General features: G+C 37.3%; 7 protein-coding genes across 21 annotated transcripts in view; 3 read left to right on the top strand and 4 right to left on the bottom strand.

Annotated features, from left to right (window-relative positions):
• Nucleotides 1–10,740, bottom strand: part of RTCA (RNA 3'-terminal phosphate cyclase) — a gene marked incomplete at its 5' end in the record, with an annotated part of 23,293 nt that extends 12,553 nt beyond the window's left edge. Inside the window, 7 exons of the mRNA XM_079696611.1 lie at nt 1–54; nt 419–560; nt 1,989–2,047; nt 5,511–5,634; nt 8,745–8,888; nt 10,497–10,597; nt 10,696–10,740. The exon at nt 1–54 is cut by the window's left edge and continues 71 nt beyond it. Of these exons, the coding sequence (XP_079552737.1) occupies nt 1–54; nt 419–560; nt 1,989–2,047; nt 5,511–5,634; nt 8,745–8,888; nt 10,497–10,597; nt 10,696–10,740 (669 nt within the window). The remainder of the gene's footprint in view (nt 55–418; nt 561–1,988; nt 2,048–5,510; nt 5,635–8,744; nt 8,889–10,496; nt 10,598–10,695) is intronic.
• A 6,826-nt stretch (nt 10,741–17,566) lies between these two features.
• DBT (dihydrolipoamide branched chain transacylase E2) lies at nt 17,567–61,558 on the top strand (the record flags this gene model as incomplete). 2 transcript variants are annotated; one of them, XM_079698382.1, is made up of 11 exons in its annotated part: nt 17,567–17,617; nt 26,290–26,413; nt 29,676–29,751; nt 31,097–31,278; nt 47,063–47,184; nt 50,037–50,253; nt 51,500–51,666; nt 55,916–55,993; nt 57,695–57,886; nt 58,025–58,096; nt 61,391–61,558. In XM_079698382.1, the coding sequence occupies 11 exons, from the start codon at nt 17,567–17,569 to the stop codon at nt 61,556–61,558; spliced, it is 1,449 nt and encodes a 482-aa protein (XP_079554508.1). The 2 variants fall into 2 exon arrangements, with proteins under 2 accessions (XP_079554508.1, XP_079554507.1); XM_079698381.1 differs by having other exon boundaries at nt 29,676–29,752; nt 31,074–31,278.
• A 22,511-nt stretch (nt 61,559–84,069) lies between these two features.
• LRRC39 (leucine rich repeat containing 39) lies at nt 84,070–100,312 on the top strand. Its single transcript, XM_079728579.1, has 8 exons — nt 84,070–84,209; nt 89,308–89,413; nt 90,825–90,981; nt 91,552–91,688; nt 94,602–94,747; nt 95,661–95,813; nt 96,755–96,891; nt 100,220–100,312. Exons 1-8 carry the CDS (start codon nt 84,097–84,099, stop codon nt 100,273–100,275), a joined length of 1,005 nt encoding a protein of 334 aa, XP_079584705.1. The 5' UTR covers nt 84,070–84,096; the 3' UTR covers nt 100,276–100,312.
• Nucleotides 100,313–100,322: 10 nt separating this feature from the next.
• Nucleotides 100,323–124,491, bottom strand: TRMT13 (tRNA methyltransferase 13 homolog). Its single transcript, XM_079728580.1, has 11 exons — nt 124,303–124,491; nt 119,995–120,041; nt 119,841–119,907; nt 111,131–111,193; nt 110,887–110,956; nt 110,624–110,730; nt 110,107–110,274; nt 108,298–108,370; nt 104,255–104,329; nt 101,031–101,463; nt 100,323–100,697 (listed from the first exon to the last, which is right to left on the bottom strand). The coding sequence occupies exons 1-11, from the start codon at nt 124,447–124,449 to the stop codon at nt 100,502–100,504; spliced, it is 1,446 nt and encodes a 481-aa protein (XP_079584706.1). The 5' UTR covers nt 124,450–124,491; the 3' UTR covers nt 100,323–100,501.
• Nucleotides 124,492–124,783: 292 nt separating this feature from the next.
• Nucleotides 124,784–173,914, top strand: SASS6 (SAS-6 centriolar assembly protein; the record flags this gene model as incomplete). 3 transcript variants are annotated; one of them, XM_079698552.1, is made up of 17 exons in its annotated part: nt 124,784–124,863; nt 130,805–130,865; nt 132,578–132,657; nt 133,043–133,147; nt 135,870–136,041; nt 136,685–136,750; nt 138,050–138,169; nt 147,301–147,492; nt 150,280–150,474; nt 150,606–150,695; nt 150,774–150,953; nt 151,340–151,421; nt 158,701–158,837; nt 160,637–160,765; nt 171,762–171,859; nt 173,609–173,703; nt 173,808–173,914. In XM_079698552.1, the coding sequence occupies 17 exons, from the start codon at nt 124,799–124,801 to the stop codon at nt 173,912–173,914; spliced, it is 1,974 nt and encodes a 657-aa protein (XP_079554678.1). The 3 variants fall into 3 exon arrangements, with proteins under 3 accessions (XP_079554678.1, XP_079554679.1, XP_079554680.1); XM_079698553.1 differs by having other exon boundaries at nt 124,799–124,863; nt 158,701–158,834; XM_079698554.1 differs by lacking the exon at nt 130,805–130,865 and having other exon boundaries at nt 124,843–124,863; nt 158,701–158,834.
• A 3,343-nt stretch (nt 173,915–177,257) lies between these two features.
• MFSD14A (major facilitator superfamily domain containing 14A) lies at nt 177,258–222,362 on the bottom strand (the record flags this gene model as incomplete). Of its 11 annotated transcripts, none has more annotated exons than XM_079696317.1 (12): nt 177,258–177,612; nt 178,706–178,869; nt 179,975–180,072; nt 181,218–181,330; nt 186,437–186,508; nt 187,244–187,357; nt 187,645–187,863; nt 191,423–191,537; nt 193,337–193,464; nt 194,194–194,256; nt 201,691–201,786; nt 222,255–222,362. In XM_079696317.1, the coding sequence occupies 12 exons, from the start codon at nt 222,360–222,362 to the stop codon at nt 177,406–177,408; spliced, it is 1,497 nt and encodes a 498-aa protein (XP_079552443.1). In that variant the 3' UTR covers nt 177,258–177,405. The 11 variants fall into 11 exon arrangements, with proteins under 11 accessions (XP_079552443.1, XP_079552446.1, XP_079552449.1 ...); XM_079696320.1 differs by lacking the exon at nt 222,255–222,362 and adding an exon at nt 215,161–215,308; XM_079696323.1 differs by lacking the exon at nt 222,255–222,362 and adding an exon at nt 215,161–215,308 and having other exon boundaries at nt 181,242–181,330.
• A 6,262-nt stretch (nt 222,363–228,624) lies between these two features.
• On the bottom strand, nt 228,625–244,998 carry SLC35A3 (solute carrier family 35 member A3; the record flags this gene model as incomplete). Of its 2 annotated transcripts, none has more annotated exons than XM_079696329.1 (7): nt 228,625–228,715; nt 234,112–234,245; nt 235,837–235,955; nt 239,947–240,118; nt 242,087–242,209; nt 242,287–242,434; nt 244,808–244,998. In XM_079696329.1, 7 exons carry the CDS (start codon nt 244,996–244,998, stop codon nt 228,625–228,627), a joined length of 978 nt encoding a protein of 325 aa, XP_079552455.1. The 2 variants fall into 2 exon arrangements, with proteins under 2 accessions (XP_079552455.1, XP_079552454.1); XM_079696328.1 differs by having other exon boundaries at nt 242,287–242,441; nt 244,812–244,998.
• Nucleotides 244,999–288,358: the final 43,360 nt, after the last annotated feature.

Below are 288,358 nucleotides of genomic sequence, written 5' to 3'. Positions count from 1 at the left end.
TCTAATCTCCTTTCTGATGCATCTTACGGCTGCCGCTGCCATATCTTTTGCTACCTATTTTGGCAAGACAAAAAAATAGAATAAAATAAATTAATGATTATTTTTACAGTTGCTTTCAAGCCTTCAAAGACATATAATTAATAACTTTTACATGCATCATATAAAAACACAATTTTTAACAGTAGAGAACACAGAATTTTAAAAAAAATTTAATGAAGATTTATTTAAAAATTAAGTTCTTTCAATAATTTCAAAATTTAGATGATATAATACTTATCAAGACATGCACACACTTCTAAGATCATCTAGACAACTTTATTGTTTATTACTTTATTTTTTAAAATTTTTATTGGAGTATAGTTGATTTACAATGTTGTGTTAGTTTCAGGTATACAGTAAAGTGAATTAGGCAGCTTACTTTAAATGGCAAAACACCAGCAACAAAAGCTCTTCCATATATCTTAGTCACAGAGCCACGGTCAGTTAAATTTATTGGGTTCAACTGTTTAACTGGCGACATTCGGATAATCACTTCACCACCTCCTTTTGGGTAGTAGCCCCTATGAAAAGTATCATAAATACATAAACTGATTGCACGACAAAAATAAAGCTCAATATTTACAATAAAATAACATGTGAGTGATAACCAACTATATAATTCATATTTGAAACTTCCAAATAATGTTCTATATCTGTGTTGTCCAATATGGTAGACTCAAGCTACATGTGAATGAATGAATATTATTTATTTATTTATTTAGGCCACACAGCTTGCAGGATCTTAGTTCCCCAACCAGGGATTGAGCCCACGCCCTCAGCAGTGAAAGTGCAGAGTCTTAACCACTGGACCACCTGGGAATTCTCTATTTAAATTTAAATTTAATAAAATTTAAAACTTAACTCCCCAATCCTACTAGCCACATTTCAAGTGCTCAATAGTCATATGTATCAAGTGACTACCATCCTGGACAGATAAGGAACATTTCCCTCAGTACAGAAAGTTCTATTCAACAGTGCTGTTTTAGACTTAAGCTACTTAATGGTAGGAGCTTGGTCTATTTTGTTCCTGCTATATTCCAGTGCCTAAAACAATGTCTGGCACATAGTAGGTGCTCAATAAATATATGATGAATATTTAGTAGCTGAACCACTAATAAAATTTTAACTCAAATATTTAGTGTCACTTATTCTACAGAGATGCTGAGAACACACAGATGAGAATGACAATGCTCTTATCCACAAAGAACTCCCCATCTGGTAAGATGGGGCTCCACATATAATCTACTAGGACACAAGCCAGGCTGTAAGGAGGACTACAAGAGAGATGTAAATAGGAACTCCAACTGAGGCACAATCACTGACAATTCACATAAGAAATTACAAGTTTCATTTTCAGAAAATGTAGGATTTCCAATTTTTAGGAGAGCAGGGGAAGAAAAACATGAACAAAGATATGGAAGTCTGAAGGCACAAAGTATGTTTAGGGAATGGCAACAATCATGTAGCTAGAATATATGGAGGGGAGGGAGGATAAAGCTAGAAAAGTAAATTGGAATAAGATTGCAAATCACTTAAATGCCACACCAAGAAATTTGGCCTTTTTACTATGTGGCCTTACAGAGGGAAGGGAAGCCTTACAGAGAAATAACCTGAATGCCCAACATGCCTCTAAGAAAAATAATTCTGGTTGCTCTGTGGAAGAGAATCCCTTTTACGACCCTGCAGTGCCCATTCCAGTTGTCTGCACACAGTGAGCATTCTGTCTGTGGTGAGCATGGATAATTCCAGATATGAAGGTGCCTCAGTGTAGCAATTCCCTTTCAAGTCCCCATGCCTCCGCTGCTTATTGTTTTTAAGCCACAAAGTACTATTATTTCCTATAAGATATGTATTAAGTGGGTTACAGAATGACAGTTCTCCAAGATCTAACTTTTCCACTATTTTTAGCACAAGTAGTGGGTCAAAGGGTTAAGAAATAAGTAACTTACCTCATTTTAATGTCACAATTAAATGTGAAACCAAATTTTTCAACAATTGGCTTGAAAACCTGAAAAAATCAGTTTATTGTAACTTTAATCACCAATATTCACTGTCAACAAGTATATTTAGTAAACAAAAGTGCTCTGCACTGAAGTAGTAATGAGGAACCATGGATAAACAGTGATATAAAAATGTGTAGGCTAGTTCTATTTTTCAAATAAAATAACTGACATGTAGCTAAAATTAAAAGTTTAACATTTAATTAATCAGAGCTGTGCAAGTCTATCTAATGGAAAAAAAAAAAAAATCAGAACTCAGGAAACTTGATCCGAGCAGTTTTTAACTCCAGAGGCCAGTATTTCCTAACCTTCTCAATACAGTGTACCGTAAGAAATTAGGGGGTGTTGAATAGCATTCCATTCTGCGTTCTCAGTTTTCTTTTATATAGTTGAAATCTCACTGCATACACAACGTTTTATACATTTTTCCCCATTTAACATTATAAACAAAAGCATTTTCCCAACATTATAAAATTCCTCCTAAAAAATATTTAACGACTTCATGGTATTCTAGCATAATTTACCTAACCATTGTCCAAGTTTTCATTATTACATAATTATGTATATTATATAACAATAATTATAGTATATAATGCTCTGCTCCAATACCTTTAATATTATCTTTTGCTGCATTTCACAATATTTAATTAAGGTCATTTCCTTGAAGTGGTATTACGAGGTGAAGAGAGATTAACTTTCATTATACATCCTATCAAACTGAATTTTAAAAGACTGTACCACCTATTAAAATGGCAAAAAAATTTTTAACTGAAACCTGAGACTATCAAGCGCTGGGGAGGATGAAGAAGAGCTGAAACTCTCCTACAGTGCTGGTGAAAATGCAAAACAATGCAGCCACGTTGTATGCCAAAACAATTTGGCAGTTTCTCAATAAAGTTAGACATAAACTTACGATTACAACTGAGCAACCCCTCTGTAGGTATTTACCCAAGACAAATAAAAACTTACATTCAGACAGAAAAACCTGTATGTGTTTATATGTGTTTATAGTGGCTTTACTCATACTTGCCAAAAACTGGAAACAGTCCCAATGTCCTTCAACTGATGAATGGATAAACTGGTACTGATAAACAAATATCCATATAATAGAACACTACTTAGCTTTTATTGCTGATACAAGCAACATGGATGACTCTCAGATGTTTTTTTTTTTTAATTAATTAATTTATTTATTTTTTGGCTGTGTTGGGTCTTCGTTTCTGTGCGAGGGCTTTCTCTAGTTGCGGCAAGCGGGGGCCATTCTTCATCACAGTGCACGGGCCTCTCACTGTCGCGGCCTCTCTTGTTGCAGAGCACAGGCTTCAGATGCACAGGCTCAGTAGTTGTGGCTCACGGGCCTAGTTGCTCCGTGGCATGTGGGATCTTCCCAGACCAGGGCTCGAACCCATGTCCCCTGCATTGGCAGGCAGATTCTCAACCACTGCGCCACCAGGGAAGCCCTCAGATGTATTTTTAAAAATTTATTTTATTACAGTATAGTTGATTTACAATGTTGTGTTAATTTCTAGTATACAGCAAAATGATGCAGTGATGGGACTTCCCTGGTGGTGCAGTGGTTAAGAATCTGCCTGCCAATGCAGGGGACACGGGTTTGAACCCTGGTCCGGGAAGATCCCACATGCCGCGGAGCAACAAAGCCCGTGTACCACAACTACTGCACCTGTGCTCTAGAGCCCACGAGCCACAACTACTGAGCCCATGTGCCACAACTACTGAAGCCCGCGGGCCTAGAGCCTGTGCTCCGCTACGAGAGAAGCCACCGTGATGAGAAGCCTGCACACCACAACGAAGAGTAGCCCCTGCTCACCACAACTAGAGGAAGCCTGCGTGCAGCAACAAAGACCCGAGGAGGCAAGCATAAAATAAATAAATAAATAAATTTATTTATTTATTTTAAAAAATGATTCAGTTATACATATATATGCATTCTTTTTCATATTCTTTTCCATTATGGTCTATCACAGTCGGACCTTGTTGTTTATTCATTCTATTATATAATAGTTTGCATCTGCTAATCCCAGACTACCAATCCATCCCTCCCCCATCCTACTCCCCCTAATCAGATGTATTGTAAGTGAAAAAAACAGACTCAACAGGCTATATACAGTATTATTCTTTTATATGACATTCTGAAAAAAAGGCAGAACTATGAGAGAAAACAAATCACTGACTGCCAGGGGTGGAGGGGTGGGATTGACTACAAAGAGGGATAACGGAATTTTCTACAGTAATTCTCTGTCTTGATTGTGGTGGCTGGTTCACAATCATACACCAGAAATCACAGAACTATACACTACGAAGGGTGAATTTTAGTATAAATAACCACACCTCAATAAACCTGGAGAAAAAAAGATGATACCACTTTTCTCTCCCACTAGTTGTATAAGCATGCCAATACTGAATTTTATCATTCTAAAAATTTATAGTCAAAACATGGTATTTAATTATTTTTTTAAATTTTATTTTATTGTGGTAAGAATATTTAACATGAGATTTATTTTAAGAGTACAACACAATATTGTTGACTATAGTTACAATGTGTACAACAGATCTCTAGAGCTCATTTATCTTACTGAAAATTTATGAACGATGATTATTAACTCCCCAATTTCCCCCTTCCCCTAACCAGCATTCCATTCTTTGATTCCATGAATTTGACTACTTTAGATATCTTATATAAGTGGAATCATGCCAGTACTGTCTTTATGTGACTGGCTCATTTCACTTAGCACAATGTCCTCAAAGTTCAACTGTGTTGTCACATATTCTAAAATTTCTTTTTTTTTTTTTTAAGGCTAAATAGTAATCCATTGTATGTATATACCACATTTTCTTTATCCTTTCATCCATCAATGGACATTTAGGTTATTTCCACATCTTGGCTATTATGAATAGTGTTGCAATGAACATGGGAATGGTAATATCTCTTGGAGATTCTGATTTCAACTCTTCAGGATAATACCTAGAAGTGGGATTGCTGGATTATATTGTAGTTGTATTTTTAATTTTTTTGAGGAACCTCCATACTGTTTTCCATAGTTGTTGCGCCGTTTTGCATTGCCATCAACAGTGTGCAAGCGTTCCAATTTCTCCACATCCTCACCAATCCTGTCAAACATAGTATTTAATTCTTACTTTGAGTTTTTCTTCCAAATCATAATCCCTGTATTCAGAAAATAACAGACTTATATGATAAGTAATATAATATACATACAAGTAATATAATGTATATAATAACTGAGGCTTTTTAAAGAATTCACCATGAGCACAGTTCTAGGATACAACACACAATCTAAAATAATTATCCTCTCCCACAACAGAATGAGACACCATTAAGAAATTAAACAGCTATGTACACAAAAACACTCAGGATATATTTAAATAGAGAATGGAGACTCAGAAGACTATGTGAGATCATCTTAGTTTATCAACAGCAACAAAAGCCCTTACCATGGCTGTGTAATCAATCTGTGGTGCCATTTCAGCATTAGTTCCACCTTTCAAACGAAGTTCTGATGGACAAGCAGCAAAGAGAGCACAGGGCATTGAGACCTGCATCAAGAGGCATACACTCCTAAGGAGAAGGCAGAACAGGCTTAGTTGCATTTTCTTTTTAAAGTCTCAAGAAAGAGACATAACTACATATCACCATTAGCTGAAGCACAGACAACTGAGAAGGCAGGTACACGCCCTCAAGTTTAAAGTTAAAAAACACTCCAGTGACTGAATGATAACATCCGATTAGTATTTCGCAGTAGAAGGAACTGGCCTTAAATGATAAGCAAATCTGGGTTTGAATCCAATACTAAATACATTAGCTGTGTGATCTCAGGTAAGTTCTAACACTTTTCTTTACCTTACAAAGAAGTAAAAAAAAAATTTTTAATTAAAGCATCTTTACAACATTTTTATAAAAGGATTCTTTTTTTTTTTTTTTTTTTTTTGCGGTATGCGGGCCTATCCCGTTGCGGGGCACAGGCTCCGGACGCGCAGGCCCAGCGGCCATGGCTCACAGGCCCAGCCTCTCCGCGGCATGTGGGATCCTCCCAGACCGGGGCACGAACCCGCGTCCCCTGCATCAGCAGGCGGACCCTCAACCACTGCGCCACCAGGGAAGCCCTAAAAGGATTCTTAAAAGTAATAGTTTAGGGCTTCCCTGGTGGCGCAGTGGTTGAGAGTCCGCCTGCCGATGCAGGGGACACGGGTTCGTGCCCCGGTCTGGGAGGATCCCACATGCCGTGGAGCGGCTGGGCCCGTGAGCCATGGCCACTGAGCCTGTGCTCCGGAGCCTGTGCTCCGCAGGGGGAGAGGCCACAACAGTGAGAGGCCCGCCTACCGCAAAAAAAAAAAAAAAAAAAAAAAAAAAAAAAAAAAAAAAAAAGTAATAGTTTATGAAAATGCATTCAAAACCATCAAGGTCTAGAAATATTCTAATGATTGTATCTGAGTCTCCACCATGCAGAAGGCATCGTTCCAGATATTAAGATACAGTTCCTACCATGGTGGCATTTGTGGTATGATACAGTAATGTTTTACAAAGACTGATAGCCAAATATTTTACATGGAAAAAACTGTTAAGGAGATAATCCTTACCATAACTCACCTCTGTATGGTCCTTATAGTCAAATAATGTGAGAAATCACAAGAAATAATTATAGAATATGTAGCATTTTATAAAATGAAATGGTCAGATTTTCTAAATGAGCTGTTATCTCCCTTCTCCAAAGTCAAGGGAAAACAATCATATTAATACATAGACTGTAGTTTGAAAAGGAGGGCAACATAGCCTCTACATACCAAAAGATAGCCTTTACTTAACTTTCTTATAGCAATGATGCATGTGTACTGAATTAGACAGTCTCTATCACTGATAATGCATTTCATTAATTCAGTAAATACTTATTGACTGTATAATGTGTTAGGCATTATAAGAGAAAATGCATACAATATAATCCTTGTTCTCAGGAATTGAGCCTAGGAGCAAGTGAAAAAAACCTGGAAATGTTCAGTTTACTACAAACCATAGGTTTACAACTACTGAACTTCTGTTTATTCCCTGAGAAACCCAACACAGCTAAAGTGTCTCTCTTCCATTCAATAAAATCAGATTCAAGAAGACTAAAGAAAACCTTAATTTTAGAAGAGTAAGGAATTGCAAAGACAAAGGTAGACATGAGAAAACACATGGTACTGTAATCACAGTTAGGGATGAAAATGTTAGAATTCAAATAAATAAGATGCCTTTTCTTACTAGGAACAATCTTGTTTGAGTTTACTGAATGGAGCTGGACTACCAACCTTAAACTCACTGTCCATACATTCTAGTGGATTAGAAGCCAGAAGGCCTAGATTCTAATTCTAGCTCTGATCCTGACTCTATGACCTCTGGTTAATCACTTAACACCAGAGGGTCTTCACTCTCTCATTCACAAAGTAGAGGAAGGGTTGGAACACATGGTTTCTATCTTCTCTCCTGTAGCTTCAAAATTCTATGATTCTGTGTTAGTTAATTTTTAGACAGCTGATTAACTATAACTTATTCCCCCCTTTTGTACCAGAGAATGCCCAAAATAATAAGCTGACTATAAAGATACCTCAAAATGCTTTAATCTCCTTAAGAAAGTTCTTATTTGGCAAACTTCACCTTAGGCCTAGCAGCAAGCCCCTTTTAGCAGAAGTCTATTCACATCATAACTCAAATCTCAATCGTCACTAAACATTTTAAGCTTAAAAAAAATCGTAATTTTTTGAAACAGTCATTTCTGAAACAAACTGGCATTGGGTTTACAGTACTATTTCTTACTTTACCAGATTTCCTAGTAAATGGATAGGATTTTGGTAAAAGGATGCTGCTTACAATAACAATCAGCCAATAACACAGAAAACACAAAAATTTCTCTCCATGATTTATCAATAAAAGGAAGGATAAAGGAAAAGGAAGGGATAAAGGCTCAATTTAATTGTTAAATATCCAGTTTTCAATGGGGAGAAAAAGCCAAGATCATATATAAAAATTTCTAAATAGGGTTGTATAAGTATCTATTAAAAGATAACAAAAATACCTAGGGCTTCCCTGGTGGCGCAGTGGTTGAGAGTCCGCCGGCCGATGCAGGGGACACGGGTTCGTGCCCCAGTCCGGGAAGATCCCACATGCCGTGGAGCGGCTGGGCCTGTGAGCCATGGCCGCTGAGCCTGCACATCCGGAGCCTTTGCTCCGCAACGGGAGAGGCCACAACAGTGAGAGGCCCGCATACCACAAAAAAAAAAAAAAAAAAAAAAAAAAATACCTAGACTAAAAGTAGAAGATGGCTCATAATTTGCTGTAAGCCAAGAACTAAATATTCTACACCACAAAGACTACCATCACTATAGAGCACGAAACTACAGCTGTTTTCAGATATTAATTTTCTAAGTAATAAAACTAAAGAAACAAATATGCTATACTACACATGTGAGAAAATTCTAGATAGGTATAGCAACAGCTACAATTAGGAAGCAATTAGGTATCTGAAACTTTACACAGTCTCTAACCCTAAAAGGTAAGAGTTTTATCTCCTTTTTAAAAGTGAGGAAACTAAAGCTTCAAAGAGGTTAAGCAACTTGTCCAGTAAGTGGTAGTACCTGCATGTGCATCCAGGTCTAATTCCAAAACCCATACTTAAATGGAATGTAAGTGACACATACCCTGCTGTCTTGGTATCTGCTGTGTGGACTCCACCTTTGATCTTCTCTGGCGTAAACATTATTTCTGTTGAGCCGATTTCTGCCCCCTCCAGTTGCCCATCACAGAAATCTCGAATCATTTCCAGTCCAGATAAATGCTGAGGCCTTCAGGTCATAATACTGCATCAAAACGTGTGCATTCAGACTGCCTATATCCCCACTTATTATGACACATTTATAAAACTTCAATGGCAAGAAAACAGCAAGCTCTAACCATAGTAAGTGCCAGAGCTTCCTTTTGGCTTTTTATGCATGTAGACTACCTGCTGGTAGGCATTATTTTAAGGGTTCCTTCCAGACCAGTTATTTTAACTATAAACATATATGCTGATAATATTGTTGCAAATCAGAAGTATGCAAAAGAGGAAAACTAATAAAACTAAGTGCCACCAGTCTCACTTGCATTTCACTGAATAATCTATGATACCTGCATGGGCTGAACTGTGTTCCTCTAAAATTCATATGTTGAAGTACGTCACAATGTGACTGTATTTAGAAATAGGGCCTCTGAAGGGATGATTAAGTTAAAAGAGGCAGTCAGGAGTGAGCTGTAACCCACTCTCACTGGTGTCCTTACAAAAAGAGAAGATTAGGACATACCAGGGGTGCGCATGCACAGAGGGATGAGCATGGGAAGAGGGGGCAAGAGGATGGTCACCTCTAAGTCAAGGAGAGAGGCCTGAAACAGAATCTTCCCTTATGGCCCTCAGAGGAAACCAATCCTACCAGCACCTTGATCTTGGACTTCCAGCTTCCAGAATTGTGCAAAAATAAATTTCTGTCGTTTAGACCACCTAGTCTGTGGTATTTTGTTATGGCAGCCCTAGCAAACTAATAAAATACCTCACACAGCCTTAATGAATTAATTTCCCTATTGATGAAATGGGTTACTACTGCAAACTACTGCTGTGACAGAGAATTACTGTTCACACATATCAGTAATTGCTTTTTAATAATTTCAACATGGAGTGTGGATAAAAGACTAAGAGATAGTTGATCCATTAGAATGAAATATATACAAAATACAAGTACAAGGAATCAATCTGTCTTCCCCCTGGGTCCTCTTCTAACAGGTGCATATACCTGACACTTAAAATAGTGGCATGCCTAGCTTCCCAGACAGAAGAAACAAGGTCAACTGTCAACATTTTTCCCTCTCCTACAACTGATAATCCTGGTCGTATCCACAGATTCCTAGAGGTCTGAATGAAAGCTGGAATGACACATCTCAGGGTCCTTATGAGACTAAAACGTGCGGCAGCAGAAAATGCACTGGTTAAAAAGTAGGGTTTCCTCCGGCCCTAGAGGCTGTTCTGCCCTGATCTACCTTGCCCGCTGCTACGAGCTCTCCGGGTACTTGGAATGCCCGATGAGGCGGGGAAACCGTTTAAAAGATAACTCATTAGGAAACGAGACAACTCTAGCCAAAGAGAGAAAACATGGGCCTATTTTCTGAACTTGCCCCTTGCAACTTTCAAGGGCGCACAAGCCTGGCTACGGCTAACCGCCCAGCCCGGAACACCATCGCGCGGCCTCTGCGGCCCGGCTGCAGAGTCCTCAACCCTGGGGCCGGCGGATCTTCCCAGCATCACCGCCGGGCTCCAGATTCCCAGCCCCAAGACCCGCCCCCCATTCCCCAATGGCCTGTCCCCCGCCCCGAGCCTCCAGCCCGCTCTCCACCCTCCAGTCTCGCCGCCTGGTTCCCCGATTTACCTAAGGCCCGGCGTGCTGCGGCCTGCTCGGATCTTCTGCACCCGCAAGGGGAGGCCCAGGAGACAGCTCAGAGCCGTAGACACCCTCAAAATCTGCCCGCCCTGGTGCGGAGAGAATAGAGAGAACATCAAATGGGCAAGCTCTGTGCCGCAGCCCGGACTGCAGCCGCAACCCGCCAGGCCTCGGGCTCAGCACTCACCCCTTCCATGATGCTGCCATCCACCTCGACCCGCGGGCCCGCCATGGGGGGCGTCCTAGGGCCTGGCCAACCGCGACTCAGCCTCGGCCCGAGCGGGAACAAGAGGAGACGCAGGGTCCTGCTTCGCAGCTCCAGAGGCGCGGTCCTCGCTCTGGGCCGCAGGGCTCCGCGTAAAGGCGGAGGACACGCCGGTTCCGGGAACGCCCCACCCAAACCAAGCCGCTCTGCGTGCAGAAGCCGGGTTCGCCCGGCCTACAGCCAGGGCGCATGCGCGCCGCGCGGCGCTTAAAGAGGCGGCGCCCATAAAATTCCGGCAAATCGGAAGCTGTCCAGCAGGAGGGGTCGTGGCCAGGGAGGTTCCCTGGAGCGTGGAAGGAAATGTGTCTCTGGAAGACTTGAGCCCTGAACACAGCAAAACACGCAGATTGCCGAAAGCCTCCCTTTCAACTCTAGTCAGATCCTCCAGTTGTCTCGCAGGCTTGTGCAAGCATCTGTGTTTATCTCTGTTTTCTCAGGGATCCTGCCGTACCCAGAACTGGAGACTCCTAGAGCTGAAGATGTAGGAAAGGTCCCTGCAATGCACCGACCACCTTCTCTCTGGTCGGGTTTGCCTTCTCTGCAGCCTGTGCCTTGAAATGTGTGTCCCTGGTGCATTGATGATACCCATGAGCCTCTCGTTCTTCGTGTGTGTGTGTGTGTGTGTGTGTAGAGTATTATCTCTTTTTCTTCTGCTAGACACCATTTATTTGGGGATGAGTGGAAAAGGACAGAATCAGAATCAGTAATATAATGCTCAAAAAAGCCAAAGTTATGCCACCTTGTCCGAGAATGAGTGCAAGTTCATGACTGCAATGAACAGTGCCACTAACGTAATTCACCTCAGGAGGGCAGGAACGACAACCCGCTTCTTGATTCTGCTTGTGGTTCAGTTCCTACATTAACTGAGTACCAAATCATATGCAAGCCTCTAGGTAAGCAAAGAAGAGTAAGGTATTTTCTGCCTCGAAGTTATTGGAAGTATATTGTAGAGACTGAGAAGTGATAAATTATAATGTAATTCTTCTTAATGATAATAATGTACTGTATTTATAGTTAAGTAAAGAGGGAGCAGCAATTAGAATATGATAAATCATAAAAAAATAGTCAACATTTATTGAGCACTTAGCCACTGCATGTATCCACAACCTGCTGAAGTACTTACTGTTTTTACTCTGATTTACAGCTGCATGTGTTAAACAATTTGCTACAAGGCCACACAGTTAACTAGCATACTGTAATATGAACCGTGGTGCTCTGATGTGAACACAATTGTCTCCTAATCCCAACATTCCACCACTTTTGTAACAGAGAAAGCCCTGGGAATGCATATACTTTACCCAATCTCTGATACCAAAAGCAGACAAAGATGACATGGAGAAGAAAAATTTATAATTTTATAAATTCAGATGCACCAGGATCAATCAAAATATTAACAAATAAATCCAACGTTTATGAAATACTATACAGTATGACCAAATTGGGATTGAATATCATTCTAACATTAGAAAAATGTTATGATGTTATATCAAAAACCTAAGATCCCATTAATAGATGAAGAAAAAGCATTTGTAAAAAATCAAGATCTATTTATGATAAAACAAAAGCAAATGAACCTAGGAATAAATGTAAACTCCCTTAACCTGATCAAGGACATCTGGAAAACTCTACAGCAAAGTTCATTCTTAAGAACAGTAAATAATGGTAAAACATAAGACACCTTTTAAAATCAAAACAAGATAGTAATGCCCACAGTTATGGCTTCTTTTCAACAGATGATGGAAGTATAGTCAGATTTTACAAGAAAGAGGTGAAAGACACAAGACTGGACAGACAAAAACAACACCGTCATTATTCACAGGTGATATGATTACCTACATAGAAATAATGCCATTTGCAGCAACATGGATGGACCTAGAGATTGTCATACTGAGTGAAGTAAGTCAGACAGAGAAAGAGAAATATCATATGATATTGCTTATATGCAGAATCTTTAAAAATGATACAAATGAACTTATATACAGAACAGAAACAGACTCACAGACTTAGAGAATGAACTTATGGTGGGGGGTGGGGATTGTTAGGGAGTTTGGGACTGATATGTACACACAGCTATATTTAAAATAGATAACCAACAAGGACCTACTGTATAGCACAGAGAACTCTGCTCAATATTCTGTAACAACGTAACTGGGAAAAGAATTTGAAAAAGAATAGATACATGTATATGTATAACTGAATCACTTTGTTGTACACCTGCAACTAACACAACATTGTTAATCAACTGTATTCCAATATAAAATAAAAAGTTAAAAAAAGAAAACCTCAAAGAATCTTTAGATATATTATTGAAAATATAGTTTCAATAAAATTCCAATCAAATGCCCACAGGACTTTTTTAAGGAGCCTGACAAGACAATTCTAAAATTTATATGAAAGAACAAAAGTGCAAGAATAATTTTAAAAGAATGAGGTGAAGGGTACTTGTCCTCTCAAAACCCAGAATTTCTATGAAGCTAAAGTAATTAAGATAATGTGAGATTGGTACGTGATAAATAGATTACTTAGAGCCCTTAAACTGATTTCTTTGACAGATGAGATGGCAGATCAGTGGGAAAAGAAGAACTCTTCAGTTTATGGTGTGGAAACAATAGGTTAACCGTAAGAAAAAATGAAATTGGATTTGTATTTCACACCATACACAAAACCCATTTCAAGATGATTTAAAGACTTAAATATCTCCCACCATATTTTAAAAATTAACTCAAAATGGGTCAAAGCCCTAAATGTAAGAGCTAAAACTATAAAACTTTTAGAAGATGATATAGATGTAAATCTTCATAACCTTGGATTAGTTGATGGTTTCTGAGCTATGACACCCGAAGCACAATTTTTTTTTAATAAGTTGGACTTCAATTTAATTAAAATAAAAAACTTTTGTACTTCAAAGGTTACTATCAGGAAAGTGAAAAGACAAACTAAAGAATGGGAGAAAATATTTGTAAGCCATATATCTGATGAGTCTAGTATCTAGAATATATAAAAAACTATTACAATGCCAAAATAAAAAGACAACCCAATTTTTAAATGGGCAAAGGATTTGAATAGACATTTCTCCAAAGAAGATTTACAAATGGCCAATAAGCACATGAAAAGATGTTCAGCATCATTCGTCATTGGGGAAACCCAAATCAAAATCACAATGAAATACTGTTACTGAACGCCACTTGAAAGACAATTCAAAGACAATTCTCTTGGGCTTCCCTGGTGGCGCAGTGGTTGAGAGTCCGCCTGCCGATGCAGGGGACACGGGTTCGTGCCCGGTCTTGTGGGAAGATCCCACATGCCGCGGAGTGGCTAGGCCCGTGAGCCATGGCCGCTGAGCCTGTGCGTCAAGACAATTCTCTCAATTCTTGAGAGGCAAATGTTGGTAGAAAAGGAAAGGTTGCTTTATTTCGGAGGCCGGCAACCAGGGGTGGACTCCTGCAAGAGAACCAACTCCTGATTGTTGCTCAGGGGACAGGGGCTTTTAAAGGGGAGTTTCAGGGCTGAATAGACAGAGGGAGGGAGCAGAACAGCACAGTCAGTTCTGACAGTCATCTTGAAATAAGTAATGTGGTGGTCTGATCAGCATCATCTTGGTTGTTTCGAGATTACTGATTAATCTTTAGTTCCAGGGTTTGTTCCCATTTCTTTGAGGCCAGTTCTCAGAAGTGTGGAAGCTTATGTCACGGCTTCAGTTTGGTCATCATGTAGTCATCCTCCTCTACCTGGTGGGGGCTTCAGTAGCTGCAAAACAGCTCACAGGATATGGCCCAGAATATTATCTATAGCCCTTAAGGAGGAACTAAAGGTCCTTGACTATGCTTAATGATTAAACTGTTATTATTTGGTCTCCTTTGATGGTTTTCCTTTGTTTCTGCATTTTCTCACTTCTCTGATTAAACTTATTCTTTGGCTAAAGTTTTTCCACAGACAAAAGGCAGGCTGAGGATATGGGGGGCGGGGGGCAAGGACCATAGGGTCCTGCTCCGTTTCAATGTCACTTTATATCCACTCGCATGGTTATGATGAAAAAGACAGACAATAACAAGAGTTGACGAGGATGTGAAAGAACCAGGACCTTCATACACTGCTAGTGAGAATGTGACATGGTGCAGCCACCTTTGAAAACAGTCTGGCAGTTCCTCAAATAATTAAACATAGGGTTATCGTTCAACCCATCAATTCAACTCCTAGGTATACACCCAAGAAAAATAAAACACATGTCTACGCAAAAACTTGTACATTAATGTTCATAGCAGCATTCACAATAGCCCCAAAGTGGAAACAACCCAAATATCTATCAACTGATGAGTGGATAAATGAAAATATTTATAACTGCAAAATGAAATATTATTCGGCCATAAAAAAGAATAAAGCACCGATATATGTGTAAAATAGATGAACCTTGAGAACATTAGCTAGTCATAAAAGCCACATATTGTATGATTCCATTTATATGAAATGTCCAGAGCAGGTAAATTTATAGAGTCAGAAAGTAGACTAGTAGTATCAGGGACTCAGGGGTGGGAGGGAGTTCCAGAATGGGAATTGATTGCTAATGGGCATGGGGTTTCTTTTGGGAGGTGATGAAAATGTTCTGGAATTAGATGGTGGTAATGGTTTTTACAACTTTTTAAATATACTAAAAATCTCCGAATTGTTCACAAAAATCTTTCTCTTGCCCCTTTGCAGTCATTCCCCATTCTCATCCCCAGTGCCAGGCAACCACTAATCTGCTTTCTGTCTCTATAGATTTGCCTTCTCTGGACATTCCATACAAATGAAATTAGGCAACATGTGACATTTTGGATCTTGCTCCTTTTACTTAGCATAATATTTCTGAGGTTCATTCATGTTAAAGCATGTATCATTACTTCAGTCATTGTTAGTGATGAATAATATTCCATTATATGAATACACCACAGTTTGTTTATTCATTTACGTATGGAGGACATTTGGGCTGTTTCTAGTTTTTGGCTAATATAAATAAGGCTGTTAAGAACATTCTTGTACTAGTCTTTATGTGGGCATATGTTTTTATTTCTCTTGAATAGATACCTAAGAGTAGAATTGCCAGGTAACAATCAATCATTCAATTATTATTATTATTATTATTATTATTTTTTGGCCACACTGGCGTAGCTTGTGGGATCTTAGTTCCCCCACCAGGGATCAAACCCAGGACCCCTGCAGTGGAAGCTCGGAATCCTAACCACTAGACCACCAGGGAATTCCCTCAATTAAATTTTTAAAAAGAGAAGAAATGGGTTATTTGGTTCTTTTGAGCTCAAGTGAAAGGATTAACTAGTGAATATGTGGCATATCTCTTGATGTTGGAAGGAAGGATAAGGAAACATACCATACTGAATTTGGAAGCAGTAATCATGTTGAGGTAAAGAGTATAAAAGAAAAGAAGTAAACTATACATTTCCTTAAGAGAAGGTAGAGTCAAAGGGAAAGTTAAGAGGAAGAAGGTAGTATAGGGGCTCTGGGAAGAAAAATAATTCAATTCAAAGGCACAGCTACTTAATCTTTTTATACAAACGCATGTAGTATTGTCAAATATATTATTGGTGCCTATAAAATGTTTTGTTAATGGGAAAGTTAAAAAAAATCAAAGTTCTTTGACTATCCCAGGTTTTCTTATAAAGGTAATGATTTAAATTTATTGCTTACAGTTTGTGCGTGTGTGTGTGTGTGTGTGTGTGTGTGAAATACACTGAAAGGCAAATAGGGCAAAATAAAAAGTGTGAGTTTGAGTAATATCAGACAGTGAATTTGTGAAGTACCTGAGATTTTGTTTTACGGCCACTAATCTTCAGTGTTGAGAATTTATGATTTTGTCTTTGTTCCGGTTTTGTTCTCTGTAATTCTTTACACATCTGTACAGATTTTCATTCCCTTATAAGAGGAAGAACAGACAAATATCATCCTGGACATTTCTAGAAATTGGTTTCTTAGTTGCTGTGAGGAGGATTGACCATTAAAGCTCTGATCTTTTCTTTACCAGTTCCACTGACCTCAATTTGACATTTCTCCAAGAGGCAAATAAATAAAGGTAGTATGTCTGACATATCTTGCATATGCTGGGCAGCTACATCTGACAGATTCCCTAAAAAGGAAAAATAATGTTGATGACATTTATCTTAGACATTATGGTAACCTTGTTTATCTTCCATGAAAAAAAAAATCAGAAAGCCAGTTTCGGTAACCAAGAACACAATGCGAGTAAGAAATGCCCGTCATTGGGAAGTATTCCAGTATAGACTTGACTCAACTAGCGGTACAGATCCTTGCTACAAAGTATAGAAATGTCCCATTTTCTGTAATCAAGCGGTTACAATACAAGCTGAAGGAAGGTTTTTGTTTTTGTTTTTGCTTTCTCCTACTTACCCCTCAGATCTTACTTCAACGTAAAGTTCTCCAGGTGAGTGCCCTTCCTTTGTTTCCTTAACATACTCCATCTCCCCCATTACTCGCACTGAAAAGATGATCCTTGGCGCACATGTACTTACACAGCTGTACCTTACCCAACTTTGTCCCTGAAACTAAATTTGGGCGGCCCTCCTCCCCACTTGTCTCTCCTCCCCCTCCGCAGGGCTTCCCCACCCCATCCCCACGGTTATCTCAGCCCCGCCCCGCTCCCTGATTGGCTGTTGGGTGGGAGGCTCGTTCCTTCGCTCTCCATTGGCCGCTCAGGCCTCAGGGGAAGGCTCGTTTCCCGGCTCCCAATAGGTCCCCCGCGCAGGCAACCCTCCAACCTCAGAGCAATGGTCATTTCCGGAGTAAGATGGCTGCAGCGCGTGTGCTGAGGACCTGGAGCCGGACTGCAGGGCGTCTGGTAAGCAGGTTGGGCAGATCTGAGGTCGGGAAGGAGTGATTTGTTCGGAGTTACCCGGGAGAGGTGTGTTACTTTGTCCTCCTACTGCTTCGCGTACAGGGCTCGCGTAATGGAGAGGTGGAGGGATGTATGCAAAACGAAGGGCAGCGAAGGTGGCGCTCAACCTGTCTGGAGACCCACTCTCTCTCCTTACCTGGGCGCACTTATGTCGTGACTCGGTCGCCCTCCCGCTTCATCTACAAGCGAAGCCCAACTGTCCTTTCGTTCAGTAGCCTTTCATTGAGCACCATCCGGGTACCGGGCATTGTGGGAGGCACTGGGGAAACAGAGATATACTGTATTCAGTAAACATTTATTGAGCACCCCTTAGTTTCAGACACTGATAATACGACCCCTGCCCTTGAGGAATTTACAGTCTAGAGAAAGAGACTGGGCAAGGAAAGCGTAACACCATAGGTCCTTGCCTCCAAGCAGCTGAGAGGCTCGAGCTTTGTTCTTTGGGTTTAAACCTATCTCCTACATTTGCACCAGTATCTTTCCAACCTTTTAAATCACTAGAGCTAAGACCCACCACCATTTCCCCTTCATTTCTCCCCTTTCACACAGTCTTCTAGCAACAAACGATTAACATCCCAATAATCATAGTGTTTCATCCTATTTGCATAGCGTTTTTCTTCCTGGGTCCCCTCTTCAGAATTTTCCTACGGTGTTGGGCCCCTGATCTTACAAAACCTTCCAAGAGCCTGCTATGTACCAGGTACTGTGCTAGGAATTGGGGGTGCAAATATAAATAAGACAGACACTGATTTCTGCCCCCTCAGAGTTTAATTACAGCCTCGTGGTGTGGCACAGGGGAGAAAGGCAGAGATGGACATTAAAACAAGCAATTACAATTACAGCACGGCATGAGAAGATGGAACAAGTGCCTAGAGCTACAGAGACACATAAGAGGGATCTTGGGGGGGGGTCAGAGAGTTCCCAAAGGATACTGTATAATTTGAGATTTGTGAAAGCTAAGTAGGAGGTAACCAAGAGAAGAAAGCTCTTCTCAGCAGCACCTTACTGGGTATTGGCCTCCCTTCTTTTGAAAGCTCTCCATGCTTGGCTCCCTTCTTTTGAAAGCTCTCTAAGCTGGCTCCACCAGCTTCCTGGTATTTTTTTTCCTACACCTTTGAACACTTTATCCCAACCTCCTCCTCTTTCCTTGCCTAACTTTTAAATATTGGTGTTTTTAAGGGTTCTGGCTTTGCCCCTCTGTGTGCTTCTTGGGCTTCCAGGGTTACCTCATCCACTTCTTCAAATTTAGTTGCCATTTATATGCTGATGATTCCTGAAGTTCCCCAGTCTTCCAGCCAGCTTTACTGCAGACCCATATATCTCACTGTCCTGGAAATCTTCAAATTGCATGTATTTTAGGTGTTTTTCAGCTGTAAGTAATAAACCCAACCAATAAGTAGGAAATCAAGTATCTGTGTATACAAAGCATCTGAAAGTTAGATGGCAGCTGGGATTGATTAAGTGGCTCATCATTATCAGGATTGTCATTTTAGCAATTCATTTGGCCTTTCCCTCAGGGTCACAAGAGGGCTGCTACAACTTTGTATTCAGGGCAGTGAGGAGGAAGTGGTGGTACCATCCAGACTCACTGGCTAGAACTGTGTTACATGGCCACTGCTAGCACAAGGGAGCTTGGAAGGACTAGCCTTTAGCCACCTCACAGTGACTGTTATAATGTCTCCGAGAAACATCAGACCCTAGGCTCTGGAACTAAACCCTCAAACCTGTTTCTCTTGATTCTAGCCTGTAAATCTCAAAAATCTAGTCATTTTTCTCCAAACTGTCTCCAGCTGCAGATATCCTGGACCTTCCTAAGTTGGACTTCCTGCCTCTAATCTTGTGCCTCTCTAACCCATTCTCCATAGTGTAGCCAGAGTGATCTTATAAACTAGGACACAAATTTGAGAATGTCATTTCCTTGCTTAAAACTGCTCTCAGCAAAATGTTCAGAATTCAAATGACTATGAAGCAATATATGATCTGGATCTGTCCAACCTCTCCAGCTTCATTCCTTGCTAAAACCTAACTACCCAGTCCCCACTCTGACACTTCACCCTTAGCTCACACTAAACTACACTAGAAGTATATTGAACAATTTCAGTTAATTGAACACAGGCTGTTTTCTCTCTCTTGACTCCAGACCTTTGCACGTCTATTTCCTCTGCTTTAAAGACTCTTGCCTTACTCCCCTATAGACTTCTCTGCAACACATCTCACCCCCTGGGTGACTCCTACTCATCCTTAGGTCTTACTTCACTTTCTCCAGGTATGGTCCCTCCTTTGTGTTTTCTTAACACTATCTCCCCCATTATAACACTGTTGTAATCACCTGTTTACTTGCTTTTATCTTTCACAATATGGACTATACCTTCCATCAGGGAAGGAATCACATCAATTTTGTTCTCTAATCCTAAATGCCTGGCACATAGTAGGTACTCAATAAACATTTGTTGAACGACTCAGTAAAAAAAAGTCTGTTTTTTCCCATATGTTATAAAAAATCATAAGCAACAAGAGGTCTTATCACCTATAGTAAATTATTAAGAAAGCCTTATTATGTTGTGTTTATACTCCCCTATGGCATCATGCATTTGACTCTTGATTAACTTACCCTATTATCTTGAATTTTTCTATTTTGTCTGTCTTCCTGCAGTAAAGTGTAAGCAATTTGAATTCAGAGACTGTATTCTGTACCTTATTTAGCTTTGAATTCTTGAGCACAGAACAATCCTGTCTTTGGGTATGCTCAACAACTGCCTGCTGAATTATCACTAATTTATTTCCTTATTATGTGAATCTGCTAAACCGTCTTTTCATTACTTTGTATTTTTTTTGTGTTGTTTGTAGAAGACAATGTCTTTCATACTTGAAAAATTATTTTTTTCTCCTCCCTTCCATTTAAAAAAAATAAATTTATTTATCTACTTATTTTTGGCTGCGTGGGGTCTTCATTGCTGTGTGTGGGCTTTCTCTAGTTGTGGCGAGCGGGGGCTACTCTTTAGTTGCGGTGCGCAGGCTTCTCATTGCGGTGGCTTCTCTTGTTGTGGAGCACAGGCTCTAGGCACGCGGGCTTAGTAGTTGTGGCTCACAGGCTCTAGAGCACAGGCTCAGTAGTTGTGGCGCATGGGCTTAGTTGCTCTGCAGCATGTGGGATCTTACCGGACCTGGGCTCAAACCCGTGTGGATTCTTAACCACTGCGCCACCAGCGAAGCCCCTCCCTTTCATTTTTATCCTTCTGTTTTCCTTTTTATACCTTTAGTCGGCAGTTTCACTAATGTGTTTTAGCTTTCTCTTAATAGCCACTCAATCGCTATTTATCACATAATGCCTATTGCACTTAAGTTGCTTTCTTTCTTTTTCTACTTTAAATCTTCTCAGCCAGGAGCCTGTCATTTCATGCCTCAAATACAGTAATTGTTCCTTAACTTTGTCCTTTCTCTCCAAGCTTTACCTGTTATAATCTAACAAACACACACACACACACACCTAGATTAATTTCTTTTTTTATGCTTTCATTTTATTTATTTTTTTATACAGCAGGTTCTTATTAGTCATCCATTTTATACACATCAGTGTATACATGTCAATCCCAATCTCCCAATTCATCACACCACCATCCCCACCCCCCGCCACTCTCCCCCACTTGGTGTCCATACGGTTGTTCTCTACATCTGTGTCTCAATTTCTGCCCTGCAGACCGGTTCATCTGTACCATTTTTCTAGGTTCCACATATATGCGTTAATATACGATATTTGTTTTTCTCTTTCTGACTTACTTCACTCTGTATGACAGTCTCTAGATCCATCCATGTCTCAACAAATGACCCAATTTCATTCCTTTTTATGGCTGAGTAATATTCCATTGTATATATGTACCACAACTTCTTTATCCATTCGTAGGTCTATGGGCATTTAGGTTGCTTCCATGACCTGGCTATTGTAAATAGTGCTGCAATGAACACTGAGGTGCATGTATCTTGTTGAATTATGGTTTTCTCTGGGTATATACCCAGTACTGGGATTGCTGGATCATATGGTAATTCTATTTTTACTTTTTTAAGGAACCTCTATACTGTTCTCCATAGTGGCTGTATCAATTTACATTCCCACCAACAGTGCAAGAGGGTTCCGTTTTCTCCACACCCTCTCCAGCATTTGTTGTTTGTAGATTTTCTGATGATGCCCATTCTAACTGGTGTGAGGTGATACCTCATTGTAGTTTTGATTTGCATTTCTCTAATAATTAGTGATATTGAACAGTTTTTCATGTGCTTCTTGGCCATCTATATGTCTTCTTTTTTCTTTTCTTTTTTTTTTTTTACATCTTTATTGGAGTATAATTGCTTTACAATGGTGAGTTAGTTTCTACCCTATAACAAAGTGAATCAGTTATACATATACATATGTTCCCATATATCTTCCCTCTTGCATCTTCCTCCCTCCCACCCTCCCTATCCCACCCCTCTAGGTGATCACAAAGCACCGAGCTGATCTCCCTGTGCTATGCGGCTGCTTCCCACTAGCCATCTATTTTATGTTTGGTAGTGTATATATGTCTTTGGAGAAATGTCTATTTAGGTCTTCTGCCCATTTTTGGATGGGGTTGTTTATTTTTTTAATATTGAGCTGTATGAGCTGTTTATATATTTTGGAGATTAATCCTTTGTGTGTTGATTCATTTGCAAATATTTTCTCTCATTCTGAAGGTTGTCTTTTTGTCTTGTTTATGGTTTCCTTTGCTGTGCAAAAGCTTTTAAGTTTCATTAGGTCCCATTTGTTTATTTTTGTTTTTATTTCCATTACTCTAGGAGGTGGATCAAAAAAGATCTTGCTGTGATTTATGTCAAAGAGTGTTTTTTCCTATGTTTTCCTCTAAGAGTTTTATAGTCTCCGGTCTTACATTTAGGTCTCGAATCCATTTTGAGTTTATTTTTGTGTATGTGTTAGGGAGTGTTCTAATTTCATTCTTTTACATGTAGCTGTCCAGTTTTCCCAGCACCACTTATTGAAGAGACTGTCTTTTCTCCATTGTTTATCCTTGCCTCCTTTGTCATAGATTAGTTGACCATAGGTGCATGGGTTTATCTGGGTTTATCTCTGAGCTTTCTATCTTGTTCCATTGATCTATCTTTCTGTTTTTGTGCCAGTAGCATATTGTCTTGATGACTGTAGCTTTGTAGTATAGTCTGAAGTCAGGGAGTCTGATTCCTCCAGCTCCGTTTTTATCCCTCAAGACAGCTTTGGCTATTCGGGGTCTTTTGTGTCTCCATACAGATTTTAAGATTTTTTGCTCTAGTTCTGTAAAAAATGCCATTGGTAATTTGATAGGGATTGCATTGAATCTGTAGATTGCTTTGGGTAGTATAGTCATTTTCACAATATTAATTCTTCCAATCCAAGAACATGGTATATCTCTCCATCTGTTGTTATCATCTTTAATTTCTTTCATCAGTGTCTTATAGTTTTCTGCATACAGGTCTTTTGTCTCCCTAGGCAGGTTTATTCCTAGGTATTTTATTCTTTTTGTTGCAGTGGTAAATGGGAGTGTTTCCTTAATTTCTCTTTCAGATTTTTCATCATTAGTGTATAGGAATGCAAGAGATTTCTGTGCATTAATTTTGTGTCCTGCAACTTTACCAAATTCATTGATTAGCTCTAGTAGTTTTCTGGTGGCATCCTTAGGATTCTCTGTGTATAGTATCATGTCACCTGCAAACAGTGACAGCTTTACTTCTTCTTTTCCAATTTGTATTCCTTTTATTTCTTTTTCTTCTCTGATTGCCATGGCTAGGACTTCCAAAACTATGTTGAATAATAGTGGTGAGAGTGGACATCCTTGTCTTCTTCCTGATCTTAGAGGAAATGGTTTCAGTTTTTCACCATTGAGAATGATGTTTGCTGTGGGTTTGTCATATGTGGCCTTTATTATGTGGAGGTAGGTTCCTTGTATACCCACTTTCTGGAGAGTTTGTATCATAAATGGGTGTTGAATTTTGTCAAAAGCTTTTTCTGCATCTATTGAGATGATCATATGGTTTTAATTTTCAATTTGTTAATATGGTGTATCACATTGATTGATTTGAGTATATTGAAGAATCCTTGCATCCCTGGGATAAATCCCACTGGATCATGGTGTATGATCCTTTTAATGTGTCGTTGGATTTTGTTTGCTAGTATTTTGTTGAGGATTTTTGCCTATATATTCATCAGTGATATTGGTCTGTAATTTTGGTTTTTTTTGTAGTATCTTTGTCTGGTTTTGGTATCAGGGTAATAGTGATCTCATAGAATGAGTTTGGGAGTGTTTCTTCCTCTGCAATTTTTTGGAAGAGTTTGAGAAGGATCAGTGTTAGCTCTTCTCTAAATGTTTGATAGAATTCACCTGTGAAGCCATCTGGTCTTGGACTTTCGCTTGTTGGACGATTAATCCTTTTTCTTCAATAACCCATAATGTATGAGTTCAAACTCCTTAATCTGACATTTACAGTCATCAACAGTTTGGTCCTTGAGCTCCTTCCACTGCTCCCTTTGATAAATTTGATCAAAGCAAATCATACAACTCAGCATTAAAAAATGGGCAGAATTGAATAGACATTTTTCCAGAGAAGAAATCCATATGGCCAACAGGCACATGAAAGATGCTCAACACTGCTAATCATCAGGCAAATGCAAACTAAAACCACAATGAGATATCACCTTACACCTGTCAAAATGGCTATCATCAAAAAGAACACCAATAACAAACGCTGGCGAGGATGTGGAGAAAAGGGAACCCTTGTACACTGTTGGTGGAAATGTAAATTGGTGCAGCCACTGTGGAAAACAGTATGGAGGTTTCTCCAAAAAACTAAAAATAGAACTACCATATGACCCAGCAGTGCTGCTCCTGGGTACATATCCAAAAAAAAAAACAAAACACTAATTTGAAAAGATATATGTACCGTAATGTTCATAGCAGCATTATTTACAATTACCAAGATATGGAAGCAACCTAAGTGCCCATCAACAGATGAATGGATCAAGAAGATGTGATATACATACATATATATGTATCTATCTATCTACTATCTATCTATATATATATGTAATGGAATACTATTCAGTCATAAAAAAGAATGAAATTTTGCCATTTGCAGCAACATGGATGGACTTGAAAAGCATTATGCTAAGTGAAGTAAGTCAGAGAAAGAAAAGGACTGTATGTAATCACTTATGTGTGGAATCTAAAAAATACAACAAACTAGTGAATAGAACAAAAAAGCAGCAGACTCACAGATATAGAGAACAAGCTAGTGGTTTCCAGTAGGAGGGAGGGCAATATACGGGTGACGGTGTGGGAGATACAAATTTATGGGTGTAAGATAGGCTCAAGGATGCATTGTACAACATGGGGAATATAGCCAAAATTTTGTAAGAACCGTAAATGGACTGTAACCTTTAAAAATTGTATAATTTTTTTTAAAGTGTGATGTAGTTTATCAGGTATTAATAACATTGAAATGTTAACTTTCAAAATAAAATATTGTACCTTTCACACACTTAGGTTTTGATATAACAAATGAAATACATTCAGTCCTACTTATTTCTGTAACATTGTATTTTATTATATTAGGATTTTATATAAAATATCAATCAATAGTTAAATCTAAAGAGTCATCTATAAATTATGATAAGAAAACCTTTGGGGACAATACTATGTGTGTTTTTCAGTGTCTTTAGATGCTAAAGGAGTCACCTTTTTTTAAGAATAAAAAAGTGATTATTTATTTATTTTTGGCTGCGTTCGGTCTTTGTTGCTGCACGCGGGCTTTTGCGGCGAGCGGGGTCTACTCTTCATTGCGGTGCGTGGGCTTCTCGTTGCGGTGGCTTGTTGTGGAGTACAGGCTGTAGGCACGCGGGCTTCAGTAGTTGTGGCACATGGGCTCAGTAGTTGTGGCTTGCGGGCTCTAGAGCGTGGGCTTCAGTAGTTGTGGCGCACAGGCTTAGTTGCTCCGCCACATGTGGGATCTTCCCAAACCCGTGTCCCCTGCATTGGCAGATGGATTCTTAACCACTGTGCCACCAGGGAAGCCTGCTAGCAGTCACTTTTGAATTCTTTAGTTGTTTTATTTCAGGAAGCCTTTAATGACTCAAATACACCTACAGGCTGTTGTGTTTATACAGAAAACATTGTTAAAACTTTTTTACTTTCATAGGGAATTTTAGGCAAGGATCATAAGCACGTGGACAAATCAGGATATAATTTTACTAAACAAGGGAATTCCCTGGCGGTCCAGTGGTTAGGACTCCCTGCTTCCACTGCAGGGGGCACAAGTTCAATCCCTGGTTGGGGAACTAAGATACCGCATGCCTCGCGGCATAGCCAAAATAAATAAATAAACAAAAGAACAAGAAAATATGCTGTGTGCTAGGTTTTGAATTCCTTTGGTTTCTTAACCAGAAACTTGTCACTGATGCCAAGTGTTCTGATTTCAGCCTAGATAATTTCATATTGTTTATGTCATGATAATGATTGTTCTACTTTTAGAATAGACTTGAAATTCAATATATACTTAGAGATACGCCATTAAGATCATTTATGAAAGCTTTTACTGTTTTGTTTTCCCATCTCTAGATTTGTGTCCGCTACTTTCAAACATGTGGTAATATTCATGTTTTGAAACCAAACTATGTGTCTTTCTTTGGTTATACTTCATTCAAGTATAATCATCCACATCAGCTGCTGAAAACAACTGCTGGTAAGTATAATCTCAGAATAACCTGTACAGCATAATGTTTTATATTTATTCAGTAACTGAAGACTTATCGAAGTAAAAAAGTTGACCTTTTACTTCTAGCCTGGCCCTCCTTGCTCTCCCCACATCTATCCAATTCTCATTTTCTTTTCTTTTCTTTTTTTTTGCACCCACTCCCCTTTCACATACTTTCCCTTAATACTGTGTCTTCATAATGCTGGGACTGGGTTCTCTTGGGCCCTCTGTTGTTTATCATATGACTTACCTAAGTGCAACAGTCAGCATTGATATGACTTAGATTAAATTGTTGACTTAGTAGATTGTGTCCTTGTACTCACTGTATTACTGTTTTTTGGATGAGGCACTTAATCTGTCATGTTAAGATAGTGTGATGAGGTGCTTGTGTAGATAGAAAGTTCTCTGGCTTTTACCACTTAATTACCTTTCCCCCAACTTTTTCTACCTTGCAAAGAACTTGAGACTTAAGTATTAGATTTGGCAAAGGCACTAAAACTTTTTTTTTTCCTGATGTTCTATTTAGAACCCTGGTAAAGAACCCTAGACTTTCGTTACAGCGTTAAGCTTTTGACAGATACTTAGTGCCTTAGTCTGTGCTAGTGATGAAAAATAACGGAATTCCAGGCGGATCCAACCCCTGAGATCAATTAGTCCTTCCATGCCTTGTATATGCCTTCTTCCGCATCACCCTAAGATATGTAAACCTTATCTTCACCATTTAAAAAAAAAAAGATTTCTATTTTCAAAAGTTGATCTTTTCTCTTTACTTCTCAGAGAAAATAGAGGCCATTCAAGCAGAAACTCCAACTTCCTACCCTAGTCTCTAAACGCTTAAGGAGCTTTGGGTTACTAGCTGTGTAACCTTATGCAAGTTACTTAATTTCTCTCTGTTTCATCATTTGGAAAATGGGAGTAACATAGTATCCAACTTTGTATCTTGTGAGAGCAAATCCAGTCAATACAGGTAACTGACTGATCACCAACTCCATGCCAAAGCCCTGCTCTACATACTTGGGATACATCCTCTTCCAATTCTTCCCTAACTCAGTAAACAGTTAGGCTAGAAACCTGAAGCCATCTCGATACTTGTCTCACATCACCTTGATTACCAAGATATAGTAATATTACATCTTAAATGTTTCTTAAATCTGTCTTCGCCTTTTCAGACAGCTTTGAAAATATGTAAATATATTAAGTTCTATACTTCAGTTTCTTACCTACAATAGCCTCCTAACTGCTTTCTCTGCCACCCCTCCCCCAATCCTTTCCATCACACTCCTGCCAGAGATATTTTTCTCTAAAATTATAGATATAAAGTTATAGGTCTGAAATTGTAGATGGGACTCCTATCAGCCAATTATTTCTGAATAATAACCTTCCCCACAACTTAGTGGATTAAAGGAACAATGATTTATTGTTCCTCAGGATTCTGGGGGTGGGTTGGTCGGGTGGCTCCTCTGCTGGTTTCACCTGGGCTCACTAATGTGACTGGATTCAGCTACAAGGTCATCTGCTGGTTTTACCTGGGCTCACTAATGTGACTGGATTCAGCTACAAGGTCATCTGGGTCGGAAGGTCCAAGATGGTCTTACTCATATGTCTGAAAGTTGGTGCTGGTTTTTAGCTGGGGCATCTCATTTCTCCTCCACGTGGTGTCTCTCATCCTCCAGTAGACTAGAACAGCTTCCTTACGTGGGGATCTCAAGGCATATTCCAAGAGGGAGAAAGTGGAGGCTGCGAGGTCCTGTGAGGCTTGCGCTCCAGAACCTACAGCTTTACTTCTGCTGTATTCTATTGGTCAAAACAAGTCACAGGCCAGCATAGATTTAACTAGTGGTAAGATAAACTGTACCTCTAATGGGAACAGCTGCAAAGAATTAATGACCATAATTATTTACCACTGATTCCTAATTACCTCTAGGATACGTTCCAAACACCTCACCTCATCATGGCACAAAGCCTTAAATCTGGGCTGATTTCTTGCCAAGTACACTATCCTCAGCTGTACAGATGTGTTTGTCATTCCCTAACCATGCTGTGTACTACCATATTCCCATGCCCTTTCGCATGCTGTTCCTTGCATAATATTGCTTTGTACAGAGGTGCCATGGTGTACTTACTTGCCATTTTTTGATTACTTCAGTTGGTTTCCAATTCTTTATTATAACTCTATGATAACTATTCCTGAGCAGAAATCTTCATGTACCTCTCTATTTCTTCAAGGAAAAAAGTCTTTAAAGTAAAATTACCTATGGAGTCAAAGAAACAGACTTTTTTTTTTTTTTAAGGTTTTTGATTCTTAATGCCAAACTATTTTTCAGAAAGGTTCCAGTTTATACTCTGAGCAGCAGGCTGTGAGAGGCCCCACTTACTAGAGAGGAAACAAGAGGTGCTTAAGACCTCCATATCAAAAGTGTATTTCATATTTCTTAACTACTAATCTCCTCATATTTATTAAAGAAAAATTTCCTACCTTAATCAGCTTGTTGTATATTTTATAAGCAATTTTGATTAATAGTAGTTTAAAGATAGAGGAGCGCTCTTCAGTCACTTCAGAGCCATTTGTTAATTTGGAAAAGTGAGAGGATCGATACATACTTTCTGTCTTGGGAATAATTACCATAAATTATCATTGGCATCTAAGTGTTATAAAGACGGTGTAGAAATTTGAAAAGGAGTAAAAAAATGCTAAGAGAAAATAGAAGACTAAAATTTAAGAAGTTGGTAGAACATCATTTGGGCGAATAAAAATTTTCCAAGTCTTCTAGGTATGGATCTGCCTGATCTTTAGACCCTGGGAATGAGAAGAGTTGTATGAAGTCAAAAGAGGTTTAAGAGCAGGCCATTGATGTTTATTATAGTTTCGTAACTTGAAACAAGGAGATCCAGCTGAACCTCCCTTTGTCTAATATCTTGTTCTATTTTCTGTTCATTGCTATTATCGCAAAATCTCATTTGTTGGAAGGGCCTCCTATACCCTTGTAAAAGAACATTATTTTGGAAATTGGAAAATGTCAGTTCTGTGGCAATATCAATAGGTCTGTGTCACTGAATAAGTTATATAAATCTGGGTGGTTATGAATGATGGTTATGCTTTTAAACATTATAAAATGCTTTTTAAAATCTATAAAAATGGAATGATTTCTGCCTCTGCTTGAGAATATTTTCTAATTTTAGATGTCAAAGCATCTGTCTATTAGTAATATATTACATATTTAATGAGATCATTTCTCATTTGTCTTTGAAGCTCTACAGGGACAGATTGTTCAGTTCAAACTCTCAGACATTGGTGAAGGGATTACAGAAGTAACTGTTAAAGAATGGTAAGTTATTCTGAAAAAATTTTTAAGTAAGTATAAAAATAATTTGAGTAAAAATAAGTAGAAATCTATTTAAATTGAGACATCTCTTTCTGTAACATATAATGATTTTTTTAAAACAATAAGGTAAATCTAGTTTGTGTTGCCAATATGCTGATGGCACAAGTCATCCTACAGTATGGCATTTTATTCAGTGTAATTTATTAAGGATTATTTTTTCCTCATTTAAAAAATTTTTTCGTTACCCACCCCTCACTTCAGCTAAAAAAAGAGAAATTTGCCTCTAAAATATATTAAGTTGATATGACCATGTGTTTTGAAAAGCATTTAATGTATGAATTTAGAGCTTTTTTCCAAACTATTTTAAAATAATCATGTGGTCTAAGGTCTCTTTACTGAAAATGACTTCAGTAAGAATGCAAGTACATTTGACTCACCATTACCTGAGACTTTGCCTATATTTTTAGAAAAGGTTACAATATTAAACCAAAAGGCATGAATCAAAAAATAATTTTCGAAAGGTTAAAAAAAGGTTAAAAAAAAAGGTTTGAAACAAAAATGAAAAAGCTCTTTACTTAGTCATCCTTCTATCCCTTTTCTTTCTTTCCCTTTCTGGAAAAAAAGGAAACACCTCTGGGTACTGAAATAATTTTCAAAGATTTCTAGAAGTAACAGTTAAGGTGAGTCAATAGATTCTCTCCCACAATTGTATACTGTTAAAGATCCTTTAAAAATCTGATTCAGCCACCTGAACATTCTTTCCCTGCAGTTCTCATTATAATTGCTTTGCAGGTTATAAGAGGACTATAATAACATAAATGTACTTTATGGTTTTGTATCTATTGCATTGTGCGATCAAGGAAACAGCAATGCCCTCAGGTCGGAAGAACCTGAATCTGAAACTTATTAGCCATCTTAGAAACAAACACTAAGAACTCAAACTAAAATTCATGAAATTAAAAGGGATGTATATTGAGGATATCCATTTTTAAAATTTAATTCTAGAAATAATAGGCATTATTAAAATTTGATAAAGCCTAAGACAATACTAGGAAATAACACTTAAAATACATTTTTCATATTTGAGGCAGAAAACCTGACAATTAAATTTTTGGATTATAGATCTATGAATTTTTAATTATTTTGAAATTTTTTATATTTCTTGAAGAGGCATCAAAGAGCCTCTGGAAGCTACTGTAGTCTCTTCTGAAACATTCTTTGGTATACTATCTGGGACCAAATGCTGGGCTCGATGGATACTGATCTAATTCAGTGTAGCATTTATATTGTTAAGATGATCTGTATTATCATTGCTCATATAAAAGTGTCTTGCATCTTTTTCTTTTAGGTATGTAAAAGAAGGAGATACAGTGTCTCAGTTTGATAGCATCTGTGAAGTTCAAAGTGATAAAGCTTCTGTTACTATCACTAGTCGTTACGATGGAGTCATTAAAAAACTATATTATAATCTAGACGATATTGCCTATGTGGGAAAGCCATTAGTAGACATAGAAACGGAAGCTTTAAAAGGTACTGTATATATATGTTCATCTATTTTGCCAAATTGATTACTGCTGTCCTTTTGTCATTGGGTACCAATTGAAAGTGGAGTTTACTTTTAACAACTTACAGGATTTGATTTGGGGGTTTAGAAGCTGAAATCAGGAAAATAGGAAATGTACTCTGTGATGCATGATTATCTTTTGACCAGTTACCATGTTAAAAACATGTACAGTAATAGTTCATTTATCTGGAGGCCTACCTTCTGGAAACTTTGGTGTTCAAAGAAGCAAGAAGCTCTCTTGGGAATTAAAGGTTCAAGCTTTAAACACTGGTCACTAATAAAACTTGGAATATGCACAGATTAAATCTCACATAATGGGATTGCTCTGTTTGCTGCTGATACGAAAACCGAAACACACTCTCATTGGTGATGGTTATGAAAGCCATATTTCTTAAAGAGAAGTAGAAGACAAAAGGAGGAAAATCAGAATGAGAAGCAAAGAAACTAGCATTCAGAAGCAGCAGCAACCATAGCACTTATAAGCAGTAGATGTCCTGACAAAAGGGAATTCGTTATAAGAACGTTACTGGAAAATTAAAACAGTGCACTGTCCCTATGGTAGCAAATAGCTGGCTCTCTACATCAGAAGTTCCCTTTGGCATTGTTGTGATATACCAAGGTTATGTCATCTAGGAAGCTTTGATGTGGGGGCAGGGGGAGCACAGTCTGTGATGCAACCCTAAGCCCACAATCTATCTGGAAGTGCTGAGATAAAGACATCTCAGTAGTGTAATTTGGAAGTCTAGAAGGAGTCTGAATTAGAGTGGCTGGCTGACTCTTAGTCCTGCAGTCTATACAATAATATAATAACTAATATCATAGTCATACTTTATAAAATGTTTCACACTTAGTATTTTATTCTTATTTGTGAGGTATTCCAGTTTAATGGATGAAGAATCATTGGGTAATTTGCCCAATGGCAGTGACAAAGCCAAATTTAGAACTTGGATGTCCTGAGTCTTTGTCGAGAATATTTTCAGCTATAACATGTTGCCTCCAAAAGCTGGAAGGTAACTTATTAAAGCCTTCCTATTATTTATTTAATTTCTATTATTATAAAAACAGGATGCATGCATTGTAGAAAGTTACAAAATGCAGAAAAACGAAAATAAGAAAATGAAAACACATTCCTACAACTCATTAATCACCACTCTTAACACATTAGTGTATGTCATTCCAGACATTTTTCTAGGCACTTGTACATATGCATTTTGGTATTTTTTTTTCTCCCCACCTTCATTGGAGTATAATTGCTTTACAATGTTGTGTTAGTCTCTGCTGTACAACAAAGTGAATCGGCTATATGTATACATACATCCCCATATCCCCTCCCTCTTAAGCCTTCCCTCCCACCCTCCCTATCCCATCCCTCTAGGTCGTCACAAAGCATCAACTTGATCTCCCTGTGCTATGCAACAGCTTCCCAGTAGCCATCCATTTTACATTTGGTAGTGTATATATGTCCATGCCACTCTCTCACTTCGTCCCAGCTTCCCCTTCTCCCCCTGTGTCCTCAAGTCCGTTTTCTATGTCAGTGTCTTTATTCCTGCCCTGCCACTAGGTTCATCAGTACCACTTTTTTATATTCCATATATATGCGTTAGCAATACGGTATTTGTTTTTCTCTTTATGGCTTACTTCACTCTGTATGACAGACTCTAGGTCCATCCACCTCACTACAAATAACTCAACTTCATTCCTTTTTTTTTTTTAATTTTATTTATTTATTTTTTTTTTGCGGTACGCGGGCCTCTCATTGTTGTGGCCTCTCCCGTTGAGGAGCATAGGCTCCAGACGCGCAGGCTCAGCAGCCATGGCTCACGGGCCCAGCTGCTCCACGGCACGTGGGATCTTCCCGGACCGGAGCACGAACCCATGTCCCCTGCATCGGCAGGCAGACTCTCAACCACTGCGCCACCAGGGAAGCCCAACTTCATTCCTTTTAATGGCTGAGTAATATTCCATTGTATATATGTGCCACATCTTCTTTATCCATTCATTTAGGTTGCTTCCATGTCCTGGCTATTGTAAATAGTGCTGCAGTGAACATTGGGGTACATGACTCTTTTTGAATTATAGTTTTCTCAGGATATATGCCCAGTAGTGGGATTGCTGTGTCATATGGTAGTTCTATTTTTAGTTTTTTAAGGAACCTCCATACTGTTCTCCACAGTGGCTGTATCAATTTACATTCCCACTAACAGTGCAGGAGGGTTCTCTTTTCTCCACACCCTCTCCAGCATTTATTGTTTGTAGATTTTTTGGTGATGGCCATTCTGACAGGTGTGAAGTGATACCTCATTGTGGTTTTGATTTGCATTTCTCTAATGATTAGTGATGTTGAGCATAATTTCATGTGTTTGTTGGCCATCTGTATATCTTCTTGGAGAAATGTCTATTTAGGTCTTCTGCCCATTTTTGGATTGGGTTGTTTGTTTTTTTGCTATTGAGCTGCATGAGCTGCTTGTATATTTTGGAGATTAATCCTTTGTCAGTTGCTTCTTTTGCAAATATTTTCTCCCATTCTGAGGGTTGTCTTTTCATCTTGTTTATGGTTCCCTTTGCTGTGCAAAAGCTTTTAAGTTTAATTGGTCCCATTTGTTTATTTTTGTTTTTATTTTCATTACTCTAGGAGGTGGGTCAAAAAGGATCTTGCTGTGATTTATGTCATAGAGTGTTCTGCCTATGTTTTCCTCTAAGAGTTTTATAGTGTCTGGCCCTACATTTATTTATTTTATTTTATGTTTAACATCTTTATTGGAGTGTAATTGCTTTACAAGGGTGTGTTAGCTTCTGCTTTATAACAAAGTGAATCAGCTATACATATACATATATCCCCATATCTCCTCCCTCTTGCATCTCCCTCCCACCCTCCCTATCCTACCCTTTAGGTCTTTAATCCATTTTGAGTTTATTTTTGGGTATGGCGTTAGGGAGCATTCTGATTTCATTCTTTTACATGTAGCTGTCCAGTTTTTCCAGCACTGTTTATTGAAGAGGCTGTCTTTTTTCCATTGTATATTCTTGCCTTCTTTGTCAAAGATAAGGTAACCATATGTGCGTGGGTTTATCTCTGGGCTTTCTATCCTGTTCTGTTGATCTGTATTTCTTTTTTTGTGCCAGTACCATACTGTCTTGATTACTGTAGCTCTGTAGTATAGTCTGAAGTCAGGGAGCCTGATTCCTCCAGCTCCATTTTTCTTTCTCAAGATTGCTTTGGCTATTTGGGATCTTTTGTATTTCCATACAAATTGTAAAATTTCTTGTTCTAGTTCTTTAAAAAATGCCATTGGTAATTTGATAGGGATTGCATTGAACCTGTAGATTGCTTTGGGTAGTGTAGTCATTTTCACAATATTGATTCTTCCAATCCAGGAGCATGGTATATCACTCCATCTGTTTATGTCATCTTTGATTTCTTTCATCAGTGTTTTATAGTTTTCTGAGTACAGGTCTTTTGCCTCCTTAGGTAGGTTTATCCCTAGGTATTTTAATATTTTTGTTGCAGTGGTAAATGGGATTGTTTCCTTAATTTCTCTTTCTGAACTTTCGTTGTTAGTGTATAGGAATGCAAGAGATTTCTGTGCATTAATTTTGTATCCTGCAAACCTACCAAATTCATTGATTAGTTCTAGTAGTTTTCTGGTGGCATCTTTAGGATTTTCTATTTATAGTATCATGTCATCAGCAGCAGTGACAGCTTTACTTCTTCTTTTCCAATTTGTATTCCTTTTATTTCTTTTTCTTCTCTGATTGCCGAGGCTAAGACTTCCAACACTATGTTGAATGATAGTGGTGAGAGTGGACATCCTTGTCTTGTTTCTTATCTTAGAGGAAATGCTTTCAGTTTTTCACCATTGAGAATGATGTTGGCTGTGGGTTTGTCATATGTGGCCTTTATTATCCTGCGGTAGTTTCCCTCTATGCCCATTTTCTGTAGAATTTTTATCACAAATGGGTGTTGAATTTTGTCAAAAGCTTTTGCTGCATCTATTGAGATGAGCATATGGTTTTTATTTTTCAGTTTGTTAATTTGGTGTATCACATTGATTGATTTGCATACATTGAAGAATCCATGCATCCCTGGGATAAATGCCACTTGATCATGGTGTATGATCCTTTTAATGTGCTGTTGGATTCTGTTTGGTAGTATTTTGTTGTGGATTTTTGCATTTATGTTCATCAGTGATATTGATCTGTAATTTTTTTGTGTGTGTGTGATATTTGTCTGGTTTTGGTATTGGGGTGATGGTAGCCTTATAGAATGAGTTTGGGAGTGTTCCTCCCACCACAATTTTTTGGAAGAGTTTGAGATGGATAGGACTTAACTATTCTCTAAATGTTTGATAGAATTTTCCTTTGAAGCCATCTGGTCCTGGACTTTTGTTTGTTGGAAGATTTTAATTACAGTTTCAATTTCATTACCTGTGATTGGTGTGTTTATATTTTCTAATTCTTCCTGGTTCAATCTTGGAAAGTTGTACCTTTCCAAGAATTTGTCCATTACTTCAGGTAGTCCAGTTTATTGGCATATAGTTGCTTGTGGTAGTTCTTATGATCCTTTGTATTTCTGCGGTGTCAGCTGTAATCTCTCCTTTTTCGTTTCGCATTTTATGTTATTTATGTTATTTATTTATTTTTGCGGTATGTGGGCCTCCCACTGTTGTGGCCTCTCCCGTTGCGGAGCACAGGCTCCGGACGCGCAGGCTCAGCGGCCATGGCTCACGGGCCCAGCCGCTCTGCAGCATGTGGGATCCTCCCGGACTAGGGCACGAACCCGTGTCCCCTGCATCGGCAAGCGGACTCTCAACCACTGCACCACCAGGGAAGCCCCGTTTCTCATTTTATTGATTTGAGTCCTCTCCCTTTTTTTCTTGATGAGTCTGGCTAAAAGTTTATCAGTTTTGTATATCTTCTCCAAGAACCAACTTTTAGTTTTATTGATCTTTGCTATTGTTTTCTTCATTTCTCTTTCATCTATTTCTGCTCTGATCTTTATGATTTCTTTCCTTCTACTAATTTTGGGTTTTCTTTGTTCTTTCTCTAGTTGCTTTAGGTGTAAGGTTAGATTGTTTATTTGAGATTTTTCTTGTTTCTTGAGGTGAACTTGAATTGCTATAAACTTCCCTCTTAGAACTGATTTTGCTGCATCCCATAGGCTTTGGATCGTCGTGTTTTTGTTGTCATTTGTTTCTAGGTGTTTTTAAATTTCTTCTTTGATTTCTTCAGTGATCTCTAGGTTATTTAGCAGCGCACTGTTTAGCCTCCATGTATTTGTGTTTTTTACAGTTTTTTTCTTGTAATTGATTTCTAATCTCATAGCATTGTGGTTGGAAAAGATGTTTGATATGATTTCAGTTTTCTTAAATTTTCCAAGGCTTGACTTATGACCCAACATGAGATGTATTCTGAAGAACATTCCGTGTGCACTTGAGAAGTGTATTCTTCCACTTATGGGTGGAATGTCCTAAAAATATCAATTAACTCTATCTGGTCTATTGTGTCATCTAAAGCCTGTGTTTCCTTGTTTATTTTCTGTCTGGATGATCTGTTTGTTGGTGTAAGTGGGGTGTTGAAGTCCCCCACTGTTACTGTGTTACTGTCGATTTCTCCTTTTATGGCTGTTAGCATTTGCCTTATGTATTGAGGTGTTCCTATGTTGGGTGCATATATATTTATAATTGTTATGTTTTCTTCTTGGATTGATCCCTTGATCATTATGTAGTGTTCTTCCTATCTCTTGTAACAGTCTTTATTTTAAACTCTATTTTATCTGATATGAGTATTGCTACTACTCCAGCTTTCTTGTGATTTCCATTTGCATGGAATATCTTTTTCCATCCCCTCACTTTCAGTCTGTATGTATCCCTAGGTCTGAAGTGGATTTCTTGTAGACAGCGTATATAAGGGTCTTGTTTTCGTATCCATTCAGCCAGTCTGTGTCTTGGTTGGAGCGTTTAATCCATTTACATTCAAGGTGATTATCGATATGTATATTCCTATTACCATTTTCTTAATTGATTTGGGTTTGTTTTTTTGGTCTTTTTCTTCTCTTGTGTTTCTCACTTAGAGAAATTCCTTTAGCATTTGTTGTAAAGCTGGTTTGGTGGTGCTGAAGTAGCTTTTGCTTGTCTGTACAGCTTTTGATTTCTCCATAGAATCTGAATGAGATCCTTTCTGGGTAGAGTAATCTTGGTTGTAGGTTTTTCCTTTTCATCACTTTAAGTATATCCTGCCCCTCCCTTCTGACCTGTATAGTTTCTGCTGAGAAATCAGCTGTAACCTTATGGGGATTACCTTGTATGTTATTTTTTGCTTTTTCTTTGCTGTTTTTAATATTTTTTCTTTGAATTTAATTTTTGTTTGCATTTTGGTATTTTTTTAACCAGACTTGTATTTGGTACATTCTAATGTGTTTGCTTAGTTAATGACTCTACATGTTTTCATAACAATACATTTTCATTTTATCTGGTAGTCACACCATATTTAAATTTAAATTTCCCCAGTTGCCACCAAAATGCCCCTGAAATTTCAATTGGTTTGTTCAAGCTAGGGTCTAGTACAGGACTACAAATTGAACCTGGTCTCTTTTAATCTGGGTCCTACTTCACCACATGACACTGACTTGCTGAAGAGATGGTAGCATTTGTTTTGCAGAATGTCACATCTTTTGGACTTGTTGCTTCTTCATGTGGTATTTGACTTGTTCCTCTCTTCTTTATATTTCCTGTAAACTAGAAGTAAGTTTTAAAGGCTAGGTTGCAGTTAAATATTTTGGCTAGAATCTACATCATGGAAATATTATGTACTTCATATTTCTCCGTATCAGGACACAAATAATGTCTGGATAACCTGGTGTAATAATGCTAAGTTTAAACATGGAATTAGGATAACCATACCCTTGTCCTTCCATTATACAGTTATGTTTTTCCCTTTGCAACCTGCGAGATGTCGATGTTGTAATGTTTTGGTACTATATAAGTAGTTTATAGTATCATCTGAGAATCATTGCCTAAATCAACAATTATTTTAGATGATTTTTGGATTCCTTTAACATTATTAGGTGGCATTATTCTGTAAAGTGGAGCTATCTCTTCCTATATCAATTGGGGTTATCTGTTACTATGAAATACAATTCCTACTGGAAAGACATTCCAGTCTTTCTTTACCAATTATTAAAATAAGGAGTTACTTTAATAGACCCTTCAAATGGTGATATTAATTTTTCCAACATTCTTTGTTTATATTTCATTTGACCTGATGTTTTTATTATAATTCTTTTTAATGCTCAAATCATTAATAGTGGTGACCATTTCAAAGTGGCTTCTGTGTGTTCTTTTAACATGATGCTGTTACTTTTCAAAACCTTCCTTGCTTTTGGCACAAGAAGATGATCTGGGACTCACCTTATATTGATACTTTTCCTACCCCGGACCTGGAATTATCCATTCCTTGAGGGCGTCTTGTTCCTTTTAATGTGGAATAAATAAGAGACCATATTCTGGGTACTAGGGGTGCTATTATCTTGACTCCAAATTTCTATTGAAAGGCATGATTTAGGAATATTAAAAACAAAAAAGAATTTACCTTTAAAAATTACCTGAAATAAACACAGAATTATTTTGATGGATCAACAAGATAATAGATATAGATTTTTGTTTCATTCAGTTAAGACCTAGAAAGGAAAGAATTATACTCTTGGCATAAACTTAGACAACCAAAGATGCTGAACATTTTTGTGGATGCCAGTAAATTAGAATACCCACTCAAGTGCTGTAGACCAGATTAGATACCTATCTAGGCCATCCACAAAAGCAAATTATAGTCATCCTGTGGTATTTGCAAAAGATTGGTTCTAGGACACACACACACACACACACACACACACACACACATAAAGAGACACCAAAATCTGCGGATGCTCAAATCCTTTGTATAAAATGGTGTAGTGGACTTCCCTGGTGGCACAGTGGTTGAGAGTCCACCTGCCGATGCAGGGGACACGGGTTTGTGCCCCGGTCCGGGAGGATCCCACGTGCCACAGAGTGGCTAAGCCCATGAGCCATGGCTGCTGATCCTGCGTGTCCAGAGCCTGTGCTCCGCAACGGGAGAGTCCGCAGCGGTGAGAGGCCCGCATAGCGCAAAAAAAAAAAAAAAAAAAAATGGTGTAGTATTTGCATATAACCTACATACATTTTTTTCCTGTGTATCTTCAATCAGCAGTTGGTTGATCCATGAATACGGAACCTGTGGATTCCCAGGGCTGACTGTATATGAACAAGTGAACAATTGGTATTTGTGGGGGGTTTTATTGTTTCCTTTTATTCTTTTTTTTTTTTTTGCAGTACGCGGGCCTCTCACCGTTGTGGCCTCTCCCGTTGCGGAGCACAGGCTCTGGACGCACAGGCTCAGCCGCCATGGTTCACAGGCCCAGCCGCTCTGCGGCATGTGGGATCTTCCCGGACCAGGGCACAAACCCGCGTCCCCTGCATCGGCAGGCAGACTCTCAAACACTGCACCACCAGGGAAGCCCTCCTTTTATTTCTTAGAGTTTTATTTTTTAGAGTTTCTTTTGGTATCTCCAATTAAATCCAACTTACTAAGTCTTGTTATAGCAAATTATAAAATCACAGAACTTTTTCAGGAGGGGGTATATTTTTTCTAGATAATTTTTTACAAAAATTAATTTCCTGTATGACATGGATGAATCTTGAAAAATTATGCTGAGTCAGAGAAGCCAGCCATAAAAGAGAACATGCTGTATGATTCTATGTACATAAAGTTTTAGAAATGCAAACTAATATATTTTGATAACAAAGCCATTAGTGGTTGCCTGCTGATAGGGTAGGAAGGAGGCAGAAGGTTAGGAGGGAGGAATTACCAAGGAGTATAAGGAAACTTTGGGGGGTGATATGTCCATTATCTTGATTTTCGTGATAGTTATGGGTATATACATATTTCAAGACTTATGCAATTTTATATTTTATGTATGCAGTTTATTATATGTCTGTAAAAACTTAATGGGATTGGATAGGTTATGTTCAGAGTAAAAATTATCTGATAATTTTCCTCATAGAGAACTGATCATTGTTAGCTATTCTATTTCATTTGCAATTCAAAGTGTATTCTGAATAATTGCCTTGCATGCTAGTTTTATTTTGTGTGTGTACCTTTTTGCTTTTATATTTATGTTTTCTTGTAATTTTTATTGTTTTTTACTGTAAGAATGACTATGAAGCATAAAATAAATAAGCAAGCCTATAGAATAGTAGGTTCAATTTACTAAGAAATTTATATGTGCCTCTTTTAAAATTCTGGAAACAGGAAAACTTTCTAATTATTTTGTGTACCTTGTCTTACACAAGAATTTGTAGTAATACTGAATTTGTCTATATTGTTCCTTGTTTTAGTGCCAGGAAAACCAATTATACTATAAATAGAAAGTTACCTAAAGAAAAGTCTTTTAGAAGTATAAGACACATTATGTCCATTTTACAGGTGGGAAATAATTGTAGCATAGAACCATCAAGAGTGTAAGGGATCAAGAGTAGACGTCTTAATAGCAGTAATGGAAATTAAATCCTGTCTTTTAATGCTTGTTTAAATAATATTCTATGGTACTCTCTTTGTAACATGGTGTTACAGCCTGCTTTTCAAGACTGGAGTGTCATGATAATTCTGATGAGGGAAAATATATTTGTGACCTCCAACTCCTATCTCTGAGTGCTCTGAGTGTAGGTAGACTATACTTGAAAAGAGCTTACTAGACTCATTTATGCTGTTTAAAAAAAAATACAAATTGAAATTTAGTTAATTAATATTATCAAGATTATGTCAAAGCTGATCCATGTCTCAGTATGTTGTCTGCTGTGAACTCAGTTTTAAGAATATTGCCATGAGTTCTCTTTACAGCTAACCTGGCTTTCTCTAACCTCTATTTTAAAAAGTAGGATGACTCCTCACTTTTCTAAACAAGTGAAGCTTTTTGAACCCAAACTTTTCTAAACCATTTAATGGGAATCAGTAGTAGTTTTATTTATTTATTTAAACCTACATATTTTATGCCTTCTTAAAGTGAGGATATTGGGTATAACCTAAAATCTTTTTTGATTATGCAAAGGCATGTTAATGAACATTCATTATTATGGGAAAAACACAATTCTGCCTCTGATTTTTGTTTTTTCAGCCTACCTCTTAGCCTTGTCATTGTGCCAGGCCATCACTCTCCTTCCTAACTTTCTGGCAATAAAGATAACCAAGTTGTTAAGAAATATGTGCTAAGAAGAGAAAATAGGATGTGATTGAGAGTCTAAATGACTTTTCTCTGGAGCAAGTGTATGGTTTTAATGCTGAGGCTGCGTGGCACGGTTTTAGGTGTTCTGCACCTACAGCTGTGTACAACATTAAGTTGCCAGAATGCTTGACCACCAGACAAGTGGAGAGTTACTATACCTAATTAGCTCTAATTGAGGAGTCTTGCCACCATGGGGAAGTATTAAAGGAAGAGAGGAAGGGACATAAGATATAGCAGAATACTTTTATATTCTGCTGTTATATTGCACTTACCCTTTAACATGAACACCTACCATCGATTGAATGCTTTCTCTGTGCTAATGCTATATATACGTTACCTCTTTAAATCATATAGATTATTATCCACATTTGACACATGCAACGTTGAGACCCACAGAGGTTTAATAAGTTGCCCATGGCCACACAGCTAGTAATTGGTAGAGCTATGATTTGACCCCAGCTCTGTTTAATTCTAAAACGCATGTTCCTAACCACTTCGTTACACTGAAAATTGTATTCAGAGACGGGGTGTCAGCTCCATTCTTCATCTAGAACACTGGGACTAAATTTCTAACAATGTACATATGTGTACATTCTGCTGTAACAACACAAGTTAGGCATCCTATAGAGTTTATAGTATTAAATGTTTGCCAGGATAATGCAGTGTTTTAGAGTCAAAGAAAAGCTCTTTGACATAAAACCATTTGAACAACATAGCATGTCATTTAATTAAATTACACTCAATAACATAAATTGCATAGTACAATGCCTGGGCATGATAAGTGCTCAGTAAATGGTAACTAAAACCTTATTTTGTATAGCTAATTGTAGACTGAATTGATTGAATTAGTTGTTTCAGTAATTTGAAGTGAGAAAGAAAATGCTGTGCAATCTCATTGGTTTAGATGTCATTAATTCTCAATTTATGATCATTTGAGCAGAAACTAAACTAAGGTTTAGATTTGTGCTATGAAGAAAGGTCTTCCTAAGAAAGTTTTTCAGGGAGGAAAAGTTTAAAGCTTCTTACAAAAACAACTCTTTCAAAAACCTTTGAGTGCTTTGGTATTTCAAAAAGTATTTCCCATTGCAATCACACAGTTTTAATATTTTTACTAATTCAAATTACTCTTTTATTTAATCTGAAATAATATAGTTTTATTATAAATTTTCTTCACATGATGAATTCTAGCAACACTAAATTGACAGTCTTCATGATAAAAACTTATTTACCAGAGTTCTTCTGTTCTTTCTTAAAATTTAATTAAGGTTTTAAAAACTGTATCTAAATCCACTACTGAAGGAACAAAATCCCACATATTAGAGTATAGTGCAAGAACAGTGAAAATCACATCAGCTGGGGAGAGTCATGAAATTTTAGCTTAGTCTTAACTCCATCCCCCTTAGAGTCTGTTTCTACATTGGTAAAATCAAGAATGTGCCCTGCATTCTTGTAGCATTATTGTGAATATCAAAGGAGAAAATAAGTATATAAAGTATACTTTATATAAGTATAATCAGATAAAAAAACTTAGAAACTTACTTCAAGTGCTATTTAACAAGGTAGTATTTTATTTTTATTTTTTTATTTTTTAAACAAGTTTCAAAAGATTTTTTAAGGCAACCTCATACCTGGAATACAAAACTAAGTTGAAAATTACTAAGACTTCATTTTTGCGTAAAAGAAAAATTGCCTTTGTCACACTGGAATTCTCAATTTTCTCAGAATCAAAATTCGTTTTTTTTTTTGCCATACGCGGGCCCCTCACTGTTGTGGCCTCTCGCGTTGTGGAGCACAGGCTCCGGACGCGCAGGCTCAGCGGCCATGGCTCACGGGCCCAGCCACTCCGCGGCACGTGGGATCTTCCCAGACTGGGGCACGAACCCGTGTCCCCTGCATCGGCAGGCGGACTCTCAACCACTGCGCCACCAGGGAATCCCGAAAATTAGTTATTTTAAAAGGCAAAGAATAAAGTACATTGAATGAATGGAATTATAACCAAAGCCAGTATGATCAAGATCATTTTCCCCAAAGCCTCATTTGAAAAGAATTTGACATTTTAATGTGAAAAGTCACAGAAGTCCTTTACGTTTAACTAAGCTCCTCAAAATATTGTGCCAAATACTTAACATTTATATTAAAACACTTTAAGTTGTATTTTTACCATATACATGTCCAAAAACAATCCTGAGAAGAATATTTTTTCTAACTTACAATAAAAAACTTCCTGCTTTTCAAAGTCTGATTGGTTACAATCATAAAATACTAGGTTCCTGTTTATAAGCTCATGATATGAAAACAATTATGTCCAATAGCTTCAGGGGAAAGTACAAACTAGAATTTACCATTAATAATTTCTTCATCATCTTGGTCATCTATGTGAAGTACAGTAGGAAGGAGTCAAATGTTAGGACTTACTCTTCAAAAAGTTGAAAAACGACAGGAGTTACTGCCAGGTCCCACTCTGTTACACAAACTCTGGTTTTACATCACCATGGTTTTATTTTAGTCATCCTCTGATTTACTGTCCACACTTTCTTCATATTGCATAGAACAATCATATGTTTAATTAAATCTGGAAAAAGTAATAAGCATTCCACATTTTGGGGGTAGCAATATGGGCCTCCCCCTGTGTTAAACATGTCGCAGTTTATAGCTAAGCTGACAGTTCAAAGGCTAAACCAGAATAGCCAGGACAGCTTGACTTTGCTGGTTTCCCAGTTGTACAGCTTGCAATCTCTATTTCATCGAGGTAACGGGGCACCATAACAGGAACAGATTGTTCCATCAGCAAAACTGAACCAGCAGCAACTTTCTCCAAAACTGTAACTGTTTTTATAATGTGCAATCTCTATCAGGGCTAAGGTTATTGAATCAAATGCTAATAGAAGTTATTGTGGCCGCTAGCTCTCTAAGTTGAATTTAGAAACTGTTCTTTTCTCTCCTGCCTAAAAGATCTGGTCATCTTCCTAGATCTTCTTCCTAGTTGTTAGGTTCTGAACCAAATATCCTTTTGTATCTGTGCGAAATTGTGATTTGATGTTGATCACTCCGTTTATCTTGGCATCATGCCACAAACACTCATCCATTTAGAGAATGACATTCCCTCCATATCCTTATGATTTACTTCTTCTCTACTGGGTCACTTTTAAGATCAGTTCTATGATCAGGGTAACAAAAAGACTAGAAACCCTTGGATCATGGAAATGGTTTTCTGGTAGATATTCTCTGTTAAATCATCCCTGGCTTTCCAGTGTCCTTAGCAAGGTAGTATTTTAGTATTAAGAGAGCTTTCTTCCCACAACTACATGACAACTACAACTCATATATAATATGAGTGACTTCTTGCAAATCTTTGTTTTATTACTTAATACTTACACTGAAGTTATTCCAAAAGGCAGTACTGCTTGGTGATATATAGAATGTTTTCCAGAAAGGTGAGTAGCAATAAATAACATGATATTTTGGAACTGTTATATAATAATTTGTATATGATATGTCTGGGCATTTATGCATTTCTCAAACTGTAGCAAATATGCATTTTTCAAGTTAGTATTTGGGATTCCTACAACTGAACCCCCTTGATTTTTCTTTGGATCTGAGTTCCTAATGCTAATCTTTCTTACTAGTTTCTCCAGTAACTTCAACAGATGTGGACAATACACAGGGCTTCTCAAAGTGCAATAAAATTACGCCTTGAGCTGTAGAAGTTGTATTCCAGCTTATTTGGCCAGAAAGAAAATCTACTAGGGCCATGAACTAAAGGAAACAGCACAAACTGAGTCAGCCCTAGGATTGAATCCCAGCTCTTCACAGTTTATTAGGTGTGTGACCTTGGGCCAATCTCTTCATCTCAAGTCTCATTTTTAAAAATCTGTAAAATGGGGTTAATAACACCTATCTTACACACTGGAGTGAAGATTAAAATATTACATATGTAGTGCAGTATACAATATATATACTAGGTGATTGTGGGAAGGAAGAATAATTTTCCCTGTACCTTCTGAGTTCTTAGCTGAGACCCCTGTAATAAAAGACAGATGAACAAGAGAAAAACAAATTTATTTACATGTAGACCTCATGTATACCTGGGAGGTACCCAGAAAAAATGAATAACTCAGAGAGGTGGCTTTAGGATTCAAGTTTAAATACCTTCTTACTAGGGAAAGGGGAGGAGGGATGTAGGCCTCTTAGGGAGAATAAATGATTTTTAGGAAGGATGAATTGGCTCTTAGAAGAATATATGGGAGGTATGATAGTTTGTGACAAAAGTTTATATGGGTGTGTTGCTGATTTCTAGTCTCTTCTCCTGTGATGAGTCAGTCTTCCCTGGTTGGGAAGTCTTCCCTCCTAGGGAGGGAGTTTCTGACAGTTGAGTTCCTTTTGGATGTCTTTAGGTACATGAAGAGAGTTCAGAGTAAGCCTCTCCCAGCATTTGTTGTTTTTCAAGTGCCTACAGCTCTTGAAAATAATCAGTACACCAAAGTGGCATATTTTGGGGTGGTATGTCCTGAACTCCTACAATCACATTTTGGGGTGGAATATTCTACTACTCTTCATGTTCAATACAAAGTGTTTGTTTTTTCTCTTCCTTAACCGTAGGGGAACTTTGAGAGCTCCACCAGACCAATTCATAGACTAGTGAGGAGGAATGAATGAATAGAATGTCTTTCCATAGTTTTCCAGCAGTGGAAAACTTTTATTTGCTTAGAATTGAATGTCAATGCTAACTCAGTTTTCTGCTGATTTTCAGAGGTTGGCTCTAGTTTACTTATTCCCACAGAGATTCTGATGTACTATAGCACTGATTTCCTAGCATCCAACTCTGACAATTAAATGCTCATAAAACCTTTTTCTTTTTGGTTGCAAAAATACATGCTAATAGCCCAAGATAGTTTTTCTTATATCACTACTCTCCAATTAGAGAATAAAACAACCAAATTAGTATTAGCCATGAAAATAAAACTTTCCACAGCATTCCTTAAGCCATATTCAAAGGAAAGAAAATATTTAAATGCTATATTATCTTAGGAAAGCATTTAAGATTGTCACAGATTTTACATGATTCATGTAATTTACCTCACATTTGATTCTCATTTCATATGTATATGAGAAATTTATTAGGAAAATGTTTACAATACAATGTGTTTTAAAATTTATGAAAGAAACTTGCATTCTTTAACCTGTAGCTGCTACGTAATTTTAACAGAAATGAAGTAAACAGCAGGCAATAATAATCATTAAACAGTACCTGGTACCTGTACACCCCTCTCACTCACTCTAGTACCCTTGTATGTTTTTCCATTTTGCAGCTGTGTTTTCCCATTCTAAAGTAGCTCATCTATTATGCTTTTTGACTGTATACTTTAAGTTGAATTTATTTATATAAGACACTAAGCTTGTTGTTTTTGTTGTTTCAATATTTTCTACTAAAGAGTAAAATTTTATCCTGTTACCAGATTCAGAAGAAGATGTTGTTGAAACTCCTGCTGTGTCCCATGATGAACACACACACCAAGAGATAAAGGGCCAAAAAACACTGGCAACTCCTGCAGTTCGTCGCCTTGCAATGGAAAACAATGTAAGTTTTCTTAATATTTAAGTGTGAGATCACACAGAAGGTATACATGTGTATCTATGAAGAATTACCCAGCTATCCCATGATGAGATGGCTCAAGTTGGGATTAAAGGAAACATGAAAATGTCGGTTACTAAAAAGTGATAGTTGCATAAAAGTCCTCACGAGCGATGAAAAGAAAATTGTGAACTTATTATTCATGTTAATTGAGAAGTATGGATTTATTATTCTTCCTGAGAGCCTAATAACAGTCAGGGCTACCATTTATTGAGCACTTGTAAATACTAGTGTCTTAGATCAGGTCCCCTACAAGCATAGCTCGAGACAGGGGTTTGGGAACACATGATTGATTGATTGAGACAGTGATCATCTTTACTAGGAATGAAGGAAGCAGTATAGGGAAGGGATGGGAAATGGGCCAGGCAAGGGTGTGGTCCCAAGGATCTGCCTGATCCCAGGGAGGTAGGGAAAACCATAGAGCTCTACTGACTTGAGTCAAGGAGCCTGGCCTTCTGTTTTCCCTCTTACCTGACAGTCATTGCTGCTTAACCTCCAGAGTTAGATGGCTCCTAGGCATTGTGCTAATAATTTACATGTTATCTCATTTTTTTTTTTTTTTTTTTTTTTTTTTGGTACGCGGGCTTCTCACTGCTGTGGCCTCTCCCGTTGCGGAGCACAGGCTCCGGATGCGCAGGCTCAGCGGCCATGGCTCACGGGCCCAGCCGCTCCGCGGCATGTGGGATCTTCCCGAACCAGGGCACGAACCCGTGTCCCCTGCATCGGCAGGCGGACTCTCAACCACTGCACCACCAGGGAAGCCCAACATGTTATCTCATTTAATCTTCACAACTCTGAGACAAAGGGCCCTTCTAAGACTTAGAGAGGTCAAATAACTGGTCCAAGGTCACACAGCTAACCCAGCGGTGGAACCAGGGTTCTAAAGTGAGTCTCTGTGACTCTAAAACCAGTGCTCTTCATCATTAATAGGGTCTCAACAATTGATGCCTCCATTATTTGAGCACTTCTGAGCCAGACACTATACATACATTATCGCTAATCCTCATGGTAACCTTGCAGACTGGTTTGGATTATCCCCTTTTTGCAGATGAGAAAAGGTAGAGAAGTTGATTAAGTTGGCTAAAATCAAGTAAGTAGCTGAACTGGGGATTTGAGCACAAATCTGTGTGGTTCCAGAGCCTGAGTTCTTTCCACTATGCCTCACAATGCAGGCTTTTGTTTGTTTGTCTGTTTTAGACAGAAGTAGTTAAATTACAGTTGGAGGGTTAAAAGTTTACATTTTGGGAATAGGTAATAAGAGTCATTAAAATGTTCATTCTCCTTCAGCTAGTTATCCTACCATTGGGGAACTATCCCAAGGAGATAATCTAGGATATATTAAAGTGTTTTATATAACCAAAAATTAGAAGGCACACATGTGTTCAAAATCAGGGAAATGCTTAGGAAAATTATGTTATAAACCCTTGATGAAAATTTATTAGCTATTGAATGTGTTCAAACATGAAGACGATTTAGCATAACAGAGAAATAGAAATAGTAATATGGAACACTACACTGTTAAGGGCAGCAGATGAAATAACGATCTTATATATTGCTTTGAAAGCTATAAACATTTTACCATTTTTAAAAAAATTATACAGAAGGACTACCTGTAGAAATATATGATGTGGCTTTCCTTTTCCTAAAGATGTGTATAATTGGAGCATTTGTATAATTACTAGAAATTAAATAACAGATTTATTATTATAAAATCACCTTTCCCCCCCTTTTTTTTGTAGTTTGTATATTAATTATTGAGTTTGTCTAAAATTAAAAACCAGTGGCACTTACAGTTGTTTGTAATTACCTAAAAATTATGTTTAAATTCTTAGAGTTCATTTGTTATAAACTAAATGTTTGATGTGATAAAGTCCTTTACTCTTTTGTGGTCATTCTTAGAGAAGCATTAATACAAATGAAATAGGACTTAACCTTGAGAGTTTAACTAATATACACTATGCGTGAGGATATCATCCAAGCTAATGTGTCTTTTTATTTAAATACAGTTCAACTTAGTGAAATATTTTATCTCTATTACCAAACATAGGAAGTGGTTAAATAAAGCCAGATCACAAATGTTTCCAAAAAGTATCATGAGTGCCCAGTAGAAAGTGGAATTGTATCATCTATTGTTTATTCTGTGGAAAGCAATAATAAAACTTAACTATTTGACCCTTAACTTGGACCAAGGACCTCACATCCCAAGTATGCCTCAATAAAGTTAATTTCAGTGTTTTGTACTGATCTTTCTAAAACAGCCATCAGAAAAAAACTAATTCAAGAGAGCTTTTATAGGATGATTATTTTAACCATTATGTGTTTACTGGTAGCCAAGGTCAGAAACAGTGGTCTACATTTGTTACAGTGTTTATTAACTCTTGTTTAAACTTTCAGGTCTTCTTATGTAGTCTCCAAGAATAGAAAAAAATCAAATAAGAATTATGCAAGAAATTTAGAAATAGTTGACTGTTTAAAAATATGTTTTCATAAATAGCTATATACAATGTAGATATTACATTGTTACCGCATGGGCAACTGAACAGTAAGTACAAAAGTAACAAATGATCACTTATGAAGAGTAGCTATAATTTATAGCATTCTACTGAGAAGATGAAATTGTTATTTATAGTTTGTAGTGTTCTATTAATATAATTTAAATGTTATTTCCTTATACTAATTTATTGGGCAGAGATACTTTTTTACCTTCAGTTCACTTAATTTCACTTAGAGACCTCAATGATGGGTTTATTTATTTTTAGGTAGTTTTATTTTTAGCATTAAAATGTGTCATTTTTTAGATTAAGCTAAGTGAAGTTGTTGGCTCCGGAAAAGATGGCAGAATACTTAAAGAAGATATTCTCAGCTATCTGGAAAAGCAAACAGGAGCTATACTACCTCCTTCACCAAAAGCTGAAATTATGCCACCTCCACCAAAACCAAAAGAGAGAACTATTCCTATACCAATATCAAAACCTCCAGTATTCACAGGCAAAGACAGAACAGAACCCATAAAAGGTAATAATAATAGTAATGTAAGGTAATAGAGTATTTGGGGGAAAGCTACTTCAACATGATGAAATTACAGTTTTTCTAGGAAAAGCTTTAATATATACTGATAATTTTTGAAGAGTAATATGTTAGCAGGTTTCTTAGAGTATAAATTTGTGTACAGATATTTTTTCTGTTTGAAGACTTGCTCGGTATATTTTAAATATTATTTTTTGTTAGCTTTCAAAACAACTACTTCTGACTTGTTATTTACAAACTCTTAGGATGATTAACTTCCAGAAGACTGGCTTTGCAAGAAGCCATTGTGTAAATACATGGCTTGCATCCTTTTGAATTTATTATTATTATTATTATCATTTTGGCATTATTATTTTTTTTGTTTGGCTGCATTGGGTCTTCGTTGCTGTGCTTGGGCTTTCTCTAGTTGCGGCGAGCAGAGGCTGTTCTTCGTTGCGGTGCAAGGGCTTTTCATTGCAGTGGCTTCTCTTGTTGCGGAGCACAGACTCTAGGTGCACAGGCTTCAGTAGCTGTGGCGCACGGGCTCAGTAGTTGTGGCTCTCAGGCTCTAGAGCACAGGCTCAGTAGTTGTGGCACACAGGTTTAGTTGCTCTGCGGCATGTGGTATCTTCCCGGACCAGAGCTCGAACCCGTGTCCCCTGCATTGGCAGGCGGACTCTCAACCACTGCGCCACCAGGGAGGCCCTGGCAGGCGGATTCTTAACCACTGCGCCACCAGGGAAGCCACCTTGTGAATTTTTTATATACCACAGTGTTGAAAGCAGTTACCTGTTATATAATTACAATTGACACTGGGTGTTGTGCTACAGTGAATGCTTCAGCATGGAAATTACTGGCTTTCAAGTTATGTAATGAAGATGATAGCTCCAAGAGGAAGAGTTTAATTAAGAGTAAGTGACATTAGAGAACCTTCAATTTTAGTTTTTTTTGTGTGTGTGGTACGCGGGCCTCTCACTGCTGTGGCGTCTCCCATTGCGGAGCAAGGCTCCGGACGCGCAGGTCTAGCGGCCATGGCTCACGGGCCCAGCCGCTCCACGGCATGTGGGATCCTCCCGGACTGGGGCACAAACCCGCATCTCCTGCATCGGCAGGCGGACTCTCAACCACTGCGCCACCAGGGAAGCCCTATTTTAGTTTTTAAAGGGATTAAAGGATTTAAGAATTTTTATAAAGTACATATATATATGCATATATGTATATATACGTATATATCTGTATATTTAATGTTTTCCAGGCTTTCACAGAGCAATGGTCAAGACCATGTCTGCAGCCCTGAAGATACCTCATTTTGGGTATTGTGATGAGGTTGACCTTACTGAACTGGTTAAGCTACGAGAAGAATTAAAACCCATTGCTTTTGCTCGTGGAATTAAACTCTCCTTCATGCCCTTCTTCTTAAAGGTAAGATTTTAGTCATTTCAAACAAGGCTTGAGTAAGACATTTAAATTTTGTTTTGCGAATATGCAATGTGTTAACTATGGGTTTGAATAAAAATATATTTCTCACAATATCACATAGTTAGAAAAATGTACAAATACACTCTCTTTGTTTCATGGAAGTTTATAAAATTGGAATTTCTGTGTCAGATTTTTATCTACTTATCTCTTTGAGCTAGGTGAGGATTGTCCTGCCATATAGGTAAAGCCTTTAATTCTGAAAGGATCACTGCAGCAAAGTCCTGATTTGAAGAAAAGTGAGGCTTGGTATTGATCTTTCACTTTTCAACAAACTTATATTGAGGCTTCTGGGAATCATTTCTAGTACTAGGCCTTGGTGCCAGTATCAAAAAGAATAAGGCCGTCAGCTGACCTTGAGCAGCCGGCTAACCACCATTTAGAAAGCAGCCGCCATATGCCTGACCCCGTACCAAGTGTGCTGTATACATTACCTCTTTTAATGATCAGAATAATGCTAACATGTAAATATTGCTATCCCCATTTTCCATTTAAGGAAATTGGCACTCAGAGAAGTTGAGAAACTTGTCAAGAATTTATATCTAACAAGTGGAGAAGTTAAGTTTTCAGTTCTGGTCCATTTTTCTCGAAAATGCATACTGTTGTCTCTAAATCCAGTGTGGCTTCCTACCAGCCCTTTCCGTGGTTCTTTTCAATGGTTCCCCTTCTGGATTGCCTTCAGGATAGTTTCTAAATGCGTTAACGTGGCGTAAAAAAGTATTTCTACGCGTCTCTGCCGCCCACCTCTCCAGTCTTCTCTCTCACAGTCACTCTCTCCGCTATAGTCAGATTAAGCTACACACAGTTGCTGGAATACACAACTTGACCTGAAATGCCGCCTCCTCACTTGATCAAATACATGTGCATCCTAAACACCAAATTTTGCTCCAGTATGGAACAGAATACAGAAGCCGGTTCCTCCTACAGAAGCCAGTGACTGTCACAGTTTGACTTAAATGGCCTTTTGTTTCTCATTGCAGTTTATCTCAATGTTTTGAAAGTGTTTATACTCAGTTGTCTCTTCACTGATGCTGAGACTTGTAAGGCAGAAGCTGTTCTCCTATATGTCCATCTTTTTAACAACTACCCTCACAAGGAAAGAGATGGTCTATAAACATGAGATGTAGTAGGTGCCAGTGAATGAGAGATCTGGACTATATTACAGCTATAGAGGGTCATCTGTAGAGACACAGCAATTGAAACACGTGGATGAGATCACCCAAATTATGTGTGAAAGAGAAGAAAAGAAGGCTAAGGGTTTTACATCAGTGTTTAAGGGGTAGGTAGGAATTGAGTTGGCAAAGGCAATGGAAGAGGCTGAGCGGGGTCAGTGGTTTGACAATAGGAGGATCAGAAAAGAGTCACTTAATAGCCAAGTGTATCCATTGCTGTATAACAAACCACCCCCAAATTTCATGGTTTGAAACAATTACCATTCATTATTTCTCATGAATCTACAGGTGAGCAGGACCAGTCTGCTGATCTTAGCAGAGCTCACTTATATGTCTATAAACAGGTGGTAGATTGGCTAGGGGCCAGCTGGTGTAGGATGGTCTCAGTGAGGATGACTCATTTCTCTTCTGGATGTCTCTCCTATCTGCCCAGTATGCTAGTCTGCACATGGTCTCAGTACTGGCAGAGGTGAAGAGAGGAAGCAGAATGTTAGCACTTTCCCCAAGCTGTGCTGCATTGAGTTTGTTTTTAACGCATTGACCAAGGCAAGTCACATGACTAAGCTCAGAATCAGCTTGCAAGAGCACTACCAAGGGACTTGGATACGGAGGCTCGTTAAAGATTGGGGCCTTTGATTCAGCCTCTCACACCAAGAGACAAGAAAAAGGTTTTCAGAGGAAAGTAGATAATGGTTACATGCATTACAGAGGTTAAATAGGCTAAGGGATGGGAACAGGCTATTGGATTGGTAATGAAGAGGTCATGTGTGGCCTCAGCCAGAATTTACTGAATAAAGTATTGTTGAGGTAGAAGCTTGGTTGCAGTTAGTTGGGGAATGAAAGAAATTGAGGAAGAGGAGAAACCTGAAAAAATATGCAGAAAGGCAGAGAGGGCATAGGTACAGGTGACAGTTACGGTGGTTGGAGTAGATTGAAGAAAGGTTCCATCTGCTCCCTCCCCTCCTGCACACCCTCAAGGAAAAATTGAGCAGGTCTGTAGGCTGAGGGAAAGAGCTGGAAAATGGAAAGTTAAAAATGTGTGAATGGGGGTCTTCCTTGGTGGCACAGTGGTTGAGAGTCTGCCTGCCGATGCAGGGGACGCGGGTTCGTGCCCTGGTCCGGGAAGATCCCACATGCCGCGGAGCGGCTAGGCCCGTGAGCCATGGCCGCTGGGCCTGCGTGTCCAGAGCCTGTGCTCCGCAACGGGAGAGGCCACAACAGTGAGAGGCCCGCGTACCGCCAAAAAAAAAAAAAAAAAATGTGTGAATGGGAAGCACTGTTAGAACAATGCCTGAGCATGAGGGCAGAATGAGTTGAAGACCCCGGTGGAGAAGTTCACCTGGAGGAGAAGAGAGTGCCACCTCTTGTTTCAGACTGGGTTCCTCTTACTGCTTCCTGTGACAAGTCTGTTTCGCAGCAAGGACAGTCCAGCTTTTTAATATGTTAAATTTATTTCATGATTGTTTTTCTTTATTGTTCCAGTCTGAATGAAATATCTGATCTTTATTTTGAAAATAAAAGTTAATATGCTTTGTTTTAAAATAACATTTTTTTCCAGTCTGTATAATTTTAGAACATTTGGAAAATACTACAAAGTATTGTACAGGGGGTAAAAAATGACCTCTTATCTGTGGACACACACCTTGTTTTTCCTTTTACAAAATTTGGATTAGGGGCTTCCCTGGTGGTGCAGTGGTTGAGAGTGCGCCTGCCGATGCAGGGGACACGGGTTCGTGCCCCGGTCCAGGAAGATCCCACATGCCGCGGAGCGGCTGGGCCCATGAGCCATGGCCGCTGGGCCTGCGCGTCCAGAGCCTGTGCTCCGCAACAGGAGAGGCCACAACGGTGAGAGGCCTGCGTACCGAAAAAAAAAAAAAATTGGATTATTCTCAAAATACTGTTTTTAATGTATAACACTTTAACCTTAGTTATGGATTTTTATATAAAGAAGATTAAAGTTATAGTTGTCAAATCAAATGCTTAATAAAACTTTCCTTAACTCTCTAGTTCAAGGATATAATTTCTTTTTTTCTGTCAAGACCACTGACCCACAGACAAAAATAACACTTAACACAATGCACATAAAGAACTCTTAATTGGACAAGATGAAGGCAGTAGGAGAGGGAATTCTTTTTAGGGACAATTTTAAGCATTTTTATTTTCCTTTTTTTTTTTTTTTGAGCTGTACCACTTGGCACTGCTTGCAGGATCTTAGTTCCCCAGCCAGGGATTGACCCGGGTCCACAGCAGTGAAAGCGTGGAGTCCTAACCACTGGACTGCCAGGGAATTCCCTATTTTCCTATTTTTTAAACTGGCTATAAGGCATGACAACCAAATGCAGTGTGTGAACTTTGATTAGATCCTGGATGGGCAGAGAAACAGCTGTAAAGAATATTTTGGAGACAGGTAAATCTGAACATGGACAGAAGAGAAATGGTAGTGAGAGAAAAAAGGAAAAAGGAAAGGGAGAGATTAAGGCAGGAGAAGGCACAAATGCCATCAATTCTGGGAAACAGGCTCTAAAGTAAATGTTTGCACCAGCTCTGCCCTTCACTTGGCCCAGGACACCAGGTGGAACACTGGCCTCTCAAATCCTTATCACTTGTTCTTTCTACACAGGAAAATAGCTTACTGCCTTTTTGTGTTTTAATTCAGAGTGTTTCTTTGAACTACAGGTTTGCTTCTCATGGAAACCTTAAGACTCTACATGTAAGTGAGGAAAACATGTAGAATTTAGACCTTTTTTTGGTACTTTGGTCAGTCTGCATAGTTACTTTGAAAATCTCCTTGATGTTTACAAGCTCCCTGACTACTTTATCTTTTATTCTTAAATGATAAGGGTAACTTAGTTCCACATTGCTGGGAGGTAACATAGGGAGTAATATGCCTGGTACATGTAGACTTGCAATTAAACTCAGCTTAAATAAGAGTTCTTTCCTTCCATCCTTTACATCTTATTGCTTCACATCCCCTATGCTTTCCAAGTTAAAAGTGCTAACATTGTATTTCTGTCTCTAAACAGGCTGCTTCCTTGGGATTACTACAGTTTCCTATCCTTAATGCTTCTGTGGATGAAAACTGCCAGAACATAACATATAAGGTTGGCTATGTGCTGTGATACATAAAAGTGCAAATGTGCTTGTAGGTTAAAGAAGCTTCTATTATACCTCAAGTGGTGATCTTCTTCAAACTGGAAAGTAAAGTATGGGGTAAAACAGTAAACTGAAGATAAATCTGTTGCTATTGATGTTGGTTTTACTGGTTAATAATTAATGATACTATTCAGATATGCAGATTGCCATTTTTAACGCCTTTTGGTTTTCTGGTAAAAATAATGGAAATATACAGCTGTGAGACAATGGTTTACATTTCCCATCGTACATACCCTCTCCGCAAACAGAAGAGCTCTCTCAAAATGGAATTCCTGCAGTTTTTAAAACAAAAATAATTTAGGGACTTCCCTCGTGGTCCAGTGGTTAAGACTTCACGCTCCCAGTGCAGGGGGCCCGGGTTCGATTCCTGGTCGGGGAACTAGATCCCGCATGCTGCAAGAAGATCCCGCACACAGCAACGAAGATCCCGCAACTAAGACCTGGCACAGCCAAATAAATAAATAAATATTTTTTTAAAAAAATAAATGAATAAAATCACATGCTTGTGTATTGATACCCATTTAAAAAAATAAATAAAGGGACTTCCCTTGTGGTCCAGTGGTTAGGAATCCGCCTTCCAATGCAGGGGATGTGGGTTCTATCCCTGGTCGGGGAACTAAGATCCCATGTGCCGCGGGGCAACTAAGCCCCGAGCGCTGTGGAGCCCATGTGCGCCACAATTAAGAGACCTGGTGCAGCCAAAAATAAATAAATAAATAAATATCTTTTAAAATTTTAAAAATAAATAAAATAAAACAAGAATCATTTAAATGAGCAAAGTACTGAAAGTTTGAATTCATTGAGTGAACTCTTCTGTTTGGAGTGAAAGTTCATTAAGGCTGAGAACTCTTTTGAGGATGCGGCCCTTATATTTCTTATTAGAAATATACAACCAGGAAGTGAGCTTTACATTCTGGGGGGTTGGATCTAAAATCTTTCCATGTTATTAATACAATTTCCTCATTAAGTATATACTTGTTGCAAATAATTCAGACAGGAAAATTGTGATATTTACCTTCAGTCCCATAATCCTAAGATAACGCACTGTTTATGCTGAGATGTACATCTGTCTAGGATTTTATTTTTACACAGTTAAAAAATACGGAATTATATATATTATATATATATATATAATATCATATATCTTTTAAAATTTAAAATGTTTTTCTTTTAACTATTTTCTTTTCTATTTAATATGTTGTAGACATCATTACATGTCAATAAATATAGCTTTGTTATCATTTGTTTAGCCAGTGACTTATTGATAAGCATTTTGATCATTTGCACTTTTTCAATCTTATAAACAATCTGACTCAGCATCTCTGTTCATCTCTACATACTTTTGCATTTATCTCCTTAGCACACATTTTTGTAAATGTTGGTACGTACTGTTAAATGTTCTCCACAAAGTATATACCAGCTTACAGTTCCATTAACAATGGATGGACATAATCTATTGCCCTATATTCTTACCCCCCAAAATTTATCTTTTTCAAAAAAATCTTTTAAAATTATTTCTTTTAAATCATCACCAATATGGTGAAAATAGTTTTCTATAGTTGAGTTCATAAGGCAGTGAAGGTTGAGACTTTCTTTTCTGTTAGCTTATGAAAAGCCTGCTGTATAATTGTTTGTTTGTTTGTTTTTAGGCTTCTCATAACATTGGGATAGCAATGGATACAGAACAGGGCTTGATTGTACCTAATGTGAAAAATATTCAGATCTGCTCCATAATTGAGATCGCCACTGAATTGAACCGCCTCCAGAAATTGGGCTCTGCAGGTCAGCTCAGCACCACTGACCTTACAGGAGGGACATTTACTCTTTCCAACATTGGATCAGTGAGTAATAGTAATGTTCAAGTTCATAAACCATAACTTAAGATTTGTGACCATATGCTCAGTTAAAAATATAAACTTTAATTTGCCATTTGTTCCTCAGAAGCTTAATTTTTCTACTCTATTTTGTTTGTTTTTTAGATTGGCGGTACCTACACCAGACCAGTGATATTGCCACCCGAAGTGGCAATTGGGGCCCTGGGAAAAATTAAGGTATGTTTGTTACATAGTTGAAAAAAGAGTTTAAGCAAATTGGGGTAGGAAAAACAAAGAGTAACCGTTTCTGAGGTTTTTCCCCTCACTTATTAGGTTTGAGTACGGTATTGGGTTTAGTAAGCCAATTATTTCTTCCTAAGAACTAGGTCTACAACTCCGGTGGCTGCCTCTCTGTAGAGTAAATGCTTGTGATCTGGATTGTTTCTGTATGGATCAAACATTGTGGATTATGCCAGGCACAGGTGTGAGTCTTTATGAATAATCACAAATATAGCCAATCTGAGTCTATCAAAATATCTTTATTTCAAAATACCAAAGAATAATAGTAAGCCAATCCAAATTATTATTTATAATGGTAAAACACCATTGAGAGCATTTTTCTTAAACTTTGCTCTGTTCAAGAATCATTGGGAGTGCAGTTAAAAATGCAGATTTCTTGGCCTTGGGGACAGAGCCTCTAAACTTTACATATTAAACAAGAACCCATGTGGCCATGTTATAGGAGACTGACTTAGAATAAGGGTTGCAGTGATTCTTAACCCTGGATACACATTAGAATCATCTGGAGAGTGTGAAAAAAGTGCCCAAGCTCACCCCATACCAACTGCACCAGAATTTGGGCAGGGGGCTGGGGCTTGGGCATCCCTATTAACTCAGGGTTGAGAACCACCCCAGTTAAAGAAATAAGCTCATAGATACCATTTCAATACCACCATTATTAAATGTCATTGTCACTACATTAACCTTGATTTTGATCTTCACGTTTTCAGAAGAACCTTTCTTCTCTGTATTTATAATGCTTCCACATGGAACATCTCTGGGACTTGCTTTTCATGAGTTTATTACTTTCATGTTGGCATCTAAAATCTTCACAGATACTTTCATTCAGCCTTTGATTTGCTTTCTAGCAGCTGGTACTTTGGCTGCTAAGTTACTCCCTCTTCTAGCTCTACTTTCCCCTCTGGCCCACGGAAGAGACAGGGAGGAAAAATAAGAACACATAGCATGACACTGTTCTGTCCAAATCAGGAGTTTCTCTAAGGGATTAACTTCTCTATCACTCGTCCACCCCCAACAAGCATTCAGCATTTGATTCTCACAGAATTCTGACTTTTTGCAGCTTACAAACAAACCATCATACCTATTTAACAAAGTTTTGTTTTCCCTTTTCCTGACAGTAGTTTGTTTTCTTCTGAATTGTACATATAGGTATATAATTGTGGTAAACTATACATGACAAAGTTTACCATTTTAATCAAAGTGTATGGTTCAGTAGCAGTAGGTACAGTCACACTGTTTGCAACAATCACCACCGTCCATCTCCAGAACTTTTTTATCATCCCAAGCTGAGACTCTGTGTACAATATATACCACATTTTGTTAATCTGTTCATCTCTAATGAGTATTTGGGTTGTTTCCATTTTTTGGCTATTGTGAATAATGCTGCTGTGAACATTGGTGTACAATTATCTGTGTGAGATGCATTTTTTCAGAATCATCTTACTCATGGCTTTTTCAGGTTATGAAGCATAGTTCTTAAAGTATAAATCTGCATGGTGACTTAATGTAGTTAATCTTTGTTGGGTAGGGACAATATTTCATTCCTTTCTCGCTTTGGGTCATCTCTCCTTTGCTATCTTTTGTTCTCACTGTAAATTTTAAACTGTCACTAAATAGTCTTAAGTCACTAAAACCTCCACATTCCTCAATTCTCAGTCCTTATCTGTCTTGACCTATTAGCTGCGCTTGAGTTGATCAATACCGCCTCTTTGGAAAACCTTCTTCGCCGCGACTTGCAGAAAACCTCGCTAGTCTGCTTCCCCCCTACCTAGTGCCTGTTCCCCCTGAGTCTCCTTTGCCTGTACCTCCTCATCTCCCGATCTCTAAACATTGGCAGACCCCAGGGCTCAGTTCTGGCCCTTTTCTTTATCTGATCCAGTCTCACGGCTTTAAATACCATTTATATGCTGATGGCTCCCAAGTTTATATCTCCAGACCAGACTAGACCTCTCCTTTGAACTCCAAACTCTTATTTCCTACTCGGAAGTCTAACTAGGCATCTCCAATTTCCTGCCCCTTCCCTCACCACCACACCCTCTCACCTGCTCCTCCTGAAGTCTTCTCCTTTCAGTGATTGGCCATTCTGTTCAGAAACCTCCAATAGCTTCTCACCTCACTCCAAATCAAAGGCAAACTAGCTGCAGTGGCCTACCATGGCTCTACACTGGTGCCACTCAGTGTGACTGGGACCCACATCAGGCTGTGACTGTTGTATCCGGGCTCTGAGGGGAGAACTACAGAAGGGGAGAGTAGGGCTCAGAAACCTTCGTTGCCCTTTGACAGAGTGATTTTATGTCTACTGAACCTAACAATAAGAGGGGGATCTTGCATTTTGTATATCTTTTTATATCATTATAAAAAGATAATATATTTTTTATATATATTCACTTTTGATATATTTAAAAAAAAAATAGCCTGCAGTGAATTCGCTTTTTTTAAAATCTGTTTTTGGAAAAGTCAGAGGCAGACTGGGAAGCATAACTGTTGTCTTAGCAACATGCCCCCCTTCAGCCTGCTCCTTCTATGACCTCATCTCCCACCTCTCACCCCGGCCCCTCCACTGCAGCCTCCCTGCCAACTTTGCTGGTCCTCCAACACTCCAGCCATGCTTCCTCCCGTCTTTCTCCAGGTGTCCATATGGCTTGCTTCCTCACTGCCTTCAGTGAGGACACCTTCTTGGTGAGGCTTTCCCTGCCCACCTGTTAAAAAAAAAAATGCAACCTCTCCCCTATTTCCACCTCCTGCTTATAATCTCTATCTCCATTCCAAAGTGCTTTATTTTTTCATTTGCACTTTTCACTATCTAACACACTATATATATTTTACTTATTTATCTTAATCGTCTGTCTCTCCCCATTAAAATGTTAGCTCCAAGAGGGCAAGGATCGTTATTTGTTTTGTTCATTGCTTTATCCCCAGAGTCTAGAAGAGTACCTGGTACATGGTAGATGCTCAATAAATATCTGTTAAATAATTGAAATCTGAAATGAAGTTTACTGTACATACGGAAATTATACAGGCGATAGGAAATACCTTGGAGAAACTCTGAAAGCTTGAAGCACACACTCACAAAGATGGGAAGAGTAGTAGTAAGCATTATCAAAAGTCATTTGGGATGCCCATTTCTTCTCTATTATAGAGAGGGAGATTTGCCTAATCTTTCACCGTTGTTTTTACTAGAGCTTGCTTTGAGCAAGTGAAGGCTGACTCTGTCCTTTTCCTTATTTGTAGGCCCTTCCCCGATTTAACGAGAAAGGGGAAGTATATAAGGCCCAGATAATGAATGTGAGCTGGTCAGCTGATCACAGAATTATTGATGGTGCTACAATGTCACACTTCTCCAATTTGTGGAAATCCTACTTAGAAAACCCAGCTTTTATGCTACTAGATCTGAAATGAAGATTGATAAGACATCCTTGAACTTTCTGAGCTTCGAAAGAAAATGCGGAGCCCAGCTGTGCAGCACACGTTCCTCATTGCAGTTTGTATTGTAAATGATTTGTAACGTATGATTACAGTTCTGAGACACAATATGTATCACTATTCTGTTAGAGTTTTTACTGAAAAGGAATAATGGTATAATAGTTCTCCTGGGCTGTCACATTTTATAGGTCATAGTATGCCTTCTTAATATAGTGCTGAGGTCTTTGTGTCAATGGATTGAAACTGGCAGGAGCAACAAAATGAATATTACTGAAAGAAAGGCCGCCATATACAGTATTTGCCCTATCTTTTTCTTTCTTTTTTTTATTTTAAACTAACTTTTTTTTTATAAACTTTATAAAATTTATTTTATTTATTATTTTTGGCTGCATTGGGTCTGAGTTGCGGCATGTGGGATATTCGTTGAGGCATGCGAGATCTTTCATTGCGGCACAGGATCTTCATTGTGGCGTGCGGGCTTCTCTCTAGTTGTGGCTTGTGGGTTTTCTCTCTCTAGTTGTGGCGTGCAGGCCCCAGGGCATGTGGGCTCTGTAGGTTGTGGCGCCACAGGCTTAGTTGCCCTGGGCATGTGGAATTTTAGCTCCCTGACCAGGGATCGAACCCACATCCCCTGCATTGTAAGGCAGATTCTTTACCACTGGACCATCAGTGAAGTCTCTAAACTAATTCTTAATGAAACTTTTCATTTATACTTAGTTGGGAAAAGGAATTTATATGCAAAAGTATTTTCTATTTCCCCACAAGAATGCAAATTATTGTATAAAATAAGTGCAATTGTATTTACCTTTTAAGATATCCTGGAGTGTGTTGCTCTGTAGAGATTATCATCTGTAAATGTCTATTTGTATAAATTAATATCTTTTAAAAGGGAAAATTATAAGCTAATCTTAAAAATGCCCAATTATAGTTTTATAGCCAGTAAGGCCATTAAAAGTATTTGTTAAAAGTGGATATACTTTTAGAATTTGGTGATGGTTTAGTGTTTTATTGAGAAAAACTTCACCTTTACAACCTTGCTTCAGTGTAAGGAAGGTACTTTAAATGTAGCAACCACTGACATTGTGTTACAATCAGAAGTCCATTGCCTTTTAACTTTTTTTTTTTTACTTTCTTGGTCTTCAGCTAAAAAAGTAGGATAGATTAAGAAGTTAGGGTCTATTCTATTCTTCATATCATGAGAAGGAATATGAATAAGGGGAGAGAGAAGACTAATGGGTAATTATGGACATTAAAATAAAATAATAAATTTTGCACCAAAATAAAAGTATCCTCATGATCATTTTGTTAGAGGCCCACTTGAATCAGAAATTCAGGTTGTTTCTAATATTATCTAATTGAATACTGTATGTTCAAGTGAAGTTTTGTGACAGAAAAAGTTGCTTTAATATCTACTTGATTTTTTTCAAAATGGAATGATGTATAATTCAGAAAATAATGGATCTAATGAATGTTATTTTTAAAATTCAGATAATATGAAGAGTTGCAAAGAAAATAAAATCAACCATAATCCTACCACTATTAACATTTTGATCAAGGTATCTGTATACATAGTTATTCTTTTTATGAAAATAAGGTTGTGCTGTATCTACAATTTTATAGTTTGATTTTTTTAATTTAACATTATGAGTCAATAAATAGTTCCACATTATGATACTTTTAAATGGCTGCATAATATTCTATTGTTTGCATTTATTACACATCTAGATGTTAAACATCTACTGTATACTAAGTGTGGTGCTAAGCAGTGGGTACACAATGCCCATCCTCAAAGTTCCTGCCTTCATTGGGCTTACAGTCTAGGGAGGGAGACAGATATTTAATAATCATAAAAATAAGAATATAATTAACTTCTAAGTAGGAGAAAACAGGTTGCTATGAGAGCATCTAATAGAAGTTACTGATCCTGTCTGGGAAGATCAGGAGAGGTTGTACCATAATTTAACCAATTCCCTGTTGATGGCATTTATAGAATTTTAAGTGAAGAATGACATGATCAGTAAAAATTTCCCCTTCACTTAAGAAATGTAAAAACTAGGAGAACAAGAGCTTTGAAATAAGTATGTAATATGTTCCCCTAAAAGTCCAACATCATTGGCTCAGAATAAACCCTTGAACTATCTGTTCTATCCCAAATCCCTGCCATTACCACCTTCTCTTTTGTCTCATCCTTTGAGAATTCAGCAAAGGATTTGCTTTCCATTGTGTGTTGGACCTTTAAGATAAGAGGATCCACTGGGAGGGATGAGGGGGCCAGGAGCACAGCCCTAGTAGCAGTGCTGATCCACAGGGCTCCACACATCATAGGGCGGGAATTATTTAGAACAAGGCCTTAGCCGTATTCCTAAAGGTTGAAATTAAAGGGAAGAAGCCAGAAAATTCAAGTCCTTCACTAGTATGTCTGGAGGTTGGAAGGTAGTATATGTCCATGGGGGAGAAGCCAAAGTTATTGGCCCCAAATTATTGTTGGGAGCGCCCAACAAGAAAATCAAGGTTCCATTCATTATGTAGGGCATTCCTTTGATTTTGAAAAGGAAGCACAATAGGGAAGGAAGTTTGAAGGACAGAAGCCAGATTGCTATTAATTTCCATTTTAGAGATCAAAATGTACCAAATCTTGAAACATTCCAAGAAGTGGTTATGTAGGGAAAAGAGAGCCCACAGGCCTGTTTTGGCATTTCCCATGGCTTTCCAAAGTGGGTCCCAAAGATCACTTGATGGATTTCTTTGCTGACTTCTAAGTAAACTACGGTTTGAGAAAGATGATGGAACTCACTCAGCACTACCCTGCAGCCCCGAAGTACAAACCTTTCCTTGAAGTCTTCAGACTTATTTAACATTCACCCTGTAATTGATTAATTAGTTCATTCTGCACATATTTATTACTGAATATATGTTTTCAGTTCCAGGCCCTGGGATATACACTGTGGATAAAGATGAAGACGATAGATGAAGTTTCTGACCTCACAGTGAGAACTCTGGCTGGTGATTAAAGCCTTCACCAGAAGTGGGTCTGTGCCAGTAACTTGGAGGAGAGCAGTGCTTCTAGAGTTGAGTTGTATCTCCAGTCAGTTCTTAATGGTGGTTTTGCTCCTTCCCTATAAACTGTCTTTTCTCACTGAGGTTAGATCATTGTGTCTCCTTTACACACTAGGCCTGCCTCATCAATCCTGCCTCACAAACCGTACACCTAATAAGATAGACTCTATCCTTAGGTCACACAGACACAGGCCATTCAAGCTCTTCAGGTTACGGTTTGGGTGTTGCTTTTCATGAGTCAAGCAACATAGGGGACCTACGTGAGCCCAGACATTTAGGGAGCAATATGCAAGGGCTGTACCATCTGAGCATAATATTTTCAGAGTGCACATAAAAGAGCTTCTAGGGCTTCCCTGGTGGCACAGTGGTTGAGAGTCTGCCTGCCGATGCAGGGGACACAGGTTCATGCCCCGGTCCGGGAAGATCCCACATGCCGCGGAGCGGCTGGGCCCGTGAGCCATGGTCGCTGAGCCTGCGCGTCCGGAGCCTGTGCTCCGCAACGGGAGAGGCCACAGCAGTGAGAGGCCCGCATACCACAAAAAAAAAAAGAGCTTCTAATTAAACTACCATCAATGAGTCATCTAGCCTCTATGCTCATGAAATAGTGGTATAGAGGGAAAAATTGAGTAAAATTTAAGACAATAATTATAATAGTGTCAGGCACCGCTAATGCTTTACATATATTAATTCGTTTCATCTCTCCAGAAACACTATGAGGTAGGTGCAATGATTAGCCCCATTTGAGGAAATAGAGTTTAAGTACTTAGATGTGTGTGGATTAACATACTCTAAAGAAGTATAAAAAGCTAAACTACTATACCTCACTTCGTGTTCCAAATGCCAGGATTGTCCATGATTTTATGCTGTTTGAGGAACTGGTATTATTGAGCTAAGAGAAAGAGAGTTTTTGTTTGTTTTAGGGGTCTTAGCAGTTTGAAATGCTCCCTGAAGGCCCTGTGTTCTCCAGGCACCAGAAGGAAGGAGCTTTGGTGTTATGAATTCTCTGCAGCAGTAGTTTATGAGAGAAGCATGATGTCAGTTCACCTCAGAACAGGATCTACCAACATCCTCCTGTTCTCTTACTGAGCCAGCCTTTACACACCAGAACCAAACTGTAGAAGAGCTGGCCATTGGGGATTCTCAGAGTACAGGATGCTTCCTTTAGGAATGAGAGTGAAACCTGAAGCTGCCTGCAGTGACTTCCCAGTTGTTCCTGGTGGCCTGTAGCAAAGCATGAGGATGATATCAAGTGCTTCGAGAGATGATCAAAGGAAAATCCTGAGGCTTCCAGAGGAAAGGATTGGGGTCTCAGTCCTTGCAGACAGTGCCTTATCTTCCCCAGGTACAAGCACTCAAAAACTAGAAAGAGGTAAGCACAGAATTTGGGTTTTAGAAGATCCTCTTATGTTCTTTATTGTCCTAAGCTCCCATCACAATGAATTAGTCCCCATTCCCTGAAAACAACATGCAGTGTATTTCATGTTTCCATGCCTTTGCTGGGCTTTTTTCTCCACTCTGGTCTCCACCAGAAGAAAATCCAGAACAAAAGTCACTTCCTTTTTTAGACCTCCTCTGACTGCACCTCCGTACGTTTGAATCAATATTTATTTTTCCTCTCTCTCTCCTGCTTTGTCCACACCTCCAGCAGGACTCATGCAGTGATGTAGCTGGATGAGTATGTCTTCACTGCTGGCCTGTGAACCCTCTCAGTAGCCCCAGCTCAACTGACTAGTACTCAGTATGTGCTGGTTGACTTAAAAAGAAATCTATGCCCTGGATCTGATTACGTTTTTTAATGAAGTCCTCATGTAGCATTGAAGCATTGCCAATGACCCAGAAAAGTATAATGTGAAGCAACCACGGCCATGAGACCGCTCTTGTATCTATGGAATGACTCTGAATGGCTATGCTTGCTACAAGGAAAAGTATCTAGAGGAAAAGGAATCTGTTCAAACCTCCTTATAATTGGTAAGACATTTGTTTTAAATTTTGGACAAAAGACAGTTATATTTTCTATGTGTTGTGTATATTTCGTAGTTCATTGTAATTCCTCAGTTAATCAGAATGTTTAGTGCTTTCAAGCTCATTTTAGATTTTATAGAACTTGGATCATTATCTTGCTTTTTAAAATGTTTACTACAAATGATTCATTTATGCCACTACACCATGTGATTAAGCAAAGCAATGATTTATCTGAGGCCAAGCAGGAAATAACACAGCCAAATTCTCCAATGTTATTTATATGGGAAAACAATACCCACATTACAGGTGCATTTACTATACCAAAAAAGTAGGAACTACTTAATTTATTGACTTTATGACTTATTTATTACTTTATTGACTTTATTGACTTATTTATTGACTTAATTTATTGATTTATGCCCTGCCACTTTCAGAAAGAATTTCAGAAAGCAGCTGTGTCCATAGTCATATTCACCACATTTGAACAGTGTAACTATCATTGTTGTGTTGTCGTTTATAGCTACCTTTACAAAATTTTTTTATAAATAAAATTTTATTGGAACACGGTCCCACATATCTTTTTATGTATTTTTTTTTAATGCTCTATGGAGTTGGGGTTTTTTTTGGGTTCTTTGTTTTCTTATTTTTTGGCTGTGTTGGGTCTTCGATGCTGTGCACGGGCTTTCTCTGGTTGTGGAGAGCGGGGGCTACTCTTCGTTGCGTTGCTTGGGCTTCTCATTGTGGTGGCTTCTCTTGTGGCAGGGCACAGGCTCTAGGCGTGTGGGCTTCATTAGTTGTGGCTCGCAGGCTCTGGAATGCAGGCTCAGTAGTTGTGGTGCACGGGCTTAGTTGCTCCATGGCATGTGGGATCTTCTGGACCAGGGCCCGAACCCCTGTCCCCTGCATTGGCAGGCGTATTCTTAACCACTGAGCCACCAGGGAACTCCACATTTTAAATTAAGCATCTCAGGACTTCCCTGGTGGTGCAGTGGTTAAGAATCCACCTGCCAATGCAGGGGACACGGGTTTGATCCCTGGTCCGGGAAGATCCTACATGCCACGGAGCAACTAAGCCCGTGTTACACAACTAATGAAGCCTGCGCGCCTAGAGCCCGTGCTCCGCAACAAGAGAAGCCACCACAATGAGAAGCCTGCGCACCACAACAAAGAGCAGCCCCTGCTCGCCGCAACTAGAGAAAGCCCATACACAGCAATGAAGACCCAACGCAGCCAAAAAAAAAAACAAACTAAAAAAACAAAAAGAGAGAGGGAATCTTAAGTTCAGTCTTGATTTTTCTCTGTTTTTCCAGAGAGACACAGACAGCACCAAGTCAGTTGTCTTCATCCCACTTCCTAGTTCCGCCTTTTTGCATCCCAGCCTTGCCAAAACTGAATTCTAGTTCCTCTGGTCGATGAAAACTTATGCAGATAATTTATATGTCCTTGGTAACCATCAGAAACCTAACTTGGCATCCACAGAATTTCCGTGAATGGGTCTCCCAGGGCATTGAACCTTGGGAAATCTACTCAGGGGACATTCTGAGTCCTTTCTGACTCAGTTCCTTCTCTGATACTCTTGCTCAGGTTTTAGGAAGTAATTCTCTAGTCATCTTCTCTCTCTCTCTCTTTTTTTTTTCTTTTCTCTCTCTCTCTTTTTTTAACATCGTTATTGGAGTATAATTGCTTTAGAGTGTTGTGTTAATTTCTGCTGTATAACAAAGTGAATCAGCTATGTGTATATGTATATCCCCATATACCCACCCTCTTGCATCTCCCTCCCACCCTCCTTATCCCACCCCTCTAGGTGGTCGCAAAGCACCAAGCTGATCTCCCTGGGCCATGCAGCTGCTTCCCACTAGCTATCTCTTTTACATTTGGTAGTGTATATATGTCAATGCTACTCTCTTCGTCCCAGCTTACCTTTCCCCCTCTCCGTGTCCTCAAGTCCATTCTCTACATCTGTGTCTTTATTCCTGTCCTGCCCCTAGGTTCATTAGAACCTTTTTTTTTTTTTAGATTCTGTATATATGTGTTAGCATACAGTATTTGTTTTTCTCTTTCTGACTTACTTCACTCTGTATGACAGACTCTAAGTCCATCTGCCTCACTACAAATAACTCAATTTCGTTTCTTTTTATGGCTGCATAATATTCCACTGCATATACCTGCCACATCTTCTTTATCCATTCATCTGTCAATGGACACTTAGGTTGCTTCCATGTCCTGGCTATTGCAAACAGTGCTGCAATGAATATTGTGGTACATGACTCTTTTTGAATTATGGTTTTCTCAGGGTATATGCCCAGTAGTGGGATTGCTGAGTCATATGGCAGTTCCATTTTTAGTTCTTTAAGGAACCTCCATACTGTTCTCCATAGTGGCTGCACCAATCTACATTCCCACCAACAGTGCAAGAGGGTTCCCCCTTCTCCACACCCTCTCCAGCATTTACTGTTTCTAGATTTCTTGATGATGGCCATTCTGACCAGTGTGAGGTGATACCCCACTGTAGTTTTGATTCACATTTCTCTAATGACTAGTGATGCCGAGCATCCCCTCATGTGTCCGCTAGCAATCTGTATATCCTCTTTGGAGAAACGTCTATTCATTTCCTCTGCCCATCTTTGGATTGGGTTGTTTGTTTTTTTGATATTTAACTGCATGAGCTGCTTGTATATTTTGGAGATTAATCCGTTGTCAGTTGCTTCATTTACAAATATTATCTCCCATTCTGAGGGCTGTCTTTTCGTCTTTTCTATGGTTGCTTTTGCTGTGCAAAAACTTTGAAGTTTCATTAGGTCCCATTTGTTTATTTTTGTTTTCATTTCCATTACTCTAGGAGGTGGGTCAAAAAGGATCTTGCAGTGATTTATGTCATAGAGTGTTCTGCCTATGTTTTCCTCTAAGAGTTTTATACTGCCTGGCCCTACATTTAGGTCTTTAATCCATTTTGAGTTTATTTCTGTTAGGGAGTGTTCTAATTTCATTCTTTTACATGTAGCTGTCCAGTTTTCCCAGCACCACTCATTGAAGAGGCTTTCCTCTCTCCATTGTATACTCTTGCCTCCTTTATCAAAGATAAGGTGACCATAGGTGCGTGGGTTTGTCTCTGGGCCCTCTATCCTGCTCCACCAATCTATATTTCTTCATGCCAGCATCACACTGTCTTGATTACTGTAGCTTTGTATTATAGTCTGAAGTCTGGGAGCCTGATTCCTCCAGCTCTGTTTTTCTTTCTCAAGGTGGCTTTGGCTTTCAGGGTCTTTTGTGTTTCCATACAAATTGTGCAAATTTTTGTTCTAATTCTGTGAAAAATGCCATTGGTAGTTTGATAGGGATTGCATTGAATCTATAGATTGCTTTGGGTAGTAGAGTCATTTTCACAATGTTGACTCTTCCAATCCAAGAACATAGTATATCTCTCCTTCTGTTTGTATCATCTTTAATTTCTTTCATCAGTGTCTTATAGTTTTCTGCATACAGGTCTTTTGTCTCCTTCGGTAAGTTTATTCCTAGGTATTTTATTCTTTTTGTTGCAGTGGTAAATGGGAGTGTTTCCCAAATTTGTTTTTCAGATTTTTCATCATTATTGTATAGGAATGCAAGAGATTTCTTTGCATTAATTTTGTATCCTGCTACTCTACCAAATTCATTGAATAGCTCTAGTAGTTTTCTGGTAGCATCGGTAGGATTCTCTATGTATAGTATCATGTTATCTGCAAACAGTGACAGTTTTACTTCTTCTTTTCTGATTTGAATTCCTTTTATTTCTTTCTCTTCTCTGACTGCTGTGGCTAAAAATTCCAAAACTATGTTGAATAATAGTGCTGAGAGTGGGCAACCTTGTCTTGTTCCTGATCTTAGAAGAAATGGTTTCAGTTTTTCACCATTGAGAAAGATGTTGGCTGTGGGTTTGTCATATGTGGCCTTTATTATGTTGAGGTAGGTTCTCTCTATGCCTACTTTCCGGAGAGTTTTTATCATAAATGGGTGTTGAATTTTGTCAAAAGCTTTTTCTGAATCTATTGAGATGATCATATGGTTTTTCTCCTTCAGTTTGTTAATATGGTTTATCACATTGATTTGCATATATTGAAGAATCCTTGCATTCCTGGGATAAACCCCACTTGATCATGGTGTATGATCCTTTTAATGTGCTACTGGAATCTGTTTGCTAGTATTTTGTTGAGGATTTTTGCATCTATATTCATGAGTGACATTGGTCTGTAGCTTCCTTTTTTTGTGACATCTTTGTCTGGTTTGGTATCTGGGTGATGGTGGCCTCGTAGAATGAGTTTGGGAGTGTTCCTCCCTCTGCTGTATTTTGGAAGAGTTTGAGAAGGATATGTGTTAGCTTTTCTCTAAATGTTTGATAGAATTCACTTGTGAAGCCATCTGGTCCTGAGCTTTTGTTTGTTGGAAGATTTTATTTATTTATTTATTTATTGCGGTATGCGGGCCTCTCACTATTGTGGCCTCTCCCATTGCGGAGCACAGGCTCCGGACGCACAGGCTCAGCGGCCATGGCTCACGGGCCCAGGCGCTCTGCGGCATGTGGGATCTTCCCTGACCAGGGCATGAACCCGTGTCCCCTGCATCGGTAGGCGGACTCTCAACCACTGTGCCACCAGGGAAGCCCTGTTGGAAGATTTTTAATCACAGTTTCAATTTCAGTGCTTGTGATTGGTCTGTTTATATTTTCTATTTCTTCCTAGTTCAGTCTCGGAAGGTTGTGCTTTTCTAAGAAGGTGTCCATTCCTTCCAGGTTGTCCATTTTATTGGCATATAGTTGCTTGTAGTAATCTCTCATGATCCTTTGTATTTCTGCAGTGTCAGTTGTTATTTCTTTTTCATTTCTAATTCTGTTGATTTGAGTCTTTTCCCTTTTTTTCTTGATGGGTCTGGCTAATAGTTTATCAATTTTGTTTATCTTCTCAAAGAACCAGCTTTTAGTTCTATAGATCTTTGCTATTGTTTCTTTCATTTCTTTATCATTTATTTCTGCTCTGATCATTATGATTTCTTTCCTTCTTCTGACTTTGGGGGTTTTTTTTGTTCTTCTTTCTCCAATTGCTTTAGGTGTAAGGTTAGGTTGTTTATTTGAGATTTTTCTTGTTTCTTGAAGTAAGCTGTATGGCTATAAACTTCCCTCTTAGAACTGCTTTTGGATCATCATGTTTTCATTGTTATTTGTTTCTGCGTATTTTTTGATTTCCTCTTTGATTTCTTCAGTGATCTCTTGGTTATTTAGTTGCATATTGTTCAGCCTCCATGTGTTTGTATCTTTTACAGTTTTTTCCCTGTAATTGATATCTAGTCTTATAGCATGGCTGGAAAAGATACTTGATACAATTTCAATTTTCTTAAATTTACCAAGGCTTGATTTGTGACCCAAGATATGGTGTATCCTGGAAAATATTCCATGAACACTTGAGAAGAAAGTGTATTCTGCTGTTTTGGGATGGAATGTCCTATAAATATCAGTCCAAACAATATAAGTCCATCTTGTTTAATGTGTCATTTAAAGCTTGTGTTTATTTATTTTCATTTTGGTTGATTTGTACATTGGTGAAAGTGGGGTGTTAAAGTCCCCTACTATTATTGTGTTACTGTCAATTTCCCCTTCTATGGCTGTTAGCATCCACCCCAGGCATTGAGGTACTACTATGTTGGGTGAACAAATATCTACAATTGTTATATCTTCTTCTTGGATTGATCCCCCGATCACCGTATAGTGTACTTCCTCGTCTCTTGTAACAGTCCCTATTTTAAAGTCTATTCTGTCTGATAGGAGAATTGCTACTCCAGCTTTCTTTTGATTTCCATTTGCATGGAATATCTTTTTCCATCCCCTCACTCTCAGTCGGAATGTGTCCCCAAGTCTGAATTGGGTCTCTTGTAGACAGTGTATGTATGGGTCTTATTTTTGCATCCACCCAGCCAGTCTGTGTCCCTTGGTGGAGCATCTAATCCTTCTACACTTAAGGTAATCATTGATATGTATGTTCCTATTACCATTTTCCTAATTGTTTTGGGTAGGTCTTTTCTTTCTCTTGTGTTTCCTGCCTAGAGAAGCTCCCCCAGCATTTTTTGTAAAGCTGGTTTGGTGGTGCTGAACCCTCTTAACTTTTGCTTATCTGTAAAGGTTTTAATTTCTCCGTTGAATCTGAATGAGATCCTTGCTGGGTAAAGCAATCCTGGTCGTAGGTTTCCCCCCTACCAACACTTTAAATATGACCTGCCACTTCCTTCTGGCCTGCAGAGTTTCTGCCAAAAAATCAGCTTTTAAACTTATGGGGATTCCTGTGAACGTTACCTGGTGCCCTTCTGTTGCTGCTTTCAATATTCTTTCTTTGTATTTAATTTTTGATAGTTTGATAAATATGTGTCTCGCACATTTCTCCCTGGGTTTATCCTGTACGGTACTCTCTGCGCTTCCTGGACTTGACCAACCATCTCCTTTCCCATGTTAGGGAAGTTTTTGACTACAATCTCTTCAAATATTTTTTCAGACCCTTTCTTCCTCTCTTCTTCCTCTGGGACCCCTATAATTCGAATGTTGGTGTGTTTAATGTTGTCCCAGAGGTCTCAGAGACTGTCCTCAACCCTTTTCACTCTTCCTTCTTTATTCTGCTCCCTGGCAGTTATTTCCACCATTTTATCCTCCAGCTCACTCATCCGTTCTTCTGCCTCAGCTATTCTGGGAATCATTGATTCCCTCTACAGCATTTTTAATTTCAGTAATTGTGTTGTTCATCAATTTGTTTGCTTCTCAGTTCCTCTAGATCCTTGTTAAATGTTTCTTGTATTTTTTCCATTGTCCCTCCAAGACCAAGGATAATATTTACTATCATTTCTCTGAATTCTTTTTCAGGTAGGGTGCCCATTTCGTCTTCATTCACCTGCTCTTGTAGGTTTCACCTTGCTCCTTCGTCCATAACAAATTTTTTTGTCATTTCTTTTTATTTTTTTTTTTTGATGGGTGGTACAGTATTCCTGTCTTACTGGTTTGGCCTGAGACATCCAGCACTGGAGTTTGCAGGCAGTTGGGTAGAGCTGGGTCTTGGTGCTGAGATGAGGACCTCCCAGAGGCCTCACTCCGATTGATATTCCCTGGGGTCTGAGGTTCTCTGTTAGTCCAGCAGTTTGGACTCGGAGCTCCCACTACAGGAGCTCGGGCCCGACCTCTGGCCTGGGAACCAAGATCCCGCAAGCTTCGTGGCATGGTTAAAAAAAAAAAAGGAAGAAAGAAAAAAAGGAGCAGTATGATATCAAAGAATAAAAAACAAAATAAAATTAGAAAGATAAAAAATATATTCGTAAAAATAAAACTATAATTGAAACAACTGCAACAAGGTGAAACAAAACCGCAACAGAAAAAAGAAAGAAAAAGCCTTGGCTATGGGGGCGGAGTTTAGGCGGGGGTAGAACTTAGGTAGGGCCGGGGTTTAGGGTGGGGTGGGACCTAGGCTGGTGGGGGTGTGATGTTTGAGCATGGGGCGGGGCCTAGGCTCAGGACCCATGCTGCAGGGAAAGGCCCTGGGGGCGGAGCCTAGGCTGGGCCACATTCAAGTGTGTGGCGGGGCCTCTGCTTAGGACCTGCACAGAAGGGGAGAGGCAGCGCGTGGAAAGGGGGGCCTGTGGAGCGTGGAGTTCTGGAGTTTGCAGGTAGGGCCCTGAGGGTGTGTGGGTGGGGTTTAGGCCTAGCGTGTTGGAGGGGGTCTCAGAGGGGGTCTCCAAGTGCAGAGGTAGGGCCCTGGGTGGGGGTGTAGGGGCGGGGCTTGGGCTCTGCACTGCAGGAGGGAGGCTCCGAGGGAAGAGGATTAGGTCCAGGAGTCCAACAGGCTCCCTGGTGCCTAAGTGCACGGGGAAAGCACTGGCCGTGTTCCCTTCCGTTCCTTCGTACCCCTCCCCCACTGTCTCCCCCAGGGTCTCCCCCGTTCCCGCTGGACCCCTAACCATGGGTGGGTCCCGCTGGCTGTAGGAACTCCTCCCCTCCCCCAGCCACCACGCAGGGGTGCCGGTCCCGGGGGTCCAGCCTTTACTTTTGCTCCCCCTTCCCTCCCTCCCACTGCCTCAGGACCTGCCGGCTGGAGGGGCCCTCGGTGGGCAGAGGATCAGGCCCGGGAATCTCAGCAGGCTCCCGGGGGCCCAAGTGGGCAGGGGAAACCTGGCCATGCTCCTTTTTCATCCTCTGCTCTCCCAATCGTTCCTCAATTAAGCTAGTTAAGATTCCCTTGGCACACTAGTTAAGATTAACTTCCAGTTCTTCATAGCGAAGTCATTAGAGACTCAGAACACTCTAAATTAAAAAAAATTTATTGTTGATAAATGTGGAAGTTTAATGTTGAATGTCCATGGAGCCATTAAATTTTCCTTCTGGGCACACAGTTAAATATGTACAGCTTAGCCTGCAGTTAGGTAGGGCCGTGTGATTTATTTCTAGCCATTAGAATATGGGTAGAGGTGATGTAGGCCATTTCCAGATGTGGCCCATTAAACCTCTCAAGAACTCCTCCACACTCTCTCTCCTTTCTCTCCACTGGGGAGAAGCCTGCATGTGGAAGATGGCAGCTACACACAGTGGGGGCACCAGCAAAGCCCCCATCCCCCATATCCTAGCACTGATTGGTTTGAATGTAATGCAGGTGAAAAATAAACTTTTGTTGTTTTAAGACACTATCTGGAGACTAATCTCAAAATAATACCCTAACTCTAAGCTGTCCAGTGCAATACCTACTAGCCGAATGTGACTATTTAAATTTAAGTTTTAATTATTGTGGCTATTGCACACTTGAAATGTGGCCTGTGTAACTGAGAAACTGGTTTTAATTTTAATAAATTTAAATTTAAATAGCCACGTGTGGCTAGTGGCTACCATATTGGACATGGCAGATATAGAATATATCCATCATCACAGAAAATTCTGCTGGACAGTGCTGCCCTAACTAATAAAATAAACATATAGAGAAAACTGTTCTTATTTTTAAAATAACCCCCCCACCACCACCACCAAAAACAAAAACAAAAACAAATGAACAAAAAAACCTCCCTACCTCTTTAATGGCTAATTTCCCTCTGCCTAAAAGAAGACTCAGAACACTCCTTTTTCACATTGTTACCTCTGCCTGCCACTGCATGGACAAGCTTCCATCCTGCTCCTTCCTGCCTTTGCCTAGCTTGAGTTCAATTAGAATTGAATGGGTGGTCTTGAACTCCTTGCAGTTTGGCTTCCTTCCCTACTACTCACCTGTGCACTTGGCAAAAGGTCTGGCCACATCTGTCTCCCAAATGTTTCCTAAATAGTTCTCTCTGGATCCACCTCTCTCCTAAGCTCATTTTCACTCTTTAGCAACTCAAGGTCACCACACATTTCAGTGACATCTCATCAGACAGACCAGGTCAACTCTGAACTATTTATGCCAAACCACAGATGGGTCATGTTACCATTGTTACACCATCAAAATAACCACAGGCTTTTCAGTGTGACAGAAGGCACTCGCATTTAGACGAACACTGAAGGTATCATGAATCCTTGATGTTTGCAAGTTTAGAATTAAAAGGAAATAAATTCATTAGGAGGCAGTCCCAGTACTGAGCAGAAGGGCTCTGACCACAAGCTAATTCATATGCGAGTCAGAGCCCTGTGAGGGAACTCTAGGCCAGCTTGCTAAAACTGAGCAGAATTTGGAGACGGTCCAGAGGGGAGCCACAAAAACAACCGAAGCATGACAAGAAAAATGGCAGTTCTGTTAGGAAGAAGCCATCTATTATCAGGCTTTTACTGAGTACCATGTGGAATGTTAAAACGCCCAGCATGGAGAACAGCTGTTGTGGGTCTTACTAAGAGACAGGACGGAAGAAATGAGAACAGGTGGGAGATCAAGAATTTAGGTTAGACACAGGGGAAGTCAGGACGGTTAAAGGTGGGCTCACCTTCTCAGCTGAGCGGGCAGCAGCCTCCTCTCACGGGCAGCACACTGCCCCCACCCACCCGCCTTCCCAGGGAAGCCATCAGACTGGGTTAAACTTGCAGTAAACTATTTAACTTCCAAGTTTGCTGCAAGAAGCTTCTAAGTATGTGGTAGATCGTTCTAAAAATATGGTGAAAAGGAAAGTGAAAAAAAAAAAAGTTACAAAGCCTGTACAGAGTGCAATTATCTGGAAAAACTTAGCAGCTTAATTTCTTTGAAAAATGCAACCAGAGTTCAGAGTGCAGTAACCAAGGCAAATTAACTAAGTTGATGGCAGGTCTAAGTAAGTAATTGGAAACTGCAGACATGAATATAAATCTGAACATGACTAACAATTTGAAGCATTAGATATTCAAATGTGACAGAGAGGAATCCACAGGCTAAGCCATCAGACTAACATCTCTGCAAGCCAAAGGCTCACAAATTGCACCAGAACCTGGCCTTAGTCTTATTGTGTTTCTGGCACAAGATTAGAAGGGCCCCGTTGGTTCAAGTGTTGCTTAGACAGAGCAGGACAAATTGTCAGAGAGATGGCATAATTTTTTAAAACCACCACTGTCATTTACTGCCCTAGTTTCCCAAATAAGTTTGTGAATATAAAAAATATTGATATATAAATGCAGTGCGTTCCAGTTTCAATAAAATGGCATTATTTCCATAAGATGTTTCTTTTCAGTTTATAATACTTTCTAAATACAATAAAAATTCTCATAGTTTCTATCTCTATTAGCTATTAAAGGTTCTGCATGGGCTTCCCTGGTGGCGCAGTGGTTGAGAGTCCACCTGCTGATGCAGGGGACACGGGTTCGTGCCCCGGTCCGGGAGGATCCCACATGCCGCGGAGCGGCTGGGCCCGTGAGCCATGGCCGCTGAGCCTGCGCGTCTGGAGCCTGTGCTCCACAACGGGAGAGGTCACAACAGTGAGAGGCCTGCGTACCGCAAAAAAAAAAAAAAAAAAAAAGGTTCTGCATGGTATTTGTGGACATATGAAAAAATAATTTTTGTAGTTGCCCTTTGAAATGTATACAATATCTCAAAAGTTGGGTCAATATCCTGGAAACAAAGTATTATGTAATTCATACAAAATTATCCAGTGAAAGTTTAAAATTTAGTGTAAATTTTATTTACACTATTTTATTTCCATAGAACTAAAAAGCATTGCATAAAAATAAAAGCAGAAGGAGCATATCTTTTCTTTTCTTTTTTTTTTTTTTTTTGCGGTACTTGGGCCTCTCACTGCTGTGGCCTCTCCCGTTGCGGAGCACAGGCTCCGGACGTGCAGGCTCAGCGGCCATGGCTCACGGGCCCAGCCGCTCCGCGGCATGTGGGATCTTCCCAGACCGGGGCATGAACCCGTGTCGTCTGCATCAGCAGGCGGACTTTCAACCACTGTGCCACCAGGGAAGCCCTAGTCATCTTTTAAATGGAAACAAAACTCCTGCCTGAACTTCAGTGTTGACTTATGAACATATTCAAGGCAGCCACATGTGGGATGGTGCAAACTCTCTGGACAGGGAGACTAGCTAGAGCTTAGGTTCTGTGATCTTTACTCTTTCTGTAATCTTGAGCAACCCCATAACTCTCTGAGCTTATTCACTATAGAAGCATTAGAGAATTCCTATGGAATAATCAGGCATTTAAAAGCACTGAGGTTGTTGGAAGTGTCCAAGTGACTAAACAAATTATGACCAACCTACACACCAAAATGCTATGTAGGCATTAAAAAGAAGGATGTAACTCTAAATATGCTAATATAAAACAATTTTCAAGATATTCTGAGTAAGAAAACATGGCATAGAACAATGTATTTAGTATGTTACCATTTGTGTGTGTGTGCATACCAGCATGTGTGTGTGCTTTTAAAGAATATAGACATATTCATGCTTGTAAATTCACAGACCATCATTGGAAGGGTGCAGAAGTAACTGGCAATAGTGGTTGCCTTCAGAGAAGAGAACTTAAGCTGGAGGTGAGAAGCGTTCGTCATCTTTTGAATTTTGTTCCATGTTCATATATTACCAATTCAAAAAATAAATACATATATTTTTAAAGAACTTGGAATTAACTCCTATTTTTGAAGTCTGAAGAGATGAGAATTAAGAGATAATTAAATCTGAAACTTGGATGCAACAGAAGCTTGGGGCTCATCTGTTACCTGAATTTCTCCACACCTTCATTTTTCTTTTTTTCTGAAGCAGTTGAAACTTTAAATATTTAAATATCTATGGCTTACTAGGTAGGGTTTTTGTTATGCCATACATCTGTGTATTTCTCAATTTCTTTGCTTGGAACAGATTCATTAAATTCTATTAAATACTCAAAAGGTATAAATCATGAAAAGTGGAAGGACTTTCAATAAGAATTATTTTTCAGGAGCTTAGAAATAGTTACGCCTAATGGTTTTATAATACCTGCAGTACAGCATTTTACATTGTACGGAATGCACTCACATACTTTATCAGCTGATCCTTTGTGCAGAAGCTTCATGTGATTTTTGCTATTCTCAGCTTTGACCATGAACTAAAATTAGAACTAGGCTGACATTACATTTCACTTGGTTACAGTCTGACTGAGGATTTTAATCATTCGGAGTCACACTGAAAACAATTCTCCCAGCAATCCACTCCTAGCTGATACACTAACTTTGGGCATGTCAGCGTTTGCACCTACCGACTGTGGTAAGTATTTTTCAAAAACATTTTTTCCCACTCTTGACATATAAATAAATTGCTGTTGATGTTTATACTGTGTCAGTATTTGCTAGAATGTACAACTAAAATTGGAATTGAATTTGAAAGTCTCTTGGAGGTTCATAGTCATTCATGTAGTTGTCCTCCTCAGGAAGATTGATTTGCCCAGAAGCCAAGAAGTATTTCTTCTGAGATTGTATTTCTTTTGTTTTCTTTTGACTCTGGGAAGCTGACTCCTGAGTCATGTCACAGCCATGCCTACTTCACTGCTACGCAATGTGCTTTTCTCTTGTAGTAATCAAGGTAGAGAACACAATCCCATGCTGGAGGCAGACACACATATCACTACTGACTTGTTTTCCTCAAAGGGGCATTGGTCGCTATTACAGAAAAACAGATGGCTGACCAAAGTTTAATGGCAAACAAGGACACGAGTGAGCACATGAATAGTTATATATGTCCAGTAAAATATACATTTACAGGTAGATACTTGAGATTTTAAACTTTATTATTTGATAAATAACTACTTCAAACCTGCTTACATCTGAGATAATAAATTGTAACTGGACAGGGGGTTGGATTATTAGCATAAATATCCCAAGGTTTCTTGATGGCAAAAAGATCTTGCATATCTGTTCCTGTTTAAATTCCGCATGCATTGCTTAAAATAAGGACCTCCTCCTAATAATTTTCTGCATATTGGCACTTATACATTCATCCTGAAATGTTAAACTTTTTCCCTCTGTAATGTCAACACATTTTTCTCCCTCTCTCTGTCTCTGTCTTTCTCTCACACACACACTGCATACTTTTAGTTTAAAGAAATCAGTAGTTTAGAGACTAACAATGAAAAGCAATATCCACCCCATTTCTATCACCCTAGAAGTAACCATTTTTTTAAATAGATCTTTATTGGAGTATAATTGCTCCACCATACTGTGTTAGTTTCTGTTGCACAACAAAGCGACTCAGCCATATGCATACACATGTCCCCATATCCCGTCCCTCTTGTGCCTCCGTCCATCCTCTCTATTCTACCCCTCTAGGTCATCGCAGAGCACAGAGCCCATCTCCCTGTGCTATGCTGCTGCTTCCCACCAGCCAACTATTTTACATTCAGTACTGTATATATGTCGATGCTACTCTCACTTTGCCCCAGATTTACCCTCCCACCCCATGTCCTCAAGTCCATTTTCTATGTCTACTTCTTTATTCCTGTCCTGCCCCTAGGTTCATTAGTACCTTTTTTTTAAAATTCCATATATATGCGTTAGCATACGGTATTTGTTTTTCTCTTTCTGACTTACTTCACTCTGTTATGACAGACTCTAGGTCCATCCACCTCACTACAAATAACTCAATTTCGTTTCTTTTTATGGCTGAGTAATATTCCATTGTATATATGTGCTACATCTTCTTTATCCATCATCTGTCGATGGACACTTAGGTTGCTTCCATGTCCTGGCTATTGTAAATAGTGCTGCAATGAACATTGTGGTACATGTTTCTTTTTGAACTATGGTTTTCTCAGGGTATATGCCCGGTAGTGGGATTGCTGGGTCATATGGTAGTTCTATTTTTAGTTTTTTAAGGAACCTCCATACTGTTCTCCGTAGTGGCTGTATCGATTTACATTCCCACAAACAATGCAGTAGGGTTCCCTTTTCACCACACCCTTCCCAGCATTTATTGTTTCTAGATTTTTTTATAATGGCCATTCTGACTGGCGTGAGGTGATACCTCATTGTAGTTTTGATTTGCATTTCTCTAATAGTTAGGGATGTTAAGTATCTTTTCATGTGCCTCTTGGCCATCTGTATGTCTTCCTTGGTGAAATGTCTATTTAGGTCTTCCACCCATTTTTTAACTGTATTGTTTGTTGTTTTGATATTGAGCTCCATGAGCTGCTTGTATATTTTGGAGATTAATCCTTTTTTGTTTTATTTGCAAATATTTTCTCCCATTCTGAGGCTTGTCTTTTTGTCTTGTTTATGGTTTCCTTTGCTGTGCAAAAGCTTTTAAGTTTAAGTCCCATTTATTTATTTTTGTTTTTATTTCCGTTACTCTAGGAGGTGGGTCAAAAAAGATCTTGCTGTGGTTTATGTCAAAGAGTGTTTTTTCCTATGTTTTCCTCTAAGAGTTTTATAGTGTCTGGTCTTACATTTAAGTCTTTAATCCTTTTGGAGTTTATTTTTGTGTATGATGTTAAGGAGTGTTCTAATTTCATTCTTTTACATGTAGCTGTCCAGTTTTCCCAGCACCACTTATTGAAGAGGCTGTCTTTTCTCCATTGTATGTTCTTGCCTCCTTTGTTGTGAAGTAACCATTTTAACTATTTCAGGATTAGTTTTCAGTGGTTATCTCCATAATACATTTTTTTCCCCAAAGGCAGTTATGCTGTGACTTCTCAACTTTAGACATTATCTATGGAGTTTCGTTATGAAAGATGATGCTTAAATTCACTTGCACCCCCATAGAGTTATATCCCTATTTTAATTTCTCTTTTGATTGCCTTATAACTTAAATACTTAAATCTCTATTTCTTGTTCCATAAAGTATAGACAGTATCTCTTGACTCTCCTACCCTCCACTTCCCCATTTCCTTTTTCCACATTCTGTTAAAAGTACTTTTATTTTTATATTTTCAAGATGTACCACATTTATTACATTCTGGTTTTTAGCCATAAATAAGTCTTTGCTTTTTCATAGGTTGATTTATTTCAAAAAGTTGATTTTCATCATTCAAAAAAGAAACTTCGTACCCTTAGCAATCACTCCTATTTCCCCCTCTGCAAAGCCCCTGGTTATCACTAATCTATTTTCTTTCTTCATGGATTTGCCTATTTTGGACATTTCATATAAATGGGATTATACAATTTGTGGTATTTTGTGTCTGGCTTCTATCAGCATAATTTTACTGAAAATTTCTCCATGATGTAGCATGTATCAGTGCTTTGTTCCTTTTTATGCCAGAATAACATTCCATTGTATGGATACACCACATTTTGTTTGTCCATTCGTTAGTTAATAGCCATTTGTTTTCCACTTTAGGGCTCTTAAGAATAATGCTACTATCGACATTCATGTACAGGTTTTTGTGTGAACATATATTTTCATTTCTCTTGAGTATAAACCTAGGAGTGATCTTTTTCTTTTTTGTACTTTCCATTTTTTTCTATCTTTATGTTTTAAGTGTGCCTTTTGTAAACAATACATAGGATTTTGACTTTTACTCAACTGGGCAATCTTTGTTTATTAGCCTGGAGCATTTATTAATCAGGAAAGCGTAAATGATAACCACGATGAGATATCATTTTATGCAGTAGTGTATTGGTGAGGATATATATCAGTGGGGACCCTTATACAGTTGTAGTAAGAGTATAAATGGGATAATCATTTTGGAAAACAATTGGGCTCTATCTTAAAAATTTGAACAGTCACATACACAGTGATCTAGCAATTCTAGTCCTGGGTATATATGCAATAGGAATAATACCACTTGAGCAACAAGAAGATAAGAACAGGAATTTTAGAAACAGTATTACTCATAATAGCAAACATCTGGGACCCAAGTATCCATATTAATTAGAATGGACAATAAACTGTCATAGTCATACATTTTGGACATCATGGTATATCAGTATATAAAATGCTTTTCCTTCTTTATGGAGCTATATAATTTCCCACGATATGCATGTACTATAATTTATTGGTGGAAAGTTATGTTGTTTCCAATCTTTTGCTGTTATGAAAAACACCGTAGTGAATAACTTTGTAATATGTCATTTTACAATTGAAAATATTTACAGTATATATTCTTGTGAGTGTGAATGTGGTTCTGTAAGTTTGATAGATATTACTAAAATTCTCTCCATAGAGAATATAACAATATATACTGTCACCTTTAGTGCATGAGAGTACCTTTTTTCCTATGCTGTTGCAAATTTCACTTTTTCCTTTCCAAACTTTATACCTTTCTATTTAATTTTCTTGCATTATTGCATTCCAGTATAATGTTGAATAGAAGTGGTAATTGTGGACATCTTTGACTTCTTGAATTTTGAACAAAATAGTTAAATTAATTGTGAATCAAATTTTTTCATTATTACTAATATAATCTGGTGAAAAATCAATACTATTATTTGTAAGACAAAGAGCATTCCATCAAATAGATCTACCATAATTTACATAACCATTCCCCTATTATTATTTTCCTCTCATTTCTGAGATTCACATCACAATCCTCAGTGTTAGATGAGTCCGTTTGCAATTTATTTTACACAAGAGAAAACAATACCAATATATCCCACTTAACTGAATTCCAGCTTGTACATATAGCAATTAGATTAAGCAGATATACCAAGATACCTGCTTATCTTGTATATCCATTATTAAACATTTCCTTATAATTGGACACGTAAACCAGTTGCAGTTTTTCATTATTGTGAATTAGTAGGAACAAAGGAAGTAGACTTGGCATCAGTTCCCCCCTCTGCCACTTATTAGAGATGAGACCTTAACCAATTGCCCACCTTTTTTAGGGATCGGTTTTCTCATGTGTATTAGTGACAATAAAAGTACCCATGTCATGATATTTTTATGAGAATTATTTAGTGAAATATGGCATGTAAAGTGCATAAAATAGTTTTGGGAACATGGAATGTGTTCAGTAAAAAGCTATTATGATCATCGTGGTACTCAGTAAACATTCTGAAACATTACTGTTTTGTTTTTCCCTCTGGTACAATCAGGCCCTTTCTGAGATGGCATCTGTGATTCAGCTATTCAAAATTTAATAAAGTTGGTGACTCTGTGACAATGTGGAGAAGTCATGTCAGAAAATGTGATTTGTACTGGGGCTGTCAATGCTGTAAAGGAAGTTTGGGAGAAAAGAATAAAGAAATACAATGAAGACCTGAAGCGAGAGAAGGAATTTCAACAAAAGTATGCTATAACATGTTTATTATCTTGAATTAGCAAAAATTCATAACATCCTCATTATTAAAAATAGTATTTATTAAATGCCTATTATTGAATTTGACAGAGGTTTCTGTTTACTGAAAACCCAAAATATAACTAAAGGAAGCACCTGACAATTAAGTGTGGCCATGTGATGGGGGCCACAAAAAATACAAGTGTCTGTAAGTGAAAATAGTAGTTGTCCTAGGAGTCTGTTCAACTTTCATCAGTTTGATTAGTATCATTTAGTCTACTTTTCAGAGATTGTTTGTTCAATATTATATTCCCTAGGATCTAAAACAACAACTGGCAGTAGAAGGTACAGTAGATTCTCACCTATTTAAATAGCTGTGAGTTCCAGCCAGGGCTCCTGTGGATCACCTGATTCCTCTATTTGGGCTATACTTAAATAGTTCGGCTCTCACTTCCTCTGCCTCACTGATACCAACCTACCTTCCTCATTGGATATCTCCAAATTATCCTACTACTCTTGCAAGGATGGCCCCTTTCCTCATAGATTCCATGTAGCCCCCTACAGTTATCATTTGTTAGGTCTCTTTCTAAACATTAAATGGTCTTGCAATATGTACAAATATCAAACCATTATGTTGTACATCTAGAACTAATATGTTATATGTCAGTTATATCTCATTTAAAAAAATGGTCTTGTGTCAGCAAATAACAGAAAACTCAACTAAAAATGGGTTAAACAATAAGGAAGTCCTGAGGTAAGGCAATTCCAAAGCTTCAACAGTTTTAAAGACTCAGCTTCTTTTTATCAGTGTGTCAGTTTGGTCCTCAGGTTAGCTCCTCTCAGTGTCACAGGATGACTGGTATACTTCCAGGCATCACAGCCAGGCATCATTATGTTATCAGAAGAGCAGGAATTATTTATTTCTGTATCTTCTTTAAGAATGAGAAAACCTTTCTGAGGTCTCCATCAAACTTCTCCTTCACCTCTCATTGGCCAGAATTGGGTCATTAGTACACCCCTGATCCAGTTACCTTCCAGAGAAATGAGATTGTATGATTGGTTTAGACAAATTAAGATTTATACTTGGGTAACTTGGAGGAAGTGTAAACACTTAGAAATAACTGGCATTCTCCCAGCAAAGAAGAGGGCTGGCACAGCACTGCACTGAGTCACACATTCAGGCTTTTATCTTGTTGCTCAACTGTGCATAGTCTCCATTCCTTTAGGAATGGACTTTAGTCACCTCATGGCCCCAAATACATAGATACACCAACTGTGGCCAATGTACTTGGTTCTAGCCAGCAGGAAGTTGCACACATTACTATTTCTGCTAACATCTCACTAGCCAAAGCTTCATATGACCCATACCTAGCTGCAAAGGAGGAAGGCTAAATGAAGTCTTGTGCCCAGTTAAATTTAGAGGATCTGTTACTGAGGAAGAAGAGGAGTAACAGATACTGGGGAATGATAAGCAGTCTCTGCCACACATAGGTGATGTTATTTTCTCCATTTTAAAGATGGAAACCTGAAGGATAGGTCTAGGTAACTTGTCAAAGATCACATGGCTAATAAATGTGGAACTGGTATTCACCTGTATTCATACCTAAGCAATGTGACTCAGTAAGCTTATATTCACCTTAGGTCTTAAATTTCCCTAGACTGAAATGTGTAAAACTACTCTTATGAACATATTATGTTTATATTATACAATTATGACAAACTTGACTCAAGTACTCTTTTTAAAAGAAATTTTATTGAAGTATAGTTGGTTTACAATGTTGTGTTAATTTCTACAGTACAGCAAAGTGACTCAGTTATATGTGTATATATATATATATTTTTTTCCATTATGGTTTATCACAGGCTATTAAATATAGTTCCCTGTGCTATACAATAGGACCTTGTTGTTTATCCAGCCTATATATACTAGTTTGCATATGCTAATCCCAAACCCCACCCCACCCTTGGCAACCACAAGTCTGTTCTCTATTGACTCAAGTACTCTTATAAATCCTATCCACTTTTTAAAAAACCATGGTCAGAAATCACGAGTTGGTTCTAAACTCTTGAATTTCACCTGTTATATGTGTCTTGTTAAGAATCATTTAATTTCAGCAGCTTCAAGTTTTCTCTGTACAAAACAGGCAAGGGGTAAAAATGTAATCTAAAGCTTCTTCTCTCAGCTAAAAGAGGCTAAAGGTTTAGCTCAAAAAGCCTTAAGTTTAAACAGAAATTATTCTGTCTTTGGATGCCAAGCTGCCTTGAAGAAAGCAAGCACTTGGGTAAGAGTTGGTATAACAACATTGGAGAAAGTCTTTAGATATAATAAAAGGGTTTTAGAGGAGGTAGAAAACTTCTGTTCAAAACTTTGAAATAACATCAAGCCTAAAATAAACAGTGTAGGAATTATAGAATACTAGAGCTAGAAGAGACCTTAGATATTATTTAATCCAAACCCCATGTTTTATTGGCAAGGTCCTTAGAGATGAGATGTCTTGCCCATGGTCACCAAATTAAGTGATACATTCTGGACTTAGATCATAGTAATACAGTGCCAGAAAGAATTAATGAATCATTTAAGAGATGGAAATAAACTTGTTTAATAACAGTTAGCCTCACTCATTAAGGACAGAGCTTTTTGTATCCACAATGTCCAGCATAGTATTTGGCATATAATGGGTGCTTGATGAATTCTTTAATTGAAATTAAACGTTAGGGAATAACACACTTCATTGCCCATCATTAAATCTTGCTCTGAAATACATATATTTCAGTGAGTAATAAGTAATTAATAATCATTATGTCTACTGTTTAAATAGTTCTATTTTTATAAAACGTGGTGTAATTGAATAGATGGCAGTATACATTTTGTCCCACTTAACCACACCTATTGGAAGCTTAGCTGTTCAGTCTAGAAGGCCACACATAGCCATTGCCACAGTGCACTTGTTAGCAGATTAGTTAACTTTCAGACAAGCAGTGGATGAAAATACGCAGACTCCATAGAAATGTTTTGCAAACACAAACATATATAGACAGCAAATATTATACTTTTAGAGATATTTGGTTTTCTGTTCATTAAAATAAAATCCTCACTGAAGATCAGTTAATATGCAGAATTGCTAAGAATATATATTAACTCTTAGATGTCAAGAGAATTTTGGCAAATAAATATTCAAATTAATTAAACCTATCTTCTTTGATGATTGCTTATATTTCTTTATTATGTATCATTCTAATAGGCTAAAAGTGCAAAATTTCAATTCTAAACTTATTCTTTATTTTTCATACATGAAAAATTTCTAGTATAGAAATAGAAAACCTTCTGCAACCTTTTGTTAGTCTTTTTTTTTTTTTTTTTTGGTACGCGGGCCTCTCACTGTTGTGGCCTCTCCCATTGCGGAGCACAGGCTCCGGACGTGCAGGCTCAGCGGCCATGGCTCACGGGCCTAGCCGCTCCGCGGCATGTGGGTTCCTCCCGGACTGGGGCACGAACCCGTGTCCCCTGCATCGGCAGGCGGACTCTCAACCACTGCGCCACCAGGGAAGCCCTTGTTAGTCATTTTTATAAGCTTGACATTATTATTATGTAAGTTTGCTATGAACCAAAAATCAGTAGGATGTGCTCTAGAATTTTGTACATTTTTATATGTGAAAAACTAAATCTGGATATAATAGAATACAGTAATATACAATTTAACTCTGCAGTTGAACTATATCATTTGCAAGTCTTTAAAACATTTTTTATTAAATATCTATGAATTAGATATTTAATAAATGCAAGTCAAAACAACAGTGAGGTACCACTTCACACCCCTAGGATAGCTATGATCAAAAAGATGGACACTGGGCTTCCCTGGTGGCACAGTGGTTAAGAATCCGCCTGCCAATGCAGGGGACATGGGTTCGAGCTCTGGTCCGGGAAGATCCCACATGCCACAGAGCAACTAAGCCCGTGCGCCACAACTACTGAGCCTGCGTGCTACAACTACTGAAGCCCACGTGCCTAGAGCCTGTGCTCCACAACAAGAGAAGCCCCTGCAAGGAGAAGCCCGCGCACCGCAACGAAGAGTAGCCCCCGCTCACCCCAACTAGAGAAAGCCCGCACACAGCAACGAAGACACAATGCAGCCAAAAATAAAATAAATAAATGAATAAATAAAATTTAACAAAAAAGAGATGTGACATAAAAAAAGATGGACACTACCAAATGTTGGCAAAGATGTGGAGCAATCAGAGCCCTCATACACTGCTGGTGGGAAGGTAAAATGATGCAATCAATTTGGACAAAGTTTGGCAGTTTTAAAAAAGTTAAACATTGAGTTACAAAATGACCCAGCAATTCTACTCCTATGAATATACAAACTCAAGAGAAAACATATGTCTACCTGAAAATTTGTACATGAATGTTCATAGTAGCATTATTCAGAATAGCTAAAAAATGGAATTGACCCGGATGTCCATCAACTGATGAATGGATCAACAAAATTTGGCAGAATATATTCTTCTATAAAAAGGAATGAAGTACTGATACACGTTACAGCGTGCATAAACTTTGGATAAAACTATGCTACGTGAAAGAAGCCAGACACAAAAGACCATATATTATATAATCCCTTTTATATGAAATGTCCAGATTAGGTAAATATAGAAAAGATAGAGATAGAAAGTAGAGACAGAGATAGAAAGTAGATTATTTGTTGCCAGGGGCTGGGGGAGGGAGGAATGGGGAGTGACTGCTAAGGGCCTGGGGTTTCTTTTTGAGTGCTGAAAATGTTTTGGATCAGATAGTGGTGATGGTTGCACAGCTCTGTGAACATATGAAAAAATACTGAACTGTATACTTTAAAAGGATTTTTATGGTATGTGAATTATATCTCAATAAAGCTGTTACAAAAAAATCTATGGAGAGTTATGATACTTTTCAAAAACTTAAAAATAAGGCATTTATCATATTAATCATATTTATAATTCTTGAAAAATAAATTCTTGTCTGATTTCCAGACACTATCAATCAAATGGTTGTTTTTGATGGGTCATTTTTTCATACAAAAGTGAATGCTACCTATGTCATTACCTGTGAACTAAAATGACTTCCTGGTCTCCTAGGCTAGTGCGAATCTGGGAAGAACGAGTGAGCTTAACCAAGCTAAGAGAAAAGGTCACCAGGGTAGATGGAAGGCTCATTTTGAAGATAGAAAAAGAGGAATGGAAGGTAAGCTTTATAGAAGTAATATTTGATTTTTTATATTTTGCATTTTGTGGGAGAGTTGAGAGAATGATTCTTAAATTATGTGCTTAAGTCTGGAATAGTTAGGAATTCTAATTTTAATAATGTACCAAATGAATCTGGGCAACATGAACTGAAAATTAATGTAACTTCACAACTTTTTATTGCAAAACTTCAACCAATGTGCTTTAACTCTGCCTAAATTTAAGTCATTTGTAATATTTCTCCCACTAATCCTTCCAATAAGCAATTTCTCATTTTCCGTAAAAAGGTGACCATCTGCTTAACAAAAATCGTGTAACTTTTTCAAAGCAAATGCTCAACTGAAAGCAGCGGAAGGTGTTTTAAATAAAGCTTTGGCCTTAAAGTAAAAAAAAAAGCAAATGCTCAGTTAAAACTTCACAAAATGGAAATGTATATTAATTTTTTTATTAGGTCCACAACCAGATTCACATTATCTCCTCTTTCTCTCTTTCCCTCTCTCTCTCTCTCTCTCTCTCTCTCTCTCACACACACACACACACACACAAACATAGTTGCTTAACTACATTAGGCCTACTCTAAGTTTGACAAGGGCCACCTCTATCCCTTGAGTCAGTGTTTGTTTTCTCACATATCGGTATATTTAGCTAGGGGGTTAGCTCCTGTATTTTGTCTTTTGGCTACTTTAGGCTGAAAGGGAAAAGGCATAGAGTTCAGAATAGTTGAAACTTTTAAAATTCTTAAAAGAAAATGTGCTTTAAAAAACTAAACTATTTCAAAACAGAACGGGAAGAGAAGTTTGAATTGATTAGAATGATCTTTTTTTTGTTTTTTTTTTTTTTTTTGCGGTAGGCGGGCCTCTCACTGTTGTGGCCTCTCCCCTTGCGGAGCACAGGCTCCGGAGCACAGGCTCAGTGGCCATGGCTCACGGGCCCAGCCGCTCCGCGGCATGTGGGATCCTCCCAGACCGGGGCGTGAACCCGTGTCCCCTGCATCGGCAGGCGGACTCTCAACCACTGCGCCACCAGGGAAGCCCTAGAATGATCTTTTTGTTTCTCTATAATTTCAATTAGCCACCATATTCTCATGTTGAGTAACATATGTACTCTAGTTAAGCCTAATAAAATGGAATCTTTAGAACACAGCTCTATGTGTGTGCAATATTGACTGAAATGTTATTTCTGTTTATGTTATTATGATTGGGGTTTGAAGGTTTAGCACCCGCCAAAAAAGGAAAGCTCTTAAAACTTAGAAGTAGCACAAAGTATTTGGAAATATAACCCATTAAAGAAAAAATATTCCTAAGTTCTTTTACAAATCAAATAGTATCTCTACAGTCATATTTCTGTATGTCATGATACTAAAATAATTTAAGTAATATAGTAACTCTTCCATTTTTTTTACTTGAGTTTAGACCCTCCCCTCTTCTCTACTAAAACTAAATCAGCTACAGGAATGGCAACTTCATAGAACTGGCTTGGTGAAAATTCCTGAATTTATCGGAAGATTCCAGAACCTTATTGTGTTAGATTTATCTCGAAACACGATTTCAGACATACCTCGAGGAATTGGTAAGGAAAATTGCTTTTATTCCTGTGTTTTTCACTGAGAATTTTTTTTTGATACATGGAATAAAGATCTCATCTTTATATAGTCCTGAATCTTAAAATTTTAAACATCTAGTCTAAACTGAAGCTTCCAGGGGATTCAAGCCTTCTGGATTTACTGAGGTGATTCAAGATGAGATTTCAATGCAAGAGAAGTCTCTTTGGAAATAATATTGTATAGATTCTGGAAACAATATTGTTGGTTTGGTTATTCCTCCTAGAAGGGAACAAATTGAAGACAAGAAAGAAAATAAGAAATAATTCCTTAAATGAGGAAAAAAAAATCCCCAAATAGAAAACTGGTCAGGATCTAGTATAGATAAAACAGAATGAAAAGAATATTTTTGTCTATAGCACTGATAAATCACCAGCTCTTTATCTGAAGAAGGGGCAGGACACACAGTGGGAAAAGGGAAGAGCCTAAGTGTGAATTTGCCAATATGAAACGGGCAAGTAAGTTATGCTGTAATACTTAATAACTGGAAACATTATTTTATATCCCTCTGTTCTTTATTGTGTATTATTTTTCCATAGGACTGCTCACTAGACTTCAGGAACTGATTCTTAGTTACAACAAAATCAAAACTGTCCCCAAGGAACTAAGTAACTGTGCCAGCTTGGAGAAACTTGAACTTGCTGTTAACAGAGATATATGTGATCTTCCACAAGAGGTCAGAATGATATAAATACCTATGATTTTATTTTCCTTCTACTGGTGGTTTACTTCTCCACTGTGTGATCATTAAAAATAACACTAATGGAAAAATGCTATAAATTTTATTTCAGAAAATATTTAGTGAAAACCATTTCCTATTATTATAAAGCATGTTTTTAATTAGAGAAAGATTTATTTAGCATAAAAAGCTATTTCTATTATTGTCACAGTACTGACATTATTAGTGATCTCCTTGAAGGCCAGAGTGAGAATCTTATTTATTTCAATTCCCAGAATTGAAGGCACAGCCTAGGTTGTAGATGTTACTTAATGCCTATTGAATGAATAAATGATTATCATAAAGCACAGACAATGTGGTGACAGAAAAACTCTTTTGTTTATTAGTTAGTTTTTTATAGCTTTTGAGATAGAGGTAAAGTAAAAAGACATGAATTCTTCAGTTTAGGAAAAGTGTTTTCTAGCTTCCTAGGCTCTACCAAGTAAAGCAAGGCAGTGGGCTTGGAAAGCCCTCAAACTTTGATTTGGTATGATATGTTGTTCTTGGTAAGACCAAACTGATCATAGAGATATAGACATTCCTATTATTTTTCAAGCATATTTAAGGCTCTTAGAATCAGCAAAGGAAATTTCCATGGTGCTTTGCCTTGAAAACAATGATTTTGCAAGATAAAAGTTAAGAAAAATAATAAAACTCAAAATAAAAGACTATTCCCCTCTCCCACTTTATCTTGGTAAGAATGTCACTTTCCTCCCCAAACCAGTAAACATGCACCAATTATTGTTGCTCTTGCAAGTAAAACATAGTTTCTATAGCTATATCCATCTGATCTTATAATAGTTCAGTTTAGTGAAATGTATACACTTGATTCTATAGCTATATCCATCTGATCTTATAATAGTTCAGTTTAGTGAAATGTATACACTTGATTATGATGAAAATCATGATCACAGGGACAATTTCTTTATACCTAAAAGAGGGCCAATAAACATTTTATTTCTAATTTTTAATTATTGTGATTTTGTTTCTAGCTTTGGTTCTGTCACTAAAAAGCTATGTGAATTTGGGCATGTCTCTTAACCTGTCTTTACCTTAATGTCTTTACTTAAAGAAATACGTTTTACAGAAACAAATAGTGAACTGAGATCCTGAGCCTGGAATTATTTCCAAGTGTGGCCTTTAAGTAGCTGTGTGGCCTTGAACACACCACTTTACATAACTAGGTCTCAATTTTCACATATGCAAAATTAAGACTTAGATTATAATGGTTTTAATATCTTTCTTCAAGCTTTTAAAACCAAAGGGTTCTAGTCCCACTGAGAAATCTGCAACAGGAGACTTAGCTCTCAGTCATTAAATTGCACACACTGTAACACACAAACAAATCTATGCTAATGTAAAAACAATCTTTTTATACACTATTCTGAATCATTTGAAAACTTTAAAAGTCTGATGACAAGTTTTGAAAAGTGTTTTATTAATGACGAATTATAAAGCTAGAGAAATATCACCTACTAAATGGAAAACTGCATTTTTGTATTACCCATAAAACACTGTATTTGTGCATTTTTTGAGGTGTTAAAGTTGTGGAATGAATCTGAATGTGCCCTGAGATAGAAATAAAACATAGAACTTGCCTAGCTAAATGGAGAGTCTTTTGTAAAAGTTAACTAAATTCTTACATTTTGAAATTTTCACTACAGAGGAAAGAGAAATTTAGAAATTTTGCAGCTTTAGGTCCACAAAAACTTGAGTGTACATCATAGCTCCATCATTTCTAGTCACATGGCCTCTATAAACCATTTTGTCCATAAAAGGGAAAAAAGGTACTCACCTTGTAAAGTTGATGAATAAACTAGAGCTATATGCATCAAAGTGAATACATATAAAGACTGATATTGAGAAAAAAAAGCAAGTTACAGAAAGATAAGTACAGTATCATCATCTTTAAATAAAATTCAAAAACATATAAAAATATAATTTTGTTTATGAAAAATACACAAAATAGTAATATAGAGAGAGAACTATATAGAAAACATATATTTATGTATAGTAATAAAAACATTTTAAAAATGCATGGGAATAATAGATACCAAATTCAGGATAGAGTTATCTTCAAAGAGGAAGAAGGGAGAAGTACATTGAGGGCAGTCATATTGATATATTTGTTTTCTTAAGCTGAGCACACTGGTATCGTTATATAGTCTTAATAAATGTTTTATTGATGTTTTCATTTAAAAAATAGAATTACCAAACAGTAAATTCTATGACTGAGATAACGTTATGTAAAGCATCAGGCACGGGCTTCCCTGGTGGTGCAGTGGTTGAAAGTCCACCTGCCGATGCAGGGGACACGGGTTCGTGCCCCGGTCTGGGAAGATACCACATGCCGCGGAGCGGCTGGGCCCGTGAGCCATGGCCGCTGAGCCTGCGCGTCCGGAGCCTGTGCTCCGCAACGGGAGAGGCCACAACGGTGAGAGGCCCGCGTACCGCAAAAAAAAAAAAAAAGCATCAGGCACAAAGAAAGGGGGTTAACAAAAGTAACTATTATTCTGAAGTTTGGGTTTTCCCAAGAAAATCTCAACTACTAGATAAAAGGAAAACATAATATATATTTACTCCCAGAAAGAAAAAAAAGCTTCTGCCAGGCAGGTGCTATAAACCCTGGAGCTTGGTTATTTTGGAAGATAAGTTTTCTTTGAATAGATGAACTTTCTATGAGAGAGTTTTTCATTTATCTGGAGGTTATTTAGCATTATTGTTATCTCAAATTTGTTGTGGACTGCTGTGACTAAAGTGCAAGCATCATGTAGACAATCCTTGATGTGATATATCTCCTTTACCATTGTGGGTGTTCTAGTAGTTTACGTTGTGGACATTTATTTTGAAAAACCTTGCCTTCCTCTTCAGCTCAGCAACTTGTTAAAGCTTACTCACCTTGATTTGAGTATGAACCACTTTACTACAATCCCTCCTGCTGTGTTGAACATGCCTGCCCTTGAGTGGCTTGATATGGGAAGCAACGGACTTGAACAACTTCCTGATACTGTAGAAAGGTAACATAAATAACTTTTTTTGCTACCAAGAGACGTGTTGAAGCTCTCTATGATAAATAAGAAAGAATAAACAAAACACAGGGGACCCCAAGCATAATCAATCACAATAGATCCATTTAGTTCCAAATAATGTATGCTACTTTTTAAGAGAATATATTCATGTACTCCAAATTTTAAAAAAAGGGTTCTGAGGAATTCCCTGGTGGTCCATTAGTTAGGACTTAGCGCTTCCACTGCAGAGGGTCGGGTTTGATCCCTGGTCACGGGACTAAGATCCCACAAGCCACGTGGTACAGCCAAAAAAAGAAAAGGGAGGGGGGCGAGTTTGGGAGAGAAAAACTGGCTATCTGACTCGAACAAATTGACAAGAATAGGCCACAGCAATAACAACATTGCTTAGTGCATGCCAGGCACTTCTGTGCACTTTAAAAACATTGAGGAAACTAATGTAGAGATGACAGTAAATTGCTCAAGATCACAGTTAGTAAGTGTGCCAGTTAGGATTTGAACCCAGGCACCCTGGCCCCAGAGTCCATGCTGTTAACCATTATGCATACTTGCCTTGCCCTAAATGAGCATATTAATAATTTCTGAGTTTCCTCTTAAGACTCTAATTCAGATTAGATAGCATTTTAGCAGTTCTTCTGCAAGAAATCCTATGAGAATAGTGAAGAATTCTAGAATACATTGATTTAATTTCTACCACTACATGATGAGAGCTATACGGTAGATAGAGATTAACTCCCTTGTTATAGTTTCCCTAAAATCAGGTAATGTGAAGTCAGTTAACTCAATATGTATACTGGTTAAAGGAGATGTTATACAAGATGACATTTAAAAACTTTTGGGGTTAATAAGAACCAGGGTTTTCATAGTACATGTGATTAATCACAGAAACCTCTTAATTCTTCAGAATGCAAAGTCTACACACATTATGGCTCCAACGGAATAAAATAACATGCTTGCCAGAAACAATCAGCAATATGAAAAATCTGGGTACTCTTGTCCTCAGCAACAATAAACTGAAAGATATTCCAGTGTGCATGGAAGAGATGACCAATCTAAGGTAAAAGTTGTAGACACAGAACTGACATGTTCCTTTCTGGCTGCAGAACAAAGTAACATAAAGAAATTGTTATTAACAGATTTGAGTTCTCATTCACATAAATGAATACATTTAAAAATCTTTTCTAACTTTGAAATTCTATAATTTATAACTAGGATTAATATAATACTGGTCTAAATTATTCAAGAAAGAATCCTTGAAACTAAAGCCATACTGGGATTTATCAGCTTTAAGGAATGCCCTGTGTTGGTGACATTTTCCTGAAAATCATCTTTATAACTGTTAACAAACTTTATCCACAATAGTTTTATCCACGATAAACCAAAACCACAAGAATAGTGATTATTTGCCTCCTAAATAACTACAAATGGACAAGGCAATTATGTTAGAGGTAAATATAACTTTTTACTAAGTTAATTACTAACAGAACTCCCTCAAATAACTTCCAAAACTTAATTTCCTGACAGTGAGCATAAGACGTGAGAATTCACACCAAATCCCACAACTTTCATAACAAAATCATTCATTTACTTATTCAGGAACTACTGAGCCTTGTACTAGATGGTGACGATACAATGATAAATAAGACATGCTTTATAAAATATGCAGAAAATTTAAGTTCATAGCATTAATTGTATATTTGAGATGCATTAGGGTTGCTCTTGGAAGTTCAAGTGTACCACATTAAACATATGCTATGGACTAGTAGTTGCTTTTACAAGCTTGGAAAATAAGTTGTCTAAAGCTAATATATTTTTCTTCTAGGAAAGAAATTTAAAGATTCTTGGGATATATCACATCTCACCAAGATGTTCAGTTACTGAAACCAGTTTAAAAAAAAAAAGAGTAATTTAGTATATTACCACTTGATCTTTCTCCAGGAAAATAAATGTACACTTCTATGGTACCTATAAAAATACTGTTTTTTGGTGAACTGCTAGGTTTGTCAACTTCCGAGACAACCCACTGAAATTGGAAGTAACACTTCCTCCCGGTGAAAACATAGATGAGGAAGAGGAACGGGAATTATTCGGCCTTCAGTTTATGCACACATACATACAGGAGTCACGGAAAGCAGGTATGAGATTTGTATATAACACAGGTTAAGAATTCTTTTTAGTAGAGGAATGCATATATATATATATAAATTCCTTTATAGACTTTTCATTCCATCTTACCTTTTGTCAAATTCTGATCTCTTCGTTAATATTGTTGAAGGAAAAAAAAGTGAAATTCTAATCTGTTCACGATTTTGATAAAGGCTTGGAGAGAAAGGTTGTAAAGATACTGAAAGTCTTTCAAATAGAGTCAGGAAATAAACTTCTTTGGTCAAGCACTTGAAGCATGACCAAGTGAATGAAGATGTAATTCTTAAAGCTTCACTACCTCATTTTATCAATTTGTCATGTCAGTTTACCCATGAACACTACCTTCCCTGGCATTTCCTCTTTTTCTACAATAATCCACAAATAGCAAAAAGAAATATTTTGACTAGGAATGAAAAATATTTTGCTACTGTGCCTAGGAATGAAAAATATCAAGAGAACATAGATTTTAGCCAACAGTTAAAATGTGAGTTTTTGATATATAGATTTCAATCACTTTTATCTCTGATAATTTAGAATTAAAACCTCTTTTTTGTTGTTTTTTTAACTAAGGAAGGAATGACTTTAACTTAACCCAAGATTAGGGGAAGAGGACAAAGAGCATAACTCTCTGTTAATAAAAAAAATAATAGGACTTCCCTGGTGGTGCAGTGGTTAAGAATCCACCTGCCAATGCAGGGGACATGGGTTCGATCCCTGGTCCAGGAATATCCCACATGCTGCGAAGCCATCGCAATGAGAAGCATGTGCACCGCAAGGAAGAGTAGCCCCCGCTCACTGCAACTAGAGAAAGCCTGTGTGTAGCAACGAAGATCCAACACAGCCAAAAATAAATAAATAAAATATAAAATTTTTAAAAAGCTTTATAAAAAAATAGTAATGGAAAACATGGTTTTATAATTCACTAAAATGTGAAGAATTTTTTAGTTAAAAGGTAGAATTTAGTTACCTCTTCAAATAGTTACTTTGAAGAGCAGGTATAATCTGAGCAAACAGATATGAGAGTATTTTCAGCTGGAGAAAATATTTTTACCAACATCCGATGTAGGTCATTAGATCTGTTGTAGCAAGGTCACAGAAACAGTAACATGGAGGTTAGACTGGAGGAAGATATGTAAAAAAGCTGTAATAGGTTGGGGCCTAGGTTTGAAAAGTAGAGTATAAATATATAAAAGTCAAGTAGGAGACAGAATTGATGACTGAAGATGAGAAGAGGGAGGAGTCCAGGATGAATCTGTTTTTGGTTAGAGCAACTGGATGAATGGTGATGCTGAGATGGGGAAATGAAATATAGAAGCTGGTTTGGTGGTAGAAGTGGAACATGAGCTTCAGTTTTAACAGTAAATTTGATACATCTGTGGGACATGCAGGAAGAGGTAGTTGTGTAGATCAATCTAAAGTTCAAGGAGTTTGCTGAACCTGCAAATTCTGCAGGTCGAAAAACAGCTATATGCATATCCCACGTATTCACTGTCGCATGTAATCTTAAAGGAAATAAGCAAGGTTGGGGAAAACAATAATCTTGGTACAGCTGGCATGTTGAAGAACAACCTTATCTTCCCATAGAGGACTTGGTATCATTGTCAGAAACATTCACTGGGCCACAGGACTCTATCAGTATAATTGTGTGTGTGTGTGTGTGTGTGTGTGTGTGTGTGTTTTATGAAATATAACAGAGATAATGCCTGTTGTAGGATAGCTTTTATTTCTGGGCATAAATTGTTGAATGAAGCAAAACAGATTGTATAACACAAATTAGCATTGCCTAACTGAGTAAAATCAGGTTAATTATTGAATGACATATTATTATCTTCATTTATGTTCTCTTGATTTGGGGGCATAAGTAGTTAATTTAAACAAACTACCTTATTTTAATAATATTTGACATAGAACTTATAACAAGAGAAAAAAGGTTACAACTTAAACAGATAATAAAACCAAGTCTGCCTATTTCATTAAAAATATTGTTATGAATTAGTACTATTAAAAACCGTTAATATTTATTGAGTACTTACTCTGTACTTAGAACTGTTCTAAGCATTTTAATGTGTTATTTCATTTAATGCTCATAACAACCTTGTGAGGTATTATTATCTTCATCACGCCCATTTTAAGCGGGGAATTGAGGCACAAAGAGATCAAGTAGTAGGGTTGGGATTTGAACCTAGGCAGTCTCATAAGACATGTAAGGTTAAACTGAAGTACAAAGGTCAGAAACTAAAAATGAGCTAGACTTCCAATTTATAATTAAGGTAATCATAGACCTACAAATAATAGTTACCTAAGAATATCATTATAATATCTACAATCAGTAATTCTGTATCTTTGTCTTGGCAAATGTACAATGATTAAGATAATTTTTACAAATAAGGCAGAAATAAACCAAGGATAAGATGAGGAAAAGACTAACAGTCTTACCATATGTTTGGTTTAATGTTTTCTTGTGCATAGAAACTGCTTATGAGCTAAATGAGGCCCGAAAGTGAGGTTTTTGGTATCACTATCTAATTTCTACTTTATTCCAAATTATTTTCCCAAACAGGAGAGAATATACTTATATGTGTTCTTGTATATGTAAAAATGACCTTTTAAAAGATAATGACACCTAATTAACTTCAGAAGTTATTTGCAAATTTCAATTTAATTTGTGAATTAGGCTTACAAGTATCTTTTTGGAAGTTCTCACTAGATAATTAACTAATTATAAAAATGAAGTGAAATAGTTTTTTTCCTTGAAAATATCTTTTTAGGGGCTTCCCTGGTGGCGCAGTGGTTGAGAGTCCGCCTGCCGATGCAGGGGACATGGGTTTGTGCCCCGGTCCGGGAAGATCCCACATGCCGCGGAGCGGCTGAGCCTGCGTGTCCAGAGGCTGTGCTCCGCAGCGGGAGAGGCCACAACAGTGAGAGGCCCGCGTACCACAAAAAAAAAAAAAAAAAAAAAAAAATCTTTTTAGTTTTGGTGTCTGTCATGGACAGATTCTGATAATATTTAAACACAGGTATGGCTCTTGAAATCTGAAGGTGAATTCATTAATTGATGGTGAACATCTCTGAATTTGTTTGCAGTAGAAACAAATAATCACAATTAATTATTCTTTCCAGATCTGCCTGGACAAAAAAATCCATACATAAACCAACTTCTCAGATTGGTCCTTGTTATAAACTGACAATTGATTATTACATCTTGAACTTGAAAAATAAAAAGTATTAAATAAAACCAAAGGAAAGTAAGTTTCCAAAATTAATGCAAATAGAAAGTTAATGTGCTAGTTACATGTTAACATGTTATGTGTGTTTCAGGTAACCAAGTCAACTACTCTACTACTTTACCAAACTCTATAAATGCTGATGGATAATATAATTCAAGATGCCCTGCTGAAGAGGATTACTTTGGGAATTTGGTGAATTCTCTAATGTTTGGACTTCTAAAGTAAAAAACAAAGCCATTACCAAAGTTCAACGAGGCCACATTTTTTAAAGTTCATATTATCTGCTATTTAAATTATATTTTCATGAATATAAAAATACAATTAAAAAAATTTTTTTGGTGGAAGACAGATGTTGTTCAAAATTTCTTTTCCATTAAGCAGTTGTTTCTGGTGATGAAGAATGATTTGGTAAAGCAGTTAACAATACATTTTCCAAAGACACCAGAGGTTCTGTATAATACTGTAAATCGGGATTGAATCCTTTCTGCTGTAAATAGTTGATTCGGCCTTGGTCAATCAGCAATTTACAAAGATGCCCTATTTTCTTCTTTTCTTCAACAGTAAGAAACCTAAATTGAATAAACACACACAACACATTGTTAAAATTCTGTAAAACCTTATAACAAATTATTTTAGTCTTATTCATTGATAAGCTGCTAAATAACCCACAACATACTATGTGCTATGTCCCATGCTTCCAAGATACGTTTTATTAATGCCACAATTAAAGTGTGTATATTTTAACTTATTCTAAAATTAGTAAAATATATATATATATATATGCTTTTTTAGTAAAATATATTTTCATGAATGAATTTTTGGTAATATTCATCTAAAAATAAAGTATAGTAATAATAAAGTATTTCTGCCCTAGTGTTGTGCATTTCAAAGTAGTCACTTACCCAGGCAAACTCTCAGTGCTGTCATCTGTGATTCTGTATCCTCCATCATCATGCTCTTCACTGCCATCATTCTGTTTATCTTTTCTTTTTGTGGAGATATTTGAAGCTTCCAAAGATGTTTTTTGCATCCCACAAGTCGCCCAACTACTCATTCGCTGGAAATAGTGGAATTCCACTGCTCCAAGGCCTAGAGCCCTGAAATATTCTTTGCCCACATAATGTCTCCAATCACACCTGTGGTGACAACAGAGTGCAATAACAATGCCAGCCACAGGGGTCCACTTCTCTGGGATATTTTTTTCATTTCCTTCCTTGGCCAAAGTGTTAATTTCTTTTTCTGTTTTATCATTCTTTACGCGTTTGGCTAAAGGTTCTTCATTCCTTTCCTCACAACTGGCAGCATAGGTTTCAACCAAACATCGTAATGCAAGATCTGCAAACACAATTATGTGGCCCCCCAAACCACATCATCTTTAAAAATAAGTATTTTTTACATTTATTAGGCAGTATGGTTTTTAAAAGCCCAACAAAAACTTACTTAGCTCTATACTTGTACTAATTCTTTCGTGAATTATCAACTTTGTTCATATTTGCCCTTTCCTCATTATTGTACCATTTTCTCTAATGATTTATTCTGCATAAAGTCAACTTCCCCCAAAAAACTGTGTGAAGCTTAAGATCTAAAATTTGTAAAACGTTTTGTCCAACTACTCAAATTTGCTCTCATTTCTCCTACCCTTGTTAAGGAAATTACTTGTATAGAAAAAATTTATGTCTCTACATTTAACATTCCAGGGAAGTTTTGAGCTTAAAGAACCCAAAGAAAGAAAGAGGAAAGGCATGGGCTAAGCATCTGCTAAGTTGATGTTAGGTGTCAGTCTTGAAATGTAAGATGTTCACAGCAAATAGTGAAGAGTTGAGAAGAGTGGGGTCAGAAGGTGGAAAGTAGGCCTTGCTGAGTAGCCTTACTATAGTTATACATTCATTCAGCAAATAGTTACTGAATGCCTTTCATGTGCAAGGCTTTGTGGATGTATGATGATTAATAAACACAAACTTAGAGATAAGTGAACTCTATATTAAAATGAAAAATTTATAGTCCACTTAAAAACTAAACAAATGGATTTTTGATGATTATGATAATTTCCCACTGACGACTGCTATATTATTGACAATACTGGAAAGACTCAAAATATATGCTGTAAAATCCACATTTTCTGTCTGATTAGAATGTCACACTGTGTTTGATCAATCAAGAACATGTATTTTTAAACTTTAATATCCCAAGATGTCACAAGTGAATAGTAAATGATCAGATATTTTACTAGTATATATAATACAATATATGAATTTAAGTCAACAAACTATCAGGAACCTGTTATTTGGAGAAGGCGATAGCTGATCTATTATTTTATAAAGTATTATTTTCTGACAAAAGATATTCAGTCACTGTTTTACTTATATTGGAGTTAAGTAAATGATTTTCAGAAATGGGGATAATCAGAAAAATTATTAAAAGAATGAAGTTATTTTAGAATCAGAAGGAGCTTTAGCAATCCATCTCAACCCCTCCTTTACAGAGAACTTGAGGGACAAAGCCACGTACCTAGAAAGGGACATGGAAACACAGCACATTTGTGGCTAAGATTATTTATTCATTCAAATAATAAATAAATGAATTCTGAACAAATTCTTTCAGAATTAGATATATAAACAGAAGATTAATATACAATGAGCTCCAGATATGCAGAGGCAACTATGATAAACACTAAGGAGGAGTATCTTATTTAGGGAGGTTCCCTGAAAGTGGTGACGAGCTGAAGAAGGAGTAGAAATTGATCAGTTTAGAAACGGACATATTATAGTATATGGGAAGGGTTAGAATGTATAGACCAATAGATATAGAGGCAGAAAGTGGCAAAGAGAGGAAGGCAGAGGCCAGATTAAGACGAGGATGTCATGTTAAAGAGCTTAGACTTTAAGGTGTAGGTGACTGGGAGTTACTGAATAGTTTTAAGAAGGGGAAAGACACATTAGGTGTGTGGAAGATGGGTCTGAATATTAGTATTTAAAGGACAAGTAGTGGAAAGACACCATGAGATATACAGAAAGAATGGCACAGATGTAGGGGAAGAACCAGGAAAGAATGTCACAAAAGAGAAGAAAACAGAATTTCCAGAAGGGTAAGCAACAATAGCAGAGATTTTTCATTAAGATGATGATAGAGTGATGAAGGGAGAATTCAGATAGAGTGAATCAAGGAGGGAAAAAGTGTGTGGAACAATAAGAAATGGCCAGTGTAGATAAAATTTCTGAGAAACTTGGGTTAGATGGGTAGGAGTAAAGGAGCATTTTTTGTTTCCTCCCCAGGATAGAACTGGCTTACTTCAGAAGGCTTTTATGAGAGTTAAATGAGACAAGGTACGTGAAAATCATCTAAAAACTATGAAGGACAACACAAATATATAATACTTAAAGTCATCTCCAGCCAACTTGAATAACTCTTATGGAGGCTCCAAGTTCCCCATATGGGTAGACATGAAATTAGCGGAATCCAGAAGAAGATGTAACAATAGTTAACATTTATTGAGCACTGATATGTGCCAGACACTTTATATGTAAACTGGCAAATTATATGTTGTTATCCTCGTTTTACAGACGAGATAACCAGAGCTCAGAAAGGTTAAGTAATCTGCCAAGGTTATATAGCAAAGTTGAACCCTGTATTATCTGATTTCAAAGCCCATGTTCTTTCTACTTTATCATGCTACAAATGATGGATCCAAGTGCTAAGACACATCTTAATGTTTCCTTTTTTGTTTTCCCTAGAATCCTGATACATAATCATCTTCTAGTGGGAGAAGTTTCAGAGTCCTTCCCAAGCAACTCCTCTAAAAAAATGAGTAGCTTCTGGGATAGAATCATACAGTTTCCATAAATGATTTATTTCCTTTTTGGTTGAAGTATAACCCAACGAACTTTAAGGTTCCATATGACACAGTATTTACACATAAAACTCTAATTCATCCTGCAAAATGGCCAAAATGAGCAGATAAGTAGGAAAGCTCTAAATCTGATATAATACAGGGCCAGTGCTACTATGAAGATTAATGAGTTACAAACAAGGGACAAAAACTACTGAAAAGAGACTCTTTAAATATTTGAGACCATGTTAAGCTAAAACTTAATGTGTTCATCTCAACATTATTAGTATGTTTACATACCTGTTGCCACACCACACAGATGTTTTCCAATTCCTACCACAGGTAGTTTTTCTTTGCTTAGCAAAGGAATCTTGTCTGAAATAAAAAGAAATGAGAACTAAGTTAGCTCTCTTGTGAATTAAGGCATTAAGTGGCCTCCCAAAGAGAGAACTAATTAGAATCTTTGAATTTTAGGGCTGATAGAGACATAGACAAAAAATTCTCACTTTATAGCTTAGGAATAAGAGGCTCAAAGATGTAGTGACTTGATAAGTAACACAGATGGCTATGGACATAGCCAGAATCAGAGTTAAAAATTTTTCTGTCTTCCTTTTCTTCCCACCTCGCCCCCAGCTGGTTCTTTACTCCCGAGTTAATTTCTTGACTTTTAGGCCAATGCTATTTCTTCTATACTGACTCAGGACTTTACCCTGTAGAAGCCTTATTTTGCTAAATATTATTACCCATTGATAAAAGGACTCAAAAGTTTCCTTACTAGATTTATTTTGCATAACTACTATATATGATAAATACATATAATACAACCGGCATTTTATATTATAGAATACTATACTCAATATTATAATCAAACTAAAGATATAACTTTCATTATATCTTGATAATCAAGGATAAGATATTTTAGCTTTCACACTGTTCTGAATATGAATAAAAGAAAATATTCATAATAGTAGTATAAAAGTAAAATAAAAAAAGACATCTACAAGGTAATGCAGTAAATTGTAGTATATCGCAGTTATGGCTTCCAGTTTTTCCTCCCTATTCATTTTCCTTTTTCTAAGATTCTGAAATGAAAAGTATGTTTCCCCCTACAAATCCAGCTACAGCGCCCAGCACAGTGAATTGTCCAATGGAGGTCCTTAGTAAATATTTCAAATTCTTTGTTGCTTGCTTTCAGATGGTATCACATACTAGGAGAAGAAATTGGTACTAACTGGAATAGTCTGCCTGTGTAAGGTGGTTCAAGAAACTTATCCTCAATCAGGGTGAAGAGAAAGGTTGTCTAAGAAAGCCCTTACGGAATTGGGGGCATCAGGAACCTTGGAAGTAGAGCTGAGTTAGTTCCTGATAACAGAGTGTGCCTGCAGAAAGTCTATTTAAGAAGTAATCAGATCCTCACCTCATAGCCACCTGGTGACCACCTCTTCACCAATTGGTGGAAAACTGTAGATTGATTCTCTCAAGCAAGTAAAACAGGAGGTCACTGGGTTGAAGGATAATAGCAAGTTGAAAGTTAAAGTGTGGTAAAATAGCAGGATTAAGTGAGTATGCATATAGATTAAGCTCTTAACTTGTCACTGGGTCCCAGAATGTTGGTAATCAGACCTTTACCCTCTAGGCAGGTGATCAGAAGAGTCTTCTCTGGGGAACCTGACCAGCCCAAGAGGAAAGATCACGTTCTAGACAGGTCATTCCAAACTGGAGCTCAGAGTCAACAACTCCACCTGAAGACTCAGAGCTCTTAGTCCCTCAGTCCTCACTATGAACACACCATCAAAAAGCACAGATGTTTTGAGCAGAGCCTCTAAGTTGAAAGAGACAGACCAAAACAAATGGAAAAGAGCAACTTAGTGAAAACAGAATATGAAGGGAGGATACTTCTAAAAAAAATCATTAATATCCTCACAAAGATAGTACAATTATGAAAAAAGAACAGGTTACAAAGATAAACTCAGAGAAAAAAAATCTTAGAAATTAAAACTGACAGAAGAAATTAAATTGAAGAAATCTGAGAAAGTATACAAAAAAGGCAAAAGATATAGAAGAGAGAAGTAAAGTCAAGAAAAGTAGAGAACCATTCCAGGAGGTCTAATAACTAAATCATAAAAGTTCTTCCATTAAGGGAGAAAAGAAAAAATGGAGCAGAGAAAATTATGAAAGAAAAAATGCTAGGAAATTTCCCAGAAAGCTGAGAATACTGGAATCTCTCAATCAGGATTTCTCATCCTTGCCATTATTAACTTTTGGCCCCTTTGTTGTCGGGAGCTATACTGTACCTTACAGGATATTTAGCAGGTGGAAAGCAGGTGGTTTAGCAGGCTCCCTGGCCTGTATCCATAAGATGCTGGCAGCATGTGCGCTCTTAGGACAACGAAAAATGTCTCAGACATTGTCAATGTTCCCTGAGGGTCAAAACTGCTTCCAGTTGAGAATCACTGCTATACACAAGAGTCCATCAAGTGCCCAGTACAACAGATAAAAATATAACTACATCAAGACACATCACTGTGAGAATTTAAAACACTGAGGACAAAGACAAGAGCCTATAAATCTTTAGAAAGAAAAAAGCAGATGACACACAAGGGATCAGGACTCAGAATGGCACTGAACTTCTGAACAACAATCCTAGTGGAGTAATAGTTTCAAAATTCTTAGAAATAGAAATACCCAGACAAATCAAGTGTAAGGGTAAAGTAAAAGATATTTTCAGACAATGCAAGGTCTCAAATTTATCTCTAATCCAATTGTTTCTCAGGAAGCTATAGGAGGTGCTTTCCCCAAAGACAGTAAATCAATAGAGGAAGATATGCGATAAGATGTAAAAAAATAAATCCCAACCTAGGAGAGTGAAGGGAATCCCCAGGATGAAAATGAAGAGAATTTTAAGGTTGACAATTGTGCTCCAGGAACAGAGGGCACCCAGTCTACATTGGAATGCATCTGAAGGATCCAGGAGAGAATTTTTCAGGAAGATAGAAACTAACAGAATACTTGGTAAATGTATTAAAACAAATACAAATTTTAAAGTTATACCTTTTTGTTTAAATTGAAGTATAGTTGATTTACAATGTTGTGTTAATTTCTGCTGTACAGCAAAGTGATTCAGTTATACATATGTATATTCTTTTTCATATTCTTTTCCATTATGGTTTATCAGGAAATACTGAATATTCCCTGTGCTATACAATAGGACCTTAAAACAAACACATTTTTAAAAGACCAAGTAAACAAAATTTTAAATTAACTATTAACTCAATACATAAATTTTATTTACTACATGGGCCAGCTGTGGTTTGCGTCACAGGGCTGAATTAAAATTAGCAGAAGAGGTTGCTGGCATATGTTTGTATTATTTTCATTTTATTTATTTTTTTTAATTTATTTATTTATTTTTGGCTGCATTGGGTCTTCGTTGCTGCGTGCGGGCTTTCTCTAGTTGCGGCGAGCAGGGGCTACTCTTTGTTGCGGTGTGTGGGCTTCTCATTGTGGTGGTGGCTTCTCTTGTTGCAGAGCACAGGCTCTAGGCACACGGGCTTCAGTACTTGTGGCTCGTGGGCTCCAGAGCGCAGGCTCAGTAGTTGTGGCACACAGGCTTAGTTGCTCCGCGGCATGTGGGATCTTCCCATACCAGGGCTCGAACCTGTGTCCTCTGCATTGGCAGGTGGATTCTTAACCACTGTGCCACCAGGGAAGCCCATATTTTCATTTTAAATAGTATGAAAAACTATTAAAAGGTACAGAAAGGGCATTAAAGTGTATGACTGATGGGTGTATGGGTGTGTGTGTGTGTGTGTGTGTGTGTGTGTGTGTGTGTGTGTGTGTGTGTGTGTGTGTGAAATATGAGGTCTATAGAGATGGGTTATTTTCTTTGGTACAATTTAAAATTGTAGGAAGTATTTTTTACATATTAGCTAGGCAGAAAGTATCTTTTACATATTAGCTAGGCAGAGAACTATCTCATTTCTGTAATAGTTTAGCTAAAGTCATGTTAACTATAGGCAGAAGGCTAGTGTATGGTATGAACAGACTCAGTAATTAATTTAAACAGGATAAAGAAGCAACATAAGGACATATTCTCAAAACTTTTAGGCTATTCCCTAGTATGATACTTCATTTCTAGTTGATACTGAAAAACAATTTCTTAAAGTTTCAACCTTAATTCCATTTATATTTACCTAAATGTTAGATATAACATTCTATATTAACAAAGGATTAATCTCTGTTTTCCCTGAAGCAGTGTTCTGTGGGATTGGATTTCTAAGCAACCCTCAGAGTTTGAAATTTCTATCGTTTATGGAAAAGCAACTGCAAGTTATGCAACTTACTCAAACACAGGTGCTGAATATCAATTTGAAGTCTCTCAAACACTGAATTTTTCTTTCTGTGTTTGCCATCTACCTGCGCAAATAGAACATTATTATAATGATGCCTTTTATGTAAAAAAAGAACAAAAGCTTTATGAAAAAAGATTTCTATTTGTTTTCAAAATTCAGAGCGAATAATTTTCCATCTTAGTTTTTAGTGTTTAAAAAGTAGAACTGTTAATTAAAAAATTTAAGATTGTATATTCTGTGATGAAAACTCCAAAATAACAATATCGTACATCTTTATAAGACTTGAACATTTTATAAATTATTATGTACACATTATTTCCTTTAACTCTAAAAATTCCCAATTCACTGATGAAGGAATTAAGGTTCATAGATAATAAAAAGCTCTACTTCAACAGCAAGTTCATTCAAAACTGAACTCATTATTTCTCCCTCCAAACTATTTTTCCCTTTCCTTCTGTATTCCCTATCTGAGGGAAGAACACCACTTAGTCACTTAATGCGCAAAAGGTCACCAGAAGTAACTCCTCTTTCACACTTAATGGATAACAAGTCACCAGGTCTCGGGGCTTCCAACATCATAACATTTCTCACACTCTTTCCCTCCTCTCTATCTCATTGCAACATCCTTAGCTCTGGCCCATTTCTTACATGGATTACTGGATAATAATGATCTTATTATTAATCTCCCTAATTCAAGGTTCACACTCTTCTGATACAGCTTCAATGGTACTGCTAGGAGGAACTTTTAAAACCCTTTTCTATTTACTTGGCCAATTCTTATATATTCTTTCAGTCTCCTCTCAGCTACCACCTCCTCCAGGAAAACTTCAGTGACCCACACTAGACTGAGGCTGGCACTCTATCTTCACACTCCTAGAGCATCTGGTACTTATCACTATCATAAGACACTTAGCATACTGAGCCAAGATACTTATAAGTCTGTCCCATTAGATGTAAGCTTCCTGAAGACAACAAGTAAATCTTGTTTCCACTGTACCCCCAGCATGTAGCAGGATAAAGTCAAACTCCTCCCTTCGCATAAAATATGAGCCCTTCCAGAGTCTAGGCCTCCTCTCCCATCTCATCACTGCTGAACTCTACTTCACACCATGGACTTCCATCACACGGAAATGTTTCCATGCTTCCCTGTTGTTTCAGGCATTTGGTTACACTCTTCTTGCTTCCTAGAATGCTTCTCAAACCCTGTATCTAGCAAATACCCACTTTGCAAGACATAGCTCAAGCACCACCTTTTCTGTGTAGCCATTCACCATCCCTTCTCTGCAGTAAAACTTGTCACTCCCTCCTTTGAACCCACACTGTACTCTGTATGACCTTTTTTCATATTTTAACCCTTTTCTATAATCATTTATCTGTTTGTCTCTTCTTTCCAATATAAGTAACAGAACATAGGGACATCGTCTTATTTGACTTTACCCAATATCTATCAAGGTGCTTGTGGTATGCTCAATAAATGTTTACTGAACAAATAGTTGGTAAGTTTCAGATGTAGGTTAGGACTTAAGACTTTTAACTCCTAGCTTGAGCTTGGCTCTTTCCACATAATTTCTTGTCTCTGTAAATATTTTAAGAACTCAGATCAATGAACTATCAAAATTTAGATTAAAAAATTTACCTTCAGTTTAAATCATCAATATAATTAGAATAAAAAGCTATAATCAAATAAACACACAAAAAATTCATTTTCTTTAAGAGGCCTGTTTCTGAGTATCATTTTTTTCAAACAAGAAAAGTGCAAACAAAGTTTGGTTACCAGTATACTACAATGGTTTCACTTACCTTGAATCTTGTGGTCACCTTTTCTACTAGGATGAAGTGAACTTTTTCAGCATCTTTTAAGGCAATATCAACCCAATGAGATAATTTTCCCTTTCCTGCTCCAAACTCAACAAAGCATCTTCTTGGACCAAGTAACTTTAATTTTTCAATGTTACCTAAAATAGAAGCCTGCAAACTTCACGAGATTATTTTATAAACTAGAGCAAAAACATTCGGCTCAAATGGGAAAATAGCAAGATAATTTCTATATAGGGCAGCATGTTCACACTGATAATTTTTGTTTGGCTTTAAAGCTTTTCTCTTGCTTTTAAATATTTAACATGTAGTACTCAGAACCATATCCATTCCAAGGATTTTTATATATGTTTATATACATTTTTTGAAATGGGGATTCTGTACCCTGAAAGATAATCTAAACAAAATCTCATTAATAATTACATTTAGAAACAACAGAATGTTAGCTTTGACAAATGAACAAAAAGGCCATTTTTAGTAGAGTTACTATGGCTAAACATACCTGCTGTTTCAGATGTTTGGTTGCAGAATCACCATTTTTAGGGTCATTAAGGGCATCATGCAACGCTGGATGGGACAGAATTTGATCTTTAAGTGTAGAGTTCAAACCTGTGCCGAATAAAAGCACAAAAGCTTAAACAACCAAACATGAAACCATAGGGCTCTAAACAATGGTAGTAATATCTCTTAAACCACAGTAGAATTAACTCATATACCACATGATTATTCTAAAAAAATTTAACTTGCAAATTTAGGCAGACTTACCCTCACTTGCTTTTCTCAGTTTCTTAATTAAGTTTTCCATCTGCTCTTCAGAGAGAAAAGAAATTGGAACCTATATACAAAAATGGGGCATGAGCTGGTCTGGGAACTAATAAATAACATTGATTCTATAAGAAATGCATTCTAAATCAAAATAGTTAATTTATTCCAAAAATTGGAACACAGCTTATTTACAGTGTGGAGATGCTCATAAATACTTTGTAAAATTAAAAAGTCAAGTACTTACTAATTGTTCAGGTACTTCTGTTTCATCTTTTAAGCCTGCATTAATATCTTGAATAAAGAAGTCCTGAATAAAAACAAAACCAAACCATAACAATACCGTTATTAACGTGACAAGTTCACAAAAATTAAGCTGAAAAACTGATCCGCGCCTTCTTCCAATACTTTGTACCTGCCATCCTCCCTTTCTCCCGTTCATTTATTCATTAAATAATTACTGAGTGACTACTATGGTCCTTAACTTGCTTTAGATGCTGAGGATTTACCACAGTGGAGAACAGTACAGACAAAAATCTCTGAGTTCATGGATCTTACATTCTAGTGAGGTGGCTATTTGAATAAATATTATAGTCTGAAGAAATTCATTAGTAATTTTTATTAAAGTTTTTACCTGTCTCCAGCATAGACTGAGGACTGTGTCATTTTTGCTAATGGTTAAAGCAAAAACAAAGACCAAATGGCTGTTTATCAGATAGGCAGCAGGGCCAAAAACAGAGATAAGAAAAAATATTACAATGGTTTGGTCTGATTTCTTCTATTTTAAAATACTAATTAAAATAGAAAATAGAAATGTCCTGTGATATTATGTTGTTTAAATTAACACAGTGAGATATTTCTAGTCCATTTTCAGAGAGAGAGACTCTAGGTAAGGATCTAGATTAGCATTGTCCAATAGCACTTTCTGCAACAATGAAAATGTTCTATATTTACCCTGGCCAACTTGGTAGCTATTAGCCTTGAAATATGGCTAGTGTGACTGAGGAACTGGATTTTCAATTTTGTTTAATTTCAATTGACTCAAATTTTAATAGTTACATAGCCATAGTTAATGGCTAGTGGCTACCATATTAGACCACGTAGATATAGATGAATGAAATAGCACAATTTTTACAAATTCTGTTTTGAAAGTGAAAACAACTCCTGGGACATTATGCATAGCAATGGGCTTTAGTTACACAGATAGAAGAAAGGTAACATGTGGATTGTATGCTGCTACCTTTACCTATATGGGTAATAACGGAAACCAGTGATTAAGTGGAACAGGTGAAGAAAGCAGGTATTAGAATATTTTGTTGGATGACTGGCAAAACTATAAGAGAAAATTAACTATAACTATTAGTAAACAAATGAGTGATAAGATTTTACCTGGGTTTCATGTTATACATAGTGTACTAAACACTGTTCTGCACTTCTTTCCTCTTATCTCCTCATCCCACTACTTTTCTCCCCTTCCTTTCCACTGTGTCCCAGCATGCAGTGGAATCTGTGCAGGGGTATTCCATTTTTTTTTTTTTTTTTTTGCCCGTGCTACGTGGATTGTGGGATCTTAGTTCCCCAACCAGGGATTGAACCCAGTTCACTGGCCATGAAAGCATGGAGTCCTAACCACTGGACCACCAGGAAATTCACAGGGGTATTCCATTTTTAATAAATTCATTTCTACTCTCAAACTGTTCCCAGAACACGTATTCAACCTGCTTGCTTTAACTAAAGCCTGACACTTAGGTAAGGAAGATAACCTCCATGCATACCTGAAAGTAAAGGCAACATTCTTTCTTCTTACTGAGAGGCTAACTGGGGTAGTCATCACTTTTCTTTTCCACGTTTTTTTTTTTTCTTTTTTTTTTTTAAATTGGAGTCTAATTGCTTTACAATGTTGTGTTTCTGCCATACAAGGAAGTGGATCAGCTCTATGTATACCTATATCCCCTCCCTCTCGTACCTCCCTCCCACACATGCCCCCATCCCACCCATCTAGGTCGTCACAGAGCACCAAGCTGAGCTTCCTGTGCTTTATAGCATGTTCCCACTAGCTATCTATTTTACGCATGGTAGTGTATGTATGTCTATCCTAATCTCCCAATTTGTCCCACTCTCCCCTTCCTCCCGTGTCCACATGTCCATTCTCTACGTCTACATCTCTGTTCCTGCCCTGCAAGTAGGTTCATCTGTACCATTTTTCTAGATTCCACATATATGCGTTAGTATATGATATTTGTTTTTCTCTTTCTGGCTTACTTCATTCTGTATGACAGACTCTAGGTCTGTCCACATCTCTATAAATGACCCAATTTCATTCCTTTTTATGGCTGAGTAATATTCCATTGTATATATGTACCACATCTTCTTTATTCATTCATCTGCCATTGGACATTTAGGTTGTTTTCGTGTCCTGGCTATTGTTAATAGTGCTGCAATGAACATTGGGGTGCATGTGTCCTTTTGAGTTATGGTTTTCTCAGGGTATATGCACAGTAGTGGGATTGCTGAGTCATATGGTAGTTCTATTTTTAGTTTTTTAAGGACCCTCCATACTGTTCTCCACAGTGGCTGTATCAATTTACATTCCCACCAACAGTGCAAGAGGGTTCCCTTTGCTCCACACCCTCTCCAGCATTTTTTATAGATTTTTTGATGATGGCCATTCTGACTAGTGTGAGGTGATACCTCAATGTAGTTTTGATTTGCATTGCTCTAATAATTAGTGATGTTGAGCATCCTTTCATGTGCCCCTTGGCCATCTACATGTCCTCCTTGGAAAGATGTCTATTTAGGTCTTCTGCCCATTTTTTGATTCGGTTGTTTGATTTTTTTTTTTTTTTTTTTTTTTTGCGGTACGCGGGCCTCTCACTGTTGTGGCCTTTCCCATTGCGGAGCACAGGCTCCGGACGCGCAGGCTCAGCGGCCATGGCTCACGGGCCCAGCCGCTCCGTGGCACGTGGGATCTTCCCGGACCGGGGCATGAACCCGTGTCCCCTGATTCGGCAGGCAGACTCTCAACCACTGCGCCAGCAGGGAAGCCCGGTTGTTTGATTTTTTGATATTGAGCTCCATGAGCTGCTTATGTATTCTGGAGATTAATCCTTTGTCTGTTGCTTCATTTGAAAATATTTTCTCCCATTCTGAGGGTTGTCTTTTTGCCTTGTTTATGGTTTCCTTTGCTGTGAAAAAGATTTTAAGTTTAATCAGGTCCCATTTGTTTGTTTTTATTTTCATTACTCTAGGAGGTGGATCCAAAAAGATACTGCTGCGATTTATGTCAAAGAGTGTTCTGCCTATGTTTTCCTCTAAGAGTTTTATAGTATCCAGTCTTACATTTAGGCCTTTAATCCATTTTGAGTTTACTTTTGTGTATGGTGCTAGGGAGTGTTCTAATTTCACTCTTTTACATGTAGCTGTCCAGTTTTCCTAGCACCACTTATTAAGAGGCTGTCTTTTCTCCATCACATGTTCTTGCCTCTTTTGTCATAAATTAGGTGACCATGTGTGCGTGGGTTTATCTCTGGGCTTTCTATCCTGTACCACTGATCTATATTTCTGTTTTTGTGCCAGTACCATACTGTCTTGATTACTGTAGCTTTTTAGTATAGTTTGAAGTCGGGGAGCCTGATTCCTCCGGCTCCATTTTTCTTTCTCAAGATTGCTTTGGCTATTCAGGGTCTTTGGCTATTTGGGGTCTTCCCATACAAATTGTAAAATTTTTTGTCCTAATTCTGTGAAAGATGCCATTGGTAATTTGATAGGGATTGCACTGAATCTGTAGATTGCTTTGAGTAGTATAGTCATTTTCACAATGTTGATTCTTCCAGTCCAGAAGCATGGTATATCTCTCCATCTGTTTATGTCATCTTTGATTTCTTTCATCAGCGTTTTATAGCTTTCTGAGTACAGGTCATTTGCCTCCTTAGGTAGGTTTATTGCTAGGTATTTTATTCCTTTTGATGAGATGGTAAATGAGGTTGTTTCCTTAATTTCTTCCAAGATTGAACCAGGAAGAATTAGAAAATATTAGCAGACCTATCACAAGTAATGAAATTGAAACTGTAATTTAAAATCTTCCAACAAACAGAAGTCCAGGACCAGATGGCTTCACAGATGAATTCTATCAAACATTTACAGAAAAGCTAACACTTATCCTTCTCAAACTCTTTCAAAAAATTGCAGAGGAAGGAACACTCCCAAATTCATTCTATGAGGCCACTATCACCCTGATAGCAAAACCAGACAAAGATATCACACAAAAAAGAAAATTACATTGATGAACATAGATGCAAAAATCCTCAACAAAATACTAGCAAACAGAATCCTACAACACATTAAAAGGATCATACACCAAGATCAAGTGGGATTTGACCCAGGAATGCAAGAATTCTTCAATATACGCCAATCAATCAATGTGATGCACCATATTAACAAACTGAAGAATAAAAACCATATGATCATCTCAATAGATGCCAAAAAAGCTTTTGACAAAATTCAACACCGATTTATGATAAAAACTCTCCAGAAAGTGGGCACAGAGGGAACCTACCTCAACATAATAAAGGCCATATATGACAAACCCAAAGCAAACATCATTCTCAATGGTGAAAAACTGAAAGCATTTCCACTAAGATCAGGAACAAGACAAGGATGTCCACTCTTGCCACTCTTATTCAACATAGTTTTGGAAGTCCTAGCCTCGGCAATCAAAGAAAAAGAAATAAAAGGAATACAAATTGGAAAAGAAGAAGTAAAACTGTCACTGTTTGCCGATGACATGATATATACATTATACATAGTATACATAGAAAATCCTAAAGATGCCACCAGAAAACTACTAGAACTAATCAATGAATTTGGTAAGGTTGCAGGATACAAAATTAATGCACAGAAATCTCTGGCATTCCTACGCACTAACAATGAAAAGTCAGAAAGAGAAATTAAGGAAACAATCTTCTACACATCTTTATGTAAAAATATTTTTCTTTTTAAACTTATGCCATCTGTCCTACTAGTTCTCATTTGGGAGGCATCTGGAAATGTATGGGGATATTTTGTTCTCAGAATGACTGAGAAGTGCTATTGGGACACAATTATCTACAGGTCTCTCAATTTTCTGCAAGTCTTATAAGCAAAGGCACTGACCCCCCTCTATTCTAGACTATCTTTGCAAGGACATTTGTATACCAATCAGTCTTGGAAGACAAAAGTAGTGTTTCCTTCTAGAGCAGTGGCAGGCCTGCTTATTGTACAATACAGTAAAGAAATGTCTACTTGTGGAACAAAGGTGAGGCAGGTTTCCTTACTGCTCGTTTAAAAAGATGTATTTCCTAAGCTTGGCCTTCTTCAGCTATGACACAAGCTGTGCACAAACATGTCCAGCATCCACTAAGACCACTCCAACTTGAGGGAACTTAGGGAACAAAGGGAGCTGATGCAGACAAGAAGCTCACAGTGCTTGCTGTGCAGCGAGTAATAAAGCCCTTTGTCTCTGACCCAGGAGTCTCATATCTTCTTCCAGCATCCACAATCCTATGGTAGGCTAACTTGTTAGCTTTAAAATAAGATTAAATTTCAAATCCTTCATACTTCTTGACAAGGGCCTTTGTCATTTGCCACTCAGAAGCCAGGAATTCTAAAAACAGGGATGCTCTGAAGTGCACAGGATAGGACTGTCCCACTCGAAATGCCAAAAGCCCCCACTGAGAAACACTGGGCTGTTAAACATCTTCTAAATCTCCCAGCAGTTGTCAACTATCAATCTGTTGGTCATTAACCAATATTCATTAGGAACTTTGACACCAAGCTGTTCTTTCCACTAAGTTCAGCCAATTTGACTATGTTTTCAAGCCATCCAACAAACAGCTCTGCTTGACCTTTTTGATTCTAATGACCTTTGCTCCACTTTGGCAAACTACTTTCAGGGGCCCTCTAGATTCTGGTGTTACTATGAACAATTTAACCTCTGAAACCTTAAACTTAATTAGCCCATTCTCTGACTATAACTTTGTACTATGTTAGTACAAAGTATAGTGATTCTCTTGCTCCTAATCATATTCTTTCACCTTTTAAAGACCTCTATTTTTTCTCAGCTAATTTCTGGCTTCCCTTTCATGCCACCCAGTCTGGACACTCAGTACCACTGTTATCATTACCTTTCACAATCTGGTTCTCTGTCAAACCCACCCTTACAAAACCTAATGCCTGCATTAATATGACTTTGAACTCCCAATAGTTTGAAAGTTAAAATTGCTGAACACTGCTGAAGCAAAGCTCCTCAGTCATTTGGACTGGTGCAGTTCAAATTCAGTATCTCCATCAGTCTAACTCTCAAAGATGCCTAGCAATTATTCTGCATAACTCTAATTCTAAACTTTTACCTCTCTCCTCAAATCTCCAACTATACCATCACCTCCCTTAATCACCTATCTCTTACTTCAGCAAGGAAGTGTAGCTATCAAATGACATTTTCTCAATTAACCTCCTGTCAGCTCAAATTTGCCTGAACTGATATCCATCTTATACTACTTCCCATCTACGTAAGTGGTAGAGCTATTTCTTCCCCTATTTCTTCCCTTCAACCTCTATTTTGTACCCTATTTCTGCCTGCTTCCTGGGGAGCCTCACACTATCAGTGACGCCCTCTTCTATTTCCAATTTCTTCTGTTCCACTGGCTCATTACTCTAAGCATACAAATAAAACTCTCTTCTCCCATTCTATCTATCTATCTATCTATCTACCTATCTATCTATCTATCTATCATTTATTTAAATTCATTTTTTGGCCGCACCACACGGCACATGGTATCTTAGTTACCTGACCAGGGATTGAACCCACGCCCCCTGTATTAGAAGCGTGGAGTCTCAACCACTGGACTGCCAGAGAAGTCCCTCCCATTTTATTTATTTATTTATTTATTTATTTATTATTATTTTTTTTAATCTTTGCGGTATGCGGGCCTTTCACTGTTGTGGCCTCTCCCGTTGCGGGGCACAGGCTCCGGACGCGCAGGCTCAGCGGCCATGGCTTACAGGCCCAGCCGCTCCGCGGCACGTGGGATCCTCCCGGCCCGGGGCACGAACCCGTGTCCCCTGCATCGGCAGGCGGACTCTCAACCACTGCGCCACCAGGGAAGCCCCCCCTCCCATTTTAAAACACACTCCTTCTGTCCTACCTTCCTCTCTGACTGCTATTCTACCTCTCAAGTTCCGTTCATAGACTAGTTTCTTAAAAGAATAGTTGACACTTAAGATTTCTACTGCCTTGTCTTCCATTTACTCATATATCATTTCAGTCTGATTTCTGCCCACTCCACTCTATTTAACATGCATTTTGCTAAACTCTTTGATCTTTAACAACTGCCATATTGCCAACCCAATGGATTCTCTGTCCCTACCTTACTTGACTCCACTGTGATGCTAGACACAGCTGATCACTCGTTTCTTTTTGAAATTCTCCTTCCCCTGGCTTCCCATATATGATGCTTCTCTGTTTTTTTCTCTTTCCTACCTCTCCAGCCATTCCTTGTCAATATTTTTCTATGGTTCCTACTAGCAGCTCACCTTTTAGTTGTCAGTGTCACCTAGAGCTTGGTCCTTGGTCTCATGCTCTAATTCCTGCCTACCTCTCATCTTCTATTCAGCTCTCCCCTTGTATTTCATACTTGTCATGTGAGTTACCCATGTTTTCTTCCTTGTCTGGACTCTCCTTTGACCTTTAGGTCTCATCTTATGACATTCCTTCAGAAAAGCTTCCTTGACTCCTTTCCCATCTCTCTAAACCCCTATGTCCTCCCCCAAAAGGGTTAGGCTCTTCTCCTTTATTCTTCCATAGCACTCTGTACTTAATATATTTTAACACATATAATATTGTATTTTCTATCCCTTCCACTAGATTGTCATGTTATTTTAAGCAGGGTGCTTGGTACAATGTCTGGCATAAGTGCTCAATTAATATCTGTTGAATAAACAAGTCCCCCAACTTCCCCCCAGTTCTAACTAATCTCTTACCCTGGGTAACTTAAAAATCCAAAGCCTCACCTATGATCTGTATGTATTTGACTTCTGAATCTTTATTACTCGCCCAACCTCTCTACTGAGTTTCGGACTCACATATCCAACTCCGAATTTCCAATCAGTCAGCAACTTTTATTGATTCTGCTACCTAAATAATTCTTGCATTTATCTGTATTCTTTCCATCCTCTTTAATTCAGTCTCTTATCATGTCCTACCTGGATTGCAGCAATGCCCCCCTAACTAGACCTTCTGATTGCAAGCCATCCTCCCATATTGCTCTAAGAGAAAGTTTTCTAAGAGATAAATCTGACCCCACCATTTCCTCGCTTGCAATCTTTCAATGGTTCCCTGTATCTTTTAGAATAAGTACAAGTTCCTTGAAAACCTCAAGTGGTTTCTCAATTTCTGCCTCTGCACATATAGTTCTTTCCACTTAGAAAGATTCTTCTTTCTTTTCTTTGCCAAATCAAGACTTAGCTCAAGTGTTATTCCCTCTGGGAAGCCTTTCTTGACCCCTTGGATTTAATTTTAATGCAAGTATGTGCTCTTATCACATGTGTACTTACTTCTTTCATCGAACTTATTAAATAATGCCCATTATTTACAAGTTACTTACCAGTCTCAAGTAAGTTCCATGAAGGCTGGGATCATATTTTATTGAAATGAATTTAGTAGGCACTAAGTAAATATTTTTGAATAAATAAACTGTGGAATTATTCTCTGAATACCACTCTTGCATAAAATTCTATTATCTCAATTAGGAGTCTAAGTGGATTCACAATCTGATATCCTATATACACTCAAATGTATTTGCCATATTTAAGCCTCCTGAGACAAGAGCCTTGTTAAAAATTCACATTTGTAATCTACTAAGTATATATAAACATTACATACCACACATTTCACCATTCAGTTTTACTGATCAAACACTTACAGGTTTTGGCTTCTCTCTTGAGTTACATTTTTTCAAATGTTTTGCTAGTTGATCTTCATATACTGTGCTAAATTTAAAGAGAAAATTATTTAAAATAAGACTGTGATAATCACTGTTTCCAGCACAAAAAAACCCTTCTCTGACCCATACTTACTGTTTTGGATCTAAGGGACACAGGATTCTTTTCCGAGCATTTTCTTCCTAATTAAAAAAAAAAAAAGGACATATTTATTTGAATAAAATATCAAGTTCACTGCTTACAGATACTAGATACAACTTCAATGTAATCATAAGCTTATGCTATCCCAAAACAAGGTAAGGAAACCTTAAAAGGACATTAACAAAACACTGGCAAAATCAGGTCATAGAGTTTAACAGCAAAAATCTCCAGTGTCATGTGATATCACCTCATACTTGTCAGAATGGCTATCATCAAAAAGAACACAAATAACAAATGTTGACAAGCACGTGGAGAAAAGGGAACCCTCCTACACTGTTGGTGGGAATGTAAGTTGGTGCAGTGGAAAACAGTAGGGAGGTATCTCAAAAAACTAAAAATAGAACTACCTTATGACCCAGCAATTCCAATCCTGGGTACATATCCAAAAAAACCAAAAACACTAATTTGAAAAGATACATGTACCCCAATGTTCAAGGCAGCATTATTTACAGTTGCCAACATATGGAAGCAACCTAAGTGTCCATCAACAGATGAACAGATCAAGATGTGGTATACACACACACACACACACACACACACACACATACAGTGGAATATTATTCAGCCATAAAAAAGAATGAAATTTTGCCATTTGCAACAAAATGGATAGACTTGGAGGGTTTTATAGTAAGTGAAATAAGTCAGACAGGGAAGACAAATACTGTAGGATATCACTTATATGTGGAATCTAAAAAAAATACAACAAACTGGTTAATATAACAAAAAAAGAAACAGACTCACAGATATAGAGAACAAACTAGTGGCTACCAGGGGGGAGAGGGAAGGGGGGAGGGGCAGTACAGGGGTAGACGATTAAGAGGTACAAACTGCTATGTATAAAATAAATAAGCTACAAAGATATACTGTACAACACAGGGAATATAGCCAATATTTTATAATCATTATAAATGGAGTATAACCTTTAAAAATTGTTAACCACTGTATTGTACACCTGTAACATATAACATTGTACATCAACTATACTTCAATAAAAGAAAAACCTTTGGTGTAGCTCATTTATGTATATCTGAGCAAATACTGCTTTGGACAACAAGGGTCTACAGCTTCAAACAGGTTACAGAAAAGGCCTACATATGGAATTTTGAATCTATGACAGCACTCACTATAATATACACTATTATTTTAGGTACTACTAAGAAAGGAAAAATGTTGCCAATTTAAATTATAACATGTCATTGATTTTAAAAAGCATTCTGATTTCAGAGATGTTAAAATGTGAAAAAAAAGAAGTATCTCAGAAACAACGAAAGACAGATCTTCCTCAACTTATGATGGAATTACAACCTGATAAACCCATCATAAGTTGACAATATCTTAAGTCAATAATGCATTTAATACACCTAACCTACTGAACATCGTAGCATAGCCTAGTCTATCTTAAATGTGATCAGAACACTTACATTAGACTACAGTTGGGCAAAATCATCTAACAGCCTATTTCATAATAAAGTGTTGAATATCTCATGTAATTTATTGAATACTGTACTGAAAGTGAAAAACAGATGGTTGTATGGGTACAGAATGGTAGTAAGCATATTAGTTGTTTACCCTCATGATAGCGTGGCTGACTTGAAGCCCTGGCTCCCTGCCACTGCCCAGCAGTGCATATCGCTAGCCCCGGAAAAGATGAAAATTCAAAATTCAAAGTATGCTCTCTACTGAATGCCTATCGCTTTTGCAACATCATAAATCCAAAAAAATCGTAAGTTGAACCATTCATTGTAAGTTGGGGACTGTCTATATGGTATTTTAACCATTTGGTATGTGGCCTTACTCTACTAGCTTTACAACTTTTTAGTATAGAAGAGTTACATCCTGTTCGTTTCTAAGTTATATGGATTTAACTACATATACTCAGGAAAAAAAAAAGGAATTAATAGTGTTGGCAAGTCTACCCAACATTGATATGAATCTGTATATAACACGATAGCATAACAGTTAAAACCAAAGGTCAGCCAGACCACCTAGGTATGATTCCCAGTTCTATCTATCAGGCTCCTAACTATCAGCTCCTAACTCTACAATCTGAGGTAGTCTTACTGTCTGAAAGATGAGAATAATATATCTTACCTCCTAAGGGTTGTAAAAATTAAGTGAGCTAATAGGTTAAAAAAAAAAACTGCTTAGCATGGTGCTGTTCATACAGTAAATGCTAAGTGTTCACGATTAGTATTAACAATTCCTTTTTCAGTTTATTTCAGTTCTGATCTGCCTCCCAGCATATCCATGAAACTATGTACACTGAATTTCATGAACATGCTAAGAGACTTTTCAGTATCTTTTGAAAATATAGTACATTATTCTTCCCTATTTGCTGACTTGAAAGTCTAACCTCCATGAAAGAGAAGACTCTATACTAACCTCCAGAAGCTTAACGATAGAGTAGGGGAGAAAAGCATTTTTAACATTTATTATTTGGGTTTACAAACAGGGCTTCTCAACCTTGGCACTACTGATATTTCAGGTTGGATAATTCTTTTTCATCCTGTCCATTGTAGGATGTTTAGCAGAATCTCTGGCCTCTCTCCACTAGAAGCAAGAAACACTCCTCAGTTGTGACAACCAATATGTCTTCAAACATTGTCTGGGGGTGCTAAATCACCCCCATTTAAGAACCACTGGGTAGGGGCTTCCCTGGTGGCGCAGTGGTTGAGAGTCCGCCTGCCGATGCAGGGGACGCGGGTTCGGTCCGGGAGGATCCCACATGCCGCGGAGCGGCTAGGCCCGTGAGCCATGGCCGCTGAGCCTGCGTGTCCGGAGCCTGTGCTCCGCAACGGGAGAGGCCACAACAGTGAGAGGCCCGCGTACCGCAAAAAAAAAAAAAAAAAAAAAAAAAAAAAAAAAAAAGAACAACTGGGTAAAAATGAGTACAAGTGATCTCAGCCATATATGACACTTAAGAAAAAAAAAAGACGGAAACAATACACCCAATTATAACATAAATTACAGATTCAGTAGGATGCCCAAAATTGAAAACCAAATCATGGTCATGGAAAGTGTTTCCACTTAGTGTTTTGCAGTCTTTTTTCAAGGGATTAATAACATAATGTCATTTCTCTCCAGGAATATGGATCACACCATAAGGATCTATTCATATTCTACCACTGTCACCATCTGCAGTCATCTCTGGGTGTCTGATTAAGGTGAAGTGTAAGGTCTTAGAGTGAGAACAAAATCCTCCTCCTATCAGAAAGTTCATTTTTCGATCAGGGGATGTTTGCTGGTGCTCTCAAAACCAGCCAATACAACAGAGAGTGTACTTCAAAGAGTTCCCATAAGTCACAGGTCACCTACATTCCAAAACAAGAATAAGCTTGTTTCAGTACACTTCACCCTAGGCAAATATTAGCCAAATCAAAATATGAACTAGTGCTATAGCTATGAGGGACAGTAGGAGATGAAGGGGTTCTGGGGGCTTATCTGTGCTGGATATTGCCTAGAAGGATAAACCATCTAACAAAGTAAAATAATGTAAATAATACTGGACATTCAGAAGGTATAAAATCAGATGCTTGTCTCTTTGGTTTAATCTTTCTAAAACCTATTAAACATGCTCTTTTTCTATTAGCATTTTACTGTTCTTGTTTTTTAAATTTCCTATCATATAAATCCTAAAGAAACACACATACTAAAAATGTTGTTTGACAATACAATCATAAGTATAATTGAACAAAACTGTACACTTTCTGTTCTCAATTTTAAAAGGAGAGTCAAATTCTTACAGGTTTTTAAATCTTTCCTTCCCCTTTTCAGCAAAGTAGTTATTAGTTGCTTTCAAAAGACTGTACGTCTAAGTAAAAAATTTAAAAAGTTTCTCTCAACCGCATTGACAAGAAGTTATTATCATTCACGGAACAATGAAAACACAATTAGTGAAACCTTGGGATGTTTCTTTGATCACTCTTCTTTCTAAACCACCATTTCCCATCAGGAAGGCGGAGAGTGAGCGGAGGGCAAGAAGCGGTAGTCTGCCGTAAAACTAAAATCTAGCATTACCATGAGTTGGTATCAAGATAAACGGGTCACTGCTGGCGCTTTACTTAGTACAAGAAAACACTGCACTTCACTACGGCTCATCATCTCTCCCTAGGGAGGCCAGGACTGCGTTTATCACAGGAAAAGCTGGAAAATCCAGGGGACTGAAGCAGAAATCTGTCAGAGGGGAGGTGCCGGACCAGGAAACTTATTTCCGACTCTCGAGAGGGTAAGGCGATACCAGACCTCCGCGGCTCCAGCGTGTTCACCACAGAACCTTTTTCCTGCTGCCACCACCATCCTGCAGAAGCGCTTCTTCTTTTCCACATAGTAGCCACATCGCCCCTCTGCTGGAAAGCCAGTTCCGTGCGGCGTCGGCGCAGAAGCCGCCATAATTCAGGGCTCACTTTGGGTGGCAAGCATCGATCAGGTGAAGAGAGGAAAAGTTGTCAGGTTCTCTCGGGTCTCCTTCCCTTAACAAATATGTCTGCCTCGGGTCCAACCGCGCAGGATAATGCCCGGAACTACCGCCCCATCCGCCGAAAGAACCCGGAAGAGGCTGATGGTGGCTGGAGAGGTCCAAAGTTCCCGCCTAGCCCCTCTGTTTTATTCTTTCCGCGCCTCCTCCGCGGAAGCCGAGCGCCAAACTCAAACCTTAACAGAACCCGGACGTCTTTTAGGCTAGTGCTGTGGGCCGGGCTTGTTGGAGTTTCCCCCAAACCGGCCGGGGAAGCGGTTCAGCATGAGCCAGGTTCTGTTCCAGCACCTCGTCCCGTTGCAAGTGAAATGCAAAGACTGCGAGGAGAGGTGAGGTCCGCGTTACCCCGTGCTCGCGGATGGCGGTTGGGGTCGGGCCAAGGGGGAAAGATGGCGGCTCCAGCCAGTGGGCCCCGGCGTGCGGCTGGGTGTCGGGCAGAAGTCCCCGGGACGTGGAGGGAGACCTAGCTGGGACCTAGTGGCTACCTCTCACCAAGTCCGCCGTTGCTGAGGAGGGAAGGGTGTGAGGAATGGGACGCTGACCCGCATCAAGTTAAAAAAAAAATCTTATCGCTGAACATTCTCGTGGACAGTATAGCCCCTTTCTTTTTGACAGGTAAGAACTCTGGCCCAGAGAACTTCATTTACTCGAGGGCTCACGAGTTTACAGCAGGGCGGGCACTAGAACTCAGGCCTTGGCTCCCAGCCTTTTTTTTTTTTTTTTTTTCTCTCTTCTTTGAGTTATATGGGAAGTAAATTTAAGCTTCGACTTAAATTTACTTAAATTGACTTTTTCTTTTTAAATCAACTTTATGGTATATTGCCTTTTTTTTCACACTCGTTACTAAAAATAGATTACGTGTAATAGACTAAAGACAGTTGGGGAAAACTACAAGTTCATCCATTCATTTTTTCATTCAACAAATACTGCATACTTGCAAAACGCCTTGCTGGGCCCTGGGGATACAATGGTTAGGAAAAAGTCCTTGTGTTCGTGGAGTTCACAGTCCAGTGGGGGAGGAAATAAAGGCCAGTCTGACAGGTAAATGCGAAATTACAACTGACTAAAGAGGTGGTGCTGTTGAGGCTTAAATAGAGAGATCTGGCTGGAAGTCAGGAGATTTCAATTTTGTCTCAGTTCCACCTCTGAGTGTCAGCTCTCTCTTAAGTTCTCTGTACTGTAAGTTTCCTCCTTTGTAAAACTGATATAGCAGGCCTACCTACATGGTTGGTTGTTAGGAGGATCAGGTGTGAAAATGTGTGTGAAGACTAAATGGTGTGGAAATGTGACATATAAAAAACGAAGACACTGCTATATTGAGCTGCCAGTAATGTGAAAGCAGTATATAGTGCAGAATTCGATTCACAATCAATTGTTAGGCCAGGCAAGGAGATGGTACCAAGACCAGCAGCAGATCTATAGGTTAGTTGGTCATTCTTTTGTGCTGCCCAATATGGGAGCCACTGTGGTTGTTGGACATTTGAAATGGAGCTAAGCTGAACTGATGTGCGTAAGGGTAAGATGCACGTTGGACTTTGAAGACTTACTAGGAGAAAAAAGGAATGTAAAATATTTCAGTTTTTATATTGATTATGTGTTAAGGTGACAATAATGATATATAGGGTTAATTAAATATTAAAATTAATTTATCTGTTTTAATTTTTTAATGTGGCTTCTAGAAAATTAAGTATTACATACATGCCTTATATTTGTGGCTCCATTGTATCTCTCTTGGACAGCTGTGTTCTAGAATGATTACAGAAAGATAAAAGAAAGGGAGGGCATAATTCCTGATCCCAATGTTGAAACTCCTAGCTCTTCTCCATCTCACTACATTGTCATCACAGTTATCTTCTTAAAACGCAGTTTCAGCCTTTTTAGTCTTTCTGTCTAGAAACTTTTCGTATATTCGTATCACCTATAGCAAGGGTCAGAAGACTAGAGCCCGTGGGCCAGATAGCCCACCATCTTTTTTTGTAAATAAAGTTTTATTAAATTTAGCCATTCTCATTTGTTTAAGAATTGTCTGTTGCTGCTTTTGTGGTATAAGGGCAGAAATGAATAAATGTGACAGACCTTATAGCCTGCAAAGCCTAAAATATTTACTATCTGGCCTTTTACAGCTAAAGTTTGCTGACCCTTGACTTACAGGAAAAACAACCCACACTCTTTAGTTAAAAGTATTCAAGGCCAGTTCAGCTCAACAAATATTTATGAATGCCTACTGTGTACCAGGCACTGTCCTAGGTGCTGAGAAGCTCCCTTCCTCCTCACCACCTTCCTCCAACAACAGCAACAGCAAAAAAACAATTTTCATTCTAGCCCTCAAGGAACTCACACTTTAACAGGGGAAACAAAAATATCTTCCTTTGAGAGGCAGCATAGCATTGGTTAAGAGTTCAGGCTCTGATAAACAACAAGGTCTTACTGTATAGCACAGGGAACCATATTCAATATCTCATGATAAACCATGATGGAAAAGAATATGAAAAAAATATATATTTATCACTGAATCACTTTGCTGTACAGCAGAAATTAACACATTGTAAATTAACTATAGTTCAATTTAAAAAAAGGATATATAATCCCTCTGTTTTGTACATTAAAAAAAATCGAGTTCAGGCTATGGAGCCACATTGTCTGGATTTTTTTTTTTAATTTATTTTTTGGCTACGTTGGGTCTTGGTTGCGGCACACGGGCTGTCTAGTTGTGGCTCATGGGCTCTATAGTTGCAGCATGCAGGCTCTCTAGTTGTGGCGTGTGGGCTCCGTTGCCCCACGGTATGTGGGATCTTAGTTCCCTGACCAGGGATCTAACCCATGTCCCCTGCATTGGAAGGCGGATTCTTAACCACTGGACCACCAGGGAAATCCCTGTCTGGGTTTAAATTCCAGTTCAACCACTTACTGCTTGCTTTTGTACAATTTTTCTTACTTCTCTGTGCCTCATCTTTAAATTGATAAAAATAAAAGTACCTGCCTGTGGGATTATTATGAGCATGTATTAAATAAGTTAATACATATAAAGTGTTTAGAACAGTGCCTGGAACTTAATAAGCATTCAGTAAACATTAGCTATTATTAAAGTATGATTAATGCATGAAGTAATGTAAATGAATTCAAGTCATAGAGGAAAAGGGACTTCAGTTGAAGACAGTGGTAATGCTCAGATAACTCTGTCTGGAGGAAAGTGATGCAAAATTTTGAAGCCCACGGTTTGACACCCACATGCTTTTTCATTTTTTTTTCCCCTAAGCTCCTCTCTCCAATATAGTAGTCACACAGGACTACTTGTTACCCTCTGAGTGTACCTGATACCCTCTCAATATCATACCTTTACTCCGGTTTTTCCTGATACCTCAAATGCTTTTTCTTTCATAACTTTCTAGGTCTGTCTTAAATTCTTTCACTATAGGGACCTTTTCAGAGTTGCCTAAGTTGAAATTAATTGTCCTTAATCATTTATTAGCATGGTGTAGGTGAAAAACCTGAGTTCTAATTTGGGCTCTGCGGAGTGATCTTAACCAAATTTGTAATTCTGTGCATCTCAGCTTCTTTCTTTGTAAGGCAGAGATAATATTTACTTGACATTATTGTTGTTAAATAAGACGATACAAGCAAAGTGTCCAGCAGGCACTCAGTAGTGAATGAATCGGTAAGTGCTAGTAACCATTCCCTCCTCTCTCTTGAAGCTTTAAAATACAATCAGAAGCAAACCTAGGGTAAAGTCATTTAATCTGATCTCAATTTGAGGACATGGACCATGTTTATTTCTGTTTGTATCCCTAGCACCCAGCATAGTACCTGGCTTAGAGTAGCTTTTGTTTGAATTGAGAGTTTAAGGTCACAGCTACTATGTGGCAGAGGTGGGCTAGAATCCAGTTCTGCTGAATCTAACTGACAGGGAGAATGTTATGCAGATTTATGCATTGTTCAGAATGTGACATTTATTTTGAAAAATAGCATTTTTAAAATTATTTTTTAAATTTCATTTTATATTGTTCCTATGCCATTAACCATTACAGTGGAGGAAATAAGATTTGTGATTTCAGATCCTCTGAAAGCTCACGCTTTTCTACAAGATATTTCTCTGGAGGTTTTTGAAGTAAATGTGGGGAATAGTTTTAATCTATGGGCTTCTCCTCCTCTTTTTCCCCCCAGCATCTAATGCATATAGGCTTTTGGAATATATGCAACAAAGTCATTAATATGATTGGAAATTTATCATAGTAATAAAACTTCCAGTATTATGTAGAGAATACTTTACTAATGGATGCTTCTTGAATTTTTTTACAAATTTATCAAGTATGACACACTTTTAAAAGTGTAAAGTTATCAACTTGTCATATAGTGTCATATCACTATGGCAGTATGTACTAGAAAAAACTTTAAAAGATGAAAACGAAGCATAATGACATTGTAGAGCTGAAAAGGCCCTCACAAACCTAAGTCAGTCCACTTTTTTTATAAGTTAGGGAATTGAAAGGTTCCCCCTGCCCAAGAACACTTAATTTAAGTGGAATTGGAGTAGTTTAATCTGTTTCACATACATTGCTTTAGATACCAGAAAGATAGAAACAAAACATTCTCTTGTTTTAAAGGTAATTCTTCCTATCTTTGTGGTGTTTACCAGTGCTGCTTGTGGTGTTTACCAGTGCTGCTTGTTCCTTTTTAGATAATATACAAGTTATGGTAACCTCGTCATGTGAACTAAGATTTAATATCCAGTCATATGTTTAATAAGAAATTTAACTAAAATGACATGTATTTAACCAATATAAATTACAAGTCAGAGCATAAAAAAAACTAAACAACTGAATCTAGCCTTAGTCAACTATTACCAAGTTTTTCCATCAACACTCATTTACTCTGTCTGTACTTCTGCAGAAGTAGTAGAATGTGGAAAAAGTTTAAAACATCTTTAAAAGAATAACTTAAAACTGAAAAAATTCAATTTGTTAGTTTATTTTCCCTTCACATCAGGGAAAGACCATTGTTATTTAATTCTAGCAGAACAGTTTGAGAAGCACTTGTGCAGAAATGTTTTTTCACCATTTCCCCTTTGTTTCCTGAATTATTTAAACATTTTTGCTCAGTTTAATTAATGTTTATGAGCATCTTTATTTATATCCCTCTGTTCAATACTGGGTTTTCTAAGGTGCAGTATAGAATGTGTAACGCTATGTTTTTTTCCCTTTAGGGTTTAGATATACTCTGGGATTAGATAGATAATAAACTTTTTTTTTTTTTTTTTGTGGCATGCGGGCCGCTCACTGCTGCGGCCTCTCCCGCCACGGAGCAGAGGCTCCGGATGCGCAGGCTCAGCGGCCATGGCTCACGGGCCCAGCCGCTCCACGGCGTGTGGGATCTTCCCAGACCGGGGCACAAACCCGTGTCCCCTGCATCGGTAGGCGGACTCCCAACCACTGCGCCACCAGGGAAGCCCTAAACTTGTTGACAATACTTCTGTGGATATATTGCATAGAGAGTCTATTGATCAGATGTAGTTTGTGAATCTGAAAAAAAATTTTTTTTGTGTATGCGTGAGGGAAGCGAACATGTTTTCTTATTTCCTTTGTTGTAAACATTAAAGTATTTTAATATTATTCACACTTTAAAATTTTCAAATGAAATCTCTCATAAATCAATTTGGTCATTTCAGGTGGTTTTTTTTTTTTTTTTTTCTTTTTTTTCGGTTACACGGGCCTCTCACTGTTGTGGCCTTTCCTGTTGCAGAGCACAGGCTCTGGACGTGCAGGCCCAGCGGCCATGGCTCATGGGCCCAGCCGCTCCGCGGCATGTGGGATCCTCCCGGACCGGGACACGAGCCTGCGTCCCTTGCATTGGCAGGTGGACTCTAAACCACTGCGCCACCAGGGAAGCCCACAGGTGGTATTTTTTAATGTGAAAAATTGTTATAAAACTGATGGTTTGGCTTTCAATAGGTGTTATTTGAGAATCAGGCCAGTAAGGGTTGTATACCAGGCTAACAGTAGACATTCCACATCATTTATCTCATTTGGTCTTCATGACAACCTCTTTTTACAGGAGAGAAAAATTTATCCTCAAGTTAAAAACCTGATTGCTTACTTGTAGAAAAATAGGAACTTAAACTTCAAATCCAGCATGCTTTCCAAACATCTGTTCATAAGTTAGGGACAACCTGTGGAGGATCTTGTGGCTTAAGATGGAAAATGTTAGCTATACAAATGGTAGTAATAATTCATTTCATGTGAATGTTCTGATAGTTGGGCATATCTTTTCATACAGGAGAGTGAGTATTAGACTGAGCATTGAACTACAATCAGTTTCTAATCCAGTTCACAGAAAGGTTGGTATTTATTTCTTTTGAAATAAATATTTTTTCTTTTTTTGAGATATGGTAATTCTGTACATTATAATTATTTTTGTTCTTTAAGAATGTGAGATCTTTTGTTATATCATCTTGCTTTTTAATTTTGGGCCATTTTATAACTTGCAGATCTGGGGTGGTAGAATCTACTAAGACAACAACTGAGAGATTATTATATCATATATATCTAAAGCATGCAAGAATTGGGGATTGGGACAACAGTCTCCTTAGGTTTGCCCCATTGCACTTTTTTTGGGCCACCCCTTGTGGTTTGCCGGATCTTAGTTCCTGGACCAGGGATCAAACCCCACCAGGGATCAGACCTGTGCCCGTGCCCCTTGTAGTGGAAGCTCAGAGTCCTAACCACTGGACCTCCAGGGAATTCCCCCATTAGACTCTTTTAAGTTGCTAGAATATATATTGCTACCCTGTAGAACTGGCATTTCATGTAAATGTGAGAACAGAATGAATTGAAGCACTGCAGGGAGATATTTTTGAATCTTTTTGCCTTTTGAAGAGAGGTATTTAGAGCATCAGTCTAATCTGATTTAAAAGTATGAGTCATTAACAGAAATGAGGATATAGAATGGAGGGCTAAGAAATACATCTGTTTTCTCTGTCATAACTTTCCCTGTACATATTCAAGGATCTAATGGTGTTAGTAGCAGCTTCAGTTTTTTATAGCATCTTGGGGTGGATTTCAAGAAATACTTAAATAGAAGCTGCTTTAAGAACAGCGCCTTCTGAAGCAGAGCAAACACCTAGGTTGCTAATTTTCCAGGGTAGAGATTATATATTATACTTCTTAAATGTTATTCCTATGCCTGCTGTACCTCTTCATTTTCCAGCTCTACTCATAAAAGTGGTTTAGATTTTTCTAGGACCCTAGCGGTTCCTCAGTAGCCACAAGTAGATTTTATTTCTAAGTAAAAACTTAATCTTAACCTCTGTTAGCCCATCATCTTGCTAGTCCTGTTTTCCTTGTGCCAGTGTGCTCTGAAATACATAATTTCTGTGTACTTTTCTGTCAGCTTTAGCTGCTGTGATAAAATGGTCTTTATGAAAGGTATTCACTTCATTTGAAGCTGAAAACAGATGGGGTTCCACATCAGTGGCCACTTAAGAGTGGGAGAGAATAGGCTCTTAGGAAGAAGCCCTGGCAGCCTGTCACCTGATACCCCTGTCCTCTGCCTGAGAGACAAATGTTCCTTTCTTATCTAGGGTAGATGATTATTTGTCATTTCTGCTGATGTATTTACTACTTTGGAAATACCAGACAATTAACTTGAGGGAAACTGAAAATATAATTGAGTATGATATGATCAGTGGTAAAGAATACTTTTGTTATGGTATCATAGTGCAGCAAGGGCTGGGTCTAAACTTTCTTAAGCCTCTGATAGAATGATATATTCTTCAACTTTCAACCTCCTAGCATTTAATTAGCTTTTATAGACCCCTTTCCTTCCCACCTTCCACCCCATGTGGCTCTCAAAGAGCAGAATATTTATCCCTATTTAAGATGCTAAAGTCTCCAAAGACCAATGAAAACCCAGCAGCACCAGAAGACAGAGCTGTCTGAACTATAACAGTGATATGTTGATAATACTAGATGATTTCACTTCCAAGAAGGAAGAAATTACTCTAAAAGCCAAATCTACTGAAAACATTAAAAATAACAATCTTTCTTTTAGGATTTAGTTATCCGTCTGACTGATGATACTGATCCATTTTTTCTGTATAACCTTGTTATATCAGAGGAAGATTTTCAGAGGTAACTCTATTTATTTTTCTGGTTTTTGATCTAGGAATAAGTAGGTTTTTAAGTTTTATGAATGTATCGGTACTATCCTCTTTGAAACACATTTGAAGCAGTTAGGCATTTTGGGAACACTGGACTATTTATACTATAATTATTCAGGCTGTTTTTGAAAATAAATGTTTCATAGATTATCAGCATTTTGCTTAACAGCTCAGAAGTTTGGAGCTTTAGCTAGATTTATTGACCTTTTCCCTCCCATTGAATAAACTATAAAAATCAAAGTTCCCTAGCTTAATTCTTGATTATAATGGGTGTTCAGTAAATAAAAGAATAGTCTTTCAGGATGTTATTTGTAATTAAAATTCTAAAAAAATTTCTTTTCCTGTCTTCTGTATAGTTTAAAATTCCAGCAAGGTCTTCTGATAGACTTCTCAGCTTTCCCACAAAAATTCATAGATCTCCTTCAGCAGTGTACTCAAGAACATGCTAAAGAAGTTCCAAGGTAAGTCTCAGGAGAGCACTATATCATTAAACTTCCCTCAAGACAGACTCTTCTTTGTAAGACAAGTTGATGGCAAAATATTCTATGTAAGTACCTCTGTCTGTTTTCAAAGCTGTGGTGAGAGGTTCATAAATCTCAAATTTATAAAATCAGAAATATTTGCCCCTTAATTTTCATGTTTTGGCAAAGCCATTAAAGTTACCTGAAATATTTAACAGCATCAAATATATATTTTTTCCAAAGGTTATATTCCATTTATAGTTATTATAAAATATTGGCTATATTCCCTGGGTTGTGCAATAAATCCTTGTGGCTTATTTATTTTATACATAGCAGTTTGTACTTCTTAATCCTCTACCCCTATATTGCCCCTCTCCCCTCCCCTCTACCTACTGGTAACCACTGGTTTGTTCTCTATATCTGTGTCTGTTTCTTTTTTGTTATATTCACTAGTTTGTTGTTTTTTTTAGATTCCTCATATAAATGATATCATACAGTATTTGTCTTTCCTGACTTATTTCACTTAGCATAATACCCTCTAGGTCTATCCATGTTGTTGTGAATGACAAATTTCATTCTTTTTTGTACTCTATTGTGTATATATACCACATCTTCTTGTTCCATTCATCTGTTGATGGACACTTAGGTTGCTTCCATATCTTGGCAATTATAAATAATGCTGCTATGAACACTGGGGTACGTGTATCTTTTAGAATTAGTGTTTTTGTTTGATTTGGATATGTACCCAGGAATGGAATTGCTGGGTCATAAGGTAGTTCTGTTTTTAGTTTTTTGAGACACCTCCCTACTGTTTTCCACAGTTGCTGCACTAATTTACATTCCCACCAACAGTGTAGGAGGGTTCCCTTTTTTCCACATGCTCGTCAACATTTGTTATTTGTGTTCTTTTTGATGATAGCCGTTCTGGCAGGTGTGAGGCAATATCTCATTGTGGTTTTGATTTGCATTTACCTGATGATTAGCCATGTTGAGCATCTTTTCATGTTCTTGTTTGCCATTGGTATGTCTTTGAAAAAATGTCCGTTCACGTCTTCTGCCCATTTTTTAGTCAGGTTGTTTGTTTTTTCAATATTAAGTTATATCAGTTGTTTATGTATTTCGGATATTAGCCCTTCATTGGTCATAACATTTGCAAATATTTTCTCCCATTCAGTGGGTTGTCTTTTTGTTTTGTTGATGGTTTTCTTACGTTGTGCAAAAGCTTTTTAAATTTAATTAGGTCTCATTTGTTTATTTCTGCTTTTATTTCCTTTTCTTTTAGGAGATAGATCTAAAAAAATACTTCTACAATTTATGTCAGAAAGTGTTCTGCCTATGTTCTCTTCTAGGAGCTTTATGGTTTCCGGCCTTACATTTAGGTCTTTAATCCATTCTGAGTTTTATTTTTTTATGTGGTGTTAGAGAATTTTCTATTTTGTTCTTTTACATATAGCTGTCCAGTTTTTCCAGCACTACTTATTGAAGAGACTGTCTTTCCCCTTTGTATATTCTTGCCTCCTTTGTTGTAGATTAATTAACCATAAGTGTGTGGGTTTATTTCTGGGCTCTCTGTTCTGTTCCATTGATCTATGTGTCTGTTTTGGTGCCAGTACTACTGTCTTGACTACTGTAGCTTTGTAGTATGGTCTGAAGTCAGGAAGTATGATTCCTCCAGCTGTGTTCTTCTTTCTCAAGATTGTTATGCCTATTCAGGGTCTTTTGTGTTTCCATATAAATTAAAAAAATTTTTTGTTCTAGTTCTGTGAAAAATGCCCTTGGTATTTGGATAGGGATTGCATTGAATCTGAAGATTGCCTTGGATAGTATGGTCATTTTAACAGTATTGATTCTTTCAGTCCATGAACATGGTATATCTTTCCATCTGTTTGTATCATCTTCAGTTTCTTTCATCAGTGTCTTGTCTTACAGTTTTCTGAATACAGGTCTCTTATCTCTTTAGGTAGGTTTATTCCTAGAAATTTTATTCCTTTTGGTGCAATTGTAAATGGGATTGTTTCTTTAGTTTCTCTTTTTGATAGTTTTGTTGTTAGTGTTCAAGTATATGTTTTTGTAATGAACTTGGAAAAAGAGAAGAATAAGATTTTGTGTGCACATATATCTGTATTTGTTTAGTGTAACACCTGATCCTTTCCTTGTAAAACTCCCAAACCTTTTATGTATAAATTTCATCAATTGACGATTCTTGTTTGAATTATTTCATTAGCAACTATAAAATTATGCTTTTCCAATTCCATCATTCTTCCTATATTTATTAGATATAATTCTATAAAGAACTTTCCTTTATCAATTAGGGCTATTTGATTACTCTGAAAATTCATACAGGAAAGGATAAATGCTCAATTCTTACTTTTAAATTGTCAAGTTTTCAGAGTAAGGAGTTGTTACTCTAGTTACTTTTGTGGTTTCAATGGGTTTTTGATTTGTTTTTGTTTCAGTGTTTTCTCTCTCCTCATCTGTTTCTCATTGTGAACTCATGGACATTTATATATTCATTGTTTTCAGTCAATAGATAAATCTCCATTTTACTGTTTACACTAATTAATCCAGTTTTACCATTGGGAGTCTTTCATATTGGCTCCTATGATTCCAGTATGCTCCCTTTTCTGATCCTTTTAATCATTGATGATCCAATAGAGCTCATGATTCAATAGGAGAGTTTCACTGTCTCATAAATGTGTTATGTGACACTTTCTTTTCAAAGGTTTTTGCTACAGTTAGTTTCTCCAGAAGCTATTTTGGATAACTCACCTGCTTTTTTAAATGTGGTAGAGACAAATCCTTTTAAGCATCTTACACACCTTTCATTAAAACTGTTACCTGGAAATGATGTGGAAATAAAGAAGTTTCTAGCAGACTGTTTGAAATGTAGCAAGGTAAGATTTAAATTTAAGTTAATCTTTTAAATAAGTCCCAAAGCTCTCTGATAAACCACTGAAAAGCTGTATTGCTATTAGATTTTGTTTTCTGAATAAAGTTCTTTTAAAGATGTCCAGGAAATTTTTATAGCATGTACTGACTTTATTGTTTTAGGCAAGGTACAACAGGATAGAACTGGGCCAGGAATTGAGAAACTTAGGTCCCAGGATTTTTACTAATTTTCTGTGACCTTGAGGAGTCACTTAAACTCTTGGTGTCTTGGTTTCATCAGCTGATAGATAGGCTGTCTTAAATGAGATAAAATATATGAAAGTGTCTTGAAGATTAGAAAGTGCTCTATAACTATATAAGGTGTGTGGCACAAGGAAACAACATTGGGATGCCTTGTAAGAGTTTTCAGAAAGTCTTTTTAGTCAAATACTATGGATCAGTGCATCTCAAGATTTAAGGATTAGGCAAATCTTCTAGGGATCTTGCTCGTGCAGATTCTAACTCAGAAGGTTTGAGGTGGAGCCTGAGATTCTGTATTTCTGACAAACTCCCAGGGTGGTACTGATGCTTACTTTGCTGCACTTTGAGTAGCACAGCTACTGATGATTAAATTAAATTGTAAGCTGCTAATTCTATTTTTATAAATAGGAAGAAAAATTATCATTGACACAATCACTAGATGATGTTACCAGGCAACTGAATTTCACACAAAAGGTAATTCAAATTTCATTTTGTCTTCGTAAGTCATCCAAACATAGGCTCTGAATTGCTTCTTGAATAAAATCTAGGCTTTTGTGTATTTTTTTTCAAAGCACACTGTCATTGAATTCCCCCTCCTTTTTGCCACCCTTCCCCTACCAGTTGTCTTAATCTGATGCTTTTTCTTCTTGATAGTTTATTCTATCCAAACATTTCTGTTATCCCCAGTATATGACACATTCTCTCCAAGTCTTCATTAAATAATGTATAGTATCTGTCATATGTTAGTTGTGCTCCTCTTTAATTCACCTCATTTCTCTTGTCTAAATGGCTTTTCAGTTCCTGTCTTCTAAATCTTTCCCTTCCTTCCTTCTGTTAAGTTTAGAATTAATTCCTCTGATAAGCTTGTCATCATTTCAGTCATAGCTACTCCTTGAAATTGAGGACCAAAATATCTGATAAGCTGCATGGCTTCAGGTAGAAAATTGTCCTGCACCACATGGCCCATCTTGGGAACCTGTGTTACTAGATTTTAGGTGTATAAGTAAACTACAGTTGACCCTTGAACAACACGAGGGTTAGGGACACCAGCCCCCTGCACAGTTGAAAATTCTTGCATAAGTTTATAGTCAGCCCTCCGTATCTGTGGTTCCACATCATCAGATTCAACTAACCGTGGATTGTGTAGTATTGTAGTACGTATTTCTTGAAAAAAAATCTGAGTATAAGCGTACCTGTGCATTTCAAACCTGTGTTGTTTAAGGTCATCTGTACTACTTATGACTTGGTCTACCCTGGGTTTCTTTTTTTCTTAATGCCAGAGGAGAGGATTGAGAGGCGAAGAGCCAGATTTAACTAAAAGGTTAGTGATTGTTAAACTGTGGACCATTTTAACTCTAAAATTGCTTTTATTTTATTTTTATTTATTTATTTATTTGCGGTACGTGGGCCTCTCAGTGTTGTGGCCTCTCCCGTTGTGGAGCACAGGCTCCGGACGCGCAGGCTCAGAGGCCATGGCTCATGGGCCCAGCCGCTCTGCGGCATGTGGGATCCTCCCGGACTGGGGCACAAACCCGTGTACCCTGCATTGGCAGGCGGATTCTCAACCACTGCGCCACCAGGGAAGCCCCTAAAATTGGTTTTATTCTAATCTTGATTTCTTTAAATACCAAAAAATCTGTGTAAGAAAAGGCTTTGAGTATGTCTTAAAAAGCTGTGATTCCATCTCCTTTAATATACTTTGCAAATATTTTCATGTTCCAATCTAATAACATATTCAAGAATTTTAATATTTTATATTGAACTCTACTACAGACATTATCAGAAAAAATCCAAGAATTAGATAAGTTACGGAATGAATGGGCATCACACACAGCAACATTGTCAAATAAGCATTCTCAAGAACTTACGAATGAGAAGGAAAAAGCTTTGCAGGTATGAATATTAAAAAAAACTGGAAAAATATTTTTTTATTGCCGCTAGTCATTTTGTTAGTTATAAAAGTAATACATGCTTTACAGTTTTCAAACAGTGTGGAAGTATATAAAAATTAAAAGTCTCTCCTTAAAAATCTTACTACCCAGAGATAATTTATAAACATTTTGATATTTGTTTTTCCAGACTTTATATATGTAAATAATATACAATTTATAAGTAATTGTTTATAAATTTAGAAATATGTAAATTGGGAGATATGTACACACCTATCTGAGTTTTGGTTTTGTTCTAAGCTAACGAGGTCCTCCTGGATATATTGATTGTAACGTTTTTTTCACCTAACTTGATATCGTAGATATTGTGGTTTTTTTTTTATCAGTTCAGAAGTGGCTGAGTAGTATTCATTACTTGGACATAACATAAATTGTTTAAGTACTTACTAACTGATGGACATTTAAATGCTTCAAATCTTGGTTATTGCAAATAATACTGCAGTGAACGTTTTTATTCCTAGAAGTGAGATTGCAATATACCCATATAAAATATTAACGTATATTGCAAATTTGCCACCCAAAAATGTTGTACCAAATGGAATCCCAAAGATAGTGTATGATCATACTTACTTCCCCATATTCCTGATACTATTAACCTTCTTAATATCTGCTACCTGATAGGTATTATAGTATTAACTTTAATTTATATTTGTTAGATTTTTAGTGAAGGTAAGTATCTTTTAATATGACTTTTGGCCATTTTAATTTCTTCTGTGGATTATTTCTTTTAATATCTTTTGCTTTCCCTGTGTGACTCATTTTCTACTGCTTTGTAGTGTGGATTTACAGTATTTTATACCTTTTATATCATATTAATTTCTTTAATTAATGTTAAATTATTCTTTAATATAAAATTCTATTTTTGCTTTTTGCACCTTACTAAATGTTTGCTTTTAAGGGTACTGCTTGATAACAGTTTATGTGTACTTTCACCCAAATTAAGATTCAGAAAATTGTACTACCCCTTTAGGTTTCCTTGTGTGCCTTCTCAATCCATTTCATACTCCCACAGGAAGCCCATCACGTCAAAACAGGTTTTGCCTGTTCTTGAACTTTAGATAAATGGACACATACAGTATGTACTTATTTGTGTGTGGCTTCCTTCACTCAGCATAATATCTCTGAGATTCAGTTATATTCTTGTGTGTTTCTTTTTGTTGTTGTGTAGGATTCTATTATATGAACATGCAGTAACTTATTTATTTTCCTGTTGGGAGACATTTGAATTGTTTCTGACATTTTGCTATTATTAAACTGTTATGAACTTTCTTGTACGTGTCTTCTTGTGAACACATGTACTCATTTTCCTTGGGTATATATTTAGGATTAGAATGGCTAGGTTCTAGTGTAGGCATATGTTTAGCTTTAGTAGAAACTGTCAAACAGTTTTCCGAAGTGGATATATCAGATCACACTGCCATTCAGTGGGTGTATGGTAGTACCTCATAATGAACGCTTTTTCATGTGTATATGGATTGCTTGGATATTTTCTTGTGAAGTGCCCATTTGAGTCTTCAGCCCATTCATTAATTGTGCAATCTGTGTTTTTCTTAATGATTTGTAGGAGTTCTTTATATATTCTGGACATGAGTCCTTTGTCAGATACATGCACTGTGAATATTTTCTGTCCGTGGCTTGCCTTTTCATTTCTGGTGTAAAGTAAGGATATTATACCTTTACCTACTATGTATATTATAAACATTGTATTTTAGCCTGTCATTTGCATTTATTACTATTTCTTGCCATATATAGTTCTTTTTTAAATATTCTTAAATTTAAATTATTTTACTTATTTTAAATATTTTGTTTATTTATTTCATTTTTGAGCTGCTCCGTGCAGCATGTAGAATCTTAGTTCCCCGACCAGGGATCGAACCCGTGCTGCCTGCATTGAAAGCGTAGAGTCTTAACCACTGGACCACCAGGGAAGTCCCTATAGTTCTTTTTATTTGATTGTCATCCAGTCTTTCAATCTGTGTCTTTATGGTATAAGGGTTCATTTTATGTTTGGAAAGCCTTTGCCACCCCAAGGTTATGAAAGATATTCTCTGGTATTCTCTTCTAATACTTCTATAATTTGCTTGTTGAATTTTAAGTTTTTAATCTGTTTGGAGTATATTTTTCTGGAGTATGAGATGGATTTTTTTGGCATTTAGTCAGTGAGTTGTTCCAATACTATATTTTCCAGTGATTTAAAATGCAACCTTTAATATATACTAAATTCCTTTATTTATTTGGTCTTGTTTCTGGACTATTGGGTAGAACTGATATCCTTGGAATTTTCTTGTCCAGTGTAGAGAAATATCTCTTCATTTATTCAGGTCTTATTTGTTTAAAACAGGTTTATAGTTTATTCCTCATTTACCTCCTTTTCTCTTTCTTTTTTTTCTTTTACAGTTCTTATTAAATGTTTTTGCCTAGAGATTTTACAGATTTTTGCTCTATAAATGGGACCATCTATCACACCCCACTACTGTGATAATTTCTAAGTGTTTATTGCTAATGTGTATTAATGTCATACCCATTAATTCTAGGTTATATTTACAAATTTGCATTTTAATTTACATATTAATTCTAATAGTTTTGGAGATTCTCTTAGGTTTTTCTGGTAGATATGTAAACTATAAAAAATGGTAATTTATCTCTTCCAAGATTTATATCTTTTTTTTCTTATGCAGAGAAATGATAAATAATAGTGGAATCCTTATCTTATTTCAGTTTTTTTAATTTAATTTTTATTTTATATTGAAGTACAGTTGATTTACAGCATTGTGTTAGTTTCAGGTGTATAGCAAGGCGATTTCAATTATATATATGTATGTGTATATCCATTCTTTTTCGGAATCTTTTCCCATATAAGTTATTACAGAATTATTGAGTAGAGTGCCGTGTGCTATACAGTAGGTCCTTGTTGATTATCTGTTTTATATATAGTAGTGTGTATGTTAATCCCAAATTCCTAATCTATCTCTACCCCCCTCCTTTCCCCTTTGGTAACCATAAGTTTGTTTTCAAAGTCTGTGAGTCTGTTTCCATTTTGTAAATAAGTTCATTTGTATCATTTTTTTTAGATTCCACATATAAGTGATATCATGTGGTATTTGTCTTTGTCTGTCTGACTTTCTTCACTTAGTATGATTATCTTTTGGTCCATCCATGTTGCTGCAAATGGCATTATTTCATTCTTTTTTATGGCTAAGATTCCTTTATATATAAGTACCACATCTTCTTTATCCATTCCTCTATCACTGGACATTTAGGTTGCTTCCATGTCTTGGCTACTGTAAATAGTGCTCCAATGAATACTGGGGTACATGTATCTTTTCAAATTATGGTTTTCTCCAGATATATGCCCAGGAGTGGGATTGCTGGGTCATATGGTAGCTCTATTTTTAGTTTTTTAAGGAACTTCCATACTACTCTCCGTAGTGGTTGTACCAGTTTACATTACCACCAACAGTGTAGGAGGGTTCCCTTTTCTCCACACCCTCTCCAGCATTTATTGTTTGTAGATTTTTTGATGATGGCCATTCTGACCGGTGTGAGGTGATACCTCATTGTAGTTTTGATTTGCATTTCTCTAATGATTAGTGATGTTGAGCATCCTTTCACGTGTTTGTTGGCAACCTGTATATCTTCTTTGGAGAAATGTCTATTTAGGTCTTCTTCCCATGCTTGGATTGGGTTGTTTGTTTTTTTGATATTGAGCTGCATGAGCTGCTTGTATATTGGGGAGATTAATCCTTTGTCAATTGCTTTGTTCGCAAATATTTTCTCTCATTCTAAGGGTTGTATTTTCATCTTGTTTATGGTTTCCTTTGCTGTGCAAAAGGTTTTAACTTTCATTAGGTCCCATTTGTTTATTTTTGTTTTTATTTCCATTTCTCTAGGAGGTGGGTCAAAAAGGATCTTGCTGTGATTTATGTCATAGAGTGTTCTGCCTGTGTTTTCCTCTAAGAGTTTTATAGCGTCTGGTCTTACATTTAGGTCTTTAATCCATTTTGAGTTTATTTTTGTGTATGGTGTTAGGGAGTGTTGTAATTTCATTCTTTTAGGTACAGCTGTCCAGTTTTCCCAGTACCACTTACTGAAGAGGCTGTCTTTTCTCCATTGTATATTCTTGTCTCCTTTATCAAAGATAAGGTGACCATATGTGCATGGGTTTATTATCTCTGGGCTTTCTATCTTGTTCCATTGATCTATATTTCTGCTTTTGTGCAAGTACCATACTGTCTTGATTACTGTAGCTTTGTAGTATAGTCTGAAGTCAGGGAGCCTGATTCCTCCAGCTCCATTTTTCGTTCTCAAGATTGCTTTGGCTATTTGGGGTCTTTTGTGTTTCCATACAAATTGTGAAATTTTTTGTTCTAGGTCTGTGAAAAATGCCGGTGGTAGTTTGATGGAGATTGCATTGAATCTGTAGATTGCTTTGGGTAGTAGAGTCATTTTCACAATGTTAATTCTTCCAATCCAAGAACATGATGTATCTCTCCATCTGTTTGTATCATCTTTAATTTCTTTCATCACTGTCTTATAGTTTTCTGCATACAGGTCTTTTGTCTCCTTAGGTAGGTTTATTCCTAGGTACTTTATTCTTTTTTGTTGCAATGGTAAATTGGAGTGTTTCCTTGATTTCTCTTTCAGATGTTTCATCATTAGTGTACAGGAATGCAAGAGATTTCTGTGCATTAATTTTGTATGCTGCTACTTTACCAAACTTATTGATTAGTTCTGGCAGTTTTCTGGTACCGTCTTTAGGATTCTCTGTGTATAGTGTCATGTCATCTGTAAACAGTGACAGTTTTACTTCTTTTATGATTTGGATTCCTTTTATTTCTTTTTCTTCTCTGATTGCTGTGGCTAAAACTTCCAAAACTATGTTGAATAATAGCGGTGAGAGTGGGTAGCCTTGTTCCTGATCTTAGTGGAAATGGTTTCGGTTTTTCACCATTGAGAACGATGTTGGCTGTGGGTTTGTCATATATGGCCTTTATTATGTTGAGGTAAGTTCCCTCTATGCCTACTTTCTGGAGAGTTTTTATCGTAAACAGTTGTTGAATTTTGTTGAAAGCTTTTTCTGCATCTACTGAGATTATCATATGGTTTTATCCTTCATTTGCTAATATGGTGTATCACATTGATTGATTTGCATATAATGAAGGGATAAATCCCCACTTCATCATGGTGTATGATCAAGTGGGGATTCTTGGGATAAACCCCACTTGATCATGATGTATGATCCTTTTAATGTGCTGCTGGGATAAACCTGGGGTAAACCCCACTTGATCATGGTGTATGATCCTTTTAATGTGCTGCTGGCTTTTGTTTGCTACTATTTTGTTGAGGATTTTTGCATCTGTGTTCATCAGTGATATTGGCCTGTAGTGTTCTTTTTTTGTGACCTCTTTGTCTGGTTTTGATATCAGAAGTCTCTGAGTCCGTCCTCAGTTCTTTTCATTCTTTTTTCTTTATTCTGCTCTGTGATAGTTATTTCCACTATTTTATCTTCCAGGTCACTTATCTGTTCTGCTGCCTCAGTTACTGTGCTATGATTCCTTCTAGAGAATTTTTAATTTCATTTATTGTGTTGTTCATCATTGTTTGCTTGCTCTTTAGTTCTTCTAGGTCTTTGTTAAACGTTTCTTGTATTTTCTCCATTCTATTTCCAAGATTTTGGATCCTCTTTACTATCATTTTAGATTTTGGATCATCTTTACTATCATTACTCTGAATCCTTTTTCAGATAGACTGCCTCTTTCCTCTTCATTTGTTTGTTGTGGTGGGTTTTTGCCTTGCTTCTTCATCTGCTGCATATTTCTCTGTCTTCTCATTTTACTTAACTTACTGTGTTTGGGGTCTCCTTTTTGCAGGCTGCAGGTTCATAGTTCCTGTTGTTTTTGGTGTCTGCCCCCAGAGGGTAAGGTTGGTTCAGTGGCTGTGTTGGCTTCCTGGTGGAGGGGACTGGTGCCTGTGTTCTGGTGGATGAAGCTGGATCTTGTCTTTCTGGTGGGCAGAACTGCATCTGGTGGTTTGTTTTGGGGTGTCTGTGAACTTAGTATGATTTTAGGCAGCCTCTCTGCTAATGGGTGAGGTTGTGTTCCTGTCTTGCTAGTTGTTTCGCATGGCGTGTCCAGCACTGGAGCTTGCTGGTCCTTGAGTGGAGCTGGGTCTTAGTGTTGAGATGGAGATCTCTGGGAGAGCTCTTGCTGATTGATATTACATGGGCCAGGAGGTCTCTGGTGGTCCAGTGTCCTGAACTCGGCTCTCCCACTTCAGAGGCTCAGGCCTGGCGCCCGGCTGGAGCATCAAGACCCTGTCAGCCGCACGGCTGGAGTACCTTGACGGTAGAAGCTGGCCTTCAGTGGTTCTCCTTCTCCACTAAACATTAGAATCCCCTGTTTCTTCCTTGTTTTGCCCAAAAGGCAGTGTTCCACAGAGAAAAACAGTAGCCTTGAAAATAGTCACAGCTCTAAGACTACTTTCCTTTTCCCTTTGTGCTTAGTCGGGTTTCACTTGCTCACAGGGGGCCACGTGCAGAGGCCTTGCACCCAGCTCTTCTGACTGGAGTGCCTGGTGCGGAATGGCTACCGCTAGCACCTCAGCTCAGGCGGGCCGTGTGCATGGGTCTGATGCCTTTTTAAGGCATTTTTCTTTAGGTTCTTTTCTGATTTCCTTCATGATTATTGGTCCTTTTGGATTTTCTATTTTTTTCTTGAGTTAGTTATATTTCCTTAAAAAGCCATATATTTCATCTTTGTGTTTAAATGTATTAGTAAAATATCTTGTATGTTGTTTTAAGATTTTTAAAGTCTTCATACCATTTCTCTTACGTTCTTAATGTCTTTTTTTTAATGAGACTTGATTGTTTGTCTGGTTTTTTGTAGTATTTTTAAAGAACCAGTTTTTTCTTTTGTTAATTAGTTCTACACTGTCTCCCCGCCCACCCCAATTTCATTAATTTCTATTGTTTACTAAAGTTTTTTTTGTCTCTATTTTCAAACAAGTTAGATTCTAAAAGTCTCATAATAAGTGTATTTGTTTATAACACCAAAATGAAGGATTTGTTTGCATTCCTTACTGCATTTTCTAATAGGATTGTGAATCAGTCCTTAGAGACTTTAAAACCAAGCAAGCCACTCTTCTCTTCCTGCTGATAGTCAGTCTATAGGGCAGTGGTTTTAAGAATTTAGTGTGCATCAGAATCACCTGAAATAAAGTAGAAAATGTAAATATTGTAATCCTATCCATTACACTTTTTAAAACAAAAGCTCCAAAATCCTGATTATCACTGGAATAAAGCCAGTTCTTTATAATCTTTGGTCTCTGTTGCCTTCAGTGTGTTTGATTACCCTCTTAAACAGTTACAGTTAGCATCTGTACCAGTTTGCTCATTGTTGTTTTTTTTTCTTGATTGCTCCTTGAATGTTTTCTTCCAAGGCTTCATTTTCAGTTTTATATGGACTCTTTTTTCTGTTTTATCTCTTTTTCTTCCTTCTTCTCTCTATTTCAGTTTTCCAAAACTGAGGAATTGTTAAAATAGTTATGTGAAATTCCCAAAGTATTTTATGAGAGAGACACTCTCCTTGTTTTGTGGTAGGAATTTTTGAATGGGTACAACTTTTCTGGAATGCAGTTTTGGAACTAGCATCAAGCTTTATATTTGTTTACATATTTTTGACCTATAATTGATCATAAGGAAATAATCTGAATTTGGATGTATGCTTATATACAAAAATATTAAACATAGTTTTATTTGTAATTGTGAAAAATTGGAAACTCAGTATCCATAGTAGAGCAGGGGTTAATTACGTTATGGTATAGCCATGGGATAGAATATTGTGCAGCTATTAAAAGTATTTACAAAGAGTTTTTTTAATGATGTGAGGAGGTGCAAATGCTAAAGCATTAAAAAGCATGATTAAATTGTGTAAACAGGTTGGTCTCATTTTGTTAAATTTAACTATGTGTGTTACGTGTGTATGTGTGGTGTCAGTATGAGCATATAAATGACTCAAAAGGAATATTCCTAAATATTTAGAAGGACTCCTTGGATGAGATTATTGGTTTTTGTGATTTCTTTCTTTATGCCTTTAAGAGAATGTATAACTTTCATAATGAGAAAAATACTCTTTATTTTTAAAATGTATTTAGGATTTGTTAGTGTTCATCAACAGAAATTATTTAACATTTTTAAAATTTGTTATTGAATGAAAGACTTTAAATTCTGTAGTGCTTTACAGTTTTTAAAGTTTCACATACATAATTTTATATAATCCCATAATAACCCTTTTTTAATTCTCTAACCCTATATAGCCCTTCCCCCTTCCCTCTCCTCACTGATAACCACTAGTTTGTTCTCTATATATATGAGTCTGTTCCTTTTTTGTTTTATTCACTAGTCTGTTGTAGTTTTTAGATTCCACATACAAGTTCTATCATACAGTATTTTTCTTTCTCTGACTTATTTCACTTAGCATAATGCCCTCCAAGTCCAACAACAGAAATTATTAAGATAGATTAGTGGTATGATTCAAAGAGGTACCAGAGATTTCAGAGTTACAACTATGTCCAAATTTTATTGTTGGTGAAATGTAACAACTAAATGTAAGACTGAGCAATACCTTGTCAATTTTACAAGTTTAGATGTTTCTTTCATTAGAAGACATATATACTAGTTGTAAAAAACTGAAACAGTATAATGTGGTTTAAAGCAAATACTGAAAGTTCCTTATGTACCTGCTCATTTGTTTTCTCAGAAATAGGTTCACACTATATATACTATTTTGTAATTTGCTTTTTTCTTTTTTAACTTAATCCTGTATCATTCTTTCCTTTATTTGAAGACCATTATGTCTAAACATGTGGGCTTAAGAGAAGAAGAAATTATGAACAAGATCATAGTGGTAAATTTGACTTTGTTGACTTTTCTTTTTCATGAAATCCATAATTGAAAATAGAATCTCTTAAAAGCAAGGATATCTTATAAAGAAGAATAATTAAGATTTTTTTTCTTCAAATCTCATGTTTGTATTTTTTTTTCTTTGAATTTTGGTACTGTATTTTATTATATAATAGGCACAGGTTCGATACCAACAGCAGCATGAACAACAGAAAAAAGATTTAGAAATCCTCCATCAACGAAACATCCAGCAGCTACAAAACAGATTGTCTGAGTTAGAATCTGCTAATAAAGACCTCACTGAAAGGAAATATAAAGGAGACTCTACCATCAGAGAACTTAAAACAAAGCTGTCTGGTGTTGAAGAGGTATGGAACATTGGGGTTGGTCTCCCCCCCACCCCCGCAATTTAAAAGCACAGTTTAATTTGGTAACTTGATTTTAATTTGTTTACTTTATTACTTGTATGGGTGGTGTTCTGGATGCTCTGCAAGGATCTCTTGTAGTTGTAGGGTAGTCGGTTCAGACAGTACGAAAAAAATTGAGAATCCAAAATCTAATAAAATGGACTATTTGAGAACAGCGCTAAGGTAAACTTGGATATTTTTATTTGGGGCCTTGAGTAGCAGCTCTTTGGCACAGCCCTCAGATCTTTCAGTGTACTTTCAACATCAGCACAGTGTCTGTGGCTCAGGGTGCTCAGTGTTGGCAGGGCTGGTTCTTTCTTTCAGTCTACTCAACATATTAAACAACTATATGAAGTTTAGTGTCTAGAAATAATAATGCTAATAATAATAGAAATGATAATAGCTAATGCTTACTGAACACTGTTTTATGTGCTTTGCATATAAACTCATTTAATTCTTATAACAATTATTTTAAAGAAGGTACTGTTATTATCCCCATCTTACAGATGATGAAACTAAGGCACAGCAAGCTTAAGTAACTTGCCCAAGTTGGCATGGCCATAAGTAGAAAAGTGAGGATTGAAATCCTTTATTTACCTGTCTCTAGTACTACCTTGTTCTTTTAGGCAACAGAGACATTTAAAATATTTTGCTATAGTGGTACTTTTGTTGATACTTTGGCAGTGATGATAGACTCCTTCCTAGCATTATTATACATTATTGTCATATGAGTTATTAGAAAACATATGTAGATTTTAAGTCTGTCATGTTTGACTGTAAAGATCTCCAGTGTTATTCTAGCTCACAAGACATCCATCTCCATTTCACCAGTCTGTTATGCTTAGAAACTCTAAAGCCTGACTGATTTTTTTTTTTTTTTTGGCGGTATGCGGACCTCTCACTGTTGTGGCCTCTCCCATTGTGGAGCACAGGCTCTGGATGCACAGGCTCAGTGGCCATGGCTCACAGGCCCAGCCGCTCTGCGGCATGTGGGATCTTCCCAGACTGGGGCACCAACCCATGTTCCCTGCATCGGCAGGCGGACTCTCAACCACTGCGCCACCAGGGAAGCCCTAAAGGTTGACTGATTTTATGTTCAGATCCTCACAGCATTCTGCCCTAACAATTATATGTCTTCAGTCCTTCTCACTACCCCCTTCACCTTTCACACCAGTTAGTAAAACATTTCAGCCTGCATAGTACATTGGAGAGTGAATACTCCATTATAATGCTACGTGGTTTCTTCTGTTTTAGCACTGACACTGGCCAGTGTATAAACAGTGTGCTTTGTTATGTTGATTTTCATATAATGTAATCAAAATATTTCTTTCAAGGTTTGCATAAGACTTGAAAATTATGAGTCCTGGGAATTTTCTTTTTTAAACTTCTGAATATTGTTACCTAATTATGTTAAGTTATACCTTTTAGAGATTAGTACCCTAAAATTAATAATTACTGCCATTTATCAGGTATTTACTATGTGCCAGGCAATATGCTAAGTAGTTTATATAAGGGTTTTTGTGAAGATGAAATTAAATAATTTATGAGGTGTTGTTTCTATTCTACAAATAAGGGAACTAAAATTTAAGGAGGTTAAGTAATTCCCAGGGTCACACAGAAGAGCCAGGATTTGTATTCTAAGTCTGCCTGATAGCAGAGTCTGTGCTTCTAAAACCACTATGGTATAATACTATAAAATTATTTTGTAAAGTTTTTGTTAAAATCGAAAACTAATTAGGAATACTGCATACTGGGCTTTAGTATAGTATACTGGCAACATTTGGACTGATATTAGCTGATTGAGGTGTGATCTAGTATAGATTTTTTTAAAATTATTTTTAATATTATTTTTCATATTTTCCATTATGGTTTATTATAGGTTATTGAATATAGTTCCCTGTGATATACGTTAGGACCTTGTTATTTATCTATTTTATACGTAGTAGTTTGTGTCTGCTAATCCTAAACTCCTAATTTATAGCCAGCCTGTCCCCCGGCTTCCCCTTTGGTAAGTGTAAGTTTGTTTTCTATGTCTATGAGTCTGCTTCTGTTTTGTAAATGTGTTCATTTGTATCATACTTTGGATTCCACATATAAGTGATATCATATAGTATTTCTCTTTCTGACTTCACTTAGTATGATAATCTTTTTAATTAACAATTATTGTCAGTTAACAACATCATGATTCCTTGGCTACCCTTGGAAACAGTTGAAGAGCTCAGGCCATATCTCACACTAATGAAATCAGAATCTCTTGGGCATGGTACCAGGCATCAGTAGTTTTTAAAGCTTTCCAGGTGATTTCAATATGCAAACTAGATTGAGAGTCACTGCTTTGGTGGTAGAATGATAGGGCTTTCTTTTCATTTATATATTTTATGTATTTTGCAATTCTGTTATAATGAGCATTTATTACCGAAGTGATTTTTTTAAAACTGTAAATTTCAAGACATCAGAAAATTCTTGTTACTGGTTTTCAAAAGTTCTAGTAATTTATTCATAAATGAGGATTGTTTTATTTTCCCTTGTTGTCATTTCATTAGATACTAGTGTATTTTACAATTATATTTCAGATCTACAAGTTACATGTGCCGTTAGAGAGACCTCCATTTCTTTAAAAGAATACCGGTACTAGAACTTTAAAGTTATTAAAGACATTTTTTTCTATTTTAGATATCTTAATTATACATTACCCGACCAGCCAACTTTCCTTTTTCATAATGCAACTTTTTTTTTTTCCTCCTCTAGGAGCTTCAGCGGGCTAAGCAAGAAGTCCTCTCTTTGCGAAGAGAGAATTCTACACTTGATGCTGAGTGCCATGAAAAAGAAAAGCATATTAATCATCTACAAACAAAAGTGGCTGTTTTAGAACAGGAAATCAAGGATAAGGATCAGCTTGTTTTAAGAACAAAAGAAGCATTTGATACAATCCAGGAACAAAAGGTCTATTTAAAAATTTTCTAAACAAATTGATGGTTTATAAATGATTTATAAATGATCACATTTATAAATGATGCTTTTCCTAAATAAACACAGGCTTCCTAATTATTCGTGTTTTTAAAAATATGTGTCAGGTGGCTTTAGAAGAAAATGGTGAGAAAAATCAGGTACAACTAGGAAAACTTGAAGCTACAATAAAATCATTATCAGCTGAACTTCTTAAGGTTTGTTTTTAAAAACTTAATAGAATATTGATATTTCATTGGATTATGTAGAGATGTACATATGAAGCTCTTTTACAGGCAAATGAAATTATCAAAAAGTTGCAAGGGGATCTGAAGACCTTAATGGGTAAATTGAAACTGAAGAATACAGTAACTATTCAGCAAGAGAAACTCTTGGCTGAGAAGGAAGAAAAATTACAAAAGGAACAAAAAGAATTACAAGAGGTTGGACAGTCTCTCCGAATTAAAGAGCAAGAGGTAGTTAATATTTTATATTTTTGTGTGTGTGACTATTTGCAAAGCATAATGAATTTCCTCATGTATTTTTAAAACTTCTACTTTGTTATATCAGAGAATAGTTTTGGCTTTTTTTCCCCTAAAGAACATGACTATAATCAACAGAACTTAATAACCTATTTCAGTTTGAAAAGTTAGTTATCATGACTCAGATACCTTGAGTGTTCATACGTATATATGTGTATGTATATGTGTGTATATGTGTAATTATACGTATATATTTTTCACTGCTGAGCTAATTCCTTATTTAATAGTAATTAATAGTTAATTATTTAATGAATAGTAATACATTTCTTCAGTCTTTATTTTAGTCTTTATTATGCTTACTATAAGGATTAACATTTCAGGTATGCAAATTACAAGAACAATTAGAAGCTACAGTTCAAAAACTTGAAGAAAGCAAACAGCTTTTGAAAAATAATGAGAAGTGTAAGTATTTTACCTTTTTATGTAAATGAGGTTTGTAGCTTTATTCTTAAGCTGAAATTTTTATTTGAATTCATAAGCCTAGGTAAATCAAGGTATTGCTATATACAAATAATCTGCATTAAATGTACCATCTTAATGTCTTTGCTGTAGTAAATTATATCAACTGTCCAGTAAAACAGTTACCATCATTATTAAAAAAAAAAACCCTAGACTTCCGGGGAAGATGGCGGAAGAGTAAGACGCGGAGATCACCTTCCTCCCCACAGATACACCAGAAATACAGCTACACGTGGAACAACTCCTACAGAACACCTACTGAACGCTGGCAGAAGACTTCAGACCTCCCAAAAGGCAAGAAACTCCCCACGTACCTGGGTAGGGCAAAGCGGAGAGATTCCCGCACAGAGGATCGGTGCCGAGCGGCACTCACCAGCCCAAGAGGCTTGTCTGCTCGCCTGCCGGGGCGGGCGGCGCTGCAAGCTGAGGCTCGGGCTTCGGTCAGAGCGCAGGGAGAGGACTGGGGCTGGTGGCGAGAACTCAGCCTGAAGGGGGCTCATGCGCCACAGCTAGCCGGGAGGGAGTCCGGGAAAACTCTGGAGCAGCCGAAGAGGCAAGAGACTTTTTCTTCCCTCTTGGTTTCCTGGTGAGCGAGGAGAAGGGATTAAGAGCGCTGCTTAAAGGAGCTCCACAGACGGGCGCGAGCCACGGCTGAAAGCGCAGAGCCCAGTGACGGGCGTGGGACGCTGGGGCTGCTGCTGCCGCCGCCAAGAGGCCTGTGTGCGAGCGCAGGTCACTGTCCACGCCGCCCTTCCGGGAGCCTGTGCAGCCCCTCATTGCCAGGGTCCCGGGATCCAGGGAAGGCTTCCCTGGGAGAACGCACAGCGCGCCTCGGGCTGGTGCAACGTCACGCCGGCCTCTGCCGCTGCAGGCTCGCCCCGCACACCGTGCCCCTCCCTCCCCCCCGGTCTGAGTGAGCCAGAGTCCCCGAAGCGGCTGCTCCTTTAACCCTGTCCTGTCTGAGCGAAGAACAGACGCCCTCCAGTGACCTACACGCAGAGGCGGGGCCAAATCCAAAGCTGAGACCTGGGAGCTGTGAGAACAAAGAAGAGAAAGGGAAATCTCTCCCAGCAGCCTCAGAAGCAGCGGATTAAAGCTCCACAATCAACTTGATGTACCCTGCATCTGTGGAATACATGAATAGACAACAAATCATCCCAAATTGAGGAGCCAGGAGTCACTGCTGTGCCTCTGAGGTGGGAGAGCCAACTTCAGGACACTGGTCCACAAGAGACATCCCAGCTCCACATAATATCAAATGGCGAAAATCTTCCAGAGATCTCCATCTCAACACCAACACCCAGCTTTGCTCAACGACCAGCAAGCTACAGTGCTGGACACCCTATGCCAAACAACTAGCAAGACAGGAACACAACGCCACCCATTAGCAGAGAGGCTGCCTAAAATCATACAAAGTCCGCAGACACCCCAAAACACACCACCAGACGTGGACCTGCCCACCAGAAAGACAAGATCCAGCCTCATCCACCAGAACACAGGCACTAGTCCCCTCCACCAGGAAGCCTACACAACCCACTAAACCAACCTTAGCCACTGGGGACGGACACCAAAAACAACAGGAACTACAAACCTGCAGCCTTCAAAAAGGAGACCCCAAACACAGTAAGATAAGCAAAATGAGAAGACAGAAAAACACACAGCAGGAGAAGGAGTAAGATAAAAACCCACCAGACCTAACACATGAAGAGGTAATAGGCAGTCTATCTGAAAAAGAATTCAGAATAATGATAGTAAAGATGATCCAAGATTCTATTTCCAAGATCCAAAATCTTGGAAATAGAATAGACAAAATGCAAGAAACAGTTAACAAGGACCTAGAAGAACTAAAGATGAATCAAGCATCGATTAAAAACAATAAATGAAATGAAAAATACTCTAGATGGGATCAATAGCAGAATAACTGAGGCAGAAGAATGGATAAGTGAGGTGGAAGATAAAATAGTGGAAATAGCTGATGCAGAGCAAAATAAAAAAGAATGAAAAGAACAGAGGAGAGTCTCAGAGACCTCTGGGACAACATTAAACACACCAACATTCGAATTATAGGGGTTCCAGAAGAAGAAGAGAAAAAGAAAGGGACTGAGAAAATATTTGAAGAGATTATAGTTGAAAACTTCCCTAATATGGGAAAGGAAATAGTTAATCAAGTCCAGGAGGCACAGAGAGTCCCATACAGAATAAATCCAAGGAGAAATACGCCAAGACACATATTAATCAAACTGTCAAAAATTAAACACAAAGAAATCATATTAAAAGCAGCAAGGGAAAAACAACAAATAACACACAAGGGAATCCCCATCAGGATAACAGCTGATCTCTCAGCAGAATCTCTACAAGCCAGAAGGGAGTGGCAGGACATAATTAAAGTGATGAAGGAGAAAAACCTGCAACCAAGATTACTCTACCCAGCAAGGATCTCATTCAGATTTGATGGAGAAATTAAAACGTTTACAGAGAAGCAAAAGCTGAGAGAGTTCAGCACCACCAAACCAGCTTTACAACAAATGCTAAAGGAACTTCTCTAGGCAAGAAACACAGCAGAAGGAAAAGACCTACAATAACGAACCCAAAACAATTAAGAAAATGGGAATAGGAACATACATATCGATAATTACCTTAAATGTAAATGGACTAAATGTTCCCACCAAAAGACACAGATTGGCTGAATGGATACAAAAACAAGACCCATGCTGTCTACAAGAGACCCACTTCAGACCTAGAGACACATACAGACTGAAAGTAAGGGGATGGAAAAAGATATTCCGTGCAAATGGAAACCAAAAGAAAGCTGGAGTAGTAATTCTCATATCAGACAAAATAGACTTTAAAATAAAGACTACTAGAAGAGACAAAGAAAGACAGTACATAACGATAAAGGGATCGATCCAAGAAGATATAACAATTGTAAATATTTATGCACCCAACATAGGAGCACCTCAATACATAAGGCAAATACTAACAGCCATAAAAGGAGAAATCTACAGTAACACAATGATAGTAGGGGACTTTAACACCTCACTGTCACCAATGGACAGATCGTCCAAAATGAAAATAAATAAGGAAACAAGCTTTAAATGATACATTAAACAAGATGGACTTAATTGATATTTATAGGACATTCCATCCAAAAACAACAGAATACACATTTTTCTCAAGTGCTCACAGAACATTCTCCAGGATAGATCATATCTTGGGTCACAAATCAAGCCTTGGTAAATTTAAGAAAATTGAAATTGTATCAAGTATCTTTTCCGACCACAATGCTATGAGACTAGATATCAATTACAGGAAAAGATCTGTAAAAAATACAAACACATGGAGGCTAAACAATACACTACTTAATAATGAAGTGATCACTGAAGAAATCAAAGAGGAAATTTAAAAATACCTAGAAACAAATGACAGTGGAGACACGACAACCCAAAACCTATGGGATGCAGCAAAAGCAGTTCTAAGAGGGAAGTTTATAGCAATACAATCCTACCTTAAGAAACAGGAAACATCTCGAATAAACAACCTAACCTTGCACCTAAAGCAATTAGAGAAAGAAGAACAAAAACATCCCAAAGTTTGCAGAAGGAAAGAAATCATAAAGATCAGATCAGAAATAAATGAAAAAGAAATAAAGGAAACAATAGCAAAGATCAATAAAACTAAAAGCTGGTTCTTTGAGAAGATAAACAAAATTGATAAACCATTAGCCAGACACTCAACAAAAAAACGGAGAAGACTCAAATCAATAGAATTAGAAATGAAAAAGGAGAAGTAACAACTGACACTGCAGAAATACAAAAGATCTTGAGAGATTACTACAAGCAACTCTATGCCAATAAAATGGACAACCTGGAAGAAATGGACAAATCTTAGAAATGCACAACCTGCCAAGACTGAATCAGGAAGAAATAGAAAATATGAACAGACCAATCACAAGCACTGAAATTGAAACTGTGATAAAAAAATCTTCCAACAAACAAAAGCCCAGGACCAGATGGCTTCACAGGCGAATTCTATCAAGCATTTAGAGAAGAGCTAACACCTATCCTTCTCAAACTCTTCCAAAATATAGCAGAGGGAGGAACACTCCCAAACTCATTCTACGAGGCCACCATCACCTTGATACCAAAACCAGGCAAGGATGTCACAAAGAAAGGAAACTACAGGCCAATATCACTGATGAACATAGATGCAAAAATCCGCAACAAAATACTAGCAAACAGAATCCAACAGCACATAAAAAGGATCATACACCATGATCAAGTGGGGTTTATTCCAGGAATGCAAGTTTTCTTTAATATACGCAAATCAATCAACGTGATACACCATATTAACAAATTGAAGGAGAAAACCCATATGATCATCTCAATAGATGCAGAGAAAGCTTTCGACAACATTCAACACCCATTTATGATAAAAACCCTGCAGAAAGTAGGCATAGAGGGAACTTTCCTCAGCATAATAAAGGCCATATATGACAAACCCACAGCCAGCATCATCCTCAATGGTGAAAAACTGAAACCATTTCCACTAAGGTCAGGAACAAGACAAGGTTGCCCACTCTCACCACTCTTATTCAACATAGTTTTGGAAGTTTTAGCCACAGCAATCAGAGAAGAAAAGGAAATAAAAGGAATCCAAATCGGAAAAGAAGAAGTAAAGCTGTCACTGTTTGCAGATGACATGATACTATACATAGAGAATCCTAAAGATGCTACCAGAAAACTACTAGAGCTAATCAGTGAATTTGGTAAAGTAGCAGGATACAAAATTAATGCACAGAAATCTCTGGCATTCCTATATACTAATGATGAAAAAATCTGAAAGTGAAATCAAGGAAACACTCCCATTTACCACTGCAACAAAAAGAAAAAAATATCTAGGAATAAACCTACCTAAGGAGACAAAAGACCTGTATGCAGAAAATTATAAGACACTGATGAAAGAAATTAAAGATGATACAAATAGATGGAGAGATGTACCATGTTCTTGGATTGGAAGAATCAACATTGTGAAAATGACTCTACTACCCAAAGCAATCTACAGATTCAATGCAATCCCTATCAAACTACCACTGGCATTTTTCACAGAACTAGAGCAAAAAATTTCACAATTTGTATGGAAACACAAAAGATCCCGAATAGCCAAAGAAATCTTGAGAACGAAAAATGGAGCTGGAGGAATCAGGCTCCCTGACTTCAGACTATACTACAAAGCTACAGTAATCAAGACAGTATGGTACTGGCACAAAAACAGCAAGATCAGGATAGAACAGGATAGAAAGCCCAGAGATAAACCCATGCACATATGGTCACCTTATCTTTGATAAAGGAGTCAGGAATGTACAGTGGAGAAAGGACAGTCTCTTCAATAAGTGGTGCTGGGAAAACTGGACAGGGACATGTAAAAGTATGAGATTAGATCACTCCCTAACACCATACACAAAAATAAGCTCAAAATGGATTAAAGACCTAAATGTAAGGCCAGACACTATCAAACTCTTAGAGGAAAACATAGGCAGAACACTCTATGACATAAATCACAGCAAGATCTTTTTTGACCCACCTCCTAGAGAAATGGAAATAAAGACAAAAATAAACACATGGGACCTAATGAAACTTAAAAGCTTTTGCACAGCAAAGGAAACCATAAACAAGACCAAAAGACAACCCTCAGAATGGGAGAAAATATTTGCAAAGAAGCAACTGACAAAGGATTAATCTCCAAAATTTATAAGCAGCTCATGCAGCTCAATAACAAAAAAACAAACAACCCAATCCAAAAATGGGCAGAAGACCTAAATAGACATTTCTCCACAGAAGATATACAGACTGCCAACAAACACATGAAAGAATGCTCAACATCTTTACTCATTAGAGAAATGCAAATCAAAACTACAATGAGATATCATCTCACACCAGTCAGAATGGCCATCATCAAAAAATCTAGAAACAATAAATGCTGGAGAGGGTGTGGAAAAAAGGGAACACTCTTGCACTGCTGGTGGGAATGTGAATTGGTACAGCCACTATGGAGAACGGTATGGAGGTTCCTTAAAAAACTACAAATAGAACTACCATATGACCCAGCAATCCCACTACTGGGCATATACCCTGAGAAAACCATAATTCAAAAAGAGTCATGTACCAAAATGTTCATAGCAGCCCTATTTACAATAGCCCGGAGATGGAAACAACCTAAGTGTCCATCATCGGATGAATGGATAAAGAAGATATGGCAGATATATACAATGGAATATTACTCAGCCATAAAAAGAAACGAAATTGAGCTATTTGTAATGAGGTGGATGGGCCTAGAGTTTGTCATACAGAGTGAAGTAAGTCTGAAAGAGAAAGACAAATACTGTATGCTGACACATATATGGAATTTAAGAAAAAAAAATGTCATGAAGAACATAGGGGTAAGACAGGAATAAAGACACAGACCTACTAGAGAATGGACTTGAGGATATGGGGAGGGGGAAGGGTAAGCTGTGACAAAGCGAAAGAGCGGCATGGACATATATACACTACCAAACGTAAGGTAGATAGCTAGTGGGAAGCAGCCGCATAGCACTGGGAGATCAGCTCAGTGATTTGTGACCGCCTGGAGGGGTGGGATAGGGAGGGTGGGAGGGAGATGCAAAAGGGAGGGGATATGGGAACATATGTATATGTATAACTGATTAAATTTGTTATAAAGCAGAAAAAAAAAACCCTATTACATGTGTCAGTCACCCAAAGTTAAGTGTTGAAAATATTAACTATAATTTACTATTTAAATTCTTTACTACTACTTGTTATAATTGCTGTGTTTACCTACTGGTAATAGTATGAACTATTTGAAACAAAAATATGAGATCACGCCTTTAACATCTTCTCAGTTTCTGATATTGATTATGAGAAATAAGAGTTTGAATTTTAAATAAACTGGAAGGTATCATTGTGGAAATGAAAGCCTTTAAAGAGATCCTTGACTAGCAGAAATACGTGCTTCTGATAGTAAAAGAATAAGGAGTCCTATTTGGCAGTTGCTAAAATAAGAATATTTAATGACAAAAATTTAGGTGAACCTGTGTTGTTCTCCTGTGATATAAGGTAGTTTTAAAAACTTAAAAAAAATTCAATATAATTTTAAATATTTAAAATTATTAGAAAAATAATAATATTCAAAATTCTTTACCTTGTTTCTTGTTCTTTTATTTAAGTAATCACATGGTTAAATAAAGAATTAAATGAAAATCAGCTAGTGAGAAAGCAAGATGTATTGGGACCTTCAGCCACTCCACCTGTACATTCTAGTAGCAACACCATCAGAAGTGGAATTTCTCCTAACTCTAATGTGGTAAGATTTAAATTAAGATGTTGTGAGTTGTCTTAGTAAATTTTCTAAAACAAACATATTTCCAGATTGTTAGGTGCTGGTACCTAATATGACTAGAGTCCTACAATTTTTAGCACTGAAGTAGAGTTTAAGTTCCATTTGGAAGTGGGACATAAAGGTACACTTATTCTTAACAAAGAGGCTATATTTTAAGGGTACACTTCTTTGTAAGATTTTAATGGATATTGAAATCACTCAGCATTAACTAATGCCAAATGTGCTGAAAAACTGTTAACACACACACAAAGTATTTAGGAGGCCTCAGTAAGGGAGAACAAGGTATGGGCTCAGGTTTGGCACTGTAGTGGAGGAGCCTAATCTGAATTCTATTAGAAGAAAAAGAGAGAAAGAAAAACCCTATTACCAGGCTTGTCAGCTCTAGATTCTGGAAGAAACTCGTTAGAGTTTTTTAGCTCCGAGTACCTGGATCTGGCTTGGTGATATCAGCTAGGTCTAGGGATTGCTGGGAACTGACCTTGCACTCAGAGCGAGGTTTTGGGGTTCTCCTGCTGAACATAAACAATTTCACGGAGTATCAGCATCAGGCAAGGCCACTCTCTGACTGTGATGGATCAAGACAAAAACAAGACCACTTCATAATCATGTCTGGACACAGACAAGAATATGACATTGCCAAACCACAAAAATGGGCAAGTATTCTTCTATCCTGGCTAAAGTGAGTGACTGCTGCTCATTACTAATTATAGCTTCAGCCTTAACACATTCATCCTGCCTTATTAGATAAGATTTATTCAGATACCCAGTCATATAGTGATCCCCGTTTCCTTATAGCATCCAGTCCACAGCAAAGCCCCGTGTTCTTAAACTGTTCCTTAACTCACCTAACACATGACTAAGTCCAATAAATAACTCCCTTTTAACACTGTCTTACTGAGACACCTCTCTTACTAGGTTCCACATGGTGTGCAGTCTTCCTTGTTGCAAAGAGTGTGTACACCTCTAGATATGTTTCTGGTGGTCCTTGACTGGAGGGCATTGGCAGAGGATTTAAAATGCAAATCCATAATAGAATTTTTAATCTACTCTAGTAAATGAGATAGTACTTGATGTTTAAAGGGAAAGGATTTGTGCTAATTTGGGAAAAGGTGCAGAGTGAAGTGCCTGGTACTGAATTACGAACTTGAAAAAACTTGACAGTCTTAACCTCAATGACTGATGATAAATAGCTATGTAAAAGGTATTTTTGTCATACAGCCACTTTTGTACATGAGTGCTTATTAAGATTTGTGTTGTGATTGTCCTCTTGTAGAAACAAACTTTTCATGATGTTCGTTAATGGTGGTGTCACTATATTGAAAATTAGTGGCAGAGCAAATTATTTCTAAGAACACAAATACTGTTTTTACTCAATCTGGCAGAAAATTATTTTTATTTTATCCCGTATTGGCCTTTTGATCTATGACTACCCCTCAACCCCCTTTTCAGTAATTTGAGGCCTGGAGGGAACCAAGATGGTTCAGAGGTCTTTGTTTTACTTCAGTTCAAAGGCAGGTCCAGTGGTTTTGTTTTGCCTAAGCTTGCAAAGCCACTCTGAAAAGCCCTCTGGGCCAAAGGTATTCCAGCCTCATGATATATTATAATGAAGCAGAGTTTTGTGGTGTCACCATAAACAAAATCGGCTTCTGAGATAGTGTCCTTAACTGTTAGTTATTATAGCAGGTGCTAATGCCTCCTGGATCACCAAATACCATTTAGAACTAATTTCTCATCCTTAACCTTTTTTATTCTTTTATTTTTAGGTTGAGAGTAGACTGACTTACCCAACTTGTGGGATTGGTTATCCTGTCTCCTCTGCATTTGCATTCCAGAATACCTTTCCTCATCCTATAGCTGCCAAAAGTACCATCCACCCAGTTTCAGGACCAAAGGTAGCCAATTCTAATACCTTTTTTAAAAAAAAAATAGCAATTTATTTTTTATTTAAAAAAATTCTTTGATCAGTTGCTAAGTGTATTAGGTGATGTATTATATGAATATATTTCTGAATAGTGTATATGCTTACAGGAAATATTATCTATATTATATGATTTTTTTTGAGTCACTATAATTTATAATAACCTAGATATCAGTATGTTTAAACTTTTTTTATTCCTGTTCAGCCTCTCCATTTTTATTCATTCTTCTCCTTATATCTTCTATAACTCTCAAACTTATCTAGGATTACTGACTTCATACTGCTGGCATATTAGCTGTGGTGACATTTTGGATCCCATTGTCAGAATTTAAGGGTCTGATGGGCAGGGTTATAACAAATTATAAAATGTAGTTCTGGCAACATTATCTCAAATAGCACATGCTTAGCAATCCCTCCAAACCTTGATTTATTTGCAAAGGCTTTTTTCTGCTCACTTGAGTTTTTCATCATTGTTATTACTGTCTTAGATATATACACTATTTTCACATATATTTATAATTCTATTTTCACTGTAATTTAATCCACCCAGATGAGCCACTGATTCTGTTTTCATTCCTAACTTCAGGTCCGAATTGATTTTTTCCTAAATCATGGAGACAAACATTTTTGAAAAGAATATTTTATAAAAGGTGGAATTGAGGACTTTGAAACTGATATTATAAACTCTTTCTCAAATTAGTTTTGGGCTGCCCTAAAAATAAGTTTGCTTTGTTGCTTAGGCATGTACTTCTTTTTAGCCATAACCTTATTACTATTTGGAGCTATTGAGAATTCTCAGTGAAATGAGAATTAAGCCTGAGTTTTTATGCTTAGAATGTTATGTAAAGAGTATTTAGTTGCATTTAACTGGCTTTTCTTATATAGCTTATTGAAAATTAGATATGTGTAATCAAAGGAATACTGTTGTTTTTAAATAAATATCAGTATACTCAAGTGTGCTTACGTCTTGGTAACAGTTTTTTCTTGAGAATTATTATCAAATTCACAATTGCTTTTTTATTTTAAATGGCTTTCCAGAAAATATATATAATGTCCAAAATGAGGACAGGAACTACTACAGATAATTGCTTAGTCGGTAGGACTAAATATGACTTATAAGATTACCTTTCTTATAGCTCTTCTGGAATCGGAGGAATCATTATAACAATCCTGTTCTTAAATACTGACTCAAGACTTTCAGTGTCTCCTATATTATTGATCTCCATACTCTTTTGATATGCATCCCTAACAACAACAACCAAAAAACCCTAATACTAACAAAACACTTTGAGTTTGAATCTCTGATACATGAATATTTATTTATTTGTGAATTGAATGCATATACTACTCAATTATAATGGTTAAAAACATGGAATCTGTTGTTAGAGTTTAAATCCTGCCTCTGTCAGTATGAAGTTGGACAAGCCAGTAACAAACAAAAAACAATATCCAACTGTTGTGTTTCAGTTTCTCCGTTTGTAAAGTGGAGCAATAATTGTATCTATCTTACTGGATTATTGTGAGTGTTAAAGTGAGCTGCTGCATTTGCTTAGAATAGTGCCTGGTACATAAGTGCTTCAATAATGTTATCTGTTATTATTAATAGTAAAATGTATTCCAAAATAGAAATTAAAGAATGAGATTAAAAAATGTGTATAAATCAAAGTTAAAAGATTTTCTTCTCATACCCCAATGGATGGTTGTAATCACTGCCTGCTATGGAAACCACTAATCTAGGTAGTCTTGTGCTAGCAGCTATGGCGATTAAAACATGTTCTTTTTAGTTGCGGTAAAAAAAAAATAAAAATAAAAATTTATTTAATGACATTGAATCTGTGATATACCTAATTTCTTAAAATGTTACTGTCAAGATTTAGTACATTCAAGTAGTTTAACTGTGAGGATGTAGAATAACATGAGTTAAATTAAGAAAGAAATAAAATCATGCTGAAGGAAATACGTAGGAGTGAGTTTTTAAAGATTTTAAAAGATTGTGCCATGCTGACAAATAGAAAGATCACTTGATACTTTTAAAGCAAAATAGGCAAAATAACTTGTTTCTTCACTTTTATTTTTGAAGAGAGTAATCTCTAAGGATTCATTCATTTGGTATATATTTAATGATGGACTCTGTGGGACATTTGACTGACTAAGGGACCCAAAGGAGACCTTTTTTTTTTTTTTTTTTTTTTTTTTGCTGTACACGGGCCTCTCACTGCTGTGGCCTCTCCCGCCGTGGAGCATAGGCTCCGGACACGCAGGCCCAGCGGCCATGGCTCACGTGCCCAGCCACTGTGCGGCACGTGGGATCCTCCCGGACTGGAGCACAAACCCGCGTCCCCTGCATCGGCAGGCGGGCTCTCAACCACTGCGCCACCAGGGAAGCCCCATTTGGTATATATTTAATGAATGTCTGCTATGGCTAGACATTGTTCTAATTGCAAGAGATATAACAATGAACAAGACAAAGTACAGTTTGTGGTGAAACACATTATGATGGTAAACTGCAGTATCTTTCAGACTAACCTGTTATTAAAGAGGAGATGTTATTTGATGTCAAAGAAAGTACTTGTGACAGACTCTCTTAAAAACTTTAGAATATCTGATTCTGATTCTTTTTGTATGGCATAAATTCACAAAGTCAAACATGATCAGATTTCATCTTGGAGATTATGAAGTAGGTGAGGGATTTTCTGCAGTAAGAAATGAACTGAGATCAGATGATTGATTAATTTTTGATAGTGTTTAGCCCACAGTGTGTATTCAGACAAATTTTATCTAGAGATAGCATTTCTCAGTTTGATTAACCATCTCATTTCACAGATGGTTCTAAATTAATTTTTATTTCTTTTGTATTAGCTATTTAAAAAATAGATTAAAATATATGAGCATGGGAAGCTCCCAAATATTTAAGAGGATGTATTGGCTAAATGTACCTCCTGTGGTCCCTAGTCCCCTCCTCAGAGAAAAAATCCTGGGAGTTTTTTGTGATATATTCGAAAAATACTTAAAATATATACAAGGATATATGTATATGTCTGTATGTTTGTATACATGAGTGTTGGTATAGATAAGCATAAATAGTACATGCCCACTGTTCTATACCTTGCTTTTTTCGTTTAACAGTATTATCATGGTACAGGTCCATTTTCATGTATTAGAATGTAAGTTTTTCTTTGTTTGTTTGTTTTTAGTAACTTAGAAGTATTCCAGTATACGGATGTACGATAATTTAATAGTGCTCTGTTAATGGATGATTAAGTTGTTTTCAATCTAGATAGTCATACATGTTTCAGCAGTTATCTTTGTATATACTTCTTTGTGTCTTTGTACAAATAGATTTGTAGGATAAATTCTTTTTTTAATTAATTTTTATTGGAGTATAGTTGCTTTACAATGCTGTGTTAGTTTCTGCTGTGCAGCAAAGTAAATCAGTTGTACATATACATATATCCACTTGTTTTTTAGATTTCCTTCCCATTTAAGTCACTACAGAGCATTGAGCAGAGTACCCTGTGCTATCCAGTAGGTTCTCATTAGTTATCTATTTTATACATAATATGACATATGTGTCAATTGCAATCTCCCAGTTCATCCCACCCCCTCTTCCCCACTTGGTAACCATAAGTTTGTTCTCTACATCTGTGACTCTATTTCTGCTTTGCAAATAAGCTCATCTGTACCATTTTTCTAGATTCCACATATAAGAGATATTATACGATATTTGTTTTTCTCTTTCTGACTGACTTCACTTTGTATGACATTCTCTCCGTCAGTCCATGTCTCTGCAAATGGCACAGTTTCGTTCCTTTTTATGGCTGACTAATATTCCATTGTATATATGTACCACATCTTTATCCATTCCTCTGTCAGTGGACACTTAGGTTGCTTCCATGTCCTGGCTATTGTAAATAGTGCTGCAGTGAAAATTGGGGTGTATGCATCCTTTCGAATTCTGGTTTTCTCTAGTTATATGCCTAGAAGTGGAATTGCTGGGTCATATGGTAGCTCTATTTTTAGTTTTTTAACAAACCTCCATACTGTTCTCCATAGTGGCTGTACCAATTTACATTCCCACCAACAGTGTTGGAGGGTTCCCTTTTCTCCACACCTTCTCCAGCATTTACTGTTTGTAGATTTTTTGATGATGGCCATTCTGACCGGTATGAGGTGATACCTCATTGTAGTTTTGATTTGCATTTCTCTAATAATTAGTGATGTTGAGCATCTTTTCAAGTGTTTTGTTGGCCATCTGTATGTCTTCTTTGGAGAAATGTCTACTTAGGTCTTCTGCCCATTTTTTGATTGGGTTATTTCTTTTTTTGATATTGAGCTGCATGAGCTGTTTGTGTATTTTGGAAATTAGTCCCTTGTCAGTTGCTTTGTTTGCAAATATTTTCTCCCATTCTGTGGGTTGTCTTTTCATTTTGTTTATGGCTTCCTTTGCCGCACAAAAGCTTTTAAGTTTCATTAGGTCCCATTTGTTTATTTTTGCTTTTATTTTCATTACTCTATGTGGTGGATCAAAAAAGATCTTGCTGTGATTGATGTCAAGGAGTGTTCTACCTATATTTTCCTCTAAGGGTTTTATAGTATCCAGTCTTACATTTAGGTCCTTAATCCATTTTGAGCTTAATTTTGTGTGTGGTGTTAGGGAGTGTTCTAATTTCATTCTTCTACATGTAGCTGTCCAGTTTTCCCAGCACCATTTATTGAAGAGACTCTCTTTTCTCCATTATATATTCTTGCCTCCTTTGTCATAGGTTAGGTGGCCCTAGGTGCATGGGTTTATCTCTGTTCTGTGGATCTATATTTCTGTTTTGGGGCCAGTACTATACTGTTTGATGACTGTAGCTTCATAGTATAGTCTGAAGTCAGGGAGCCTGATTCCTCCAGCTCTGTTCTTCTTTCTCAAGATTGCTTTGGCTGTTTGGGGTCTTCTGTATTTCCATACAAATTGTAAAATTTTTTGTTCTAGTTTTGTGGAAAATGCCCTTGGTAATTTGATAGAGATTGCATTGAGTCTGTACGTTGCTGTGGGTAGTATAGTCATTTTCACAATATTGATTCTTCCAATCCAAGAACATGTTATATCTCTCCATCTGTTTGTGTCATCTTTGACTTCTCTCATCAGTATTTTATAGTTTTCTGAGTATAGGTCTTTGGCTCCTTATAGGTTTATTCCTAGGTGTTTTATTCTTTTTGATGTGATGGTAAATGGGATTGTTTCCTTAATCTCTCTGATCTTTCGTTGTTAGTGTATAGGAATGCAAGAGATTTCTTTGCATTAATTTTGTATCCTGCAACTTTATCAAATTCATTGATTAGCTCTAGTAGTTTTCTGGTAGCATCTTTAGGATTTTTTATGTATAGTATCATGTCATCTGCAAACAGTGACAGTTTTACTTCTTGTTTTCCAATATGGATTCCTTTTTCTTCTCTGATTGCTGTGGCTAAAATTTCCAAAACTATGTTGAATAATAGTGGTGAGAGTGGGCATCCTTATCTTGTTCCTGATCTTAGAGGAGATGCTTTCAGTTTTTCACCATTGAGAATGATATTTGCTGTGGGTTTGTTGTATATGGCCTTTATTATGTTGAGGTAGGTTCCCTCTAAGCCCGCTTCCTGGGGAGTTTTTATCATAAGTGGGTGTTGAATTTTGTCAAAAGCTTTTTGTGCATCTATTGAGATGATCATATGGTTTTTATTCTTCAATTTGTTAATATGGTGTATCACATTGATTTGTGTATATTGAAGAATCCTTGCATCCCTGGGATAAATCCCACTTGATCATGGTGTATGATCCTTTTAATGTGTTGTTGGATTCAGTTTGCTAGTATTTTGTTGAGGATTTTTGTGTCTATGTTCTTCAGTGATATTGGCCTGTAATTTTTTTGTGTGATGTCTTTGTCTGGTTTTGGTATCAGAGTGATGGTGGCCTCATAGAATGAGCTTGGGAGTGTTCCTTCCTCTGCAATTTTTTGGAAGAGTTTTAGAAGGGTAAGTGTTAACTCTTCTCTAAATGTTTGATAGAAATCACCTGTGAAGCCATCTGGCCGTGGACGTTTGTTTGTTGGAAGATTTTGTTTGTTTGTTTTTTTGCAGTACGCGGGCCTGTCACTGCTGTGGCCTCTCCCGTTGCAGAACACAGGCTCCAGATGCGCAGGCTTAGCGGCCATGGCTCACGGGCCCAGCTGCTCCGCGGCACATGGGATCTTCCCGGACCAGGGCATGAACCCATGTCCCCTGCATCGGCAGGCGGACTCTCAACCACTGTGCCACCAGGGAAGCCCAACAACCATTATTTCTTAAAAATGTTTTCTGCCCTACACTCTTCCCCCATCCTTCTGGGACTCAGGCAACATGAATGTTAGAACATGTATGTTTTCCCATAGGCCTGTGAGGCTCTCTTCTTCCTTTCTTTTTTCTCTGTTTTTCAGATATAATAATTTCTATTGATTGATCTTACAGTTTAATGCTATAGAGTCCATCCAGTGAATTTTTTCAGTTCTTAAATTTCCATTTGTTTCTTTTTTACATGTTCTATTTTTTTTTTACTGAGACATTTTCTTTACATTTATTTCAAGAGTATTCACTTTTACTTCTTAGAACATGGTTATAATAGATACTTTTAACTGCCTTCCTGATAATTCCATTATCTTTGCCATCTTGGAGCTGACAACTGTTGGCTTGTTTTTTGCCTTGCAAATTACTGAGATTTTCTGGGTTCTTTGTTGAGTGATTTTGGATTCTGTCTGGATCCAGTATTGAATGTTATGAGGCTCTAGATCTTGTTTAAATCCAAAGGAGAATGTGAATTTAAAAAAAATTTTAATTAAGAAAATTTTTTTTTGTAGCAAATAGTTTTGTTAGGTTCAAATTGCAAATTCTGACTTATCGTTTGTAGGCTGTGGTTTCTGTGTCAGTTCAGTCCTTAAAGAGTTTGCTCATGTTATTTGGATCTGTCTGTCTGTGCACCATCTAGTGCCTGTTCTGTGACCTGGGTGGTGGTTTACTCCATAGTTCAGTTCTCAGAGCCTTTGGTATGGTGACTGTGGTCAGATCTTGCATGTCCAGCTTAGAATAGAACCCAGTAGTTCATATACAGCTTTTATAGGATCTCTTTCTTGAGTTCCTTTCTCTCTGTGATTTCCCTCCAGATTTCAGAATCCCCTGAGTCCTTCTTCCTGAAAACTGGCTAGAAATCATGGACCTAAATTCCCTTGGTCTAAGACACAGTTCCTGCAATTGTGTCTGTGCCTGGTGCCAAACGTTGGGAGGACAGAGAAAGAAAAAACATAATGAGAATTTGTATCATGCTTGTGAGACCACAGCACTTCTGGTCAGAGGGTGTGCTTCCCCGCTTTCAGAGTTTTAGGTGCCTGCTTGGCCACTGCTGTCATCATCATTACCCCTGTCGCTTCTGTTTCCACTGAATTGCCTGAGGGTTGGGGCAGAAGAGAACTGTGAAAGAAGAGATTTTCCTCACTCTCTTTGACCCTTAGGAATTTGTTTTTTCATTTCTCAGAACAGAAAGAAGACTATACCTTGATATTAATATTGTACTCTGGCTTTCTTAGCATTTACATGATGTATCACTTTCTTTCCTTTTACTTTTACCAATCTGTGTCTTTATATTTAAACTGGATTTCTTTTAGATATTCTATACCTGACTCATATTTTCATCCATTCTGACGTTGTCTTTAACAATTTAAAATTTAATGTATATATTCATACGTTTTATCATCTTGCTGTTTGTATTCTATATATCCCATCTGTTCTTTGTCCCTCTTTTCTACTTTAATCCTGACTTTTCAATTAATTGCTGATTTTATTTTGCATTCTATTTTGTCTCTACTTACTGGCTTTATTTTTTGTTTGCTCTAGAGTTTACAGTAGACATCTTCACCTTATCATAATCTATCTTCAAAATTTTATACTACTTTCCATATAATGTAAGAACCTTACAATAATTCCATTTCCTCATTCCTGTCCTGCTAACTACTGTCAAAATTTTACTTCTGCATTTGTTATAAATCCCACTTTTTTTAAAAACAATCAGATATCTTTTAAATAAATTAAACAGGGAGGAGAAAGTCCTTTTACCCATATACTTATTATCTACATAACTCTATTCCTTTATGTAGATCTACATTTTCATCTGGTATCATTTTCCTTTCTCCTCTAATGAAGATTTCTTACAGTGCAGCTCTTTAAGATATCTTACAGTGCACGTCTGTGGGAAATTCATAAAAATCTCATAACATTTTTATTTTGAATTTATCTTCTCTGCATTTAGAATTCTAGGTTGACAAGTTTCTTTTTTCCTTTCAGCATTTTGAAGCCATCATTCCATAGTTGCCAGTTTCTGGCCTGGCCATATTTCTTCACTTTTTTTTTTTAAAACTGTTATTTATTTATTTACTTACTTACTTACTTACTTATTTACTTATTTATTGCTGTGTTGGGTCTTTGTTGGGCTGCTCTTCGTTGTGGTGTGCAGGCTTCTCATTGCAGTGGCTTCTCTTGTTGTGGAGCACGGGCTCTAGGCGCACGGGCTTCAGTAGTTACAGCATGCAGGCTCAGTATTTGTGGCTCATGGGCTCTAGAGCACAGGCTCAGTAGTTGTGGTGCATGGCCTTCGTTGCTCCGCAGCATGTGGGATCTTCCTGGACCAGGGCTCGAACCCGTGTCCCCTGCATTGGCAGGTGGATTCTTAAACAGTGCGCCACCAGGGAAGTCCCTCTTCACTTTTTTTGTTATCTCCTTTTAGTATTACAGTTACTCATGGTTGATCACATGATATTGTCCCATTGAGTCTGTTCATTTATTTGCTTCATTTTATATATATTAGATTCTAATGCTTTCTTAAAGTTCACTAATCTTTTCTTCTGCATTGTTTAATTTGCTGTTAATTCTGTCCAGTGAGAACTTTTCATTTTAGATATTTAATTTATCATCTCTAGAAGTTCCATTTCATTCTTTTTTTATATCTTCCATTTTTCTCATACTTTTAATTTCCATACATCCTTGTTCATAGTTACAATACTTTTAACATGTGCATCCTTATTCTATCATTTGTATCATCTCTGGATCAGTTTCTGTTGAGTGATTTTTCTTAGTATGACTCATGTTTTCCTACTTGTCATTTCTAATAATTTTTTAAAATATTTATTTTATTTATTTATTTTTGGCTGCTTCGGGTCTTAGTTGTGGCACACGGGATCTTCGTTGTGGTGCACGGGCTCTCTAATTGAGGTGTGTGGGTTCAGTAGTTGTGGCACATGGCTTAGTTGCCCCATGGCATGAGATCTTAGTTCCCCGACCAGGGATCAAACCCGCATCCCCTGCATTGGAAGGCAGATTCTTGACCACTGGACCACCAGGGAAGTCCCTCTAATAATTTCTGATAGGATGTGGAACATTGTTAATGTTACTTTGTTGATTATCTAGATTTTGTTATCTTCCTTTAAAGGGTGGCAGTTATTTAAGTTACTTGTCGATCCCCTGGTCCTTTTTGAGTTTTTTTGTTTTTCTCTTTTTTCCTTTAGCTTTACTAGGATGCATTTTAAGTAGCTTTTACTCAAGGGATAGTTCAGCCGTGTTACGAAGCTCCCCACAGAATGCCCTAAATGATTACCAAGGACTGTCCACTTTGTCTCCATGATTATGAACCTTGGAAATTGTTCAGCTTGAAACTCCCGTTTTTATTTGCCCAGCATTGTGGAATTTTACCCTATGCATGTTCCTAGTACTCAGCAAAAACTCAAGGGGATTCATGTGTAGATTTCTGTGGCTTGTTCTCTTTATAGCTCCCTTTTCTTCAGAATTCTGCCTTGCAGCCTCCAGGCACCTCATCCTCCCTGAACTGATTTTAATCTCCTTCATTTAGCAATTATGTTCTTTCTCTGTACCTATAGTCAGGAAGTGCCTCTAATTAGAAAGCTGGGTCAGTTGTAGGGATCACACTTTTCTTAGAGATCACAGTTCTGTACTACCAGTTGTTCAGTTTTTGGGACCATTCTTTTTGTTTATTTTGTCTGGTTTTCTAATTATTGGTGGCTGGAAACTATATTATGTATTAATATCTTATACTCTAAATTTCTTCACTCTTGCATGTTTATTTTTCTATAAGGAATATGAAAATCAGCTTATCTCACTTTTTAAAAATCCTGTTTGTATTTAATGTGATCTGATATCTTTAGAATATTGAACCCTGATAGCCAAGGACAGCAGCATATACCTTTCTCATTTATAATTTTATCCTATTAAGCTAGTATCTCTACCTATTTTATTATGATTTTTTTTTACCAAAAATAGATATTTCTTATCTTCTCATGCCTTTTTCTTTTTTTCTTTCTTTCTTTTTTTTTTTTCTCTTTATACGAGTCGTCATACCTTTTTTCTTTGATTTATTAGTATGGTGACTTACATTTATAGACTTCCTAACATAGAACCCATTCCTGGTATGAAACCCCCTCAGTCATAGTCATTATTACTTTAAATAAACTACTACACACTATATGCTTGATATTTTAGTTTGGACTTTTGTATAGATTCTTGGATTACTTTTGACTTTTTCAGTATTCAATTCCTAGCACTCATTTAGAATCCTTAAATATGACAGGCTTTAAGTTCGTGAAAAGAATTCTCAGAATGTATGAGGTAAATGCATCATTGTGGTACTTGGTTACTTTTAGCATCAATAACATTTAAATGTATTAGTGTTCATGTTTTTGTTTCAAAATAATTAAGATAATTTGTGCTGTTTATCTTGCTGATATGACAGGAACTTTTTTGTCAAGGAGAAATAGGATTTTTAAATTTTCTCAATAAAATGTGCTTGTGTTATAAAATATAGGTTGAACTTCTGTGGTCTATATTCGTCAGAGAAAAAATTTAACCACCTATCTCCATATAGAACTGTCTCAGTTCTCACTAATTCAGTTACATGTTTTCCCTCTTCACAGGTGCACTTTAACTTGCAGTTTACAAAACCAAGTACATCACTAGGAGATGTTCAATCAGGAACAACTGTTAGTATGCCTTGCTCAACTGATAAGGAAAAGTAAGCTCTTGACATAAAATTTAATGTTTGTAACTTTGGAAGTCAGGGAGTTTTTATCAGTGTTTGAAAGCTATTATGACCACTTATTTATGTAACGTTTTAAGTTGCTGATCAGTGGGATTTGACTTAGTCCTTTTTAGCTATAAGAAAGAGGTTTATCATATTTTTTAAAACTGTAGGATAGACATATAGTAAAATTTAATTTTTTAAAAGGGATTTTCCTACATAACTGAAGAACACCCTTTCATATATTCTCGGGCAAATAGATAGAAATCTTTTAAATTCCTCAGAGTTGGCTGTTTTGCTTTTGTTTTCCTGTATGGCTGTGTCTGTCTCTAGAAGCTCTTTGTTTTTCCTGAGTAATTGCTTCCAGTGTAAAGTAAACTGAGAAATCAGCTGGTTAGACTGTTAGAATTCTGGGGTAAATAAGAGTAAAAGGGTTTGTGAGGTTGCCCCCTAGCCAAGCTAACATAAATAAGCTTTAGTGCCAATTTGTGACTTCTGTTTTGCCTACTCAGAGATTTGCCTATTTTTTTAGATCTTAAGCAGGTTTTATGTACTGAAGTTTGCTGAATCAGTGAGTTGTAGCTAGAGTAAACAACTTATAGATGCAAACTTGTCTCTCTGGGTAGTCTTTGTTTGTAATACTGTTTTCTTATTGTGCCTTTATTTATTTAAAATGTAATCGCTTTAAGGCCTGTCTGCTGGCACTCATTATCATGAGCTATCACCCTCCCCAATATATTGCAAACTAAAAAATTACTGTCATGGCTCAAAGAGGCTTCTTATTCCAGCTCTCTTCATTCATTGGCTCCTCTAAAATTAGTACCAAGATGAGTATTAAAATAGTTAATGTTTATGAGCCTCTGTTTTTTAAAAGTGAGAATTCTTTGAAGTCGTGAAATGTATGTGCTTGTTATATTTAAGCTCATATTTGTTAAAGTGGCAGAGCACCTAGAATTCATATTAATGGTAGAACACCGTGATGTTTATATGTTTAACTCCATCATACACACTAAGAACAATTTTACTTACAGATCATATTTGTGGTACAAAATCAAACATAATCATGTGTTCATAAAATTGGGACTGTTCAGCTATTTTGAGATTTTTGTTTAGAATTGGTTTGTTTTGTTGTCAGCTAGTAATAAGTGGCAAAGGTTAAAGAAAAAATTTTAAATTGGAAAAAACACCTATTCACCCACTTTATTCTTTTCTGAAAATTGGGAGAAGACCATCATTTAATTTTAAAGATAAAATGTCATTGTTTTGCAAGAGCCCTGAACTTCTTCTTGGCAAGTGTACTAATACAGAAACTGTTAATACTGGACAGATTTAGAAAGAAGGAATATCGTGGTTGAAAGAGGAAAAATACAACTATAGAAATATCCCCTCTTTGTTTTTTCAAATTTTCATATTTGTATTCATCCAACCAGAATTCATTACTGTACAATGTGTATTAATGTTTAATAATGACAACTTTGAAGCATAACAAAATTTTGAGGAGCTTTTGGTCAAAGGAAAAAGATAACTTACTCTTTACTGGGAAGAAGTATACTTTGGCTTATGAATAGATAAATTATTTGCTTAAGAACCCAGTGAAAAATGGGATTTGTTTTGAACAAAGCCATAAACATAAGTTATATTATTGTATACATAGTATATGTATGTATATAAACATTCAGACTTTACTGAAGAGAAAGTAAGACTTTGTTAAAATAAGTAAATAATTACTATTTTCCTTTCAAGTGGTGAAAATTTAGGGCTGGAATCCAAATATCTGAAGAAAAGGGAAGACAGCATTCCTTTACGTGGGCTCAACCAAAATCTATTTAATAATCCAGGTGAGAAGACATTTCTGAAATGGATTGTACACTGTGGTTTAATTAACTGTATTATATAAAGACTTACGTGAATGCAGATAACCTTTTTTTGTCCTCATTTGCAGACCATCAAAAAGGCGGCACTTTAGGAGCATTACAGACATCTTCCAAACCCGTAGTGCTCCCTTCTACATCTTCAGCATATTTCCCTGGGCAGCTACCAAACAGTTAATCCCAGTGTCATCTTTTACTTTTATTGAAATTTTAGAAATTCAGCGTGGTTTTAATATAGAAACAGCACAGATCAAATTCTGAATAAGCAAGTTTCAAAGTTTACTTGAGCTACTGTATTAGATTGTTTGGATCCTTTAAGTACTGCTGTCGTTTATGCAGTTTAGAGGGGCAAATTTGTACTACGGAATGGGTGAAGATTCTTTTTAGTTTGGAACATGGTGTTTTATAGAATAATAGTATGAATTTTATTAAACTAATACTTAGAAATTCTCAGAAGTTCTAAGAAAAGAGTTGATCCTTGTAAGGGACATTCTAATCATATTCAATATCTCAGTTAATTAAAACCTCAGATATATATACTAGTATGAAACCAAAGAATGCTATCAATTCATTTTATCATTTTCATTAGTACAATAAAAGTTTTAAATTTGCCACCTGAGAATTTTAAGGGAAAATAATTATCTCTTGAGATATATTATTGATGATATTTACAGTAAAGGGAAAAGTCCTGAAATTACCTTAAATGAATAAATTCTTCATAGCAAGTAGATATTTTCCTTGAAACCTTTAAATTATCTTTTGAATAAGTCTGTTAAGTAATTTTGATAAATTTATTGTACAGAAAATCTTGGACAGTCTAATTACATGACCAGATTAGGTACAGAGTACTTTTAGTCATTTGAGGTGTATGGATTTTAATGCTTCCTGGAAGTCTACAGTCATCCAGTTTTTCTCCTTCATTTGGAGTTTTGTTTGTTATGCAGTTAAATCTGTATTAGTGGAATATTTGTTTTAAAAATTAGTACTTACACAAAATATTTACTGAGAGCATCATGAATATTCATTTTGCTTATATCAAAATGGGTTCATTTTCATGTTTGCTTATTAGTAAAGTAGGCAAAATGAATAATGTTAGAAGTTACAACTTTCTTCTCTTCCCTATAATTAAGTTTCAAATAAGAATTGTTCCTTTGGGAAAAATGAGGTAATTTAAAAAATTCACCCAGAATCACAGGGTTGCATTTTGTTTTCTTACTGACAACCATCCAGTAGAGTAGCATTCTCTTAAGAAAACTCTAAATCAGTTTGTTTGCAGAGATTGCTAATGCTCATGTGATACTTAAAAAGTATTTTCAAGGACCTTATTACACAGATGAGGAAAAGAGACATTTCAGGATACTGATGACATACTAATGTTATTGGCTTCCATGGTAAGACAAAAAATATTTGCTAATTTTTTTATGAAGCCACAGTATTGAGTCTTTCCTTATGATACGTTTGAAACTGCTGGCAACCACAAGCTGTCTTAAACTAGGGATCTTATCTAAAAAATTTAATAACCGTTATTAGGTAGTCACTTTTTATATATATATTTTTGTCATTTCGATATACTATATTAGTAAGAATACTCAGTTATAATAACTTGAAAGCACTAATAATCTGGAAAGAAACTTTCTGGCAATATTGGAATCTTTCCTGTAAATAGTATGTAGTATAAAACTTTGTGACAAGGGTTTGGATAGGATACATGACATACAGGTAGCTCTTTTTTTTTAAAATATAGATATCCTTTTCCATATCCACACATGGAAAATTGGGAGAATTCCCAAAAGATATAGAGATCATTTTGATATCAAACTTGCTAAAGACTTTTTGGTATTAAATGTATATACACAGACTTTCGAGTGTGCTAATTATTTGCTCTACCTCTTAAACTTTTATTTGAAATTGTTTTGCTGTGTGCAGTTGTACATGTGTTAATAATCAAAATATTGTATTTAATGTATTTCTGTAAACTGTGAGCTTTGTTAATAAAGTATTAATATTTTGGGAATCTGACATGTAAACAGTATGTAAAAACAAACATAGGACTGACCTACAACACCTGTGCTTAGAAAATTAAGTACTTAGTTAATTTATGAACTAAGTTTTCATTTCTTTGCTTTTGTCTTCCTACAACAGTATTTTATTGAGGGAAATGAAATGGATTCAAAGGGAGAAGGTATAATGCTTTGATTTGTTACTGTAAAAATAAAATAACTGGGCTTCCCTGGTGGCGCAGTGGTTGAGAGTCCGCCTGCCAATGCAGGGGACATGGGTTCGTGCCCCGGTCCGGGAAGATCCCACATGCCGTGGAACGGCTGGGCCCGTGAGCCATGGCCGCTGAGCCTGTGCATCTGGAGCCTGTGCTCCGCAACGGAAGAGGCCACAACAGTGAGAGGTCCGCGTATCGCCAAAAAAAAAAAAAATATATATATATATATAGTAACAAAGCCAAAACAGGCCTCATAAGGGAATCACAGATCAAGACTTTCTTTAAAAAAAAAAATCATTAAAATATTTAATTTTATTAACAGAATATTTACATTTCTTTTAAGACCTTATTTAACCATAGTGAATGTTCCAAGTTTAAAAAGCATTAAGCAGTAACCACACATAAGATGAAAACAGTGTAAACTATACAATACTTTATGTACAATTTTTTACAAAGTAACACTTTTTTAAATAATATAACTGGACACAAAAATATACACTTTAGAGAAATTCACATCAGTAATTGTATAAAGCTCTCTTCTAGGGTCCTGAAAATTTAGGACAAACATTAGCTCTGTAAATAAAGTGTTACTGTGACAGTCCTGAAAGGCCACTATATATACTTATCTACATATAGATATCACATTGACATTTTCAAGGCTACCAGCTTTACTATATAATTTTTAGATTATGTATTCAAGTGTTGAGGTTCTTATGATTATGCAAACATTAAAAGAATAGTGGTATAAGTAGCTGGGGAACAAATACGAGCCAGCATTTAGATTTACAGGCTCCAAACACCCCAATTTAAATTCTAAATGGCTGATATTTTCTCATTTCAAAAACAGTAGTGAATGAATAATGTTTAAAATAAAATTACTACAAACAAGCTTGAAACATGATTCAGATTTAGTATAGTTTTCTTAAGAGTTTTGTTTTTTAAATGCAAACAGTTCATTTACCATTTCTTTACTTTAGTGCATCTGCATTAAGGCTTTGAATTATTTGACCCAAGATTTTACACTATTAAAATCTGACTCACGATTTTACAATGTTAAAATGAACAGTTCCACACTATACTACCTACTCTGTCTCACTGCGAGTCAGCATAAATAGTTAAAGCTCAACACCTGAAGGAAATGGTAGCAGAGACATTGCTAGTATCTAAGAAGTTACATATATAGTTTTTAATTTTAATTAAAGGATGTATAATAAAACAAAAAGCTTAGTGGCAAGAAACTGGTGCTAATAAACAAAAGGTTTCTTTTCAAAAGAAATTGTAACATCTTTGGAAAACTGTCCAGTTCTTTTCTTTAGTTCCCACGGAGTTCATGCAGATACATTTCTTAAGACAATCTTAAAGTACATTGTAGATGGAAATGGAATGTACGTCCAGAACTATAGGTGAAAACTAAGACCTGGGTGCTGATAGAAAAGTCTTCCTGATTTCGGTTGTCACACATTTGTGTCCTGGAGTAAAGGTTCTTTGGCCTCTCCTGGCGCTTGTGCACCATGAGGATGGCTGTGACTGCCACAGTGCTTTCTCCAACTGCTGGACCTTAAGCTTAAATTGGTATGTTCCGGAATAAACAAGGCAACAAGCAGAGCCAACAGTACTGAACAGGCTCCAAAGAGGAAGGGGGGGCCAGGGATGATGGAATTCTGAGGAAGGAAAAGAGAATTAGGATTTTTGCAAAGACTTCTTTGTTCATAACAAGAAATTGCTTATCTTTTAGTAGTAACTGATTGCTGTGAATTATAAGCCAATGACTCCTCTCTTCATTAAAGCCACAGTTAGAAAAAACATTCCCTTTTCAAGGGGAAAAGAAACACTCACTGTCACATTCTCAACGTAAAATTCTGGGGGATAACAGCTGACCCAAGAAACAGCCAAAAGATTTTTTAAGAACAAATACATGCAAAAATATATTGTCATTTATAGCATAAAATCTGAACACATTCTATGAACCTTCACTTAATTTGTTAGTTCAAGAGGAAAACAGGGAGATCTCACAAGTAAAATCAAGTAGCATATAATATTAACTACAGTAACAGAATCAATTACCATTTTCTTTGTTAAAAATGTAACTATATTCTCTAGTGACTGAAAGTAAGGAAAACACGGATAATGTCGTTACCATGAGAAGAATCAAACAGACCTGTGTTTTAGCCCCAAATCACATTCATTCTTAGCAAAAACTTGCACTGCCAGTTTTACCTGTGTAGAGCCCACAGACAAACATTCTTTTTTATTTAAAAGTAGTCTTAACTGGTTAGAAGATTAGTGTAGAACTCTGCTAAATACAAGGAAACTAATGAGTTGTTTGTACTGGCTAAAATAATGTGTTTCGCTGTTAATGTTTTCAGTTGAACAGAGGGGAGTATAGTAAGCAAGTGAACAAAGATGTTTACCAGCACCTAACTGACTCTTCTACAGAAGGCAGACCTGATACAGGGAAGCTCTAACATTCCAGAAGCCTCAGATGAAAGACAAACAGTAGTATGACAAATGGCTGTTACCTATGCCACTAGGTATACTAAGACAAACTAGAATACATAAATAATTTTTTAATTATCCAGGGAAGAAAAGAACACACAGCCAATTTTATAAAGAAGTACGTATATAGGAGGACATAGTCCCTTAGGCTTTGGTTTTAAGTGTTTTTATTCAATCTAAGAATCTCAAATAAAAGCTTTAGTGACCAAAAAACATCACCTTTCAATCCAGCCAAATGAACTATATTTTTATAATTACCTGTTCAAAGTGGTGCTGTGGGCTTGTGTTTGTTCCCAAGTCTGTTCCTGTCATTGGCAGTTCTTTAAGTTCCACATGGAATATGTAGAAAATGAATCCATAAAGGGCTGGTCCCAGACCATTGCATAATCCTCTAATTCCTGTTATCATCCCTTGAACGACACCTGAATTGTTTAAACAAATTATTTAGTGTACCACTTATTTTTTCCTACCCTAGAACCGATACAAACATGAAGTCACTTATTCTAAAGGCAAAACTTTTATCAGACACCAGCAACTTACTGCAGTGGCATCAAAATTACTTAGAAGCTATAAGCTCTACAAAGTATAGTAAGCTATCTGATGCAAATGTAAGCTCAGGTCTAATGTAGAAACAAGGGGGCAAAAGCACTTCATTTCCTTTAAAAAAAAATCTCTTGGCTCAAAATCAGCATGAGTTAATAAGCACAGCTGTTAAAAACTCTGTCCCCAAGCAGCTACTTAAGACCCCAAATATAGCCCCTGTTTATAGAGTTTGATTTTTGTTTACCTCTGGGATCTTATCCCAAATTTAAAATGCAACTTGATTTGGCCACAGGCCTTTCCTTATTTATAACTAAGTGACCTCTGCCACTCTTTTGTAATGCCCGTTTTTCCTTTTGACATAAACAGGCTTTTCAAAGAATTATTCCTCACTTATTAGTGTTTTAAGAATTAAGTGTTCCTGCCACAAAAGTGTAAGACAATAAAAATACATTTTCTATGTGTCTTTAGGTGACAAACATACAATGTTAATGAAAGGGTTATCTCCGTATCCCTGAGATGTCTAGCACATCATAGCATATTGTTTATGTAATAAATAAATGGTTAGTGAATATAAGGTGACTAACCTTCATCACTAAATTTTCTAGCAAAAGAACAGACAGGGCCACATATTCACAGTGAGAGACAAGGTTATCTACCTAAGGATAACACCCTAGAATCTGCTTTTCCTCTTTACAATGAAAGCAATTTATTTATTTAAAAAATTTTTTTATTGCAGTATAGTTGATTTACAATGTTGTGTTAGTTTCAGGTGAATCAGCAAAGTGAATCAGTTATACATATATCCACTCTTTTTTAGAGTCTTTTCCCATTTGGGCCATTACAGAGTATTGAGTACAATGAAAGCAATTTAAAATTCTCTACCCTGAAGATACGCTTATGTTTCTGAACTTAGGAAAGAGACAGAACAGAGAATTAGAATATTCTGTATTTTTAAATAATTATCATTGGATCCTATCAACTCACCTTGTTGATCAGCATCAGCAGTTCGTGAGACAAGTGCACTGACAGCTGGAAAGGTAATGCTAGACATGGCTGCCACCGCCCCAGCAGCCCACATCATCCTGCAATCAAAAGCAGCAAAACAAAAATACATGTTATTATTACTCTCCATTGTACCTGTCAAAGTCAAAATACATACTTAAAATCAAGAGAAATGGCTGTGGTACAGGAAAAAGGAGAACTATACTTGCTTTTCCTTCCTATGTGACTGGACAAGTCACTTAAAAGTCTAAGCCTGTTTACTCTTCTAGAAAGAAAAACAACCACTTATTCACAAGAATGCTGTGGGTTTCAGTGTAGAATTGGGATATCACATATCACATCTAAACTGTAAAGTGTGTTGGGTATTATTTCTGCAGGACTTGGGCGGGTGGGGAGAGAATGTTGAGAAACATCATTAAATGTTTCCAAACGTTCGCTAGTAGAACGGCAAGGTTCCCAGAGATCTGTGATTCAGTGTGAAGCAATCACTAATTTGATCTAAATGTTCTACTGGCTTGATGTTTAAAAGAAATGTTTTCGATAAATTGTGAGCACCTCTTTTGAAAGGCTAGACAGAAAAATAAAACATCCATCAAAACACACTCTTGGTGCTTACTCATATCCAAGTCCAAACAGAGATGATGTGTTCAGTTGAATGAAACACTACTGTACATTGTGGAGTTCAGTCCTGTAATACCTGAGCACAAAGGTGTGCATGCGCAACCTGACAGCAGCACTATTACCATTACCTCCCTGCAGGAAACCAGACTGGCAAGAAAAGCAGAGAGCTTTCCCAGCATAAAGCCGGGACCAAAACAACTGGACTTCTTGTTTGCCATCAGCAATGATCACTGGTGTTACTCAACTTTTTTTTCCTAACCTTGCTGCTTTGGGATTACACGTGTTTTTCTGACAAACTAAACTGGATTAAATGCTCATTAGAAATTGAAAAACTCCATCTCATTCAAAAACCCAACCCGTTGCTTAGATACAAAATGTCACTCCGCTATCCTCAAGCCACTATAGAATATACAAATACACAAGTGAGAAACCTGTGTTATATACACTGAGAGAAAAAAAGCATATTAAGAGACAGATTAAAGTCTAAGCCTTAATTGAGAAGCAAATTAAGAAATATAAAAGTTTTGTCAGTTACATCTCAAGCTGAAAAAAACAAAAACATGGCAAACACCAAAATTAAGAAAATTAAAATATTTGTACCTACCAAGGTTCTGAACCGAAGCCATACCATGCCAGCTGCAATATTTGAAATCCCAGACCCAATAAAATGGTGTTCTTATTTCCAATTGACCTCATAAGTAAACTCAAGACTATGGTCTAGAAAATATGAAAAATCAAAGTGGCTTATTAGAATAGAATAAGCTTTTTAATACTGAAAAGAAAAAAAGCTATTTGGTGACCTATTTCTATCTATAATATGAAAGGACTATTACCACTTTTCTACATTTTGGCTTTTCAGCAACAATTGCCCTGAATATATTTGAGACCATTACTCCAGGTCATATAAGCAGATGAAAGGTGCCTCTGCTGACACAGATCCAGATTCAGGGGGAAAGTCAGAAAACTGAAAATAGAAAAGGTGAACTTCGTGTTCAGTACACTTCTACTGAGGACCACTTAAAATCAGAAATTGTAAACAGTAGGGTTGAAAGGTTCTAACTCATGGTTTAGAGATCCCTGTTATGGAATAGCTTAAAAAAAGTTTTTACAGGTCCAAGTTAATCCAAAACGCTTATTCTCCTGACTAAATAAAGCTGAAACAGTACAATTACTCATATATCCTTCACCTAAATTAACCTATTGCTGAAACCATGATGCTTTTATGAACAGTAGATCAGTTTAACAAGTATGACTTGGGAGTCGTGTAGGCTAATAACTAAGAACACAGCCTTGGGAAAAACAGCCGTAATCATCATTTTGGCTCTAACCATGTGACCCTGGGCAAGTCACTTCAGTCTGAAACTCAGTTTGATCTCTTAAAAGACTGTGATAATAGTACTTACTTCAAAACTGTGTCATGTGAGTTAGATGAAATGATATACTTAGCATTGTGCCTGGCACATTTAATAAACAACATTATGAATTGGGTTTTCTTGCTTTTCTCTCAAAGTTAATAAAAATTCAGCAATCATTTGGGGACATTAGTATTAAACATACCCCTTAAGATAGCTATTAAGTCCATAGAGGAAGAAGTGAAAATAATTCAGGAAATCACTACTTGATGACTGGCTGATACTCTAAACTCAAAATTATCAAGTATAAGTTTAAAATTCTTTAAATTGAGACAATCATTTAAGAGTTTAATCAGGCTTAATCACAAGCCAGCGGGAAGCAGATGAAGATCCTTTTAAGGATTCTTGAACAATTAACACTCATAGCTTTCCTCTCTGAGATTTTCCCTTAAATCGGGTGAGCGTGAGATTGAATTCCACAAAGCACAGAGCCCTGGAGTACATTCTTCAACAACCACAGCTATGAAAGGGAACTCACCCAGAGCGAGCACTCAGAGAAGAAAAACTTGCTGTGTATATGATAGTCTAACTGGGACATCGAGTCTCTCCCAAGGGCAAGGGCTTCCTTCTCATTTATCTTTGTATCCCCAGCACCTAGCATAAGTTCTTTTTAAAAAAAAAAAAAATTTTAAAGAGAACAGAGAGAACCAAGAGAGAGAACCAAGTCGTAAAGGTTAAAATGACTTATGACTTAACCAAGATGACACAGCTAATTAACAGTTAACTGACATCAACTTTGGTCACTTGGTCAACAAATATTTGCCCAGTTCCTACTGTATCCAGTGGCTATTCTAGGTCTCAGGGCACTGACCCAGGTCAGAGTACTGGTCAGCAAAGAGATTACCTCCTAGTAGAGGGAAAACGGACGTAAGCATACTTATCAAACCAGATAATTCCAGGTTGTAGCTGCTCTAAGAAAATAAGACAGGGTAGTGTGATAGAGGTGCTGCTCCAACCAGGATGTGCAGGGAAGGCCCTTCTGAGGCGAGAGCTGAGTGAGGAGGAGGAGGTATGTGAGTATCTGGGCAAAGAGCGCCCGGCTGTGGGTGAAGCAAGCACAAAGCCCTGGGCTGGAGTGTGTTCAACAACATGGAGAACGGAGGAAACGGGGGCTACGTCGAGAGCCTAGATTTCATTCTGGTTGTGACAGGAAGGGAATATTAAACAAGAGAGCACTATGGCTCAATTCCCACTTTACAACAATTCCTCTGCCAAGTGGCAAACAAGCCGTAGGGAGACAAACATGGAAACAGACCAGATGGAGGCTACGGTCTTGGCTTAGGCTAGGCTCCTAGTAATGGAAATGGTGAGAAGTGCTTCAATTCAAAATACGTTTTGGAGAGAAGTGAAAGGAGATACCATCTGATGTGCCGGATGTGGGAGAAGGAGAAGAAAAGTAATCAAGAATGGCACCAAGGCTCCTGGCCCCAACAGCCAGGAGAGCAGTGATGCCACTGAACGAGATCAACAGCACTGGGTGGAAGGAAGCCAGGTCACAGTCACAGCCCTGTCAAGGGTGAGATGCCCAGCAGGTGTGTGACAGCACTGAGGAAATGTGTACAACTATCTCCATGCACTCGTGTAAACGTTTATTGAGTGCAAATGTTATGAACTCGTGCCTGCTAGTGCCACGGAAGTGATGGCGCCTATGGCAAACCAGAGAGCAAAGGCCCGAAGGGGACAGCAACCATGGGGCTTCCACTGAAGGTCACATTCATGTTACCACATCTCATTTGGTGGAGAAGCTGCATTTCCATATTTTCATATCACACCTCCCAATTTCTAAATGCTTACTACTACTTTTTAAAGTTTTAAAATCACTATGGGAAAAAACCAATGACCTCTAATTTAGCACCCGCTGGGCTGCAGGCACAGTGCAGGGTATTAGCGTGACCAAGACAAATATGATATAATTCTGACCTTGCAATCCTCTCAGAGCTCTACTAGAGCTCACAAAGCTACTGAGGCAAAAATAATAAACAGAGGTAAAAAGAGATACACCCAAGTTAATATGAGAACTCAGCGAAGGTATACTTAGGGGGTGAAAGGGGGATGCAGTAAGGACGGCAGGAACAAAGGCACAAGGGTAAGCAAGAAAATAGAGAGAGGCAGGCTCTGTGCTACTGGAGAGGAGAGTCAAAGACACTAGTCTTTCACTTAGAGGTCAACAGGGGAGAAGTCATTCTCAACTGTATACTTGCCATAAATGAGAGCATAAGCTAATGCTTCTTCCTTTGGGGCCATAAATTTTACTTGATATTTTAATTCATATAATGACATAAACTTAATTATCAATATTTACGTGCAGACTACATATGCCTATTCACCTGTTTTTGAAGTTCAACTAGTTTTCTCACTTTGAGAAATGTGATTTTACATCTCAAAAACTATGCTTCTATGTAGGCCCCAAAAGCTGAATGGTCATTTAAGTACTGTATTCCTTGTAGACCATGTTTCTGTTTACAGTATCTGCTGTGCTAGCAACGCTGGCTGGGTCGTGGCTCATTCCTTCTAGATTCACAGCCCTCATGACCCTGCTGCTGCAGGGCTCTTTCCAACGCAAACCCAACCATGCTCCCTCCTGGGTTCACATGTCTGCCCTCCTGGATTCTGAGCTCTTAGTGACTGTTTTCCATCCTGTATTCCTTTGTGCTTGATGCAATCTACTGAGCAGAGGGAAAACTTCCTCTAAAGCACCTTCAACTCATCATTCAAGCAGTCCACAGTGTGCCCAAATTTACTAGGTGCCTGCATGCTCACTTAAGTATGAAATGGAACTTAAGACCTTACAACTACTAACTTCTTAAGTGTCATTATAGTAAATGTTAGCCTGTTCTCTTTAAGATCTAAATCAAATAAAATAGTAGCAAATCTAATCTCAACAATATATGAAAAAGATAAGACATAATGATCAGGCTGGATTTATCTCAGGATTCAAGGTCAGTTTAACATTTGATAATTCATCAAGCTCTCGTAGTACACTTCCCTTTGTGTTCAGAAAGGTTTTTTTTTTAAGCTTTTTTTTTTTTTTTTTTTTTTTTTTTTTTTTTTGCGGTACGTGGGCCTCTCAACGTTGTGGCCTCTCCCGTCGCGGAGCACAGGCTGCAGACGCGCAGGCTCAGCAGCCATGGCTCACGGGCCCAGCCGCTCCGCAGCACGTGGGATCCCCCCGGACCGGGGCATGAACCCTAAGCTATTTTTATATATGGGCAACAATATATTTTCCCCCAAAGCTAAAGAGCACATTTCTGAGGCCTTGGGGGAAGTATATTATGCAGTTTAAATTTAAATTTGAAGTTTATCACTAAATCTACCAGAAATTCATAAATGATGAGATCTGCAGAAGCAATCCTACCTCCAAGATGGTGAAACATCCAAGAGTACTATTAAATGGACTTTACTTTCCATTTTAAGAGTAGAATGAAACAGAAAAAGCTGCAACCTAGTAGATTGGATCTAAGGTGGGAAAGAGTGTTACAGTAGATCATTTACAGAGTCTGGAAAAAACAAAGCCCAACAGAAAGAAATGGGAGGGGTTTTTTTTCACAGAAAGGAGAAAGAGTGGAACTGAGATAGTTTGAAGGCCAGATGAAATATCTCCTAAGAAAATCCAGATTCTTCCGTTGATTAATATCTTATTCATCAAACAACCACCAGCTACCAACTGGGTTTCCAAGATAAAAATACTTTCACGTCACTTCTCTGCTCAAAACCCTCCTATCTTCTTGTCAAGTCTTATGATGACCCAGAAGGCCGCACACGATCTGGTCCCTCTCCACCTCTCAGAATTCATCTCCTGACACTCTCTCCCTTGTTCACTCCACCAGAACCATACTGTCCCCTGGCTCTTTCTTACACATGCCAGGAATTGTCTTTCAGAGTTGTAGTTCTGTTCTGGCATATTCCAGTGGATTGTTCCTCCAGGTATTCCAGTGGATTGTTCCTCATTCCTTTGGGTCTCTGCTCAAATGTCACTTGTATCAGCAAAGCCTTCCCGACCCTCCCAAATAAAATAACACCCTGCCCCCAGCCACGCTCTACATCCCTTGTGTCCTTTTTCTCTATAGTTTTCATTACACCTGATATGTTTACACTGACATGCTTACTCATTCTCTTATCCCACAAGAATGCAAACTTTACAATAGCAGGGATCATGAGCGCTTGACACGATAGGTATTCAATAAATATTTACTGAATGAATGAATCAACAGTAGAACAAGACTAACGTAAAATTTCTGATTTTATGCAGGTGAATACTCTAGTGTAAATCAATAAACTGTCTTTCTGGTTTACACATCGTATGATGATTAGTACGTGTCAGTCCCCAAAATCTAATCAATACTAACTATACTAACAGAATTATGTTTCCGAACCTTCGAACATCTCTCCCTCTAACGAAAAAGAAACTCACCTGTGCAATAATGGAAAGAATGCCAAGGACTGCTATAAATGCTGCAACACTTTCTGGTGAAAATTTCATTATCTAGAAGGTTTCCAGAAAAAGTAACATTAATAAAATAAGCACAACAAATACCATACTAATGCAACTACTTGTATATTAACATTAAATCGACCAGAAAAAGAAAATGCAATTCATTTATAACCAAAGAACTCCTCAGAGGAAGAATCTGGCTTTCACTGAGGACCAAAATTATAATAAGTGTTAGATACTGAAAATAATAGCTACGTAACTTAGATTAAGTAAATCTAAATCCCGTAATTTCGATTTCCTAAATAGGAGACCGCTATCAAGCATTCAAAATCCATTTTACAAATAAATATTGCACCATTTTGTGCTTTTTACAAGTACTGATAAAGGCTTAATCTCTGCCTAGTAAGATTAGTGTCAAGGAGAAAAGAACTAATGCTCTTATTTTGGCTAGCTGCTTTACAAATATATGCTCTAAATCACAAAGAGACTGGAGCAGGTGAATGGATTAAAGCATCCCATCACCTGTATAAGTAACACATAAACAAGCTCAAATGACACACTTTGACAGGAAAATCATCTCTTTTTGCCTAAGCCAAAAGTCTTCATAGAAATGCATAAGGAACATCAGCCACACTAAACAGGAGGTTAATTCTAGTGAGCCATTATTTTAAAAATGATAGTCATTTCTGAAAGTCTCTGCTCTTAAAGTTCTCTCAAGATTAAATATTTTGTATTAAGGCACTAAACAATGAAAGAAAAGTCCACCTTCAGAGAACAGAATTTTACCTGTCTGAGGTATAAAAAAAAGCTGGAATATTGGCCTGCCTCCGGTAAGTAGGAGAGAAACACCGTAATGCAGATCAGCAGCACTATGGAGTCCTGGCCCACTTTCTTTAAGGACTAGAACAAGAGAGAGAGCAACACAAGGCTTTATATCAAAACACTGAACTACTCTTAAGAACATGCAGAGATATCTTCTGGCAGTGTACATACAGATACCTAGTTGTCTTTTTTTTCCCCAGTTTATTCTCATCCTCCCCAAAAGTATTCTGAAAAGTATTTCAAAATATTTTTTAAAAATCCATCACGATGTTTTCCCCAAAGAAACATCCACAACAAAACATTAATGCTGTGCTGAATCACACATTCATTTTTTTGCCAAAGTGAATGAAAAAGCATAAACTTACTGCAAAGGGGTCAGCCTGTTCCCAGGAAATGGGTGCTCCCCATGATGCGGGCCGCATCTTCTCAGGTAATGACTCCGGCACAGCAACAAGGATAAAACAAATATCTAGCAGAGCTATCGCTGTAGCCAGGACCACCACCAAGCTGTCCCCATACACTCGCCCAAGATAAGCGCCAATTGCAGGGCTGGTTACCAAACTTGCAGCAAATGTTGCCGAAACCTGAAACAAACCAAGATCAATAGAAAGAGATTAGGCAGGACATCTGGCTCCTTTACTTCCACACCACAGAGACTCTGACTTATGTCAGTCCTCCTGCTGCAGTCTCCCTTTCCTCCTCCTACCTGTGCCAGTTTTCTTATACTTTCTTCTTTTGCAGAAAGAGAAAAGAATTAGATTCTTAACTAAAAAATATGTAGGTGGCGCAGTGGTTGACAGTCCACCTGCCGATGCAGGGGACGCAGGTTCATGCCCCCGTCCAGGAAGATCCCACATGCCGCGGAGCGGCTGGGCCCGTGAGCCATGGCTGCTGAACCTGCGCGTCCGGAGCCTGTGCTCCGCAGCGGGAGAGGCCACAACAGTGAGAGGCCCACGTACCGCAAAAAAAAAAAAAAAAAAGTAATAACCTCTAAGATAGTGGCTTCAAACTTTCTTTTAAGCCTTGGAGCCCTCTGTTTAAATAAATCCTACTGACAAACTTGTAAGTAAAAACAGATTTAAGGGCTTCCCTGGTGGCGCAGTGGTTGAGAATCTGCCTGCTAATGCACGGGACACAGGTTCGAGCCCTGGTCTGGGAAGATCCCACAGGCGGAGCAACTAGGCCCGTGAGCCACAACTACTGAGCCTGCGCGTCTGGAGCCTGTGCTCCACAACAAGAGAGGCCGCGATAGTGAGAGGCCTGCGCACCGCGATGAGGAGTGGTCCCCGCTTGCCGCAACTAGAGAAAGCCGTCACACAGAAACGAAGACCCAACACAGCCAAAAATAAATAAATAAATAAATAAATTTATATATATAAAAAAAATGCCAGCAGCACCTAATAACTTCCTCAATTAAAAAAAGAAGATTTAAAAATAAAAAAACTGTTTTAGTTGAAGAAGGGTTGGGGGCCTGGATTACCATCCAAATACCCACCCCACCCCGACTGCCAGGCATGCTGGCCCCTGGGTTGCCTCCATAATCCCACAGTGCTCTGTGAAAGGAGTCTAAAACAATACTCTAAGGAAATCCAATGCCACTGTGACTTTTCCCCCAATATTAAAGTTAAAATTAAATGAATGTTTACTTTGATACATATTTAAAGCTGGCTGAAATAAAGCTTAAGGACTTTAAAGTTTATCTTGTCAGCAGTAATAGTGTTAAGCCGAAGCACAAATCTGAACTTGGTCATCACTAGGTGGCAGGGTCAGGAAGAACGAGATCATCGATCCTTGGCATTGAGCCCATCTGTAACCATGTCTCTCTAACATCCTGAGGGAGCCCATACAAGTCTGGTGAAGATGCAGATTAAAGTAGAGAAAACAGGGGGAGAAAAACTGTTAATCCCAGAAATATCTGGCCTACTGGACAAAGTGGCCTGCAGATCAACAATAGATGTGACAACAGGTAACACCTGATAGAGACCACACTCTTCAGAGGATAATTAGAAATTAATGTTATAGGTGCATGAGCTTCTGCTCCCTACTCTGTGCTTTATTCTGTTTGTATGCTCTTTCTGACTTTTGCATGGAGGATTTAAACTTCACAGGAGTGCTTATTTACACAAGCACTTATTTGACAAGTACGTAAAATTCTAATAACTATAAACATCTAGCTATCAACCCAAATGTTCATCAACTAGTGAATGGAGAAACGAAATGTGGTATATCCTGTACAGTGGAATACTACACAGCAGTAAAAAGGAACTATTGATATGTGTATCAGCATAGATAAACCTCCTAAGATTATGCTAAGTGCAGACACAAAAGACTACATTTTGCATTATTTCATCTATATGAAATTTCTATTGAAAGCAAAACTACAGAGACAGAAGGTAGACTGGTGATTGCCTGGGGTCAGAGGTAAAGTGGAGACGGATGGCAGATGGGCCCAAGGGAACTTTTTGGGCTGATGGAAATGTTCTAAAACTGTATTGTGGTCGTATTTTGTTACAGTAGCTCTAGAAATTCATTACAGTGGGCTGTGGTCTCAGAGGGACCTGGGTTATGAGCAGAGCTCTGGCACTGGAGTTGGGAAAGGGGCAATGGTTCTCACTGTAAGGGTCAGTGAGGTATGTGGGAATGGGAGAGAGCAAAGGTCTAATCAGAGTGCAGGTATTTCATGTCATTTCCCTTCTCCTCGATTCTCCTCCCTGGTGGCTATTTTTTTCTGGCCAGACAGAAAGAGGACCACAAAGATCACTTTATTCCCTTTTATCTGCAGCCATATTATTTCTAGAAGATTGAAACTGTTATTTACTAGATGTGCCTTCAATACATAAAGCTTCCAGGTTGAAACTATTAATTTCAAAGATTTGGCTATGACGAAATAAATTACCTTAGCAAAAACAGAAACAACCTGGACAGTGGGCATGTTGCAAAGCTGTATAAATTTACTAAAATTGATTTAACTACACACATAAAATGGACAAATTTTATGGTATGTAAATTGTATCTCAATAAAGCTGTTTAAAAACATCCTGGCTATCATTAACTTCATATCATTTAATGTTCTTGAGTTTATAACTGATCATTAGTTTTTTTGGTAAGTCTCTCACTATAGGTATTTCCCTCCAAATCCTCTTAATTCCATGATTCTTTGTTATATTTTTTGATCTTTGAGTCAAAGACAACAGACTCTCATAAAAGTAAGATTCAACCTGACACAAAATTCAGTCCTTATTTAACAAAAGATGCTTGCTCCCTATCTGCTGAAGCTCATCACTGTCCTACTTCTGGCTAACAGTGATCTGTTAACTTATTTTATTTCTAGATTTGATAGACATTAAGTGTTCAGAATTTGGCAAACTACTGCCTGTGGGCCGAATCTAGCTATAAATGATTCTTCCACGTTAAAAGTGATATAAACACGTGTCCACAAGCAAAAACAAAAGAATATGCGAGACAAACTTGCAAGGAGTAGTAAATAAGCCAAAGAGATCCAATGCAAAGTAAAATGAATATAGACAATATTGGACTATAATTATGTAATGTGATAAATATAGCTATAACAGCAATCATATTACAATATATAAATGGATCAAAGTAACACTTTGTGCACCTTAAAGTTAAATAATGTTATTATGTCAGACTTATTCAATAAAAATTAATTTTTTAAAAAGCTAAGTTAAAAAAAAAAAAGAAAAGAAAGAAAGAAAAGAAAAAAGAAAAAATATGAGAGAGACTCTGTGTGGCCCAGAAATCCACCAAAAAGGTTTGGGATCCCTGAGATGGGTGTTAACCTATTATATTTTAGATTAGCCATTAAATAATAGTAATTTTAAAACTCATTACATATTAAATAGTTCTTTTAGTATTCTATTAAAAAGAACTTATATAAGGTAAAAATATTCCACTGTAATTTCAAATCTGATATGTGTGACTAATACTGACTGAATGAAAATATCAAAACTTACATGGCTTTGTACTGAAAAAATATTTAATATAGTCTAATGGATGATTTTATTTTAAAATGTATTTATGCAAAAATAAATCTTATAATGCAAAGGCTTGCACTCCTTGTAATAAAAGACAATAACAGGGTGTTTTTCAGCAGACACAAAGGTACAGATTAAAAATACATACCAGTCCATAAGCCATACTTCTTTCATGTTCTTGGGTTATATCTGCTACATATGCAAATACCACAGAGAAAGTCACTGCAAAAACCCCAGAAACAGAGATAACAGCAAAATACCACCTAGGATTGAAAGACAATTGACAAGAAATGGTTAGAAAACAATTACTATTACCTTAATCTTCCTTCATTTTTATAATGTACGTATAGCTAATTTCAGTCAACAGCTTACTAGGACAGTTCATAGATTAATTCTTCTATAAATCATAAGCCCCAGATATTATGTAAACAGGGCTAGATGTGGGCCTTCGATAGCAACTCAGCTACTATGCGGGAATACTTAAAATTAGAAAATGTATTCAGGTCAATTTTTTACCCAATTGTTGAATTGTTAAGTGGCTTTGTTGTTGTTTCTACTAAAAATAGCAACAAACTAGAGTCTACTATGATTCATCTATTACAATTTCCCATCACAGTACTACACAAAAAAACAAAATCCAGTAAATAAAACTGAGGGATAGGTTAGTCTATATTTATCTTGAGTCTATGTATAGAAACAAGATGTTTTTCCATAAGTTATCTTTAGTTCTTCAAATGTTGGCAAAACAACCTGTATGGCAGTGTCCAAAATAAAATGAACAAAAGCTATTTTAAAAAGCAAATTACATTTTGCTATACATGATTCAAAACTACCTGGCTGAGAATAAGAAGTCTCTATTGTAATGCTGATGTTTAGTTTTTAAAATCAAGTGAAATCATATTGCACTTTCAAAATATCATGCCACTGGGACTTTATTGCTTACCAAATTTTTTCTAACATGCTGCTTTCCACAGCAAATAACTTGTTCATTCCCTAGATATGTTTGGTAAGATTTCATTTAAATGATGAGCATTCATCAAGGGTTTGGCCTTCAGAGTTATATCTCACCTATGAGAGGAAGGAAGATCCTGCCTCATAAATAGCCCTGACCTTTCTAGATTCACCATGGAAATACAGCCGATCTATGATATAGAATTAACTAACATTAATATTCAAGTGGAGTAGAATATTAGTCAAAGAATTAAAAAATCTACAACTAAATTGGGCTCTATTATCTTGGGAAAATCATTCTCTTTGTGAGCTTTCCCTCCCTTCCTCCTCAGTGGAAGACTTGATTTTAATCAGGGTGGCCAAGAGCCCAGCCTCCTGTAACTAGGGGCAGCGTATGCCTGAAACCTGACCAAACAGATGCAAGCAGAGGTTGGGTGGGAATTCCATAGTTTCCCTAAAGGAAGGCAGTATGCTCTTTGTAGCCACTCCTTCCATCTTTTCTGCCTGAAGGTGACACAAGCTGGAGCTCACTTAAGCAGCCATCTGGACAGTGACGTGATAGTGGAGGATGGCAGAGCATGAAGATAGAAAAAGTCTGGTTCCCGGGAACTGCCCTACCAGCTCTGGACTACTCAACTCCAGACTTCTTTTATATGGAGAGAGAAATTAGCAATGAATTTCCTTGTTTTTAAGAAACTATTATTTGGGACTTTACTGATATATAACAAAATCTATTCCTAATTAATATAGATAATGATGATAAACCTTGTGTTTTTAACATCCTACTTAAGAAAATAAAAAGTTAGCAACCCTATCCAGTACCTAAAATATTGTTTTGAAATTTGGGCTGTGAAATCCAAAAGCAGATTAGCTGGTAGTCTACATGCTTCCTATAGTGGCATCTAGTTCAAAAAACTTTATTACTTACTGTTATATTACTTAGCTACTATATTTTTAAAGGCCCTTTTATCTGTATCAAAGAATAAATGTATTAGAAAAATAAATTAAAAACCTACATAGATAGGATGGATAAAAGTGAAAGAAATAAGGGAATATTCAGAAAACAATTAATAGTTGATATTTAGTTGCTATAATCTGAATGTGCACGTACCATGGGCTGATCTTCATTAAAGGAATTGGGGCACACGTGAAAAATACTGTTAGCAGCAAGAAGGATTTTCGGCCCCAAACATCAGAAAGAGCACCAATAAGTGGGGCACTGAGGAATGACAACAAACCCTAAAAAAAAGTTAAATGAAGAAAATACATATACTATGTATACTGATGAGCCAAAAATAAATCATTTTACTACCACAGAAGAATTTTAAACAAGTTTATTTCTAAAATAAGTATATCACCAAACTTTAGATAAACAACTTGTTTCTTGTCTGTATATAATTTTTAAATTTCCCAAGACCATACAGAACCATCTGCAGGCTGTGGTAGCATATTAAACACAAAACGTTCTAATGAATTCTCAACCACAACTCTAGCAATTCTAGAAGGAATATCATATGCTAATTATCAGTTTATAAACTTGTTGATCAAATGGAACCAAGAGTAAAGAATATGTAGAATAATCAAAACTTTACCATATTGATATATTTTATACTCATACATTTTTTAAATAGTTCTTTTCTCTTCAATCTATATTCTTGTTGCTAGTTTACAAAAAGCACTCAGATCTTTGTAATGAAAGTGCCAACACATAAAACACAGGGGAAATTTGTTATGATGTGGTTTACCATTATTATACATAGTTGGCTATATGTAAGTCAAATCATATTTAAAACCCAGTTCATTTAAAAAGTGCTAAGTAATCCCCCAAGATATACTCCAGTTGTAAAAATTAATACCTAGGAGATTGATCAACTAACTTAATAAACCGGCAGAATTACATATATTTACATAAGTATATGTGTGCATGTTTGTGTACATGCATATGTATATATATATGATTGATCCTACCTTTACTCCTTGAATTAGGCCATTCATCAGAAATGTATGTTTAGGGAAGGTTTCATGTAATACCTAAAGAATAAGAACAAAATAAAAACCTCATGCTACATTTTGTCCTAGTAAAACTTAAAACATCCCTTCATAACACAATCCAATTTTATTTCATATAAATTTTCAGGTTTGTATGACACTATGCATATGAGTAAATACTAATAATACCAAACATTTATATGGCATTTACTATGTCACAAGGCACTAAATTGGGCACTTTATCTCATTATCTCCTTTCATTCTTTGTAATGGCCCTATTAGAAAACTGATACACAGAGAGGTTAAATGTCTTATCTAAAATCACATAGTAAGTGGCAAAACTGAAAGTGAACACAGGAAGTCAAGCTTGAAAGTCCATGCTTTTAATCACTATGGTATCCTGCTTCCAACATATAACCGACTGACTTATAACTCCCTTTACAGACAGGTGTTATTATCTAAGATAGGAGACTAGGAGAATAAATAGGGAAATTTTAATTGCCAAAAAGTGGACCTAGAGATTCCATAAGGTAAGAAAGAAACAAAAAAAAATCCCAACCCATGAAAATGTATAACAAGCTTCTTTATCCTTTCCAAGGCCTGGTCTCAAACCACATGGCATCAGTTTGTTCACTGGGTAACAAGTGAACCATGGGGAACTCACTGGTTGAGAAAGTAACTGGGGGAAAGGTAACTAAAAAAATAAAAAGCAGCAACCACCATTTTCACAGCCTATGTATCAGAGGCTTTAATACTTTTACTTAATCCTAACAATATTATGAATTAGATATTACCACTTTACAGATGTGGCAACTGAGTTCTTGCTTGACTTATATTATACCATTATACCATACTGTCTCTCAATAAAAACAACAGAGAATGGCAACGTGGGGAATGAGACAGGTTGGAAAATCTTCTCTTTAGGAAGAAAAACTGTGCTGGTTTCTAACATCCTGCAAGTAAAACCTTTAGAAGGATTAGAAGGCTCGCTTTTCTTCAGTTACTCTTCTGCCAATAACTAGAAATTTAACAAAAATTAGCTTTTATGTAAAAATAAAATTAGAAATGTTCAGTATTCAAAGAAAATCACTAATATGGGAAAAATCACATATTTATGATATTCACATATTTTGTGATTCTCAACGGAGGGTGATTTTGACCCCCAGAGGACATCTGACAATGTCTGGAGACATTTTTATCACATGAGGGATGAGGGAGGGCAGGGGTCAGGGGAAAGAAAAGACGTTACTGGCATCTATGAGGTAGAGGTCAGGAAGGCTGGTGAACATCCTACGATACACAGGTCAGCCCTCCCCCGCAATAATCATCTGGCCCCAAATCTCGATAGTTGAAAAACCCTATTATTTATTATTTATAGTGAAGACCCACGGATTCAAAGAAGGTGGGTGCAAACTTTTTCTGTAAAGAACCAGACAGTACATATTTTCAGTTTTTTCTAGCTTTGCAGGCCATACAGTCTCTGTCACAAGTGCTCAACTCAATAAAAGCAGTCATAGACTATATGTAAATGAATAGGCATGGCTGCGTTCCAATAAGACTTTATTTACAAAAAACAGGGTACTAGCAGTATTTGCTCTGGCCATAGTTTGCTAGTTCTTGTACTAGAGAAAAAGATTTAAACTCCTTAAACTGGTATCCCCAAACCTTTCATAACAACTCAAATCTGCTTTTGTTCCAGTTATTACTAAGGGCCATTTCTTTCTAGGGACAAAGAATGCATTTGGTGTTAAAAAGAAACAAGGACATAACGAATGCTTACAAGAAGTTTTGTAATACGCTAAATCTTATTTCTAACAATTCACTTTGCCAAGCCATCTTCCATTCCAATCAATCTGGTCTTTTCACTACTTTAGAAATATTCCTATGCTTTCCAATATTCATACTTTTACACATGATATCCTATCTACCATAAATGTTTGTTCCCCTTATCTTCCCTATCTAGTCGACCCCAAAATCTTCCGTATTGCTCCTTTGCTACCAAACTTTCCTGTCCAAAGCAATCAATTTCTCCTTTAGGGCCATATAATAGGTGATTACAGCACTCCCTTGGTCATCACATATAGCTTTCTAATATTTTTTATATTACAGTACTCTGTTACTTAGGTCTTGTATTTTTCATCTTTTCAGGTATTTGCTAAATATTTCTTTTCAATTATATTTCAAACTTCTTAAGGGCAGACAGGCACTATATCTACTACACTTTGCATTTAATATATTTTTATTTCTATTAGTGCCTCATCAATAGAGTGCCTTCATATTATTAACTGTTCACTAAATGTTCATAATTAACAGATTATAAATTCTGCTTTCATGACAATTATGCAAATTAATTTAACCAAATGTTACAAAATAAAAACTTTTATAACCCCTCCAAAGGAGTATTGCTAAAGATAAACAAACCCTCACGTTTTTTTTTTTAACAAAAATTTTAACACAGAGACAAATATTAATATAAGAAGTAATAAAAATGTTGGTTGTAAAGATTTTTGATCCTGGGGGACCCTTAAGCACTGGAGCTCAATAGGAAAAAAATGTATCATTTTCCAATAAATTTTATGGAACTTAAAAATTTTAAGAACTTAAAAAATTTTGAGAGTAAATAGTCCTTAAAATATTAAATGCTTCAGGACTATCTCTGAGCAAAGAATGCTAAGCCATTGATACAGAAGAGATGCTGGAGGACTGGAGCGCAGGGTCTTGCTCCATAACATGGATTGTGCACCTAGCAACTTGAACCATCAGATATTGGCCTAGTATTTCTAGAACCATAGGTCTGTCAAAAAGTGAAGCCACTTCTTAGCATTATAGATCCTTAGACCTACTGTCATTAATTCTCTTTATGTAAATGTATATTATTTAGTCAATCAATAATCACTGACTGAACACCCACTATGAACCAACCATATAGTCATAACTTCTCAAAGTGTTAGATTACTGTCCTTAAAAATGTCAATATAAAATTCTTCTGTGTAATTAACATAAATCCCCTTGTTGGAGATTTCACCATCCTCCCCTGGGCACGTCCTCCACATAGAACGCAGCCTTTGTTCTTTGACTGTATTCTAGAACAGTGTTCTGGAAGCTCCATGGGCTTAAAACTCAAAGATAATTGCAAACACATGAAATTTTTTAAAAATATCTTTTAACTTCACATTACTTTTTAAAATGAAAGCTATTATAAATCCAAAACCAAACATTTATTATAATTAATATGTTTTAAATTTGGTTATCCGTTAAATGAATTAATTCAAAGAGTATCTTTGAAAACTGAAAGACTTAAACTTTATAATTTTTGAGAGCTATGTATGGGAAGGGAGAGATACATAAAATGCAAATAAACTCAATTATATCTTCATCCTCACTTTCCCTTTTTAAATGAATGTTAAGAGCTGTGACTCTCTAGCAGGCACCATTTATAATCAGTTTCAAAACACATAAGACAGAAATAAAATGTTTAAAGGTTAACAGACTTTTGGAAGAGAGAGTAAAGTGCTACAACTTGGTGCCTTCTACCCCGAAACTCACTTTTCCCCACACCCCAACACAGGGGAGTACAGGAGTCCAAAACAAAGAGAAAAAGGCTGCTAATAAAATCAACAACAATAAAAAATTGCAAGCAGAAAGTCTCAAAATGAGACTCAATTAGTATATTGGTTCTTAATTAGTGATATATACTAGATATATGAGAATCACTTCTAAAAAATACACATGCCTGAGCCTCCCCCTTTAAAACTCTGATTTCAGCCAGACAGGTTGTAAGGCCTAGGTATTTGGGGGAAAAAACAAAAACAAAAACAGGTATCACGAATATTCACCTCTGGTTTAAAAAAATCACTGAATTAATAGATACCACATTCTAACAGCTGAAACCTTCATCTCCAGTTGGCCAATCTGTCCTAATGGGGCTGGTAAAGCCTACCCTGAAGCCAAAATCTCCTAAACTGATGGTTGCCTGAAGGGATGAGTAGGACTGCAGGAGAACTTTCCTGTTCTTACACATTTCACATTGCTTAATGGTCTACAACAGGTACACACTGTGTTTCTAATTACTAAAAAAGTAACATATATAACATATAGAGAGAGGACTGTATATATATATAGATTTCCCATGCACAATTTTTTTTCAGTGATGTTTCAAAGATTCTTGCTGTTCCAATGCCCAAAGGCCAAAACACCAGGAAGTACCTAGAGTATAACAAATCTCAACACTTAGATACATCTAATCTCTACAATTCAATCCTTGTTTTACCTAAAACTCAAGGTTTTCCCCATCAAGCAAAAAAATGTAGAGCACAAACACTGCAATTATTTTTTTTAATGTGTATACATTAAAGATGAGAAAAGAATCAGAAAAATAAAACTCTGAGCTTAACATTCATTTATATTTGAACTTATTTTTCATGAGAGAAAGCTTGATTTAAAAAAATATAATGAAGTGAAAAATTGAAAAAGGTAAAGAATTATGACTATGATAATATTACGGACAACTGCCCCATGTAACACCTCATCACTTCACCATTTAAAAAAATTCAAGTATTAAAAACAAACATGGGAATTAAGAGTAACTGTTACAACAACAATGGGGTGAAAGAAGTCTTTCCATAAATAAAATAATTGGCAACAATGTTATAGCAATTATTCTAAGATATGTATTTATGCTGGCAAAAGAAAAATAATTCATTAAGTCCCAAATTAGCACTTTTCATTTTCCTGACCATAATTCAATTCAGTATTCTAAAAAGTAAAAGAAAAAAGAGAGAAAAATAAAAATCAAAGGTACTATCCATTTTTTAATTAATAAAAAATAGTTAAGGGCTTCCCTGGTGGCGCAGTGGTTGAGAGTCCGCCTGCCGATGCAGGGGACATGGGTTTGTGCCCCGGTCCGGGAAGATCCCACATGCCGCGGAGCGGCTGGGCCCGTGAGCCATGGCCGCTGAGCCTGCACGTCCGGAGCCTGTGCTCCGCAACGGGAGAGGCCACAACGGTGAGAGGCCCGCGTACCACCAAAAAAAAAAAAAAAAAAAAAAAAAATAGTTAAGAACGTATTGAGCACACAGTTTTCCCATAGCTATGAAAAATGAACTAAGCAAGCAGTTTTATCTAAATAACTGGATTTCTTCCTTGTTCTTTTTTTTTTTTTTTTTTTTTGTGGTATGCGGGCCTCTCACTGTTGTGGCCTCTCCCGTTGCGGAGCACAGGCTCCGGATGCGCAGGCTCAGCAGCCATGGCTCACGGGCCCAGCCGCTCCGCGGCATATGGGATCCTCCCAGACCGGGGCACGAACCCGTATCCCCTGCATCGGCAGGCGGACTCTCAACCACTGCGCCACCAGGGAGGCCCTTCTTCCTTGTTCTTAAAGAAGACAATCTCTTTTTGTCCAATTAGAAAAATGATACCAAAGTTAGACAAAAAGTTGAGATATCTAAAAAATATAAACGAGAAACGAATTTAAAAACCAGCTACACGCACTTCAAATCATGATGACAAATTATGGAATCATCACAAAAAGCTTTGTTTTTGATGGCTTGCTCACAGTTTACCCAATATTTTAATCTCTCTACTTAGCTAGTAGTTGGGCTACAGATAACCTCAACTACCTAAAACATGGGTATGAACCACTTGCTACCAGTATTCTCCAAGACTGAGCACTAGGAACAAAACAAGCCTAGGTTTAAAACCAAAGCTGCAGTTTACTATCACAGTAACAAGTTGCTTAACTCTTCTAAACCTTAATTTCCTCATCTGTATTACTGAAACTGAGGAGGACACTGTAGGGGCTGCTGGGCACAGGGAGCCTTTCTGTTCAGCCTCCATGACCTTCCCTGAGTTCCAAAGGGCAGATGTGAACAGTTGCTAATCCAGGAAGGGAAGGGATGCAGAGTCAAGGCAGGAACAGTCAAGAAACAACAGTGCAGCCTTAGGGCAGGATCCTGGTTCCACCTCAAGGGACACACATAACAATATCTTTAAGCCCTTTTATAGAATTAAAACCAACAAGTGGAAGATGTCAGCATTCTCCATACCAGAGAAGACCAACTGAGGCCAGACTAAAGGAACCAGAGAAGCTCATCAAGAATACCTGAGATGAGATTTAAGGAGTGCAAGCCCTACACATACCCTCCCTAATCTTATCAGCAACTCCACCCTTGAACTATTGCCATAAAACTCATCAAATCCTCCCAGGTTGGGACACATATTCATAGTTTCACAGAGGGCAGGAGCCCACTGTGTTCCTCTTTGCCTGGCAAAGCCATAAAGCTATTCTCTTCTACTTCACCCAAAACTCTGTCTCCAAGATTTGATTCGGCACCAGTGTACAGAGAGGCAGAGCTTTCGGCATCATTATGAGGCTAATTCCTCATTGATAAAGTGGTTTTGAGGATTTAAAGTAACGTATTTACAGTGCTTAGTACTATGCCTGGACTCATCATTATATAAATATATACAAACTGCTATTACAAAGCTCAAGCACTTTAAACCATAGGACTAATGATCCACCAGACAGATTTATATGTTAAATTGGTAGATTATAAACAACCACACTCTAATATTAGAAAGCTAATACAAAGGTGTGAGAACACATAGTTATTACAACACCACAGTAGCCCTTGACATCAGGTTATTACAGTATAATGTGGTTACAAATGTCATAATGATTATTAGACTAGTTCAATCCATCTATATATGATCATTCAATTTATTTATGAACAAACTTTTTATAAAAGTCTTTTTTGTATATCAACAAACAAGCTCATGAAAATACAAGGAAGTATATCTCTTTAAAAATCTGTTCTTCTGGGATTTAGAAAGCTGTACATTTATCCTGAATACACCTTTCAAGATATCATAGAGGTCTACCATTACTCCTTCCTTCATTCAATTCCCCTCATCTAAACCAGGAGACAGGAGAAAACTAGCTATCACCTAAGATGTTTGGTCTGGCAGGGAGGTCTTTTTGTGAGGTTCTAAACCTGGGAATATTTGAGTAAAATCAGCTTAGAGCTATGAAAAGAATGACCTCTCTAGATGGTTACCTCTAAATCCTCTGCCTAAACTAAAAGAAACTTGTATTTGGAAAATGCAACTGCAGGAATGAATCTCAAAATAATAATGTTGAGTGATTCAGGGCACAGACACCATTCTTCCTAAGCTTGTCAGTATAAGAATCCTTTCCACCTTCCCCAGAGGGGGGGCTGAGCCCTGTTTAAACTTGTCCAGTGTTCACCAGAAGAATCAGACCCGCCCAAGCCCTGCTAAAAAGTAAGGGAGAAGTAAAGGTTAGAAAAGACAACTAAACCAGTAAAATACAGTACTAAAGGGCTGACGATATTGGTGGGAGAATTAACCTTGAAAAGGAAAAAGGGTCTTTTTTCCCTCCCAAAACTGATTTCCCTCCTGAAACCGAAGAAAAATAAATTTTAAAGTCAGTGATAAATAAGTTAAAAGATTACTTACCACCAAGGTGGGTGCTGTCAATAATCCCCAAGCAAAAAACTCCAAAAAGATGACGATAACCGCATGATAAACACTAGGAGAACCTATTCCTTGAGGCTACAAAAACAGAGTTTTAAAACATTAACGGTGCATTCCAGAATTACTAACAATGACAACAGTCGATAAATATTTACAGAGAACATTCATGTATTGGGCACTATGCCAAATATCTGGACACTCACTGTCCCTGTCCTCAAGGTGATGGGGGCAGACAAGGAAACAAATACATACATTATATAAGCACAGTGTGCAATGGGAACACAGAATCCAGAGTGGGGAGGGGAGTATCAGAATTCCAGGAGGAAGGCTGAAAGGATGTAAAGGAAGTAGGCCAGGAGCAGGAGTGGGAAGGAGGACAGCAGAAGTCAAGGAAGCAGCCTGCACAAAGGTGGCAAGGCTTAAGAGCAGGAGGCATTACAGGACTCATACAGTTCAGTACAACTAGAGCACAGGCTGCACACTGAGAGTACTGAGAGATGAGCTAGAGGCACACAGGGCTAACTTCCATGCTAAGGAGTCTATGTTCAATTCTGAAGGCAATGGGGAGCCACTAAAGGACTCGTGTGATCAGATGAAAGTTTTAAAAAAGATCATTCCGGCAAAGATGTAACAGATAGATTAAAAGGGGGCAAAACTAAGGAAAGTTAAGAGGCTACTGCACTGATCTCAAAACATAAATGAATCATGTGGCAAGAATGGTAACAGACACCAACATGGTTCAAAAGCAGAAAAGTCCCGAGTAGTATATGAGAGATCTGGGACTTGATATACACAAGAAAGACATTAAAAATTAACTTTATACTGCTGCTAGAGATATCTTAAGAATTACTTCAGTTGCTGGATTTTATATTTCTAAGGGCAATATTAAATTGATAGAAAAGCAAATGACCTATAACATTAACTCAGTCTCCATTAACAAGTTTATATAACAGAAAGACAAGTTTAATGAATACATATAACAATGTCATACTTAAGTTTTAAAAATATATTCAGTAGTCTTATGTGCAAAATATTAATAGTATTTGGATTTCTCTATACACTAAAAATGATGCTACATCATTTTATAAAAATAGATGTCTCTCCCAACCTGCAGAATACAGGTACCTGAAAACCCCCTTGGTAGGAGAACTTGCAGTTGAGGAATCAGAGACAACAGAGGTGGGGTAGGGGTTGGGAGACATAAGAGCTGAAGGACCATGGCTGGGAATGAGTTTGTACAAGACCTCATTCATTCAACAAACATTCAGAGTACCAGAGGTGCTGGGATTACAAAAACCAGTAAGACACACTCCCTGATCTCAAGGAGCTCACAGTGTAGAGAGGAAGAGGCCTCACTATAATCATCTGCTTATATGTAAATGCAGTAAAAGAGATATATACAAGTTAGGAAACAAGGAAAGGTTACTGCAAGAAAATGAAGTAGTGTGGACAATCACATCAGAGAAAACAAACCAGATGAAGTAGACAATGGCCATGACAGTTTAAGGCTGAAAGGAAGGCAGAAGAAGTAGCCTCTAAGCTTTGGTAAGGAGTTTTTCATCTTCACTCTAGAGATATAGGAAACCATTGACGAGTTTTAAGCAAGAGAATGGTGTGATGAGACCTGCATTTTTCAATACATCATGGTGATTTCCTAAAGGATGTAACAGGAGCAAACTGCATGCAGAAGCAGGCTATTAGAATCAGTTCAAACAAGAGGTGATGAGGGCATGACATAGGGGAGTGGCATGGATGCTGGAGGGGAGGGAACGGAAATAAGAATTTAGGATTTGAAACTGAAAGAATTTGATAAATGTGGGAGGGAGAATCAAGAAGAAGACTTCCAAGTTTTTAGCTTGGTTGTCTACTAGTGGAAGCTGGTAGCTTCCTAGCTCTTTTTTCCCCATGAGGCTCAGATTTACTTCAGATTCTATCCACAAGATAACCCTTGTACTTAAAACATTTCTATTGTCCTCTGAGGGCTGATTAAAACAATTAGTCAGCAGCAAATGTGATATCTGAAACCACCAGAGTAGGTGAGATGAAGTGTGAAAAGAGCAGTGGGCTAAGACAGAGCCCCAAGAAACACCAAAATTTAAGTATAGTTGACCCTTGAACAATGAAGGGGTTAAGGGGCACCGAGTCCCACACAGTCAAAAATCCATGTATAACTTTACAGTCAGCCCTCCGTATCCAGGTTCTGCATCTGTGGATTCAACCAACTGCAGATCATGTAGTACTGTAGTATGTATTTATTGAAAAAATCCATGTATAAGTGGACCCCGGCAGTTCAAACCCATGTTGTTCATGGGTCAACTGCAGTGGGCAGAAGAAAAGGAACCCATGAAGATAAAGGAACAATCAGAGAAACATCAGGAGAATCAAGAGGATACCGTGTCACAGATGACAAAGGAGCAGTTTTAGGAAGGAAGGGGTAATGCCCAGTACCAAATAGATAAGGTAAAAACAAATGTCCACAGGATTTCGTTAAGCTCCAAACTAGTTTTGTTCACCATCACATACTCTCAGCATCTATTAAAATGCCAAGTAGAACTTCTCAGGGCCTTTAACATGCTAATTTATATTATATTATTTATATTACGAATCTCCAAGAAGATATTATTTTCCAAACTTGACCATGAAATCCTCTGTCATATAAGAGACAGTATCTCACCAACACTTGAGTTCCTTGGAAAACTGTCTGAGAAATACTGATAAAAAGTAAGATGATAATTACATAACAATGTGTATAAATATACACATAGAGCCAAAAGCCTGGAAGTGGCTGCTTAAGTGAAGAACACTTAATCATTCAAGGACAGTGTTGGGAAAGCTTTGCAAAGGTATTAATAACATAGAGGGAGTAGGGATGGAGCAAAGTGAATGGATACAAAAAATATTTAAGAGGTTGAATAAGGACTCAGTCAGTGGATGACTAGATGTAGCAGAGGAGGGTAGAGAAGATCAAAGATGAAAAGATTTCAGTTTCTGCCTTGGTCAGCTGGACAGTGAAGAAAAGGGAAAGAATAAAAGATTAGTTTTAGGCATACTAGTTTGAGAAAAACATGTACAGCATTAGCTGAATTTAAAGAAAACAAAATGAGTAAACTATGCAAGAAATAGCAAAAGATTAATATCTTAACTAGGCAAAGCATTCATGAAAACCAATACAAAAGCACTACGATGCTTAAAAATATAAAAAATATAAACAAATAATTTTAAAAATAGCTCATAACATTCTATCATGGAAATAACCAAACATTCAGTAAAAGCTCCACCACAAAGATGTTCACAGCAGCATCATTTATAGTAGTAAATATGGAAATCTAAATGTTCAACCTTTAGTTACATATCCTATAATCAAATCATGGTATATAAATTAGACAGAATAATATGCAGCCAAAAACTGTTTATTGATCATCTTTAATAACAAGTAAAAATGTTTATGGCAATGTTAAATTTTAAAAAATCAAAGGAGGATATAAAATTGTATGTGTAATTTCAACTATGAAGAACAAAATAAAAACTCACCTCAATGTTAACAACGGTTATATTAGGTAGTGATTTTAAGTGACATAAAATTGTTTATTATGCTCTTCTGAATTTTCTAAATCTTTTCTAATAGTCATGACTATACTTTAAATAAGAGGGGCTTCCCTGGTGGCGCAGTGGTTGGGAATCCGCCTGCCAATGCAGAGGACACGGGTTCGAGCCCTGGGCCAGGAAAATCCCACAGGCCATGGAGAAACTAAGCCCGTGCGCCACGGCTGCTGAGCCTGCACTCTGGAGCCCGTGAGCCACAGCTACTGAGCCTGCGCTCTAGAGCCTGTGAGCCACAACTACGGACGCCCGCGCACCTGGAGCCCGTGCTCCATAACAGGAGAAGCCACCAGAGTGAGAAGCCCGTGCACTGCAATGAAGAGTAGCTCCCGCTCACTGCAACTAGAGGAAGCCCGCGCGCACAACGGAGACCCAACACAGCCAAAAATAATAAAATAAATTAAAATAAAATAAAATAATCACCTCACGTCGGCCAGAATGGCCATTATCAAAAAATCTAGAAACAATAAATGCTGGAAAGGGTGTGGTGAAAAGGGAACCTTCCTGCACTGTTGGTGGGAATGTAAATTGATACAACCACTATGGAAAATAGTTATGGAGGTTCCTTAAAAAGCTAAAAATAGAACTATCATATGACTCAACAATCCCACTACTGAGCATGTACCCTGAGAAAACCATAATTCAAAAAGAGACATGTACCATAATGTTCATTGCAGTTCTATTCACAATAGCCAGGACATGGAATCAACCTAAATGTCCACTGATAGATGAATGGATAAAGAAGATGTGGCACATATATACAACGGAATATTTCTCAGCCATAAAATGAAATTAAATTGAGTTATTTGTAGTGAGGTGGATGGACCTAGAGTCTGTCATACAGAATAAAATAAGTTAGAAAGAGAAAAACAAATACCGTATGCTAACGCATATATATGGAATCTTTTTTTAAAAAAAAAAAGGTACTGATGAACCTAGTTGCAGGGCAGGAATAAAGAGGTAGACACAGAAAATGGACTTGAGGAAATGGGGTGGGAGGGCAAAGCTGGTGCGAAGTGAGAGTACCATCAACATATATACAGTACTGAATGTAAAATAGTTGGCTGGTGGGAAGCAGCAGCATAGCACAGGGAGTGGGCTCTGTGCTCTGCGACGACCTACGGGGTGGGATACGGAGGATGGGAGGAAGGCTCAAGAGGAAGGGGATATGGGGACATGTGTATGCATATGGCTGATTCGCTTTGTTGTGCAACAGAAACTAACACAGTATTGTGAAGCAATTATACTCCAATAAAGATCTATTAAAAAAATAAATAAAAATAAAAAATAAAATATTTTTAAAAAAAATAAATAAGAGGAAAATGTTTTACTTATCTAAGAGAAAAACTATGTAAAAGATAGGTAGTTGCATACGCTTGTCCCTCCTAAGCCATTCTCTCATATTTCCCAGAGTTGGGGGGAAAAAGTGTGTGTGTGTGTGTGTGTGTGTGTGTGTGGAAAAGTGTGTGTGTGTGTGTGTGTGTGTGTGTGTGTGTTAAGGCAGGGCAGGGGGAGAGATAGTTGCTTGCCCTAAGGTACTGGTAATTTTGAGAGTTGTATTATATCCATAGTCATCTATCCTGTTTTAAATGAATTCAAAAGTAATACAAGATCTTAATAAAACTGACAAATTTTTAAAATATTTTACTAATCTGGAATTACAGAAACTTCTAGGCAGGACTTTTGATGTAAGTTTTAATGGAATACCGATCCATAATCAAAATTCCAGGACAATTTGGGAAGAATACAAGGGTCATGGCCTGGGCAGAAAGACTAAGGGAAGAGGGTTAACAGACAGGTAGGGGGCAAATATTTGACCAGTGCGTGGTTTACAGCATCAAGAGTAGAAAGTTCAGCATAATGAGATCATATCAACATATGACATTTGAAGATTCTCAAAAGAATTAAGAGGTACAAAGTGGAAAATTCTGAAGGAGACAAATTTGAACATAAACTAACACGTACCCAACCCGAAATGCCAAGATATTCCGCCTAAAAGCGTAATAATTACTATGCCAAAAGTACATTCAACTGAGTAATTTCCCTCTTATGGAGGCATGAGAGATGATTCCATGGCAGTCACCTCTAACTTCAACCTCAGAAGTTGGGGACAATCTCCTTTAACCCCACCTCCACCCTCCAATCTAATTCCATTTCCCAAAGCATACTTTCCATTGGTAACATATTTGGTTTCATCATCTAGGCTTTTGGCTAAGCCTTTTAAAAATCTACTTATTTATTCTTCTACCCTGTAACACTAGATAACTTTTACAAAGTTATATTTTGTTTTGTAAAGTACCTATTTCATTTTATTTAACTTAAACTTACGTTTTTCAAGCTCATGCTCTCTGAGGCAGGCCTTATGCTTTATTCTTCTACAATCTGGAGCATGTGGTACATGCATAGCACAAAAGTGTTTAATAATTAATAAGTGTTTGCAGAACTGAAATGAATTACTCTGTAAGTCTCCTCTACCTATCACTTTAGGCATTCAGTATATGGTTACTGTATTTAAATATTGTTAAAAGGGCAATATATTCATTAATTAAATTTGCAACTTCCCCTATTAACTCCCTCCTCTATACTCTGTCTGCTACTGTATCATCTATCACATGGGTTTACTGTACACATACATGAGATTAAAATAATAAAAAAATCACTAAAGACTTAGAATGATTTACATTCATAATCTTATCTACCCCTTCTAACCTTTCAAGTTAGATACTGTTATCTCCATTTTACAGTCCAATACAGCACTTAAGAGATGGATCAGTCAATCCAGGCAACTGCAAAGCCCACCCAAGTCCGGAGCTACACTGGTTGCAGTGGTTACACTGCATATATTACCACAGACTGTTACTTAAGAGTAGGGATCCAATCTTAACCATCTTAGTATCTCAATGCATAGCTCAATGCCTAGTATAGAAAGGGTATTTCATGCTCATGGACTGACTGATAACCCTTATCATGAGAGTCAGTAGCTGTTAAATGACTTAAGTAAGTCACTTTACCTCTCTTAGCAGTTAGGGGTAAACTATTAATTTCTTACCTAAATCCTCATCTAACTCTCAAATTCCACATCTATGATTGTCCAATCAATATGAGTTTATGAATCCAGCAGTTATTGTGGGGAATATGGACTTTAATAACTTATGTTATATTCCTATCAATGAAGAGAGGGACTTATATGGGTTGTTGGCCAGGAGAAAGAAGTAATTCCACCAGTAACTGGGCATTATAATCCTATTTATTAAATAGAATGTTATCATGTGAGGAAACCATGAGAATAAGCCAAACTGAGGATCATTCTTCAAAACAAAGGCTTAGACTATTAAAAATGTCAATATTATCAAAAATAAACAAAAAGCTATTCTAGACAGAAGAGACATGGCAACTAAATGTAATAATTAAATTCTACATCCAAAAAAAGACTATAAAGGACGTTATTGGGAAAATTGGGGAAATGTGACTGGCCTATATATTACACAATATTATTGTATCAGTGTTAAATTTTCTGAATATAGTGATTATATTGTGGTTATGTGGGAGAATATCCTTATTCTTAGGTGATGCATCCTGAATGTTTTAGGGATAAAGTGTCATGATGTCTACTACTAACTCAAATGGTTCAGAAAAAAATGAAAAAAAATATATAAAGGAAAAACAAATGTGGCAAAATGTTAACAATTGCTGAATCACAAATCTATGGGATGGGCAAATAGATATTCATTATGCTATTCTTGCAACTTTTCTGTAGTTTTGAAAATTCTCAAAATAAAAGTTGGGGAAATAAAAAACACAATGAAAAATATAAGGTATGGAGAATAATTTTGAACTTAGAATTTAATACTGACAAGTTATCAATCGAGAATGAGGATAAAATAAATCTCCAGAAAGAAACACTGAATTTTCTCTGAACAATATATAACTAAGTTTACTAAAATAATTTAATGTAAAAGTCTTGCACAAAAAAAGACAAAGATTCTTAATTATAGACATCTAAGACCTGGAGCTTTTCATGGAAGAACACTAAAACGAAAATTTCTATAGAGAATACCATAACTACAGAGCTGCTTTCCTGGGATCCTGACACATTATGGAATAACTGAAGGAAATAAGGCTTTACTGCTAGTATTTGGTACCATGTTTCCTCTCTCACAAAGTCAGCTGGTGTTTTCTTATTTTCTATGACCTTAATCAGGCAAGGCAAGGTTTACTACATTTGTGAACAAAAAGAAAACTGATCCTTTATATCCTGAAAGTATGAATCACCATAAACATGTAGAGACACCATTATACTAATTAAGTCACTTTGGCTTAATTTGCAGCGAGACTTCAGAATTATTTTATGGATACATTATGGATCAATTTAAAAGAGATATTCAATATTTGTATATCACAGAAGTGAAGAGGTATTGGTTAGATTGCCCCTAAACAGAATGAAATACACTTCCTATAAATATTCAAGAAGAGTATAGTGAGGGGCTTCCCTGGTGGCGCAGTGGTTGGGAGTCCGCCTGCCGATGCAGGGGACACGGGTTTGTGCCCCGATCTGGGAGGATATCGCGTGCCGCGGAGCGGCTGGGCCTGTGAGCCATGGTCGCTGAGCCTGCGCTCCGCGGTGGGAGAGGCCACAGCGGTGAGAGGCCCGCGTAACCGCAAAACAAACAAAAAAAGAGTATAGTGAGATCAAGTTTTACTCTTAAAAAAACAGAGAAGGGGCTTCCCTGGTGGCGCAGTGGTTGAGGGTCCGCCTGCCGATGCAGGGGACGCGGGTTCGTGCCCCGGTCCGGGAAGATCCCACATGCCACGGAGCGGCTGGGCCCGTGAGCCATGGCCGCTGGGCCTACGCGTCTGGAGCCTGTGCTCTCACAGCAGTGAGAGGCCCGCGTACCGCAAAAAAATAAATAAGTAAAAAATTAAAAAATAAAGAAGATTTACAGCTTGAGACTGTACTGCTTTGAGGTAAATTTTGAAAAGATAACTAACATGACAATCTACTGCATCCCTCTCCATTCTTAAGGGGAAAATATGTGGCTGGCTGTTAAATCAAGTCATCATTACATTAAGTGCTTATCCCCCATGAACACCAAATGGGTTACACAGTTCAAATGACTATAAACTAAACTCACTAAAAAGGTAAAATAAAATTAAAAAACCCCCATCAACACAAAAATCAAACTGTCACCAATGTCTAAGATGGAGCCTAAGCTCAAGACCTGTCTTAGGGTAATCTCTAATTACTCAATTCATAGAGTTAAATGATAAAATATACCTCTTGTTTTAAAAAGACTCCCTAAGAAGTATTTCCTGTGGTAGAATTCATAACCGTATTTATACACTATTGAGAAAGTAGACCTATTATTAAGAATAAGCTACTATATCTGGCTCTGAAAGAAACAAACCCATTTCAGGGATCTTGATGCGCCCTGGCTGAAATGGTCAACTGTTACTTTAATTGACACTTCTAATTCAAAATAATGCCAAAAGACAAGCTTTTAAATAACTGAAAATTTTAAATCATATATACTTATCAGAATGATACTTGAGAAAAGCTATTCTTTTTACTTAACTTCAACACTTCAACTGTGAGTGAATTTCCACAGATGATATTGGAAAACAGGTCTTCAAACTATAGTAAGACAAACTGGAAATATAATCTGAGAAAACCGTTTACTAATTTACCCTCAAACACACTAACCTAAAGCAAATGTTGACTCAAGGAGGTAAGGAGGTAAGTATGCATTCATGGTTCTGCCTGCCACAAGCTTGCCAAGGACATATATACATCCTGATGTTTCTAGGCATGCACTACTGATTTCAAAGAACAGCTGCTTTTTGAAAGGCACCATGGCCCTCTTCATGGCTTGCACTCTAGGAACCAGAGGCTGCTCTCTGGGGGCTACAAAGAGCTATTCTGCAACTCCTTCAGCCATCCTAGCAGGTGAAGAGTGCAAATGATCAGAGCTTAGGTCCAGACTTTTGAAATGATTTTTGACTCCTATTTATTGTGATTAAAATCAGAGATATCAGGAATAAGTATCTGGTGCTCTGCATCTCTGGGCATATCTGAAATGTCAATTTTACTTTTTTTCAGGTACTTCCAATAAAGCAATACACATACGCCTTGCTTTCTATCTAATTTTTAAAGTCATTTTACCAATTCACTTGTGAAAATGTCACTTGTGACATTTTTCACTTTGTCAGAGATGCAGACTCACAACTGTATTCACAAAACAATAAAGATCACAATACGAAACAAAGAAAACTTTAAAAAATCATAAGGATAATTCTATCTTTGACAATACAAATAACTCACGTAAATAGTTCTTTGGCTCTTAGCCTCTACCAAGAATACTTATAAGCTATCTGCTAATACATGGTAATGATTTAACAACAAAACCCAAAGTATTCTAAAATGTCAGAATGCACTTTCAATTCAACTGTCCTAAATGGTCTGCAATGAATAAGAGATGTAGCAAAATGTTACATACATTAAAACATAACTAAACACTGTAATCCTATGTGCGGATGCTTCAAAAAGCAAAATCACCAATAATGTCACAGCCACTTTTATCAGTAAAATGGTATAAGTAGATGATTAAGTAAATATTTATTGAATTTAACCTGTGAAACTATTCTTTAGTTACTTATGTTGTTTTCATATAGAACAACTGTTCTTAAACTTTCAGGAAGTATGGATCCTTTTGTGGAATCTCCCTAGAAAAATGTGTAGTCAAAGAAAATTTTGCAAACAACTTCAGGGTCAACAGACCTAAGTTAAGAACTCCTGATACAGAATCACACACCTTCATGTAATTTATCTTAATTGTGTACTACTCAAATGAACAACATTAATAGTCAGCCTTACCCTGGCTTCAGCGCCAACTGAAATACAATTTCAAGAAAAAAACATTTAGTTACTTATGATTAACCTGGTTTGCTTAGAAGGGTTCACTTCTTCAAAACTGTTAAAAACTACAATAAGTATGTGCTAAGTTTTTGACAAATTAACAGCTCATTAATAATTTTGTTTATGAATATTACAACTGGCTGATCAAGCTTACAAAGATGCCATTAGCAGAAGGAGAAAGCAAAATAATCTTAACATTGTTGAACACCAGGAAGAAAATGGAAGGGGATCAGGTCAGTACCATTGGCCAGGGATGTGAAATACTGTTCAGAGCTTGTCATGTATGACCATACAGCCTCAGACACCTGGATGTTCATAACAGTAGTCCGACCAATTTTAAGTAGAGAGGCAGAGAAGTAAATGTCATTTTTAAACTATTTTTATGACTATAATAACTCCACATGTTTTCACTTACAGCTAGAGTAGATTAAAATACAAATACTGCAAAAAATTACCCTGGCACTTCTAGAAATATAAATATCTACTGATTATATATGGGAATAAATAAAATTACACTAAAAAATCATCTTAAGAATGTGCTACTAGACACATTTTTAAAAATCACTTTAAATGTGTTTTTATCACTTTAAGTTCACATAGTAGGCCCTGTAGGATTAAAAGATGCATAAACAAAGTCCCTATTCTAAAGAGGTGTCCAGTGCTGTTAGAATGGAAAGTTCAGCATAAGTGTACAAAGATGATAAATGATAATACCCCCATGCCCACATCCCTCAAAAGAAACTTTCATTTATTTTATGATGGGGTAAAAATTGTATTTTGTGTCCAAAAGCAAGCTATGAATTCACTACAACTTCAGTAAATATCAAGATAAAAAAAAATAACTTCTTCCAAATAGCCCAGGATTTAATTGCTATAAAGCAAATTTAAAAAGTCAGAGGTAACAAAACTGAACTTTACAAGGTAAAAGGTGTGTTTCTTGAAAACAGCTTCATTCTTATCTTTTATAAAAAAAAAAAACAAAAACAAAAAACTAGGGGCTTCCCTGGTGGCACAGTGGTTAAGAATCCGCCTGCCAATGCAGGAGACATGGGTTCGAGCCCTGGTCCGGGAAGATGCCACATACTGCGGAGCAACTAAGCCCGTGCGCCACAGCTACTGAGCCTGCGCTCTAGGGCCTGCGAGCCACAACTACTGAGCCCGCATGCCACAACTACTGAAGCCCGCGCGCCCAGAGCCCGTGCTCTGCAACAAGAGAAGCCACGCAATGAGAAGCCCGTGCACCACAACGGAAGAGTAGCCCCCGCTAACCACAACTAGAGAAAGCCCGAGCTCTGCAATGAAGACCCAATGCAGCCAAAAATAAATAAATAAATTCATTTAAAAAATTACTAATCTTAAATATCACTTGCTTTTACAAAATACAATTCTTTGATGCTTCTATTTTGTAGATTGTAGATGAACTTAAAATATCAAATCCCTATGACTGACAAAGGCAACCAGTATTCTTTCAAACTATTTCTCTCCCCACATAGTAGTTCTAACCAACTTGGTCAAAAGAGCCAGGACAATTCATAACTGACTTAATCAAAACAATGTTTTAATTAATTAAATAATAATAAATTAAATACAACAAAAAGATCTGACGACTTGAATTTCAAAGTTTCTTTTTTCACCAAATGTCAAAGCTATGACATCTATAGATTTGACAGTTAACTAAAAGTATATGCTGAAATTGCTACATATGTCCCAAGCTTTCTAAATTTTAGCATAACTAACTGGGCCGTATTCTGAAATGTCAAAAGAAAGTTGTCTCTGATTTCAAATGAATTTAGCAAATCCTCAATGGCGACCTAATTACATATTTAGCACTGTGCTAGTAGCTGAGGGCTCCAACAAAACACAAACAAATATGGAAAAAAGGAACCATTTCTGCACATTTCTCGGAAAAGTGAAGTATGTATTTCACCTTTGCATTCTATTTTGGAACGTGATATCAAAGAATGCAACAAAGACCAGAGAGTGTAGCAACGGAGAATTTTCAGCTAAAAAAAAGTATAGGCGAGTTATTGTCAATTAAAAGGCCTACGTCCCCTGCCGGTTAACAGCACAACGCATAAAGTTGACTGTGATGACAACTGTTTCTAAAAAGCAAAAATTTTTTTCTCGCCCTCAATCTGTCTTCCTTTCAAAGGTCTTCCAATCCTCAGGCCATGATCAACTCTACCTAGTATTTTTTGTTTTAAAATACACCAGGTGATTTTAAAACCACAGGGTGATGACTCTTCTTTGAAAACTAGCAGATTGAAGTCTAGGCCCCAGGTGTCCTCCGTCACGCTCCTGACTGCGGGAAGTGAGGAGCAAAGCCCACCTTCCGACAGTGTTTACCGTACTGGAAGCAGCCAAGAGCAGGAGCACTGACCCAGAACGCCGTGGAAGAAGGGAGCGAGCGCACTACGGGGCCCCAGCGGGGTCGCCGCGCCAGATGCCACCCGGTTAGCAGCATATGGGAGAGCAGAGATTGCTCCCGGCCGCTTCCAGAGCGCGGCCCACGACCTCGCGGGGCCTGGACGGCGCAGGCGAGGCTGCGGAGGCGAAGGGGACGGCGGAACCAGCTCCGCCCCGGCGACCCGGCGGGCCGGCCGGCAGCGGAGCCCGGCGTTGATTCCTCCCCGCGGCTGAGGCGCTCGTGGGCTCAAGGCCGCAGGGCCAACGGGGGCGGCCAAAGGAAAGGGTGGCAGGTGCGGGAGAGGCGGGCGGCTTCTCCATTCGAGAGGACGGGCCCCGGAGGCCGCAGGCCGGGGCGAGGGAGGAAAGCCCCTGAAGCAGAGGCACTGGGGGCCCGGGAGCCCGAGACACCGGCACCGTGGGAGAGGTGAGGGAGGGCGGGGGCAGTCGGGGGCGGCTGCAGGCGTCAGCGTTGGGGGCAGAAAGAGATCCGGGCCCCGAAAGACCCTCCCCGGCTCGGTACCCCAGCTCACCGTGCCCCCGTCCTTAATGATGATCTTCTTGGCCAGCATGATACTGCGGTTCGCGGCCCGTTTCTTCTTCTTCCCCTGGGTCATTTTACCATCCTCGATTCCTGGCGTTGCTGCAGCCACTCCCGGGGCGGCCGGCCCCAGCGGCGAGTGCCGTCCCGCCACTACTGCTGGGCCGAGCCGCTCGGGGCGCCCGCCGCCATCTTGAGGGCCCGGCCTGCCTCCGGCGGCGCGTCACATCGTGCGATCGGTCGACCAGCCCGCCCCGCCCACGAGATGCGCCCCGCCCGCTCAGCCGCTGGGCAGTCTGCGCCCGCGGAGGGAAGCCCCGAGGGAAGCGGGCGGCGCGCGGCGGAGGCAGCCGTTGGAGGCAGCCGGTGGAGGCAGCCGGTGGAGGGAGTGGCGCGTGGACGGATCCGTGTGCTCTCCGTTCACCAGCTCGCTCAGCCCTCACCACAGCCCTGGGCGCTGGGGACGGTGATAGATCCCCTAAACAGAGGAAGAATTTAAATTTCTAAAAGTTACCTGCTAGTGGAAGTACAGCTGATAAACGGTGGCACTGGAATTTTAACCAGGTGTCCTCAACTATGAGGGCTGTCTCCAACTGTGTTCTAACCAACACCGGAACCGAAGGAAACTGTTGAAATAGTTTTACAGAAATAGTGGGTGACTGAAGGAGAAAAGATAAACTGAGTTTTCCTAGTCTTTTGTCCTTCTGGTGCCGGGGGCGGGTCGGGGAAAGCCTGGAGCTCAGCTGAAGCCCGCCTGTTTCCAGGAGCTCCCTGGCCCCAGGCAGGATCTTTTCTCTAATCCCTGCCAATAAAAATTTACATAATCTAGGCCACACTTTGTAGCCCACTACCTGTTTTACCGTGTTGTTTAAAAATTAACGTTGTTAATTAATGCTGTTAATTAACAGTTGTCACAAGTGGAGTATGGACTTCAAATTAAAGTATCACGATGTTGGACTTCCCTGGTGGCGCAGTGGTTGAGAGTCCGCCTGCTGATGCAGGGGACACGGGTTCGTGCCCCGGTCCAGGAAGATCCCACATGCCGTGGAGCAGCTGGGCCCGTGAGCCATGGCCGCTGAGCCTGCGCATCCGGAGCCTGTGCTCCGCAACGGGAGAAGCCACAACGGTGAGAGGCCCACACACCGCAAAAAAAAAAAAAGTATCACGATGTTAAATTTGTGATTACTGTGTTATGAAAGAGAATATCCTTTTCCTTAAGAAATATACACCGGAGTCTTAAGGAGTGAAGGAATGTGATGCATGCTACCTACTCTTTTTTTTTTTTTTTTTAATTTTATTTATTTATTTATTTATTTATTTATTTATCCTGTGTTGGGTCTTCGTTTCTGTGCGAGGGCTTTCCCTAGTTGTGGCAAGTGGGGGCCACTCTTCATCGCGATGCGCGGGCCTCTCACTATCGCGGCCTCTCTTGTTGCGGAGCACGGGCTCCAGACGCGCAGGCTCAGTAGTTGTGGCTCACGGGCCCAGTTGCCCCGCAGCATGTGGGATCTTCCCAGACCAGGGCTCGAACCCGTGTCCCCTGCATTGGCAGGCAGATTCTCAACCACTGCGCCACCAGGGAAGCCCTACCTACTCTTAAATGGTTAGGAAATAGCATGTATGTATGTGAGAGAGGGGGTTGAGAGAGTGATAAAGCAAAATGGCAAGGTGATAAAAAAAAATAGTGAATTTGTGTGTGGTGGTTTTAAGATATCTTCACAAATTCAGTGATATTCTCTTCTGGAAGAGGCGGGGTCTAATTTCTCTTCTCAGGAGTGTGGGCTGGGCTTAGTGACTGTTATCTAATAGGATATTGTAGAAGTGACTTATCTGACTTCCTAGGCTAGGTCATAAAAGGCTCAGCATCTTCTCGCTAGCTTTCTCTTTTTCATTCACTCAGAACCCAAGTCTAGTGGAAACCAGCCGCCATGTCATGAGGACACTTAGGCAGCCTATACTGAGGCCTTCCACCAACAGATATGTGAGAGTCATCTTGGAAGCCAGTCCTCCAGTCCTGCTCAAGGCTTTGGCTGACAGCAACCCATGCCAACATCCTGACTGCAACTTAAGGAAACCCTGAGCTATGCCTGCCCAGCTAAGCCACTCCTGGTTTCCTGACTCTCAGAAACTGTAAGATAAAAAGTACTTGTTTTAAGCCACTAAGCTTTGGGGTAATTTGGTACTTGTTTTAAGCCACTAAGCTTTGGTACTATTACTGCAACTTTTCTGTAAGCTTGAAATTATTTTAAAATATTAAAAAATAAATTTGATTGAATTTTCTTTCTATTTCGGTAACTGACTAGACATAGAAACAAATCAATTTCCATGGAAGGAAGAAAGGCATTTTAGCCTGATAATTCAAGTTACATGTTTCCTCAATAAGTAAACTCAATATTTGTTTAAAAATATTCTTTTACTGAAACTGACTTGAAGCTCTTTAGAGAAAGTAAGATGAGATAGATTTCATAGTTAAATCCCCGGGAGTTTGTTTTGGATGGATAGAGAGGGTTGGTAAGATCATTTATTGTGTGGCTACTCTGACCTTTTTCAAAATCATACTTCATCTAGCTGCACCAGCTTTATCATCCTTAACAACTGATTATTGTTCAGTCATTCAAAAAAATATTTGAGTACCTCTAAGTGTCTGCCACAGTTTTACTAGACACTGGAGATACATCAATAGATGACATTATATTTATCTACATAGAGCTTAATTATACCGGGGGACAGAGTTATAAAACAAACACAAAATGAAGATAATTACCAATTGTGGTAAGTGCTGTTGTAAAAAAGGTAATAAGAAAAATTTTGCATATGTTGAATGTCCAGAATGTCCCAGGCATTGTGCTAGAAGAGCTGCAATAGTAAACAAGAGATGACTCTTGTAACAGACTTACTGTGCATGTACTTGTGGCTTTCTGTGTGATGTGGGGTTGTGAAGATTCACAAACTTTACATTAAGAAGTTGATGTGTCAGTTAGGGTTCTTTGGTAATAGTCAACAGAAACTAGCATTAGCTAACATAAGCAAAATGGAGTGATTTGGAAGGATCCTGGAAGTTCCCAAAATTAATGAGCAGGTGAATAATCAGGCTTGAAAACAGGCAAGAACCAGTATTTGGAAAGTTCATGAGAACACTTCATGAGGCACTCTGGAAGGGAGAGAAATCCCTTGGAGAGAAGGGCAAGTGGCTGAAGCTAAATATTCCTAAAGAAACAAGATTGTATGGCAGAATCCAATCCCCCAAATGTGCCATTTATTAAAGAAACTGCAGTTTACCATACAAACAGAAGAGGGCCTCCTTAACTATGAAACAGTCACCTACATTCTTTCACCCCTTCCTTCTGTAGAACAATCTGTTCTTGCTGATCCAAGAAAATCCTACATGTTTTACGAGGGACAGAAAAAGCCACCAAAACCCCATAAAAGGCTACTATAAAAGGAAAACAGAAAATGAAAACTTTTAAATTAATAGAAAATACTACCCTCTAGAAAATATGAAGCAGAGGAAAACTATATACATCACTCCAATATGAATTAAATATCATTAAATGAGCAATTGCAGATGTGAAAGAATGTAACAAACTGTTAAAAACTCAATAGGAAGATGAGAGTTGATCAAACTCAGGCAATTTACTGAAATAGTAAAATCATCTAAAAAATGAAAACTAAGTTACAGGGTTCCTAAGAGAGAACAGATACACATGAAAATAAGGAACATGGAGGAGAGGAATAAATCAGTTATAAAGAAAAAAAGAGAAAATAAGGATGAGAGAGAAAATGACATGGAAAAAATTATCTGGGCCCCCAGGAAAAAAGCAACAACAAACAAAGTTAGTATTTTTTCCAAAGGGGGAAAAAAATCAAATGGTGCCAGATTTCTTGACAATAACACCAAGCAACACAACAATGGAGCAACATTTTCAAAAAAACTCAAAGAAAGTGTGAGCCAAAGACTTTATAGTTCATCAGCCTGTACTTAAAGTATCTAGGCTCTAGAAGAAATTTTAAACATGCTAGAACTTGAGGAATATTGTACTTACAAGCCCTCCTTGAGTACTCTACTAGAAGAGCTTCATCCAGCCAAGAGTTGATTGGGGAGCCTTCAGCTAAAGTACTGGTGAAGAGTATTAAATATACTTAAAATACATTTAATTTTATAACAAATGCAGGGACTAGGGTGAAAAAATAGTGTGTAAATGTTATAAGTTCTAAAACATTTCGAATAGAAATAAGGCAACTAAAAAATATGAGAAGATGGGAGGAAGGAGTAGAATAAGTTCATTGGTTGTCACAAAGGCAATTAGATGGGAGTCAAAGAACATTTAAAACAGCAAACAATAGTAGAAGCTTAAACAAGCAAAAAGAGGTCTTTTATGGCATTACATAAAATGTTATCAGTAAAAAGGTAACCACTAGAACAGAAAACCCTTTCTAAACATAAAAAGAAAATTTTAAAGCAAGGAACACACTCCACATGGTGAAACACAATAAATATAGCAATGTACACACTTTTATTTTTTAAAAAGAAACACAGGAAAGATAAACTAGCAACTAATGAAAATAATTATCTATAGGAGGTGATTAGGAATGGGGTGGAAGCATAGGCATGGCAGCTTGGCTAATCTGAGTATACTTTTTATATAGTTTTAACTGTGAACCATGTAAATGCTTCACATATTCAAAAGCAATAAAATTTTAAAATTAAATATGAAATTGAATATAAACAAAAACAAACTAAACTAGTTATATCACAGTGATAGCATAACCATTTAGAGAAAATAGTAATTTACATTCACTTTTGAACACGTACTCTTAGTGGGCTATTCTAAGGACAAAGAGAACTGCAAAGAGATCTTAAATTTTATTCAATATGTTTTCCATTAGTAATACTGGTATTGTAGTGAAACATAAGCTATATAATAAAACATTTAAGCAAATATGCTAATGTTACTCAGAACCAATATTTTCACTGTAAGAGAAAAGAGAGGCAAATATAAAGTAAGAAAAAAGCTTGTAATACTAATTTTTAATTGTAAACATTGATTTAAATTCATGAACTCTTAAAAATGTTATTTCCTAGCTCTGCCCACTGATATGTGGCCCATAAGCAAATGGAGTTCAAATTCCATTCCCCCTAAAAGGAATAGATAGGGCTCCTTGGAGAAATAGCTGATATTCCCCAGCTTTGGAACAGGATGAGTACGAGGCAAGTCTGGAACATACTGTTGTACCTGAAGCAAGGAGGACCTCAAAGACTAATGTGGTCATGTCTAACAGAACAGAAGCTAGCTTCTAGTGACCTCCACTGGCTACTGGCTTACAATATGAACATCAAAAGGAAATGTGACTGGGGAATTCCCTGGATGTCCAGTGTTTAGGACTCCACACTCTCACTGCCGAGGGCCTGGGTTCAATCCCTGGTCAGGGAACTAAGATCTCATAAGCCATGAGGCGCAGTTAAAAAAACAAACAAAAAAACAAAACAAAACAACAAAACTGTGACTGTAATTAGCTATAATGTTTACATTGAATATTAAGGACAGTGATATCTGGGGGAAAAAAAGAGGGCTTTAGGAACAAGAAAGGAGGGAAAATAGTCTTTTTAAAATAGAGGAATAGAAACTATATAATAAATGTAGAAGAAAATTAGAGAATTAAAAAATTTTAAATCACTATTTTGCACCTCAGTGTGATAAATGATTCAGTTAAGAATCATCAGTTGATGCTAAAACCATTAAATGAAAGGCTGGTAGGAAAAAGAACATTCCCATGGTGCCAAAATACTACCCTAAAGAATACTAATTACTACGGGGAGAAAATGACCTTTACAATGGAAAGATCTGTTAGTCGCCACCTTGACTGAATGATTATCATCAATAATGAGACAATCTAGAATTATGTGTCTTCTAATGTGATACAATATAAAACCTATAAGATAATCTATGAAATATTCTTTCCCAAAACATTTAACCTGAAGTTAATCAAACCTACAGACTTCTAGTTTGAAGGAGATGCAAAGAATAAAGGGAACAGGGTTTCCCTGGTGACGCAGTGGTTGAGTCCACCTGCCGATGCAGGGGACACGGGTTCGTGCCCTGGTCCGGGAAGATCCCACATGCCGCGGAGTGGCTAGGCCCGTGAGCCATGGCCACTGAGCCTGCGCTCCGCAACGGGAGAGGCCACAACAGTGAGACGCTTGTGTACCGCAAAAAAAAAAAAAAAAAAGGATAAAGGGAACAAATCAAGGATATTGACAGATCATGGATAGATACCAAGTGACTTAGATTCTTCAAAAAGTCACAGCATGGGGAAAAAAAGCCATTGGGGTACAGGGAAGGATCTTCTAGACAAAAAGAGACAATCAAATAGAAAGTATGAACCTCAACTGAATCCTGGATCAAAAAAACTGTAAAAGGTCATTTTTTGAGACAACTGGAAATATCTGAATATGAACGTAGATGATACAATGAAATTAAATTTTCTTAAGTGTGATAATGGGATTGAATTTAATTAGAAAAATGTCCATATTTTTAGAAGTGTCCTGATAAAGCTAGTATGGCAAAATGTTAATAATTGTTGAATTCAGGTAGAGGGCAAATGGGTATACTATTATTTCAACTTTTATATACTTTAAAAATTTTTCAAAATGAGAAGCTGGGGAAAATTTAAATTAAAAAAAAAAAGGTCTTTTAACAATGCTTACTTCGTGAGTACACGGAGATGACCCATGAATTTTTCAAAACTAAGCTGACAATCTATCATAGCATGATTGAAGTCATTAAAACGGCAATAATAGTATAAAAACAAAATATTAAAAGCAAAAACGGGAATTCCCTGGTGGTCCAATGCTTAGGACTCCACGCTTTCAGTGCTGAGACCCAGGTTCAATCCCTGGTCAGGGACTAACATTCCACAAACTGTGCAGCGCGGCAAAAAGGCCTTTAAGGTGAATGGAGACAAATACAAAGTAATGAAAATTTGGGGCATTATATATATATAACATCCAAAGTAAGCTTCAGATTTTAAAATTTTAGAATTCATAGCAATATTTTGAAACAGCCATAAAATGAAACATAAACTCACCTCTGTCATTTTCTGTAATCCTATTAGCATCCAAGAAATATTACTGTTGCTATCTTTAAAAACATATTGAAGCAGCTTGCATATATTAGAAAAAGCACTTAGCATCATAATTTTTAATTGCTGTATTTACTATCCAAGCAAAATAAAATAAAATGGAACATAATAAAACTTCAGCCTAAAGGAGAAAACTTAAACCCTCAATTATTAGAAATTGTGTTTTTGTATATACAATGTTTTTTAAAAGAAAGAACAAACACATAAACTCACATCCACAGATTTTGTTTAAAACATACAAGTGAAGTCTGATTTAACACATTTAACTAAACCTTTTAAATACTTTACATTTAAAGTAAGTTTTTTTAGAGTGAATTTTCAGATGATTACCCCAAAACACTGTAACAGCATTCATTATTCTTTTAAATCCTCAGTAAGTTCAAGTTAAAAAAGGATGAAAGTGTGTATCTCAGGTAAACTATTCCCAAAGGAATATCATTACTGTTTGTTTTAAAGAAGTTACTTTTAACATATTAGAAACCCTAAATAAATAAATGTAAATAAATGCATAAATGAAAAAAACTGATTAGATGCAATGGAGGGCTGATACTTAACCCCAATAAAGGATGACTGGAAATGTGGAGCTGTCAGTTAACAGTGAAGGCCTATTATGAGCCAAACTAAAGTGATGGCTACTGGTAATTCACAATTAGCTCAGGGAGCACCCTTCTAGTTGCTAGATGGGATGCTGCCCAATTCATGAATCGTCTAAAAAGCCAATTAGATCTTCTAAATAAATAAATAAATAAAATTAGCTCAAAATTGTATGTTAATATACAGCACAGAGTAAAAGTTTATAAATTAATTTTTAAATTTCTTTTAAATATTCCAACATTTAATAAAATTGTAATTAAATATCAGAACTGAAAACTAAATAAATACTACATATGCTACTTAGCACTGTATCTGATTATGTTTTTCTGCCCTCGAGTCATATGTTCAGAATCATTTCACAAAATTTCTGAAATTAAAAATGACAATGTATAAATGTCCCCATAAACAATTGTCATTGCTTGTGTCATCCTCATCAGTTCAGAAGAATGTGTATTAGAGACGAATGGCCACTGTGTAAGGAATTTGGCCTTACCCAAAGAGTTCTGGCCTTCATCGTCAGGAGGTCCCAGTGAGAGGAGTGTCTTTGTTATTCATATTGGGCTCCTCAAATCACATCTGATAATTTATGCTAACATGAGCCCCTAGAGCCTGATGTCAGCTAGTTCTCCAGGGCGGGTCAGGGCTGGAGAGTGAGTTCAACCCTGTGTGCAAAGAATCAATCAATCATGCCAAGTAATAAAACTTCAGTAAAAATCTGAACACCAAAGCATGGGTGAACTTTCCCGATGGGCAGTACTCGCGTGTAGTATCATAAATTGTGGCCAGAGTATATAACATTGTCTAAGACTCCACAGGGAGTGGACAATTGGAAAGGACGACTGGAGTTTGGACCCCTCCTAGGCTCTGCCCTATGTGTCTCTTCCTTTGGCTGGTTCTAATTTGTATTCTTTCTCTGGAATAAATGTGATTATGAGTATAATAGCTTTCAGTGAGTTCTTTCTAGTGAATTATTGAACCTGAAGGTGAATTTGGGAAACCTCTGAATTTATAGTCACCAAGACACTCTACTATAGTACAATTTCAAATCTTTGGGATTTGAAGTTTGGCAATTTATTTCCTCTGATATTTTCTCCTCTGGAATGTGTATGTAATCAATCCTGCTTTGAAAAAATTCTCTTTTTAAGAACAGTAAGAAAGACAATTATGATTACTAACGCTGGTCACTATCTAACTGTGTTGAATGGCAGTGGTATCTATAAGATTTAGATTATGAGGCGTATCTGCATAGCACAGGATTCAAGGATTTTTATATACTTTCAACGAAAGTATTACAATAAAAAATATTTAAAGATTTTCAGTTAGTGCTTCTGAGAAGATACCAAAGAAGAGTATACATTTTAATGCTGATATTCTTATTTTAGTAACATTTTAAAACAGCATTTTGTACAAGGTTACTTCAGTAATAAAGGTGGAAATAAAATCCTTTATACTGCTTATCATTTGATCTCTATGCATTGAATTGATAGTCACAATAGAAGCAATTATATTCAAATTATGAAGAAAATTGGGAATTTCCTGGCGGTCCAGTGGTTAGGACTCCGTGCTTCCACTGCAGGGGGCACGGGCTTGATCCCCGGTTGGGGAACTAAAATCCCGCAAGCCATGCGGTGCGGCCAAAAAACAAATATGAAAAAAATATATACCAATTACTGTAATTTCTTAACTTTGAGGCAAGCAAAGAGATAATTTATTTAAAGCAAAAAAAATTTAGACTGTTATCATCATACAGGTAGAGAAATTCTAATGAGTTTAAATAAAATCCAGTCTTTCATGCTAGGGCATAGGCTAGTAAAAAGGAAGATCACACACATGATAAAGGTAACTAGAGAGGTAGGGAAAGGCTCAGTGAGTCATTTTTGATATATAGAGAGGAAACTAATTCATGATTAAGTCAAGCACAGGTGAATAGGGAAACAAGGAAATATAGGAAAAAATTTACATAGTTATGAAAATAATCTATTTCCATATATCTACTGAATAGATAATAACTGGATACCAAAAAATGACAAAGAGAAATTTATCAATTAAAAAGTCATTTAACAAAAGACCAGTTTACAGATTCCTTTGAATTATGTCCATAAAAAATTTAAATATACAAATCACAGCCCCGAACCCAAAAGAATCTTCCTAAACAAAGGAAATACACATATAGACAAATTCAGAATCCAAATCATTAAAAAAATAGTTTAAAAATTACAGTAAATTATATCTTATAATAAGAAATAAAAAAACCAAAATGACAGTTATATACAGTTGTTAAAGTTTCAAAATTTCAATGATGGAGCAATAGTACCATAATTTATTTAAATAAGTTCTGTTCACTAACACTTGTATAATATACCTATTTTAATATTCTGTTAGATAATGGATTTAAATAGCAAATGTTGAAGCAATGAAAAAATTGAATTATAGTTATTCTTAAAACATCCTAATTTTGCCTATGTGTCCAAAATTGTGAATTACAGTAATGTCCTCCAGAAAAGTGTCAGGTATTTGGTAAAGCAAGGCACATAGGACCAGATTTTGATAAAGGTGCTTTTTCTTTGGTCCTATAATTACTTTATATATGCTACATATCTGGGAGATCCTTAAGATGACTTTCAATATAGCATAAATAACTTTCATTAACTTTTTCTTATGTAGAGCATACATTCACATGTAATTAAATATTATAACAATGAAAGTGTAAATAAAATGAGTGATGCTAAACCCTGTTTTTAAAAACAAAACAAAACTCAGGTGAGTGACTATACAATGACATTTTAAAAGTCTAATAATTTGATATGTAGGAAAAGTGTATCAATTCTTAAGAATAGTTTGTATTACACTAAGTCTACTGAGCACAAAGTCAATTAGTTTCTACTCAGATTCTGTCTCCTTAGAATCTAGTTTAAATATCAAACCACCTTTCCTTCTATGAAATTGTGACATTCAATATAAATTGATGTAAACATTTAAGTTTTGCATCTCTAAACTACATTTTCCACCATAAAAGTAGTCTACAATGTCTCTAAAAATCACTTATTATAGAATTGATAATATTACTGTGTTGATACATCTACATGTTGCATTTCAAAAATTTCTTCCAAAATACCATATTCTTAAGTTTTATAGAACTATCAATTGGCACTCTTCTCCCATGAGTTAGCACATTTTTATAATGAACAAAGTAGTAACATGTAAACTCTAAAAAGTATAAGAATTTAAATAATCAAGGAGTCATCATTATAAAAGATTGATACAATAAGGCTTCTGGAGGTCATCAAAATACACAGCACACACAGAAGAAAACAGCATTATCTGTATATATGACATGATCTAGGATACAGGTCCACCTTCTCAAATATGATTATTTCTTTATGAATCACAAACTACACAACCAAATCTCTAATAACGTTTTCAAACCTACTAGGAAAGCAAAATATAAATTATGCCTGTCTAATAAAAGTTTGCTTTGCAAATAGACTATTTTGCCCTTTCTCAGAACTCTTGATTACATTTTATAAACTTTGGTGGGAATCTTGAAAATTGTGTTATTTTGGACACCTGAAAATATACTACTATTGTAACTAACATGTCTGATGTCCAATAATTTGCTGTATCATTTTTTGAAGTGTTAAAATTGAGAGACTAAACCTGAATTAACAATTAATTATGAATGCACACCGAATTAACACATAAGTACCCAACCAGTACTTCAGTGTGAGCTGAACATAAATCTTCATATTTAGTCTTGAATTCTGTGCATTATAGGATTTAGATTTCCCTTAGCAGTAAGTAATAAGATGTAAGCCTGAATGTTGTTACAGTCTAAAAACACCATTCTCAAATTGTGGTAAATTTATTAAATAAATACTCTAAAAGGTGGTCACTGAAAGTCGTAAGTCAGAGTTCCAGAAAGTTTGTTTGGTGCCAACTTGGAATCACCAGCAAATTAATTTAAAATACTTTGTAATTTTAAGCATTTTTTAAAACTCTGTATGGAATATATTAGGCTTTTGTCCTCAGCAAAGTAACACCGCCAGTCCTAATTAGCCAAGAGTAGCCAACAGTTTGTAACATAGTATTTTTCAGCCAAATTTTGTTTAACAAAATCCATTAGAATTATATAAAAATATTTATTTTTTACAGATTTATACTATTAGAACAGGAGACTTCTAAAAATACATAATGTATGAAGGAAAAAAATAAATTACTTCCTATATATAATAGGTAATTCTGTCTCTAGTCAATAATTAAACCCATATTTCAATTTTAGAAAGCATTTGTGCCCACCAGTTCATTTGATCATTTCTGCTATATTTTCTCTCCCTGAACCAATTTATTAAATAACTCATGTAATTTGCAATCTCAACTCCAGTGCTAATCAAATGGAAAGGAAACCACTATTGTAAAGCAAAGCTGTGGCTCCTTCTGGCAGCTTTTGTAGGGCCACAGAAAGGGAATTCAGAATTCGGCTGCCTTTCCCAGACATGCATCAGAGAATTCCTGGGAATGGTGGGTTTATGAGAGGCCTAGAAAGTTCTTCTGAGCAGCCTTGAATTTATACTTACAGTGCCATTTAAAATAATATAATATCATGGCAATCTGGAATGTCTCCAAGAAAAGTCATTTTGGTCTCAATTTATTGACATCTGTACTACTATTTTTTTGGTTTTGTCAACAGTTGTAGATTAAAAGAAGTTTTTACAGATCAATGAGTAAAATATTCATCTAAAAATGCTCTAGTTATATACAGTATATGTTTTGATAGTTCAAAATTCTCCAAATGGAGACATTAGACAATAATTATTATTTTAAATTATTATATGAGTATTTAAATTACATTTTAAAACTTTAATGGAAATTAACACACACAGAAATTTATTTTAAAGTAATATTAAGGATTTATCTGATTTACAGAAAAGAAATACAATTAAGAGATTAAGGACAAAACTCCATTAGTGTAAAAGTAACTGGCTACTATCTAGCACAGGAACAACTGGATTGCTTGCTTCCAGCAGTTCTGAAGCACTAAAAGATCTTAAAATGTAGATGGAGAAATAGATGTGTATATTTCTTTACATTAAATTTAAATATGAATTTTATTGTCTGACAAATCAGACCCAGAATGTTACTTTATCAATTTTTATGTGGTTGAACATTTGCAACATATAGCAATCTTTGTTTAGTAATCTTCTGTATAAATATAAAAATCTGAGATACATGAAAATGTTTTTCAAATCATCCTATCTCTTCACAGCTTTATAGGTTATTATAATTATCAAACTTTGAATATCCACGTTATTTGATATATCTGTACAGAAAGAGTTAGATAAAAAACATTTAATAAGATTAAATATATCTAATTTGCAAAATTGATGTCTGACATTTGTTGTGTGCTCTTGCAAAGAATGCATAGGATATTTCTGCAGCAATCAAATACATAAAATCTTTTTAAACTCGGATTTCAAGTTTCCTCCAATAATTATTCTAATCCCTGGAAATACTTTCAAGTTTTGATTTCTAGATGCAATAGGCATTTTGTTACATATACATATATTTTATCCTTAAACTTTTATATTTTCAAACCATTTGAACATTATGATCAGATTCAGCATGATGATTTTTTTCTTAGAATCTGTAGAAGTCCTCTGTGCAGGATTAATGTTGAGATTCCTAGTGCACCATTGTGAAAAACCAGATAAAGACAGTATTACCACTATGCTTTAGTGGGATTTCCTGCAGGTTTAGGATCATAACCATATAGGAAAGTAGCTGTTATTACAAGGATGGCTCCAAGGAAAAAGACACTAAATAGATGAAGAGAAAATGAAAAAGAGAAAATCAGATTAAAAACAAAACAAGTTATATTTCTTTATTGTAAAAACAAATATAATTTGGGACAAAATGTTCCAGTAACATGGCTAACAAATACTGAGTACTTACTACATTCCAGATATTTAGCTAAGTGTTTTACATGCATTATCTCATTTAGTTCTCACAACAACCCTATGAAGAAGGACTAGCACTGTCCTCATTTGTTTATGTATGAGGAAGTAGTTCTAGAGAATTTAAATAATTTGCTTAAAGTCCCACAGCTTGAAGTGGGAGAAGGAATTCAAACTCAGGTATATTTAACTCTAGAGCCAAGTCTGCACTTTCATCCACTGTGCTATACTGTAGTCTCCCAAAGCAAAGATGTATAAAAAGTTGTATTTCATCTTTTTTCAAAACCATTTTTTAAAATCGAAGTATAGTTAATTTACAATATTGTGTTAGTTTCAGGTATACAGCAAAGTTATTCAGTTATACATATATGTATATATAGTATTTCATTGTAATGTGCCTTTTGCCTATAACACATTGAATAATAAGAGATCTCAATTTTTTAAATTTGATTATATAAAGGGAAAATTGCATTCTTTTCAAACCACAGTAAAGTTCAGTTTAAAATACAAGGTAGTAATAAGCAAAACTCAGGATTTTTATAGGATGCTTTACAAAAGGAAATAAGACTGAATGCAGGAAGACTTGGTTTCTTCTTTAGTTTATCTATCCACATACATAATATACCTTACTATAAACAGGAAATGAATTTAAACTGGTACTGGAACTCAAACTGAATGTAAACTGGAATATCAGTCTTAACTTTTAACATGTATATTCTTCAAAGTGCTGTTACAGGGACATGAATTAGTCGTGCTTTTAAAGTTTTTATTAACAGTTTGAAGTCACTCCCCTGCCTCAAAAAAAAAAAATGTTCTATAAGGGAAAAAGATCACTAATCCTTATTATGAGTTAAAGGGCCCTTCATAATATGGCCCTTCCAACCTTATCTCCCACACTCCACCCCACCCCATCTATAATTCCACCACTCCATTTAGTGAACACAACATGCCTTTCAGGGCAGTATCCTGTAGATGCTATTCCTCTGCCTGCAGTGTCCCTCCCAAGAAAACTGCTTATTCATAACAACTCAGGTCTTAAGTCTCCAAGACTAACTCCCCTAAGCAGAGTTACCCTATGGTAACACTTTATCACACTGTAGTAAATAATGTGTTATTTACATTCTGCTCTCCTGCTCAACCATGTGTTCCTCATTCATCATTATATTCCTAGCACCTAGCATATATAAGGAGCTTAATCATTAACTGTTATGATAAATCTAGTGTTGACCTGATGCAGATGTGTAACTTTTCAAAAGCCTTGAATACATATATACATATAAGATTAAGAGAACATAAAACTTCCTATAATGTAAATATCTTGAAGAAAATTACTACCACAGGAATATTTGGTAACTATTTAGGCTGCATAAGCTTCTGACTGAGCACTTTCTTTGTCAATCATTATGAGCTTCTCTTAACTTTCCAAAAATCTGGAATTGCATAGAATCACATGCTCAGTTGGAAAGTTGTCTGTTCCAACTTTCTACCCACCATAGGAACGCACTGTATGATATCTCTAACAGGATCTACTAGACCAGGGGTCCCCAATCCTGGCCTGTTAGGAACTGAGCCGCACGGCAGGAGGTGAGCGGCAGGCAAGCGAGCGAAGCTTCATCTGTATTTACAGCCGCTCCCCATCGCTCGCATTACTGCCTAAGCTCTGCCTCCTGTCAGCATTATGTGAGTTGTATAATTATTTCATTATATATTACAATGTAATAATAATAGAAATAAAGTGCACAATAAATGTAATGTGTTTGAATCATCCCGAAACCATCCCTCCCCACAAGGCTGTGGAAAAACTGTCTTCCACAAAACTGGTCCCTGGTGCCAAAAAAGGTTGGGGACCACTGTACTAGACTATCTACTGTCAGGAAACCCCTGCTTCCCAAGCCAGCTATTTTTTACGTGGTTCTGAGAGAAAAAATTTTGTTAAGGAAAAAGCTATCCGAATTTAATATTTCAAGGATTTGAGCCCCCTCTTTCTAATGGAATTGTGTATATACTTCCATTGCTGCATTGATCATAGTTATAATTTATTCTCATGCCCGTCTCTCCAGTCACTGTGACCTCCTTGAAGATAGAAAATCATATCTTATTCAGGTATTCCTGTTTTTCCAGGATCTAGTACACTGGCAGGCAGACATATAGTGGACACAATAAATTTTTGATAAAAGAATAAGCAAGCCTAAATACAAGGATGGTAATACCAATAAGCAAAATAATGAGCACCAAAAAAAAATAGGAAAGGGAATACTGGTGATATATCAGTAGAGATGTCTAGCAGTCAGTTGTAAATAGGGATCTAGAGTTACCTTCATAGAGAGGACAGATAAGACATGGCAGTGGATGAGATAGATAAGAGAGTGAGTAAAGACTGACAGTTACCAAAGGAATAATCAGAAAGGCAGGTACAGGGGTCAGGGGTACTACTTCTGAGAAACCAAAAAACTTTCAGGAGGTGAAATGGGTATAACAAAGGAAAATATATTATTATATTCACAATATAGATCATTGATTTACTGGATAATAGAAGTTCTCCACAAAAGTAAGAATACGTAAAGATGGAGGGCTTAGCTCTCTATTTTAGGAAAACTAACCTGTATTCTCCATCTGACTTGGTGTCCTATGCATATTCTCAAAACATTCATTCATTCAATAATAACAGTATCATTGTCTTTTCTCTTTTTAGCTTCATCCCAACATACCTTACATGCTCCCTCAGAAACATGGATTTACAAACGCAGGTATGTAGCTTACTGAAAAACTCCTACTCTTTTGTCCCTCTGCTGGTTTACTTGATCATTTACTTGTTTTATTCCCTGCATGATTTGAAGATTTAAAGTTAACATTTTGGCCTTACTTGATGTTTTATTTTTTTGAAAAAGGTATGCCTTTTTAAGTTACCATAAAAATCTACAAGTTCCAAACATTCTCAAATAATATTAAAGCATGTAATTTCCCCATTTAATACGTAGGGAGTAAAGCATCACTAAGACATAGGTGCTAATTATTACGGTTGTCTCAATGTAAGTAATTCATTCCCATATCAAGTTAAGAACAGAAATACTTTTAAATTCATGCCTCAGAAAAATTAGATTTCAACATGCATGTCCCAGACCTATTGTCCAAGTTGCTAGAGAAGAACCAAACCATAAATGTTCAATATAGAAATAGAATGAGCATATTACATTTTTCTACTACCAAATTCCACCCACAATCCTATCTCACTAACTCTAACATAAATTAATTTTACTAACTGTATTAAAATTTTAAGGTCTTGAACATTCATTCAACAAACATACTGAGTATCTATTATGTGCCAAACTCCAGCCTTGCTTACTTATTATCAGATGGTGGTAAGTCTTCTGAAGACAGGAGAAAAGAATGTTGGAAGACGGGGTGCTTTTAGAGAGGTCTCTTGATAAAGGGATATTTGAGTCAAGATCTGAGGACATGAGGGAGTATGCCATGTGAATATGTAGGGGATGTGTTTTCCAAGAAAAATAGGGCAAGTCAAAGCCTATAGTAAAGAAGTTACAATAGCAAAAAAAAAAAAAAAAAATTTAAAAATTTAAAAAAGGTAAACAAGAGGAAAGTAATATCAGGTAAGCATAGAAAGGTAGCTAAAAGCCAAAGCAAATAGGCCGTTGATGGTGACAACTTTTGAGTGACATGGGAAGCAATTAGAGGTTTTCTGAGTATGATCTGATTTACACTGAAAAGAATCATTCTGGTTACTGAATGGAGAAAATTCGGGGACACAGGTGAAGAGAAGAAGCAAGGAGACAAGTCAGGAGACTATTTCTTTAATCTAGATGATAAATGAGGGTGACTTGGATCGTGGTGGTAGCAGTAGAGGTTGTGAGAAATGGTCAGCTTCTGGAGATATTAAAAAGGAAGAATTGACAGGATTTGCTTCTGGATTAGAATGACATGTGGGAGAAGAGTAAAGAGAAGCTGATGACCTTACTTCACTAAGAAAATTTAAAATTTCCATACATTTTAACTTCCTCTTATAAAGCTATCTATATCCATAGCTATAGAGTCTGCCTTCTCTGAGGTTACTGTGGATATACTGTGTTCCTATCTAAGTCAAAAAGGATTTTGGCCTAAGCAACTGAAAGAATGAAGGTGCTGCCACTTACTAAATTGGGAACCCTGACAGAGATGGGGAATGAGTTAGACATTGAAGAAAATGTCAAATAGACAATTAGATATAAAAGCCTGGAATTTTTAAATTTGAGAGTTATTAGCCTTTAGATGGTATTTAAAGCCATGAGAATAGAGATCACCAAGGGAGTGAGTGCAGATATAAGAAGTCCAAGGACAGATGAAGAGAGTACTCCGAAGTTTAGAGAATGAGAAGATAAGGAGGGGAGTGAAGTTAGAGGAAACCATGAATGGTATCCTGGAATCCATTAAAATATAATCTCATTACTCTGGGATTACAAATTAGTAATTGTAAAAAATATATAACTTTATTACACTTTACTTTTCCTTACTCTGTCTTCTCTCTTGGCATCCATGACACTACACGATCCTGGGTCTCCTGCCTCACCCATCATTCCTTTTGCAATTCTTTTTTCAGACTATTCTTCTCCCTGCCACCACCTAGTTGAATTTTCTCATGAGCCACTTTCTCTATATAAACAAACTCTCCTCTTCAAGAATGTCACCTACTCTCTTGGCTTTAGCTTTATAAATTCTTCATTTAAACATGTAATTATATGACTTATTTTATGACTTTGACTTATTAACTTTTAAAAATATGACTTTTAACTTTGGGGAAAAAAACCTATTCAGATCTACTGAGAAAATTCTGGCGAGCCAAATTGTATAAATTGCTTTCCAGTGTTAGATTTTCTTTCATGCATTTAGTTTCAAAACTTTTTAAAAAGATAGTTAAATGGGGGGCTTCCCTGGTGGTGCAGTGGGTGAGAGTCCGCCTGCTGACGCAGGGGACATGGGTTAGTGCAGTCTGGGAAGATCCCACATGCCGCGGAGCGGCTAGGCCCGTGAGCCATGGCCGCTGAGCCTGCGCGTCCGGAGCCTGTGCTCCGCAATGGGAGAGGCCACAACAGTGAGAGGCCCGTGTACCGCAAAAAAAAAAAAAAAAAAAAAAAGATAGTTAAATGAATCTTACTATATTTCTTCAAAAGTTGTAATAGAACAAAATTTTTCAGATTAGATCTTATGAAGGACTCACTTTTCTATATACTTTTGGAGATTTAAAGAAATAGAAAAGAATACACTACCTGGTTGGTACGAAATCTTGTAACCAAAAATAAGATATCAGTGTTGATAATATTATGGACAGAGAGGTTGCAAATCCTTTTAAAATGTTATCCGCATACTTAATAACAGCAGCTATTACAAGGCCTCCCAGTGCCTGCAGAAGTTTTAAAAGATTATTTTAAAAAGAAACATATATAAAACTGCTTTTCAAAACAATCTCAATGAAGCTTTAGGCTTTGTCCTATAACCTAATCCCATTAAAGTAAGTGATTTTTATTAAACATCTCATAACAAATGGACTTCTAGGTTTTGTTCAATAGCCCCCTTATTTCAAAAGGTATCTGATAAAGTAACTACCAGCATAATCTGCAGTTTGTTATAATGGAATTTGACCATATTATGAATAAAACATCTATCCTCATCCAATTTAGTAATTAAACATCACTTGTTCAGACACATGTGGGAAAACTGGACACACTGATTAGTGAAATATTTTTACTTTTGATTCAAAATAAACTGTAACTTGAAAGTTATTTTACTAGCCTTTTAATAGCCTAACTTGGATTTCTTCCTCTAGTTTCTTCCCATTCTAATCTGCCTTTCATTGCTGTCAGATTACTCTTCCTAAAGCACTTTAATCATTCTCTTTAAGAGTGAAGAACTTTCTACCAAATCCCTCTCAAATTTCAAACTGTGGCTACTTAAATGACAAAGTTTTACCATATCTCAGTTTTGTTTTCTACCGAACCCTACATATCAGCTCCCAAGTCTGGGTTACCCACTTTCACTGCACCTCTTCAAATGGTAGAAGCTTTATGAGAGAAAGTCACAAATTATGCCAAGTGAGCTCACTACAAATTGATGTTTGAGTCCTGGTATTTCTTAGCAGTGTTCTCATTCCCCTGTTTACTCCCTCATACCAGCTGTACCAAACTTTTAAAATTTTTCTCAAGTCTTTAGCCCCTCTTAAGGAAAGAGCGCTTCCCTCCTTGATAGGATAAAAGCCATCATACATAAACTCTCCTGACTTACCCTATCTCTACCTCAAATTTTCTCTGAATTTTCACTTACCCTTGTCTCCTTTTCTCCTATATTAAAAATAGAAGTATCCTTCCTGCTTTCAAAACACAACTATCCTTTGCCACCTTCACCCATCCTCCCTAAGGGACCTTGTTTCTTACAGCTTCAAATACCTCTAGAGAAAGGCTTTGTGAAGGCAGAGACTTCTATCTTCATTTTTGTATCCTCCAGAGTACTCAGTAAGTATTTTTTGAAGATGAAATTACTCAACCCTTGAATAATTTCAAGTTATAAGCCGAGGTAATTTGATAGGAATACTCCAATATGTAACCAAAATATAAACTATCAACTGTTACAGATTTAAATATCTAGATTTGCTTCTTGAGCCTGAAATAGCTGACCACAGACTTCCTGTAAAATGATCAGAACAGTAGAAAAATTACAAGTTATATTCGTCCTCAGCTTTCAACTCTTTTATTCTTAAACTTGCATTTTCGTTATGTTAAATTTAAATACCATAAAGTTCATTCATGATTCATTTTCAAATAAGTTTTCATTACGGCATTTAGATCAGTTCTATTTTAACTTCCCTGAATAAACTAGAGATAATGAGAGTACTTGATAGGAGGGACCCTTCTTCCTCATATCAGTATATCATAGCTACTTTGATTCTCTATATTAAAATAAAATTTATTAGCATAAATGTAAGACTTTAAATGCTTTACCTGAAGAACAACAACTATCCAGGTCAGCCAGTTATAACCCTGAAAAAATCCATTCTTTGATACCAGTTCTCCATCATAAACATATACACCCATTAATCCAAATATACTCCCAAAGAAACCTAAAAAAAAAGTAAAGTCTATGTCAAACATCATTTAGTTTGCCTGGAGAGATATTTTTCCATTAACATTCCAAATAATTTTAAACTTAACTTTTCCTTTTCAATAAAATTGGACTACTTTAAAATTTTTTTACTTGTATAATTATATAAACTTAAGAAGTATACTTAATACTATATTATGACTGTAATAAAAAGACATGGGAATATATAAAAGAACAGAGATTACCAACTTTGGAGGACTGAAAAAATATAATGTATACATTCCAGGACTAAATGGCTGTCCCATTCAAATATTTGTAAAATGCTCACTTTTGGTGTACTTCATTGTATCTTATATCTTCCTATTTGCTAGATCTAGATTTTCATATATTCACATTCATACATGCAGATATAATAGCTCAGGTATGTGGTCCAGCATTTTCCTTTATTTAGAAATTCTGGATGTACAATAATTAATAAACAAAAAATTAGAGCTAAGAAACAGTCAGCCATAGGCAACATCAGAATGTTATTGAAGTTTCACTGTTAGGGAAAGTCAGCTCAGTGAGAGCCTGAAATGTGTCTTATTCACTGCTGAATCCCTTACTTCTACCACAGAGCTTATCACATGACTACTGGATCTGAGATTTCCTGGAGCAATCCTAAACTATGAATAAAGAAATGGATATTACAGGGGTCATCTCTTTGGGGCAGTCTGTGGTAAGATATGCAAAGAGTGCAGGGTAAAGCAATTTTTATAAAGCCACAACTACTCAAAAGTATTCCACAGTGAAAAAGAACTAAAAGGGATGTGAAATGTTCTTTCTAAAATTTTATTTATGCCAACTCTATCATTTTAATATGTCTAATTTAGAACATGAAAATAATACTGGCATAATACAAAATCACAAAAATAGACACTTCCAAGGGTATTTATTCATTTCTTTTTTAATTATAAAAATAACACTTGATAATTACAAAAAATGTATAGAGTACAGAAGAGTACACACATGTCAGTATGTACAGATCTACTGCATTCTTTTTATCAGTTGCATAATATTCCATCATACGGACAATAACAGTATGAAATACACATATAACACCACATGCAACGAAATGTATTAAGTGCTTTATGTTTGTTAACTCATAACAACCCTACGAGGTGGACACTTCCAGCTCGTTTTACAGATGAAGAAACTGAAGCAAAGAGAGGTTAAATAAACTTGCCCAAACTCATGTTGCTGGTTAGTGATGGATTCAAGATTTTAATCCAGGCAGAGTGGTTTTGAAGTCTATGAACCATTTAATCATATTGATAATTTATTTAACCAGTATTCTAAATGTTTTCTATTTTTTACAATTGTAACCAATGCTGAAATGAATAAACTTGGACATTTATCTTTGTGCTCTTGTATAAATATTTATATCTGTAGGATAAATTCTTATCCAGATATGGAATTTTTACATTAAAGCTGTAATTTATTTAAAATTTTGTTATATATTCCCAAATTGAGATCCAATAAGGTTACATCAGTCTACCAGTTGCCCCTCCATATTCGCAGGTTTTGCATCCACAGATTCAACCATCCGTGAATCAAAAATGTAAAAAAAAAAAAAATTCCAGAAAGTTCCAAAAAACAAAACTTGAATTTGCCGGCACAGCAACTTATTTACAAAGCATTTACACTGTATTAGGTATTATAAATAATCTAGAGATGATTCAGTGTATATGAGAAGATTGCATAAGTTATATGCAAACACTATACACCATTTTATACAAGGGACTTGATCATCCACGGCAGTCCTGGAACCAATCCCCCACAGATACCAAGGGAAGACTGTACTCCTAGCAACCTTAGGTAACAAGAGTTCCTGTTTCTCCATTCTGTAGCTAATATTGGATCTTATCAATTAGCTAATCTTTGACCTTTGATGTTTGAAAACTTCTATACATTGTTTTGTTTTTATAATCTCGAGTTCTATAACTTATTTATGTATCCTTTTCAAAACTTTGAGTTATTACCATTACCATTAGATTGTGTTGTGAGGTCAAACCAAAGAATAAGAAATCCATGAAATACCACAGAATCATGAATTCTGACCTTTCATTTTTATCTTATAATCGAGAAAATTTGGGGTAACTCACACAAACCTGAATCTTTCTTTTCTGATATTTGCGTATTAATGTAAATAGCTGACATAAGTGCTTAGGCACTAATAAAGCACAAGGCACTTTATTCTAAACACTTTACATGTATTATCTCATTTAATCCACATAGCAACATATGAAATAAGTACCATAATTAAGTATATTTTATAGATAAGGAAGCAGAGAGGAAGGTTAAGTAAGTTCTGTAATGCCACACACGTGGTAGGTAATAAAATCAGGATTTGGGGCTTCCCTGGTGGCGCAGTGGTTGAGAGTCCGCCTGCCGATGCAGGGGACACAGGTTCGTGCCCCGGTCCGGAAAGATCCCACATGCCGCGGAGCGGCTAGGCCCGTGAGCCATGGCCGCTGAGCCTGCGCGTCCGGAGCCTGTGCTCCGCAACGGGAGAGGCCACAACAGTGAGAGGCCCGCGTACCGCAAAAAAAAAAAAAAAAAAAAAAAAAAAATCAGGATTTGAGTGGTCAGACTACCAAACCAAGAGTTCTTAACCACTATGCTATAGATATACTCTTTCTGAAATGGTGAATGCTTTTCAAGTCTGAACTTGCCTTCTAGACAAACTGAACAAAGGGAAGCTAATTTAATTTTGTTTTCAAAAACATTTACCTTGAAGTTCTTAAAAAAAAAAAAAAAAACGATACATTTCTACAAATTTTGCAGAGAAATAAATACTATGTGATAAAATGAAGGTCCAGTCTGTTTGTTATCATATTATGTGAAAACAGCTGAAAGGATGGACTTTAATAAAATTTTGAAGGTTTGTCTTAAAATACAGGCCATTTGGAATACAGACAATTCACTGTATAGGGCCTGGAAGGGCCTGTTATGACTGCTATCATGAAACATGGTATAGCTATTAAGCTGATGTGAAGAAAAAAACAGTGGCTTCAAAGAAAAAAACAATGGCTTCAAAGATGAGCTCCAAAGTCACAGGGACAGAGGCTTAAAACAGAACTTGTTGATTTGCAATTGAGCTGCTTCTCACATGTAGCATCTTCCAAAGTGAATATGACAAGAATAATAAATTCTGAAATCTTTGTATGAGGAATTAAATGTTACAATACTGTATACAAATAGTTTAAATATCTATTCAAAGGCAATCTCTCAATCTCTTTTTTCTTTTAAACTATTCACCTTCAGTTAGAAAAATGCTGTAGTATTTAAAAGCTAAAATGTAACAATTTGAAATAAAACGTAGTAAGATTTTAAAGAGACAAAAATTTATTCATTTCAAACTTCCTCCATTTAAGTATCTATTTTTTTCAGCTTTATTGAGGTATAATTGATAAGTAGAATTCTAAGACATTTGAAGTGTACATTGTGGTGATTTGATATACAACATGGTGACTGTAGCTGATAACACTGTATCATGTAATTAAATTTGCTATCTTAATCTCTTTTTCCAGGAGGAAAATATGTAAGTTATTTGCAACATCTGTGGAAAACATAGCAACCAAAGACAAAGGCTCCAAATGGTGAGGACAGAAGCAGGCTTCATACACTCTTATGAGCACAGACCCAAAATTCCATGTTCTTGAATAAAAGACATTCATTTAAAATAGTTTTTCAAAAGGCAAAAACCCTGACAGATACTTGCATCAACAGCAGCTTTTATAAAAGGTTTATTTAATTAAAGATACATAGGACTTCCCTGGCAGTCCAGTGGTTAAGATGCTGTGCCCCCAATGCAGGGGGCACAGGTTCAACCCCTGGTTGGGGAACTAAGATCCTGCATGCTGTGCGGCGTGGCCAAAAAATTTTTTAAAAACCAGAAAAACATAGAAATCTTTAAACATAACAATATAATCCTTTAAAAATAATATTAGAAAACATTTAAAACTTACCAAGTTGAATGTTTCTTATCCACACTGATTGTTTGGTTTCTTTTAAGATTTTCTCAAAGTAAACCCCAGCAAAGCCACTTGAAAAACATGCTGTGAGAACTGCCATGAGGCCTACGAATTGTGAGCCAGCTGAAAGTTCCTTAGAATTAAGCTCTTGAGAATCTGAGGGCCACTGAACAAAAAGAAAAACAAAATTGAAGTTTAATTCCTATAATATTTTACAAAATACATATTTAGAGTCCATTCTTAGACCTTAAGGTAAAAATGCAACCAATACCATTCTTGGGGATTGAAGAGAAGAGCTTTTGAAAGAAAAACTTAGAATCATTTTTTTTTTCCCATAGTAATATTACTGTTGTAATTTATAATTTCAAAAATACCCTAAAAAAGAGAACAAGTATAATAAATGCACAGATGCACAAAATAGCCTCCACAAGCAGTTCAGTTGTAGAAATTCAGAGTGTGAAGTGTTGGAGCAGCAAAAATGAGTATGGAGCTGTTGTTTCATTATGGAAGGTCCATTTCATGCTAACCATTCTGAGCTTTATTCTGTAGATCAGTGTTCCCAAAACTTCACTTATTTCCCTATCATCTTCATGGTTTTTGTCAAATGTATGTTCTCCCTAAACTATCACTTGATATTTTAATTTAAAATACCTCTTTTTTTTTTTGTAAGAAGATGTTGGGGGTAGGAGTTTAATTATTTATTTATTTATTTAGTGCTGTGTTGGGTCTTCGTTTCTGTGCAAGGGCTTTCTCTAGTTGTGGCAAGCAGGGGCCACTCTTCATCGTGGTGCACGGGCCTCTCTCACTATCGCGGCCTCTTTTGTTGCGGAGCACAGGCTCCAGACGCGCAGGCTCAGTAGTTGTGGCTCACAGGCCTAGCTGCTCCGTGGCATGTGGGATCCTCCCAGACCAGGGCTCGAACCTGTGTCCCCTGCATTAGCAGGCAGATTCTCAACCACTGTGCCACCAGGGAAGCCCTAAAATAGCTCACTTTTAAAAACTGAATACCGACTTTACCTTACCTTAAGCAGGATCTATGAAAATATGGGTTTGATATGCCAATTATATTTTTCTAATAAGCACTTAAATAACTATTAGAAATATTTATTCAAAATATACATACCACACTCTGAGGAAAGTGATTGTAGGGGAGGGGGGCTTTGGACGGCAGGAGATTGACATGATTGGATTTCTTTTAGATAGACCACAGTGGTGACTAAGTGGAGGCTGAATTGTAAGACAGAAGTTAAAAAAAAAAGAAAAAAATCAATTAGGAGGCAAAAGATTACTTGAGACACAAAGAAGGCATGAAATGTGGAAGTGTTAGTAGAGACAGACAAGGACAGAATCAAGAAGTATTAGAAAGCAGAATCAGAAAGTCTTAGTGATTGACTGGATGTACAGGCTAAAGGAAGAGTCTAGGACAACTCTAAGGCTAAGTAAATCATGACTGGATAAAACAGAAATAAAGAACAGGTTTGGTGGGGAAAAGGTAAAGTGTAGCTTTGGATACACTGAGTTGATAAGGCCTATTGAACAACCAAACAAAGATGTCCAATGTGCTTTTAGATATATAAATCTGAAACTAGAGGTGATAACCAGAGCTGATGACACAGACCAAGAAGCTATCAGCATACGTGTTAATAAAAACCTTCAGAAAGAATGAAATCTCCAAAAATAAGGAAATAATGTAAGAGAAGTAACAAGCCTATCAACAACACAATATCTAATGGGAATATCAAGAAAGAGGACACCAGGAAGGAAACCAATAAGGAATCATTAGAAAGATGTGAAAAGAACTAGGAGCGAGTGGTATCAGGGAAGCTGAGAGACAATAGGAAGGGAGTGGTTGATCTCAAATGTCCAGATACTCAGTAAAAATCAGCTTTGTTTTACATACAGTGTCTTATTTCCCTAAATAGACTGTTCATTTCTTTATGTCGGATAATTTGATTTTACTTCTTTGTGTCATTTACAGCCCCAATGTAGTATCTTGCTCAAAGGAAGCACTCAAAAAATGTCAGTTGTAAGAATAAGCATTAATTTTCTTCAACAAATAACAGAACCACATTTTCCAAAATGAGGTTCTGAAACTGTGATAAAAGTAAAAGTTATACTTATCTTGAATAGTTACCTGTACAAAAGCAACTCCTGTCATCAAAATTACTAGGGAGAGCCACTGGTACACACCTAATTTTTTACTAAGCATCGACACAGAAAATAATGCAGTCGTAAGAATTTTCAACTGATATGTGACCTGAAAAAGAAAACAGCTAATATTATTGTTTGTTTCTTTCTTTCTTAGAAACACTACTAGAAATGTATTTTAAATACCTGATAAGTAGCTGCATCTAGATTTGACAGTGCCACATAGAGTAAATTATTCTGAAGAGTATATATCCCTGACGGAATAGCAAGTTTAAGTGTTTCCATAGGTTTATTAAGAATTTCATCGTGTAGTATTCGATTCAGTGCTCTTACACTACATTCTAGAAAAAACATGAAATGGACAAAATCAATAATTAAGTAACTCCAAATAAGTTACATACTCTCTCTCAAGTCCTCAGTTTTTTCACCTGTAAAAAATGGAAATTAGGCTACATGTTAAGATCCTTTTAGGTCTAAAATATACAGACGTACCTCAGAGATATTGCAGGTTCATTTCCAGACCACTGCCATAAAGTGAATATCACAATAAAGTGAGTCACAAGAATTTTTTTGGTTTCTCAGTGCATATAAAAGTTATGTTTACACTTCACTGTAGTCTGTTAACTGTGCAATAAGATTATGTCTAAAAAAAACAATGTGCACACCTTAATTTAAAAATACTTTATTGCTAAAAACTACCATCATCTGACAATGGAGGGTTGCCACAAATCTTAAATTTGTAAAAAAACACAATATCTGCAATAAAATAGGGTATTATACCTTTAATGATGCTAATATTTCAAATATTAAATATTATAAGGTAGCATATTAAGAAGAGCATTATCTTTATATATATATCTTTCATTGGGAAATAAATTAAATTGATTATATACACACATATGTATTTATGATAACCAAAACCTCAAAGTATTAATTTGTCAACCAAGTATTCTTACTTTATCATAGCAATATTATAATATTGATACCTTGTATTTTATAATGTATTTTATCATCAGCCATTAATGCCAATTAATAATTATGAAGACTTTAATCATAAAAAGAAGGATATCAGGAAGTGGGTTTGGCTCAAACAACAGAAAACCCAACCAACAGTGGCTCAAACCCATAAGGATTTGTCTCACATGTCATGAGTCCAGGTCAAAAGCTGCTACAGCAGCTCCAAGATGACATCAGGGACCTAGCTCTCTCTGTATATATATTGGCTTTTTATTTTCATGCTTTTCATGTATTGTCTACGTAATTTTTTGCAACAGATTACCAACTGACTGATGCACCTCTGGTTCTTCTTTCCGGAAGGAAGAAAGAGGAGGAAGAAACAGTGGCCTAGCAGGCATCTTCTTCCCTCTCACTGACCAAGACTGTGTGTTGCATAACTACCCCCTGATGCAAGGGAGCTGGAAAATCAATTCTTTTCTTTTATATTCTCCACATTAGAGATAAGAAAGGGAGAAAGGAGTTAAAAATGGACTCTGAGCTAGCCAACCCACAGTATCAATCACAAAAAAATGTCCAAAGAACTTTAAGAGATACATAAACCCCCAAAGAAAGGAGAAATTCTAAGGAACCCTACCACCTTACCAACAATACACTTCACAGATGATTTTCTCTCCCAACATAAAACTTGCAAACTTTATGAAAACTGTTTTAAAATGAAAATACCTTTTTTAAATTAATTTTTATTGGAGTTTAGTTGATTTACAATGTTGTGTTAGTTTCCAAAATGAAAATAACTAAAGAATGCTACTTGATATTCAGCCTTTCCTGACTAAAATAATGGTAAAAAAATTATGTAAGTAAAACAAAAATTACCAAAAGATTTTTTTACTTTTAGCAGAAAGAATATAAAATATTAGCTCATCTTTAAAATTAAATTTTTAAATAATTAATGCCATCACGTATTTTTCTCATTAGCAGTGTGAGGGTAGTGGAATTGAGTCTTGTGGCTTTAATTTGATTTCTCTGACTGCTAGAGAGGTTGAACATCTTTTTATACATCGATTGGCCACCCAGGTTTTCTCTTCTGTGAGTTGCCTATTTATATCTTTTGTCCCTTTTTTTGTTGAGTTTCTTATCTTTTTCTTATTGAGTTGTGGGAGTTCTTTGTACATTCTGGATATTAGTTATTAGTTATTACCTGTGATGTAAATATCTTCTCTCAATCTGTTGCTTGTCTTCTCACTTGGTTTGATATATAAAAACATGAAAAAGTCTGTTTTTCATTTTAATGTACCCCCAAATAATCTAACCACATGGAGCCCTAACCACTGGACCACCAGGAAATTCCCTCAATAAAGATTTTTTTTTTTAAACTATATCAAATTAGTCACTGCTGGACTAATCATGCAGCAAATAAAATAAAAAGCCTTGACTTTAGTAAAAAATTATTACTCCTCTAAATTACTTATTCTCAAATTATTATAAATGCAAGAAACTTTGTTTCATATTTACAGCATTAACCAGAGGACATGAATCATAACATAGATAAGAATAAAATACCTTTATTACTAGACTAAAGCCATCTTAATAAAATGAAAATTGAAATGTTCTTAAATAATGCAAGTGTTCAAATGTGTAGTTACCTATATATATAGGTACCTATACATATATACTATATATGTATATATATCACATGTGAATAACTCCAAAATAATTAAATAAATTGCAATGACTTAAAAAACCTAGATACCTACTGCTGTCTTTGTAGACTAATAAAATGCAGGCCATTATCTTCAAAAGTTCAGCAACAACCACGGCTGTAGATGACAGATAACGAGGCCCCTCCTCTTTTAAAGTCCTAGAATAACGCATCGTTAGAACCAGACTGGTAGTCTGAAAGACCAAAATTCCCAAGGAAAGGTATTTTAGGTTGGCTGACATTGTTTTATCTTCATTTGCCTGAAAAACAAAATACACAGGGCAAATAAACAATTAGAAAATACAGAAATTATAAATATTTTAAAAACCAGTAAGAGATGTCTGGTTCCAAACAAGATAAATTAAGTGCATTCCATTCTATTCTTCCTGCTAATTACAACTATAAACCTTGGACCAAAGACAAAGCAACTACAAGGAGACTCTGAAAAGGTGACAAAAATAAGACAAACTGGCTAGAGACTGCAGATCTTGAATGATTAAAACATCTTGAGATTTTTTGCCATTCATGTATCTCACCCTGGGTGTGACAGCAGTTTACAACCTGGAACCACCAACAGGTGTAGAACAACAAAAAAGCCATAAGAAAAAACCCACTGTCTCCAACCAAAGGACAGGGAAGACAGTGGCCCTGAAGGATGCAACCCTCCCAAATGAGTGCTGTATAATCTGTGGGGCAGAGCCTTGCTGACCATCCCAACCCTGCACAAATGACAACAGAGGTGGTGGCCCTCCCATCCCCCACCAGGATGCAGCCACAAAGACTATGGGGGCAGAGCCCTGCCAACCATTCCTGCCCTATATAAGGTGAATGTCAGCGAATACGCAGCACCATTCCTCCCTCTCCAGTGGCTGCCTACTAATATAGACGATTTAAGTAGGAACCAAGGTCTCATAACACTCAAAACATCCAGGATACAATCCAAAATGAGTATACTCATCATTCCAAAAGAGAGGAAAAAAAATCTCAACTAGGATAAATAAGGACAAATCAACAGACAACAACACATAATTGATACAGATGTTGGAATTATCAGACAAGAATTTTAGAGAAGTTACTATAAAAATGCACCAACAGGCAATTATAAACATTCTTGAAATAATTTTAGACTTACATAGTTGAAAAAAATAGTACAGGAGTTCTCATGTACCCTCCACCTGGCTTCCCCCAGTAATAAAAGTAGCAAAGTTTCTGTATTTTTCCTAAAGCAATTTAATATTAACTCTAAGAGACTCACTTTAAATATGAAGATACAAATATGTTAAAAAGTAAAAGGATGGAAAATGATAAAAGCCATGAGGAAAATAACTATGAGAAAGCTGGAGGGGTTAGATTAATATTAGGTGAAACAGATTACATAAGAATTATTTTTAGAATTAAAGGACACTTTGTAATGATAAAAGAATCAACACATCAGGAAGATATAACCATTATAAATATATATGTGCTAATAACATAGCTTCAAAATACATAAAGCAAAAACTGACAGAACTAAAAGGAAAAACAGGTAAATCCAGTCATAATGTGAGATTTTAACCCACCTTTCCCAGTAATTGACAGAATACACACACACACAAAACCCAGTAAAAATATAGAAGATTTGAACAACACTATCAACCACTGTAACTCTGTAGACTTGGAGATGCTCCACTAAGATCCTCCTTCAAGGAAGGACTTAATGTAGTGTGCATGATCATTCAACTGCCTCTCCACTCCAGGTCACATCCTTTGCTTCAAATTCGTCTAAAGATTCAATTTCAAACAAAATCTCTGAAGGTTTTTTTTGGTAGAAATTGATATTGATTTTAAAATTTATAGGAAAATACAAAGGACCTAGACCAGCAAAACAATTTTGAAAAGGAAGAATAAAGTGGAAGGAGTTAAACTACTGAAATTCCAGACTATAAAGCCCTAGTAATTAAGACTGATATTGACATAACGACAGAAGAATAGGTCAGTGGGATAGAATGAAGTCCAGAACAGAGACTTCCCTGGTGGTGCAGTGGTTATGAATCCGCCTGCCAATGCAGGGGATATGGGTTCGAGCCCTGGTCTGGGAAGAGCCCACATGCCGCAGAGCAACTAAGCCTGTGTGCCACAAATACTGAGCCTGTGCTCTAGAGCCCATGTGCCACAACTACTGAGCCCACATGCCTAGAGACCCTGCTCCACAACAAAAGAAGCCACCGCTCGCCGCAACTAGAGAAAGCCCACGCACAGCAATGAAGACCCAACACAGCCAAAAATAAATTAAATAAATAAATTTATTTTTAAAAAAGCTAAAACTATAAATAATCAGGAAGAAAACATAGGAGAAAATCATAGCCACATAAAAATAGGCCGAGATTTCTTAGGATACAAAAAGCACAAACCATAAAAGAAAAATATGGAAAAATTGGACATCATCAAAATTTAGATCTACTCTTCCAAAGATACTGTAAAAATAATGAAAGGCAAACCACATCATGGGAGAAAGTATTCTCAACACAAAAATCTGACCATGGTCTTGTATCTAGAATGTATAAAGAACTCTTACAACACAATGAGTAGAAGACCCAAATTAAAATGGACAAAAGATTTCAATAGATATTTCACCAAAAAAAGATAAATGAATGGCTAATATGCACATGAAAAGATGTTCAATATCACAGTCATTAGAGAAATACAAATTAAAGCCACAATACGATAACATTATACACCTATTAGAATAGCTGAAATCTTAAAAATTGATGCTACCAAGTGTTGAAGAGGATTTAGAGCAAATAGAACTCTCAACTTTGCTAGTGGGAATGTAAAATGCCACAACCACTTTATCAACCAACTATCTCATTTTTATAAATCTGCATTAGAAGAATCCTAATGTGAAATAAAATTATAGCATTTTAGAAGTGGAAGATGCTTTAGAAATCATCTAGTACAATATCTTCATTTTAAAATAAAGAAAATAGTGAACAGAGAAGTTAGATGACTTGTTCAAGGTCTTATAATTATTAATTGAAAGTAACAGTTATAAAGTTAAATATCAAGTTCCGCAGATCCCATTACAAGCTACTGTAGAATTTCAAAAGACTTCCTGGTGGCCTTTATCTCTGTATAAAAGGAGGACAAGTTGCCAGCAATCTGCATTTGGCACATGTATCTGACTTTCCTGGAAAATGTCAAACAATTATTTCTCACCTGTTCAAGAAAGTCTTTTGTTTATTCTGTACAAGAATAAAGACCATAATGTATGTGTTATAACAGCAATACTCTGATTTCTTTCCAAATGTAAATTTAAAGGTCAGATTCTAAGCCAGGATACACTATTTGTACAATTTTGCTTTTCCATTTCCAAGTACATACAACATCAATATAAACATTCACTGTGATAATACAGTTCGTAATATTTTTAGTCTCTCACAATGTTTTGTTTTGTTTTTCTAAGTCTGTGAGATAATAGAAAAACATATATATTGGTCTCTGGCACTGGCTCCTGACACAGGGCTCCTGAAACGCTTGTAATTTCCTAAGTGATAAGAGCACTAGGAGCATCTTTTGTTCTAATATTTGGTCTTTGACCCCAGTTCCTGACACAGGGCTCCTGAAACCCTTGTAATTTTCTGGGTGATAGAAGTGTCTTTTGTTCTAGTGAGGCAAATTTGGGCAGGCTTCTGGATGACTTCTGAAGAGAGCTGTTCACCAGAAAGAACAAGCCATATTAGAAGCTTGGAATTTTCAGCCCCATCCCCCAAGCTCCCCTACTCCCCATTCTCTTGAGAAGGCAAAAGGGCTGAAAATGGAGTTAATGATCCATTTTGCCTACATGATGAAGCCTCCATAAAATCACAATACTACAGGGTTCAGAGGGCCTCCAAGTTGGTGAACACATCCACACAGGGAAGGTGAGGCACCCCAATTCCATGGGGACAGAAGTTCCTGTGCTGGGGACCTTCCCAGACCTTGCCCTATGTATTTCTTCATCTGACTGTTCATCTGTATACTTTATCATATCCTTTAATAAACTGGTAAACATAAGTGTTTCCCTGAGTTCTGTGAGCCACTATAGCAATTTAATCAAACATGAGGAGAAGGTGATGAGAACCTCTGATTTGTAGCAAAGTCAGACAGAAGTTGTGCATAACCTGAGGACCTACTACTTGTGATTGGCATATGAAGTGGGTTGGGAGCAGTCTTGTGGGACTGAGCCCTTAACGTGTGGGATCTGATACCATCGCCAGACAGACAGTGTGAGAATTGAAGTAGGACATCCAGCTGGTGTTGCAGAGAATTGCTTGGTGTGGGGAAAAACCTCACATACATGTGATGACCAGAAGTGTCAGAAGTGAAGTATTCTGTATGAGGAGTAGAGGAGACACATAGGAAGAAAGAACAGCATTGCTTTTCTAATATGAAGTCGAGAAGTAAAATACATGCAAACACACGCTCATTTGCACTAGATCACGTGTAAAGAATTACAATTTAATTTACAATTCTGCCTAAGGGAAGAAAAAACTCAAAATGAAAAAATTCAAAATACTAGCATTTCTAAGATATACAAATACTTAGTTTGGTTGGAGTAAAATATAGGTAAAAGTTAGTACTTTCACTTAGTACAATATAGGTAAAAGTTAGTACTTTCACTTAATACAACCCCTAAATGCAAAGCAAATACATAAACATGAAATAGACCAAAACAAAGATTATGTTCCACCTCTATAATTTACAAGAGTAACACTGTTTCTTCATTTTAAAGTCTACAATAGTTTCTCATTATAAATGAAAACAATCTTTTACCAATTTCATGTTTAAGATTTAATTTCAGTCTCTCGTACATTTTTTTCTCTTACCGCTGAATTCCCCTTCTTTTATCCTTTCAGGTGTTGCCAATCCTCTGGTTTCCAGATTATTCTTTGTTTCATAAAAATTTCCTATCCAAGAAACTTTTATATCAATAATAAGAAACTGTTAGGTTCTTTCACAAATGGAGCCTCATTCAGTTTACTTTCAAAAACGTCATGAATCAGTCAACAAATTACTACCCATGTTCCATTAAAGACCCCGATTACTAAGCTCTGTAAACCCACTTGGAGTTCAGTGAGGCTCTCAGATTTATAGCAGTGTCAAAGAGACAGGATGCTTAGATGTTCCACTTCCACCTTAACAGCTAAGACCTGAAAATGTATTCTTCCTGATCACTAGAGTATTTCATTCAGAGTGCTTTCCTTGGTTTTCGTTTGTTCTGGTTTTTCTAAAAAGGCATTTATTATTTTATTTACTTTAAAAAGTAGTATATTATTAGTGAGAAAAAATTAATAAACTTAAAAATTATATTAATAAGTAAGAATTTGAACCATAATCTCACCACTCAAAGACATCTAATGATATTTTGATATAGATTCTGTCAATTTTTCTTAAGTTTTTTGGAAATCCCTAAACTCAAGAACATTAGCAGCAAAGGTAAAATAAAGTACCTAGACCATTTCATATTCCCACTGAAAGGATTTCAACAACTTTTGGGGATTCTTAGTTATATAGAAACTAGTCTTGTAATCACAAAGTTCCAAATTCTCCTAAAAAATAATAGATCTTTCTTGAGGGGAAAAAATGGATTTAAAAAATACAATAAAGTACCAAGAATATAACAAACATCCATGATTCTACCACCCAGAACTAACAAGTGTCCATCTTGTCACATTTGCTTACCTTTCCTTTTTTAAAGGAATAAAACACAACAGTTAAAGTCCCCTTTAAGCCAAACTCTAAGTCCTATTCCTTTTCCCCTCCCCTATTATCATGCATTTGGAGTATGTATTTCAGTACATTTTTTAAATTTTATACACCTATATAGAAATATCCGTAAGCCTAAATATTTTAATATACATACATGGTATCATAATGTATACATTATTCAGCATCTTCCTTACTTTATTCAGCATTGTTTTGCCATCTACATTGATATACAGACCTAGTTCATTGCTTTTAATAATTCTATATTGTTCCAACAAATAAGCAGACCTTCTATTTACCCATTCTCCTACTGATGAACATTTAAGATCCTTTCTTTTCCTTTTAAAGATTTATTTAAAAGTTTTCTTAAAAATTTTCAACAAGTAGCTCCTAAATATTATATAAGCTACAAATATTTCAAGCCATTTTGCTAAAATTTAATATTGTATATGATTTCTCAGGTCTCTTCCAATTCTAATACACACACACAATTTTATTAAAGTAATTTCAATTTTTTCATCTAAAAGTGTCTCAATTTTTAAATTGTAAACTTTGAGTATACATATAGTAATACATAACATATATAATCATTAACTATTGTAAAATTATTAGTGTATAATTATTGCATAATAATAATAATGTATAATTATAATTTTGTGTATGTCTGTGTATACTATAATCATATTTATTCGATACAGTCACACTGCTAGTGCTTCTAAAAGTCCTTTGCACAGGAATATTCCAGGATTTGGTTAGTCACTATAAAAGATCTTGTACTTGCTTTCCAATCATTATTTTTCTCCTGAATTGTTAGATAAGTTTGATATTTACAAAGTTGAATTTTATTATTTTTAAATTCCTTCTCACCTCTTGAAAGAAAAATGTACAACAAAAACTTCTTTCATCTAATAAGCTCCATTCATTTGGATTTGATGATGACTTGGTTAGAATTGTGTGCAAAAAATATTAGTAAGCTTATTAAGAGTTCAAAAAAATTCTCAGTAATTATTTATTACCCTTAAGGGGGAAAAAAACGGTTTTTCAAACATGCTAGAAGGTATAATTTAAGTACATTTGATATGCTAATTACATATCCCTCATTTCCATTAAAGTCGCTCCCTAAGATCCTTTCCTTTACAATGCTTTGTCAGCCAATTCTGAGTTACTTTACAGGCCTTAAACATTTAAAAAATATACATTACATAAAGTATATGTATCATTAATGCACACTACTACTACTTCCACCCTTATATTAATCAGGGTTAGTGAAAAATTAGTTGTTTATACCATCATTATTGCACTAGATATGCATTAACTAAGTTCTGAAATATTCAAAACACTATATACTAATAATTTCTATTTATCTTTTCAAACAGAGATAGGTACTTGTAGGTATATCTGAAAATCAGTCTGGCTACATTATATCCAATAGGTTACATGTATAATCTTTAGGTCTGTGTATGAAGCCCATTATTCTACTGAGACAATAATATCTGTATTTTGCTGTTATGTCTTCAGCCACTAAAAGTTCCACAAAACTAAATCTTTAGTCAATGTCTTTAAATTGTAATAACATTTATATAGAGAGATTGGCTCAAGATGGTGGAGTAGAAAGCCATGTGCTCACCTCCTCCTGCAAGAGCAACAAAAATGACAACTAACTGCTGAACAACCATCAACAGGAAGACACTGGAACCCACCAAAAAAGATACCTCACATCCAAAGACAAAGGAGAAGCCACAGTGAGATGGTAGAAGGGGTACAATCACAATAAAATCAAATCCCATACCGGCCGGGTGGGCGACCCACAAACTGGAGAACAAGTATACCACAGAAGTTCTCCCACTGGAGTGAAAGTTTTGAGGCCCGCTTCAGGCTTCCCAGCCTGAGGGTCTGGCAACAGGAGTAGGAATCCCCAGAAACTCTGACTTTGAAGGCCAGCAGGATTTGATTGCAGGACTTCCACAGGACTGGGGGAAACAGAGACACCACTGTTGGAAGGCACACACAAAGTCTTGTGTGCACCAGGACCCAGGGAAAAGGAGGAGTGACCCCATAGGAGACTGAACCAAATCTACCTGCTAGTGTTGGAGGGTCTCCTGCAGAGGCGGCGGGCAGCTGAGGCTCACCGTGGGGACAAGGGCACTGTCAGCAGCAGTTCTGGGAAATATTCATTGGCATGAGCCCTCCCAGAGAGCACCATTAGCCCTGCCATACAGCCTGTAGGCTCCAGTGCTGGGTTGCCTCAGGCCAAACAACTAACAGGGAAGGAACACAGCCTCACCCATCAGCAGACAAGTGGATTAAAGTTTTACTGAGCACGGCCCTGCCCACCAGAGCAAGACCCAGTCCCTCTTAGATAGCCTCATCCACCAAAGGGCAGACAGCAGAAGCAAGAAGAACTACAATCGTGCAGCCAGCAGAATGAAAACCACAATCACAGAAAGTCAGACAAAATGAAAAGGCAGAAGATTATGTCCCAGATGAAGGAACAAGATAAAACCCCAGAAAAACAACTAAATAAGGTGGAGCTAGGCAACCTTCCAGAAAACGTATACAGAATAATGATAGTGAAGGTGATCCAGGATCTGGGGAAAAGAATGGAGGCAAAGATTGAGTAGATGCAAGAAATGTTTAACAAAGACTTAGAAGAACTGAAGAACAAACAAACAGAGATGAACAATACAATAACTGAAATGAAAAATACACTAGAAGCAATCAATAGCAGAATAACTGAGGCAGAAGAATGGATAAATGACTTGGAAGACAGAATGGTGGAAATCACTGCCACAGAACAGAATAAAGAAAAAAGAATGAAAAGAAATGAAGACAGACTAAGAGACCTCTGGGACAACATTAAACACATCAACATTCGCATTATAGGGGTCCCAGAATGAGAAGCAAGAGAGAAAGGACCCGAGAAAATATCTGAAGAGATAATAGCTGAAAACTTCCCTAACATGGGAAAGGAAACAGTCAACCAACTCCAGGAAGCACAGAGAGTCCCAGGCAGGATAAACCCAAGGAGAAACAAACACACAGAGACACACAGTAATCAAACTGACAAAACTTAAAGACAAAAAAAATATTAAAAGCAATAAGGGAAAAATGACAAATAACATATAAGGGAACTCCCATAAGGTTATCAGCTGATTTCTCAGCAGAGACTCTGCAAGCCAGAAGGGAGTGGCATGGTATATTTAAAGTGATGAAAGGGAAGAAACTACAACCAAGAATAATCCACCCAGCAAGGCTCTCATTCAGATTTGACAGAGAAATCAAAAGCTTTACAAACAAGCAAAAGCTAAGAGAATTCAGCATCACCAGACCAGCTTTGCAACAAATGCTAAAGGAAGTCCTTTAGGCAGGAAAGAGACTAGCAACTTAAAAAAAAAAATTTATACAGATTTTTAAAGACTACTAAGTACCTAAGTAATTCTGCAAATCAATTTTCCTTCTATCATAAAAAGGTTAAATTTCTAACTTAAGGTTTTTAGAGTGAGCTATATTTACATTTTCTAAACATTAGTTCTGAAATATACTCCCTAAGTATAATATTATAATCTATTTCAGGTTAATGACACAATAGAGTACATATGAAAACACACACATTTTAAAGTGCTATACAAATATAAATTCACATTACACTAGTCAGAAACAGCTATTGGTATAAAAACAAACCCTTTAAAATTTTTCCAAGTAAATGCACAGAAAAAGTAATGCTGACCTCAGCTGCAATTTTTTGTTCATTATCTTCCAGGATGCCAAAACTTTAAAACTGCAACCTATAACTGTGTGCTAAATAATGACAAAATTCATCATAACTGGCTTTACTTCTGACACTGGCATTTATATATCTTCTTGCCAAACTATCTCAGAAGTAGAGACAGTATTCACCAAAAGTAGCAACAATATGTTGTACTTGAAGTCCACAATAATCCTGTGGAAAACCCAAAATCTTATTTATAAAAGTGAAAGAAATATGAATTAAAGGTACTTTACATTATTGACATAGTCAATTTTGTTTCTACGATAAAAATAATAACCTCCACTAAGTTAGTGAACTTAAGTTCACTCTTAAGTGCTTAAGAAAAGCAAAATCCTGCTCGATAACACTTAACAACTGACTCTTTACATTCTATGGTTCCTATTACATTCTAAGTTAAACAACTTTTCATTGTTTCTCCTTCCTTTTCTTCCTCAAGCTGTCAGGTATCTGTTTACATAAGACGATATCACTTGTATGTAAGTTAGAGTACTGTCAATTTTTAACTTGTTCTTTTACAGACTGCAGAATTTCCACTCCTACATTCAGATAAAATCAATAGTACTCAAATATTTCTTCAACTTAACATAAAACCTATTTGCATTCCAATTTTTAGATTATAAATTTTTCAGTATTATTGTACTCTTTACATAATGTCAATGACTGGGAAAACATAAAGACCTAATAAATATAGCCCTAAGATCCCCTTCTAATGTGAGGTGCCATGTAAAAACGTACTCCTTTCTCACCCTCTCATTTCCCCACCCCTGTGCCATTCTGCTCTACCACTTTCTGCTATGGTCACTTCCCACCACTTACAACTAAAGGCTGATGTTAAAGGTATTCTACAAAGAACAGAGACTACTGCACAATCCAGGTAGGATCTGTAGGGTAGCAAAACTTGTCATGCCAAAATATCTCTTTGGCATGTGGGTTATTTCAAGCTGGAAACAGTGAAGGCCCTAAAGACTCAGCAAGATCTTTGACCTTTCCCCTAACTGATAAAAAAAAAAAAAAATTAGATAGAGGGCCTGTTCCCACAGTATCACCAGAGATATCTGCAAAGAATTAAGAATATGGGCTATGTGTGGTGGAGGGAAACTCTAGGCAGAGCCTAGAGATCAGAGTCCATTCTGTGTCCCATTGTCTCTGCATGGCCCAGCAAATATTTATTTATCAAACTTTTGCTTTTACATCTCCGTGTTAATTGCTTCCCCCCCCCCCCCGCCGCCTTTGAAGCCTCAAACCACTACTCCCAACATCCTCTCTTGTCTTTAGCTGCAGATGGTATGTAAGGTGAGGGTTTCAGCCATTTTGACAAGTTACTCAGTTTTCCTGGGTCTCTCCCATGTATACGTGTTATTAAACTCTTGTGTGATTTTTCTCCTCAATCTGTCTCATGTCAATTTAATTCTTAGACGGGCCAGAAGAACGTAGAAGAGTAGAGGAAAAATTCCTCCTCCATGATAGGTCCACAGGCACTAATCATTAGTAAAGTTTCAAGACTCAGGAGATGCACTCAGAAGTAGAAAATAAAGGTATCACACAATTCACCATCAATATTTAAATACTAACTATGGTCAGGAACTACGATGAGCACTGGATACACAACGATGAACAAAACAAATATAATCTGTTTCTTCATAGAGCTTATCCTCTAGCACAGAAGACACATATTATTCAAATAATTTAAGAAACAGTATAAGGGTGTAAACTGCTATGACATGGTGTATAATAGGAAAATATCATAGGGAAATTATGGTCCTTGTATTATTGCTGTATCAACTTGGTTAAACTCAAACACATTTCCGCAAATCCCCTTCTCTATATGGTGCCAGGTCAGAATTGGCTAAACACAAAACCTGCACAAGATCTGGAAGGCAGAAGTGAAGCAACAGCCATTACTCCAGACGATTCTCAGTTAAATGTGGTGAAACAGAAGCAAAGGTGCCGGCAGGTTCCAGTTATCCTCCCTTCCCTGCTTTAGGTCAACTCTTCCCAACTGCTGATGACCCTACTGAGCAACAGGTCCTAATCCTTAAAACCTGTAAATGTTACCTTATTCGGAAAAGGGAATTTTGCAGATTAAATTAAATTAAGGATCTTGAGATGGGAAAATTATTCTGCATTAGCTAAGTGAGGCCTAAACGCCAACGTAAGTGTCCTCATAAGAGATAGAAGAGGAAAATACAGATACTCAAGAGAAGAAGGCAATGTAAAGATGGAGCAAAAAGAGATTTGAAGATGCTGGGCTTGAAGACTGGAGTGATGCACCCACAAACCAAGGAATGTTGGCAGCCACCAAAGCTGGATGAAAAAAGGAACAGATTCTCTCCTAGAGCCTCCGGAGGGAGCATAGTCCCTCTGACACTTTGATATCAGCCCAATGATACTGATTTTTGATTTTGGATCTGATTGGAGCCATGGACAGCTACAAATTTTGAAGAGTTTTGGATACTACCCTGAATAATTTTAAATTTATTCTGGATTCAATAGAGAGTCACCGAGTATTTCTGAGGGAAAAGAATACACAAGACCTCTGACTTTAAAAAGCAGTATGGGGGGGAGTTATTGGAAGAGAGACAGGCTGAGGGCAGCAAGTCTAGCCACTGCTATAGCGCAAGTAAGAGGAAAGAGAAGCCACGTTCAGCACAGGAATGAAAAGGGGAAGAAGCAAATTGAGATGCTGAAAAAGCAGAATCAATACTTGGGAGGAAAGTTAGGACCAGAAATGTAAATTTAGAAGTCATGCCTTTAAAGGAAACAACCTGAGTTTACCAGTGAAAATGAGTAAGCGCACGAAGTGAGAAACTGTACCAAAATTTCATCTTTAACTACCAAAGTTGAACGTTGATCGAAAACAAAAAACTTAATTCTGGTTCCATTTTCAAATACTACATGTAATAGAACATAACAAAAGATTCAGTCTTCTACCATAAAGTAATGACACGTGTTTTACTAAGCAAGGCCCAGTACTACATTTAATATTATTATTCTTTAATTCATTTGAACCAGCGTTCCCCGGAGTTTAGTTGGTTTAAATAAATGTTAATTAGGGCTTCCCTGGTGGCGCAGTGGTTGAGAATCTGCCTGCCAATGCAGGGGACACGAGTTCGAGCCCTGGTCTGGGAAGATCCCACATGCCGTGGAGCAGCTGGGCCCGTGATCCACATCTACTGAGCACGTCTGGAGCCTGTGCTCCGCAACAAGAGAGGCCGCGACAGTGAGAGGCCTGTGCACCGCGATGAAGAGTGGTCCCCACTTGCCACAACTAGAGAAAGCCCTCGCACAGAAACGAAGACCCAACACAGCTAAAAATAAATTAGTTAATTAATTAAAAAAAAAAAGAAATGTTAAAAAAAAAAGTTAATTAAAATGCTCCCTTCCTAAACACTCAGAACCCTCTCCCAACACACACACCTGTTCTGATAGGAATCCCACCTGGCCTCAGACAGCCCTTGCCTATGTATTAGCCTTACCAAGGACTGCTTTTCCATTTTTTGAAGCCCCTGCGGCTTCTTCAGCGCAGGGTCCCCGTCTGGTGGCTCGGTACCTGCCACAGGGCCACACACCGAGCAGGAGCTCCGGGGCAGTTCGCTGACGTAATGACCGCCAGCTTTGCCCGCCGGCCGCGGCTCCCCACGCCCCAGCCTCTAAGGTACACACTGCGGTTTTCATTCGCTTGACACACCCCTTTCCCCGGGCCCTTTTTTCCTCCTCCACCAAGCACATTCCTCATATATTCCCTCGGAATTAACAACGTGTCACTTCATCCACTCCCACCCCTACTTAGCTAGTACTTAAGGTCTTCCACACCGTCCCCTTCACTCAGACGGATTTCACATCACTGCCCTGGCCGGAGCCGCGGTCACCGGCCTCCCCGTGCCCGCAGCCGCCAGGAGCGCGCCAGACTCACCTCCCACGCCGCTCGGCCGGCTGCGCGCACTGGGGGCGGCGGCTCAGCTCCGCCGGGCCCCCCAGGCTGCGGCGCCCGCCGGGTCCCCCGCAACACCTGAAGCGCAGCGGCGCCCGCTACCGCCGCCGTCGCTCGCTACCGCCGCCGTCGCTACCGCCGGCACGGTGCGGCCCAGGCGTTTCCGGGTTCCCACGGTCCAGTCCCCCAAATGCTCCGGCTTCCTCCTCGGCCCGGGTGAATACCGTTCCCGGCTCCGCTCTGGTGGCCGCAGCTCGGCACTGGCCGGCTCCATCCCGAAGGCGAGGCACCCGGGAGGCCCCGCGGGCGACCCCCGGTGCCGGCTTCACTGTCGTGTCACCGCCCGGGGCAGTGCCTCTTGCTGGGTGTGTCCTGAGGGGACCTGGCGGACGGAGTAACTCCAGCGGCGGGCCTCTGCCGGGCTGCCCGGTGGCGGAGGGCGCCAGGGTGTCAAACTTCTTTTGGGGCAAAGGACCCGGAGAGGGAGTGAGGAGGTGGATTCGGGAAGGAAACAAACCCGCTTCTAAAAATGACTGTCACTGACAGTGAAAACCAACGAGATTCGCTGTGGCGCAGGCTGCCACCCAGTCATCTGGAAAGCTTGTTCGGTTGGAAACAACCAATTCTCCCACCCTGGCTTAAGACCCTGAGGCTGAGCCGCGCCCAAAGCAGCGCCGCCAAATAGTAGATAGAGTAGGATTGTCCCTTTCCTCTTAACACAATGCCGCTATGAATTAAGCCTGTGTCTCTTTATATTGCAAATGATTAAAACTACGTCCAAGAAAGAACGGAGAGAGAGCAGTAAAATAAAATTAAATAACTGTGTTAGAGTAGAATAACTGGCTTTAAAATGTTCTGTAATATGATCTTGAGAAATTCCCTGGATGGTGGAATATATATCAGATCTTAAGGTTTGTCCATATATTTTGGAAGTAAAATGTGCCTGGTGCATAATAATAATAGCTAGGCACTATTCTAAGATTAAGAGATAGATAGATAGATATAGATAATATATAATGAATATATATTTATTTTTAAAATAGTAGTAATTATGTGTGGTTGTAAGGGGAAAAAAAGATTTAAAATATTTTTAAATACACCAGCAGGAAAAGTATACCTTATGACATAAGTACAGCTTTTTAGAGAAAAGAAAGACCTTTTAGTCTGTTCAAGAAGCTTTAAAATGAAAAAAAGAGACATGGAGGCACTTATTAATTACAAAACAGTAACATGTGCTTTGGCATCTTGGAAAATGACCAAAACTCTAGACAAACAAAAACAACAATGAAAATAGAGGGTTAAATATATGAGACCCACAATTGATGTAAAGATATGAGTCCCAAAACTGATGACCAAAAGAAAGTAATACTTTCCTTAACCTCTCCTAGCTTTACAATCTATGCTCTAACAACACTGAACACCTTTGAGTTTCCCCGTATATACCATTCATAGTACCTTTTCCTATTCCTCATGCTGTTCACTGTATGTAGAATATGTTTCCACTGCTCCTGCCTATATATATATATATATATATATATATATATATATATATTTTTTTTTTTTTTTTTTTTTTTTTTTTGCGGTACGCGGGCCTCTCACTGTTGTGGCCTCCCCCGGTGCGGAGCACAGGCTCCGGACGCGCAGGCTCAGCGGCCATGGCTCACAGGCCCAGCCGCTCCGCGGCATGTGGGATCTTCCCGGACTGGGGCACGAACCCGTGTCCCCTGCATCGTCAGGCGGACTCTCAACCACTGCGCCAAGAAGGAAGCCCCTGCCTATATTTTTTTTAAGTTAGCCCCATTCATCTTTTAATTCTCTGTTCAGATATTATCACAAACTTCAAGCCTTTTCTTGCTTCCTTCCTCCCAGGGGTCTGAACTCCTTCTCTGTGGTTCCATAACATCTTGAGGCATCTTGTGCATATCAAAATATTTTACTTCACTGTATTGTGATCTGATTTATATATATCCTTTCTGCCCAACACTCTCCTTGAGGTCAGTGCTATCCTATTTATCTCCGGATCTCCAGCACCTAGCACAGTGCTTAGCACATAGTAGAAACTTAACACATATTTCCTGAACAGACCTGAACTGGTTGGTAATGATGGTGAAGACAAGCCAGGCAGTACAAAAGCTCACCAGGGAAGAGTATCCAGCAGAGCCTAAACTGCAAGTCTAGGCATCCAACACATTTAAAGATTCAAGTCAGCACCGAAGGCCTGAAGCTCTTTTAGTAATAATAATCCAATATGGATTGTACCTTTGAGTAGTTTGCCTGTATCAATCTCATTTAACCCTCACAACAGCCCTATAAAGTAGACATTAGTACCTGTATTTTACAGAAGGAGAACCTGAGGCTTACAGACATTAAGTAATTACTGAAGCTCCCATATCTACTGAAAGGTGAACTGGGATTCAAATTCTAATTTGTCTGCCTTTAAGTCCATGCTTTAAAACAGTACACTTAGCTGTCATAGGAAGAAAAACTGGAACAGAAAAAGATTAGCACAGTATAGAAAAAAGGTGGCAGACAGCAAAAGTAGCAATAGGGGTAGAAATATCAATGAAGAACAGAGATGGCTGTGAAGGAAGAGAGAAAAACAGCAATCTGGGGGCACAGGGGCAGTGGACTGGCTTTGGTTTTTCTATGATAACAGATCTGAAAGGCAAAATTTTGACACCCTAAAGACAGACAAATTAGAATAACGTATCAGTCTAAGGGCAGCCAGAGCCAAACAGGACTATGTATCTCACTGGTACTTGATTAGGGCTGCCAGATAAAATACAGAACACATAGTTTAACTTGAATTCCAAATAAACAATGAATAATTGTTTAGTATATGCAATATGTGGTGTATAATGTGGAAAGGGAATGTTGCCTGCCATTCCAGTAAACAAAGAGTGTTGCCCGCCAGTTCCAGTTGTACAAGGATCAAGCCAACAGCCAATGCGGAGCTCCCCACCCCTAGCACCCTGAGGGGAATTCAGGATGGAGAAACATAGGAAGCAGTCTAGGCTTCTGGATACTGGCCTTAAATAGTTGAGATGTATATCTAAGGAATAATTTCAATGCATTGGTCCATAGAGAGAAAAGCACTAACATAATTAACTTTAGATGTCTGTTTTTTTGTGATTAGCAGTAATCTTTTGATGTTAGACTGCATGTTTTGTTTTGTTTTGTTTTCATCAGAAACTTCCTATATATCCTGGCTCCTCCCTTAACTCTTCAGAGCAGTTCCCCAGAGCTATCTGAAGAGGCTGTCTCCCAGGCTACAGTCCTCAGTAAGATCCACAAATAAAACTGAACTTGCAACTTTTAGGTTGTGCAAGTGACAATACTTAAGCTAAAAAGAATTTATTGTTTATCAGAAATTCAAAATTTAACTGGGTATCCTATATTTTTATTTTCTAAATCTGGCAAACCTATTGAAAGCATGAGTGCATTATAATATTGCACAATAACTGCAGTTTCCAAGAGTGGCCCAGAGAAATTAAGACTAAATTAAATTATTTGTGGTGCAGATGATACTGCAAGCATTATGCACACAAAGTGACATTCCCCAGATCTGTATCTTCAGGCAGAGTCAAGGCTGATAGTTTATAATCTTTAATGGCTTAAGACTCCATAGGAAAAAAAGAAAAGATAACAAGAAAGAAAGAGAGCAGGGACTATGGCAATTTATATTTTTAAAGAATTGCTTACCAAAACAGCTAAAATACAAAAAATTTCAGTGCTTAGGGAATTAAGCCTCAGGTTTCCAGGTGTCACTTATACTTTGTTTCTATGCTATTATAGTTCTTAAAATTATTGAATTGAAAGTATAGCTCACAAACAGGAAAAAACAGTTGTTCTCTCAAGCTACCATATTAGCTGAATCTGGCATGTTCTTGTTAGTTCTTCAGGGCAAAGAACCTATGTGGAAAGAATAGACAAAGGTTATTTGCTTGTCCATCATTTACCTCTAAGAGAAGTTGAATGAGGTCACTTCCATATCACCAATAGCTCAATAGCCATGTGATTCTTTTGCTTCGTGATAGATCTGTAGAGTTTAACACTCTGTAGAACAGCTATTTGACAGGTTTGAAAGGAACTTACTTTTTATTTCCTTCTTTTCCAAGGAGGGCTTCTGCTTGGCTTTTCCTGTTATAACAGACTTACTTTTGTCTGGGGGGAGTGGATCAAGGGGTGTTTTAATGGAAGTGATGCCATTTGCTCTATCTATATATTCAGAAACTGGGGAAATTAACCTGGATGATTGCTGCCCCATGGAGCTTGTTGATTCTGCTCAAAGCATCAGTTATAACCTGATGTTCTTTTAAGTCTCTGGTAGATAAATTTGGTGGTCTGGGCATCAAGGAATTGGTTTTATCTCAGAGTCAGTGGATTCTCTTTTACCTGTCATAGTTACCTGACAAAATCACCACAGATCCTTTTGTGGAAGTCTAGGAGAAAGGTACATAGTATGTACGGTGCTATTAAAGCCGGTCAGGGGCCTCTTAAGTCTGAGAACGGATGAGGAGGTGCAACTGAGTGAAGTTTGGCCTCTATATAGTCCTAGAGTACATTTGATTATACAGTTCATATGCACTTGGATTATGCTGTTCACAAATACTTCCTGCTCTCTACCTTCAGGACACATGGTAGGTTGTGCTTTCTGACTCTCTTATAGTTGAATGGGACCACATGACTAGTTCTGGCCATAGGGGAACAAAATTTACCACCCCAAAATTTCTCTTTGGCATGTGGATAATTTTGAGTTGAAAACAATCATGGCCCAAAAGACTCAGGAAGAAACTTTGACTTACCCCCTAGCTGCCTGAAGAATGTAGATAGAGGACTGTAGTATGAACTAGGCGTGTAGACAGGGAGGAAACTAGCAAAGTCTATTTGTTAAAATTTCTCTCTGTGTCCCACTGTCTCTGCATGATCCAGCAACATTTGCTTACCAAACATTTGCTTCTCCATCTTCACAGCAATTGCTTTCCTCCCCTTTGAAGTCCCAAACCACTAACTCCCAACACCCTCTTTTGTCTTTAGATGAAGATGATGTCTAAGGTGAGGATTTCAGCCATTTGGGTGTGTTACTCAGTTTTCCTGGGTCTCTCTCATGTATACATGCTATTAAACTTTTGTTTGATTTTCTACTTTTAATCTGTCTCATGTCAACTTTAATTCTTAGACCAGCCAGAAGAGCCTGGAAGAGCAGAGGAAAATTTCTCTCTCCCCGACATGGCCAATCAGTTGTAAGCAGATTGTGTGTCAACAAGGGCCATAGCATTGAATTGCTATTTTGTGATCCTCTGGAACTCTCTTTCTCTCTTCTTTGAGTCTGGCAATGTTCATGATTATGATTCCATGAGCCCACATAGAGTGAGGAGCTGTAAAGCGAAGTCCTCAGCAACCGGCAACAGACATTCAGCATGAACAAGAAATAAATCTTTGTTATTATATGTCATTAAAATTTTGACAAAACCTGGCATATATTGATTGATACAGAAATTGATACCCAGAGATGGGGTGTGTTTTAATAAAAACCTTCCTTTTGTAGAATTGGCTTAGCATTCAAGTAAGCTGATTTTATAAGCTGGAAGAATGATTATGTTATGCATTGGAATATTTGATAAAACTGTCACCTACAATAACTTGGAAGGTAAATAATGAACGTAGTAGGCTTGTAGCTCTGGGAGAAGAAAGTAGAAAACAAATGTTAATTGTATATGTTGGTTAGCGTTGGCTGCACTTGACAAGACGCTTCACGAAAGAGAAGCACTCAAAAAATAATTGACTTTTTTATAAGCAGAAATGGAAAGGAATGAAGAGAACAGAGAAGTTCAAGAAGTTTCAGGGTTGGGAGTGGCAAATGCTTTTCACCTCAGTTGGTAAATTACAAAACTGAATAGGCTTTTTGTCTCCAATTGGTAAACTATAAAACTGAGTAGCCTTTGAAACAGAAAAAGGCTATTAGATCTAGGCCTTTAGGCAAGGATCAAGTCAAGCATATCTCTGTCATAACCATCTTTAAAATCTCTGCCTGCTGCTATGTACCACAATTTCAAGTCTATGGTATGAGAGAATGTCTACTCATGTGACTTTAAGCATTGCCATAATTTGTAAAAAGACAAATTTATAACAAGACTTGTGAAAATGAAAGTGCTTGTTAGCACAAAAGACATTATTTTTAAGCTAGGAGAATTCTACTTCAAATATGTTTAAAGCAATACAGCCTACCTAACATACAACTTGTTGAAGTATATCTCAATAGGTCACAGCCACATAGCAAAATTTCTTGAATTATATTAAAAGTATAGGTTCCAGCTCTAGTTAAATGGCATAAGCATACTCTGTTCTATTTCTCCCAGTGACTATAATAAAAATCCTGAACAGAATACATAAAGAAACTAAGGACTCTGAAAAGTAAATAATAGCAGATAAATTAGGGAGGAAATCAAAACTCAAAATAAGACCAATAGTGAGTTCCCTATTTTTTTCCCTCTATAATTTCCTGGTTTAGTCTCAAGGCAACCCAAATTCTGGAATATTGCAATGGGCACAGCCAAGAGAAAATCACTCTCTCAAATAACAGGAATGGGAAAAGGGACCCCTGAAGAATGGAGAGAATGGGGAAATATCCTGGTTTTGTTTTCCTCTATTGGCTCCGCAGGGCTCCACTTCCAAAGCTGCACTCTCTCTGGGCAATGGCTGAGGGCAGTGAGTGCATCAGCAGCTGAGCTTGCTGATCTGCCTTGAAGGTAGATCCAGTTGTGGGAGGTGTCTGTCTGATAGCACAGAAGACTGAAAGCCAGGCATTCTGGCCAGAGGACCAGGGGACGAAACCCTGGGAGCCAGAGAATGTTGTGGAGATTTTGAGAGGAGGGAGCTCAAAAAGTGAATCCTATAGATATACGTGTGTGAAGTTCTAGGATCACCCCAGGAACTCATGTGTGAAACTAATCTGATAAAGAAGACCAAAGGCTTTGAACATTGGTCTATGGTAAAGACCACTACCCAGGCCCGTTTAGCCCCTGGGGGAAACATATAGAACATATCCAAATAATACTGCAAATGTTTGAAGCCTGAAATTACATTGGAACCATGGCCCAAAGAAGGCAGGCTAATAAGACATTTGGCCTGAACCCAACTGGGACAACTAGCTGCTAAAACAAAACAAAGAAAAACTCAACATTCTCCAGAGGATTTTAACAGACCTTAGAGTCTCATAACATAGCAATTAAAACATCCAGGATATAATGCAATATTACTCAATGTTAAAAAAAATAAATAAAACAGAAGCAAGAAAATTGTAGCAACTCACAAGGAAAAAAACAAATTCCAGTTTAAGATGACTCAGATGTCAGAATTACCAGAACAAGACTCAATAGCTCAATAGCAGAATGGAAAAGAGGAAATTGTCTGTGAACTTGAAGATCAATAGAAATTATCCAATCTGAACCAGAGAGAAAATATTGGAAAAAAATTGGACAGAGCCTCAGGGAACTGTAGGATGATATCAAATTGTCTAACATTAATGCATTTGAGAGGCAGGAGGAAAGGAGAATGAAATTAGTGCAGAAAAGAATATTTGAAGAACAAAATTAGAGGATGCATGCTACCCAATTTTAAGAATCATTATAAAGCTATAGTAATCGACAGAGTGTGATATTGGTGAAAGTGTACACATATAATCAGTGGAACAAAATAGGGTCCAGGAATAGACACATATATAGTCAACTGCTTTTTGACAAAGGTACAAAGTCAATTTAATGGATAAAGGATGCTCTTTTTAGCAAATGGTAGGGAAAAACAATTGTACATCCAAATGCAAAATAACATGAAATAAAATAAAATGAAATAAAATAAAATAATAAAATAAAATAAGATAAATCTCTACCTCAACCTCAAAAAACCCCCCAAACTATAAAACATTTCGAAGAAAACATAGGGGACTTTCCTGGTGGCACAGTGGTTAAGACTCCATGCTCCCAATGCAGGGGCCTTGGGGTTCAATCCCTGGTCAGGGAACTAGATCCCACATGCATGCTGCAACTAAGAGTTCGCATGCCACAACTAAGGAGCCCAAGAGCTGCAACTAAGGAGCCTGCTGGCTGCAACTAAGACCTGGAGCAACAAAATAAATAAAATATTTTTTAAAAAAAAGAAATCAATCACTGTGACCTTGAGTTAGGCAAAGTGTTTTTAGTTATGACACCAAAAGTACAATCCATAAAAGAAAAAATTATAAATTGGACTTCATCAAAACTTCAAAATATTTTTTCTGCAAAAGACACCGTTAAAAGAAATAAGATACAAACTGTAGACTGCTAGAAAATACTTTAAAATCTCTTGACAAAGGACTTGTATATAGAATTTACAAAGAACTCTCAAAAGTCAACGATAAGAAAAAGCCCAATTTAAAAAATGGGCAAAGAATTTGAAAGGACACTTTCTCAGAGAAGATATACAGATAACAAATAAGCACAGAAACAGATAGTCAACATCATTAGCCATTAGGGAAATGTAAATTAGAATCACAGTAAGCTACCAGTACACACCTATTAGAATGGCTAAACAAACAAACAAAAATTGACAATAAGTGCTGACAAGGATGTGAAGAAAGAAACTATCATACACTGTTGGTGGGAATACAATATCATGTAGCTGCTCTGGAAAACAGCTTTGCAGTTTCTTATTGAGTTAAATGTATACTTATATGACCCAGCAATCCTGCTCCTAGGTATTTATTTACCCAAGAGAATTAAAAACTTATGTTCACACAAAATCCTATATATGAATGTCTATAGCAACATTATTCATAATTGCCCAAACCTGCAAATGCCTCGATTGTTTTTGAATAGGTACATCAATACAATGTACTATTCCATTATATGACATCCAGGGATTATAGGGACCAAGTAGGAGGGATTAGTACTTGTCAGGAATTAGAGGTGGAGAGAAATTTTGATTACAAAGAAACAACATAAGGAAATTTGGGGGGTGATGGAGCTGTTCTGTATTCTGATTGTAGTGGTGGTTGCATAAATCTATGCATGTGTTAAACCTAATAGAACTGGACACCTTATTAAAAAAAAGTAAATTGTAGTCTCTTTCTCTCTCTCTGTCTCTGTCTCTATCTCTCTATATAAAATACCTTTACCAACACTACGTTATAAATTCAACTTTGTCTTGGCAGCAGGTTGTTTTGATGGTGTTTTCAGCAAATTGGCATTTGATGAAAATATAAGTATTATGCTACCCTTTTTTTTTTTTTATTAGGGAGGTACCAGGTATTTGGGAAATATGTATGTTAACAAGGTATTGACATTCCTCCCTCTTAAATTCTGTACTAGGAAGGCCATTCCCTCTATTAAACAGCTGCTCCAGATCTGGAAGATTGTGCTGTCTTTTTTCTAGCTCCTCACTATTACTTTTAAAATATTATTCCCTCACTGACAAGGAAAAAATTTCTCCTTTGCCATCTTTATTCTCCCACCTTATGCCCCTTCTTATCCCTGACATCTGCTAACCACATTTCCACATTTCTCAGGAGCATTACCACATGATTTACAGTCTATTTCTTTTACTGTACTTTAGCCACCTATACCCATGACTACATTTTAGACTTTATCACCATGATGCTCCACCCCTGAAATAATAAATCTCAGTAGTCCAGTATTTATCCAGAACTTCCTTTCATTTCAGCTGTGTCATTTCTTTACTCTCACTATACCTATTTATTTGAATTCTTCAGGATTTTTAGTCATTTTGTTTCCTCCATTTGCCTTATTCTATCTTTCCCCTCTTTTTTTCTTCTTTTTCTACCTAGATTTGACCCCCAATGTCCATAACCTCTTCCTGTTACCATCCACTGCCACGTCCTTTTGTACTTTTATTCACCCAGAATTACTTAACTTGGATCAGTCCACTGATCTCCTCTTCCACTCATACACTCAGTTAACAAATCTGCCAAAGATTCCTGGAGAAAACTACACAACCACATAACTTAGTGGATTAGAGCCATGCAAATTTACAGTCTCTGCTATTAAATAACGTGTCTACTCATGGTGATCTTCAATATCTTCAATTCACTTACTCTGTGTTTCACAGTAATCATTTCAAACCTTCACAAATCTCTAGACAGCCCTCCTCCTTACGTCAACCCTCCCCGTCACACACATACCTCAAAGAGAAGACTGAAGTTATTAGGCAACTTTCTCAGCTTCTTGAACTACCCCTGTTCTAAGCAGAATTCTAAAATGGCCCCCATGTTCTCTGCCCCTGGTGTCACACCCATGATTAGATTGTGTTATATAGTGTCAATGTTAAACTTTACCTGAGCCTGGAAAATAGAGGTGCTTAAGAAATCCCCCCAACCCTTTATTTTCCAAAATTCCTCTACCCTTTCAGGTTCTGAGAAATGGCTTACTATAAAGAACAACTTCTCCCAATACAACTTAAATAAGATTTGCTGTCCAACTTTCTCATGGTTCCCATAAGACTCACAGGTGACCCTACCATTTACCTCTGACAATTTCCTTTTACCTGAATCCTCTGACATGGGCAGACTCAGAACGTCCAACTTCCATTTTCTGTCTCATGATTGATTAGCTGAGATTAGAACTGTTTTGTCCACCTGAAACTAGCTATCCACAGAGGAAAACATTTCCTGTTCAGCTAACCAACTGAGACTTCCCCTGTTTGCAAAACAATGCCAACTGTAAATCACTCTATCTGCAACTTGTTGATCCTTCCTGTTTTAGTTCTGGTTGCTATGACAAAATGCCAGACTGCATGGCAGATAAACAACAGAAATTTATTTCTCACAGTTCTGGAGGCTGGGAAGTCTAAGATCAAGGTGCTGGCAGATTAGGCGTTTGGTGAGAGCCTGCTACTTGATTCATAGATGGCACCTTCTAGCTGTATCCACACATGGCAGAAGGGGCTAGGGAGCTCTGTGGATTCTCTTTTATAAGAGCGCTAATCTCATTCATGAGGGCTCCATCCTCACACCTAGGGACCTCCCAAAGGCCCCACCTCAAAACCATCCCATTGGGCATTCAGATTTCTACATGAATTTTGGTGGGACACAAACGTTCAGACCATAGCATTTCTCTATGAAACTCCAAGGTAAAACCACTTGCTGAGATACTCTAATCCGCTCTCTCTAATAGCCTGAATAAAATCAATATCCTGACTTGTCCAGCTTTTGTCTTCAATGGTGTGGTGCCATGAATCATATGGGACTGGACCTCTCCCTCAATCCCTCTTTACTCCATCCAAGCAAGGGGAACCCCTCATGCCCTTTGTGCTCTACTCTTGACTGGCGATCCAGATATTCAACAGCAAGTCCCACATTTGGACCTGTGTTCCAGACTCCTGTCCATCAGCAGCACAGTAAGGACTTGATTTGTATTCTTTTTGAGTACTGGCTTGATTTCTGGTGCTAGCTTCTTTTGGTTTTATGGTCTGAACTTTTGATGACCTCTGTAAATGTCTTAAATGATTTATAGAAACCTTGCTTCTGTGGGTGAAGCATAGCAGAGAATCTGGTCTATTATTCTGTTTTTTTTCTATTTTGTCTACTTGAAACTCAAATCAATTAAAAATTTGTACCTAGGGGCTTCCCTATGGGTACAGTGGTTAAGAATCCACCTGCCAATGCAGGGGACACGGGTTCGAGCCCTGGTCCAGGAAGATCCCACATGCTGCGGAGCAACTAAGCCCGTGAGCCACAACTACTGAGCCTGCGCTCTAGAGCCTGCGCTCCGCAATAGAGAAGCCACCGCAATGAGAAGCCCGCGCACCGCAACAAAGAGTAGCCCCTGCTCTCTGCAACTAGAGAAAGCCCGCACACAGCAATGAAGACCCAATGCAGCCAAAAATAAATAAATAAAATTAATTAATTAACTAAAATTTGTACCTAATGAGAACAAAACCCCCTTTTTTTCCTACTCGGCTGAAATACAAAATTGACTGAAATTTAAAAATTGAAGCTATAAGCTCTCTATTTGGGTCTGTATATATGTTTATGTACCTGTGAGTATGTAATATTTTCTTTCCTTCATGGTACTACCAGATTATAAAATCTCTTAAAAGAGTGCTACTTGGAGTGATTTAGAGGTAAGTAAGCCTTATCTAATTCTAAAATTCCCAGAAATTAAGGAAATTGATTTTCTAAAAATTTCATTGTGTATATATATATATATATATATATATATATATATATATATATATGTATATATATATATATATGTATTATATTAATGCAAATGGCTTAGGAATTTGAGTTCACATTATTTAGGTAAATATTTGGCAAATGACACTAGTTTAATATTCTTTGTTTAATAAAAAGAGCTATATTTTCTGAGTATTAGCAATAACCATAAGTATATTTGCTTGATACATATTTATTCTAATTGGGTATGTTTTTCATAAACTTGATCACTTACTGATCAAAGAAGCTAGCATATATCAACTATATGTTTAAGATTATGAAAAATGTAAATTTGTGTTTAACCAAATTGATTTGTTATTCTGGCAAACTTTATTTCAATAGTAATTGTGTTTTGTAATATGTCCTCTTGGAAATAGCTTCCAAGATCTTTAGGTGACTTAAACTCTTGGACAAATGCTAAGATGAGTTAATTAATGGATATTTATAGAAACCTAGATCATTTCTAAGTAGGATAGATAGGATACTGAAACGTTAATTGCAAAGCATAATTTTTAGTTTATATAATTTTTGTACACTTTTGCCTCTCGTTTTTATTGATACACAGAAGCTATATATTTGGATCTGTTAATGAATGTGTTCATTTTTTGCAGCTTTGGAATGTGCATGGCTATAAAAAGTTGTGAGATGTATATTCATAAGCTCTGTTGATCTGCTAAAAATGCTAGTGTATTATAGATAGTCACAATTACCTAATTACCCCTTAGTTTTCCCTGTGAAATAGAAGTGACTGTGATTAAAAGTTATAATCAATATATGTAAATGAGTCTACTCAGAGCAATAGTGGGAGAGAGGAACTCTGTATGCAAGGTATGCAGGATGGGTTTTTGTTAAGCAAAAAGAGAAGTTTTCTACTAAAGTAAACCGACTCTTTGTTTTAGAATGAGAAGGAAGAAGGTGTAGGAAAAAATTGGGATGGTTATAGAAAGTTGTAGCAAGTTCTCAGAAAGGAAATTTTAATTGTGGTGGTCAAAAGTGGCTAAAGTTTAATGGATTTATTCATGAGATTGTCAAAAAGTGTTTTAGTAGCAAATATACTGATAAAAACTAAAGACTTTAGTTTTCTCTCTGTTCTTGGATTACTTGCCTGATTTATTTACTTAGAGGTTGTAAAGATTTTTCTTTACCTTCTGAGTAATTTGCCTGTATAACAAGGATCTTGTGTCGTATCAGAATGACTTCCTGTGCTTTATGTTGATTTGATCATGTCCTTGATTATTTAAGAGTACAAAGTCTTCCTGCTTTTGAAAGAGCTAGGTTCTATACAATCATGTTATCCCTTATGTACACTTTTAATGTATTTAACCAAATATTTTCATTTTGGTTAAATAGGTGGCCAAGTATTGTTTCACAGTAACCCATGATTCTATTTAAGCAAGTGTTCAAACCTCCTAACAATTCTTGATATTCTACATTCCAAATATCAAATTCTAAATGATATATTTTCCATCTAAAACTGATTTCCCAGAGGCCCTTGAAAAATCACAAAGAATTTGTTCTTTTATCTTATAAAAAGTGAGGTTCTAGAAATAATTAGGTTTATTTGTTATGTTACTATTAATGAGCTGCATGGGAAGAGTTGTCAAATCAGAAGAAAAGCTTAACCTTCCCTACGCTAATTTTGTATAGGTAACATATTATTAACGTAAATATTTCAGAAATTATATGTTGTTTGAGAAGTTCCTAGAGATTTGTCAGTATCCTCACTGTCTATAGTATGTTTCTATTTATTAGAGTTGAATGCTACTTTGCCTGATATGAGACAACAAAAGGATAATGAATACAATCATAATTTCAGTAATTTTTTAAAGTGTTAAGTTAGTCTCCACTTTCTTTAATTCAAATGTAGCTTCTTCTAGTCCAATGGTTTTAAATTGGAAATTCATGTCACTTACCTATGGGGTTCTATGAATACACAAATATTAAGGTCTTACTCCGTTCTACTGAACCTCTTTACCTGATAATTTTGATATATTCTTGGTATATTCTAATTACGTACTTGGAATATCCATGGTATGCTATGTCTCAGGATTATTATATGTTAAATCTAAAATTTTTTTCTCTGTAAAGATTATATTCATTCATTTTTCATAAAGTAAATGTAATATACACTGGTCTTTGAAAATAGGATTGTTATGTTTATAGATATTTTGTCTAAAATTTCTTTGGGATTGACTTTGTTTTGTATGTCACAGAAACAATCTTCTTTGTCAGTTTCATTATTCTGATAATGAGCTCTCATCAGACCTTTCACTTTTGAAAATTATCAATAATAAATTAACCACAGCCATTTTAAGTCATTTGTCATCTACAGATAATTTTTTGTTTTACTCTGACGTTTTCCTGAAAGCACCTGCAATTGGCCACAGGCCAGAGTGTGTCAACTAAGATGGACTTTCTCAGAGCCTTGAGCCCAGGTACTCTTGGCTTTCCAGAACTGTAGTCCAGAAACAGACGGGTTCCTGAGACTGCTAACCCAAGGTTAAGTAGAATAAAAATTAATTACACAGGGCTGAATAAACTGATAAGGGATGATTGTGGATTGGAAGTCATCCAATCCTTTAAAAGCCAATAGAATATTGTTGATGTTAATGTTATATTTTCTAGATAAAGGAACCCCTTTCTCTTTTTTCTTAAGCTATCTATAACTCATAATAATTTAGTATACTCTGCTTTTGTAAACAGAAAATGAAACATTTATCTTTTTCTTTCTTCCTGACCCCTCCAGGATTCGAAAACTCTTATTGAGAATTCTTATTTTCATGGTAATGTAGGTATTTACACAATTTCAATAGGAGTCTATCTTCCTTGTTAACAGGACTTAATTGAAAACATTGGTTATGCAACTAAGGCCTTGCCTGGAATGAATAATTGAGAATAATGCTGAAGTTAATCAGATATGACCAGACATTTTTAAGGAACTAGAGTTAACTTTATGGCACTAATTCTTACAAAGCATGCTCAGAAAAACTGGACTGTTTTCTGGTTTACAGGGTGAGTAACAAAGGTCCCTTTCTGGCAAGCCTAGGAACCTTAGGATATTTCAGGAATTTGAGAAGAGAGGAATTTATCCAAGTTTATAAATACTACAAGTGAAATCTGATGGTGAGTCCTTAGCTCAAGAGGCTTTTGAAAATCCAATTTGACATTTCTTATTAAACTTTCAGCAAAGCAAATTTTAAAAGTACTATATGATAAATACCATTTTTGCTGCAGCTATGTAAATATTCAGGTTAAATTTGATGAGACCAGATTTATTTTATGATCAAAAATAATCTTTCTTTGAGGTTATCTTTAACAGGGAAGTGACTATAGAGAGAAATTTTGTGTTTCAGTGGAAAACAATACCACACCCTTCTGACTCTAATCCCAAGTTAGCAATAGTCAGAGTTATGACTCTAGCCTTGTTCATTGTCTTTGTGCTCTTTGCTCACTTAGTAAATTACAGGTAATTGATGGATATGTAAACTCCATCTTCTCTGGTAGAGATTTAAGTGACTTCCTCCCCACCCCCCAACCCCAGCCCCCCCCCACCCTTGTGGAAAAACCAGTTTAGGAACCTACCTATGATTTGGACTGGATCCTGTTACCTTACACAAATCATTAAAACTTACCAAATGTTCAATGCTTCCAGATTCCTTCAATATCTGGCTACAACCCTCTAAACTAAGCTTTCCAAACTGTGCTTCCCCTGTTCAGAAACTAAAATCTGACCACCCAGTTTCCTTTTGTGTGCTGCACTGGCCTTTAACCCCAGGATCAGAAGAAGCCCTATGAGCTAAAGCCCAATCACTTCATATAAAATTTGAAGGACTCAACGACTCATCACCATAGCAGACCATGCATGGGTTGGATTTTTCCCTGGACAAGCCACTGTCTGGGCCAGTAAGGAAGCTTGGCAAGATACTGGGTCACATAGGCCCTTACATGAGAGGTAACCAAGGCTGTGGACCACATCACCAAGAGCATCAACATCTTAACTTCAAGGAACTCAGTGAGTGGTGTTCCACCAACTTCTTAGAATCCATTGGACTGGTTACTCTCAGGTGCAGCTCTTAAGGTTATTTACTTTAGTACAAACTTTCATATTAATACTTCTTATCTTCATTTCAAGCATTCCTTTTTTAAGATATCTGATGTCCAGGACTCTAAAACAACTGAATATTTCTATCACCTCTCCATAAATGGTTCAACTGATTTTGAAGAAACAGTACCAAAGAGAGATCTTAAGGGATTATTTCTTGGACCCTGCTTGACCCTCCTCAAGAGGTTTATTCTCACCTCTGAATTGTTCAGCAAAAAAGGATATTCATTCATCTTCAACAAAAGAGACAATGTTGAACTTCACCTGAGCCCTATGTTCTTGGAGAAGAGCAACAGTTAAGAAATCCCCCACCCCCATCAACATTTTGTGTTCCAGGAAAGGGCTTCCTGCAAAGAACCAAAGAACCATCCTTCCCCATACGACTTAGATAAGACTCACTGTTCACTCTTTTTTTTTGTTTTTGTTTTTTTCAGTTCATAAGCAGAGGAAAGCTTTATTCTTTGATCAAAGAATTGGAGAGGTATGAGCTTGCATTCTAGAGTTCACACTCTCCTGTTGACTCTTTCCCACGACTCCTGTAAGACGTAAGGATAACTCCACTATCTACCTGTGACACGGCCAAACATATACCTTTCCTTTTTTGTATGAACCTGCTGAGAAGGCCCAACAGACCCTCCTACTTCTTGTTCTTTGTCTCGTGATTAGATGAGATTAGAACTTTCTGCACCCTGAAACTAGCTGTGATGGCTAATTTTATGTGTCAACTTAATTGGGATACTTGGATAGCTGGGAAAACATTATTTCTGTGTGTGTCTGTGAGGGTGTTTCCGGAAAAGACTAGCATTTAAATTGTTGAACTGAGTAAAGCAGAGGGCACTTCCCAATGTGGGTGGGCTGGGTGGAAGTCATCCAATCCTTTAAAAGCCAAATAGAACAAAAAGGTGGAGGATGGGTGAGTCCCCTCTCTCTGCTTGAGATGAGACCTCCATCTTCTCCTGTCCTCAGACGTGAGAGTTCTTGGTTCTCAGGCTTTTGGAATTGGCACTTACACCACCAACCCCCTGATTCTCAGGTCTTTGGACACAATCTGAATTATACCACCAGATTTCCTGGTTCTCTAGCTTGGAGATGGCAGATTGTGGGACTTCTCAGCCTCCATAACTGTGTGAGTCTATTTCTATAGTAAAACTCCTCTTATATCTATCTATATACACTATTCATTCTGTTTTTGTTGTTGTTGTTATTGTTGTTTTGGAGAGCCCTGACTAATACACTAGCTATCCACAAGGAAATAAACATATCCTGTTAAGCTGACTGATACCTTCTCTGTTTGCAAACAACTCCAACTGTAGATCACTCTATCTACAACTTGTTTACCCTTCTCTGTGAAATTTTAAGGCAAAACCATCTCTGAGATACTCTGATCTTTGGATCTGGGGTACTCTCCCTGTTGCAATAACTTGAATAAAGTTAATACCCTTACTTATCCAGTTTTTGTCTTTGTTAATAGTAAAAGGGATTTTGTAGATGTATTTAGGGTCTCTAATCAGTTGACTTTAAGACAGGGAGATTATCCCTGGAGGGTCAAACCTAGTCAGGTGGGCCTTTAAAAGCAGAGAGTTTTCCCTGGCTAGTCACAGGAGATCAGACAGATGTGCTTTGGCTGGCCTACACGAAAGCAAGCATCCATACTGTGAAATGCCTATGGGTACTATATGGCAAGGAATTGCAGGAGGCCTCTAGGAGCTGAGAGTGGCCCCCAGCAGATAACCAGCCAGACACTGGGGGCTTCAGTTTTTCAACTGCAAGGAACTGAATTCTGCCAACAATGTGAATGGGCTTGGAAAAGTTCCTCAAGCCCCAGAGGAGAACTACAACCTGACCAACACGCTGATTTCACTCTGTGAGACTCAGCTCAGAGAACCCAGCCACATCATGTTGGACTTCCGACCTACAGAATTGTGAGTTAATAAATGGGTGTTGTTTTAGGCTATTACATTTGTGATAATTTTTTTACACAGCAATAGAACTCTAATGGAACCCCTTACAAACCATTTTGTATCTTCACTGATCTGTACCTCTCTCCTTTCTCAGTGGTTAATACCTCTATCTATGCTATGATCCTGCACCCTCATCCACAGACAGCTTACTCCATTGAATGCTCTTACAGCTACTCTTCCTCTGTGGTTCATCCCCTTCAACATATAAACAGGGTTAAATCTCTCCTATTAAAAGCAACAATAACAACAACAATAAACAAACAAAAAAACCCCTCATTTGACCTTATCCTCCACTGATCTTCTCTTCCCTTTGCTACCTACTGATTTGAAAGAACACTCATCTACACTTGATGTTTCTACTTCCTTACCTCTTACTTACCACTGATCCATTATAGGAGGGCTTTCAACCAAACACACTATTAACATTGTTCTCAGTAAGGTCACCAGTGACCTCAGTTTTGCTAAACTTAGTAGATACTTGATCTCTTTGTGTGTTTTACAGTGATACTCTTCTGGTTTCCTTAAGGCCACTCTCTTGTCTCTTTCCCTTATTTCTCTGAGTAGTCCTTTGATCCTTCTCAGCCTTCTTTATGGGGGTGCTCTTCCTCTACCCACTCCATATATTAACATGAATAGCTCAAGTTTCTAGGGGTTTTGCGAGGTCTGCAGACACCTACAAATCTCTCTCTCTCACACACACACACACCCTGGGTTTTACTGGGATTCACTTCTCATAAACAAGTTCACTTTGCTGGCTGCTGCACTGGCTCTGCTGTGTGATCTCCTTCGCATCACCTCTCATGCTCTCAATTGCACATGAGCCTCCCAATGGTGGCTGCCCTGCTCTTCCAAACATCACATCCACTTCCAGTACTGCCACCTTCTTTCAGCAGATAGAAATAGGATCTAGGGCCTCCCACCGCGCTGCCTCCTATTTAAACTGGGCAGTTAACAGAAGCAAACTAAGCAAACTGATGGTCTGCTATGAGGGATGCAATGCCTCTTTCCCTCTTATTATTATTATTATTTTTTTAACGTCTTTATTGGAGTATAATTGCTTTACAATGGTGTGTTATCCCTCTTATTTTATCTGCAGTTAGAGGAAGTCTCTAGCTAGTGCTGCTTGTTTCCTGCTTGAAAACCTTTAGGGAAAATCTTTCTGCATTTCTTGCAGTCTTTTCTCTCTCCAGAACTCAGACCTACATATCCATGGAGAAAAATGGAAATAGAGTTGATTGACAAGCACTGAATTGTTCTCAAAATTCTGTTCCCCTCTATGTCAAAGGCGTTCTTACTGAGTTTGTTCCTATGAAGCTCCCGAGACCATGGAGGACATCACTGTTGGGCCTCTTCTACTATTACATCAGATAAGCCTTGACACATTTGAATCTCTTTGCAGTGGTGACTAGGGCAGAACTTCTCAATTATCCTAGTGAAAAGACCAATTCTTTTCCCCTTGAATCATTTTGGATTGTACCTTGGTAAAATACAATAAAAAGGAGCTACTAAAAATGAAATAGAAATCACACTGATCAGGCAATGTCAGACTGCCATACATTTTCCAAATGCTTACTCTCAATGTCTGTTTTTCTCTATTTGCAGACCTGTAACACACAGTACATTTCCCTGCACTGGCCTGCAGAGCATTCTGATTAGAACTGATCTGTGAAGCGAAGGGAAGCCAAGGCCCGAATGTCCTGCCTGTCATCTTGAACTGTGTCCTAGTTACTATTTTTCAGGATTTATTGTTTCTTCCAGCTTCTGGCGAACTGTGTAGATGAGGACCATCTTTCCTTCATTTGAACTCTCAGCTCTCAACTTGTTGGTGCCAAATTTTCTACTTTCTGAATATTTTTAAATCATAAACATTCCCCTAAGTCTCCTCTCTCTTTAGTTTATTGCTCTTTGGTAATGTTAACATCTCCACCAGAGAGTGTGAGAGGTATTTGCAGGGAATCAAATAGAATTGTCACAGAGAACAGACTTGTGGTTGCCAAGGGGGAGGAGGGTGGGAGAGGGAAGGAGGACTGGAAACGTGGGATTAGCAGATGTTAACTATCATATATAGGATGGATAAATAACAAGGTCCTTCTGTAGAGCACAGGGAACTATATTCAATATTCTGTGATAAACCATAATGGAAAAGAATATTAAAAAAAAGAATGTCTATATGTGTATAACTGAGTCACTTTGCTGTACAGCAGAGATTGGCACACATTGTAAATCAACTATACAGCAATAAAAAAAAAATTTTTAAAGAATAACAGGGCTTCCCTGGTGGCGCAGTGGTTGAGAGTCCGCCTGCTGATGCAGGGGACATGGGTTCGTGCCTCGGTCCGGGAAGATCCCACATGCCGCGGAGTGGCTAGGCTCGTGAGCCATGGCCACTGAGCCTGCGCGTCCGGAGCCTGTGCTCCGCAATGGGAGAGGCCATAACAGTGACAGGCCCGCATACCACAAAAAAAAAAAAAGAATAACAAATTGAATTGTCAGCGTTTTGGGTAGCATCTCTTGCTAAAGCTTAGAGTTAAACAGATGTTTGAACACTAACTGTGAATTTCATTTTACTTCATAAAAATATTACTCTACACTTGATCTGAAGGATCTTCCTTCCCAGAAAGACTCAGAGTTGAGAAAACACAGAAATATTCATTTACTCAGGTGGTAGGTGGAGGGAGGTAGGGTGGGGATTGAACTCAGCTATGTCACTCTTTTCATCTAACTCTCCAACAGTTCTCTTTTCTTTCCCAGTTTTTTCCAACTCTTTATTGTGCAGATCAACTTAACCTCTAAAGCTTCTCTTTTTTCCAGGCTCTGGATTTAGAATCATAATGACCTGAATCATAAAGTTGGGGACCAGGGTAGTATACCCCAAAATGTGCCTTGGTGGCATATTGATTATTTTGAATTAAAGTTACTTAAGAGATAGCCAATGCAAGAGGGATACTCCGACCCTGCTTTCTGTCTCCCTGAAAGCAGGTGTACGCCCTGCATCTGGAGGTAGGACTCCCTTGTCCCCAGAATTCAAGGCCAAGAAGCCTGTATAAACAAACATTGTTACTTCTTTAATTCACTACCCCGATCCCAAACTCTGTTTGGATTCTTCACTCACTGGGTGGGTACATAAAACCTAAGTTTTTTTGTCCTATCAATTCCTCACAAAATGTATTGTTTCTTTGTCTAAAAAGTATAAAAGCTGCCTACTTTGGCCACTTCTTAGTTCCCATTTTATGAGACCTCCATGCTCATGAATTAAAATTTGCTCCTTTTCTGTTGCTAACCTGTCTTGTGTCAATGTTATTATTAGTTCAGCCACAAGAACTCAAGATGAGTAGAGGGGGCAATTCCCCCCTCTCTAACAGTTGGCGAGTCAGGCAGGAGGCTGGCTGGACCTTGTTTCCTGCCTTAAAGTTGCTGCAACTGAGAAATCCTGGACATTTGACAAAGGCCAGCAGAAGGTAAGATTTCTTACCACGTCAGCCTCCCGGATCTCTGCCTGCAAGGTCTGGTGGAAGGAAAAGCAGTGAAAGTCCCTTTTCTGTCTCTCTCAATTTAGATTAGTGGGAGAAAATATTCGTGGAGCTAGTCCCTTGGACTTAGCGACTCTTGGGGATTCTTTTCCTCCCAGAGAGGGTCACTTTTTCTTTGTCTCTATTGTGTTGTTTGTCATAATGAGGAAGAAACATAGGGCAGACCGCAGGCATGAGCCCTATAAGTCTGCTTGCAAGCTGGCCGTACAGACTGGTGAGTTAACAGTTCTCATCAGACTGGTGTCTATTTAGATAGACTTTGCTGTGGTTCCTATATATAAAAATCAGATGAGGTTTTTCCTTCTTCCTTGTTCTATGTCTGGAGAGTTGGCTTTGTGTCCAGTGAGAATATTCTCTCTGGTTTCCACCATGCAGAAGGTGCACTTACTAGGGTGCATCTGATGTCCCACTGAATAGACTAGGGTTCTGAGACACGAAGTCACAATGAGCATGCTCTTTGTTTGGCCATCCCAGCTCTCAGGAGATTTTGTTATAAGGGGTCCAAGTTCATAAGGGGCCTTTTTTTTTGGCTGCATTAGGTCTTCGTTGCTGCACACAGGCTTTCTCTGGTTGCAGCGAGCAGGGCTACTCTTCATTTTGGTGCGTGGGCTTCTCATTGCAGTGGCTTCTCTTGTTGCGGAGCACAGGTTCTAGGCGCACAGGCTTCATTAGTTGTGGCACATGGGCTTAGTTGCTCCACGGCATGTGGGATCTTCCCGGACCAGGGCTGGAAACAGTGTCCCCTGCATTGACAGGCTGATTCTTAACCACTGCGCCACCAGGGAAGTCCCATAAAGGGCCTTTATCAACTCAACCTTTGTTTCTTGTTAATGCTGGAAAAGTCCCATTCCAGTAGCACCTGCCTGATGACATAAATTAATGGGTCTATGGCTGTGAGGAACCCCACATTTGGGACACGAGAGGCACTGTTTTCACTGTACCATTCTTACTGCCTATAGTAATGAAAGGCTTTTACTTTCTTAGACTATCTCCGAGAGTGAACTTTCTGGATCTTGTGAGGGCTACATATTCTCTTGTGAGAATATGCCTCTTGCATCTTTGGTTAATTGACTATATTTTAAAGGAATTTTTTTTTTTTTTTTGAGAGAGAGCTCTCATCATAAACAGCCGTCACACTGGTACTTACGGGAGGATCAAACTGAAACGAGAAAAAGATAAGTATAATAAATGGTCATAAGGAATCCCTTATTAAGATGAAAGAACAAAAATCAGACTCGGGCTTCCCTGGTGGCGCAGTGGTTGAGAGTCCGCCTGCCGATGCAGGGGACACGGGTTCGTGCCTCAGTCCGGGAAGATCCCACATGCCGCGGAGCGGCTGGGCCCGTGAGCCATGGCCGTTGAGCCTGCGCGTCCGGAGCCTGTGCTCCACAACGGGAGAGGCCACAACGCTGAGAGGCCCGCGTACCGCAAAAAAAAAAAAAAATCAGACTTAAAACAAAAGTCCAACATAAATTCCCCTTCTTAAAAACTGCCCTGTCTCCTAAGCAATTCCCAGGCCCTCCTACAAATAATCGGGAAATAAATCAGCTCGAGTCCAATATTCAAGGGTTAATAGAAACAACTGTCTTTGTCTTGCAAATCTCTACACAACCAGAAGTACAACACTAGAAACAAGTCAAGGCCCATCTAACTTTACCAGTCCCAAGGCCTTGCCTATTTCTCTCACATTTCTCAATATCCTGTAGATATTATAAAAGATCAAGATACTGGAGCAAAATTGTCCTGTTGAGAAAAAAAATTACCTTAAGACTTATGACAACAGACAAATATACTACAAAACTCCTAAGAGAAAACTTACATTTTCTTTCTCTGTCCCTTAAAGTTATAAATCTTATCATGTCTTTGAAATGTAGACACAGCCCACATCCTCTGAGACTGAGCCCAGATTAGGTCAATTGGTAGATCTGAAACTAAAGGAAAGAAAAGGGAATGAGGCCTTTTTAAACACAAGCTGTTAAAAGTACTCTCTTGCCCAAATAGCCTCCTTAAAAATGCTTGTCAACAACAAATACAGATCTTAATAGTCTTCTCCACAAATAATAAAAGACTTTAGCCATCTGAAGGAATAATTCTAGTTATTCCAACTGTTATTTACAAACTAGTGAGTTTTGTATTGTACCTAAAGTTTTAAAATGGAAACTGTGAGATCTCTTGTTGTGTCTTTCTATATGTCTATGTGTATGTTATAAATATGGTATCCTTCTACCTCTGCATGGTATTGCCAAAATTAATTTATAAGAGTTCTATTTAATTGGCTTAAACAAACAAGCACTTATATAAAAAAAATCTTTAAAATATAATAAAAACTAACTCAAATGTTTTTCAAGTTTATGTGATCTAGGATATTCTTTAGTAAATAAAAGCTAATTTTAAGCTTGTTTATTTAATTAATATAGGCATGTCTTCAGAATTAGCATTAAATATAATGTATATAAATAACTTTTGTTCTACCTGGGTTTGCTAGTCAAAGGGCAAATGTTTGTCTCTGTTGCAAATTTTGTCAGAAAAATAAAACACTTGATAATGACTAACTGCTTTAATGTCTCATGAAATTTTCATGAGTAATCTATGTATGATTATTAAGAACAAATGAATTCGGCTTCCCTGGTGGAACAGTGGTTAAGAATCTGCCTGCCAATGCAAGGGACATGGGTTCGAGCCCTGGTCCAGGAAGATCCCACATGCCATGGAGTGACTAAGCCTGCGAGCCACAACTACTGAGCCCACGTGACACAACTACTGAAGCCCACGTGCCCCAACTACTGAAGCCCATGTGCCTAGAGCCCGTGCTCCACCACAAGAGAAGCCACCGCAATGAGAAGCTCGCACACCCCAATGAAGAATAGCCCCTGCTTGCCACAACTAGAGAAAGCCCGTGCACAGCAACGAAGACCCAACACAGCCAAAAATAAATGATTAAAAAAAAAAAAAGAACAAATGAACTAAGTAGATGTAAATGAGATAAGACTTTTTAGGTGAACTTTTTAACAATAATTGTTTTATGATATGTCTACGTAATTTCCTAAATCTCTTTGGTAATTTACACCCTTTGAGTTTTGCTAAGTCAAATTAAATGATTGAAATTCATAGAATGTCTAGATCATTTCCAAATAATATAAGATACTAAAACATTAATTGCCAAACAAGTCTAAGTTTACCTACTTTTGATCTCTTGTTAGAGAGACTAAGCATGTTTGGGTCTACTAGTAAATATGTTTTGTGCTTTATTGAAAGCTTGTACTATGAAGTAGTGTATGTTTCTAGAAATTATAAAAGGTATTTATAAGTTTGCCAAGCCACAAACTTTTAATACAGTTCACAATTGTTTACTTCTTTATTTTCACCAAAAAATTAAGATTTCAAAGGATTAAGAATTCTAACTAATATATATGGTTAAAACTACCAGTGTAATAATAGAAATAGGATGTGTTTTTGCGTAAGAAAATGTATAAGGTATGGAGATGTTTTTGTTAAAGAAATAGAAAGTGATTTTATCCTAAAGCTGGTTAATTCTAAATGGGAAAGAAAACAAGGGACAAACTAAAATGGGCATAAAAAGTTGTAAATATTTGTGAAAAAAGGAATCTTTAGAAAGGAATTTTTTAAAATTAATTAATTAATTTTTGGTTGTGTTGGGTCTTTGTTTCTGTGCGAGGGCTTTCCCTAGTTGTGGCAAGCGGGGGCCACTCTTCATTGCGGTGCCCGGGCCTTTCACTGTCGTGGCCTCTCCTGTTGTGGGGCACAGGCTCCAGACGCTCAGGCTCAGTAGTTGTGGTTCATGGGCCTAGTTGCTCCACGGCATGTGGGATCTTCCCAGACCAGGGCTTGAACCCATGTCCCCTGCATTGTCAGGCAGATTCTCAACCACTGCGCCACCAGGGAAGCCCCTAGAAAGGAATTTTATGTGTTGTCAGGACTGAATAAGATTGGAATGAATTTAATTAAGTAAGTAAGTTTTAATGTCAAAAGTAAACTGGTGCAAAATGGAATTTTGTTTTTTCTCTGTTAAAAGAACAAAGTTGGGTTTTTTTTTTTCCTCTTTTTTTTTCCTATTGGTCTGCTCTTGACAATAAGAGATTATGAAAAATTTTTCTTTAAGTAATCTGCCTAGGGGAAGAAAAAAAAATCTTATGTCTTGTCAAAATAATCACTTATGTTCTATGTTGTCTTTATCAGTTCTTTGATTACTTAAGTAAACCAAATCCTCTCAATATTAAAAGAGATAAGTTTTGCTCTGGACTATGTAACCTTCTGTATTTGCCTATGAAGTCTTTATTATTTTGGTTAAATATATGACTAAGCATTGTTTCACGGTGACTTATTTGACTAAGTGTTTTAAGACCTTTTTGATATTTTTGACAAAATTCCCCAAAATCAAATCTAAATGAGTCTTTTTGACTTAGAACTAAATTTGAGATATAAGGTATTTCAGAGGGTCCCTGAAATATCTCAAAGATTTGTTCTCTCTCCTTATAAAAATATATTAAATTAATTAGGTGCATTTGATATGTTAAATTACGTAGGGAGCATTGTCAAGGAGTAATGTTAAGCCTTCTTTATGTTGAGTCTGTATAGGTATGTAGTATACGTGTTCCAGAAACTATGTGAAATTCCTGAAAGTCTTATATGTCTTGGCATAAAATGTTGTTTGTCATCAAAATTGAGGCTCACACTAAAAGGACTGAACCTAAGTATCAGGGAAATGCTTTGACTTTCATGCAAAGGCAGCAACAACAGAATCTGTAAAGATTATGGCACATGTAGATGAAGTCTATTCTGCTTCTGCAAAAAAATATTAATCCCTTATTGACCAACTTTTGCCATCCTGATGGCCTTATAACATGGCAACAGTCTGCTCCTGAATCAGAGAAATTAAGATGGATAAACAAGAGATGTAAATTAAACAACGGTCAGGGCTATAGGAAACCCACGATGGCTGCTTTGTTCTTCCAGCTTCCTGACAAACCTCATTTTTTGTTTTTGTTTTTTTGTTTTTGTTTTGCATTCCTTCACCCACCATAGTGCATTTAAGATGACTCAAGTTGTAAGTAGATATTGGTGAGAAGACTTCTATAAAATTGCAAAAACAGTCTACCAACAATGCCTGACCTGTCAGGTCCATAACCCTGGAGAACAAAACAACTATTTTTGTCCCCAGAGGCCTCAGACCTCTTCCCTCTGGACCCTTTGAACACCTGCACTGGCCTTCATTCAACTGATACTTAGTATGGGTTATCAAAACATACTTATTATGATGTGTATATTTTCCAGATGGGTTAAAGCCTCCCCTTGCTGCAAATCCAATGCCCTCATAATAGCAAAAAAATGGAAAAATGTTTCCTACTTGGGTACATCTTCAACAACCTTCAGTGATCAAGACATTGACTTCACTAGGCAATTCATAAGAGCCTTAATAAAAACCTTGCAAACTTCTTGGAATTATCACTGTCCCTATCACCCTCAGTCATCAGGCAAGGTCGACAGATCTAATGGAAAAACTGGACTCAAGCAGAACAAGGATTAATTACATAGGATTGAATGAACTGATGAATATGATTATCATTTTTATGACTTTTTGCCTCAAATATTAGTTTTTTCAATCTTTTGTTTTCTAGATACAAGGAATTTTTTAAAGACTTACAGCAACTTAGTAAATTATACCTTTGTAAGCAGAATTGAAACATTATCTTTTTCTCCATACCTGATCACTTCAGAATTCAGAAACTCTCAGTAAGTATTATTTTCTTGGCAATATAGTTATTGCATAAGTTCAATAAGAATCTGTTCTCCTTATAAAAGGACACAATTGGAAACATTTAGTTATATTACCAAGGCTGTGACTAGAATGTCATATATGTAACTCAGACATGTAGACTCAGATATGACCAGACAGTTTGAAGGAACTAAGGTTGACTTTATGGAGCCAATAAAGCCCCTTGGAGAATCAGCCTGGTACCTTACTTACAGGATGCCCGGCAGCCTTACCAGGTGAGTAAGGAAGGTCACTTCCTGGCAGGTGCAGGAACCTCAGGATATTTTGGGGGCCTCAAGAAGAGAGAAATTCACCCAAATCCATAGGTATTATAGGTGAGTCCGATGATAAGTCTTTGGTGTGGTTTCCAGGACTTGAGAAGCATTTGAAGTTCAATCTGGAAATTCATTATGAAAAGTTCAAGCAGAGCAGATTTAAAAGAGCCTATATGGGGACTTTGCTGGTGGCGCAGTGGTTAAGAATCCGCCTGCCAATGCAGGGGACACAGGTTTGATCCCTGGTCCAGGAAGATCCCACATGCCACGGAGCAACTAAGCCCATGTGCCACAACTACTGAGCCTGCACTCTAGAGCCACGAGCCTCAACTACTGAGCCTGTGAGCCACAACTACTGAGCCCATGTGCCGTAACTACTGAAGCCTTTGCGCCTAGAGCCCATGCTCTGCAACAAGAGAAGCCACCACAATGAGAAGCCTGGGGACCGCAATGAAGAGCAGCCCCTGCTCACCACAGCTAGAGAAAGCCCATGCGTAGCAATGAAAACGCAATGCAGCCAAAAATTTTTAAAAATTAAAAAAAATTAAAAGTAACCAAAGAGCCTATATGGCCAACCGCTATTCTTGCTGGACTTACATACATAATCAGACCAAGTTTATCAAATCTAAACTTATTTTGCAAACATATCAGTCTTAATTTGGCTATCTTTGATAGAAATGAGGGTGATTTTAGAGAGAAAAATTATGTTTCAACAGAAACTATAATACACACTTGTGGATATTAGATTCTAGTGCTATTAATATTCCTTGAGGTTTTGTTATTTCCTGAAAACTGGACTGGATCCTGAATTTTTCTAGTTTCCTCCAAAACCTGGCTATAACTCTCTAACATTTCCAGTCTTCTCCCATCCTTTTGATTTGGAATCAAGAACTAAAACTGCCTTTTTTCTGAAATCCTGCTAACTGAAGCTAGATGGCTTGATATAAACTTCAGAGAAATTACCACAAACAGCTCACATTTAAACAACCTTTGTGCCTGTTTCTGTATGAGTCTCTCAGAAAGTTCACCTGAACACCCAATGACATAATCAGAGACATTTCAAACTGCAAAAGATGCATGACACTTACATCTAGAAATCTTTTTGACTGACTGCCCTCTGGGTTCAGAAACTGGCTTACAATCTGCTCCAATCATTAACCATTGTTTTTTCTTTTGTTTCCATATAAATGCCTCTTATTAAAGGCCTGATTGTTTGTGACATAGGACTAGCTTTGGGAGCCCATCTGCATCACTGCCTCCTAAAATGAGATATAACTGTTTAACTGAACTGACCTCAGAACTAAGAAAATTATTCAGTGAAATGGAGGACTTTACAAACACTTTCCCTCTCTCTGCAGTCAGCAGCTCAGCTTTAATATGTGAGTCTTCCAGGGACGTTTCAGAGGAGGGAACTGTTGTGGCCCAGGGTAGGCTGTCCCAAAATGTGCTTCAGGGCCTCCCTGGTGGCGCAGTGGTTGAGAGTCCGCCTGCCGATGCAGGGGATACGGGTTCGTGCCCCGGTCTGGGAGGATCCCATATGCCACGGAGCGGCTGGGCCCATGAGCCATGGCCGCTGAGCCTGCGCGTCCGGAGCCTGTGCTCCGCAACGGGAGAGGCCACAACAGTGAGAGGCCCGCGTACCACAAAAAAAAAAAAAAAAAAAAAAAAAAAAAAATGTGCTTCAGTGGCATATTGACTTTTTGAATTAAAGTTACTTAATAAGTCTCTCATGTGAAAGGTGCACTCCCTGTATCTGGAGATAGAAGAACACCCTTAATAAGCCAGATATAAATTTTGGGGCCGAGAAGCTTGTATAAAAAACCTTGTTACTTCTTTAATTCACTACCCCAATCCCAAACTCTATTTAGATGCTTCACTCATTGGGCACCCAAAACCTAAGTTTTTTGTCCTATCAATTCCTCACAAATTTGTTTTTGTTTTTTGTTTTGTCTAAAAAGTATAAAAGCTGTCTGCTCTGGCCACTTCTTAGTTCCCATTTTTATGAGGCCTCCATGCTCATGAATTAAAATTTTTCTTTTTCTCCTATTAATCTGTCTTGTGTCAATGTTATCATTAGGTCAGCCACAAGAACTCAAGAGGGGTAGAAGGGAAACTTCCCCCTCACTGACAGTAAAGACCAGAGATCCCTACAATTAAGGAGAAATGAGGAGGAGATAATTATCTGCATAAGTTATATTTACAACTGTTTTCTTTTACGTATAAATCTCTGAGTCATAAATGTGAAAGTCATGGTGGACCTCAAGTTTCTTCACATTTATTATTCAAAAACACTAACTTTGACTAGAAATGACACGCCAGAGCAATTTTT

Source organism: Hyperoodon ampullatus (genome assembly GCF_949752795.1).
Source record: "Hyperoodon ampullatus genome assembly, chromosome: 2".
NCBI classification, from domain to species: Eukaryota; Metazoa; Chordata; class Mammalia; order Artiodactyla; family Ziphiidae; genus Hyperoodon; species Hyperoodon ampullatus.
Note: the sequence above shows the minus strand (reverse complement) of the source record. Positions and strands in the feature narration are given on the sequence as shown.

Excerpts from the sequence above, each read along its gene's own strand:
- TRMT13 (XM_079728580.1), bottom strand. The coding sequence starts at position 124,449 with ATGGCGGCTTCTGCGCCGACGCCGCACGGAACTGGCTTTCCAGCAGAG. Across the intron at positions 110,957-111,130 it reads CAGAAGTACCTGAACAATTA|GTTCCAATTTCTTTTCTCTC; the intron begins GTAAGTACTTGA and ends TTTTGTATATAG. Across the intron at positions 110,275-110,623 it reads CCAAACATCTGAAACAGCAG|GCTTCTATTTTAGGTAACAT; the intron begins GTATGTTTAGCC and ends TGAAGTTTGCAG.
- LRRC39 (XM_079728579.1), top strand. The coding sequence starts at position 84,097 with ATGTCAGAAAATGTGATTTGTACTGGGGCTGTCAATGCTGTAAAGGAA. Across the intron at positions 90,982-91,551 it reads AGACATACCTCGAGGAATTG|GACTGCTCACTAGACTTCAG; the intron begins GTAAGGAAAATT and ends ATTTTTCCATAG. Across the intron at positions 96,892-100,219 it reads ACAGGAGTCACGGAAAGCAG|GTAACCAAGTCAACTACTCT; the intron begins GTATGAGATTTG and ends TGTGTGTTTCAG.